This window comes from Hylaeus anthracinus, unplaced genomic scaffold, assembly GCF_026225885.1.
Source record: "Hylaeus anthracinus isolate JK02 unplaced genomic scaffold, UHH_iyHylAnth1.0_haploid 11994, whole genome shotgun sequence".
Taxonomy (NCBI): domain Eukaryota; kingdom Metazoa; phylum Arthropoda; class Insecta; order Hymenoptera; family Colletidae; genus Hylaeus; species Hylaeus anthracinus.
In genome coordinates, this window is record NW_026534341.1 from 13,764,035 (window position 1) to 14,052,392 (window position 288,358).

A 288,358-nucleotide genomic window follows, 5' to 3' on the forward strand; every position below is an offset into this window, starting at 1 on the left:
TCGTGATTTGAGACGTCTATAGTACAAATACACTCGAGCAGCAATTTAACTTCCGTCACGTAGCGTGATTGGAGGACTGTAGAAGTATGAAATTCGAAAATCAAGAAGTCGGAGAACTGAGAAACTTCGCATTTTAAAGATAGAAACCTAAACAACCAATAACCCAAAGAATAGCATCATTCTGCAAATATTAGAAATTCACGAAAAAATCTATGTGGTATGTAAAGGAAAAATGTTGGAATTTGTACAAATTTCCGGTTATGCTAGAATTTTTGGAAATGAAAAAGTCAGTACAGTTGCCAAAGAAGTTGTTAACACACAACTGAACAGTCCAAGTAAATTGCCAAATGATGACCTACAAAAAGAATGAACCAGAATGAAGGAGAATGCATATCAAGAATATCACCGAACATGTTCGCATGTGTCGCAGCGTAGCGATCGACCGATAGAACACATCGCATCGTGCCGACGTAAAAACAAACGCGCATCGGCATATTCGATACATCGCCAAGATGGCCAAAAGCGCGCCGATTATGATTTTATAACAGAACATTTCCTCAAAGACTAGAACAACATTTGCATTGTCAATGCAAAATGCAAACAATGTGCAAGAATATAAAAAAGATTGAAAGTAAAGTTCATGTTATAATATTTGCAGAATAAAATACATTCCTATTTAGGTTCAATTTTTGTAGGCACGTTCGCGAAGATTTTATTTTGCATAAAGATCCGCAGTCTAGTCATTTCAAATGAACCCACGCGTTCTGTTTGATAACAGAAACTCCAACTTCCTTATACAGGAAGTGTAACACAAAAATGGCAATTGATCATTTATTATTGAACTGCGTGATATAGTGTACAATGCTCTTTATGCGAGAAACAAATGAATGGGACAGATCACTGTAAAAACACTTTTTAAAGACGTATATTCAACATATGTTTCTTTGGTATGCTTTGTTGACCATATAAGCAAACAAATAAAAACCGGCCTGATAATGTCATTGACGTGTTAATCGAATCCACAGCAAGTGAGTATTGCTAAAGATGAAAACACTTGTAATTGTTTAACAGCTTTGCGACAACTGGGTATACGTGAAACTAAACTAATACGTGAAAACTAAAACTTTTCTTAAAATATTTGAAACACAAATGTCTTGAAAATTCTGATGCAGGATTTTATTGGTGTCTTAACAAATTAGAAAATTGCGAGACCTTGAAATAAAAAATTCTGAATTTCATGAAAAAATGTTACTTTTTGATTGAGAAAAATGGGAAAAAATTAATTAGAAAAACGACTTATAGTTTCCTTAGAAAGCTGCCAATAGGTTAAGAAGTTCGTTCAGTGATAAACGCATTCAAAGTTTCAGTAGTTTCAGAAGTTCTTCGGTTGAGCGATTAACACTGCTCCATATTCAACGTTGTACCTCTAGCAATTTTAAAGATGTTTTTTTTTCAAATTTCGACACAAAATCTTTGAAATCGATATCTTTCGAGAATTACTCAATAAAAATATCACTTTTATAAAAATGTTACAAAGTTTCTTTCCTTAAAGTCTCTCATTGAAGACAACCTCGAGGACAAAAATATCCAAGACACACTAAAATTCATAGCTAAAACCAATTTCGCTAACAATTTTTAATAGCTCGATGTAAGTTTTTAAATAATTTGTCACTAATAATAACGTAGTTTATGGAACATTAAACTTATATGTATTAAAAAAAAAGTAAGTCTAGAGAATCGTTTCAAAAATTTGATAAAGGTGGGCAGAAGAAGAAGGCTATCCGTTGGCTCGACGATTCCAGCAACGGCTCGCGCTACGGACATAAATGTCTCTCTTTCAATGTTTCATTTTGGTCATAAAATGAGACCTCGCAGTGTAAAGTGCTAGAAATATAAACCTAATAAAATTGACCACATATCCTCCTTTTGCTGTATGGTATAAAAGCAATTCGGTTTTGTATTACGAAGAATTCTGCGATAGTCGATTTACAACTCTGTGCCCACGTCTCGGAAAACTGGTTGGTTATAGATATTACACTGTACACGAGAAACGATTTATCCGACACAGAAGCGTTCCTTTTTTCAGTACGGGCACAGATTGTAACTGGGAGTGGCGGTAGAATCGAGTGTAATGAACGGAAGGACTGATTTAACGACAAACGATTATATCGCAAATTAGAAATCTATTCAAGTTTAAATTCGATAAACTGACCGATTGCAGAGTTTAGAATTTCGAGATTCGTCTAATCAATGATGGATTATTTACGTCGAACACTACGACATAATTTAGCTTTGATATCAAAGTGTTGTTTATAAATTATAGCTAAAAGCATTTCATTTAAATATGATGGTTTAGTTTAGAACACAATAATATACCGAATGAAGGAAGTCAGTATTTGCGACAGATGCAACTCGAAAATAAATTAGAATTAACATCTAATGACCTTTTTACAAGTATAAGTATAAAAATTATTGCAGGTAATATACGCTATATAAAGATAGTAATACCTTACTAAAATTAATTGTCCTTCACATAGAAATGTTTATACAATTTCAATGAATTAAGGAGAAATGCGGACGTTAGTAAAAATTGAGTGACCGTGGTAAACGGTGTTTTTAATTGAACCTAACTCAGGCCTAACCCAGGCAATGAAAGGTTTGTAAAAAGTTCGTGACCCATGTACCCAGGGAAATTGTGTGTAAAGCTCTAAATTTACTATGCATTGTACGTAGAGAAGTACAGGAAACACCAAGTTTAAAATATCATCACTAAATTATCACGAGAAAATTCATGTGACGATTAATAATGGATGAGAATGATTAAAAGTAAACCAGAAAATTCTATGAGTTTGATATTTTTTCTATAATGTATACAAATATTGATATTCCACAATTACTTCTTATGGGAAACAAAATTTCTTAACAAAAACCTTCTTTCGCACGTTCAATAGTCCATTAAAAGTGTAAAGATTTAATTCTCATTGTTCGTTGGTTGGTTGTCTCAACACGTTTAAGGAAATGTTTCTCCGAATCCGTCTTTCGTCTCAATCGCTGTATAAACCTCCTACATCATAAAACATTTAAAATTCAAAACAATGGCTCGTGCATACTTTGATCACTCTATAAAACTGAAATGATGCCATAGCAATAGCAAAAACAGCATGAATCGTAGCGGAAGGACGTACATACGATACTCTCGTTCTTGTCCTCGTAAAACCCGTCGTTCTAATGGAAAGATCGCAACGGGAAAAGAGTCAATCGCGACTATCATAACATCGAGACACCCGGAGCATAGATTTGATGATTGCGATATCTTATTTTACTGTGTTCTTAAACCAATCGATTATTGTCATAGTTATTATTTGTATTATTACGATCTCAATGTTTAAATAACAGTAACCTTAAAACTTAAAATAGCTTGGAGCACATTTTAACATGAAATTAAATAAAACAAACGAGCATAATGGTCCGCCATCGCTGTTAACGTTACAGCTGTTAAACATACTAGTATATCTTTTGTATTAAAGGAACAAGGAGTAAATCAATTTATCAATATATTGTGTATACTATTCCAATCTCGGTCACCAAAAATTGTAGCGAAAACATTATTAAAAATTAAGTTATTTTTAAAAGAGCACAGTCTGGTATTTTTAAAATAGTTACAGTTAATCACTTATTCCAGTATCATATAATCTAGAGACGCGGTAGCGTCTCGGCGCCAAGTACATGAAAAATTATCCGAGACTGTGTATGTATGGCGTTAGAGCTACCACGTATTTTTTACAGGAGAGATGGTCCATTCCAACCTAACGTGACATTTCTTTCATGAATATCTCAACACCCCTGTAATATTTTCTAAATTTAAAGGCATTTTTCTGATGCAAACCGCATATAAGCTTTGGAATAAAACCAAAATCAATAAAATCGGTCCACGTACAACTGAGATATCGTAATATCATGTCATGAATGTGTCAAAAACAGTATTTTTCGTATGATTTTCCCGTCGTCAACCCTTAGCTAATAGGGGCTAAGCAAAAGCCGAGTGTCGTTCGTCGACTTTCGGAATCATTCGGTTCGGCATGGCTCGTCGGCCATCAAGCGTCGAGAGTCGAAACAGATGTCATCATTCATAACCTGCCAAGTGTCAAAAGTTTTTACACTATTGTATTATTAATTATATTTATATCAGCAAAATGTTTTCAATTTAGACTTTGTATTTAGGGTTTAATAACAAATTGCAGCCAGTGTTGTACAGTGTTGATCGATCTTGATTACAAGGTAAGTTGTCAAAATCTGAATTGCCAGATACCTTTATTCATACAGAAAACTGTTTTTAATATAGATCCATACCACCAAAGTGTTTTGAATTTAGACTTTTTATGTAGAGCTTATAGAAATAGAGTCATTTTCTCATTTCATCATTAACATTAAAATTTCTTGCAACAAGAAAAAAAATTGCAGGTATATATAATTGATTATAAATTGAACGAATAAGTGTTTATAATTAATAGATTATATGAAATATATATATATATATAATATAATATATATATATTTCATATATATATTCGCTTTTGTTATCCCCTCTCCCTTTATTTTACTCTATCCAATTAAAAAAAAACAAATAATAATTTAAACGTCTTATGTAGAGTTTACAGAAATATCAATTTTATTTTTATAAATTTAAAATAGATTCTATATAATAAATGATTTACAAAAAGAAGTGAGATCCTATAGAAAACTTTAAAAAAGTAAAAAAATTACCCCAAGTATATGAAAAAGTGGAGGACTCAAGGAGTTATCATTGAAAAATAGAAGATCCCCATACAAATACTACAAGAAAGTAGAAAAAGATGTGAAATCGAAATGAGCTGCCAGATGCTTTGCCTAGATTTCCGCGGTCTGGTAGTCAAATGCTTGGCGTGGTCAGGCAAGGTCAAGGTGTCGCTGAATAAGAATTATTTTATAACGCAAAATAATGAAAGTATACTCATATTGTCAGAGTTTTAAACAGACAAATTTCTGAAAGCTAAAAATAGACTCTTTCGATAATTTTATATTTTTTAAAAATTCTTCATATATTTGCCTATAGTTTATGGTAATTATTTCAACTCTTAAATTCACAGTTTTACGGTGCACATCCCATTAGGTGTAATCCCATCCAAGGTTATCGCGCTTACGACGTACTATTCGTGATGTATGTTTATTAGATCTTTTGCAGATACATATAATTCAAGTAAAATTGGTAGATTTGTTTTTACACAAATGATATACTGTTTTGGATAAACTATTTTTACATTTGGCGTAGGTAGAGTATAGAACCGCTCGAACACCAATAACAATTCTAGTATATTCTAGCTTTTGCTATGAAAATAGACGTACGTATGCGGTTCCTTGTGTAGCGAGGAAATAGAAATTTTATGATATTGAATTTCTATCCATGTTTCCTTATCTGCTACAAACAAATAATCTTTCCTGTTTGTATAAAAGATTTGAAAGTGATAGGGAATCGTATAATAATTTAGACCTTAGTAAATTAAACAATTGCAAGAGTATACAATAGCCGAGCAAATAATTTTGTTAACGTAAAGAACCCAAGAGTTGTACGTGACATTAAGAGATCAGGGAAATAGGTTTTCCGCTTTAGGTATAGAATTAGCTTAAGTGCTGTGAACGAGTTAATCGAGATCATAATCGAAAGGTATATCCGCTGATACTGTCATAATGCGCGCGTGGCATAATTCTTTGTTACTGTGTTATGCTGTGACAGAGTTTACGCATATTTGATTTAATACATATAGTTTTTTATGAAAAGTTAAATTACAAATTGATATTACATAGCAAGGAAAGGACGCGACGCGAAGCGCATATGCAAGGTGATGCATTAAACAAAAACACAACGCATCGCCAAAAAGGAGCAATGCTACCAACGTATTGTAACGTAGGGAGATCCTATTGTCAGTAACAATTGGCTCCTCCCAACTTCTTCTTGTTAATGATCTACTTTTTGTAGTTTCAACTATAGAAACACGAGTTTATGCTTGTAAAATAACCGCTCTTATTTGTCTAAAAATTTTGTTGTAATAGTGAAAAGTGATTTTGGCAACGACAGTGTGGGATGAAACCAGCCTTGTGATTGCTTCATATGTCTATACTGGCATTAAACAGGCTAATGCTAACTGTTATATGCTAAACTTCTTTATTTCTAGAAACATCTGTAAAATTAGAACTGGAATCAATGTCGACTATAAACGTTAATAGTGTACTTAACAAATTTACTGCAACATAAGATAGTTGATTTCATTAGTAGGTCATACAAAGAGCAACTAAATGATCATTTCCTCGATCACGTATTATGGCAGTGGCCTCTAACCGATCGACATATGCAAAATCTGATGATATGTTAAGCTAGGTAAGGATAGAAATTGCCTTTGTCTGCAGACTTCTTTATAACTAAACATTAGATTGCTAGTATAATAGATCCGTCCAACTGTTAAATTTAATACTGCTTAATTTTGAACACGTACAATTTAAACAATACATTGCAGTAAGCTTAACTCTACGTGGTTTTTAAAACCCTTAGATGTATATATACTTATTACCTGTGAAACAAAATATTCATTTTCATTAATAAACATGAATAACAACATATGTACTCTTCTTTTCCCTTCTTTTCGTGTATCATCCTTTAGATTCATTAGATTATACCCATTTAATTCCTGAAAAGTAGGATCAAAGTATTTCATCAATGACAGTTTTTATGAACAATAATTATCACTTTTATTCAGCTTTCGTCTATAAAAAATAAAAGAACCATCAATTTCATTGGATTTCTTATTTATGAATAAATAATCCTACGCGAGACAATGATCTATTTAATACCATTAAATACAAAATATTGTGAAGAAAACCCACGTGAACCCACGAAAATCTCGATAACGTTTTTCGTATCTATTCTTGATTCATCATTTTAGTAGTAACGTAAAAAAGGCTTAAGTTGGAAATCACGAAACTATTAGGAGGTTGCATTGAAAGCCGCTATTTCTACGTGTTTTTTGAGCATTTATTTGAATAGTAAAGTATATAAAAGTATCAATCGAAATGTTTGCCCTCAAAAGCTACTACATTTTCCCACTTTTCTGGCAAAAGTTGAATTCCGCGACGAAAGAACGGTTCATCTTTCGAGCTTATCCATTCAGCAACCCAATTTCCAACTTCTTCGTAATTACGGAAATGTGTGACTTCCAAACCATGTTGCATTGATCTGAACAAATGATAGAATAGGTTGGGTGAGGGAGAATCTCCCATTCGAACTCCATCAGTGTTTCTTTTACAGTTCTAGCAGCATGAGTCCGAGGATTGTCATGAAGAAGGATCACTTTTCGGCGATTTAATGCAAGTGATGGTCGTTTTTCTATCAAATTGTCGTGTAAATGCTTCAATTGTTGGCAATAACGTTCGGCAGTGACTGTTTCATGTGATTTTAACAACTCATAATATACGACGGCTCTCACTGTCTACAGTATTCCCAGTAAAATCCACGTATACATAAACAGCGGCTTTCAATGCAACCTCCTAATATTTAAATTATATTATATAGATGATGTCAAAACGTAAACACGGCCTTGTAAAAGACGGTTTTAATTTATGTCAGGAAGATATAAAGTAAATTCAACTTTTGAAGAAGGGTTGATAACACTGGATTAAACGATCACTTAATAAAAACTGGCGGGCGAAAGTTAATTTCCCGCGTTACATTCGACGCGTCGCGTCGCAGCGTCTTTCATGGTGAGTTTCGAGTTGCAGAAACGCAGACGCGAGATCCGCGGAACTTTCGGTTATATCCAAGGGAATTTACTGCCTCATTTGTCGGGCCGACCATTCATCGCACGTTTTATTCGACGGTTAAGGCTGAGAGGTGTCTGGCGATCGCGTCTCTCCAAGAGCGAGAGAAACAGAGAGCCCCTTAATAAGCGAACTTCCTGGAACGCGATGAAAAATATGTTTTTGCAGGCACGCACGATACGTGTCACGATTTTATTATACCTGCCACTTCCGACGCAGCCACGTATGACGGAAACCGTGGAAAAGAGCTAAAGAGCTGGTCGTGCATCTTGGAATAATTGCGTGTTCCAATGATAATGCTGAGTGCCATTTCTTCGAATTAATTTCTCCAGGTACGTACCGAAAGGTGTAGATAATATCAATGAGTAATTTATCGAGTAGTCTTAAACGATCTTCTGGTTATATTTCGAATCATCGAAACCAAATAAAGCTCATTTCAATATGTTTATTAGCGTTAGCAATTCTTCCCTGTGTAGGACAATTGTCTTTTTGTTAGTAGCTGGGCATGGCTGAGTGATCGAACAATAATTTTTTAATATTCATAAATTGGCTGCATTTGACGATATCTTTAAGCTTTAAAGGATAATATAATGTTATTTTTTACATATATAATCGCTATTTCTAAACACATTTTAGAATTTGTATTAACATTACCATTTCTTTCTTGTGAAGGGAAACAGTCTGTGTAGCAGTGTAACAGTCAGTCGGAACTGAAGTTATTTCTTGAGTTACGTGATTCAGATAATAAAATGCAAATAAACGTGTTAGTAAATAAAAACAACGATATTTGGGGGTAAATCCCGAGGAAAAAAGACCTTGCGCTCAAAATGCTCGTAAAATATATTTTAAATTAAAAAATACATGCATGCATGTGAGTGTGTAAATTGTGTGTTCATGTATGTGTGCCAGAATGATTGCGTATTGCGTAATCATTCTACGGATCATGGATGATTGCTATAATTCGGATTACGACGTTGACTCGTCATCGGCAATACCGTTTAACGGTAACCTTTATAATTTAGATAATTTTATGTTATGCGTTATTATTTTGTGCTAATTGCGTACCTTTAATGTAGCAAGGTTGCAAATACAATGGAGACGATGCGTCGTGGATGCTTTCCATACAATTGAATGAGACTCGGTTTCTTTCTGCAAATTTCATGTAAAACCTCATTTTTTTGTCTAACGCCGACAACGCATCGTGGTCAGCGGCGTTAATTACTTCAGACACGTATTTGTCTGAGAAGTTTGTCAACGGCCGAACTAGCCGCGCGAGATTCAAACACTTGGATCTGTTTCGATCCAACAGGCAGTAATCGATCATGTTTCAGTGATCTGACAGTGATTTTTATATAATGCTTCAGTATTGTTATCAAGTCGTCATAAGAAATAAATCCGATCAGCAGGACTGTTTGATTATCGAGACTACCATATTATGTTTCCATATATGTATAGTGACGGATAAAAGTAATTGGCATAATGACAAACATTGGTAAATTAAACAGTGTAGAAGTCTCTACGAAGAATGAGACACAGTGACTCGAAACCTATGATCTTCAGTCGAGCGCTTTAACTACATGACCAATTCCGTACCCTACATTTCGTGTTCTCGTTTGACTTGTTACTGTTGTGTATAAAAGACGCGGTTAGCCAATAGCCAATTTTTAATTTGCATACTGACAGTTTGTTCTCGATTCACATTTTACTTAATAATAATTGTTTAGGTATATTGTTTAAATAATTACAATAAATTTTACCTTTCTTCTACAATCTCTGGCTATCGAATGAGGACCACGTATGAAAATTTCATTTTTATGCCTATTCAAGTGGCCTAACAGTATGGCATATATGGGAAATTGTCTTAGATCGTTCAAATTATTACTAAATACGTTGATAATGATGTATACATAACAATTGATTTGTTACTATCCTGGTAATAATCAAATTGTGTGGGTGACGAACGTTTATAAAAAATTTCTGGAGCCCTCTTAAAAGAAAAGTTTATGAATCTCCAACCACCACATGTCACAATTGAAAGCAAAAATTACAGACAATTGGGAAAATGATGGAGATATAAAGCATATGATCAAACAATGTATACGGAGCATGCCGGAAAGGATACAAGCTGTTATTAAAGCAAAGGGTGGAAATACAAGATATTAACAATATTATGTACAGTCGTAGTGTATTATGTTAGTAGTTAATAAATTATATCGGTACAATTTCAACAAGCCTTTTCATTTTGCGGAAAACGTGAAAAATGCTTAAAATTCGTAGTGGTCCTGATTCGGTGGCCAGGGACTGAATACATCAACTCATTTACTAAATAACTTTCCCACTTTTTTCTCATCATGCAACAAACATATAATATACATCTTACTGTTTGTTCCTCTTCTTTGCTTTTATTTGTAATATTTATATCTCCTATTACTCTTAATCCATGGATTAAACAAATTATATTATTTTATTGCTGAGAACGTATTCGTTTTTCATTTTTTATTGTAAAAATGGTAAGTCGAGTTACGGATTAAAATTTTTAGATACATTATATACTTGTCTGTTCAAATAACGTGTCTATCCAAATAACAGGTTCTTGACATGTTTTACACATTAATTTAATCTTACATCTTAACTTGTTTATGCTGTTGAAAGTTAATTGCAGCACAAAGTTGTTGAAGTCACAAACGTCCATAAATATAGCATTTATGCGAATAACAGGGATTGAATAGTGAAATATATACTTTATTCAAGTACCATATAATAAAATTGAGTATTTTAACATTAAATTTTATTTAAATAATATGGACAGGAATATATTTATAAAACGTTCATTCTCCTTCGGAAAGAATTATTTGTTACTTTTCAATCTTCTATTCTGGCTAAAGATATATTAATTATATTATTACTTGAATCATTTGTTTCAATTCCATTTCTTGGAATAGATCAGAATCGTACAGTGAATATTTCCATCCGGTCGTTAAACGTGCACGGACAACGTTGCAATTTGCTCTTGTTCTACGCGACAGGATGTACAACTCCACACACTTTTACAATTACCGTTTAAATACTCGCATCGACCATAATTATACGACTTATCACGTGATAAATCGTTACATATGTGGGCCCTATAAGTCACATTATCCTTAAGCGTTTTAAAAAGCACTTTCTCAACCATATGAGGGGAATGTTTCCCAAGCGATGAATACTAAAGCGTAATTAAATAGTCATTACTTCGAAGACGGAAGGGTGCACAGGTTCAGCTTGCGTACATAAATTCCTTATGCAATAAGCTGTTCAATAATACAAATTTCTTGGAATTCGATCGATTCGCGAAGGTAGCTAAGAAAATTAGTGAGCATTACGAATAATTAAACTACTCGTAATTCTTTTAAATATCTATACAACAGTAAATTAACACATGTACTGTAATTTGTACATAAATAAACGCTCTTTTGATATGTAAAGAATTTGGTGGACTATATTTATGAAAAAAGGTTTCGAATTTTATATTTTTTCTTATATTTTTAGCCAGGTTATTATTTTGAAGAGACCCTTCAGAAAATCAAAATTAATTTAGTTTACCGATAATTAATAGAACAATATACAATTAGTATATAATAAATTTCAGACTTCCATGGTAAATTGTAAAGTTTGATTACTGTGCACAATTATTGGTAGTCGGATCACTGTTAGGCGTTTTTGTTACATTCTTATGATGAAAATACTCTTTATTTTCGAATGTGCAACATTTTTAATTTCATTCTTGCACGGTTATGAACAAATTTTGCCATAGACAAGAATTTTAAACATACCACGTGTTTAACCATTTCCAAAGCTGAAAAGTAACGACTAGGGAATTAAAAAGACTCGAAAATTGGAATGGTAAAAATGGTGTAATAGAAAATGGAAGGTTTGATAATTAAGAATTATTTTATTCGTTTCAATAACCTTCATCTGCAAACATTGCACTTAAATAGGAATTTATTTTACTCTGCAAACGGTATAATATGAACTTTACTTTTATTGAAACAAATTTATTTATACGACAGATTATACATACTATACGCAATGTACGTTATATACGAGAAACATGGCCATGGGAACAGTGCATCTACGTTTTATTCCGGCAGCCATACAGACAATGAGCAAGGCGAGCACTCGTTCAAGTTCGGTTAGATACGAAAGAAATAGAAACAAACAAGAATATCCAGCAAAAGTTTCTTTCGTAATTCGCACTCAATTATTTTGTGCGGTAGTGTTTATATAAATAGACAATCTAATTTCTTAGATGTTGATGTTGTAACAGTAATGGAGCAAAATGAATCGTAGAGAATTCAATAATGTAACATTAGACATAAAATATTGTGTATGTATTACTTATTAATAAAACGAAAGAAACTTTTAGGACAACCTAATACATACATACGTCTATTTTAAAGTCCATTTTTGAGTTTAGAAAAACGTGGTTAGATCTTGAATCAATAAATTATCACTCCACAGACACTTCTTAGTAAATTGTATATATTAATTGAAGAGAATTGAGATTATAATGTGTATAAGAAATGAAAAATATATAACTATGAAAGAATATATTAGCAATTTAAGGAAATAAGTTTTATATATGTTGCACGTGGCACATACAAAAACAACGAAACAGGAAGAGGAAGTGTTATATTTTTCTTTCAGTAGATAAACTACAGGTGACAGCCTAGCATGCCCCTGAACTGTAATATAAGACGCGTAATTCAATAGCAAACGTAATTATACGTTACGCACTTATAATGTACAATGAAAATGATTGGTATGATTATTGCCGTGCCAACTTTTACATTCTATGTTTTATCAAACAGAATAGTATTTTAAGTATACACCTGCGCTGAATTTTTCAGCATTGTTACTCATATTGTTTTACATATTAGGTAGACTGGAAAGTAATGTCGTTTCTGCGAATCTCAATACTTACTTATCATTCATCAACATATTGTTTTTTATCGATCTGGCATTGAAAATTTGCACAGTAGACAGCAAAAAGCTGTTGATAACAAGGGTGATTACATAATTCATTAAAAATACATAGAAATTTATTAAGAATGTGTTTGAATTTAATGTAAAAGAAATGTCATTACTTTTTGGTTCCCCTAATATTAAGACAATTATAAATCGGAAGAAATTGGTAACGATGAAAAAAAGAGTGCAATGCTTAACTTTTAACCCAGAAGTAACCCGTGCTTTATCGTTTGTCGCGTTGTACGAAAAATCGCGTCATATGAAAACATTAATCGGAATATCGGTGCATGTTATAGGAATTCGCGTTATACAGGAGTCTGGTGCACATTTTTCACCGAATCGATTTCCATCTGAGCCCATGATTGCAACGCTATCCCAAACTGCGTCGCAATAAAAGCCAAACAATATTCGCAGCCGGCCTTCTATCACTCGAACAACCCTCAAAAGCAAATACACGTCCGAAAGCAGCAACGGAAAAAAGAGAAAAGAGTTTCCAGCGTCCCGCCGGTAAATTTCCCAACCCACACCTAGCGCGTCCGCAACTGGCTGCGCGTAATCGTAAAAAACCGTGGCGTATCGGGCAACTATATACGTCGATATAAAAATCGAGCTGTCAGGTGCGTGCACGTCCAGTGGATTTGTTAAGGTGCAGCAGGTTCATAAATGGCTGCCCCGCCTCATCCGCTGACCTGTCGTCTGTGCAAAGACCGGCCGGAAGCGGTCGATTTGGCCTCTTTTAACAAAATGTTTGCTCTGACCTCGCTGCCGCATATAATATCACGACCACGTGAGCGCATCGAGCACGAACATTAAGCGCAATTATGCGAGGAATAGGCACTAACGCGACTACGGCTCTCGTTAAGCCGCGTCCAAAGCCTCTTAAGGGCCTTGACGACGAGTACTGGTTCCTCTATGAGGGCACGCGCAAGCAGGTGTCATGAAGTGGAACGGTATGTACCACGCGAACTTGATTCAATCGATTGTACTCGTAAACAAACTTGCTTGTTACCGAATCGTATCGATCATTTACAACTACACCGAGTAGCTACAGTAATCTTAAAATTCGGACACTATTCAAATTTTAGTTTTTCAGTTTATAACTTTATCTTTAATGAAAGTAATATATACATATTACATATATACATTATAATATGTACATATTACATATATACATTATAATATATACATTACTAGACTGCGGATGTTTATGCAAATGCATATTTTTATAGAATATGTATGTGTACAGTGTACGTTCGCTCTTACATTAAAATTACTATTATTTACGATCACAATATCTTTTAGAATGAAAAAATGTACCACATTAAAAAGTGATACAGGATATTTTAATGTTAAAATCGATTTACAGATAAAAATTCTTTTGGCTTATGTATATTTGGTTCGAGGAGAAAAAATCCATTTAAAATTCGTCAGTAAAAAAATTGAATTCCATTTTTTTTCCATAAGAATATAAAAAATCATAAATAATATTACATAAAATTTCGTTAAAAAGATTCCGAATGAAACAAAAACGATTGCAGTTGATTGCAGTTATTGTTCCTGTTTCTAAGAGCAGTAATAGGATCGCTATAGGTTAATTTTATTTTCGCAAAACAAAGACATGTTCTATCATTGATTATTTACAAAGTACTACTAAAACTTTTGTTTCTCCCCGAAACAAAGAGAAAGAACCCATTTTACACGTTAACCGAGAGTCTTACTTGTACCTTGACCACGTTTCCAGGAATCTGTCCCGTTGTAGCACAGGTGGAATTATTGTCCCAGTCCGTCGGCGTCGGCGAAGATGTTAATTAAGATATGCAGCGTGAAAGTGAAGCGTGGCCCGCTGTCCAAATACGTTTGTTACTCATCGTATTTCCTCGAACGCGGACGAGCGAAATCACCTGTGACAGCAGGAGTCCCGTAGGGAAACACGGGTAGCCACGTGCACTCCTCCGCAGGAGGAGTATCGCTGACACCAGCTGTACCGTAAGCTATGCGTACAGCACCGTTTATCAACGATATTCAAGGTGGAAATTAGCAGCTCGAGCCGAAAAAACCGCGGTTAGGGGCGCGTGCCCCCCGAGAAACGCTGGGGCGCAGGTGATGCGCGCTAGCCCGCGGGGGTGTTAAATGAGATGCCGCGCAGGAATAAGGGGTCGGTCAGGTGCAGGAATATGAATTAGAGAATTCGATTTGCGCGCAAGCATGTGCACACATGAGTTTTATCGCGCCACGGGGAACAGCTGCTTATCCGAGGCCGCGGAACGCTATTCGAGTTACTTTATCGCCGCGCTTTGGGCAGAAATAGCGAGCCGGGGCCCACCGGAAGTGGAATTTTAATTCGCTGATCGTGTAAAGGAGCTGAGCTGCGAGTTGCCCGTCCGGTGATACCTGGGAGGTGGTTTTTTTCTCTCGACATTTTTTTTTACAAGTCCCGTGGGTTCGTTTCCTTTGCGGTTGCGTTGATTGCGATCGGGGTTTCTTTCAATTGGCTGTATGAAAATGGAACGGGTGTGCAATCAGAACAGCGACAGCCAGCAGTCTGCGACAGAAACGAGATTACCTCCTAAATATTTTTCGAGTGACTAATGAAAATTGAATTATTTGGAAAAATTTTTAATTAGCGTGTACATGAGCACTAGCTAACAATTGAGTATCTTCCAAGGGCGGCTTTGACTCATTTTCAATGAAACCCTAACCCACAAATCGCCCGTTGAAGACTGATAATGTTAGATAATCATCTCTGAAAAAGAACCTGTAAAAAAAGTTCCAATGGCAATCCTTGAGTCCACGATACTAATTTATACAGCGTATGGTGCGAAAGTGAATACAATGGGTAGCAAAAAAATATGTTTTTTATGGGAGATGTCGCATCAGCTTTGATAGTAGCCATTAGCAACTACTGTTACATATAGCGATACAGTATTTTAAAGTTAATTTTTGAGGTTAGAAAAACATGTTTGTGTTGAGATTCGTATACGTATGTGATATATGTATAGATTTATTAATACGTAGATCACCGAGTGTGGCGCTGTATGACACCTCGATACACCTGTCGATCTAGCTCTCGTATTCTTACGCGGTTAATCGTTCACGTATCTCTTCTTCTAGATGTATAATAAAGATTACTAATTATTACAACTCTATTCATTTTTTTCCCATAAACCTAACAGTTTGGATCTTGAATCAATAAATTGTCACTCCACAGACATTAATTAAAGGGAAATGAAATTAAAATGTCTATAAGAAATGAAAAATATGTAACTATGAAAGAATATATGAGCAACTTAAAGAAATAAGTTTTATATATATTGCATGTGGCACACACAAGGAAAACGAAACAAGAATAGAAAGTATTACATATTCTGTCAGTAGGTGGCAGCCTAGCATTTCGCTCATCTGTAATGTAATAAAGTGCTTAATTTAATACAGTATTTGTTTATATACAGATATATACAGATTATATATACATACAATATTAGAATATTTAAAGAGCGGTTGGCCATTTTTGGCGATTAGATTATCGTAGATTATTCTGGAATTCTCTAATACTTATCCTCGTAATTAAAATTGGACTTCCATTTTGTAGAAGAAGAACCACATTTATTTAATGTAAACAAAATATTGCTTCTTACTTCAATTAATTTAGAGGGAGTGCTTGTTGACCAATTAAGGATCAAGAAGGATAAAGGATCAAGAAGAAAGATAAGGACCGTCTTCGTCTCGGAGTAAGGAGCAGTGCAAAAGTTTTCGGTTTTTTGAAAAAAAAGCGGGTAAAAAGATGACAAATCACAAAATGTCTTGATAACGGGACTAACTTGGCGTCATGCTCTACTAGATGCAAGAGGTTTCATCCGGATTGGTCAAATCATCTACGCGTAATCGGTGAACAGATATTAAGAAAAAAAACATACATGTCGAATTGAGCAACCTCCTCCTTTTCGAAGTCGGTTAATAAATTAAATAAGTCAGTATTAATTTTGATGCCATGTTTATAAATAGTACTTCAAAACGCCTTATTAGCTATTACAAATGCTATCTACTTATATAAATATAATTATAATGTGTACATTAATTATGATTTTTTATAATGCAAAGTGCAAACGTTAATTGTTTCTGAAGGTTCAATTAACTACTTGGTACATCTAAGCCTTCGAATATAAGTAACCTAAAAATAAATCATTTAAAGACATTTAAAACATTTTCCAATAATTGTCAAATATACTTATAATCGCAATTCCGGTACAAGTACAATTTTTGCATAAAGTGTATCAGTCACAGTGAAATTCAAATTGTAGCACAATAAGGATTCGAAATACCAAGCACGGGTCGTGTAAGAATACTTGCTTTACCATTGTCTGAAAGTATTAGATCCGCCTCCGCAGTCTCCAGACTTAAATCCCATCGAGAATTTATGGGATAATTTGAATTGCAGGATACGGGATACGGGTGACACCAATACATCCGAAAGAAGAACTTAAAAAGAGATTAGCCGACGGAGGGGAACGAACAAGTCCAGAGTATCTAAAGAAAATTAGTCTCAATATGCCTAAACGATTAAAACGTGAAATGAAACAAGGGATCGAGTTACTTGATACTTTAAGCTCAAACATTAATTGTAAATAGTGTATAAAAGTGTAAATTTTGTATCATGTCCGAATATTTTTGTAATATGATATTTTGTAGTACGACAATTGAGTACTTTTTAATTTGAATTATTTAAATGTGTTATTCATAAATAATGTTTCGTAAACAATAATTTCCAGTTTATTCATTCTAAAATTAATTATGGTATACGGTGTCTAAGTGAAACGTACTGTATTGTTGATTATTTACGAACTATTGGAAAGTGAGAATGGAAATTTGAGCGATTACGTGGAAAGAGTTTGCGACAGTCAATAATTGGGATACTAGGGAGGTAATAATTGATAAATTCTATGAAACATGGAATGTTTATTTAACTATGTTTGCATATTTTTCTCAGATATAGTTTATGCAAACAAAAGATACGTAAAGACCTATGCATTAACCTAATACATACTTAATATGATAACGAAACATTATGAAATACGACATACATCAGGTTGCGACATATTGCATAAATGCGAAGGAATATTCGTCATTGTTAATTATATTGGTAAATATTGATATCCTTGAAAAACGTTAATTGAATCGTTGTCTTTTATATTATATTTTGTTATGTCATTGTACTCTCTTTGCCTTCCGGCATTTTGGTTAATTAATTTTCATTTCCTTTTCCTTCTCACAATTCAGCATCACATTTGTTTCTGTCGCTCATTACCTGCATAATTAATGTACCTTCCCACCACTCGCATTGTACTCCCGTCGCTTCCTTGCATCCACAAACTTGCGACAAAATCAGTAGCGTCGCTATGAGCATTTTGTGACCCGTTAAACAAGAAACTACTGTGAGCATCTGGTTTTATTTTTCATTCTTACGATGTTTCAAATAATTACCAAATAGGGTTTAATGAATTAATCAACCAATCCTTTCGTTTTATACCGAAAGAAAGAAGGCTACAAATATTTTTCCTTAAACTTAAATAAAAGTTACACATTTTTATACTAGATACTACCATTTTATTCATTTGTGATTCTATAACTATATTATCGGACAGAATGTCTGTTTGCATGTAATTATTAATAAAATATATTTTTTTGTTTGACGTCTTAAGATGACCAGTAGATGGTTGAAAATGTATAAATATGTATGTAGTGTATGAAAGATTTACTCAAAGTATACTCTGTGTTTTATGAGGCTAAAATTACTAAAAGAGTGCATAATTTAAACGTTCATGAAGAACCTGTATGAGAAAATGGATTTATTGCACTGGCCTGGAATAGCTGATTAATTAAAAGTTACAAAATATTGTTTATTATATGTTTAAAGCTGTTTTTCTCGAAATTACAGTTTTTTAGTCGGTGTTGACGAAATCTCTAAGAATAATAAAGCAATTAAAGGCTGAACAATGAAAGTTTCTTCAAATCTTAAGTTAAATGCATAAATTTCTCTGATAAAAGCCGTATTTTTGTTTCATTTGTTATATTTAAAATAAAATAAAATTTAATTTGTTATACATAGTATAAAAATCTGATAGAATTTTGTGCTTCGGATGATCCCCGGCCCTATTATTGTAAACACCGAGTATTTTCTTTTTTTTTACATACTCACAAACAGTAGCTTATAAATTATAAAATTTCTATGTTTTTCAATGATAAAAATTCGTATGTACTGTAGATAAACAAACGAAAAAACGTGATAAAAACTAACATTCTTTGTGTCTAATACTTTATGAGAAAAAAATCGGAATAATTTCTTATTTTCTGACACGACAAAGATGAAATCTTCATAAATAAAAAAATGTGATATTTGCAAATAAAATTTGTTTGATATCTAAAAAATTCTACAATGGCCTGCCTCCTTAAAATTACCGCTCTTACAATTAGATCGTTAGTGAAAAGCCCTTTTACTCGTGTATGCAACAGGGTTTAAAGGAACGCGTCCGAAAGCATAGTAAAAAATTACATGCAACGCGTAACAGATTCTCCAGGGAACGGTGATACGGATCACAAAGATTTGCGGTCCTTCTCGATAACAATCGTTATCGTTGGCATCGATCGCGCCTCGGGTTGCCTCGAAAACCGCTCTCGCAAAATAATTATCGCGGTCAAAAACAGCGGGTCCCCAGGGTGCGTAATTGCCGACACGCTTTAATTCAGCCGCACTTATCTGATATGTTAACCGGTCTGTAGCCTAACGTCGGCCAATTATGACGATGTAGATCAGTTTTATGCAGTATTTACAGTTAAGAAAAAAATTTTGGAAAACTTTTTTCTATCTTCGTGAAGCGTTAACCTCGTTTTCGACCTGTTCTCTTACAAAGTGTAGAAAAGCACGAAACCATTCGTTGAAAAAAAAAAACAAATATTTGAAAGGCTATACCTAAACATTATTGAGTTTTAATTTCCATAGGATAAGACTAAATAATTTTGTATTGCTCTTCTCTTTGTTTCTTTATATGCAACCGCTTGGCATAATTTTAAAGTTGTATTTACTCTGAATATGGTCCTCCTCCATACCGAAAATGTCGAAATAAATATTTAGAGGTCTACAAATATGAATGAGTTTAATTTAGGTGTACATGTATTGAACAAAACTAAATTGTTTTATATTGTTTCTTTCTTTGGTTCTTCAATCACCAACGTTTGGTTAATTTTAGAATTTTTTTTCTAAAAATAGCTTTGCCCGAGCCGAAAATAAATTCTTGAAACACTATGAACAAGAAAATGTTCAATACTTGAATGAATAATTGAAAGTAACTAAAATAATTAAATACAATTAAAACTAATTTTAATTTGGGTTTACTTTACCGGGGAGAAGTTCCACCCCTTGAGATCAGATCAAATAATAATAAGCAATTATCCATCGTATTCAATCGTCAGTGTGAAAATTAAATTTATTATATCTTCTAAATCTAAGGCAGTTCATTTGTTACATTTACTCGATTAGAAAGTTGTTCGGACAAGCTTTTACTCATTCGGTGTAAAATTTAGTTTAATTATTATATAGAGTAGAACGCAATTGTAGGAGTCTAAACGAAAAATAAGGCACGAAACTTCTTTGACTCTTTCATTCCTAGCTATAGGGCCGCGACCTACACAATTTTAACTGCATAAATATTGAATAGAGAACTTTTTATCTTCTATTCCCTATTCAATTTTTTATCTAGACAGGCGAGCGAATTTGCGAGACAAAGCTAGTTTACAAATAAATTTGTAATTTCTATTCATTGTGTAATGTATTCTAATGTGAATGTTGGATGAATGGTTTATATTTAAACCACTAGGTATGTTTGTATGTTTTATAGTTGTCAGTCATGTTTATCAATTTGTGTTAGTACTCTAGAGACGCGGTACATGAAAAATTATCCGTCACCGCGTATATAGGGTGTCCCAAAAGTCGGGGAGGAGTCGGAAATGGTGGGTAGCTGAGACGATTCTGAACAACAATTTCCTTTGCAAAAATGTCGGATGGGGCTTTGTTAAGGAGATATTAAGAGAAAACCCCGACCAATCAGAGCGCGCGTAGACCGTTGGAGCGGTCGCGGTAGCGTAGGCTACGCGCTAGCGGCCACGCTTGCACGCGAACAAGTGACTCGACGTGCATCGAAGCATCGACCTAGCGCAGAGGCTTTCGCTACCGCAGCCGCTCCAACGGTCTACGCGCGCTCTGATTGGTCGGGGTTTTCTCTTAATATTTCCTTAACGAAGCCCCATCCGACATTTTTGCAAAGGAAATTGTTGTTCAGAATCGTCTCAGCTACCCTCCATTTCCGGGACTTTTTATGTAGAGCTTGTGGAAATGAAGGGGGCCCATCAGGATTGGAGATTAACAAATTGCTGCCAGTAAAGTAAAATGTAGATCAATTTTCATTACAAGGTAAATTGTCAAAATCTGAATTGGCAGGTACCTTCATTCATACAGAATAGATCCATACCACTAAAGTGTTTGTAATTTAGACTTTTTATGTAGAGCTTATAGAAATGGAGTCATTTTCTCATTTCATCTTTAACATTAAAATTTCTTGCAGCAAGAAAGAAAATTGCAGGTATATATAATCATTTATAAACTGAACGAATAAGTGTTTATAATTAATAAATTATATGAAATATGTACATATTCGCTTTTGTTATCCCCTCTTCCTTTATTTTACTCTATCCAATTAAAAAAAAAAAACAAATTATAATTTAAACTTCTTATGTAGAGTTTACAGAAATATCAATTTTATTTTTATAAATTTAAAATAGATTCTATATAATAAATGATTTGTAAAAAGAAGTGAGATCCTATAAAAAAACTTCAAAAAAGTAAAAAAATTACCCCAAGTACATGAAAAAGTGGAGGACTCAAGGAGTTATCATTAAAAAATAGAAAATCCTCATACAAATACTACAAGAAAGTAGAAAAAGATGTGAAATCGAAATGAGCTGCCAGATGCTTTGCCTAGATTTCCGCGGTCTGGAAAAAAAAAGAAAAAAGGCATTCTTAGATCATCAATACCCATACTTTCTCTCTCACAGACTTTCAGATAATTTGTCAATTTAAAACTCTGACAATATTATGAGTACACTTTCATTATTTTGCGTTTTAATATAATTTTGATTCATCGACACCTTGACCTTATCTGGCCACGCCAAGCATTTGACTTCCAGGCAGCGGAAATCTAGGCAAAACATCTGGCAGCTCATTTCGATTTCACATCTTTTTCTATTTTCTTGTAGTTTTCTATGGGGATCTTCTATTTTTCAATGATAACTCCTTGAGTCCTCCACTTTTTCATGTACTTGGCCTAATTTTTTTACTTTTTTTGAAGTTTTTTATCGGATTTATTGATTAGTCATTCAATTTGTATTGCGATTTGATTTTGTCTGTTATATTGTGTGTTGTCATTCGAATTTTGACAATTTTCGCCGAACCTCTAAATAAATATCCTTACAATTGTTCGAAATAAAATGTATCCAATTTCGTTCCCCTGAAACGGATGTCTAACATTGTATGGCATAATTATTAGGGGAAGCGAAAAAGTTTGAGGTCAAACGTTACCTCGTCCCACGCAATTCGATGGCGAACGATTCACACGTGGTTGAACGCTCGCCTTTCCGGATGCGGCACATTTCACGCTGCCGACTTTCGGAATATGTACGTTGAAAAAGCCTCCGTTGATTAATAATCATGCTGAATGGCTAGAACAACGATATTTACTTTAAGCCTGGCGTCTTCGTCTCCTTTCTTCTTTCTTTTGCCGTCGTAACAATGCTCGCACGCCTCAGAAATTCCATGCTTCGTGGCCAGAAAAGTTGTACACAGAGAACAGGTGCAGGAAGTCTCTCTGAGTCATTGTATTTTACGTGACAGAGCAGTGCTGTTTGCACTAAAACTAATGCCATTTGCGGCCAAGCGTTGCGTGATTTACGGAAGACAAGATTAGGAAAGGACTTTGCGTAGCATTTAAAATGTCAAACGTTCGCATCTAAACATTTAACGTTTTAGACGAGCAATATATTGTCGTTGTAAATTCATTCGTGGGAACGCATCTTTATTGTAATTTAATTAATTACAATTAAAAAGAAGTTAATAATAATAAAATCATAATTGAACAGCTTATTTATACGAGGTGTTGCACAACAAATACAAAATTTATAAAAAACACATTTTTCTGATAATTCGTTTAACCATAGATTTTTAGTATAAAATAGATTATTATTATCACAAAATGTAGATGGTCAATTGTTTGACTTAATTACGAAAAGATGTAAGATACAATAACAAGCAGGTATAAACGTAAGATGTCTTGACAATTACAGAACGAGATAACGCGTATAATGATTGATGATAATTAAATGACTAAAATAAGTAGAGCATATGACACATCAATTTTGTCTTATTTCTTGCTGGTATAAACAACTATTACAACTAAAGTTATGAAAGAAAATCAACACTTACTATCCTGTGATCATTGCAGTTTTAAATATCTAAAAGTATGTGATCTGTACGATTACTAACATAATTACCTTTTGTGTTGCATAATTGTTTACAGAATTAAAAATCCTATTTCTTTTGGTCATGTGAACAATTATCATTACTTTTAAATTAAACATGCTGGATGAAAGTTTTTAACAAACATTTGTTACATTGTTCGACATTTTTTGTCAATTTAAACATTTCCTTGTAATATAGTAAAAAATATTTCATTTCTGTTAAAACATCATCTTTTATCTCTAACCGTCTCCGAGTTACCATTTTAAATGATTTATATTATTTTTCTTCTGGGAAGATTGTTATTATATTTTACATTGTAGAAATGGTAAGTCAGAAGATGTTCGAGGCGGATATTTTGTTTTCAGATGAAAATTTGAGTTCAAATAACTTTTCTATCCTGATAACAGATTTTTAACAATAATTACATATATTTATTTGATGTTACGATTTAGCTTGTTTATGCTATTGAAAGTCAATTGCAAAATAAATTTTTAAAAAGTAGAATGTATAACACTTATATAAGTAATAAGGATTTCAGATCATGATTTCTATTTTTTTTTCACACAAAAACATAACATCAAGTATCTGATAATTTTATGTTTATAAAATTTTCATTCTCCTTCAGAACTAATTGATTCTTTCTTCATATTTTGCAATTTTGATTCGATTCTAGTCATTATTTATTGCATAATATTTTTGCAAATCAGTTAATTCTAGTTTATAATATAAAAGTGTTTTTGGTAATACGTTTCTGAACCTTTCTTTGAAAACTCTTTACTACAAGGTATTACAGATATATGAAATGTATTCGATAAATCTTACAGTAGTTATAGTCTAGTCAACTATAAATCAAATGATCTGAACATCTATACTAGATGATGCCAGAAGTAGCGAACTCGAAGTTGGTCGAACTTGGTTTTCGTAGGATGCACGCTTTTGTGGAATCGCTGAGAAAAGGCTATGAAGTAGGCGTGCAATTAACGGGGTCAAGTGGTACAAGCAATACAATACCAGCGATGACTGCTACATGGTTTCTGCATTAGATCGACACGTTCTTCATTAACAACAATAAAGAGGGCCCCAGGAAACTACGCTTCCTTCAACGAGTGTCAAAATCCGGCGTCGGTGAACGATAACGCGGCTGCTTCGCTGAGATAGCGAATTATTTTCTGCAGAGGGTTTCCATTATGTGTATTTACTGTCGAGTGTTTCGTTGATTGAAACCAGTGAACGGTTTTCAGGCAAGATTTAAGACGCTGTGAGGGATAGGACCTCGTAAATAGGTCGATAGCGTTTTAAAGCTGACGGTGTGTTATGTTACCAGCTAGCAGTGCAGCTGTCTATTTCCTATCTTTAATGTCGATGAAAAATTTCAAATATTTGTTCTATGAAATTAAATCAGAGTCAATTATTTGTAAATGAAATATATAAAACAATGTTCTAGTTTTTAACCGACTTCGAAAAGGAGGAGGTTACTCAATTCGACATGTATATTTTTTTTTAAGGACGTTAGCCAATTACGCCGAGATAACTTGAGCAATCGGGATGAAACCTTTTGCATCTTGTAGAGTATGTCCCTCAGTTGGTTCTGTATCCAAACATTTTGTGATTTGTCATTTTTTACCCGTTCCTTTACCACTTTTATCGCAAAAAGAGTACTGTTTCACGTATGTTCGGCCTAAAATCGATGAAATCGATGACACCCCTTACATTTTGCTTTTATGAATTTCTTAATGTTTATAACAATTGTTACGGCAACATTCCTATTCTTTCATGTAACTCGTCAAGGAATCTACTGATCGAGTGTTCCACATTTAATGACAGCTGATTTCATGATGTTCCCATTTGTAAAAATTTATGGATTATGGAATTTGGCAGAGGAGGGGGGGGGCAATATTGCATACAGTTAATGTGTATCCTATCTACACCAAAATACTGTTTGAATAGGTTTGGGATAGTATTTGGTGGGGACGGCAATATTGAATAGTGTTAATGTATTCAGGTATACTGTCTACGTGAAAATATTGTCTGAGAAGGTTTTACGTATTTATTATGGGGATAAGGAGGGAGCAATATTACATACAGTTATGAGTATACTGTCTGAGTAGGTTTGTGATAGTATCTTGTGGATTAATGTATATGTTAATGTATATGATGACTAAAGTAGATATTACGATAGCAATAAGCTATGGTCATATTTTTTGTCCCTCCGGCAGAACGTTAAACCAAGTTTGGCCATTTTGAATGTAGGTAATTTTAAATTTTGCGCTGCCTCCGAAAAGGTTACATTTTATTTAATAGTCTGTATTTAATAATTTAACCAAATTCGTCACGACCTGGTGAGTAATAATGCAGTTTAAATAGAAATTATTTCATACTTTTCACTGCATTTCGTCATACCTTTAAGCAATTATATCTAGAGCTGGTGAGTATTCGTATAAATTAACTAGAAATTATTTCATACTTTTTAGTGCAGTTTTAATATTTTTCGAAGTCGGTTATATTTTGTTGTCTAAAAATTATTTTATCTTACAATTACTGTGCAAACGTGAAGTATAACGCAACTGTTATATTTATCGCTAGCTACGGTAGCCCAGAAAAAATACACAAAAATTAAATTAACAAGAAAAAATACGGAAAAGTGTTAAGGTTATCAGCCGTGTAAATGATCGAAAATTGGCTGAACATGAAACGCAACACAGTGGTGTAGATAACAATATCTCTGTAATAGAACCCATTTCAAACAAATTTTTTCAATGTCCATGATATTCCTATAAGTCAGAAAAGCATAGAATCGACGATAAAGACAAATCGAATCAAAGTAATTTTTATAAAGTAAATTTACAGCATGGCTGCTAGGTCAGGCATCCAGATATGGGATTGCTGGGATTGACAAAGTGTTTCATAAGTATCATTCACTATTGGTCAGGCGGAAGGAAACCGTAAGAGGAATCTCGCGCAAAAGGAATGGCTAGCAATCTTGATATAAGTAATGCATTTCTTTTATATCTCCACGAGATAAAGAATAATGGATGGGGCTCGGTCACGTCGCGCAGAAAATATGATACCTTCCGTTTCTGCGAGGATCCACAAGGATTACGATAATAATAATTCGCCGATAGGACGCGTCGCGAAAATCTGTGACTGTCACGCAATTGGAAAATTGAAGGATATGTCGAACCAACGGAATTTTGTTATCATTCAACAATAATTCAATAATTACTATCATTCGAGGATCATGCGATTCCCTGAATTCAACGATTTAAGGATACAAGTCCACAAAGAGAACATATTTACATGTAATATTTTCAAAAGGAATTAAGAACAATAGAAAAGTAATAAGTAATGATTACTCAAGGATTTATGCTGTTGTGCCAGTGCCGTATTGCTTTAAATCTTTGAAACGTTGTAAAAATTCGACTATCGTTCACAGACTAATGCTAATGCTCGATTTGCTTAGTTTAAAAGGAGAAATCGATTTGTTTAAGTTTTTAGAAAATTTAAGACTTGGAAGCATTATTCTATGAGGATTGTGGCAAAATTCGAAAATTATCAATGTTATAGTATTTTTAACAGATCTTTCTATATACAGGGTGGACCAAGTAAGTGTAATAGCTAAAACTTCATTATCAATACATTTAGAGAAATATGTCAAAGGAGAAAGATGAATGGTTCAAAGTGAACTATATTTATAGGACCTTGCTTTCTTTATAAGTGTAACAGTGTATGTGGAATTGATAGTCATAAAAAATGCATATTTTTTTTTAAGATAGGTTGATTCCTTTCGTCATTTTACGTAAAAAAGTATCGTAGTATATTTTAAATAATTGTCTGCAATGAAGAAGATGCTCAAACGGTTCGTGTAAACACTGTATACACCGATCAAATTGCAATATACAATAATAACCAAAGACCACCTTAATTATGTAATGAAGACAGTTAAATACCGTTGAATGAAATGTGTGGAAACTAATGAAGAGGCATATTTGAGCACATTTTTCATTACAGACAATTACTTAAAATATTTCGTGCATTAATCATTTTTCATCACTTTATCCTAATACTTCTTTACGTAGAATGGCGAAAGGAATCAACTTACATAAAGAAAAATATATATTATCATTTAAAAAAATAATGTAATTATCGATTGCACATACACCATTGCACTGTTTAAAGGAAAACCTGGTCTAACCTTTTTTCTTTGACATTTTTTTACAAATGTACTGATAACGAAGTTATAGTTTAAACATTTACTTAGCCCACCATGTATAACACTACGCTAAAACTTTAAAGGGGCTCTTCGTTTCAACGCTTAAAAGATTTGGCCATCTTTGAGAACTTTATAAAAAGTTAGTATTAACTATACAATTCACAAATTTTATACATGGTTTCCTAGATAACTTAAAAAGGGTTTTCAATTTTTATAAATAAAAATTCTCCCTGTTCAATCTGTCATGTCGTCTCGAAAAATATCGAGAAACGACCACTTGAAGTCGAAAAATAATTTGTATGCATTTCTTGGAGTGCCGAACAAATTTATATAAAAATATTATAATAATTAGTATATAACGCAAACTAAAACACCATATTTTATTAGGATTTCTTTCGATGTCTCGAAAGGTAAAAGAATATCTTACATTTTACGTAAGTTTAGAATGAGTAACGCGTGAATAAGCACACGTATAAAATATGAAATTGACACGTCCAATAATGGTTCTTTAAAAAGAAGTACTAGGTATCATTCAATTTTTACAGCTCCAAAGCAGACAGAGCCTTCCATTAAGAAACGATGTTGAGAAATAGAATACTACTAAATTATTGCTTCAGAGAGTTACAAAATTAGAAAGTTGGCGAATTGTTAGGTCAAACAGATTGACAAATAGGAAACTCGAGAAAATACCGTTTAGAGTTTTGTTGAAAAATTAGAATAGCCAACGGCTTTATGCGCCAAACAAATTAAGTTGACTCGTGTTGCAAATAGAATTCGCTAATATTTCAGCGCAACGAGTCCGCGTTATGATACGTAAGCGGCGTTCGTAATTATAAAATTCCAAGCGCGTATTAATCGTATAATGAAACACACCTTGAAACAGCCACGGAAACCCGAGGCAGGGTTTTCTACGTTCGAATTCTCTACCCGATGCCTCCGATAAGAGATCACATACGTGATGATTAATCGAGGGTATACGAGAAACGAGAAACGAGCCCATAGATGTGACAGAATAGTATTGCGCCGGTTTAACCATACACATGGAATCTTTATTTCAACAACCAAGTGTTTGGAGATATCATCGTGAGATTAGTCGTTTGGCATACTCCTCGCGCTGCATAATTATCGCGATGACCATGCGCATACTCAAATTATCAACGACTTGTATCGTCACGCGGAAGAGCAGATGCTAAGATCAAATTAGGCTCTCGTTAGAAAGCCGATGTTATGTTCCGCGTACTCGGGTACAGATTAAAGAGCAAAGGAAGTGCGCGTAATCCGATGCCTATATTACCACTAACACATTGAAACGTTGTTTGTTCAGTTCACATGTCGGTACCCTCAAGTATTGAGGGTTTCGTTTTCAACGCTACGATCAATTCAAGTTCAAACCTAGCTCGTGTGATTTAGCATGGAGTTTCATAAGACCAATGGTCCAAATTTAGAGTGAATACGGGGAACCGAGAAAACTGACTTTCTGTTTCACGAAATTCCTAAAGTGCGTATTTCATTATGAAATCAGAGAAACATGACATTAGAGCGGCGAAGTACCAGGACACTTCAGATCGGGCAGATTAGAAGACTTGAAAACTTGAAGGCCTACTATTGGAGGATGGGTAATTACGCCATATGGAATTTAGAATTTTTTATGAAATTAAATTCTTATTCGATTCGGAAAGCTGTTTGGTTCTGTGTAAATGGAGAAAAAAGAGAACATCTTAATACAGTGGGTGTAGAATGTATTCCATTTCCAAAAAATCTATGTAAAATTGTAATTTATTAACTTATTTTTTATAAATAATGACATTCTACATATTCTCGGAAATCTCTAGAATAGATAGATTACAAACAAAAATATCTATTTACGTAAGTTGCAAAATTAACAAGAAAAAAACAATTAATCGATAGAAATATTGGAACAATAAGTATTTGCACAACTGTTTAATTTTTAGAACTTGATTAAAAAAAAAAGAAATTTACATTAATTTATAAGTATATAATACTTCCTTTGTGGAATTTCCTTTTGACTTTATAATTATTGTAATTTTTCTAAGCATTAAATTAACTAAATTATTAGTTATTCGACGTGAGATCTTCTTCAGATCCTCTATTAGAGCCATTTTTAAAAGTACTTTATTGGAAATTTGATATTTTCTAATTCGTACGGAGCAATAAACTAATGTGTTTACGTTACACACTCTACTGTAAATGCTTCGTCAAAAGAATCGTACAAATACTTATTGCTTCTATACTTTTACCCACTTTTCGCATTTTTTTTGTTAATTTCACAAATTATACCAACTAGTAAATGTTGTTTGGACTATATCTATCTTAGAGATTTCCAAGAATATATAAAACATCATTGATTATAAAAAAAGAAGTTACGAAACTACAATTTCACACAATAGTTGTTTTGGGAAATTGATCGGTGTACAAATATATTCTACACCCACTGTATATGTATATCGGATAGACGTGATCCTTCAAACGATAGGTGAAATTCGTATCCGTTCGATAGTAGTATACGATACATGGAAGAATGATAAAATACGCAACAATAACATATTACATTTAAATAAAAATAATTTTAAAGTTAATTTTTGAGGTTAGGAAAACGTGTTTGGATCTTGAATCAATAAATTATGACTCCATAGACACTTCTTATTAAATTGTACATATTAATTAATGAGAAATGAAATTACAATGTCTATCAGAAACAAAAATATATAACTGTGAAAGAATATATGAGCAAATATATAAATTGGGATACACGTAGGTATACTTTTTAATATTAGTAAATCACATATGTATACCTGCACTCTTTTATCTGTGATATTAAGTTCGCTTTTCTACTTATTTAGTAGCACGGAACACGTTGAAATATTAGTACTTCGAGGAAATAGTACTGGTTATAATTAGATTGCGGATATTTACGCATATTCATATTTTCAAAGATACAGAAAGAGAATCGAAGCTTAAATGAAAGTATGTCCTATCTTCTAACCGGCGTAATATGAATATTTGTGTTGATATTTTATCAATTTTTACATGTGTACACATTCTCATAGATTCATACGTGGAATACACTACATCAGGCAATCCAAACAAACGACTCGTGAGTCACGCGAGGGTCAATTTAATTGATTTTGTAGCATGTTTAATTCTTCTGAAGAGATTATAATATATAATATATATCATATCATATCTCATAGATATTCCTATAAATTCATTTGAGATAACTGCATAACCATCCGCAGTCTAATTATAATGTAGGATTAAACATGCTACAAAATCAATTAAATTGACCCTCGCGTAACTCACGAGTCGTTTGTTTGGATTGTCTGATCTAGTGTATTCCACGTATGAATGGATGCTGTCAAACAGTTAGAATTCAACTTCGAAATAATATTTTCCCGAATCGTATGTACCCGATATAAGCTATGAAAGTGTAGGAGTGACATACGGTCGGCTGGCTGGCCAAAATCACCTTCGACTTGATGGACTGCTCGGGGATTCCCCTGTTCCTAGATCTGCTCCCCGTCTACGGCATCGGCACGTCCGAACGTCTGACCAACGCAACGTCCGACGTGTTTGTTCACCCCTGAATAAAGCGGCTTTCCTCTACTCGGGAACGCTTCTTATCGAGGAAATATCATTTTATTTCATTTATGGCCATAACGTGAAGGGGGATTTCTCTTGCGAGCGGATCCTATACTTTTATTGGGCTTTTCGAATCTCGATCATATATCTCGAGCCGGCCAGACACGCATCGTCCAGCGTTCGATACTTAGGTACCTTCCTGACACTTTTAATCACAAGTTGTTCCATTAACTCATTGGCGCGGTTGACGCGTACTTGAGTACTTTTTATTACAAATAAAGCAATGAGTACTTCTTATTACAAATATAGCCATGAGTACTTTTTATTACAAATAAAGCCATGAGTACTTTTCAGTACAAATAAGCCATGACTACTTTTTATTACAAATAAAACGCGAAATGATTCCTTTCGTCATTTTGAATATTCGCTTTCGTTATTGGCATCGTAAACACTACTTCTTTATTAGATGCCTGCTTGCAAATGTTTTCGATTTATTCATATATTTAGCAGCAGCTCCGAACGACATTTGCGGTTGTTGACGCATTTGAATCACGCGCCAGTTGTATCAGCAGCCCTGACTGCGTGATGTTTGATTTTTTTTTATTTTATTATGTTGATAGCAGTGACGTGTTTTACTTTGCTGTTTTTTCTGTTCTGCTTTTTGTAAGGTATAAGCGGTAACAATTAATTCTTATACTTTAATTAAAACTGTTCTTTATTCAATCATAAGACTAGAATAACATTCTATTAAGCAAGAACATCGGCGCTTTTGAATGCGAACACAGAAACATGGCTTCGTAATGTGATGCGTACACGGCACTTATGATGAAATATGCTGTTGTATAATCCAGGTTTAACGATAACTGAAACTTTGTGAACAAACCATCAAGGGGGGGGGGGTGACCCTGCTGTCTTGCCGCGTTCAAATTTCTCCTTTAATGGTTTCCAAAGAAAAGTTTCGCCGTATACGTTCTTCTCGAACAGGCTGTATGTAGTATGTACTAAATGCCAAACTACGCAACATTTTAAGGTCTATTTACAGATATCCGTAACGTGTCAGTTCCGTATCCGTACCGTATCAGTAACATTAAAGTGCAGTGTCGGACGTGTGTGAATATGCCCATCATTCAAAAACAACAGAAGAATATTTAAAATCACTGGCACTGATGGAACATTACGGAACACGCTACGGATATGTGTAAATACCATCTGATCAAATTTGACCTGGACTGGTTTATTTAAATCGCTCGCGTAAACTGAATCGGTAAAATATTTTTTTTCTAGTTTGGTATAACCTTCTTTGACATACGTGTGAAGTGCGCGCGGGATACGTCCATTTTTGTAAGTTTGGCAGTCATTTGTTTACGACGCGAAAAGTTTGTCTGGCGATTTTTGCTATGGAAAAAAAAGTGGAACAACAAGTTTGCTTGAAATTTTGTGTTTCCAATGGAATTACGGCTACGCAGTCTTTGAAAATGTTACAGGAGTGTTATGGGGAGTCTACCCTATCGAGAACTAAAGTATTTGAGTGGCATAAAGCATTCAGTGAGGGTCGTGAAGTTCTAGAAAACTTGCCTCACGTGAATTCTAACTGTCGGGTTGACATTAGAGAGATAACAGAGGCTTTCAACATTTCTTATGGATCAACTCAACACATTGTGGTTGATGTTTTGGGTATGAAACGCGTTGCCACTAAACTCGTACCGAAAGATCTGAATTTTCTAGCATTCTAGCCTGATTGTGACCAAATTTTTAGCCAAACACGAAACAAAAGTCATTGCTCAGCCATCGTACTCGCTAGATTTAGCTCCCTGTGACTTTTTTCTGTTTTCGAAACACAAATATAAGCTTCGGGGAACACGCCATGAGTCGATTGAGGCCATAAAAAGAAATTCGCTGAAGGAACTAAAGGCTATACCGGTCGAGGCCTATAAGAAGTGTATGAAAAAATTGGATTAATCGTTGGCATGCTTGTATTGGCTCAAAACGAGCCTATTTTGAAGGCGATAATAAAGTCCAACGCACACGGGTGCAACCGATTTGAAATTAGTGTTGCAAACCGTTTGCGATCTTTGTTTTATCTACTCCACTATCTTTGTTTTACCTAGATCCACGGTTGCATGCACCTAGTTTCAGAGTAGTTTGAAAGTGATCGGTTGCGCCCGTGTGCGATCGACCTAATTAAACAGCCGAATGTTGATGCTTTACAACAGTAAAATGGCAACAAAGTAAAATAAAATACAATCTTGGTTGTATGAAATCCACAGTTTAGAACATTTTCGCGCACGTAATACATCCCCCTTACCAAAACACTCAAACTGAATTTTTTACACAGAAATGACAAACGGAAATGGAACTTCCTAGATTATACCTTCGAAATAGGCTTCTCACTCGGCAATGCAGCAGTCGCAATAGTGTTGAAGGTCCTCAAAACTGTTGTGGAACTGGTCTTCGGTAATGCAGGCAAGTTACTCGTTGACAGTTGGTTGGATGTCGCTCGCATTGTGGAAACGTCTACCTTTCATGGCCCGCTTCAGACGAGGGAATAAAAAAAGTCACTGGGAGACAGGTTAGACGAATACGGGGGGCGAGGGAGCACTGTTACCCGTTTTTCAGCCAGAAACTGTTGCACCGATAAGGCGGTATGAGGCCTCGCATCCAACTGGCTGCAGCACATAACTTTCTTCCATTATTAAAGAGCAGTGGAAGAGTTGTTTTGTGGACCTTCAACACAGTCGGAATTGCTGCATCACTGTGCAAGGAAACTAGTTTTAAAGCACAACTTGGTCAATTTTATTTTCGACTCTCGTTTTTAACAAAAAATGAGGTCTGAGAACTTTTGAGGCAAAATTGTATGAAAATATTGAGAGTTTATGTAGAAATCCAATAAATAATGAAGTTCATGAACTTAGTTTAATTGTAACTAATTTCAAATAAAGATTCTAATACAAATTAATAGCCATACAAACATTTTCTTTTCAACCTTTGGCCGCTCGTTTTGTTCATACGGGGAGATATACTACTATACCTATGTACACATGTGTACTATTTTTTCAAAGAAAAAGTAGCAGTATGATTGATTAGGTAATTTATGCCCGTTATAAAGTTCTAATGTTTCTGTTCACTTATTACAATATACGAATCATTCCTTATAACAGTGCATTAAGTTTATTTTTTTGAAAAATAGGGTGCATGAAAATTTAAAAAAGACGTCGATTTTTGTTGTAAAAAAGTTTCAGTGTCTTGATATTTTTGATATGTGTCTAATAATGACATAGTTACGATGCAAAATATTGAATTGTTTACAATTTTTTAACATTCTCGACCATCTATTAGTTTAAGAGCTATAATTAAAAAAAAAATGTAGTACTAATTTTCAAACACCCGTAAAATCCATAATTTTCGTAATTTTGAAAAATTCTTTCTAATACGTTCATGTATCACTAAAGACTGCGACGTATACAAATTTTATTAAAATACGAATAATTATTTGAATAGAATTAAGAACACCAGGAATATGAATTAATAATGATCAAAGTTATAGTTCAATTGTTACCGCCCATGCATTCATTATAATTGTATATATAGTTATACCTTTTATAATTGGAGGATTTGGAAATTGATTAATTCCTATCATAATTGGGACTCCAGATATAGCTTTTCCACGAATAAATGATATATGTCAGATTCTGATTATTACTTCCATCATTAATATTATTACTATTAAGAAGCATACTTTATTCTGGTTCAGTAACTGGATGAACAGTTTATCCACCTTTATCATATATTACATATTATTCATCATTATCCGTAGACTTTATAATTTTTATCTGTACATATTGCAGGAATCTCATTGTTAGGGTTAGTAAAAAGAGAAAACTAACCATTCTAACCATATGAAATATAAATATATAACTAAGGAATACATATAACTATACATTAAAGAAATAAATTAAATTAAACATATTATACGACACATTGAAAACACGCACAGTAAAGCGACGCCACAAGAGTGTGAGAAAAGGGGAAGTACCGAAAAAGTAGTAAACCAAAAGACAATGGTCTTTTCAACTTACATGAGCCGAATAACCCTTCACTCATCAATTGTAGGAGCTATTAACTTTATTGTAACAATCTTAAATATAAAAAATGTAAATTTAAATTATGTTCAAATAACTTTATTTTCATGATCAGTAATAATTACAGTAATTTAATTATTAGTATCACTACCACGCCTTGCTGAGGTAATTACGTAGATTAATTACGTAGAGTAATTAAGTAGAGATCCCATTCTTTATCAACATTTATTTTGATTCTTTGGACATCCTTCAGTTTATATTTTAATCTTACCAGAATTTGGATTAATCTCACATATTATTTTTAATGAAAGAGGAAAAGAAGAAACACTTGGAAATTTAGAAATAATTTATGCCATATTAGGGGTTGGATTAGATGTAGATACACGTGCATACTTTACTTCAGCAACAATAATTACTGCTATACCAACAGGAATTAAAGTATTTAGATGAACAGTAACATACCATGGTACAAAAATTAAATTTAACCCCATTATTAAATCATTATTATTACATCGATAGGATTTATTCTCTTATTTACTACAGAAGAATTAATTGGAATGGTGCAAAATAAGACCTACCCTGATGTGCACGTGGTATATGTATTAAGGGGTTTGGAACATCAAAAGAGAAAAAAAATTACTTTAAAAAAAAAATTTTTTTCATTAAAATTTAAGCGATGCTGAACAATTCTACGCATTTACACCGAGGATGTTTTCAATATTTTGATTCCAAAAAAAATTATCGCCGCACAAACCTATAAATTTTTTTTCCAACTTTTCATATTTTTAAAAAATTAACCATTTGAATTTAAAAAAAAATCCTCGGTGTAAATTAGGCCTGACTATCAGAAAACACGTGTAAAAAATTTGGTTCATATCGACCCAACCGTTTCTGAGAAAAGTGTACCTTTGTATTAAAAACTTAGGTTTTCAGGAAACGCAAAAAACTAAAAATTTCTATTTCCCGTTCGATTATTGATAGAAATGTTATCAAATCGTATTTAATTTTATCAAAATCAATTAAAACACTGCTTTTTCGGAAATTTACTGTCTTCTTTACCCTAGAAAACAGTACCTTATGGCTGTGACCATGGTAACCGCGTCTCCGGTCTTCCGCAAATTTAACTGTCGTTGTTTTCTCTTCGTAAAAGTTGTCAGTTGTATTACCTTATATTTTTTACAGTTTTATTGCGTTTTTTTTACTAAGTTCGTGTCGTCGAACTTTTTTGTGAGAAACTTCTAGTGCTCCAAATTCAATTTTCTTTTCGTAGAATTCTTCAGAATCGGTTAAATTTAAAAAAAAAAGTAATTTTTTTCATTTTTTGATGTTCCAAGTCCCTTAAGAACTCACCATTCTACAATGTGATACGACTTTCGTAATTCATAGCTTCCGTGATCGACCTTAGGGAACACTGCCTTGAGATGTAGAAATGCATACTGTGTAGAGATTTTCGTTTGGCGACGAGTGCCAAAAGTTTCTAGTGCTCGGTGTCTTCGACGGAAGAAGTAGCGAGTATTGCAGCCGGGCAACATAATCGCGATTCGCGAACCATGAAAATTGTTATTCCCGACTCGGCTCGAGAACTGGCGCGCATAAACTCAGAATGCGATGTTTCACGTGCCATATTCCACCATCTTCGTGCGCGGCTCGCGTCACGTACACCGTCCTATCACGTTCGGGACTCGGCTGATCCGTATCAGACAGGACGCGTAAGTTTCGGAGCCGAGCGATCGAATGTTTTGCTCGAAGCAATCACGTTCTACCTGCGATTTCGCATTCGAATGTGGCGACAGTTTCTCAAAATCACGTCTACTATAATTCTTTCTGTAAACAAAAGGGCAAGCCTTTGCGACCATAAAATTTTTTGCATACCGCTCTATCAAAAAATATCTCTTAAAGGGTAAAATTTAAAATTAATTGGATAAGAGAATCACGTCACCCAATCGAGTTGAAAATTTTGTAAATTTTATTACGCATCGTAACGATATCTTATTATTGGTTATTGAATTTCTCTTTGTTTTGCAAATAAGAATGTAGAGAACAAATTATGATTGACTTTGAAAAAACGACAACCGTCTCCTCGCCAAAGTATCCATTGATGAAAATACCAGTCAAAGAAGTAGAAATCTGTGACCACGTAGAAGGACTCTATTTAAACAAAATGTTCAGAAAGTATACTTACGGTTCAATCTAGTGAACACACATCATGTTTTTAACCGACTTCGAAAAAGAGGAGGTTACTCAATTCGACATGTATATTTTTTCTTTTTAAGATATGTTCACCGATTACGCCGAGATGGCTTAACCAATCGGAATGAAATCTCTTGCAACTTGTAGAGTACGTCTCCCAGTTAGTCCCGATATCAAGACATTTCGCGATTAGTCATTTTTTACCTGTTTTTTTTTTGTAAATAAACAGCAACATTTTGAATTGTTTCTTTTTGTTCACCGATTACGCCGAGATAGTCGTAATGTATTGGGTTAAGTTAAGAGTGAGAGAGATTGACGTTTCAAATCCTTTTTGACAAAAAAAGTTTCAATCCAAAATGTTCATTATTAAGAGACCTACTAATTTGTTAAGATTTAAGAACTTTTTATATATTTTTCCGTCAAACAGAATTAAAAAGTAGATGGTTTCGATTGATTTATATTTTTTAAAACTTCTTCATCTAAAGACGCGTATTTTCGCGGTTTGATAATTGAAATGCGTTTACGTAATTAAGAGTTATGATTTATTTAAATTTTAGTCGAGATTTCGGGCCGAAATTTCTAGTTATCCGGCACACACTACATGCTACATATCTATATTGGACAGTAACCCGATTTTGGTAACAGATAGAATATAATTGGTTAGACGAAAGTTAGTCAGTATGAAAACACAAAATTGCGAGCACAATTTTTATATAGCGGGTGGTGAAAATATTAATGGGAAAAATATGATTAAAAATAAATTTTTAAAAATTTCTTACTACGGTGTTATAGAGTGTTAGAAACCATTAAATATTGTGTTTAAAATTGTATCGATATCTCATATCATTTTCAAGTTGTAAGTAAGAGGAGAAAGTTGGACGAAAAGGGTAGTTTCTCCCTTACAACGCAAATCGGGCAAAAAACTGAAAACGACGTAGTTCTTATGATAGTCCTACAAACGATTCTATAAAGTTTCATCAAAATCGGGGTGTTCTACTTGCCCGGTATGTCCTTGTTAGTCTTTTTCTCCCAAGAGTGTCATTTACACGAACCAGCTGTTCACAATAGAGCTCAGAGTTGACGGTCCAACCGAATGGGAGCTACTCACAGTAGATAACACCTTTTTGGTACCAACAAATGTACAATAACACCTTCTGCGTGGATATTTGGTTCCATCGTTGGTGGTCCATCCGGATTCTAATTATATGATCAGATAATCTCCTAGGCTTATTGACATGGTAGACAACTATGCGATACTCAGCAATCAAACGTAGAAGCAATTAATCTCCTCCAGGGGTTATTGCCGTACCTGCGAGAGAAAAATATGTCTTTTTCAAGAATTTTTATTTTTTTATTTTTATTATCGTACAGTATCTACTTTTTATAACACATCATGTTTTTGCTTCATTCGCATTCTTTTCAAGTTAAAATACAAAAAGATGGTAGAGCATTAAATATTGTTCTGTGAACGTCGTCGCATCTATAGCTGATTTTTCAAATTATGTTCGCTGTAAGAAAATAAATTCGTATTCGTAAATGGATTGTATGCCAAGTGGAAATTAAGAGACGAGAATAAATTTTGTACGCATAATAGTTCTGCAAAATTCCGGATGTGCAATCTCGATCTATCGACTTTGTCACAGGTACAAACAATGTTTATAAAAAACATGATACCTTCCGATACTTTGTCTCTAAACATCTTTTAAACCATTAACTGGATGAACCCAAGATTAATATTATTATCTTCATCATTTCGAGCTCTATAACTGTGCGGAAGCTCGTATCAATATTGGGGGACCCTTTGAGAAGTATCCGTTGTTAGACAAAGGAGGTTCGCTAATGAGAAAGCATAGATCGATTCAGGTAGCTTCGAACAGTTCGCTCGAAAGGTTGGGAAATCATCTAACCGGGAAATAAGGTATTCGCCGGACGCCGAAGATAGAAAAATCATCTAATTAGGAAATTACCGTAACTACGAACTAGGACGTTTAAATACAGCGAGGGCAATTGGCGCGAGGCCACTGTATGCGAAGATTTCCTTGCAGAAAGCAACGGTAAGCAGTTCGCGGTGACCGACAGCCGGATTCGTGAAAAATATGGAGCGAGAGCGAAATTCCACGTGCGTTCCACTTGGCTCGATTAGGTCAGCCCGTGGCGTCGCGCGTCGGTTCATTTCATATTCCGCGAAGGCGCTCACTTTCAATATTTCCGTAGCCGTGGCGCGTCACCCCTAAATCTGCGGTGAACGGGTCCCGGGTCCCGGGTCCCGGCTCGGCTCCAGCCAGTTTATCGATGTCTTTCAGGGAAAAGCACGAGAGCTCGTTTCCGCGGGAAGCTATAAAGTGACACTTCCCGCTTGCAAATATAAACTTGTTCGCGGTTGATAGAGAGAATATTACGAGGACGAAGCGTGGGGTCCACGCGGCAAAGGGAGACACACACATATACAGAGTCGCAACGGATATGCGGGCTTCGCCCATGGGAGTATTACGGATTCAAGGTGAGTAGGGGTCCCATGAAGTAACCCGAGACATCAGCGGGGTAATATTTCCATATTCCGATATCAAATAAATGGATCGTTGGCGGGCGTGCGACGCGGGCATAAATCCTCGGCTAACCCGTCATGCATCACTGGTCGACTGGCAAAGATTCGAAGCCAAGCGGGGGTGCCAGGTACTTTCTTCCCTACATTCGTTAAATATGCCAAGGAATTGTCTTGCGAAGCTATTAGGTCATTGCATAAGTCTTGATACGATTTATTACTCACATTCTAGCAGATTTTTGGTAACGAAAATGATTTATTTATTCAATTACATAATTTTCTTCGTTTTCAATGATGATATGATAATTCTGATAGCATGCGTATTCTTTTATTATACAAAATGATCCAATTATTAGTGTTGTGATGTAATTATTTTTAGTATGTTTTTTTTTTTAATGTGGTAAGAATCGCGCTTTTGCGCCGATGGATGCGCGAGTTTGGCGTGTGCGATGTTTTTTGTGTTCTTCCTTCTTTTGTTCTGCATTGTATAATGGTGGTCTGCACTATGTGTGGTCTGTATTATTTTGTTTGGCTAAATTTTCTTCTATAAACTGCATTATTCTTTCTTTGGTTCTTTTTCTTTTTAATAAACAGTAAAACAAGAATTCTATATGTTTAATTTATTTGTATTCTTTACACACGAAGCAAGGTAAGATTACAACAATTAGTAAAAATAAATTAATGCTTAATGTTCTTTTATGCTGTTTATTCGTTACTTTGTAACGATGGAAATAAATAATAGTCACTTGGGGCCATGTCTGGAGAATACGATTAACACATAACAAGTTAAAGTTCTCACTTGAACTCTTTCGAATCTTTTAAAGTCTAAATAGAAATCTGGGAGCTAACGTTGCCATGGTAGAAAATTATGCGATACCCAGCAATCAAACGTGGAAGCAACCAATCTCCTTCAGGGGTTATTATCGTACGTGCGAGAGAAAAATGTCTTTTTCAAGAATTTTTATTTTATATAATAAGAAATTATGGAATATCAATCTTTTTACATACAATACTAAACATCTTTATTAAATCGATAGAGACAATTTTTGTTACGTACATATAATAATTTTTTTCATTTTTATAGTCACACCATAACTTGGCATTGGATCATTCGAAAGCAAAATATCAAACAGATTATTAAAATATAGTTTTGTCGCTATCGTTAATACTAAATTCAAATACTGATTGTAAGTTTGAATTTTGTCAACACTTATTTTGAACTTTAATCGTTTAAAAATATGGTTAAATATAAACGAATAATTCTAATTTTACTACAGTTGATAACTATTATAAAACAGTATATTTTACAAATCTGCTTGTTTTTTTTTCGGATGATCCAATGTCAAATTATTGTTCAATGTCAACCGTGGGAAAAGGGGTCAAATAACATGTAGCTAGTAACAAAGAAAAAAAATGATTAAAAATAAACAAAAGAATTTTTGCGGAACAAAAATTCCTAATAAAAAATCTTTCTTTCATTCGTACGATAATAACAACAAATACAACAAATTAAAGAACAATGAACTTTAGCAGGACTCAGGATTAGGTCACACTACTGTTACGCAGTTACCTCATGGAAGGAAAAGAACCACCTATCTGCGATATGTGTCAAATCCGTCTTACAGTTGGACACATTTTGAGTGAATGTGTGAAATAAGTTAATCAGAGGACAATATTTCGATAAAATTCAACAATTAAAAAATTATTAACATTGCTGGAAAATAGCAGGAAAGTTATTACCATTCCGAAACACACCAATTTATTTAACAAGATTTGATGTTAACTGTAATTAAGTCGCTAATAACCACTAGTAGTTGATGGGACTCCAAACTTGTATTTACAAAGATTAAATTCAGAACAATATAAATGCAACTATTAGGAATGTCGACTGCTTTCCATGCAATCCCGCAAACGTCTGACAAATCGTTAAATCGATGGGAAGCGATCGTCCGTCTTCCTCATTTTCAGTGCATTGCGGCTGGTCATGTCTATCTTGTATATGGTGTTTGTAACAATATGTATATTTACTAGTAGCTGCGCCCAACGGTTTTACCCGTGTGGAATATTATTCCTATTCTATATCACGTTCGTGGTTGTACTGTTCACTTAGGTAGATACAATGATTATTGTAGTGTTTATGCAAGTATTAGGTAGACTAGAAAGTAATGTCGTTTATGCAATTTTAAAGCCTTGTTTATCACTCAACAGCTCGTTGATTTTTATCGGCCATTGAAAATTTGCACAGTAGGTGGCTGTTGATAACGAGGACGATTACATAATTGCTTAAAAATAGAAATTTATCACAAATTTGTTTGAATTTGATGTAAAAGAAACAACATTACTTTCCAGTCTACCTAATATGTAGTTAGGTACTTCGTAACAGCTAAACGCATTTAACTGGGTGTAATGTAGAGATAGATTTTTAAATGTGAATTCGGTCTCTGTGAATAATTTTCACTTTTCATTATCTCCTAAACATAATATTCCTTCCAACAAAAATTCTGCATGCTAGAAATTTTAGGGAAAAAAATATCTGGAACAGGAATTCTATGCGATGAAAATTCTTTAAAAAAGGAAATTAACACAGTAATTTTCTTTATGTTATGACGCGTGTGATGAGGACGAGTGTACAAAATAAAAAAAAATTAGCATCTCATAAATCACCTTACATCTAAGGTTTAAAAATGTTCGTGTAAAGCAGAAATATGCATACTTTGATTCATTATAGTTATTGCTTACGTGTCTGGGAGGAGTACTTGAACCGCTAAGGGTTAAATTTGAAGTCTCTTTATCAATGTAAACGTTACTAAAAATTGTTGGGTTTATTCCTTTAGAAACGTTTACGAAAAAGGGAAGTAATTTTTAACTGCAGAAGAGCTAAAATTAAAAATTATCCAAGAATGGTTCAAATGACAGCAAAAAATAATTTAAAAATTACATAAATCAATATTAAAACGTAGAGTTGAAGTTTTACAGATAGTGGAATTGGAAAATATTCATAAATTTTTCATTTATTAAACAAACATATTTTGCATATAATGCGCTACCATCTCATTCATTTATTTCCATAACCTTCGCAAAATATATTCTAACGGAAGCGATTTTCAACAGGTTTACATAAAATGAAACGTGTGGTGTATAAGGTGCACAAAATAAATGCATTTTTCCGAACGTAAATATAAACATAATCTAGAACGAAACGAAATTGCGCAAACCATACGGAAATTATATTCGGAGCTAACAGAAAACAAAGAAACGAAAATAACAATAGCATGGATACCATCTCATCAAGGTATTCCTGGAAACGAAAAAGCTAATCTAGCAGCCAAGGAAGCAACAAATAATATCGCCAATCATGAAATACCGATCCTTCTGCAACATGTTATAAGACACTTACATGATTGCATCAACAAAAAATGAAACAATATTCGGAAAACAGAGAAGACACTAACAATCCATAGAATAACAGATGACTTTTTCGAACAATCGCCCACAGGACACCTCAACAGACTAGAACAAGTCAAAATTACGCGCATCAAAATTGGACATACAAAATACGCGCATAAATACCTACTTGAGAAGACTATTCTAACAATAGAACACATAATATTTACCTGTAAAAATACGGAACCACTCCGCATACAATACGAACTACCCACTAATTTAAAGGAAGCGTGGAGCACAAAAGAAAACTTAAACAAAATAATCCAGCTACTTAAAGATGCACATATATGGACCAACATCTAACATTAGAGTAAACCTCATAAGAAACTGTCGCTAATAATCAAAGGTTGATGCGACACCAAATATGTAATAAAAAAAAAAAAAACGTTCCGTGGGCTATTATTTTGTCTCTCACTATATAAAGGCTTACAAACATGAAACCATTAATGTCCAACGTTTCGAAACATGTATCTCGAAGTTTTGAAATAACAACGTGCGATTGAAAAGTTTCGAAAACGGTGTATAACATGACATTGATGTCCAGAATCAAGCATGAATGAAAAGAAGAAACTATCGAAATCCACGCTCGGCAATTTAAATACACTGTTACCGCGGAATATTACGAATTCACGGGACCCTGCTTAAATCACCTGATTACCCACTTCAATGTCGTTGGGTCGGCGTGCGTGTCGCCCGACAGGCAACCAGACCGTATGATCGAGATTCGTACGAATTAATCTGCTGCCTTCGAAAAGTCATGGGTCTCCGATCAATGGTTGACCTGCGCCGTCCAAATGGATGGGTCAGCGTATTGCTGGCGAGATAAGAACTGTCACTTGGAGGTTCCGTCAGCTGATCAACATGCCAGTAGTCGCATTCTGCGGTGAAGAAACTTTTTACAAGCGTTACGCATGCCATCGCTGCCATTCAAGTAACAATTTTGCACTGAGATTTATTAACGAACACACGAGTCACGTTCTTTTTAACACGTGGCTAATTGTTTAGGAGAACGAGGAATATCATCTATTTTGACAATTCTAGAAGCGTTAGTATTAGGGGTGTGCGGGATCCCGGTCGGGACGGGAATTCCTCCCGGGATCGGGATGGAATCCCGAGAATTTCAAAATTCCAAATATATTCGGGGTTCCCGAGAATTTCGAGATCCCGTAAATGTTCGGGATTCCCGGGAATTTCGAAATCCCGTACATTCGGATTACTGAAATTTTCAAGAATAACAACACTTTCGGAAATCCCAGATATTATTCTATATCCCGTACATTGTCGGGAATCCCGGATTTTCGCGGGATCTCGTGTATTCTCGGGAATCCCGAATCAACTAGGGATCCCGCATAAACTCGAGAATCCTGAATATTTTCGGGAATCCCGGACATTTTACGGGAATCCCGAATATTTTCGGGAATCCAAGGCCTGCTAGAGCTCGCGACCGGAACAAGTAGACAGCGAGAAGATCGAATTGATGGCCTGTGAATCTGTCAGATTCGAGCAAGACGCCTTTGAGTGTAGATGTTCCGAAGCTAGCATATCAATTTAATTACATTTCTATTGTACAAACCCTGGTACATAAAGCTACTTGTTATTTATTAAAGTTCTCGTTATGCCTAAACAGAACAATATGTATATTAGGTATACGCGGTTGTTTAAGCTTGATTAGTTGATACGTACAGTCATAAATACCACGTGAAGGCCTAAACTAAGCCACGTGAATATCTTTTTGAACTTTTCGACTTGGAAAAAAGAAGAGATTACTCAATTCGACATGTATATTTTTTTTTTAAACGTCTGTTCCCCGATTACGCCGAGATGGCTTGACGAATCGGGACGAAACATTTTTCAGTTTACACAGAATGTCTTCCCGTTGCTCCCGTTATCAAGACATTTTGGATTTGTCAATTTTTATCCGATTTTTTTGCAAAAATATCGCAAAAAGAGTACTATTTTACTTATGTTCGGCCTGAAATCGATGAAATCGATGACACCCCTTACATTTTGCTGCCGGGAAGGTTTCCGCGATGATCACATTTGCAAAAACTTAAGAATTTAATTATTGTTTATAACTACTATGATACTGCAACATTCCTATTCCTTGATGTAACTCGGCAAGGAAATAACCAATCGAGATGAAGCCTTTCACCTGTATTCCTAATGATTCCATGTGCAACAATATACATATTGTTCATAACTATTGTTATTGTATGAAACCTTTTGGTTATATATTGCAACTAAAAAGTGGAAAATAAAATAATTTTTGGAAAAAAATATAACCGACGTCGAAAAACATTAAAACTGCACTAAAAAGTATGAAATAATTTCTAGTTAATTTATATGAATACTCACCAGCTCTAGATATAATTACTTAAAAGTATGACAAAATGCAATAAAAGTATGAAATAATTTAGATTTAAACTGTATTATCACTCACCAGTTCTTGATGAATTTGGTTAAATTACCGCATATTAAATACAATGCAACCTTTTCGGAGGCGGCACAAAATTAAAAATGAATTAATTCTGGCTTGCGTTAGCTTTCGGCGAGGGCGGCAATATTGAATGCTGTTAATGTATGCATGTATACTGTCTACGTGGGTTTGATCTTCACATGGCTTCCTTGAAGCTCACAATAATAATTAACGTGGTCATATTTTCTCTTTATATTTTTTCATCCATATACTTCCACATATGTGTAATAGAGACGTTAAATAATATTTATTTAATAAAAAAACTAGAAGATCAACAGAAGATACTAGGTGACGAAGAAAGCAGCGATTAGGAAAATAGGAAATCATGGAAACGTATAGGTAGAGTTTGAACATTTCGTAACCGAATAATTAAGCCAAGATCACTTTCTGAAAAAGTGTAATAAGTACGTGACGTGTTTGTACAACGAGTTGTCCGCGAGTATGTGAAATCAACGAAACATCGTATAACTTTTGTGAAAGAAAAAAGAAAGTACATTTCTAATTAACGATCGCGATGATCTAAGCAGTTCAAAATCTGGATGTGGGGACAATATCGTGACATGAAAACCTCACGGTGAAAGAACCCAGGGCCGTGGCCTTGCCTTCCCGGCCCGGTTCGAACGTGTCAAGCGTTCAGGAACGCACGACAAGAAAACAGGGATCGTTGCCAACGCCTCGAGCCTCGAGCTACCCGGCCTAAGCACATCGTCGTAAACTAAGCGCCTCGCGACTTGTAAATTCACCTCTGGCGTTTTAATGGTCTACCACGCGCGTGTATTACTTTCAGGGGCATTAATAACACCGCGGTGAAAGGCTATCGCCGATTAATTAGTCACTTAGCGGCTCTTCCTATCCTGTATAGTTCTCTTCTCGCTTATTCGACGGCCTGTGCAGATACGTCGGGATTTGTTGCTGCAAAAATGTGACGACGAAAGACAGGGAACGTCGGCGTCGTTTGCTAACTCGAACGCCTGGGAACCAGGCCTAACTTATCTCCGAATCATTTTTATTCTTGTTAATCGTTCGTGAAAAAGTGAGGATGTATAACTAATTGTAAGAAAAGTGAGAAATATTATTATAATAAATATTATAAATAAGACAAGTAGACGAGAAACTATTGTTGTTATTAACTTTACTGTTAACAAGTTTGTCTCGTTACATTTTAATATTCTAGGCACTCGAAAGATGATATTTATCCCGTGTACCTTTTTTTACTCGGGAATTCAAATGTGTATTAGATTTTTAGCTGCTTTAAATCAAATCTTATTACACAAATTTTCTATTATTTAAATTCTCTCCTCTTCGGACTCTCCTTCATCGAACAATTGTTTATGCTAATGCTACCGAATGCCATGAATGACCTATTATGATAATAGACAAAGGTAAAAATTCTAGATACTTCGAGCAAGTTAACATGAATGCTCTGTTAGATACATATAGACATCAATGGAATACATGAATGGACAGCAAAAATTTGATCGTACATTTTGAACAATATTTCATCCTAGCAATAAAAAGATGACAGTTAAAAACTGATTAGAGAGAATTAGAGAGAAAAGATTTTTGTATTAGTAGACAATGTTCCGTTACATTCTGTATATGAAATTCTAAGTAAAAAGATTGAATTTCTCAAAGTTTTGTTTTTTTTTCTCTCTGTTACGTCACTAACACAACCGATGGATCAAAGTACAAATGAATGTTTTAAACGTCTGTAACAAAAAAATCATTGACGAATTATTTTATGAACGATCAATGATACTACTACAGAAAAGATGATACAACTTTGCAAGCACTTAAAAAAGATTTGTTAGTACTTATATGGTTGCATATGCTTGATTGAACATTAAATGTGTGTCATTAAAAAAGCATAGAGACAAATAAATAGTATTAAAGGTACCGTGCAGGAAGGGATGGAAGATGATGTTTCATGAGATGTACAAGATACAATACTAGGATGCAGTGATTACGATAATGCTGACGTACTAAATAAAATACTTTTGATGAGATAAAACTTCTTTCATTGGCCATACTAGTACTTCGAATAATGGATCAGAAAATAAATAGAATAACAATGTTTATGTATCTTAATATTTTGAAACGTTTGAGAATGTTGAAATAGGGCCAACAATGAAATCATACGAGGCACAATTATTTGTAACATTATAAAACTAGAAAAACGTTGGTAACTTTGTAAAAGTTGTGCCATTCTTCAATTTTTGGATATGATTTCCTTTTCAAATAATTTTTTTTTAAATTGCAAAAAAGATTGTTTAAACATGTTTTTGTTTACACCATTGAATTCAGCGCCAAGAACTACATAAAAGTACGAAGTTTCAAAGTTTTGTCTGAATAACCACTGGTAGCTAGTTTGTGTGCTTCTTTTCAAATTGCGCATACATCGTGCCAACATGAGCCCAACTTTTTTTTAAATGTAGCTTTTGGGGTGAATTTTGTTTCAAATACCCCTTAAAAAATAATAAACAAACAAGCGCAAAAATTTTTCGATGTGATTTTGTATGAAAAAGTGATTTAAATAATTCTTTTCAAAAATGCACAACAAAAATTGTTTCAACATTTTTTTGTTTACACCATTGAACTCAGCGTTCAAAACTACATGAAAGTACAAAGTTTCAAATTACTGTCTCAATAACTTAGTAGCTAGTTTTGTGCCAAAAATGCGGCCAAAATTAGAAATAGTTTTCGGATTTTAATGAAACTTGGAATTATTAAGTTATTTGGACCGCAAACTTCGAATCTGATATCAGAATTGCAAAATTCAAAACGGTGGATCCAATATGGCAGACATGTATATTAAAAATATTAAATTATTGTAAATTGTTTATGAAAAAACGGATTTCTAGGTTTATAGAACAACATAGTTGGAATACATTGACAGAAACAACAATAATAAATAAAGTTACATTAAAATTAAGGATAATAAGGTTTATTTTAATCCCGCGAAAGCAGCCTTCCTTCCCTCGTAAGCACGTCGCAAATCGACCGATGTAACGTGTATGTTTTCATTCTTTCGCACAGAACGATGTAATGTGTTTCAAATAATTTCACATTTAGTAATGTGTTCAATCCAACTATATGTACCTCGCTGGTGAATTACAAAACACAATAATCTACGATATTTCTGTATTGCATTAATGTCATGAACAAAGATTGTTCTTATTGTTTTAATAATTTGTTTCTACTTGTTGAATTAATAATTCACTCTTTCATACATACAACTACCTAAATGAATAAACAATCTTAACATACTCGCGACCGCTGAAGTGAAGTCATCACTTCAAATTCTATTCCTGGTTGTGAAAGAATTATAAAAATCTTGTTACTTTATACATTATATATTTACAATACTGATATTTTAAAACATATTTTATAATTTTTATCGTCGCCGTTACGATACAAATTTGCAATGTCTAGCTTCAGAATTTTATTATTTTCGTTAGTACTCGGTATTAGAAACGTAATATAAAAATACACAAATTATTTCGGTCAGTCTTTTCAAGCAGATACTTCATTGTATAATACTACGGTTGCATTCTCCTTCGTTCCAGAAAAACTCAACTGGTCGATCGTCGGCGTCGATTGAATGCGTTGCTCGCCTCGGCCCCCTCCCACTACTGGAATTAAATCCACATTTCAACTGGCGCAAAAAAAAACCTATCTAGACAGGGTAATTAGACGATAAGTGGTGGATGTCACGGGGCCGCTCTGACAAGCGAAATTAATACGCAGATTATCCAGGTAAATTCGTGTAGGCTCTAGAACAGAGTTCCCGAGCCTAATTCGTGTCTTCCTTCGCAACTTATAATTCAAACGCGCAGACTGGAACCGAACTGAGCAGAACTACGGCAACTTGCGCAACGGTAATTATACACTTCAACCCCGTTCCCGCGCGCTACCTGTCCGTCTAGCTGGCTGCCTCTGCGCCCTTAAATTTCGGTTTATTTATGTCCCGGCTGACGGCTTCACGCTGCCTTCGTCCAGTTCTCGGATGAATCTTGCGAGCAAGAACCCACGAGCATGCTGATTTTCCTTGCGATCGTAAAGAACAAGCTTGACCATCGCTTAAATAAGAGTTAACTGGATTGCGTGTCCTCCAAACTTGTTAGAAGGGGAATGAGCGAGAGTCGAAACGATTAAGAAGTTAACTTGTTAATTAGAAAAATAATAAGATAAGTAGCCGTAGCCACAATCATTACCGGCGATGTACATATAGTTCGTTGCTCAGGAGTTGGCGAGGCAAGTCGATTGGCTGTCGCTTAATGATGACATCTTCATTCACACGCATTTTCGTTATTGGCTGAATCTGTTACATCTACAAAGCTACGGTGTAACGAAGACGGCGAATGAGACATATCGAGATAAAGTGAGAGAGCAATAGGAACTATTGGCGTAGACATATGTAAGAAAAATTAAAGAGTTCGAGACGCATAAGATACACTTTGTATTTAACCGGCAATGTAGTGTGGACTATATCTATGCAGTGGGACTGCTCGAAAGAAAGGGGACGCTTAGTGGAGCAAAGGAGAACCGAACGGTGAAATTTCCTTCCCTCTGAACCCTTCAGTTCGTAGGTGCCTCGCCAATTCTTGAGCAATATAGAATAAGTTTCGTGCCCTTCAAATTTATTAAAAAAAGTGTTGCTCGAAGGGTTAAAAAAGTTGAATCGATAACTAGTCAAATAATAAGATGATTGACTGAAGCTACCTTCAGGTACAATTATTGTGGAGAACAAATTGCTATTGGTAACGTTTCGACTTCCTCAGAATATTAGCGTACAGGGTGCGGTCTCTAAATTCGGCTAAATTGAACTCTTTTTTTTCAAATTAAATTTTATTAATGAAAAAGTTGTAATTACAAAAAATCCTTTTACACGTTAGTTGTATGACCTCTCTACAGTATGATTACTTAATTTATCCCCTCTCAGCTGCAATCAATATATGTACATACAATTTTGTTCATTTCTTCTGCGTTTCATACAATAGGTTAGACCTTATTAGGCAACCATTAAAGTTTTTCTGTCACTCCCTTCAATATGCATTTTGGTGAGAACAAAATTTTCTTAAAAATTGATATCGATTGGACAAAAGGAACCCATGCCACAAATGACTTGAAAATACAGAGAGTCGTAAGGATACTTTATTATAGATCGTGGGATTCGTATCATTTTTTTCCAAATAAGAAAATAGAAAACAATCTCATCTTTCAAAAAATAATTCTGTCTAAAAAATTATTCTCGCTCTTTAACTTATTTCAATAAACAGTGGAACTTTCTCCTCAGACGTTTTTCGATATATTAGATGAACTGGAAAGTAATGTCGTTTTTGCAATTTTAAATATTTGTTTATCACTCATCAGCTCATTGATTCTTATCAATCTGGCATTGAAAATTGTGTACACCTGGTGGTAAAAGGCTGCTGATAACGAGGACGATTTCATAATTGATTAAAAATAGAAATTTATTAAAAATTTGTGTGAATTTAATGTAAAAGAAACGACATTACTTTCCAGTCTACCTAATTAGTTATCAAACAACGGAGATATTTAAATAGTTATACGTCAATTCACCAGGTCGGATTAACGTTGCAAGATGATAAAAATCATTGTAGAAACATGACTCCATCATGAAAACATGTTTTATATGTAGAAGTATTTATAATAGTAATGATAGAACATATATATTTTCAAATTTAACCATTTTTTCTCACTAAAAGTCATGATTTTGGGGGCAGGGGTATCCTGTAGCATGAAACAAATTTTTGGTCAAATATAACCAAAGTTATATCCACCCTAGTATAGAATCACCAGTACAAATTTAGTATACTCGATTTTTAGTATTTTTAATAGACTTCGAAAAGGAAGAGGTTACTCATTTCGACATGTATATTTTCTTTTTTTTACTGACACTGAATATTATTTTATCCACCGGTGCATAGCTAGAGACTGGAAAGTTCGTAATTTATAAATTTTGTCTCCTATATATTCTACCAACACTTCCAACTAGCATGTTAATACGATTATAACGGGAAACAGAAGAATCCGTCGACAATAGGGGAGCAGAATCAGAAGTAACCCGGGAAAGGTAGCTTGGCAAGATTTAAGAGGCAAAGCCTGGGGCAGTAATTCTTATAACAGCATTAAAACGAGGCAGCTTAATTTACCGCACTGTAGATTTCATTCCTTATGCTCAAATAGTCTGTGTTGGCTTCCATCTTCTCTGTGCCTTATATAAAGTAACTGAAATTTATGAGAATGCGCATTAATTAATACACGCGCTACGGCAGGAAACAATTGCTATTAAAATATGTTGATGTTCAAAAGAGAGAAAAAAAGTTCAATCCGATTGTGTTCCGGAATCTCTATACAATACGAAGCATTTTTCTTTATGAACAGTTTGAATTGCGGCTGGTAATATAAAAATTATGATTCATCTCATTGTCGCAATTTGATGTCTGAAAAACTGTCAGCTAGGCATAATTAAAAATGACCAAAATATGGTCGCGTTTGAACTCATTTCTTCCGGAAAATCCTCATGGAACTTTCCCAAACCTCCCGAAGGACCTCCAGAAGGAGGCAGGAAGGAACTCACAGAGAAAATAGAAGTTGTCTTTTTACAAATCATTCCATAATTTTCTTCGCTATTGTAAAGACTATACATTTTCGTTTTTAGCTGGTGTAATGTATTTATACCCTTCAATACTATTGCTCTAATACTACGTCAAATCCACTGCTATATTTATTATATTAAATGAATAATATCAGTATAATTTTTGTTAATAAATCTGCAAACACTCATTTTACATAACCAACAATTAGATTATATGATTCCCAATTGTATAGAAACAAAATTTTAGTCTCGTAGAAATTTTCCCAAGTATTAATCTGACAGTCAATGTTAACGGTGAAAAAATGTTAAGAATGAGTTGCTGCAAAAGCTGTATATTATATGCAAAGGTAACGAATGCTTTGTCAATAATTCGAATAGCAATGTATTCTTGGGAGTAGTTGGACGAATTCAAACTCGCACCTGGATCTTCATCGCTTTATCGTTTCGAAAATTTAACTGTATATTCAAAACTACATTCTCCAAAGACGTACGTACGATTTTTTTGTATATAGGTATTGAATAGTTTTTCCTTTATCTTCATAACGGCGCTATTTTGGGAAAAATTAATATATAGAAAAAATCCTACGTTCGTCTCTAACTGTTAATTTATATAGTCGAAAAATGTTGAGTATTTTGCTCCACATTAAAAATTGTGCGAGTCAGGTTTCCGACTGTAGATTTCTTCAAAATAGAGGCGCCTCTGGAAAATCGCAGTGTAAACACCATTTTATTGGTAATAGCCACGAAAAAATAATGTTTGCATAACTCATTAGTAGCTTAATAAAGTCTTGTTTACAGAATTTCGATTGATCCTTCTATTTCTTTGAAAAAAATTCTCGAAATATACTTCTTTTTACTCGTTGTACAGTGGCCTACAGTGGCCTTCAAGGGAACAATAAGATATAATCAAATAAAAAATAAGTCAGAGGGTAAGGTGCGAGCGGAGCACACGGCGCTACGAAATTTACTATAACTGGCGCCGCTTCTATATTTACGATGGACACCGAGAACGAGCGATATCTACGTGATCCAGCGAAACGTCTTAAGCATACTGCTGGCCCGAAGCATCTTCCGCTTTTCATTCCAGTCCACGCCCTTCATGCTCAAATTAAAACGCGAACCCAGCCCGACGGACGTGCAGGCAACGCGATGCTCGCAAATACGTCGTCGACGGTAAATAATTCCTAATTAGTCTGTCGCCCAGGCCAGGACAATAACAATGGAGATGCCTACGTTGAAGGGGGAGGTGAAAAGTGGTAGCGAATCGTGCTTTCGATGATCCTTGCCAATTGATTTGCATGAGTTGCAGTTAAAGCAACTTGATTTCTCTGTGGATAGTTGCATTAGAACAGAATTCTTATTTGTTAGCTGGTAAAGTTGCATCGAGGGACGTGTACATTGAAAAGAAATTAAATGTTTCACGAGAAATTCAAATTTCACAGTATGATTTATTAGTGATTTAACTGTAACTGTGCATAATTGCATTTGATGAAATTGAAACGTATTATAATACAACGAATAAAACGTACAGGGTGCCGAGTGGAAGCTTGCAAAAGACGGATAAGTGACTGATGTTGAAGAAAATTATTTCGAAATTAGGGGAACAGTGGGTAGCCTCGATCGCTTTTTCACTTTTAGATATTTCGTATACAGAAGAAATTAATTAAAGTTTTGTCGTATTTTGTTTTATCCGTCGTGTATTCGCTTTAAAACAGTATAATGTTTCAATTATTCCAACAACTGCAAGTATATAATTTAAAAATCTTCAATTTACAGATAATATAACATAATTGATAAAAGAGTTGTTATTTAATTCAAACAAAACAGAAACCTACCTTAAGTGTACTAAATTCTGAACTATAACATCAACGTACTTTTGTATCATTATAATATTAGGAGAAATATTGACGGAAATATATTTCAAACTAACATATTTTACGCATCAAACGAACGTTCGAACGATACCAGTAGAACGTCGGTACTAGGGTCAGACATTTAACTTTTATTTCGTGACAGTTCACGTTAGCCTGTGATTTAGTAGCCAACAAACGAGTACTGAGAAATCAAGGGGTGAGGAATTTGACGGAATTAGAAACTTAGGAAATAGGATGTTTTAAACAACGAAAGTCCATAAACTTTTGCAAACGGGAACATCACGAAAACCTTTGCTACTAAATATTAAAGATTTCATCGCGATTGGTTAATTCCCAGTCGAGTTACATCAAAGAATAGGGATTTTGCAGTAACAATTGTTATAAACATTAAGGAATTCATAAATTTGTCCGAATTCGAAAATCATGAAATCACCTGTCATTAAATGTGGAAGGTTCCATCTCGATCGGTAAATTCCTCGCCGAGTTACATCAAACAATTGGAACTTTCCTATAACAATAGCAATAAAAAATTAAAAAATTCACAAATTTTTGCAAATGTGATGATTGCGGAAGCGTCTTCTACATGATGCAAAGCGTATCGTTCCGATTGGTCCACACATCTTGGAGTATCAGAGAACATACATAAAAAACAAAACAAAAAACTGATTATAATTAAGAAACCATTTTTTTGAACTCCGTTAAAAAATTTAGAAACCTTGGTTACAAATGGAATCATCGCAAAACCTTGTCTGTCAGCAAAATGTAAGGGGTTTCATCGATTTCAGGCCGAACATACGTGAAATAGTACTTTTTTGCGATAAATGTGATATAAAGTGGTAAAAAAGAAATCAAGGTCAAATGTTTTTTTATGGGACCAAGTGGTAGTGATGCTCTACCGGATGCAAGAAGTTTCAATCTGATTGATCCATCCGTTTCGGAGTAAGAAGCAGTAGAAAATTTTTCGGTTTTTTGCAAAAAAACGGGTAAAAAATGAGAAATCGCGAAATGTCTTGATAACGGGACCACCTGGGGGACATGCTCTACAAGATACAACAGGTTTCATCCCGATTGGCCAAACCATCTCGGCGTAATCGGTGTACGAACATTTAAAAAAAAATATACATGTCGAATTGAGTAACCACCTCCTTTTCGAAGTTGGTTAATAAAGCTTAATATTTAGTCATTCATTTTGCACACATACAATATTAGTTCATTAAATATTGAAATTTTGGTGGAATTATGTAATTTTTTTCAGAACGTTTTCAATTTTAAAAAAATGTTATTAAAGGTCTGAAGTTTTAAAAAAGAATTCCTGTATGTAAATACGGTTTTTGCTCGTTAGAAACATTTTATTACTTTATTAGGTTGTAAATCCAAACATAACTCAACTTGAAAATGGTTAACATCAGAAAGTCGTGGCATGATAGTAAATCACGTTTGCGCCGAAACTGAGAAACAATGGTTCGCGCTAGTTGAACCTGTTTTGACTGTCCCAAAATAATTATACCAATTGGGCCGCGAATTGGTAGCAAAGTGCATATCGGTTTTTGGGCAAAAATAAGTTTACGTGGTTGGTTAACGTAGTAAAACCTCGATTGCTTCAAAACGTTGGCTGCCAAGTACAAGTAAACATGTAGCTAATGACCTGCCACTGGACACCACCTACGAGTAAATAATGGATATTAAGCGTTTGAAAAAAGAAGAAAAATCAGTATGCATTAGAGAATCGAATGTTTGTACGTCGAGAAGAGAAATAAATTGCAAGTCGTTTAGGGGTTATGCAAAGTGTAGCATCTGGAATCGTTTCATCTAGTGACTGTCCCAAAATAATTCATCCAACTGTAGTAGTCGACGTGTTAACAATGGAAGTAACATCCTACCATTAACGTGCTCACTTTATCAACCAGATACACACACCTGATCCTAGTACCATGCAAATACTAGGAGTTAAACAAACGTTGTTGTTTATTCAAATCTTGCAGCAGCAGCCAAGCATATGAGAAGAAGAAGAAGAAGAAGAGGCAGAAACAGAAGAAATTGCTATGCGGGACGTGGCAGAGCAGCATAACGGTAAGACCCTGCTGGCAAACGATCGTGGTGTCATTGTGCCGTCACAATGCAAGGTTATTCATCTGAAATTCTCACGGCGACATCAATCCTATCGCTCGATAGAAATCTCCTCTCCGCCTGTAGAGTATTCCAGGTTCATTAGAAAGACGTGGTCAATGAATATGCGCGATGCGACCGACCTGATCAAGCTGCCATATCGCGTCACTTATCCGTGCAGACGATTTTCCCTGTAAATGCGACGCAGCTAGTTTGCGACACGTGTGCCGCGAATTTTGACTGAAGTCTCAGGTGTTGCAGTGTCGGTGAACACGTGATTTATTGGTCTGGAACTTGATGCCGCCTGTCCAATTTAATTTCGTCCCCTCGGAACGCCTTCGAGTTTCTCAAACAGTTTCGGAATTTTTCCACGTCGCACGTCTGCATCGAGTTAATTTTTCTTGATGGTGAAAAATGATGGCGACTATCGACGATAGAGTTGGCGTAATCTCGATCCCGTTAAATTTAAGCGACCTCGATCTACGAATGATTGATTTAGAACTTTCTTTAATTTTATAATTCTTTGAACGTTTAACTCCCAAATAGGTATCAGATGTCCAAGATTGTGGATTTCTTAGTTTCCTAAGTAATTAATATGTTTGCTTATCTAACTCAATAGTTTCTTGTTCAATTTTCTTAATTACTAACATTACTGCATTACTAGCATATGCAATTGAAAATTTGTTCGATTCTCAAGTCGGCTAATGTGCCTCTCAATTTAAGTCACTTTAAATATTGTATTTGTGTAAATATTAATTTTGACCTCCTATGTTTGATTTACTAGATTCCTTATTATTCATTTTTCTAAGATATCGAATAAGACATTCCATCATTTATCTATAGAATTTAATTGGAAACTACTCAATAAATGTTAGAAAAGTATTTGTTCAATAATTGAATTTCATAAATATCTTTTACTTATTCGATAGTTTGTAAGCCTTATTCTATTTTTTAAGTATCAAGTCTACCGATCAATAATTTCATTTTTCTAACAATCACAATGTTGTATTTTCCAATCGTCAATCACAAATTGTACTCACAATCAGTAATTTAACAATGGCAGGCATAGTACTCGTTGTCGAAAAGTACATTCAATCTATAGTCATACGGTATGGTCATGTACAATAGTATGTACATTCAAACAATCAAACTAGCGATAGAAACAGGTCTATATTTCTCATCGTAATCGAGATATTGTTAGATAATTTGTGGTCTCGTAACGGCCAGATACTTTGCAGGGAGCTACGTTCTAAGGGTCTAATATACTCGACTCATAATCGTTAATCACCAGAGAGAAATCACCCTCGGGAATGGTAGTGTTTTTCGCGTTTTCTTTGGTCGTGAAAAAGTTATAGGGTGGGTACAGTACTTTGACAAGGAGCTAAATCATTTACAACAAATAAGTTTGGTGGAGATAAGTTTTCGAATATAACGACTAAGGTGATAAAGAAAATGTACTTTCGTTTGAAGCAATTAATAGATTTACTGCTTCTAAACTTTGATGCACACATAGAAGTATCAGTATGTTATAACATTTTTAAATTTGTCTGTTATAATCAACAAGAGGTTCGCGAAGAAATAAAATACATAACAGGTTTAGTCTTAATTACAACTTTGAACGTTTCGACCCCCCAGTTAGGGTCATTCTCAAAATATTGTTAAAGAAGAACGTAGAAAGTAATACATAATTTTAATAGAAGTGTTAGTATTACTTTAAGCAATAAAAACTAGTAGTGTAATAGAATTTTACATCCCCAAGGTAATTTTGATTCATATTTCGTTGTTCTCGAGCGCGTCTGTCAAGGTAAAACCGTAAGAGATGTTGTAGGCTTTCGTTGTGATGATATCTATGAATTATGAATTTGCTCAGCTGTATAATATGACTTGGGCAAAACGTTTCTGTTTTAAATTTTTCTGTATTTCTGAATGCGTGGAGTATAATTATAAAGCTTATCATTTGTTCAATTGATCTCGATCATCATTTATTTTTGTTTTGTTACTTAACTTTATTTTTCTACGACTTACATACGTTCCGACATGAATTAATACGATCTTCGAGTAGTTTTCTTGTAGCACTGTGAAAATAGTCTTAACCCCTTGCACTATTTTTACGAGTTTGACTCGTGATGAAAATTTTAGGCCGAACTTCAAAATCACGAGTCAGGCTCGTTGTTAAATGTAGTGGAACCATTCGGGCGCACGGGTTTGACACGGCTTTTTCGGAATTTCAGCGTAGTGGAAGGGGTTAATAAGAAAATTAACGATGCTTCCAATAAACATACTGCAAATGAGCTTTATGATTAATGAACATACATGGAACAGTACTTTTCTTGCGATAAAAATGAAGTGATAAAAAATAAACCATTGTCAAATGTTTTTTTATGGAATTAAGTGGCAGTGATGCTCTACCAGATGCAAGAGGTTTCATTCCGATTGGTCAAGCCGTCTCGACGTAATCGATGAACGAACATTAAAAAAAAAATATACATGTCGAATTGAGTAACCTCCTCCTTTTCGAAGTCGGTTAAAAATAGAATTTAGCTGTCCTAGTAGTCAATTGTGCACGTACAGTTAAACTTGTGAATCGCTTTGAATGAGAAGGGGTGGCTTTCTTTTGGCTCATGATGAACTTACTAAAATACGTTGAACCACCTTATAACCCAGACCTGATACCATATGACTACCATATGAGTGGTACTGAAGGAGGCATTAAAAGGGGAAAGATTTAAAAACGGCACAGCGCGCTGCAGCGCACAGTAGTCGGAAATTGCGAAAACCTGCCCAAAAATAGAAATTCACCAATAAATATAAAAATTGATACATCATAGCTTTTGCAGTTGCTAATTACGAATCTGAGATCAAAATTTCGAAATTCAAAATGGTAGATTCAATATGGCCGACATGTATATTAGAAATTTATTAGATTTGCGTAAAAATTGGTATATTATGGTTTTGTGGTCGCTGATTATGATTATGAATCTGACATCAGAATTTGGAAATTCAAAATGGCAAATTCAATATGGCCGACATGTAACTTTGAACTGATCTACCATGTCAGATATAAAAGATAGCCTCCTGAAAGTTTTACCTGAAGCACTCCTTGTCACTAAACAAGATATCATTGTATTCATTTAAATATAACAACTTTCTTTTTTTGAATTTGGGCCAGGTTTTTTACGATTTCAGACCACTGTGGAGCGGTTCAACCGTACTTGTACAATTGGTAACTGGAGCAGCCAATTGCTTTTTTTCTGAGGCTTCCTACCTGATAAAGAAAAGTACATAGAAAAATAAGGCACTCCATTTGTATTTGTATCTATCACCAGTAAAGTTGTGTACAAAAATTCCGGTTTATATTCGAATGGCCCTCGTACAACGCTAAACTTTGCTACGCTAAGCACTTCTGGGAGAGGTACTTGGACTGCTAAAGGTTAACATGTTGGAAACAGTACGAGGAATGTAATGGTGATTACTTTGTTAAAGTTTTAAATCGGACATTTTATGTGTTATAACTGCATAGATTCTCATAAGATGTACAATAATAGAGCAAGTTTCTCATCGCAACCGCTGTCGATGGTCACGTGACGGTGAGTGTATCCGAAAACGAGTTGGGCCGGCTGAATTGCTAGCAAAGTGTCCGAGTACATACTTCCTTTGTCCTCCTTTAACCCGAGCAAACTCTCATCCCCGTTGGTGCGCGTTTTGCAATCGCGTCCGGATGAAGTGGGCGTGCGTTAGGGGTAGCGCCTCGCGTGGAATACACGCTGGCTGCTAACTCAGCTGACCGGTCATTAATAAACCGAAGCCATTACCAAGCAACCTCCAAATGTGCATGACCGCGTCTGTGTGCTGCAACTATGTATGTACACGGGTATGTATCTAAAACCACTATCCTCAGAGTTTCCCTCCTCGATTCAGATTCGAGCCCCCCTGTGTTCCCGTATCGTCGCAACCCCCGCTTCCTCTTTGACCGGAACAGGGCGCCAGCCAAGTCGGGTTATAGCGCCGGTCCCGCTGCTATGTCATTTATAAATGTCCTCGCGAAATGACCCGTTCGTCCATCTCATCCCTTAAGCACGGTCATTAAAGTCGGCCATACTTGGCCACTACGCGAGGGAATATTTTGGAGCGGTTAATGGAATGATTTAGTAAATGGAACCTGCGACGCGTTTCCAAACGAGATTATAGCGGAAGCTCGCTTTGTTTTTCAATTTAATTCTCCTTCATTCTCCCGAGTGGAAATCATCTGCCCGTGCACCGAGTCTTTCTTCTAATTTCATGGTCTGTACCGTGGTCTGATTATAAATATTTCGTACTAACAGTGTTATTAATACTGAACCGAGGTTTCATTTGTACCTATTTCTATTGTGATTGAACGAATGACTAGCCTTAAAGACTCTTTTTTCGATTGAATGGTAGAAAAGTATTTCATATGGTGCTGAATTGAATAATACATGAAATAATTCTATATAATTTATATATTATACAATATAAAAAAAAAATGTATACAAAAGTTTAAAAACGGCCGGTCGTTGTAGATTTAGTATTAGGATATTTTTAATGTTATCGAATATATAATTAAAGTTATTGCTTAAATTGATATCTAATTGAGAATTTCCGCTACTTGAAGGGATTTAATTTTCTTTTTTCAAAAAGAAATCTTTTAAAATCATTTTTTCTGAAATCAAAAAGAAATCTTTTAAAATCATTTTTTCTGAAATCAAAAATCATCATCCATGTAGAAGTAACACGTTGATCGTTCTTTCATGTAACTAGGATTATTTTTTTACCATTAATGATACTTCCGTAAGTAACAAAAGTACATAGACAATCTAATACAGTACCTTCAATATGCGTATAAAATCGAAAATAAAATACATAATTAATTTTCTTAGAATTCGAAACGAGATTGAAAATAAGAAATATATCCATATAACAATAATATTTACAGTAGTAGTTTATATGTAGTTATAAACAATAATATTTATAGTAATGGTTTATATGTAGTTGACAGGACTTGATCACTTTTGAAATTGGTTATGAATTTTATTCTCAACTTGACAATCTTCCCGAAGGTGGTGTAATGTGGGTGTTAGTATCAGCCTCGCGTTATACTGAGCGTAATAGCATTTGAAAAGGTAATCAGAAACGGGAGTCGCGAAAAGAAAGGTGCTTACGTTTCGTCCTAGGACTGTTAGAAAATTCGTCGGTAAATCCATCTGGTGAACGTTACCTCAGACGCACAATAAAGAGGAATGAGTGATTTATTTTATTTTAACCGAGTATTTCAGTGAATCTTGATTTTTTAAAAACTTTCGATTATGTATCATCAAGAATATTCCACATATGGTCGTGTTTGGACTTACTTTTACCTGAAAATTCTATCAACACATTTGTATTACTCTTACGACGATGCAATGAGAAATATAACGGTTCCTATTTTGTATTAGTATTTGTCACACAACACACGTACAGCATCGCTTTGATGTTCAACCAGCCGAATTTTCAGCTCGAGTCTCAATCGCTTGAGCGAAAAAAGTAAAACGAAAGAACAGTAAAATTTCTATACACCGCTAATACTTGTTCAAACGTGAGAGAGCTTACAAAGCTCAAACTATTTTCCAAGCCAATATTCTGTACACAACATTTTGGTTACGTAGCTACATTTCTTTCTCAAAGTACGAACCGTTTAAGATTTCAAAGAAAGCTCCAGATCAATGCAATATAATCCGAACGAAGGTGTGTTGGAAGTGTATCCATTTTCAAAATAAATTCTACTAATGAATATCTCATTCCATTCCAAACATCAACGTGTCATAGTAATTTGATCGTTTACGTAGCTCGAAGCGTCGCATGTTCGACTAACGAAACACGTAGCACCGTTCCTGGTGTTTACAGTGAAAAACGAAAAGCGCACGACCCGTCATTACAATTCCTCTCCAATCGAGGAATCGAGGAATCACAATGACCCGGGATTCTAATCCAGTCGGTGCACGACGCAATTGTTGCATATGCTCGCATGCCATCATGCGTGCTTCCAAGTAAGGAATGAACATGATCGGGTTATGGGAATCCGTAATTATCGAAGGATAATTCGGTGCATAAATGCTTTGTGGATACATTAGAAACGCAGGTGGCCAATACCCACGATACAGATCTTTTAACCTGGTTAGGAAGTATACTCTAATATAAATATTATGTTTTAATCTGTTAAATAACCAATATTAATTATCAGTTTGTCACTTTACATGACCTCATTTCCAATTTTCGATTCTATTGAAACTTGGCACAAATAGCGAACCGGGAACATTACATACATATTTCAATCTCAGTTTCAAGTCGAAAAGGTAAAAGCCACCATTTAATTTGTCATTATAATTCATATTTAATTAGTGGAACGAGGTATAGTTTTTGTAAAAACAAATTCTCTAAGGCAATTCACGTTTTACTATTTACGTAATAATCAAGTGATACAATCGAAAACATTTTTAAATTTAACATAAAACTACTTTAAAAAGATACTCAATCTCTTCACGCCCTTGGCCACATATGTGGACGTTCAGTTTTTTATCATTATAATTACTGTCAATAATAAAAAGAACAAAAATTTGATAATAACAAAAAAAATCATCCCTAAAGATATACATTTATAATCTGTCTGAGAAAGTCGAAAACAACGGATTCGTATATAGGACTATTAAAGTAACAATAATAAGAAGAAACGTGGTTAACTCGTTAACTCTACGATGGTATTTGATGTACACTTTTGAAAATAGTAAATATTTACCTACTTTTTCATTTGATATGATACTGATCAATGATACCTTCCTTTCATACCAAATCAAATTTTCAATATTATTTTCGTTAGTAAATATTAATTCTAAAATAAATATTGATTTTTTAATAGGTTTCGTGTATTTTTATGCGATCATAAAAACAGAAAGTAAGAAAAACGTTATGTCGTGTGCATACATATACCATATCAAATTCTTCCAGGACACAACGTTAGCCTTGGAAACATTTTCATGACTATAAGTCAGACAATCAACGCATTTACCTACCATACAGCTGCGAAACATTGTTCTACTGAAATGTTAGAAATAAAAATGACAGTACAGTTGATCATGCATGCAGAGAGTCGATATAGTTCACTAACTGAGGCTTCCGCATGTAAGTCGTGTCCTTTGAATAAGATACCTCGACGTTTCGTCCGCATTGCATCTAGTTTCTACAGGGGTCAAACAATACACGGATATAGACGTGCGCCGTACAGTAGAGATCATTTTAACCCTTTCGTTACGACTATCTATTCCACCATAGTATCGCCACTGAACACTTGGCGTTCGTCGAAAGTGTAGCCATTTGGCGTTGTCAGGTTGCTTTTTTATGTACAGTCATCGGTGTTAAATGATAGCACTTAATAAAATAATCCTCCTAATTGCTCTAATTATCTAACATAACAAATATAGTTGATATTTTTAATACGTAGAAAAATTTATTCAAAATTTGTATTAATTAATATATATGTTGGATTATAAATATACTTTACTTTTCTAACACCCATTATGTATATCGTATCGAACTATTATCGCACATATTATAAATGCATTTTTACGTGACCGGCGCGCGTCGTAGATCTTTTTTTTTCGTTTTTGTCGGCGTGGCTGACGCGTAGCGCGACGAGATTGAGGCTGTGTGTCGTAAACTGTCGTAATCCGTCGATCGGATGAATAATGAAGTGTCTTGATCTTGAAGATGGTCTCATTACTTTTTCCCGTTCCTATTTCTAATTCAACAATATATGTATCACTTATAGAGTCATATCGGCTTCGAATATATCCGGCGATCGTAGACACAGGTCGCCTCGTGGATGTCAGATATATCTGGCGATAGTAGTGAAAGGGTTAAGGTATAATACACGGTACAGATATAGTGACTCTCGTAAACCGTCGAGACCCAAAAACGGTAGCCTGCGGTCGACCGTCTCATAGCAGGGTGCCGGGGATTTAGAATCGGCTTGACAAAATTCTGTTTAGACTCTAAGACCTTCGTGAACCAGGTTTTATGATGCAGGTAGAAATTACGAATGGAAAACGGTATCGACACTCAGACTGTGTTGTCAAAAATGACGTTTTTTTTTATCATACGCGGCCATAAAGTATTAGTTTAAAAGCAACAAGGAAACATATTAAAGAACTGAGATGGGGGTATTCATATTCATAAATATGAATACGAATAAATTTATGAATGCAAATGTAACGCGTTATTCACATTTGTATTCGTGAATAACTCGTTATTCACATTTTTACTAATAAATAGCGCTTTGTTCACATTTTTATTTATAATCTATAACTAGGAGATTATTTTGAGTAAATAAACGTGTGTGTAAAGACTTTACTTGTACTTTTTTCTTTTTATAGCAAAAATTCGGTTTCTTTTTGGGCAGACCGTGTAGACACACTCATAGCGAAGCCTAATGTTAAAGCTTGTTTAAATATCAATTCCTTTTTCAAAAATTGTAACTTACACATTTAGTGTTGACGGACCTTGTTAATTTACTTACTTATATTATATTGTATCCTTATGCTATTACTAACGTATTATATACTAGGGTATTCAATTGTATTATTCCTGTAAAGCAAAATAAACCCAGAAGAGTTTAAATGCTTAAAATTAACAAAACAAAAAAAACTCTGAAGAATCAGGTTGCGAAAGGCTCCAATATTATATCTTAGGGAGTCGATTATTGAAATCGTTCGTTTTTGTTCGTGTCAAAAGTTTCCCTTGAACGTTGATACACAGGTCTAAGTGGCCTATGGGAAACGTCACATTCGTTTTAACGTCGTTTTACGTCTCTCTAGTAGTATGTTAGGCGTCTAATATATTGACGTTAAACGTGAAACTCCTCCCGAGACATGTCCCGCGGCAATAGGGGGAGATTCCTCGCATGCGAAAGGATCGGAATGCGAGCAAAGGACATTTGCTCGGGCAACGTCGGTGAGGAGAAAGCTTCTTTTGTTGCTATCAAGTTCAGATTTGAGGAAAAATAATGTGATGACACGCGAACATTGTGCCGGTTCTCAGACTATGACTGGTGTGGCCGTTGTGGGAATTTCGTTGACTTTCCCTTCACGTGCCGCCTATTAGGTTGAACTACGAAGGACCGCTCTGAATACGGAAATCATATTGACACATTTTTATCCGTAAGCGGCGAACGATGAATAATTCCTAGATGTCTATTACAACGTTCAACGTCTCGCAGTCTTAATGACTTCAAATTTCTTCATTTTTACGTTCCTAACCATTGAACACATCTACTAATTCTATCAATTGTTTATATTTACCAATGTTTTATATTCTTCAATCAACGATGTAATAATTTCTCATTTGCCAAATCTGCTAATTTATTAATCTTTCTACTTCCGAGCTTAAGAACTCCGGTAATGCCATTGTTAATTTTCCGATTCCTTTGATTCCCAGTTAATTAATATGTTAACTCGATCGTTGACTTCTTCATTACTCACAAAATCTTCTAATGTATTTATTTGACGATGCTCGATAGATGTTCGATTCGCCATACTATTCGATTTTTCAATACTTTTGTATTATACTCTAACTTGTTATATAATACCTTTTCCGTCTATTCAACTTTCTAATTTCAAGTTTAAAATGCCAATTTTTGAACATCTATTGCCTCGATAATTTCTTCCCTTAGGTCTTATCATGTTTATTTACGAATTTTAAAATAATTGTCTAATTATCACACTTTTAAATATTTGATGCTGCAACTTTCAAATTTTTCAGTTCCTTGCTATCGATGATCTCTTAATGTAATCACTTATTAAAATCATTACATTATCATATTATCTGATTTCACAGTTGATTCATTTGTCAAATGCAATCAGATAACATTCAGATGATCGAATTCGTCTTTTTAAGTTTAAGGTCAGCGTTAACAAACGAACAGTACTAAATAACGACAGTACAAAAATGTATGCTGTGTATAAATCTTTGTTCGTAAAGTAATTCTTGTCTTTAAAAATTTGTTATTTTAAAAAACATAGCCTAAACAGCATACAGGTGCAAGATGTAATGAGTACATATCGAAGCGTCTTGAATATTCCACGGTTTCGCGACTTGTCCATTCCCGGAAGTTGTTCATTTCGCATGATCGATATGCTGTTCGATCGCGACGTCGGAAAATGGCTGAGTAGAAAAACTTGTTCTTGTCACCGGTTGGGCTTCGTGACACCTGTTAGCCAACGAAATTTGATCGATCGACGACGACAACAACAACGTCGATACTCGTCCATAAGTCTCCGTAGGGAAGAGTCGGACAAAAAAGCACATTCGACAAACAGTTATGGTATGGTTCCATATACAGGAGAATATACAGCAGACAGACGGATCGTAATATGATGTGGTTGGGCCACGTAAAATCGTCGAATACACGGTTTCCCTCTCAGAATTGACGAGCGCTTGCTTTAGCCGTGTCTTTGATATTTTTACCGAAATTCGTTCTCATCGATACAGCGTTTTATAACTTCGGTTTTCCTATATTTCTCAGAGTAAACGGATCGGGTGTCGACTTGACTCCGTAAACAACTTTTCCCGGACAAGACATTAATCTCTCGATAACCCTTTAAAAGATACAGTAAGGAGCATGAATCAATCGCAAAAATTTGTTTGAAAAGTATTTTCAGCATTATTCAAGCATCATTATAACAAAGGAGAAATCAATATTTAGAATAGACTTTTTAAAGATAATTTTTGAAGTTAGGAAAACGCGTTTAGATCTTAAATCAATAAATTATCACTCCACAGACACTTCTTAGTAAATTGTAGATGTTAATTGAAGAGAATTGAAATTATAATGTCTACAAGAAACAAAAAATATATAACTATGAAAGAATATATGAGCAAAGTAAAGAAATAAGTTTTATATATATTACACGTGGCACACACAAGAAAAACGAAATAGAAACAGAGAATATTACATATTCTTTCAGTAAATGGCAGCCTAGCATGCCACTAATCTGTAATATAGTAAGGCGCGTAATTCAATAAGATTCTACCTTGTCTGGGAAAAATGAAATTCATAGAATCAGTTTTGCACCAAGTTTATTGTATTACTATTTGAATTGCTTATTATTTATAAATATTTTGTCCATAACCGTTTAATTTTAATAACAGCTAATGCTTCATGTCATACTTTTAACTAATTTTATGCAAAAATTCATAACCTATACAATACATATGGCAACATACACACCAATACACACAGTATGTAAAAAAGCCGAAAAACGTTTTGGTTTCTCTGACTTATGTTTTATGACACATTGCTCAACTATCTCAAAAGAAGCATGAAATGCACTCTGGCCTCTTACGAGATTATAATTTTCCCAAATTAGAAGTTGTCTTTTTACAAATCAGTTAGTAATTTTCTTTACTAATACAAAGACTATACATACATATTCCTGTTTTGCTCACATAGAGTATCACATTGATTCAATATCATTTCACTAATCTATGTGCAATCCACCTCTATATTTATCGTATTAATTAATAAATCAGGTCAATAAAAGTTCTTAATTAATGTGCGAACTCTTGTTTCAATTAACTAAGGGAAATCCCACAGATCTCCGATGGAGTTTGTCTCAGGACCGAACTAAAATAGGAAATATTTGCGTACCGAGCCAACTTACGCTTTTTGCCGTACAATTAGAATGTCGATCGTGTTGGGACAATGATTTTCTCTCTAACGAATGACATAATACATGTCAATTTTGAAAAATGTTCCATCAAAATATCTTTATCCTGTTAAAACATGACGGAACCACCTGCTTATTTTAAAGATTGCTTAGCACATTGCTAAATATACACTAGTATACATATACTATGGAATGGTTCAAAATTCGCTTCCTGTACTATAATTGAGAAATACATGGCTATTCAAATCGATGTAAATTTTCTATTAAAATTTGACGAATACAATTTACTACTGATGTGTATTGCATAATTAATATACAATTCAAGTGCTCGAACTGGCTACCTATTTACATTTAATATACAATCCTTATTGTTAAATTATTGTATATTAACAATATTTATTCACTTAACGTGCTTACAGTTTCATAAATCCTAATAGGAATTTCCTAGAACGTAATTTCTTTATTCCTGAGGTTACTATAAAGTTCTCCGTGATGGAAATTGTATCTTGCTTAAAATATGAAATTTCTTTGGATATTCAAAGTACAACAGTTTCTTTTTTTCTTATTAAAAATTCACTGCCAATACCGTTGCATATTTTATTTCCATCTCTAACAATACTGATACTGATAATAGGTCTGCAGAAATTTCGTTACTATATTGAACAAATTGATCATCCATTTTTTACCGTCACTTCGTGACAAAACAAAAAGTTTTCGATAGAGATTTATGTGATATTCAATAATAAAGGTGTTGAATTACAATATGTCTTTATCATGAATTATATAAAAAAAATTGTATAAGGCTCATGCGTAGTAAACTTCACCCAGCACATTTTCATCCATGTTAATAATTTTATAATTTCCTCGTTCGGATTTTTTTTTGACATTGGCTCTTCTAGGATTGAGAGAAAATCTTCACGTTTCATTTCATGAAAAGCAAAGTTTATTTTTTCAGTAATTCCTTGCAATGTTAAAATGGGACTCGATAGTTTATTAACGCACTTTCTTCTTTAATAATTAGTTCAAGAAAAGAGTTATTTTAATTATCGATTACTACGAACGATAATTATTTAAATCTAGAAACAAAATAATCCTGCAATAACATATTACGGCTAAACTTCTTTTGATAAAATTACGGGGATATCATTGATTGTGTTATCGTAAATATAAAAAGAAGATATTTGGATCTAAGTAAATAAAATTTGCATTAATTCATTTTTATTCAAAAGTAATTGTACATCACTTTACAAAAACACTTGCAACAGTCTACCGTTACACTTCTTATGACGAATTTACGTGAATACCACTGAATATTTATTGTTTTATTGTACATACAAAAAGAAGATATCTATGTCTAACTAAAACTTGCGTTAATTAATTTATATTTAAAATTGTACTTATACCATATGAGAAAAGAAAAAGGAAAAACGACGCAATCCTCGAATCGGATGACGAACGCCATGAGAACTTTTACTGTCAGGAAGCGGGATTCGACGTGGCCAACGTATATCAGACACCGGTCTCGCACGACATGAATACTCTTTTTCATTTTACACAAATGTATCCGGTGAGAAGCCTGAAAACACCTGATGAAACGGACACGTGAAGCTCATCGACGGAGGGAGCGAGGTAAGGCGGGAGGGAGTGGACGACAAAGAGAAAGGGCGGTCGGGCGAGTCGAAGGCAGAAACTTGGTTAATGCGCCGTATATTACCGTAATGCCGACTCTAAGTAGGAATTACATATGCGTCGCAGTTGTCGCGTACCTTCACGTCATCGCAAACAACATATATCAGCGTTGGAAAGCCGATCGCAGCTACGTGCCTCGCTGCTAGATAGTAGAACAAATAGAGCACCGATAATTGAGGAATTTGGAATTCAATATCCACCGATCGCAGCGCCGTTTACGCGTGTCCTGCGTTGCCAATTCACGGCATTTGCATTGTAACTCGTTAAGCCCGCGTTCGCTTAGCGTCGTGAGAGTATGACGAGCATAGGGACAGACCCAGACGACGCGACCTCGTATCACGCGTCATCTCGAATACGACGTGACTATTTAGCGGACGATTGAACAGGGGTCACGAAACTGATTGGATCATTCAAAGTAAACGATACGGATTTTTCTCGCGTTATTCACTTATTAAGGAGGTCCAACTGTGTAAAATCAAAAATTCTTTTTCTACATATTTATCATGTAGGAGATATTACAATGACTGTCACGGAAGCATTTTATAAAATTCTGCTTAGTTCATTATTTTTTGAACCCCAAATGTGTTCGGCTCAGCGTCGTACTACTTTCGTACGAAACTTTAACCGCGTTTTTGGAAATGTACATGAATCGGGATGAAATTATTTTTCTACAATTTTCAAACGTAATTGGTGGTACTGGCGGCGAGATTCATGTTAAACAAATTTTTTCCCGTCTATTAGTCATTAGATAGGGGAAAAGATACCTTAAAATATAATCTTTTAGTTTATACGCCACTCTATTGAGAATTTTCAAAATTTTGTGAATATCTTATCGCCAGTACCTTCAAAATGTAATTATAAAGAAGGTGATATTTTACTTTTTTACCAAATAAAAAAAAAATCATCATAATTGCACTAGTATTAAATTCTTTAATATTGCCTTGAAAATTAAACATTACACAGGTGGACCCCCTTAATTATCTTTATTTATAGCAATGACCAATACTGAATACATTTTATAAATTGTTGTAAATGTGGTTGTATATTTCGCAACTAGAACATTGTAATACAAATAATTAAACAATATGTGAAAGCGATCAGTATGTCAAGTTTATTACGCTCACTTAACAGGTTGTTGTTTCTTATGCTGATTATTATCATAAATACATATGCTGCTCAGTTTTGCACCCATCATTTATTCGGATTTTAATATTTTGTCCAGAGACCTTTGCTTTTTTAATACTACATGTATTCTTTGGAACATACTTTACACTAATCTTCTGTAGTAATCTGGATTAATTTTATTCCATTCTTCTCGAATCCTAACCCAAAACTTATCAGTTGATGCATCGTTTGGTATTCGTAAGGTAATTTTTTCTTCAAATAAGTCCACAAATTCTCTAACGTGTTTTAATTCAAACTCTGCGCGGGTTAATCTAATAATTAAATATTTTCATTTTTCAATCAATTTTGTCTGATCACATCACCATCAGGATACGACATGTTCTCCACCATTCCTGCTAGATTCGATTGTAAAATTAACTTACATTATTGTATACATTAATGTATTGGTTTATATTAACTGTATCTTTTCGTATTTTATACACAATATAGGTATACAATTAGTATGTTATAGCTTTCTTTTAACTCTGATCGTTTGATTCATACGAAATTTAATGACTTATTTTCTAAAATTTTAGTCAGTTCGAATATTATTCTTCTATAACAGTCTCAAAAAATACGTTTCTCTACTAACGAAGGTCTAACTCGAAGGCCGAAGCATACATTATTCTGAAAAATGATGTATATGATGAATATATAACATGTTACGAATGTAAAAATGAATGTATTAGGTATCGGTAAGAGTTCGTGCGATATTTTAATAATCACAGAACTAAAACCGAGTTTCATTTAGTCATTTGCAATTGTATTGCATACAGTTGATGCCAACACAAAGTTTAATGTTTGAAGTTGACATACATATAGTGTAGTTTATGTCTGTTAAAAACAGCCAACGAAAATTTAAAAATTCGTGTACACGGTGTGTACATATCTGGTGCTGAGTGTTGGAAAACTAAAGGGGACCGGAGCAAGCGGACTAGGCCGCTCGCTCCACCCAATACATAGTAATAAGATGTCACAAAATTACGGACATGGGAAACTTAAGTAGTAATATTCGATCGCTGTAATATTTCACTGTTAGGCCAATGTATTTCAATTGCCACTCGCTCTTGTTACTCTTATGCCTCTCTTTGACGCTCTTTGTCGCGCGATAAACTTTTGATGCAAGCCGCGCGGCAATTAACAAAAATATATACGTATACCTCGAGGCGGAGTGGCTAATCTGATTTGACGGCAATTTAACGTGGTATCACTGTATGTATGTATTTCTTCTATACAATAATACAAGACCTCTCGTTTCTTCGTCGACTCCCCAAAAAATAAAGGATCTTGAATGGGAAGTTGTTGGATCTTGAGTCGCGGGATTAAAGACGCAACAGTTTTATTATAGAGACATTATGGAATTGTAACAGCAAGTACGCACGTAGGTACGAACTACCAGAATCTGAGCTCGTGGCCAAAATGCAAGGAGTTTATGTAGGCTGAGATAACAGATTTCGGGCACAATAGTCAGCAACAGTCAAAGTGCAAGGATGAGTAAGCGGGTACAGGAGGCTAGACCGGCTAGAATTCTAAAGCTATGAGTAAGATGTTTTTGTGAGGATGATTTCAACGTGATATCTGCGTTGGTTATCCGTTGGTTATCAGTTGGTCATACAACAAAAGATCTATATCATCCTTCTTACGGTCCAGATCTGTCTCTTTGTGATTACCTCTCAATTTGATCTATGTTTAACTTTTTGGCAAACAGTAACTTTAAAAATGATGCCGGAGTAAAATCAACAATTAATTTGTTTTTAATGAATAAAACTCAGAACTTTGATTAAAAAAGGAGTGTACAAGCTTCTAGAACAATGGAAAAGACTTGTGCAAATAAATGGTAAACACTTCATTAGATGAAATAATTTTTTAAAATGTTCTCAGTATTTGAATTGTATTTTGAAAAGTCGCACAAACTTTTTCCAGTATATAATATTAACATATTATTAGAATATTTCATAACATATTATTAGAACAGATTCAAAATGGATTCAAATAATAAAGAATAAAGAAAGATGAATTGAAGCGTCTGATTAACAATATAAAGTAAATTTGAAAAAGAAATTTCGAAATAAGGTTCTAAGCATTGGTAATCGTTATCGAGCAGACGCAACGTAGCCTCACGATTGCCGAAGCGGGTGCTTCTCAATCGGCAGCTATGGCGCGGTAATCGACATGAATTTTGAAGCGTATCTGATAGCAGCACGGTGCCGTTTAAATATTTGATGAAACATTCCGGCCGCAATATGGGGCCCCGCATTCCCCCGGAAACGCTGTGATCCCACTGATCGGCACAGCCAGACCGCCATTACTTTGATACATAACCTCTCTTCTCTCCATCCCACTCTGGCCATATATTGATAGCGTGGATGCATTATTGATAGATCGGTTATATTTATGGGACAATTTAAAGCTCGCCAATCATTTCTCGGGACGAATCGATCGACGGGCCGCGGTCGTTCGTTGAACTGGTGAGTATTAAAAATTTAAACCCAATGGCGGGAAATTTGAAATGCGACGAGTGTCTGTTATTTTGAACTTACAATTAGTCGAATACGTTGAACCGTTAATGAACATAGCAAAGCTAATTATTACAGTGAAATAAGCGTTTTCATAAAATCTTTTGAGAAATATTAATTTGTTTTTTGACTTTTTAATAAATTAAAAACTTTTGTATTCGCGAATGGATCCATTTCTGGGCTGAACACGTTTTCAAAGGAGAACTGAAATTTGTAATTCTTGATAAATGTATTATGTACTTTGTTGTACTCAAAATAAATGATTGGATTGAGGATTAAAAGAAATATACATGTCGAATTGAGTAACCTCCTCCTCTTCGAAGTCGGTTAAAAATGCTTTTTGTGCTGTGCAGGTACTTGAACCCATGTAAGATGTCTTTTTCACGAGACTATCATTCTAGAAAATATTTGTTGCATTTACAATTTATACGTAGATATTACCATCATATGTTATGTAATTATGATATTTTGTATAAAGCAGAGGCGATTTAAAATATTGCAGATAAGGGGTTAATGATATGAAATAAATTAAAAAGAAGACATATGATCACAAATACTTATATGCATATTATTACGTGAAAATTCTAATGTTGATTGACAGGCTAAATAATTGCCAATCTTAATTGCTGATGTCATGATCTGAACATCCTATAATTTTCGCAAAAAGTACTTTCTTCATTCAGTTTAGCAACTTAAGTAACACGTTTATTAAGAAATATTACTAATTCGGCACTAAAATTGATTTAGAAACAAAACTAACACATTTTTCAATTATTATCTGCAGAAATTTTCATTACAAAAGAAATGAACTTAGGTATATCACTTTAATAACGACTAGTTCAATTGTTCTAAAATGTTTATCCAGAAGATCACGAAGCTGAACGATGTGTACAATCATGAAAAAAGGTTCTGTTATTGTTTAATATTTCATGGATGTTGATGGACGTGTTTGCCTGCGGAAAGAAATACCAATCCCCTATGGTGTGTCGGGACAAAGTTGATTTTTATGTTCGAATATCGAGAGCCTCAGACAAGACTTGTCAGATCCATAGAGCCGAGGGGACATGTATGAAAAAGGGTGCTGAAATAGGGAGGAGCTGATGGTGTCGTGACCAGTGAAAACGTTCTCAGGAGGCTTAAAATAAAACCAAAGACAAATAAACGCCATGTTAATTATTTATCGTGTACAGCTTCACATTTGATAACGTCCTCACTATTACGCTAGTGCAAAAGTAATTTTGTTTTTTTAGGTGTTAACTTTGTAATATCACAATTCAAATTATCGTGAAGCGTAAATTCATGAAAAACACATATGAATGTTATAAAAATATCTTAAATCGTTAATATATTTTCGAAAAAATGTTAAATCGAAATAAAATTTCACAAAACTACAATGCAAAATGCAACAATTCGTTTATATGAAGCATACGCCCTTCTTATGTACAAAGATTTTTCTAATTGCCTGAATAAGCAACGCGCATGTTAAAATATTTGTTTAGATTGAATCGAAATTTTCACTTTGTTTCTTTTCTTTTATATCACTTTCTTTTTTCTGAACTTTTCCTACCTTTCATTCGGTTGTGCAATATACATGTGAAATGTCTCGTATCATTCTGCATATCTACTTGAAGTCATTTAACACTGATTCTTTGCGGCTGTGCTCAGAATTGTGTGAAATCCAAATTTTATAAGGAGTGATGCGAATCTTTGCATCATCCTCTATGATCCTGTAGGATTCTATTCCTATAGTTGGTGGTAGAAGGATAACATGAAGGTTCGTAAATACTGGAACAAATATCGTGAACTAGAATAAGACTGTGTTGAAAGATTAAACCATTTTTAACCGACTTCGAAAAGGAGGAGGTTACTCAATTCGACATGTATTTTTCTTTTTTTTTTTAAAGGTATATTCACCGATTACACCGAGATGGCTTGACCAATCGGAATGAAACCTGTTGCATCTTGTAGTGCATTTCTCCCTGGTGGTCCCATTATTAAGATTTTTTGCGATTTGTCATTTTTTTACCCGTTTTTTTTTTTAGCAAAAAACCGTAACTTTTAGGTATGTTTGCCGATTACGTCGAGATAGCTTGATCAATCGGAGTGAAACCTCTTGCATCACGTAGAATATTTCTTCCAGTAGGTTGCGTAAACAAAACATTTTGTGATTTGTCAGTTTTAGCTGCTTTTTTGCAAAAAAATTTTGTCTTGCTTCTTACTCCGAGACGGATGGACCAATCGGATTGAAACTTCTTGCATCTGGAAGAGCATTTGCCATTTGGTCCCATAACAAAACATTTGTCCTTGTTTTATTTTTTATCACTTTATATCACTTTTTATTCATCCAATATTCTATGGTAAGAATATTGAGGTTGTTGGTCTAGAAAAGAAATCTGATATCTTGACCAGATGACTTCCGCAAACCAATGTCTAATGCCTCAATTTGGCAACTGTACGCTGTAGCAGGCACAGTTGACGGATCCAATAGCGTTATCTCGGGAGTGGATACACGCCCCAGGTTTTCTATCCTATCTGCAGATTTATATTGACTAATCCCAGAAGCAATACAGTTCCGTGGAGTCCGAGCTGTGCGCTGTCGATGAGGGGCTTTCTTAATTGAAGTATTTCTTATCTAAAAACTGGTGATCCCGCAGAACCGCGAGCCGGAAGACCTTTGATCCGTTAAGGTCTGCCTCGCCATGATTGCGAGGCTCTTGTCTTCTCTTATAATTGATATTGGCTCGGTGGTGTGGGCGTCGTCGTCTGTGAGCCAGCTCGAAACGACGCCGACGGTGGACAGACGGAGACAGAGACATTTCGATAGCCATGGAAAGGCGTGCTGGTCGGAAGGGACCGACGGCTCTAATCCTCGATGGTCCCGTCTTCGAGAATAGTTGGTAATCCCGCTGGATAGTTGGAGATCACCGAGTTACACCGGACACACTCCGGACGGGAGCTTTTATTGGCAGACGCCGCTAAGGTGGATGTCTGAAGAGAATTTCGACTTGAGGAACTCGCTAGTTGCGCGTTGAAGGAGTCGAACGCGAGGACCAATAGGGCCGGCTTCCAGGTTCGTTGCTCGATCGAGCTGGAAAGCGCTTAATGTCCCAAGTCCAGGTTGAATCCGACCAGAGACTTATACGAGTATACTTAATGCGTGGGGTCTAAGGGCTTTAGAGGGGAGAGATGTTGCAGTACAGTTTCGAGCAACTGTAAGGTTCTATTGAATCTTGTAAATGCTTAAGGTCTCTGCCGAATCTGGCCTTAACTTCGGTATATGTTTGCAAAGATCCCGGAACGTTTCGTGTATATTGAGTGGAATGCTTGACGCGACATTCACGATACTTTAACCGTCGTTTCAAGGAATTCTTAAAGAATACAAGGACTGCTTCCTTGATTGTTGAACAATAAAGAATAAGTGCTGTTGTTGGTAAACCTACTTGATTTTACCTACTTTATTCGCATGTGAATAGTCGCAGCGCAGCGATTGAACTGATAGAAGGCATGACACGACGCATCGTGTCGTCGTAAAAACAAAGGCGCATCAGGATCTTCGATTTATCGCCAAGATGGACGAAAGCGCGCGGATTGTGATTTTCTAACATACTTGATTTTTGCATTTCTCTGTATTTTGAGGTGTTTTGGGCTGAGAAGGGCAAAAAGTAAACGATGGATACACGTAAATATATGGATCATATATTATATTATATTATATATTAGGATGGTCCTTATTTAAATGATTTTTTAAATCTGCAGGGTGTTTGTTTTAAGTGAGTACAGTAGAATATCTCGGAATATGTTTTAGTTATTAAAAATCTGTTCCTACAAAAGTTATTTAGTATGAAGGGCTACATTATGTAGTAATCATTATTTTCTTGTGGGTGGAGTAATAGAGGAGATCTGGATATCAATCTAATTTTTTTAAATGGAATGCTATACTTTTTATACAAGAATATGGTAGAGTATCGAATTCTAAATAAAAAATTATTGATCTTTAGTAGTCCTAAATCTAACAGTTATAATGTAATGTAATACGGTATATGGTTCTTCTTTCTTGGAGAACTCTCTTTGTCTATTTTAACAATGTTTTAAGTGAAGAATGTTGCTGTCTAAAAATGTAGAAGAAATTAAAAGTCTGCAAGTGTACAACTAGAAAACACCGTTGAATCATTCAACTAATTAGTAACTGTAACGCTATCATATTGTTTACAAAATAATATAATAATTTGTATACACATCGTAAAATAATTCAGTTGTATTAGCAAAAATTCAAGCTTGCTTTCAAATTTCTCAATTTTGGTCACAACATTTGGTACAGTTAATTCAACTTTCATGTTAAAGTCACCGTATGCATGATTTACATAATTACATGTTCACACTTAAGTTATAATATGCGATCATGCACTTGATACCGATATGGAAGTTTTCCTACCGAAGACTTGGTGTTCTTCTTGCGCGAAAAGATATTTATAAATTAGATCCGACATTATTCTGACGTTTATCTGCATTATGCGTCCGATTGAAGAACAGGATATCATATTTGCGACGAAGATAAGACAATAGGTAACAGCCTGCCATGTGTGCGGTCAGATTTATCTCATAGCACCATTGCTACCCCGAAAACAACACTAGTTCGCACGTGTCGAGGATCAAGGAAATAATTCCGTGTCCCAGTAGAGTAGACGAACCCCTACACTGTTGGCATTAGTTCGTAATCAAACAACTCAAAGAATATTTCTTCACGCGGAATGACAAGGTGAAATATTGTTAACGACCGAATCGATGATATTAAAAAAATGAAGTATTATATAAATAATTTGTAAATCTTATCGTATTTGTAAAGTTATGGAAACTACGAAATTTCTTGTGTCTTCTATAAACATTCAAAATTGAAGTAGCGAACTTCAAGAATAAAATAAACAAGGGAAAAGAAAATTGGGAGTGTTCCATTGCAATTCAAGAACCGATGATATTAGAAAAATTGAATATTATACAAATAATTTGTAAATCGACTAGTTATGGAAACTACGAAATTTCTTGTGTCTTCTATAAACATGCAAAATTGAAGTAGCCAACTTCAAGAATAAAATAAACAAGGAGAAAGAAAACTCAAGAACGCTGTTGAGTGGTTTAAGTAGAATGAGAAGAGAGAATGTACAATTGAAATGGTGGTACAAGAAAAATTGAAAAATAACAGACCTGAAAAACATCCAGGATGTATTTAAAATGGGTATAAATTTTTCTAGAATACCATTCCAAGTAGGATCACGGAATATATTCCGAAGGGCATCTTGAACATTTTTTCATAAAAACTTGATACGACGATATTGTAAGTATGAATTGGCTACGTCATTACTGAATTTTTATTTGTATTGCATGCAATTAGAACTTGTATTTAGAGATTATTTTGCTATATCCACAATACATACATCGCCATTACTGAGCTGTACGGTATTTGCTGAGAACATATTAACAGACTTACTTTTGATAATCAAAATTCTTAACTCAAAAAATTTGGACATTAAAAGAAATTTCATTCTTTTTTATACTCTAAGAATTTAATGGTGTCGATGCACGATATTATTCAGAGCGTCCCAGAATTAGTGTAAGAACCGGAAGTGGAAGATAGCTGAGAGGATTCTAAACCACAATTTCCTTTGCAAGAATGGATGGTGCTTCGGTTTTGAATTATTAACGAAAGACCACCGACCAATCACAGCGCCCGAGTAGCGCGCGCTCAGCCGCGATTCAGAATCGTCTCAGCTATTTCCCATTTCTGGTTCGTACACTAATTCTGGGACACCATGTAGAAGTTGTCATTCCAATTTTCATGATTCTCCGAGAAATCTTTCCTGCCATAGAAATCAAAACAAAATCATCATACATGAGTACAAATGACTATACATAATGAATTTTTGCAAAAAGTTAATGCGGCCAATGGTCCATATTTAGAAGTCATACCAAGTTACATGGTTGTTTGATGAACTACACCTAGGATATAAGACAAAATAGGGGAAGTCATATTTTCATACAAAAATATAGACATTTAAAACAGGTCACCTGAATAATTCGTTTACTTTTAGCGTCAGAAAAAAAAGTGTCGAACAAGAGTTGTTTGATTTCGAGGGGCACGTAACCTAGTGCTAATAAGTTTTTTATCAGTGGAAGCGTAGAGGAGATAGGACGCCGACGTTCGACACTCTGTTTTTTTTTAATGGATTGATATAGTTTGTCATAGACATTCTGATAGAGCATTTCAAGACGAACACAATGATCTACAGTTGAAGGTCATTCAAGGTTACATAGGCTTACTGTAATGGAAAATAAAATGTAAATTGTAAATTGTAGATAACGTAAACAGAATCCAAACGTCGAATTCGGCTTGAAAACTCAATGTTTAACATGAAAAAAAGTATATACATATCGAATTGAGTAACCTCCCCCTTTTCGAAGTCGGTTAAACAATCGATATTTATAACACTTCTTCAATTACTCATGTCGTGTAACGTGAAGCATTTTTCATTAATGTTTCAATTTTATCGTCATCAGTTTTGCACGAACCTCCTGAACATATGGCACATCATTAAGATTGCCATCACGAAATGTGCCAAACCACTTTCGACAGTTCGTTTATTGAAACCTGTCCACCCATGCCATAAATTTTCCTTTAAGATACCATTGCACTTTTGTCATTTTAAAAATAATAATGCATGATATACCTATAATGAACTTTATCATTACCTATTTTTAACTTACCGTGAAACACACAAAACAGAACTAATCTTCACAGGATTGTGCTTAAATTAACCTTCAAACGATGATAGGCTATGGTCATTAGACCGAAGTTAACCGCTATTATTTTTAATCAACGTCATTTAATAGCAGAAACCGGCACGAACTTTCCACTCAAGTCAATATCAATTGAAACACTGGGAGAAACGACATTTCATAAGGATCAACCAAATACTTGGACTTTTCGCTGATAAGGCATTAAAAATACCGTCAATTGTGACAAATGCATATATGTAGTAATTCACAAATCTTCGAGATCAAAACCTTGTATATGTAAGTCTTTTTGGTGAAATGGACAAGCCAAAATTTCCATAAAGGTTGAGGCTCGGGTTCGGCCACGTTGTCTTCGTCTATACCCCCATAACTGCATATGCCATGAACACGCTATAAGGCGTCGACGTTCCAATGTGCGAAACCACGCACCCCGGTTCCCCCGTCTAAATTCGTGAGGACATTTATGAGGATGCGCCTGCGAGATCTTATCGGCCATGAAAAATTCAACGTTTCATCTGTCCCAAGGACCGGACTGCCCTGCCGATCTGCATTAATTTATTTATACCGGCCACTTAAGAGGCCCTCGAATAAATTTGACGGACGCTTTAAAATCTGGAAGGTTTAAACTGGCCTTGGTTCGAGTTTCACGCGGACCGGAAATGGTTACCATTGAAGATTTGTTATTTCTTCTTCGACTCCCAAATTCCTCTTAAGTTTGTTGTTTGTTGCATCAATATTTCTCGAAATTCATTATTCCGCAAGACTCTCGAGAAAAAAAAGTGAAAATTCACTGTGAGCAAATGTATTCTCATTTCGACATTTTAAATCGAATTGAATTGATTTCATATGTTTTGAATGAAACTTTCTGTACATTGTTTCTTGAAACAAGTAAATATGGGACAAAATTTGCGTACTTTTTTTAATACCTTTGGGCCTTTATCGGTATTTAGTAATAAATTAACTTCTTTTTATTAAATAGTATTAAGAAGCCCATAATACACGACTTATAGAAAGAAATGTCACATTGGAAATGAAAATTCCAATAAAATGTTAAATATTCTCTTTTTATTAGCTTAGCAGAAGCAGAATGAACTTTAGTTTCCAGGCTCTTTTACTATTATTGCTTATTATGTTATTACAGAATTAACTACCACACTGTAACATAAATTATTAGTCGTTATTCATTTTTATTAACGAATGAATATTATTAATTTTATAGTTAAAAAAATAGCAGTGATATGTTAGTAAACGTTTGTAATTATTCCTTTAGCAAATTCCGTGGTGTATACTGATAAAAAGAAAGAAATAAACAATGTCAAGATTCCTTTCTCTAAATTCCTCTACATATATTCAGGGTCGTATATTCATAAACATAAAGTAAGAAACATTTAAAAGTAAGCATCGCTTATAATTCACTATGAAACAATTAACGACGACAGGTTTACAGTCGTGGCTCATAAAAAGTCAAAACAAGTTTCGCTCTTGGAACGTTCTGATCATGAAATAAGGAGTTTGACTTTTTCGATTTCGCGGGCTGATATCGAGCGTCTCTACCTGCATTAGTCTACGGCCTTACAACCCCATGGATTCTCATATGCACTTAGTTTTCATTGCTGACCCATCGTACGTAATATAATATGTATCGTAGTCTGTGGGTCCCCGTGGAACACTGTTCGCCCACGTTTCTTCACGGCTTTCTGACCACCTCCTAAACTCGACTACGCTTTCGTTCTTAAACGAAAACGAGTTTGCCCGATCCTGAATTCTTATCGCCATGGGATTTCTCTGTCGAACGAGGAACTTTTGGAAAAATGTGGATTTCGACGACATCCGCTTGAAATATTTTGAGTTAACTTACCGCGGTGGAAATACTGAAATTTTATCAAACATTTTGATCAAATATTTTATAACGACACAAGTTTAAGAAAAAGTAAATCACAGAAAAGAACTTTTTTCGCGTCTCTTAGTCTCTTAATTTATCATATTAAATAACGTAATTTGTAACACAACGGTATTTATTTGTTTGTATCACATTTATTATTCTTTTGATTAATGTATTTCTCAAAAGGACTGTAGTAAAAGCTAGAATTTAGCGTTATTTCGATCATAGTATTCCATACCTTTGTACATTCTAATCCAATTTAAAATTTGTTTTGTTGCGAAAAATCTTGATTTCTATTTCTAAAGTTATCGAATTGTTCATGTTTCTAATTTTACTAGTTTCAATTCTACACTTTCATGATTAATCCATCGTTTAACTTATTATCTTGTTACTGTTAAGTTAATAGCGTTTTAATTTCATACCTTATCGATTGGCCAGTAGCAAGACTGACCTATTTTCATAATTATCTATTTTTCTAATTATCCAATTTGCTTTATTCTTTGTCCATGTATTTCATGCGTTATTTTCTGATTTTCTAACTTAATATTTCTATATTTACTTAATTTAATTATTTCAAAATTAACCAACAATTTCGTTTTTCAATCTACCAATTTTAAGAGATACAACTTGACGATTTTACTAAATCTAATTCACTTGCCTACATTTCCCTGGCAGTTCTATTGCTTAACTGTTACCTTTATCTTTTCACAAATGTTTTTGTACTTCACCTATACAAGCCATTCCTCTATATCGTTCCTCTAGTTTACATTAAAAAATATTCAAATTGATTCTTAAATCTGGGATAACCTGTAACTTTGTTCTAAATAAAAATCGATTCTTTTCGTTCCTACGAATATAATAGTATTAAGATACATTGAAGGCGTTAATACCTTACAAAGTTTTGGATATATTATTATATATGAATGTATTCATATTTAAAATGAAAAAATAAAGTATGTCATGCAAACATAACCCTTATTACGAAATTCAACTTCACTCGTTAATTTTAACTGTGCATACCGTTATGTATATTTTGTTGTAGAGAAAAAACAATAATACATATATAGAGTTGAATATTTTAATTTTACTGCTAGGTGTTACACTTTAACATTATAACGTTGTATATTATATTATTCATATATTTAAAATAATTTATACGTTTACAAATATATTTCCGAGTGAATTATTGTCGCGTAGAACGTAGCTATTGATTACAGACAAATTTCAGCTACTCTTTCTGCACTTTTAGCTACAAAAATTGCTTTGATTTGTGTATGTTCAGTTAGTGTAAAAAAAAAACATTAAAAATTCATCCCTCAAGAGGTTAAATACCGTTGAGAAGATATTGGTTTTTGCACAAGTTTATGATTATGTTACTTGTATGGTTAACGATAAAGAGACCTAGAAATCTTATGTTATCAGATTTTACACTGCAAATATACAGTTTAAGTAATCAACGAAAAATCATGGTTTCTTCAACATCGCAGACGATTTTCTAAAACAGGCATTAGAATTTTCATTTTTCATAAAAAAGTAGGCCTCTCAGGGTAGTCGCGATGGACAATTGAACAGTTAAATGACATCATCTTTCCGCTTGTTTTCATTCAAAATAAAAGTACTGGGCACAATCCATAGCATATCGGTTTAATCAACAAATAAAATCGTAAAGGTCTTTTTGGAAAATCTTCTTGTTGAGTTTCAATCGTCTTAAAAGTCAGCTCTCGCAAAAATCATGCAAGAATCCGTGGAAGAATCTCAGATTCCTACTGCAATTCCGAAGCAAACCCAATTCCTGTTAATCCGCAGGACCTTAAAGTGGCAGTAAGGCAGCCTCTATAAATATTTCACGGAGGGAGGTAGTCGGAACATCTCCAGGGGACCAACGGGGACGGTGGCGCGAGTTCTTTTTCTATTATGCCGTGATTTTTTATTGACGAAGTGGACACTGCGGGTCCGGGGACATCTATTACTTTGTTGCTCTTCCTGGTTTTCCCCGGTGCCGGTGCCGGTGCCGCGACTCCAACGAGGGTGGAAACTTGGAAGGAAGACCGACGGGGGTGGAACGGGACAGTTTTGTCCCAGGCGTGCAATGCTCGGGGCCATAGATCACGCAATATCAGTTGTCAGGCCGGATCGAATGGCCAAGAGGGTGGACAACTGGACACCGACTACCCCCGAAGTGCGAGTGATGACCCTCGAGGGAGGCCATGCAAAAACTGGTCCTCGCCAGCCTCCTCCCTTCGCGCTTTCACCTTTACTGTTTATGGCGGAGGACACATAAAAAGGAATATGTAACGAGCGCGGATAATTCACGTTTCTCTCTACTGGGACCCGCGTCGGGGGCGAAACTTCCTTTTTTCTTCCTCGGGTGTGGATATGGTTTTTTTTCTCCCAACGATATTCCCGAGGATTTTCCCTGCAGACTGTGAATGCGGAATCGTCGAGCCGATTCGACGCTGACTTATTTATGCGATCGTCTATCGGGACCGTGTAAAACAATGTTACGGACAGCAAGAAGGAAGAGGGTGTGTTCCATTTTGCTGGTCGTCCGTTGATCGGTCCTCCGTCAGCCCTTGCTACTTTTAGGAACTCCAGCCCACGGATCATAAATTCGTATTTTCTTTCAGGCTCTAGCGGCGTTGATTACTCCTTGACAAATTCCGTAGATTAGATTGATACATATATATATATACATATATCTACGGAATTTGTCAAGGAGTAATCAACGCCGCTAGAGCCTGAAAGAAAATACGAATTTATGATCCGATTTATGATCTGAAATATATATATATGTATGTAATGTATGTAATGTATGTAATATATGTATAAATATTTGTGATATATATATATCAACGCCGCTAGAGCCTGAAAGAAAATACGATTATATGGAATGTTCTTTAACACAAATGAAACTTTAACACTTTGCACTATATAATCCTCTAGACCTCAAAGGAACATTTCAAGAAAACCGTGGATGCAACTCAACGTACCATGTTACTTATAATAACTAGAGCATGCAGGATTACGTCTACAGAAACGATGGTCGTCATCGGAGACTGTAGACTTTTAGACTTAAGGGAGGATGCCGCCCAAACTAAGGTATCAAAACTAGGTACCAGTAGTTATTGAAACAAAATGTTGAAATTTTGTACTTTTATGTAGTTTCAAAATTTTGTCTCGATAACTATTGGTAGCTAGTTTCGGTCGTAGTGCTCTCCCTTAAGGAAGTGTTTTGGTTTGGGTGGTCGAAAAATAGTCGGTTTTCAAAAATTTTCTTTTATTTCTTTTTGTTTACATTTCTTTAATTATAAATTTTTTTTACATTTTTATCCTTTAATTCCTTTTCTTTTCATTTCCTTTTCTTTTTATTAGAAATTTCTTTCCAATAAGTATTAAAATATCGCTTTTAACTACACGCTGGTTTCCTCGACAGATCCACGCTGCGGACAAGTTTTCCTCCATGTTACTAGCCAGACATATGAATTTTTATATAAAATAATTTTCTATGGAAGCTACTGTCAGATTTCAATTAAATTCACCTTCTTTCGAAGAATCGTCGGTTTAAGTAAATCGTATTACTCCTCGCTAAGGAACGTTGTACGTAATATCGAAATAAGTAATTTGAAGAGCAACACGTTTAAAATTGTTGACAGAATTGCCACTATCATTACCTCTAACGCTTTTTCATTCGTTTCTGGACATAATCGACGCAGTTCGATTTTTTTAAATTGTAAGGATCTAAGTCGAGAAATTGGCACATTTTACACTTTTTTAATTTTAAACTTTAACGGCATGCAATTCAAAATTTGCTTAGACCTTCTTTAACAAAAGCTTCTGTAATTTTGTAAATTTTGTCGAATTCCCAGAAATCCTTTTGCAGGATATTTTTAAATATTCAGAAGATCTTAAAAATACAATTTTTTAAAAATCGAGCCTTGTAACCAGTTAAAACAGAACACCTTAAAACATTCCGTGCCACGTGTACCAGCTATGGTACACGTTAAATTTGACCTTCAAATCATAAATGGTACACGCAGATATATTTATTTAATGAGTTAAAAACATATATTTTATAACAAATTTTCTTCTGTAAAATATATTTCCATAAAATAAATAAAACATTATTAAAAATGTCAGTACAGAACAAAACAAAACAAACTAAGCTAATTACTTTTGGATTGTGATGTAATGTAATCTTTAGTCAAAATATCAAATAGGTCCGTCAAAAACGGCTTGGCATGGAACATGTTAATAGTTCATTTAGGCCGATCGCACACGGGCGCAACCGATCAGTTTCAAACCACTGTGAAACTGTAGTTGCATGCGACCGTGGATCTAGGTAAAACAAAGATAGTAGAGTAGGTAAAACAAAGATGGGAAACGGTTTGCAAAACTAATTTTCAATCGGTTGCGCCGTGTGCGATCTGGCTTAGTGTTATCTCTTCTGATCCAAATCACTTATCTCCATCGAGCAATACGCTCTACTCTCAACCATTCTGAGTTCCTTAAAACGATTTCGAATTAGCGAAAATTAGCAAGGATCTCGCGTGTCAACACTTTTACCAGCAATTGTACTCTGATCTCGCGTTAACACCTTTCACGTTCTGAAAGTAGTGCAGCCTTTGAAACAACGTCTTCTGCTCGTGCAGCGCGTAGAGCTACTCTATAAACGTCGAAACAATCCGGGACGCTTCAACACAGCTGTAAATTCCGTTCTGTTCATCGGCGGGGTTCGCGTAGCCTTTCCGATCTCGGCTTTTTTCTTGCTTTGCGCGCAAACGGATGAACGGACGGGGAAAGATAGTTCGGATCTGCTCGATCCGCCTATAGAAGTGTTGGACAAAGCGACAACGGGCTCCAAAATTAGCGCGGAACAATGCGCGTGGCCGGATTCAGAGACGGACGCGACTCGCACTCGCTTCCCTCCCTGCTCCATTCCGACGCTCGTTCTCGATTTCGTTCCCGCTGCCTGCCACCTTCCTTTCTTTTCCTTCCTCCCCTTATGATCGAGACGTTGGCGCTGGCGGAAATTGTTCTGGCCTCCGTCCTGTACTCTGACGCACACGCCATCGTTGCACGGCTATCTATAGAGATAGGGCCACGCGACTGCAAGATGCATCGTTGCGCTTCTTCCTGCCGCGGCAGCCTTCTAAACGCATCATGTGTCCGAGATGCAAAACTATCTAAACGGCGGCCCAGCTGCTCCAGACGAGGGGAATCTTTGGCTTAATTCGACCACTTTAGGGGGGAAATAGGTTTAGTACTACGTTTTTTTAGTGATTTGCATGAATTTTTTTAGCAAGAAAAGAATGTATATGATGTAACGAAACTGCGAGAACATCTATATATGTCGGCGTTGGGTAAATTGAGCGTCAAGTGTGCCGAAAAGATATGATTTTGGAACCAAGTACGGTAGGCAGTGAAAAGATGGCGAATCAAGTCTACTGGCACTAATGAAACGTCACAGCGAAGAGGACCGGCACTTTTATTTTGTGGACGCTAGTCGACGGATCATTGAGCTCCGTAAATCAATTAAATATAGCCTAAGATTTATAATTTGAAGCGAGACGATGAACATAGGAAAGGACGAACAATTTTACATGTCTAATCCGACATATATATAAGAATGAAGCCCTGACTGATTACATCAACGTCCAGGCTAAATCCTTGAACCTAAAAGGCTGAAATTTTGCACAGAGATTTTGCTTTATGACGTATACAAGGAATAAGAAATGATATTTCGAAATTCAACCCCTAAGGGGGTAAAAAGGGGTTACAATGTTGGTATTCCACGCGGGTGAAACCGCGGGCCACGGCTAGTTTATACATATATTCAAATAAATATTGAAATGATTTGGAAGCATTTCCTCGGAAAATATGGAAGATATCAGCTGCCACCCATCGAAGGTTACCATCAAATGTAGTTGCCTTGCCTGAAGGCCACAGTATTCATCTGAAATCAATAGGGATTTCAATTTACTTCAAAAACATGTCTTTTTTCTATATATGAACCTAAGTTCCCCCTAATAAATTGAATATTGCATTTTTAGTGGTGTTCAAACGGAAGAGCATAATTTTTTTCCATTTTTGTATAACGTTTCTTGCTATAAAAAGATAGTTTAAACAATGATATTACTCCGAATATAGGTTCTTTTGGAAATTCTTTTGGCTCTCATTGACGTCTATCCCGGGTTTGAACAACATCTGATAATTCGTCTTTGTTTGTTAGCTGTTTATTTAAAACCACTTCTTGCGTTACAGCGTTTTTAAGATGAAAAATATCACTGAACAACGAGTCAGCATGAAATTTTGTGTTAAAAATGAAATTGAACGTGCCGAAGCTTTGTAAATGTTGCAGAAGTGTTATGGTAAATTCACTCTATCGAAAGCAAACGTTTATCATTTATTCCGCGAAAAACGGCCAGAATTGTGGAAAGACAACTCCTGAATTCTCCATGACGACGATAATGTGCCAGCTCTCGCCAATCGTCAAATTCGTCTGATCTCGCACCCTGTCACTCTTTTTATTCGAACAATTCAAAAAATCGCTACGGGGATAACGTATCGAGTAAATCGTAATTTCAACAGTATTTTGCGAGTTGAGAAAAAGGATAGTATATGTACATGCATCGCAGCCGACGAGGATTATTTCAAAGGAAACCATATGAATTTTGACGTTTGAGTATCTAGGTATAAGTATATTACAGGTTAATAATTATATAATTATATGCACTTATAAATTAGAAAACAAACATTAGATACTCGTCTCAAAATAACGTATTATCAAAGTTGTTATGTGCTTTTGCATGGTATTCATGAATACAATTGTCACGGTGTATGGAAACATCACAATACTCCCCGACTACACTTTGAAACAAAACAGTTCCTATGTTGTTAATCATGAAATAAAACAATAAAACGTATACAATTTTTTCTATTCGAGAAACGTCAATTATAATCTTAACGAGATTGATAAAGTATTCTAGATTTATTTTTAAATATACATATCATAGAATCTCAATGATGCATATTTGCGTCATCTGAAGCGAAATTATTAATGGCGCTTTGAAGGAAGAGAGCCGTTCATCAAAATGGTAAAGAAGGACCGTCGGCAGCTAATTGTAAGTTTTATAGTTGTGTTGCACCTCCCCCACCGTTTTCCCTCCTCATACGTGTAAAGTACTTATACACTCGAGTGTTCTCGTCTTTTGACCTTTTTCTTCGGCATCTCTGACCAGCCCATTTCGATCGGATACACGCCGTTTTCACAGTCGGCTGCTTCGATCCGCGCTCTCCCGAGGACGTCGTATTTACTGTTTCTTTTCCTTTTTCTCGGCATTTTTTTTCGTGACAGGCGATGTCCTTGACGCAGTGTTTTACGTGTCAGTGATTTTACCGCGGGATACGGCCGCGTTGTTGTAGGCTAATTAGGTCGTTCGCTTTAAGCTTGGGTCACGTTTGTTGGTTTCTTCCATTGCTTCTGTTCGATGGTGAACCGTCGGCGTCGCGCTTTCTTGGAACTTCGTTGCGGACCAAAGACGCCGCTCATTTCCTATCGATGCTCGATGCGCCATTTTATGAATGCAGTCTTCTTTTATCTTGAAACACATTTTTCGAAAGTTATGACTTCATTTCCTAAGATGTAATAAATGAAAAACCTTGTATACAGTTTTAACATATCTTTTTAAAGTTAATTTTTGAGGTTAGGAAAACGTGTTTGGATCTTGAATTAATAACTTATCACTCCATAGACACTTCTTATTAAATTCTATATATCAATTAAAGAGAAATGAAATTACAATATATATAAGAAATAAAAAACATATAACTATGAAAGAATATATGAGAAAAAAAAAGAAATAAGTGAAGATATTTCGAATGTGTGTGTGTGTGTGTGTATATATATATTGCACGTGGCACACATAAGAAAAACGAAACAGAAATACAGCGTATTATATTCATATTCTTTCAGTATGTGGCAGCCTAGCATACCATTAATCTGTAATATAATAAAAGTTGAGTAAAGTCTCTCATCTTTGGGTATAGAAAACAAATTAAATGGAACCTTGAAACTAATGCTTTCGACAGAGTTTGTTCCTTCTTTTACAAGAAGAGAAAATTATGGCATATGTAAAATTAAAAAAAAAAATGGAATAGAGAAATTAAAGATATTTCTATTTAAAAAATTGGGAAACCAATCAGTAAAGTTGAATAATTAGATAAATGGAAACACAGCTAGCTGATTCAGAAAGGATTAGAATTTTAATATATATTTCATATAATTACGAATATATTAAATTGTTAGTACTTTAAATGATTGTATTTTAAGAAAGTTTGAAGAAAGATCGTGTGATAAAATGTGGCTCAAATAGCCTTCCTCGACTCTAATGTATAAACGAAACTGAACATTTCCTCCTCTCAAAGGTGTATCAATAAATAGTAAATACCCTAACAATACAGTGGAATAAAACACAATGTACTTTGAAGGCTTTGGACTTAAAGGTATGCACATATATTTCTATGTTGATTATTCGAGTACATGAAAAATATTTCGGGTTCAAAACTTCGATTTTTTGAAACACTCAGACTAGCATAAGTAATGTAATACTTTTCTATAACTTTCCTAAGACTTTAGGTCCCTAAGGATCCTAAGACAATATACGCATATTAATGTTGATTTTTATTTGTTATCAGTTGCTTAGATAATTCAAAATATTTGCGTGATTGGTTGAATATTACTCTTTAATATATGTATAAGGTGTCCCACGTAACACTTTTCACGATTTTTCAAATACCTGCGATAATTTGACAAAAAAACATTATAAACAAATGTTGATCAGTTTTCTATTGGCTATACATTGCAATAAAAAGAATTCGAACAAAATTTGTTTCAGTATTGTCAAGGTCACCTTCATCTTTTTAAGTGGCACTTTGTATTGTTGACTTGACACTATCATAGTCCGTATCAAGATGAATTCAACGACCTCGTGTACCATGACCTTAGGATGGCCTTGAAGGCAGAGAAATGAAAATTTCATAATAGTGTAACTAACCGCCATAATCATCGTTTCTGGTCTAAAGACAATCCTTACTGATTCAGAGAACGTAATTTTCAACAGAAAATTATAGTGAATATTTGATGTGGAGTAGTACAAGATCATCTACTTGGACCTTATTTTTATGAACATAATTTAACATCTCAAAGTTATTTAAATTTTCTTTCCACGCAACTTCAAACATTGATGCAAGAGCTTTCAGGTGATATTCAGCAGCGTATCTAAGTTTAGATAATTTATAACGATTCCAGCATTATGAGGTAGGTAACCGTCTTGCTGGAAATAAAGTTTGGAGAATATTGGTTGGGTTCTTATGGGTTTATTGCTTGGCCACCACGATCCCCTAATTTGTCATTGCTTGATTTTTTTTATGGGGTCATTTACAGTAGACATTTTATGCTGTTCTAATACAAAATAAGGAACATTTAAAGCAGCGAATTCGTACAGTATGCGAAGAACTTCGCTACGACAGTATCGTAAGAACAACCAATGCAAATTTACTATGTAGAACGGAATTGTAACTACAAGAATTCGGATGTCATTTCGAACTTGATGCGACTTTTTCACGAAATCGTTTGCATTCATATAATCAAGGTTACTAATTGAATGTAATTTCGAGTCTTAATAACAAACACACGTAATTATCAGCCATTCTAAGCAGATTGTCATTTTTTGTTGAACTTTTCATTTCTTTGCCTTCAAGGTCATCTCAAGGTCAAGGTCGTAGCCAATCGAAATCTAATCAACATTTGTTAAAATATTTGCTTTGTCAAATTATCGCAAGTACCTGAAAAGTCGTGAAAAGTGTTGCGTGGAACACCCTGTATAATAATCGTTGCGGGAAATCTTTAAAGGGAGGATGTCGATGAATTGAAAGTTTTCGAATTGAAACAGGCCACTCGGTGCGCGTCCTCCGAGAATTACGAGAGGGGAAGTTTAGAGTTTAATTTGCCGTAAAATTATTGACGGAAGTCTGAACGGGTACAAATCATAACGCTCCATGAATTCGTACGACGGGAATTCATGTCCCCGCACCCTTTTCGTACTTTTCCCTGCTTGTTTACCTCCTGCTCCTCTCGCAGCCTGTGCCAGAGAAAGCTTCGATCTCTCAACATCACCCAAATGACTCTTGGTCGTCGTCGTCGTCGTCTTCGTCGTCGTCGTTGTCGTTGTCGTTGTCGTTGTCGTTGTCGCCGTAGACGATGCCGTTCCACGGACGCATGTGTGCGTGTATCCGTGAACCACGAATCCATCCTGGATTATCTGCCGTGAAATTGTCTGATTTGCCTCGCATTTTCCGCGACACGGCATTTGTTTCGTCGCGTTCCTCGTGCGTCGCGTCGGAGATGCGCAGCCCAATATGCATGTAGTTATGGACGAGTTGAAATCCCACAGAATGATGTAATTGTTACGAGATTGGGTCGAACAAGTTGGCACAGCTGCGAATGCGTCCGTTGCCATAAAGCTGATAGGTGTGCACGCGTTGGTCGGCTTGCGATCTAGGAAAATTGCTATGGTTTTTTCGTTGTCCTGCGAGCTGCGAGCTGCGAGTTGCTGGGAATTCCTGCAAAAATGGAATGCGCGCCGAGCTATTAAAACGGTCGATTAAAATCGTTGGAAATTATTTGATCTGGTGATCGCATAGTTATCCAATCGAAACATTACACAACTACCTAGTTAGAGAATTGTAAAATTTATTTTCGCGAAAATTTAAGTACGCGATCAAGATTAACTTCATTGTAATAGTCATGAATGATTTGAGGGATTGAAGAAGTTATTATAATCATTTAGCGATCACGAGGACATTCATTTAGCTCTCTATTGGTCGAATTTTGTTATTGAGTATAACAACAGAAATTATGTGACGTTATTTAGAAATTTTAACAGTTTTAGTATAATGAATACGCTTTGTAACTTTAAATAATAACGTGGTTCACGACTTTAGTACATGATGGAAGTATAAATATGGAAATCCATAAAACAATTTACACTTGGCGTTAAACGTGTATACACGTTTATATTCCTGCTAAAATATATTTAGGCTTTTATTTTCTTCCATTGTCAACGACTCATAGTATCCGTAACAGCACACTATTTGATTTTAGAAAGCATTTACTTTGATATTTCAAGAATGTTATTCGCTCCTAAGAAGTTAACGAGATAAATAACAAGATGTATACGCCACCGTGTGAATTATTTAATAAAATGTCACATGGCTCCATAGAGAGCTGAAGCCTTAGTAAACTAGTTTAATATATAATTTTAAGAGGATTATGCTGACCAAAGGGGTCTAGTTAGCTTAGAGTCCTCAAACTACGTTAGGTCTAGTTTAGGTCTGGGTTACATCTAAAATTGTCTTTTGGACAATTATGGTCTATCTGGTCTCATGGTATTTTAACTAACTTATTGGTTTTTTAATTAATACGTGATATAATTCTTGTTTCGTCCATTTCAAACGGAGAATACAAAAAGATTTTTCTTTTGCATAAAGGTAACTATCGTTTAAATTGAAAGAAAATTACAAATCAATGTTGGTAATATTACAGTACGTTAATGAAAAATTCGATTTCTTCAATAAATGTTACGTCTTCAAATAATCTAATATTTTATATTTTGTTCTAATACTTTTATTTTAGTGTGATCAATACAGGGATATTTATTTTATGTATGCAGAAAACTTCAAGTCAATTAGTATGTTAGGCTCTGAAATATCATGTTACTAGACTGAAAAATGATATATTAACAAAAATTAATGTTTGCCATCGAGTGCGGAAATATACCATACGTATATGTATACAAAGTTCAATTCAAAGCACTATTAAATTGTCTAGTTCCTAAACGTCAACATAATTCAGAATAATGTTTCTAATACTTCTAATTTTAAGAAACTTGAAAAAGAAAGAAATGAATTTTTAATTGTTACGTAGTTAGGCAGACTGCTTAACATCTGAGAATCGGGGGTATAGTGATAGAGATAGTGAAGATTATAAATAAAATTATAATACTGAAATATATACAGTGGGTATAGAATGTATTCGTACACCGATCAATTTCCCAAAAAACTTCTGTGTGAAATTGCAGTTTCTTAACTTTTTTTTTTATAATCAATGATATTTTACATATCCTCGGAAGTCTCTACGATAGATATAGTCCAAACTACATTTACTTGTTAATATAATTTGTGAAATTAACAAAACGTATTTGATAAGAAGCAATAAGTATAAAAAGCAATAAGTATTTGTACGATTCTTATGACGAACCATTTACAGTAGAGTTAATAAATGACAATTTTACACAGCTTTTCTGGAAATTGATCGGTGTACGAATATTTTCTACACCCACTGTATGTTAGTTTATGAGATCTAACCGACTTAAATAATCGCTGAATATCATGGTCAAGGATATCGGTTGATGCTTTCATTTATGTTTGCTCTTCTAATAGCTCGTGATATATTCACAGTTAAAAAATGACTTAATTTGCACTCAACGTTCTAATTCTCATCTTGTTTTCCAATTGTTGATCAGTCGCCGGTCAGCTGACGCATGATACTAACGTTACGTGGCAGGCCTTTTAACCGGTAGCACCTGTTAACCAACTAAACCGGTTAACCGATTAACTAATCCCTTAAATCGGATACCTGTCGGAGATCAGTTGACCGGTTAACTCGAACACCCGCAAAACACCAGAACTAGTCGTCCAGTGAAATACAATTAGACCGACGGTAAGACGTTTCTCGCTTCGTAAACTAGTTTCTCAAAACCATGCGCGGGAATTCGAGTCTGATGTAAACAGTATTGCCATTACGCGTTATGTTTAACTAAAGTGTTGATTTACTCATGAAATATTATTTTAAATGTTTGCTACATAGAGACTATAATTTTTCAATTCATTGCTTTTATATGCCCTTAAAAACTATCTTATCCTGCCAACTTACAAACTTCCATACCCTTCCAAATAGAATATATACTTTTTTGAAATTGATTATTCTGTTTAGTTTCCATAATTTTTACACAAAAGCATCCTAAGTTCACAAAAGAATAAATAAATCTTGTCTATCCTTCATAATCTTTCATATTATGTACACTGCTCGTTCTTCGGAAATTAATTCCAACCAGTGTTACATCCATGTCTAAATTTAATACGACTGCAAAGGGATATAACGCAAGGCTGTATCTTTCGGCTTTATATCGGATTTATGAGGAGGCAAATGGAAGAAATACACGAGCGGCGCGTGTTTACTGTCGACGTGTGCAACTTGGCGTACTTTTTCCACGCAGTGTCTTTCTCACAGCCATTCCACACCACTCTTCCCGTTGCTTCGTTGCTTTTGAGATTCGCGGACATGCGACACGTACCGATATAATGCTGGATCCTATGGGATTCTGCACTCGACGCGTTCTTTCCATGCACTCTGCCATTTGACCGCGAGGCACTATCCAACGAAATGTTTGAGTGGCTACCACTACGGCGAAAAGTTATTGCAAGAAATGCTAGAGTCTTGAAAGTATCCTCATGGAAACTTTGTAGAATTTAGGATTCCATATACAGGGTCTACTCGTTAAGTTATGCCACCATTTTTTAGATATTTCCGGCAGTGCGATTAAAAAATGTTTTAGACAAAAGTTTATCAGTTCTTAGTAAGTTACATGTTGGCATATTCTTAAATCTGAAAAAAATGCTTTCTACGTAAAAATATAAAGGTCACTTTGACTTTTCTAAATGGTACCATATGTTTGGGACGTCATAGAATCGTTGCTGATGTTGAAATGAATTCAACGGTGTATATGCTATGACCTTCAAATGATCTTTAATTTGAAAATTTGGTAAAAACGTAATTTTAATGAAAAATTATTTCTTACAAAATAAATTAGGTTACATCAGATGTTCAAACCGCGATCCATTTTCTACGATACAGAGCTTCGCACTTGGTATTAGAATTTTCGTTGCCATAATTAGTGTCAATGTTTAATGTGGCATTTTAAATAGTTATACCTATTAATTATAATACGAAATACCTAAAAAATTGTGGCATAATTTAACGGGTAGAACCTGTATATCTATTGCGTAGCATAACTATAGCATCACCCATAAATGAACTGGAGGGATATGGTAAATAATAAGTTTTATATTGATATATCTATTGAATTACTCGCCTTATTATATTAAAGATTAGTGATATGCTAGGCTGCCACCTACTGAAAGAATTTGTAATGCTTTTTCTATTCCTGTTTCGTTTTTCTTGTATGTGCTACGTGCAGTATATGTAAAACTATACTCTTTCATAGTTACGGGGTGCCTATGGGGTGCACGGTATGTGTGATGGCATTTTCTGGATCAGGGGAGTCCAAAGAATGCATTGAGTCCAAAATCGAGACTGTCGTCCAAAAATTGTGGATTTTAGAGGTTTTTTTATTTTTTTTAACCCTTTCCATTACTCCTGGCACCTTCAGAAGTAACGTTTTTCGACCCCTCCCCCTTTAAGGGGGTGAATTAACCCCTTCTCATCAACTTTCGCCAATGCAACTTTGTACACACCCAGAGGACGCCTGACAAAGTTTCACGAAAATCGGTTGAAAACTCCCATAGTTATGGCGTTGTGAAGAAGTGTCCCTATTTTTTTGATGGCGAGTGTATATTAGATCCAAACACATTTTCCTAAAAACACATTTTCCTCAGAAATTAACTTTAAAAATATCTAATATTGCTTTTCACCTCATACAATCGATTTTACTTCATAGCGAATAAAAAGTTGAAAACATTATGGGTGGTGTTATAGTTATGCTCCGCAGTGTATGATATACTGGATTGGAGCTTTCCCATCGTGGCTACTACAAAGCTAACTAAGTTTCTAGTCACTGTTATCCGCATCCTCCAAACTATAGATACATTTGTACATACACTCGAACATTATTAGCTAAAGTGACTTTGTTACTTGTATTAACCCTTTGCACTCGACGCCTTTTTTTCTGGTATTTACCAGCAACTCGAGATGTTTCTTAGGATTCTATTGCCATGAATTCTAAGCTATCTAGATTTCAGAATAAGGTCATCTTTACCTCGCCGACAATCATTGTATCGATACTTCGAGTTCCAAAGAAATTAAACCTAAAGAAACATTATTGCTGATAAATTTGCTACGTGAAACCTAATGGTGACTGAGAGACACCTCTCGAGTGCAAAGGGTTAATTTCCCAATTAATAATCTTCCGCGGAATTAGTTTGTCGTCCAAGTTCAACTGTATATGCAACGAGAAGGAGTTTATTACAACTCCGTTTTTCAAAGAAGCCGCGAGAAACATCCTAAGAGATAACGGTGTCCCTCGCGACAAGGAGTCGCGAATTCGTATTAGCATTATCGATTTCGCAAAGGTTTTTCTCGGACCGAGCAGACGTTCACCCCAGCCATGAGCCACCGTGACGGAAAAGATTAACGCTCGCGATCTTTCCCGTCGAAATCTGAAGGATCCGTGGAAGGGATAGACGCGTGTATCGATTCCGGTTCAATAAAAAAGTCATCCGAGAGCTGCAAAGGCATCGCATTGGCTGTAAAACGTTCACCGACTGATAACATCCAGTTCCAGCGAGTGGTGGGTGGTTTCCTGGCTGGTTGGCTCCTTTTCTGCCCCCTCCGTTTGTCCGTTGAATGTTTGGCGTGGGGGAAAGGCAGACTGTGCCAGTGCCAGGATGCTGGGGATCAGGCCATTATTTAGTTAATGACTATTCTCTCGCTCGTAGGCGCTGCCAGGTCTGGAATACAAGATCGTGTTTGAGATGCTCCGCGTGCTGCTGTTGCTGTTACTGTTGCTGGTAACCCTGGATCCGGGTGCGGGGCCTGGACAGTTCCGCTGGTTCGCTATCTCGTGTACCAGGGAATGCTAGCCGGGCTGCGCGCCGATATTGCACGCGTGTCCTTGCGCTGCTGCAGGGAGTTTCGGCCACGTAGTGCACGGTCAGCAGCGCAACCAAGATCGGGAATGTTACGTATGCGAGAGAAGAAACGGCTATGGACATATTACGTTCGCACCGAACAGGAATTTAGAGACAATCCCTCTGACCCGACCGAGGGATGCTGCAACTCTAGATGGACTCGTCAGTCATAAATAGGCTGCGGATGTTCGAGCACGTAACATGTCCGAAAAACATACACCAAATATACAAATTGTACGAGTCGTTACGTTAATAAACATAATATCGTATCGTTGCTGTATAATATCATCAAAGTTTTTGGACCCAATCAGAGGTTAAATCGCGTTCCTTATAGTTGGTATACAATATAAGACATGGTATGAATACATACATATTTATACAGTACATATTATATGCATATTGTAATATATATTATGTTGAGATTATCATAGAGTAGCTAACTTGGATGTGTGCGTTTTTCATTTTATGTAGATACACCCTTAAAACATTGCGGCTTTTGTTAATATACATATATTATGTATTACGAAGTATTGTATTATACATAATGCTGTATAATATGTGGTTTATACGTCTGGTATGTGATATGGGGTTTTGATTTGCAATAAAATTTGCAGAAACAAAGTCTCTTTATTCTTTGCTCTTTTACAAAATCCTTCTAAGAAGTAAGAAAGGGCTCTTCAATAGCAACAAATATGTATAGTTTCTATTTAGTTATAGCAAGCAGAAATGCAAAGACGTTACTTAGAACGACGATAATAAACTTTATTTCGGAAAAGATGACACGTTCCATGACGCATCGAAATGATTTGCGACATCGATCTCGTTTAACCTTGCTACACATCAGAGATGGGCAAATCCCTAGGCTTCGAATAAACCTGAAGTCTGCCGATGTGTTTGTCTCGTTTCTTTCTTCGGAAAATGTTCAAAAGAGGAAACGAGACAAACATGTCGGCAAATTTCAGATTTATTCGAAGCCTAGGGTTTTGCCCATCACTGCTACACATCGACATGGTCAATGCCGCTTACCGGTGCATAATGAGAGCGCATAATTCAAACGCAACTCTACAGGTTTCTTCGATTACCAATTACAAATCTACATCGAGAATTTTGAAACTCGAAATAGCGAATCAGAAATGACATATTTGCTTCATCTACCAGCTATCAATTAAAAAATTGTTCTCACTAAAAATGTCTGATCGTAAGAAACTAATGTAATCATTCTTTCCTATTTCACACGTATCAATTTAAATTTACCATGTATAGAATATAGATGCAGACAATATTTGTTATCACTGAGGCAGGGACGCGCAGAAAGATATCCAAATATCCAATGTGAATGGAAGGGACGAAACCTTCATCCGTAATTATAGAAAACGTGAATTTTGCAGAAAATTGCAATTAGTCTCGTTGCTAATCCGTAATTTTCAAAGTCCAAATGGAATCGCGATTATTAGGAAATGATGCGTCGCATTCTTCGGAACGACACCCTTTTACACATACGACCCTTCATCCCCGCGCGCGATATCCTTGCGTAGACGCTATCGATCTTGACTTTCCTTTTTTTCCGAAATCTGTTTATAAGGCGCAGAGAGCGTTGCTTACTCCATGCCCACGGAGGCAGCGCGGGATTCCTACGGGGGTGGGGGAGGATGCGAGGGCGGGGATCCCAGGAAGAAGGGGGTGAGTGGCGCGAGGGAAGAAAGAAGAAAGAAGAGGGGTGGGAGGGGGAGGGACTAATATCGGAACATCGACGACCAAGTCGACTCGGGGATTCGAGCGAGCTGGATGTTTAATTAGGAGCCAACCAAGGCAACCGGGCTCTACACAGCAACGCCACAAGGGGCGGAGGGGAGGGGGGGGGGGGGGAAGAAACCGAGGGAGCCGCGATGCGCAGGTATAGAAACATATACATATACAGATACATTCAGTATAGCCAGTATATGTAGAGACGACTCCTTATTTGAAATTTCTTGAATAATTATCTAATGCGTTCTTTAGCGAACTCGTGCCCTACTCTTCTCGTTTGGCATTAATGGTTTACCGGTCAACAGTTCTGTCTCCTTTATCTTACACGTAACCTTTGATGCAAATGGAAAACAATTTCAATAAGGTCGCGTTCAAGTAACGCTGGGCGGGCTGCTCGTTACAAATTTCTTGAATAATTATCCGAAACATCCTTCGGCAGACTCGAGCTCTAGCTGTCTTCTTTGCCGACAATGGTTCTCTGGTGGGAATTTTATGTTGTTTTAGCTTCTCGTAACTATCGATACACAGGGAAAGCAAATCGGTATGATCGCAATGAAATGACTTTATTCGTCTATTGCAATCTTCTCACGATTTGCGTATCTTCTTTTGGAGGTAAAATTCTTCGGTCGTATGTGAAGTTGACTTTTTATTTAGAACTTCTAAAACAGTCATCCTGTACAACCTTCGGCAAACTCGGATCCTTTTAATTTTGATATAAGGATTTATTGTTTAGAAGAATGTCTTGTCTTGAGTCCTCGTAATTCCTAAAACGCATGGCATTTACAAAAATTTTAATGTTAAAGAACTCTAAATTTAAGAATTTACGGCTATATTAAATTACAGATTAATCAAATTAATTCAAATATTTAGAAATGTAAAGAAACGGCTCATTCAAGAATTGACGATTTCTAACTGCCTAGGTTTTAATTTTTCTGATCAATTTTTTTCCCAATTTGGTAGATCTTTAGTGTTTTAACAGCGCAACGTTTTAATACTCCGCTTCCTCGGTCGTACACAATCGATTTGCAATTATTAATGCTTGCGTCTCGGTAATATTGTATGTACAAAGGTAAACGAGTCGAGATGCAGATGACACGATTCAGGAAAAACTTGTATTCTTTTTAGTTTCGGAATAGGCTCGTTCGGTGCTTCTCACGTATCAAGAATCATTCTGCATATGGTCGGTGCTCTACGTACGTATAAAACGCGAAAGGAGGGGATACGCCCGTTTCCTCCCACAGCTTATCCACCTCCATCACCCTGGTGGCCACGGAGAGAAGGAAAGAAAGAAACCTGGTCAGAAATAAAGCAGAGAGAGGGGAACGGTGGACGCAACACGCCGAAGAATTGTCTGCGATTTTGTTTTACCTCTCGCGGCTACCTCTCGATCGCGTTCATCGATTCCTCACACTAGCGTCCCCTCCAGAGGCCGTCGTCCCTGCAGGGACAAAAGGTGTGTGTGCAAACGAACGCAAAGTGGCCTGAAATCCTGGTACGCGACTCCTCCGTCGGACCTGCGTGCTGTTGCACAGAAACTATGTGTCTATCTTCGTTGCTGAGGAAGGTTACGGTAAATGCCTGGAATTAGTTTCACGTATCGTTGTTGACGTGGATGTGTGCTGCTTGCTTTCTGTGTGCAGACGAGAGATTCCCTCAATCGATATGACGGATTTTTTAAGGATGATCCATAATCAATGGGTAGATTCGTTTGCGAATTGACACTAGCGCAATTGCAATTTCTGTCAACCTGAGAGGATTGAATTCTTAAGATCCACTTAGAGTCATTTTTAACACATTCGCGTCCGCTGACGTGAACTCTTTTTATTATCTAAAATCTTTTTATTTTATACACTACATATTTGAGACAACATTGATATTTCAAAACATATTTTTATAATTTTTATCTTCGCCCTAACGATACAAATTTGTGATGTCCAACTTCAAAATTTTATTATTTTTGTCAGTACTCGGTATTAGAAATGTAAAATATCTGTCTCTCGTGAATGTGTTAAGGGCTTATGCTAGTCTGAGTGTTTCAAAAAATCGAAATTTTGAACCCGAAATATTTTTCATGTACTCGAATAATCAACATAGAAATATATGTGCATACCTTTAAGTCCAAAGCCTTCAAAGTACATTGTGTTTTATTCCACTGTATTGTTAGGGTATTTACTATTTATTGATACACCTTTGAGAGGAGGAAATGTTCAGTTTCGTTTATACATTAGAGTCGAGGAAGGCTATTTGAGCCACATTGTATCACACGATCTTTCTTCAAACTTTCTTAAAATACAATCATTCAAAGTACTAACAATTTAATATATTCGTAATTATATGAAATATATATTAAAATTCTAATCCTTTCTGAATCAGCTAGCTGTGTTTCCATTTATCTAATTATTCAACTTTACTGATTGGTTTCCCAATTTTTTAAATAGAAATATCTTTAATTTCTCTATTCCATTTTTTTTTTTAATTTTACATATGCCATAATTTTCTCTTCTTGTAAAAGAAGGAACAAACTCTGTCGAAAGCATTAGTTTCAAGGTTCCATTTAATTTGTTTTCTATACCCAAAGATGAGAGACTTTACTCAACTTTTATTATATTACAGATTAATGGTATGCTAGGCTGCCACATACTGAAAGAATATGAATATAATACGCTGTATTTCTGTTTCGTTTTTCTTATGTGTGCCACGTGCAATATATATATATATATATATACCATATTTCTCTAATTTGCTCATATATTCGTTCATAGTTACTGTTGAGATAAGCAATTTATATTATTATGACTTACAAATGGATTATTGTATGTACTATGCGAGTCATGTAAACATCGCGTAGACCAGCGATCCTCGTGTGGCTGCCGCGGTTATAGTCAGTTAGTGTGTAGCTTGAACTGTTGACGAAACATGTCTGTACTTGATAATACATACTTTGCTAAATTGCCACGTGCAAATTCAGTTTGAGTCATTCCTCACTTATTCTACTGTTATAACAATAATTACATATTTTTTGTTTCTTATAGACATTGTAATTTCATTTTTCTTTAATTAATATATACAATTTAATAAGAAGTGTCTGTGGAGTGATCATTTATTGATTCAAGATCCAAACATGTTTTCCTAACCTCAAACATTAACTTTAAAAGACTTTTCTTTATAGAACATGAATTTTGTTTACTAAAAGGTTCACTAAAAACATGTAAAAATTTGTAAAAAAAATCAGCGATTACATATGCGAGAAAAACAGGAAATCAGTTAGATATTTTTCTTGATTATAATATTTTTCTTCCTCGTAATTTGAAAAGTGGAAAATATTGATCGTTTACGTTCATAGAAAATTGAATCATCTTCGTGGCACAAAATCTAGAACGCCGAAGAACTGCCCTGAAAGTGAAAGGATCAGCGGTTCATAGTTGACACACTCTGAAACTTCCGCCAACGTAGGAGGCAGCCTGGTCGCAACCCGATGGGACGTAAAGGGCTGCGTCCACTGTGTGGGATGCAGTGGAGCCCGTTTTTTCATCCTCGAGGAAAATGTATGAATCGTGTTGTAGAGGGTTTGCAAGTATGTGGCTAATGGCAGCGGAGAAGTTTCCTCCACACCCTAAATTCATCCTTTACACACACAAGACACAATACGTGAGCGTGTATACCTAAATCTCTCCGCATGCGGTCCAACGTGCGTCGGCTGCCCAACAGAAATCTCATTTCATGCCAGAAGCCTGAAAAAGGGATTAACGCGGACCATTTTCCGCGGAGCTCGTTTTAATCCTTTGCACTCCAGAGGCGATTTTCGGCCGCCTCTCGATCTGATTTAGTAATTCGAGTGGCACCTTGGCAACCAATTATAAGCAGCGACAATTATATTTCGTCGAACGTAGGCTCGTTGATGTCAACGTCGATGAATGAAAAAGTTTCTTAACTTTTTATACATGACTGATTCGGAAGTTTCTTTCGCGACTTGCACTCAACTGTTTTCTTTGACAGTCTATATAAATAGACAACTTTATTTTTTAGAAGATGATGTCATTTTTCTTAATAATCGTCAAGGTTTTTTTCTTAACTATCGCGGAGGATATTTCGTTCACATAACAGAGTCGTTCACATCATTTTATATGTCTTTGTATAGAGATCAGAAAAAGCATTTGCGATATATAATGTTGCACTGTTTACATGTGGATTTCTACAAGTGTTAAGATACTTTGCAATTAGTATACGATGTTCGATGCTAGTAATTTTAATCTGGAAGATGATAACCATAGCTGCCATCCATCTACTACAAAGACAGGGTTGACGATACTCCGCCATGTATCGTTTGCGAATTGTCGTATGCATTAAACATTTATAATAAAGTTATATATATGTAATCCATATTTGAGTTAACATATTGCACTTTAGCACTTGTAGGCAAGGAAAATGTGTATTATTAGAAAGAAATATTACTTTGATGTTATTTCGTACTGCACATGTCGTAAATCGTAATGAACAATTGTTGGTGCCATATGAAGCAGTCTCTGTTGCATCATCCTTCACGATTTTCACAAATTATGATACATACCTAATCGTTGTTTTTCAAGGATGACTGCTTTTTGGAAGATTTTCTGTTGAATTCATCTCCTTGAAATACTTGTGCATCCGAAAAATCGTGAAACAATGTGCGGTCATTAACACAATTGAAAACAATCGGTCAATTAGTTTTGGAGTAATCATTCCCAAGGATTGAAAAAATGTTAAAAAAAAAACGCGATATCTCAAGGTCTCTGTGCAAAATGAAGTGAAAAAATTTCCAAATATACTTTAAAACATACATAAAATATTCTCAAAGTTATAAAAAAATTACATAAATTCTTCTTTATAAAAAAAATATCCCATGAAACACTTAATATTTGGACTCCAAATGTTATTTCCCCTTCTTAGGTTTAGATAACATTACTGGTAGTTGGATCATAGATAATAGTTAATATTCGCAAAATCGTCTAGAGTTCTTAGTTTGTCCTAACGATAAAGGTGCCGAGTGCAAGAAGGTTTACTTTATCGATGAACCGTCTATATTAAACCGATTATCCACAAGGAAGCAGACCTGAAAAACCCTGAAACCTCCACCGACGCGTTACGTTCACTTCCCAAATTAGACCCCTACCTTTCGACCCTTCAACCAATTTGAAAAATGAATGCGTTTGCTTCCAACACGGTTTTTCCCGTTTCGACTGCCGCCTTTCGCAGAATTACCTCTGCACGCAGCGTTTTTACGCGAGTTTGAACCTCGTTCCGAGGGCGATGCTTGGTCGGATCGAGCTGCTTCCGCAACGAAAGGGAAACTCGAGACGCGTGTGTGATGAAAAAGAGTCAATTGCGAGAGGAAAAGTGAACCCCGTTTATGATAAATCGCGATGAACTCGGATGAATCGTAACGAATGGATGACCTTTTGAATTTCTCTTCGTATCATTGAAAAATTACAATGTTTGAGTTTAATCAGCAGTGAAGGATGTCTTACAATGTTAGATCTTATGTTAGATCTCCCTTCGTCTTTAGTAATGGTAGGTTGACATATACTTTGTTACCACCGATTTGCATTCAGAAACGACACAATTGTATAAAATCATTCCAAAGAATGTCTTCTAACATTTTGAGATTTAGCGTAATGTGAAATCGAGACAGTGCAAAAAGTGAAAAATATAATTGCACACCTAGTTTTTACAAGATAGCTACATGTAAAGAAGTAGCACATTAGTTGAATGTACATATACCGATGCTTCGTCATACTCAAAAGTAATATATTCACTTGGAAATGTTAAATATAAATAATGCAAAAAATGAAATTATAATTTCATAGTCAAGAAAGTATTTTTACACATTCATAAATAAATGTTATGTTTATTTCAAATAGCACTTAAAACTTTCAGTCGCGAAAGGTTCAATTGGAATGTAGGAATATGTCATATGTTCAGTATGCCACGCATAAACCATTGGCAGTACAAAAGAAATATATAACACTATTTTGTACACAACTTTTTTTAAAGTTAATTTTCGAGGTTAGGAAAACGTGTTTAGATCTGAATCAATAAATTATCACTCCACACTGTTATTAAATTGTATATATTAATTAAAGAGAAATGAAATTACAATGTCTATAAGCAAAAAATATATAACTATGAAAAAATATGTGAGCAAATTAAAGAAATAAGTTTTATATACATATATTGCACACAAGAAAAACGAAACAGGAGCAAAAAGTATTACATATTCCTTCAATAGGTGCAGCAGAGCGTACCATTAATGTATAATATAATAAGTCGCCTAATTCATTAACTTCCTTAATTTTATTCATAATGTAATAATAACAATTATTTTTATAGTGAACCCAAAAGTTTTTTAAATATCGGCGAAAAACTAATTTTTTTTACACCTGTTGGAGGAATACAGAAATCATCCGTTTGCACGCAATTTGTAACGATTTAATAAAAGTATCTGCAGAAAATCGACCTGATAAAAATATTTTCCAATGGTTCTGAGTATTGTAATTTAGAGCGACTGAGCTATATCTTTTTTTACGCGACGCTTCCAATGATTTTCTTAGAGAACAGATGTCGACGAGAAGAGAACGGCACGTTTATACATCAGTTCCGAGAGCCACTGGTTCTCACAAACTCCTGTGCAGATTATCAATTATTAAAAACACGTGGCCGTGTCGGTCTCCGCTCTCATCTCGCCGTTACATTCCGCGAAAACTCCGTAAGCGTGTTGCTAACTCCCACGAACTCAATCTAAGGGTACCATCATTGATTTTAATAGTATTAGGGTTGCACGATTTAACTTCTTCACGACGCGACGCGACGCGGAGATCATCACCAGCCTTCTTCTTGCGAATCCATCCAATTTTTGTAGCGTCGCATTGTGATCATTATAAATATTCCTTGAATTCGATGTATTATTACTAGATTGTGGACCTTTATGCAAAATAAAATCTTTACAAACGTACCTATAAAAATTGAACATAAATTAAACCTCGTATTATAATACTGAAACATGAACTCTACTTTCAACATTTATGTACATTATTATTTTAACATTTTTATATTATTTTTTATATATACCCGTAGTCTAATTACTACGTATGTAACATAATCATTAAAGTAGTTCGATAAAGAATGACTGGTTTTCGAAATTTTCCTGGGAATTTCTGAAAATTTTATAATTTCCGTATCTCCAGAATTCTGTTTATTTTTCCTAGGATTAATTTCTTTTAAATGGCAGCGAGTAAATATTATTCTCCTCACCATCTGACAGTACATATTTTTATTTTGCGCCACTTTATACTGACATACATATTCGAGATAAGTAAGAATACAAATTTCATTTAAATTTAATTGGCATTAATTACTAAATGTTTTGGTGGATTGGAATACTTTTGGATTTTTTAATGTAAATGTAAATGTAAATGTGTGGTAATAATGTAGAGCGGACAAGTATTAGTATGGAGTTATTAGGCGTCGTAAGATGAAGCGTTCATGCACTGCACACGAGTGAATGATCCTTCAACAAAGTAAAAAGTTACAGGGTAGTTTTTTTTCTAGATACTACACTATTCATATTGTTTTAATGGAGTAGGTTTGTCATAGTTGAGGCTATTTGTGCAATACACTCGTAGAATAATCCCTGTCAGATGCAACGTGATCTTTGGCCACATGCATTATGCAGTGGAGTAGATTCTTCTATAGATATGTGAAGCATGCAACTTTCGTGACTGATCGTGTACTTTTTATATAAGTACTGGAAAGTTCACTTGACTTTGTACCTCACTTTCTTTATACAAATGTTAGTTCATATTTTTTCCTATCAAATCTATATGAAAGTATGATTGTAAATAGAGGAACATAAATATTATAATTATTTGTAATAATCGTTTCGATTAATAAGGTGGTTACTCGAAGAAACTTTGAAACTTTAGCTTTGTGTGATATTTTTGAAAACAATTTTTCTTATTATATCCTCGTACTGATTTATTACGTATTCGATATGTTGTCAATCATAATCTCCTTTCGAAATGAATCACGGATTCATATACGGCTTCGTATTTATCCGTCTTGTAATAGGACAATTTATAACTTTTTGTTAGTGTATTTAGTTAAGGTCGCATTTTATTTAATTTATCGAAAATCTATTCACCTCTTTTGCTTGGATGGTATTATTATTTAGATGAATGTGATTTAATCATAAATTACATCGTTTTTGTATCAACATCATATAAAATTGTCTCGTAGTGCCGGATCTGTACTCCGCTAATTGTAACCACTAAGAATTTGTTTTGTCACCATGAAAATATGTATAGAAATAAAGATATGTTGTCATCAAATTTTTGAATGCCGTGTAAATTTGTTTTGAAAGCAATCTATTTCATAAATCGTTGACAATAACAATTCCGTATTTACAAATACAACCTAACTCGTATAACCAACAAAGGAATAAAATAGAATATGAACTACCTTAATATAATAGGTAACTCGTATCAACCAATACCGCGGAACGACATGAATGGAAAATGAAAAATAATAATGAGAAGGTTAAAAACTGGCCAAGAACTGATCGAAAATTACATATAAATATCTGCTAAATAAATGGATCTACTGCACTGTAATTCCTGTGATAAAAAAATTATAATTGACCACCTGTTGTACGAGTGCAAAAGATTCGAGCTGAAGAAACAAAAGCACAAATTGAACTCAGAAAGAGTTTTAACATTGCAGAAACACATACAAAACATCACAAACTATTTAAAAGACACAAATTTCTACAATAATATGTAGGTCTACTAACAAAACAGAAATTCAGCAAAACTCGTGGCCAATTACCAAGCAGTGACTGCGATGAAAAACAAAATTATTAAAAAAAAAAAACAACAAGAATAATTTCGATATTATACAGAAAATTTGATTGCAATTAAATTTACTTACTTCTTTTCTTTTTAATATTGCTTTCAAAGCAGTAGCTTTACACATTTTATGGACATTCGCGTACAAACAAACATAGTGTATTGTCTATTGAAAAAGATTTAGATAAAATTGGCAACACGGAATTGTTTTCGTGCCATTTTTTTTAAGTAACCGCAATTTCCCCAAAGCATAGAAAGTTGGCTGGAACGATGCGGCCGTTTAATTATGCGTTGCGCGTCCAATCATATTTTCCATTTACCGCGACATGATTCATTTCGAGGAGTATCTTTTGGCCCGTACGGAATGAGAATCCGTTGTTTGAAAATCGAGGGAAAATTTTCATTGTGATTGCCGTCATGCGCCGTGTAATATGCCGATAATTCTACAAGCCGAATGTATTATTCGATGCACGGTCGGCTACAATAACTATCGCAAATCTTGAAGATCTTATGGCCACGTGACGGACGTGCAAATCGAGTAACGGTACGGCTGCATCTTGCACGCATGATCGTGCAAAATAGACGACCTTGATTCTTCAAGGCACACGACCGTTCCAGTCCGGAAAACCTTCAGCTTCTCCCTTGCCGCGGCTCAATCGTAATTGAAAAGCACGTTCTCGACCATTACATTTTGGATGAGTCAGAAAAATTCTTACAAGCCTTTGTTGTCCGCGTGCTTAGGACACCTTTGAGGTATCGGCCTCTCCAAGGATCAATTACTTTCTATACAATAAGCAAAAATGAAGAATGTTCTTGATATCTGATTCGATTAAAGTGAAAAAAGTATAAATATTTCTAGGTCAGTAGTTTACTTATTAATAAACTGTGGACATTTAGACAAATTTATATTTTCACAGAGACAGAACGATAATTGGAAATTAAATGAAAGTATGTCTTATGTATTATGGTTGATATTTCATATATTTTTGTATTTATGCACATTTTCATAGATCTACCATAAATGGATAAACTCAATTACTTTCTATAAAATAAACAAAAATGAAGAATGTTCTTGATATCTGATTCGATTAAAGTGAAAAAAGTATAAATATTTCTAGGTCGGTAGTTTACTTATTAATAAACTGTGGACATTAAGACAAATTTATATTTTCATAGAGACAGAGCGATAATTGGAAATTAAATGAAAGTATGTTTTATGTATTATGGTTGATATTTTATACTTTTTGTATTTATGCACATTTTTTTTGTATTTATGCACATTTTCATAGGTCTACTATAAATGCATAAACATTCTCAGTCTACATATTATTTTACAATATTTGAAATGTCAGCAAATGTAAAAGTTTTAAACTATTGAGGATACCTGTAGGTAATATTTATAGATGTAATTAGAATCTTTTTCGATACTGTACAAAATTTTGTTTTATTTAGGTGTTATTACAGTTTTTATTTACAATATGATCTCCATCGTAATTGACAATCTCCACCTATTTCTCTGACAAGTTTTTTGTTCACTTTTCATAAAATGAGAGTGATTTTAAAGCAAAATATTCTTCGAATGTTGTTACGAGAAACTTCTTTTCACGAAGAAAATATTTCATAAATCTGAAAATACGGTAATCCGTCGGCGCAGCATCAGTAGGAAGATACATACAGGGTTATTAAAAAATTATAAAGTACCTTTAGAATGTTGAATGAGAACATTTATCAAACGCCATGTTTATTTGTTGTCACTTTCTTTTATTTCTAACCTACAATGATAGACAATTTTAACTATGGAGTCGTATACGATTGCAGAGCGTGTTAAAGTAATTAAAATTTACTTTGAAGATCAGTGTTCAATACAAAATACCCATCGTAAATTACGTGATGTTTCGGCGTACATAATCGCCCATCAGAGCAAACAATTAGAAATTTGGTTAAAAAATTTGATGAAACTGGATCTGTTCATGATAAACCAAAGTCTGGCAGACCAAAAACAGTTCGGTCGAATGAAAACAATGTTGCTGTTCGTGAAAGTATTGTTAGTTATCCATCAACTTCAATTCCACGTCGTTCTCAAGGATTGAGTATTTCTTATGGCATAAAGATTTGCATTTGCATGCTTTCAAAATTCAATTAACTCAAGAATTGAAAGAACGTGACCATTTGCAACGCAGAAATTTCGCTAATTGATTGTTAGAACATCGTTCAATTGATGCATTGTTTTCACGCAACATCATTTTCAGCGATGAAGTTCACTTCATATTGGATGGACACGTCAATAAACAAAATTGTCGCATATGGGGAGATGAAAATCCAAGAGCCATTAAAGAAAACTCACTACATCCAAAAAGAGTTACTGTTCGGTGTGGATTTTGGTCGAAAGGCATAATCGGTCCATTCTTTTTTGAAAACGAGAATGAAGATGCAGTTACAGTAAATGGTCCACGTTATAATTAAATGATTATTGATTATGTATGGCCGAAATTAAATGGAATCGACATAAACAATGTTTATTTTCAACAAGACGGAGCTACGCCACACATAACGCGTGAAAATATTCAGTTTATTGCGATCGAAATTCAATGGTCGATTAATTTGAAGGAATGGTGATGTGAATTGGTCACTTCGACCGTGTGATTTAACCCCATTGGATTTTTTTCATTGAGGTTATTTGAAAAGTAAAGTGTATGGCAGCAAACCAGCAACAATTCATGACCTGAAAAACAATATTAGAAATGAAATTAGTGAATTAAACGAGAAAATATGCCAAAATGCTATCGAAAATTTTGATTTTCGAATTGATGTCTGTAAACGTGGTCGTGGTGCTCATTTGACAGATATCGTTTTCCACACATAATTGTCATAGATAATACCTGATAATTAAATAAAAAAAACTAATAAAATTAAAAAGGGTATCTATTTTATTTAAAAGAAACTTCCTATAGTCTATTTTGGATAACGCTGTACATAAAGGGGACGTGGAGCGATTTGGTACCCCAAATCCATCAATTTTTAACCACACCATACGATTTTATTTTTACTTAACTGTGTTAGTGTGAGTAATTGCGGCACCCATCCATCGGATAACTATCTCATATCCAAATGTTGATACAAAATATTATGTATTCACTTGCTGGAGATGCTCGTAGTAGTAGCAACTTTGCGCGGCTTCATTCATATTTTATCTTTCATGAAAACGAAAATCACCACCATACACACTTATTGTTTTCAAATAGTTATAATTAAACGGCGGACGTTTATGCAAATTCATATTTTTACAGATTCGGGTAAATAACTGAGATTTAAGTAAAAGTATCTCTCATCATCTAAACAGGGTAAAATATATTTTATGTTTATATTCATACTAATATTACTGTCCGTCTGTTTGTCTGTTACGTTTTCACGCCTAAACCGCTGAACAGATTTCGATAAAATTTGACAAGGAGATAGATTGCATCCTGAGGAAGGACATAGGCTATATTGGTTCGTCACTTAAAATAAAGAATTGGAATTGGCTATATTTTATTTTGATAAAAATAAGATTTCAGTTCGAAATCTCAATATTTGTAAATAAAGAATCATAAATATCGATTGAAACATCTGTGTTACGGAAAACAAAAGACAGTCACTGACTGTTTCACAAAGGTTCACGTGGTTGAACAGTCAGTCGAACGCAAACGATATAAAATAAATAATATTCCACGTGGTTGAACCGCGGAGAGCAGCTAATTTAGTATATTTTATTATTCATGTACATCCTCATACACTTTTCCAACTTCCACTTGCCATAAATGTATAAACATCAGCAGTCTAGTTGTGATCCTAATATCAACATATGACACTTATCAATCTTGGCGATATCGCCGTGTTATATTTTTATTCAGAATTTTAACATCACTCGCGTGTTTCTACTTTTGAAATAACTAAATCGTTAAACATAGGGGTCAATAGAATTAACTACTTATCGTCAGAGAATGAATGACAACTGGGCGTATCTACCCTCTGTTTCCAATTTTAACGATGCTACAGCACCGACAAACATCCGTTTCATCCGATTCATTATGCAAATGCAAGAATTGTAAACCTTCGTGTAAAAGTCTGAGTCATCCCTTAAAACATTGAAAGAAAAAATGTACCGCAGTCATTTTCTCTCGCTCAAACTGTTTAAGAAAACAGAAAGTAAAGTTTGTTTTACGAGCTCATTAATTATTCCTATTTCTTTACGAACACAATAATTAAATTCCAGTTTCTTGACTTCATAACTGCTTAATTTTTCATCCTTCTAATTTTCCATATCTTTACTTGTTTTTAAACCGAGATTTCTCAGTCTCTAAACATTCTAAATTCCGAACGAGTTTCCTCAAAGTTACAATTGATGAGAGCTTTCCGAGTGCATGGGAAAAATTGCACAGCCGACGTAGGTGTCATTTTCAGTGGTCCATTGAAAGATTTGTGAAACTCGGTATGTGGTCGGTCAGCTGGCATATGCGCTTCTCTAAACTTCGGCAATAACGGTAATTACGTTAGTAAGGTCGAGGGTGAACAATTCTCGGGGTCCTGACGAGTTCTGGAGCCAACTAACGCTTGACCCTATTGGTCAAGCAGAAAGAAAGACCGTAAGTATGGTCAGTGGACGACGGACGCGTTATACGTCATTAGATTCGGACAGGGCAGTTTTCATGAAGTATTGGTGGGTGTCAGGGAATCGCCAGATGGTCTTTTCTGTCGAATAGCCCAAGTGCTTTCCACGTGAAATTCATTCGTCGTTCGTTACTAGAGAAATACTTAATGCGCAGACTAATGCGATGAAGAGAATACTTTTTCCTTGTACGTTGATATTTACCTTACCATGATCCTCCTATTTTCGATGCTACCTAATTCTCGATATTTCGAACGCACTTCCTCGAATGTATACAAGAAGTCGTTTACCAGTTTCTCAATCTTTAAGTATTATTTCCTGGAGCACCGAAAGTAATTTTACCAACGATGAGCGTTTATGTAGTACACGAAAAAGAGAAACTGATTTACCCGACTTTAAGTAATTGTAAGTATACAAATTTATACTGTAGAGGAGAAGATAGCATTTATTGTGTCTTAAAACCAACAAATTGGAATAATATTTAAGTTTTTAAGGGAATCTTTTCGTTATTTAAATATTCAGTGATCCTTTTTTACGTATCCTTTTTTAAATGTATACGATATGCTACCAATCACTACGACATCGACAAAAATCTAAATTTTTGAAGTTAGGAAAACGTGTTTGGATCTTCAATCAATAAATTATCACTCCACAGACACTTCTTATTAAATTGTACATGTACGAGTATATTAATTAAAGATAAATGAAATTACCATGTCTATAAGAAACAAAAAATACATAACTATGAGAGAATATATGAAGAAATAAAAGAAATAAGGTATATAGTTATTGCACATGGTACACACAAGGTAAACGAAACAGAGACAGCAAATATTACATATTCTTTCAGTAGGTGGCAGCCTAGCGTGCCACTAATCTGTCATATAATAGGGCGCGTAATTCAATAGGATTCTAATGATTTGTCAAAACCTACCACGCTGAATTTCCATCGCATTCCAACGCTTTATTCAAGGTTGACGCAAGCAACCACCCTACGCCTACGATTGGAAAGCTCAAGCAACAATGGCCTATTATCAACGACTGAAGCATTTTACGTTTCACATAGGAAAGGCCAAACAAGTGCAACAAGGTATAATTTTGTTATTAGTACATTTAGAGAAACATTTCAAAGGAAAAAGATGAATGGTTCAAAGTGTCCTATATTTGTAGAAATCCTATTATTTTCCTTTTCTATTACTTGCTACAAATTTCATACAACATTTTTTAACTGTATTTATTACATGATTAAGGTGATCTCTACTAATTGATGCATATTGCAGTCTCATCGGCGTACAAAGTGGTTACAATTTTACCACGAAGGGTTTGAGCATCTTTTTCATTATAGACAATTACTTAAAATATCTTGTGAACATTTTTTTATCATTTCACCTTATTACTCTTTTACGAAAAATGACGGAAGGAATCAACCTATGTAAAAAAAGAAGAGTACGTATTTCCATTTAAGAAAAATCATGCAACCATCGATTGCACCTACACCATTGCACTTATAAAAGTAAAACCTGGTCCGACAAATGTTGTACACTTTGAACTCATCTGTACAAGTCATTTGTTTGAATTCATTTTTTTCCTTTGACATTTTCTCTAAATGACCTGAAAACGAAGTTACAGTTTGTTACACTTACTTGGCCCACCTTGTACATAAAGTAGTAAACTAGTAGTAAATTTTTTTGTTAGAAACAGCCCATCAACTAGTTCGCTTAATGCTATTTTTATTTCGCAAATGGCAAAGGTTGTTTTAATCGATAAAAAAAACTTACTATACGGTATGGCTCAAGATATTGTGAACGCCCCCATATCAAAGAAGCATCCCTTAAGCGAACCCAAGTGTAGCCAAGTAAATACATAGGTTCTGTAACATGATATCCCGAAGCAAAACTATCCAGGAATTGTAGGAAACCTTGCGTCGGAAGAAAAAGGTTGGTTCACAACTCGATTCTTCCCAATTACTCGGAAAGGGTAAACGAGCGTCTTTCCGCTGCAGATGTTTCAACCCCTCCGGTGATCATACACCAGGAACAACCGTTCTAATTCTCGTGCAAGGCGATTGGCTGCCGTGGCAGGACCTGATGAGAGCAAAAAGGGGCCGTACGGAATATCGCGGAACACTGATGATGATTGCGAGCCCACATGTTCGGACACACGGTTGTCTATCAGTGGAGGGGGTGGCCTTTCATTCCTCCGGGGGATAGAGCGGCAGTTTTCAAGTGCTCCGAGAGCTAACGCTGACCCCCACCACTCTGCAACCCCTGACAAATCAATTCGCACATAAGCTTGTAAACACGAAGATGGACAGTTTGCACAGTCGTTGATGGGACTCTTGAAACGCTGGCGTTCGACACGAAGAATCATGGATGAGTGGAAGGCGAGATGGACAATGGACATTTGGATCCATTCCGATGAATTGATGAAATTGTTGAAGGACATTATATTGCATTGCGCAACTTGATTCTCGCTTGGGGGATTAAAGTGTTTATAAAACTTTAAACGCGTTTTTCTCGAAACCACTTTTTTCAAACTGGGAGGACGGATTTCTCAGTGACTACTGCATGGATTGATATGAAATTTTTACAGTAGCTTCGTAAACTTTTTTTTTTATAAACAATTTAATGCTTAATTGTAGGGCAAAAATTCGATTCGTTGCTTAAAAAGTGCGCCACTTCCACAAAAATTGATTCTTCCAAAGCCAATTGTATATAGATTATAAATTTTCTTTACTTTTTGTTCCATGACTCATAAATGCCGAGAAATCTGACCTCTCGAGGCGGTGTTTTCAAAAAAGCTGTTTTCGACGACGGGCTCTGTCGCCGCCATTTTGTATGAAAATGACAATAAAAAAATTGTTTTTCGTTCTTCAATATGTATTAAATAAACCCTCTAAAAATAAATTCTATTCCATTTGTCACACTCCCAAAATAAATTGTCAAATTTAGGTCTTCTTTTCTACCTCTAGAGTGATTTTACCCCTTAATTAAAACGTAAATTATGATTTAGTAACGATCAGAATTTAATGGATTATAATTGTTTTTTTAGTTGGTTCTCGACCAACTCCGATTTCATTTCTTTAATTTTAATGTCTCATCTCAGGTAGAATGAAATGTTTTGCGATTATTTGAAGTTCAGTACAATATTTTATTAGTAAAATGATTGTACATAAAGACTAGGTAATATCAGAATATTTGTTTACCGTTATCTATACTTTTTGAAATAATCTTCTATATGTAAAAATGGACTCTTCTCGCAAGTTTCACAATGTTACTCTAGAAAACGTGCATTGAACATTTAAGCACGAGTAAACTCAATGCTAGCAGTCATTGTGTTGCATAATTCCCTAGGGATTTCCCTTCAAACATTCTAAATTAAGTTTGAACATGTAATGAAGAACACTAATTATTACGATGAGAAGTATACAACACCAGACTATTACATATCTGTATACACATACTTTCAAAACATTGTTCGAATACAACCTTTTCTTTTTTATATTTACAGTTTACTCATAGGACACTCGGCTCCGAAAATAAAAATTAAAAAGTTAGAAGTTCGTTGTAAAAATTGAATTTCAGGAAAATGCTAAGTTTTCAAATTTTACGTCTGAAACTAAACATCGTAAAAATAAACTATAAATATAAAAAAGTTTCGTTTCGTCATTCTCTGTTAGGTGATACTTTTTCTAAATTGAATTGTTCGACTGTTGTTTTTTTTTCTTAAAGACAACAGCGACAAGACCATTACGAGATCTCAGGAGAAAGGTCTATTAAATCTTTAATTTTTATTTTTGTAACTAAACGTCCTCTGAATAAACTGTACATCTAAAACAGTTCCGCCTTACCATCCCCTATAAGTTGAAAAATTGTCCCACGGTCAAAGGGTTAATCACTTATTCGAAATACTTATTGAAAACATTCTTGGATTGGTCCCACTATTCTGAATCTTTAAATTTTTATATCAGATTCGTAATTGGCAGTCAGAAAAACACGTATATACTGATTTTCGAGAATATCAGACAATTCTTCATATATTAGGTGGTCCTAAAAGTTCATGTCATTTATACTTCTGCTACTCAAATTAATATGTGAAACATACTCTTAAGTTTTATACAAGAAAAAGGTAATTTCTCTCATTTTACAATATTTTCTCACCTTTCTGACAGTCATTATACCGTCGCTATAAAATTTCTGTAGTTTTTTTTATTAAACATTGACACAGTCTTCAGCACGAACTTACGGGACGATCAATTAGCGTTGTCCAGTTTTTTCGGATTTGGATCCACTGTGCGGCTTGGCGAGGCGTTTAACATGTTGAATGTAATATCTGTATGTAAAAAATGTGGCTGTCTATGAACACGTTAAAACGGTGGACCGTCAAGGGTCAACGATTGAGCGTCAGAATGAAGCGGAAGCGCGTCGGTATCGTTAGTCTCATTCTTCCAGGACGTCGACGTACGCAATGTAAATTGCAGGTTTGGCCGTATTCGCAGATGTCGACCGGTCGATTCGCAAACTCCGGGGAAAGAAAAGCAACACGGGCTTGGATTCACAGGGGCGAAACAACACGCGGAGCTTCAGAGGAACCAGATAACCGGTTTCGATCGGTCCAACACGCCCGAAACATAAACGGAACAGAAACCGTCGGCCGTGCAACCGTTGGCAATCTGTATACATCAATACGTGTAATTTCGAGCGACAGTATCAGCAACGGCGTGGCAGTGTATGATGCCGTCGGTGCAGCTGCATCCCCCGATGCTGCAACCTCTATAGCCACGAATTGTACGCGATGTTCTATACGGCTCACAAGTTTCCCTGGGGGTGGGTGCGGGGGCGAGCGACTGTTTCCCGGAACCCGTCGACTATACAGCCTTCCTCGATGGATACAGGGGCCAGGATTAGAACTGATTGGGCCGGCCTCGTCGTGATTAGAGATGTTATCAGGCCGGTTACGCTCTCGCCAGCGTTCACCCTCTGTATCGTAGCTACGTGTTTGCGTTCTTCCTGCGCTTCACCCCTTCCCACGATCCGGAATGCGTACTCTGTATCGTCGAATTGTCATACCCCTCCTCTCTCTTGCTCATCCTCTCTCACTCTGGCTTGTCATGCTTCCCGTTCTGGTAGATATCTTATTTTTGTGACAGTTATGTATAGGTAGACTTAAGCTGAATTCGTGTCGATGTTCCTACATGTACTTCACACGCAAAATTAACTATATGTGAATAAACTAAATATATACACTAAGTATATACAGTATATAATTTTATTTAACATGTACGTTACGGTGAATGTGATAAATGCGGTGATTATGTATAATCCCCACTAAAGTTGGTAAATGTGATAAATTATGGAATATTCTTCAAATTGACTGACGATTTTATATAATCCCCAATTAGTAATGGGGAATGCGATGAACTTGTTAATGCATATACTATCTACGCGGAAATACTGTTTGAATAGGTTTGGACCTAATTATTCAGACATAATTTTTCAGACCTATCCCTAACCCTACATCAGCCCTTAAAGGGTCCTCGGAACTGATGTACTCTTGAAATCTGAAAACCGTCGCGAAACCGTACTTCGATGAAAAAAGGAGCTAAGAACGGCGTTTCCAGCCACTTTTTCGTTGATGCAAGCTGTCTATTAAGGTTACATCTCCCGTTTAGACAGTTGAAGCTCTCAGATTTTTGATTCGACGCACTTTTGAAATTTGTCAACAATTTTGAAAGTTTTAATCTAACGTCCTTACAGTCAGACACTTACCATGAGACCCTTCAAATGTTATTCCAACCGTTATGCCCCCTGTCATTTAATGGCTAAATGCATATTTGACTAAATTAACAAATCGATGCATGAATACTAGAAATAGACGACTAGAATAAATGTTCACGCTTACATCCATGTGACTTAAAATAACCATTAACTGAATTTTTAGTAAATTATAAAATATTGCTATTCGCAGCCTCTCGCGTGATAGTAACCATGAAGTAAGGTTAGGTCTGAAAAATTAGGTCCAAACTTATTCAGACAGTATTGCTATAAATCTTTATTACAATAAAATAACATGTTAAAAATGTTCTTACAATTTTCTCTTAAAATTCTACTCTCTACTACTCTCTAGAAGGATTTGTCATGGTTGCCAAAAATGGTGAAAATCAGAAGTATGATCGACAAAACAATCATACCTCGACCATCGAGGTACTGAATTATTAAAAGCGCTTAGAGTGAACGGCCACACACCACTTGTTCACGGTTTTGAGCACGTATGCGAAAGACTCGGGAATGATTGGTTTTCCTTCGCTGGCAGTGTCGTATCCCTGCTGAAAATCTCTTTACCGAACTCGGCCCTTGCATCTTTTATGACAGATCCCGATACATTGGTCCCTTGGCCTTAAAAAATGCGCAGGCGAGGACAGGCTTGGAAGACTTTTCCAATAAAATTACGCTATTTCTCGCAGATCAATTTTTCAGGAATTCTTCGTTGTTTTCAATGTAGACACAGTCCTGAATAAAAGTACTGGCCAGATTAAATTTTCGTATAACACTGTCTGCAACTATACAATTCTGTATTGAAATTTTTAGAAACAATTGTCTGTCGAATCTACCAGTCTCCATATATTTAAGAATTCTTCGATAAAGAAAATAAATGAAGCTATACTCTCATTTTTCAAAATTTGTAAAAGTGTGCATGTTATAAAATGCAGGTATTTGTTTAAAACAATTACGATTCTGAAAAGATGATAGTTGAGCAATTTTTTGTTTAACCTCTTGAGGGATATTGACGCATATGAATACGGTTACTTTTACATCAAAATCAGTTATTTACAATATTTGTTAGAATTAAAAATTACATACTATTAATATGAGCCAGTATATTTTTATGTCAAAATCGATTTACAGATAAAAATTATTTTAGTTTGTGCTTATTCAATTAAAGCAAAAAAGTTCACTTAAAATTCGTCTCTTACGAGGTTAAATTGAAATTATTGTTATTCTGTATTAAAGCCCGCGAAAGTTCGTTATAATCCGTTGATAAATTTAATAGTTACAATTTCTTAAATAAATAAATTTTTGAAAGAAAAGTAACCGACTTCGAAAAACATTAAAACTACACTACACTACAAAGTATGGAATACTTTCTAGTTAATTTATATGAATACTCCCCAACTCTAGATATAATTGCTTAAAAGTATGAGAAAATGCAGTGACAAATATGAAATAATTTCTATTTAAATTGCACTATCACTTACCAGCTCGTGGTGAATTTGATTAAATTATCAAATTCAGTATATTAAATACAATGCAACCTTTTGGAGACGGCGCAAAATTTAAAATTACCTACATTCAAAATTACCAAACTTGTTTCAATTTTCTGTCGGAGGAACTAAAATTATAGTCTTTAATTATTGCTATTATTATATCCGCTTTAGACATTAGATACATTAACACTATTTAATATCGCCGCTCCTACCAAATACTATCCTAAACCTATTTAGACAGTATTTCCATGTAGACAGCATATGCATTAACAAGTTTATCATATTCCCCATTACGAGTTGAGGATTATATAAAATCACCAGTGAATTTGATAAATATTTCAGAATTTATCACAATTATCAACTTTAGTGGAGATTATGTATAATCACTGCATTTATTACATTCACCCGTACCATGTACATTTACAGCATTCAATATTGCCGCCCCACCAAAAACTTACTCAAGCCGGAGTAAATAATTTTCATTTTGCGCCACCTTCGAAAAGGTTGCATTGCATTTAATATGCTGAATTTAATATTTTAATCAAATTCATCATGAGGTGGTGAGTAATAATGCAATTTAAATAGAAATTATTTCAGACTTTTTACTGCATTTCTCATACTTTTAAGCAATTATAAGCAATTATTAGCAAATATACGTGAAATTGTACTGTTTTTGCGAAAAAATTGATGTAAAGTGGTAAAGAATAAAACAAGGCCAAATTTTTTTTTATGGAACCAAGTAGCAGTGGTGCTCTACGAGATGCAAGAAGTTTCAATTCGAGTATTTTGCAAAAAAAAAAAGGGTAAAAAATGACAAATTGCAAAATGTTCTTGAGAATAGGGCCATCTACAAGATCAAGAGGTTTCATCCCGATTGTTTAAGTCATCTCGGCGTAATCGATAAACATTCCTAAACAAAAAATGGATGTCGAATTGGGTAACCTCCTCCTTTTCGAAGTCAGTTAAAAAGGTAACACAAATCATTTAGCAGTTGTAAAGCCGACATTTTTAAAAACTTTTTAAATCCTTCGAAATGTGCTTAAATGTCACTAAAGACTACAACATATCCAAATGTTGTCAAAATCCGAGGTCTTACTCCATTTGTTGATAACTTGGTATGGAATGACATAATGTTTCGAAATATGGTACCTCCATTATTTGTATCACCAAATATTTCTTATGTTTTTCCTCGTTTTATACTGTAGTATATTTATATTATCACAAGTACAACTTGTAATTTAACAGTGTACATCAGATATGCATGTTTGTTTTCAGAAGTTACGAACACCTACGAATCCAAACACGTACCCTAGTTTCGGAAACGTCTACCATCAACTTCAAAGAAACAAGTAAAGATCTGATTGTTGATAGTTTCAGTCATATTGGGCATTCGTAACGCTTCAATCTCTTGCAGGATTCCAGTTCACGATAATCGAGTATTCATGAGACTATTCATGAGGCAGAATTTTCGAAAAAGGTGGCACGTGTTAGTGTGAAAAACATCACATATACGGTGGACAGTCCAGACAGAGGAGCTCTTTAAAGAGTCCCTCGTTCATATCGTAGTACCGACTCGACTCAAGTGCCATTTCAATTACTCTGGAAACGATTCTCGAGTACCCCTTCATGTCCATAGATAAATTATCTAGAAGGCACATGCACCCGGTCAGCCGGCTGGCCGACTGATCTACGCACGAACCCTGTAAAACGCGATGGATCTGATAATCTGGACGCTGAATCGTATCGTCTCGCGTAGAGTTGTAGAGAATGGCTCTCGAAACACAGATTCGCGCCGATATTGGATCCTGTTTTTGCTGGAGCCGTGTAACATCTATTTCGAAAATGGAACATGAAGTGAGTAACTTTAATATTCGAACACTTGGGAGACAAGTGCCTAAGCAGATTTGTTGTTATACATGGTTTGAAGATTACCTTTACCTTTAATTGCTATTACCTCTTCTTACAACACTTAAGGGTATGTTTTATGTATTAATTTGAGTAGCAGAAGAATAAGTGGCATGAACTTATGGGACCATCTAATACAAACCGTCCGAAAATATACAGAGTCTACCCGTTAAGTTATTATTCGCATGTGAATAGTCGCAGCGCAGCGTTCGGACTGGTAGAACCAGTGTTACCATCCAGTACATGACGATTTCCTTTGACACAACCTAAATTTTATTTAATACGGCATGAAATATTTTATTTAAAATTAAGTTGAAAATAAATAAGTGTCGTTATGTGTAAAAATGTAATAAATAAGGAAAGATCAATGATTTAAAAAAAAGTTGGAACTTTGGGATTTGAACTCTGGTTATCCACCCAACAGTCTAGTCTTGAATTAATTGACCATCTAGTTTCCGAGGTATGATTAATCAAAATTTACCGTTCTCTTAGAATTTGATATATTTTCGTATTACAATTAATCATATATCTCGTAAACTAGATGCTCAGTTAATTCAAAATTTCAATGGGGAACAACATCCTAACGAACAGAAATGTGTGCGCATCTTTGTAGTTAGGGGTGCTGCCATTGAAAAAGAGGTAATAACAGCACTAAAAAAAATAATGTTAGAAAAAAAAAACTTTTCTTCTACGGCTCCTTCAAAATCATTGAAATCATACCATAAATAATTTTCATATTTCAAAAAGTAAGGGAGATATTTAAATAGTTTCCTTCAACTGTAACAACCTGTATTCAGTGGTAATTGAAGCAAGTTAATATATTCAACGTTGTTTTTTGATTATTTAACCCTTAAACGCATAGCGATATGTATCGTGTGTTTAAAACCTCACATCTCTTTATGTAGCAAGCTTTGCATAGTGTTTTTTTTTCTATATTTTAATTTTAAAAACTAATTTATCGTTTCCGAACGCAAGTAGAGAATCTTTGACAGTTGATTTCTGTATCTGTGACAATTTTCATTGTTGGTGCGCTATCTGATTGTAAGTACAATTTCATTTTGGTGGGTGTTACGAATTACGATTATTTATATAAAAAGTAATAAAAACATACAGGAAAATTTGTTTTCGGATAGAAACAAGGTAAGAGTAACGAGTTATATTTACATTTTTGCATATACTGGTAAATTTATGCAAGAAAATGTGGCTTTTTTGTGATATAAAAATACATCAATATTCAAGCTCGGATCTACATAAGTTCACTAATCCTAAAGTTATTTACTTTTTTTTTTTGTATTTTTCCCATTTACTACATCCATTTCCCGGTTGATTTCAAATGTTATTTATTGAAAATAAAAATTCATCCATTTAAGGGTTAATCGCAGTGTGTAGCATCTAGTATATCAAGTCCTCGAGTGTAAAGCGTTAATCTGTTTAAGTCTCGAGCGAGGTCATTTTTATACACCCGCCCGTAACCCGTAACACAGATCTCTGGAAACATTCGTCATCGCGATGACGCAGGCTGGCATCACGACTGTTTCCCGGCGCTCATTAACGTCTGACGGCAGCCACGCGTTCCCCCTTAAGGACGAGTCATAAATATAACTTACGGGTGAGTACCTATGAAAAATTTGTCGCGGCTTAGCCGCCAGACAGATTGCGGCGCGGCGTGCGGCTGCGTCTCTTAATTTCGTGGCTGCCTCTCTAAATCTGGCGCTTACATGCTCGTTCTTGTGTCACGGAGTGTCTGTGACATTGTACGCGTTGTTCTCTTCGTTGCTTTGCTTCTTTCCCTTTACGGGTTTAGTTTATCGGATTGTATTATGGAGGAGAAAGATCAACCGCGTTTGCATATTGAACATTTTGAGCTTTTTGACCTCATTGTGTCAATGAGTGGATGTTTTCTTTTTTATTCTTCTTGCTGGCAAATACCTATTAATTATGGTCCTTCGAGCCGGATGATAATGGTAGTAACGGTCGTGAATTCAGGATTGCTTCTATCTCAATCGTTAGTGTATTAAACTGATCATACGTAAACAAGAGTCACCTACTGTTTGATATAAGTGTCGTTTAAACGACTTTACTGCGGCTTCCTAAAGATCGCCAAAGTGCGGAGAACGAGGAGGACTGAAATGCCATTGAATACTTTCATTACTTAAGTAATGTTGTAATTTTGTTTTGTAATCCTCAGAGTTTAAAAAAGCCTGTAGCACTAAAATTTCCTTTCTTACTCCTACGAAATTAGTACCGTTATCAGTATAGTTTTGAGACCTTCCTCTTCTCGAGAAGAAGCGTTTCAATGCCCCTAAACAAACTTCTGCGGTAAGATCGGTAACCAACTCGCAATGTGTGGCCTTTGTCGTGAAACAAACGAAAATAGCTACGTATACCTTGAATTTTGTTCTATTGCGAAACTTCTTTTCCTTTATCAAAAATGGACCGCAATAATCGATACCTGTATTTTGAAATGGTCGTGATTGAGAAATTCGACTCTCCGGCAAATCTCCCATTATGTAGTTCGGTATCTTAGGATTTGCCTTGCAACAACGAATACATTTATGTATAATTCTTTTTGTAACATTCTTTCCATCTATTGGCTAGTAATTTTGTCTTACTGCACTTAAGGATCCGGCTCGAAGGACCAAATTATTTGATCACAATTCTTGGGTTCCATCCAGAAAATCTTTTATTTGTGTTTATTTGCGACTGATGTTTAAAAATTGATGAGAACATTCGCGTCTCAAGTTGTATATTGTATGTTTCGCGTAGACAGGGATAAGATAAGGCGGGATATTTGAATAATTGTTAGTATGGAGAGTGTTTCATTTAGGGTTGTCGAATAGATTAAGCTATAAAAAAATCGCTATGTGTAGCTTGTAAAATGTATTTACCGAGGTTATTTGGTACAAAGGGCAATGTATATTTTCCGTCCAAAGAAGAAGGGGGGAGGGGAATTTAACACAAATTAATTTTTTTAAATGGAACATTACATATTTTTATCTAGAATAAGGTAACATTATTTTAGACAAATTCATTGACCTACCATACATTTATTCTAATATAAAGCCTTAAATTGAAGGTTATGGTCAGTAAGTTTGACGCAGTTCATCAGTCGGTTGAACAAAAAAAGAGCATATTTTTTTCTTCTTAAAGATAATAGAAATAAGATTTCAAATTAATGACGATCCTTACGTGGGAATACATTTTAATATACATTTGGCAGAAATTGTTCAAATTAACGTTGTAAATTTGTTAAAACCCTTCTTCAATTGATATTCATAAAAATCCAATAATTATAAATATTCATTAAAAATAGCCGGTTCAAAGTAGTTTCTATTAATTTAAATATTCATTGAAATTTTTTTATAATACATACATTGCTTTTCAAATTTGATGAAGGATAAAGTTAATCTTAGTGCTCAAATTTTATAATAGTATTTTCTCTGAAAGAATTGTAAGAAATTCAACATTTTCAAGAATTAAAACTTTGACATTGGACAAGTATTAGAAAATACATTTTTCTTCAAAAAATTCAGTCTTGTTTATAATTTCATGTTTAATTTTATTATATCTCACAAAGAGGGCCAAATGATCATAATTGAATCGATAATTTTAATATTTTCCGTTTGCTGAGATATTATTTGATAACGCAAATAAAGATCAATTGCGGGACAAATCAAAATATTGTTCAAACAATCATGACGAGAGTGTTTGAGAAAAAAGAAACTTATCGCCTCGTGTAGTTTTACGTTTACGGCTCGGAAAGGCACAGTTTCCACACGGATAGTTCGATTATTATAGAGGGTATATTGCGAGACTCAAATTGATGGACGCCTTGCACCGTCACGTCGACCCGACCGGCGCCGTCTCGACTTCCAATTAGCAGCTTATCGTTTATTGGTTTTCGATATTTGTTTTCCTTCTGTGAGTTTGAACCGAAGCTTGGGGGTTCCACAATTTTCCAAATAATGAAAATTGGTCGAACATCGGTCGACGGACGGGAATACTTCTAACGATCTCGCGGTTGACTGTAAAAATGTTGGGTCGTTGCGTAATCACGGACGTGAATAATTACGCGATTGACAGTCACCGATGTATCAGCTTTGCTCTGGGGAATTATTTTCTTTAGGAGGCCACATAATTCGCGTAAACTGAATTTTGCAAAAATTGTAAAAAGAGTTTTAATAAACCTATAAAATAAACCAAGGATTTTCTATTAATCGTTCTTTTTTCCACGTGTTATCCACGAAGTAAAACGCATCGATTACAGAACAGTAGATAGATATTTAGTAAGCATAGATGGGATGATACTCAACGTTAATACATAATAATCTATATACTAGACTTGTACTTAGACTACGAATATTGGGCATTTATGACTTACAATGACAGGGTTATAACTAGACTGCGGATCTTTATGCATTTATAGGAAATTTGAATGTACAAGAACCTATAAAATGCAAACAATATGCAAAAATATAAAAAAGATTGAAAGTAAAGTTCATGTTATAATATTTGCAGAATAAAATGAATTTCTATTTAGGTTCAATTTTTGTAGGCATGTTCGGGAAGATTTTATTTTGCATAAAGATCCGCAGTCTAGTTATAACACAATATATGTTGAAATAAGAATATTTAATGTGATATAAAATACACATGTATACATGAACGAGCGCATGTTTGGCGTAACAGTTCGTGATGCGGATTAACCTAAAAAACGTCGCGAGATCGCGCCTCAACCAAAAAAAAGACAAAAGATGTGAACGACGCGCATCTCGGCGGCCACATCAAATTGAACATATATAGATCGCTTTTTCACATATAAAAACATAGAAAACATACAAAAAATATACATAATATTACAGAATTTTTAATCATTTAAACTTTGGTATTTGGCAAGTTTTAGAAAATAAATTTTTCCCTAAAAAATCCAGTTTTACTTAGAATTTTTTGTCTGGCTTAATTATATCTAAAGTAGAGGACCAAATTTCAATATATATTATACAATTAAAATTATAATATTATTATTTCATTTTGTGTAAGTACGCATACCTTTTGTTTATATTTAATCCACAATCTGCGCATAACATTATAAATATCACAGTCTCGTAATTTTTTCATCGCAGACATAATTTGGATGGATTCGATACAGTTCATTGTTACATTGCTGTGATGTTTATAAAAAATGTTATTTTAACTAGTAGAAAGGCTTTCGTGTTGATTTTTCTCTATGTGAAAATGAAATCATATACGATCATAAACATCATTAATAGGTGCTTTTCGTGTTGAAAAATAAGGTTTCATTTTTAAGACGTTTACAAGGAATTCGTAATTTATCGAATATGTCACACTGTTACATACCAATTTAATCAGTACGTGCACGAGGTCTTTACACGGTAAAATTAAAAGTATATTACGAATTAACTCCGATAAAAGTTACGAAATAGTAGCGATATAAGTATCACGTGTAAAGTAAAACATAACGAAATATAATTCATTTTTTGATTTATATAATCCCTATATAATCCGTGGTAATAGTGGGTTTATAATGGAGGTTTTTAGCAAAGTTTTTATCAAAATTCAAACAAAGTTTTATACATTTTATCAAGAATATATTTTCCTTCTCATCCACAGTGTGGATCAAATAAATGTAACAAGCTATATAACTTCGTTATCAGTACATTTAGAGAAAATGTCAAAAGGAAAAGTCGAATGGTTCAAAGTGTACTATACATATTTATAGATTCATGTTTTCTTATAAGTACAATGGTGCATGTGCAATCGACACTTGTATTATTTTTTTAATGGAAATGTATTTTTTTGTTACACATATTGATTCCTTTCGTCTACTTCATCCTACGTAAAAAAGGATTAGGTTAAAGCGATAACAAATTATTACTTAACGAGATATCTTAGTCCTATTGTTAAAGTTAAAGGGTTATAGACAAAATATCAAGGTATAATAAAAATTTCAAATATCTGTCCAAGAAACTACAGTGCATATCTTATTCCATGAAGTTCCCTAGTAGCATTTATGGTTGGCCAACAGTTTCCAATAGTTGGGAATCAGTTGGGATATAGTTAATGCTTTTGCCTACAAATGCGCAAATAAGGGCCTACGTTAAAAGGATTATGACAATTTTCCTACAAATACCCAATGTTGGGCTAACAATTACTATAGTTGGTTAATTAACAAGAAACTTGCAACAATAATACTACGTCAGACCAACCAAAGCACGCCAACGCTTAAACGTTGTCCTTAGACGTTGTGGAAATTTTGTTACAAACAAGAACCTGTTGTTATATTCTAAAATGAGTTCTTTCTATTCTTATTCATGAATAGTACTTGGGGTTTTCTATCGTTGGGTCATAGTTGGCCCACTGAAGTTTTATGTACAGTATATTGAACTTTATTATTCGATTATTCGTCAAATTTGTCTACTTTAATTTCAGAAAGCAAAAATGAAAGCAAATGAAACGCTTTTTTGCCGGCACAACGACGGGGCGAGTCTTTCGACTCTTGTTTTATTGAAGTGTAGTAGAGCCAATTGTCTGGCTACTGTTGGTTTATTGTACCTAGTCAAGAGTTCGCCCTACGGAAATAAATTTTCAGTTTACCCTTTATATTGAAAGTAACGTGGGGCCTACATTGGGTGTGATCGTTGGCTCAGTTTCAAGAAAAGGGCGACAATCCTAACCGTTGGCCAACCGATATCACGTCAATGGCCCATCAAAATGCCAACAATAATTGCTACTAGGGTTTTAGTATTCTTCAAGGTAGAGTGCATTCTAAAATATTATAAAATAATGTAAATTTTATGGAACTATGACAAAACGATTATCAATACTAATGTGTCTTTGTTATGAATTATTTATTATATAACAAAAAATAATTTTCAGATGAATTTCAGCGATTGGTTTAGTATTATTCTTTAGTATCGTAATTATAAAATCACGAATGGCCCTCAAGATGGATATCTTTCATAATCAGTGCTTGCGGAGTTACGGGATAAGTCTCAGTTACGTCTGCTGGCTTGTATAAAGTAACGTACTCGTTCAACGCAAATCGAATCGCATTCGGCGTGAACAAATCCACGAAATCCTTGAAACGGGTTTGCGATTGCAGAACGGAAGAGTGGCCGTGGAAGATCCACGGCACCCCGACCACTGGCTGAAGGGGGAAAACGTTCCAAGCCCTCCCCTCCTCCTCTCTCCACTGTTTCTGGCCCAAGCGCACGGGAAGAGGGCCAATATATATCAGCAAGTAAAACAAAAGCCTTGGACAAACAACGAACGGTGATGTGTCTACCTCAAGGATGGAGGCGCCGAGGGAAATGAGGGTTGCAGGGCGAGAGGGGGGGGGGGGGCAGCACAGTAGACGCACGGGCCGAGGAAAGAGAGGAGTGAGATATATGGGGAGGCTTTTAGTTTCGTTAATGGGTATCTCGTAGACCGATAAGTGCTGAGATCTGTCTACCTCCAGTTGCTTTACACCTTTTCCCGCTTCGTGGTGCATGCTCGGTGCGTACCCCACCGCTTTCCGGGAACTCTGGAAAAATCGTAACATCTCATGAAGCCATCTCTCCCTTTCAAAGACGACTGAATCCTCGAGTTAGGTGGATTCGTAGACAGCCAATCGTACCCTCGATTATTTTCTTGTGCATATCATGTTTTCCTTTTTCACTCATTCTTTCATGAAAGAGAACGGTCATTTCACATTTGCAACGGAGATTATGCACCAAATGCATTATACAGGTGAAGCAAGATATCTCATAAGGGAAGTACGCGAATTGTAATTTGAGTTGTCTAATGAAACTCAATAGAAATAATGATTGTCGTCAAAGTAACGTAATCTGATGAAAATTAGAGGCGATCTAGGTTTCCAGATGTTGCTGTGTTTTTTAGAATTTTGTTTGCTTCAATGTGGATGGACTAACTTGTAACGTTTGATGCAACTGAAGTTGCGAGATGGATCTGATTCTCTTAGTGATGCGACAATTAGGCGAGTTCAGAAAAACTCGTGCTTAACGAAAAACATAGGAGGCCATCTTACTATAGGATGGGAGTGCGTACAAATCTAATTACTAGACTGCGGATCTTTATGCAAATCCATATTTTTATAGAAAATAGGCGAACGAACGGGTCCTGGACAGAAATTTATGTCATAATTAGATGATTCCAAAAATATATTTTTTATTTTGCATATTTTGCATATAGCGTATGTTGCATATTTTTTGCATAAATGCATATCCGATTACTTAATGGTCCGCCAGAATAAATAAGATAGATGTGCCTAAAAGATTGATCAACTACGATCGACAACGTGTTCTAATTTCGATTTGGTAAGTACTGTATTGACATACAGTGAGAGACAAAACAAGGTCGATGATGTGATGTGTAAACAGACGGAGTCATGCCGCAGTTAATCTCCATTGTCCAAGTTAATCAGTAAAATTTAACATTTATTCAGAGCCATTTCTCAATGTTACCTGAGGCTATAAAGAAATTGGTAACAATAGGATTACCTCTAACAGAATCTATAGATTTGGTAACTACAGTTACAGAAAATTTAAAAATTATATCCGGCGATTATAGAGAAAAAGTTATAGATAAAATGGAATCAGTATTAAAACGAAACGTACACTTTAATATATTATTCAAAATAAGTAAGATTTTAAAGGGTGAACACATTGAAGAACCACGAGAAGTTCTGCCAAGTAGTTATTATATAATTATTTTAAAGATCCATACATACATTCCTTATACTTATATTTAACATATACCTTGCATACATCTTGCATATATTTTGTATATTTCGACATATTATAAATGCATAAAGATCCGCAGTCTACTAATTACACATTAGTGAACTTGTAAATCAATACTCGAAATAAAGAATTTGGCTGCGATTAATTCAGCTACATTTCATAAGTGCGTATCTTGCACAGAACCTGCAGGTTAGTCAATCTACTGAAAAGCAAAAAAATTCTTTTAAATGTATAAGTTTCGGATTCAGAAATTTATAAAATTGTTTAAAAAGGAAGAAGGTTATGTAAACCAGACGACACGTGTTGTTGCAGTGCGACAATACTGTAATTATAAAATGCAAATATATACACAGCTTCATACGACAGAGATTTATCATCTACTAATACTAATAATTATACCTGAATCAACACTTGTCGGTATAATCAATTATTAACGCTAATCTTAAATAACGTTATCACGTGCACAACTATGACATATTTAGCATCGTTACTCCGTCATTACCCCCGTATCCATGCGATGTTGGAAACGAGCATCTTTCTGCCGGCGCTCGCTTGTCAGCCATGAGACGTCAGCGTTACGCGCGGCTAAGTTTGAATGTTGTCAGACTTACAAATATAACAACGTCTAGCAGCCGAAATCGCCTTTAATTTTCACGAGATTACACTACTTCGATGACAATCTTCGTCTCTGCTAACAATAAGTTTTATTCGAAAACTTGAGTTATAGTTCGCGTACTTCTCTTGTGGTGGCCTCTAGTAGCAATTATTGTTGGCATTTTGATGAGCCATTGACGTGATATCGGTTGGCCAATGGTTAGGATTGTCGCCCTTTTCTTCAACTGAGCCAACGATCACATCCAATGTAGGCCCCACGTTACTTTCAATATAAAGGGTCAACTGAAAATTTCTTTCCGTAGGGCCAACTCTTGACTAGCTACAATAAACCGACAGTAGGCAGACAATTAGCTTTACTACACTTCAATAAAATAGCTTTCAGAATGATAATACCCAATTTTCATCGGGCATTATCCCCCCTTGTAAAGCTTTATTAAATTTTGCCATTAATTTATATGGAGGGCACATGCATTCTTTTTTTAAACGTGTAAACCACTCCGATCGTACAACACCAACACTTCCATTGTCGCCACCTTGAGTTGCTTCAAATTCAATTACTTTGTACATTATGTAAAAATAAAATAGAAAAAATATTATATACGAAGCGTGTCTAATCGTGATAAATGCACGCGTTCAACTGCATTAGTGCCTCGTCGCTTTCTACCGTCGCCTTCGTCGATCAGTTTTTTGTTTTATAACCGTCGTTGTTAAGAACAAAAATTTACATGAACTAAAAATGTATATTAAATAGAACGCAATAAAACAATACGCATTACTGCTGTACGAACGGATTTTTCACTTTCCATATTAAATTACTACTTACCTGCTTTACATTAGAACGGATCACCAAACGGACTGCAAGACGCCATGCAACTGCACACAATATACATATAACAAACATTCATTTCACCTTTAACTCGAAAAATAAAACACTCGCGTTGCGAATTATATTTGTAATTTGTGCTTTATTGTAAATGTCAATGCGTAACATACAATAAAGCAATGGATAACAAAAATGAACTGTCTGGTGACAACGGTGCCCGCCCAGCATCACATCGATTAAAAATGAAAAGAAACGAGTCGAAAGACTCGTCCCGTCGTTGTGCCGGGAACAAAGCTTTTCATTTGTTTTCATTTTTGCTTTCTGAAATTAAAGTAGATAAATTTGATGAATAATCAGTTAATAAAGTTCAATATACTGTACATAACAAAACTTCAACAAACCACGAGTATTATTCATGAATAAGAATAGAAAGAACTCATTTTAGAATATAACAACAGGTTCTTGTTTGTAACAAGATTTCCACAACGTCTAAGGACAACGTTCAAGCGTTGGCGTGCTTTGGTTGGTCCAACGTAGTATTATTGTTGCAAGTTTCTTGTTAATTAATCAACTATAGTAATTGTTAGCCCAACATTGGGTATTTGTAGGAAAATTGTCATAATTCTTTTAACGTAGGCCCTTATTTGGGCATTTGTAGGCAAAAGCACTAACTATATCCCAACTGATTCCCAAATATTGGAAACCGTTGGCTAACCATAAATGCTATTAGGTGCGGTTCTATGAAGGAAGAGCAAGAGAGGGGAGAAAAGAAGGAAATGTTCATGATCAATGACTCAATGAGTCGGGCCTGCTAGTGGACTTGGCAGTAAGGCTACCTGCAGACCCGTGCCTAAGACGTTGGGATGTTTGGAGGTCGGTCGGGAATGTCGTATACAGGATGATTGGCTCGCTAGTAGACACAATGGACAACCACAATAGCCGACCGTTATTGTAAACTTTATGACGGTGACCTCCGCAGCGAAAGCGGTTGCATAGGTGAAAATGTGTGTTTCGATGACGTTTCTGCTCAGCACACCCATTTTCACCCATACAGTCGCTTTCGCTGCGAGGGTCATCGTCATAAAGTCTACAATGACGGTCGGCTATTGTTGTGGTTGTCAATTGTGTCTACTAGCGAGCGGATCACCCTGTATACTTGCTGATAGGGATCTTGTGAGGTCGTAAAATCGGTCGAAAATCGATCTTTACAACTTAAGTCAACCGCAATTAATAATTCGACACCTTTTTAAACAAGGATAGATCTAGACTTTTCGTTCAGAACCTTACGACATCAGAATTAGGAGGTTCATATTTCAATAACTTTATTCTTCTTATGTATGTTCGCACATAATTCTATAATGGATGAATCGATTACCGTAAAACTTTTTTGTTTCAACCAATCATCGTCAAGAGTTTTTGGTATTTCCAGTTTGGAAAAGCCTCAGGTACTCGTAACGAAACATATTTAGTCTTGAGGCCCCAAGGTGCAACGTGGGCATGTATCCTTAGAGTCGCGACATCCCTGTCGTCCTAGGGATCAGTTACCTGTGCCAATAAAGCAATAACTGCTGTTTCGGTTTACGACCTCACAAGATCCCTTCCAGCGACAGTACATGTATGAATGTAGGGAAGACCAAGAACATATGAGAAACGCGCGGTGTCCCTCTAGTGACGAGGACAGGAGGTGCCACCGCACTCTTATCAGTCAGCCTTTACGAGATCTGCGATTAATATGGAACACCTCCGACTGACAATCTCAGATTCTAATGAAACTGTACCCTCAGATAGAGCATCTTAACAGTTCGCCGATTTCGGTAACCTTCGCGAAAATGTGAATACGATGATGAAATATATTTATTTGTCGCCTTGTTACAAAGGTTAAATATTCCTTTAGAAATGTTTCTCGTGAATGAAAGTAACATTTTTTGTATACATGCTTTTTCCGTTGGTTATAATAGTTATTTTCGCCTGTTACTTTAGTAAAGATGTTATAACCAAGAACAAACAAAAATCGTTACAGTTGCCACCTCACATTCCTAATCTGTACCCTAGCGAGGGTAATTTTCTTGTAGTTGCGCGAACAGAAGAATCACAAAGTTTTTACAAATGAATATTTTCTAGAACCATAGTGGCTGAGATCACAGCGTCGAGTACACCCCAAGCAGAACTGCACGATTGATTTAATTGCATGAGAGTACGTAACCCCGGATTCCACGAGTGTGCATGCGAGAATAATTAGACGCAACCACCCAAGTCGACTAGCATCAAATAGCGCCAACAACTGGAAATCTAATCAGATCGGCTGCTATAATTTGACGATGCCGATTGATTGGCTGGCTATCGTTTACAAAGCTTGCAAACCACGTGCTTGCTTGCCTCTCCCCTTCGATCCCTCATTGGTCCGACTCCATTCCTCTACGTTAAACCGTTATCAATGCGGCCCCGGAACACATCTCCACGGATGCAAACAGCACCGACTGTATTTTGGAATGCTCTCTGTACACCGTCAGTAAAAATAGTTGTTAATGTTCGGCCTGCATTCGACCGGCGCGTCGGCGCTGTTTGATGTTCTTACCAAACATCCCACCCTGTTTGGTCACGTTTGATGAGGGGAAATTGATCGGGTTAACCGGTGAAATTACATGGTTAAGAAGGGGAAGTGGTTTTTCGACGTTGCTACGAGAAATTTTATATTTTGAATGTCGGGGAAACGGAACAAAGGAGCAAAGGACTGATGAAACTGAACAGCTAAGAAACTCATGAATTATAAGTGTGACGTTGACGTCCGGAAATTAACGCAAACTGTTAGTACTTGTCGGTAAGTTAAACTTAACTTAGATGTTAATTCTGCTTCTTAATTTTTCTTTACAGTAGTTTAATATATTTTATAAAACAAATAATACTAAGTTATTATACAATGTTTTAGCTTTATTCGATAAAAATTTAAAACAAAATATTTATTGTTAACAAAGTTATTGCCATATTCGATGTGCCCTGTTCCATATGTAGTGTTTTGCTTTTGATTTTTGAAAAAAAATCATTAGTTTGATAGTTAATCTAGTACTCAATCGTAGCTTTTTCTTTTTTTTTAAATTAACAAAATGGCAGCCTCTGTTCGTTTATTTATGCATTTTTAAGGATAAATGAGCATGTTTTTAAAAATTCGAGTTTTCATTAAAACGAAAAATCGAACGAGCAAGTACTAGTTTTTTTTATACTTAGTGTTTACCAAGTGGATTTTTAATTACTGTGGTCACCGATTGTGAAAACATAGTTTCGAGAAAAACAGGTTTAAAGTTTTACACTTGGTTTATGTTAAGAAACACTAGTTATTTAATCACTTACACTGAGTCGTCTAATTCTGGAGAAGCTTCTAAAACATCGATTTGATGCTGTCTACGAAGCATTCTGCCTTCCCGAGTGTTCATATTAGCTCGTTTGGCTGTCACTTTGACTTGCTCAAAATCAATTTTTTGAGCGTAACGATGGTCATTAGATCGACTATTTACACTGAGTGCATTAATAATAATTACTATAATTAATAATAACAATAATAATAATAATAATAATAATAATAATAATAATAATAATTTAGTAATGCATGTGTAGTCTCGCTAAATATACATGCAGCAATATATGCAGCAATTTGTACAATTTCGAAATAAAGTTAATAATTCTAAATTCAATACTATTGTCTTCCATGTTTCGTTTGAATTTTTTAAATGATGTACTTTCAACACTATCGTCACATTCCGCTCTTTGCGGATTGAAAACACTTTTCCTTTAAAAATACCCGATTTAAGAACACCTTGTGAACTCCGAAGTGTTCTTGAACCTTTAGCAGAAGACATCATAAATTTTTCAAAATAATATTTTATAAATGCAGAAGTGTCGGCTAAGTTGACTTCTCAGTTCAATTACCAAAGATATACCGATAGTGTTCCGTTCATGTTGCAATTCTAATTTCTTAAATTTTAGGGGGCTGTAAGGCCCGCTACTTGCGTGTTCAAAATGTACAAAACGTGCAAATGTCATTAAAGCTAAGTAAGATATATTTACCGCTTGGCGTAAAAATTTGAAAGCGCGAGACCCAACAGAAACTAAACATAGTCAGTCTTTATTAGTCTGTATACACGGAATAAAGCGTTTCTGATGTGTCGTTTTTAATTACGTTTACTGATTTCCGTAGCCAATTCTATAAATTATTTCTAATAAACACAAAAGAAAATAGTCTAATCCGTTATAAATACATTACAATAGATTGCAAGGTTCACAAGTACGTCGGTCGAAACCGGACAGTATGTATGTAGTAGCTGTTGTCAATTACCTCCTATCGAAAGTCAGAGAGCCTTACAGTAATTTTAGGATATCTCGAAAACTATTCATCGGAATAACTTGAAATTTGCAAGAAATATTTTCAAAATATCATACTTTAAGAAAATGCAAAAACAAATCAATTTTTTGAAAATCCTGAATGGATTTAACCCTTTAAGTCTGTACAGGAGAGGTATCTAACCCGTTGATTGCATGAAGATTTTTGCTGGAAATTCTAGGAGATGTAGTTTTTATTTATAAATTTTTCGTAAGACGTTTAGTTTCAAAAACAAATGTTAAAAACTTGAAGGACCTTTTTTTGAGATCTCGCAGTTGTCTGATCTTGTTATTGTTGTCTTAAAGATAAAATAATTTTCGGAAAAAAAATATAATGGACTTCGAAAAATATTACTTCTGCACTCAAAAGTATGAAATAATTTCTATTTCCTTTATATTAAATAATAGATTCAATTTCTATTTCCTTTACATTAAATTATATTAAATAACCTCTTCGGATGCGTAATAATGTATATATGTATACATTACAACGTGGAAATACTGTCTGAGAGGGTTTGATGTATTTGTTTTGGCGATGGGGGGGGGGGGCCAATATTGCATACAATTAATGTATATACTATCTACACAGAAATACTGTCTGAGTAGGTTTGGAGCATTTTAATTGTGGGGATGCTGGAGGTGACGATATTGATTACTGCTAATGTATATACTCCCTCTATGAAAATACTGTCTGAGAAGGTTTGAGATAGTATTTGACGGGAGTGGCAATATTGAAGAGTCTTAAGGTATACGATGTCCATAGCGGATATAATGATGACAATAATTTTTCTTTGTGGGGGGGAGGGGGAGCGGCAATATTGAATACTGCTAACGTATATACTTTCTCCATTGAAATACTGCCTGAGTAGGATTGTGATAACTAATGGTGGAGTTCGGGAATATTGAATAGTAGTAATGTATATGATGTGTAAAGTAGATATAATGATAGCAATAATTTAAGGTCATATTTTTTGTTCGGAAGGAGGAAGCTAATTTAATTTTAATACATTGGAGTATCTCGGTAATATCATAAGGTTAGAAAGAAATTGAACTAGTGAATTGCATTCGAATTATTTGAAGGTACCGAGTATCTGAAGGTACTGAAGGTACTAGAGTACTCGGCTGGGCTTGAATATAGGAGTCGAGAAAATCTCTGCTTGGTTTTTCCGAGTCTCGGACAGCTCTACAACGCAGGGAGATAAATTGCAGTCCGGTTTGGATGGCGCGCGCGCACGCGACAGCGTCCACGAAAATGTGCGTAATACCAGACTCGCAGACTCTTGCAAACGGATTTCGTGACCCGTAGCAACGTGGCCGTTTGCATGTTCCACGTGCTAACAATTCGGTCGCGGTTGCGATGCCATTTAACTGCTCCACCGCTCTGATTACTCCCCCGTGCCTCCGGGCGAATCAGGATTTAACGCGATGATCAGTCCTCGAAATGATCGTTCAGGCGCATCGATTTCAAAACCGCCCACGGTTGTACCGGGAATCGAGATAACTCTGACATTTGTTCTTCGGTTTACCATTATACAAGTTTGTTTTCGAGCGCGGCGCTGAGCCGCGCCGCGCCGTCGTTCCACGTCGAATCTCACGAAATAACTGCCATCCGAAAAAATTCGCATTTTTTCTCTCCTCGAACTTGAAACATAATTGCAAGATACAAGATTGCAATAGCAATTCAAATAAGGAGGTATTTGTGTTTAAAAGTGTTGTTGCCCTTCTTAGGTAAGCCTTCATTCTTGATACATTTAATGTTTTAATCGACTTCGAAAAGGAGCAGATTACTCAATTCGATATGTAATTTTTGTTATGTCTGGTTGCCGATTACGCCGAGATAGCTGGACCATTCAGAGTGCAACCTTTTGCATCTTGTAGAACATGTCTCTCACTTGGTCCCCTTATCAAGACATTTTGCGATTTTTTACCCTTTTTTTTTTAATAAATCAAAAAATTTTGTACTGCTTCTTACTCCGAGACGGATGGACCAATCGAATTGAAACTTGCATCTGGTAGAGTATCACTGCCACTTTGACCCATTAAAAAATTGTTGGCCTTGTTTTATATTTTACCAGTTTATATCACTTTTATCGCGAAAAGAATACTATTTCAAGTATGTTTGACCTGATATCGATGAAACCCCTTACATTTTGCCACCGGACAGGTTTTCGCGATGATCACATTTGCAAAAAATTATGAATTGTTTTATTGTATATAACTATTGTTATTGCAAAATTCCTATTCTTTGATGTAACTCGGCAAGTAGTTAACCGATCGAGATGGAACCTTCCACATATAATGACAGATGATTTCATGATGTTCGAATTTTCGAACACCCCCCTTAATTTTTTAAAGCTTAAAATTTTATAATAATGGCCTCAAAAATGTACGTTTGGTTTAAGTTAGGCGTTAGTAAAACGTAAGTAAAGAAATGTGAAAGCAACGAAAGTAAAATAATATTTATTACTTGTCATTTTCACTTAACAATTAAAAGAATAAAATATTTACTACGATTTTAACGTAACATAGAAACTATAAATTACATCTAATTTAAAGCTTTCATGAGAATATTGAGGTTGGTGATGTTTGCAAATGTTAGGCTACTTCTTTGCTACTTGTTAGTTAATATTTGGAAAATAGTACTGAAGTCCTGTCAAAAAAATGTGAAGTTGGAAATGCCATAATTAAAACTTTAGTTTTTATACATATCAATTGAAATGTATTAGATAATATATTTGTTACTTATGATGCGCCTACATAAAGTGACCATCGCCCCGCAGAAGCAGATAGTCAGAATAATCACCCATTTCGAGGTGTTAATCGCCCACCTGGGGATGATATTGCTCACGATGAGAAGCAATGCTCTATATTATCCCCAGCAGTATACTGAGAATTTGTAACATATTCTAACACTAGGAAATAAATTACGTTCTAAGTCGAGATATTACAACTTAATCAACTAAAAATTTCACGCAGTTGAAGCATTATCAATTTTGAAAATTTCGAGATAATGGGAAATATGGCCTTTGGAAAATTAAGAACACGGAAAATGAAAAATTAGATAAATTTTATTTTTATGAAATTGAGGAACAAGTAGCCAAAGAGATTTGTTACATTCTATCGTTATCGACCTACCCGCGAGATACACACTAAAGCATGACATTCAAATTAATCAGATGCTTGTTAATTCTGTTTGAAAAGACTGAAGAACATATTGAATATATGCGGGTATTTATGTTTTGAAATTGGGTATGTAAGTGCATTTGTATTGTGTGGATCGAGACACGTGAAATACATGTATTTGTATACGTTGTGTAGATGTAAGGACAATGGAGAAAGAGCAATCTAGGAGAGAGTGAGAGTTAGAGAGTGCCATGTGCGTTGCTTATAGTATAAGAAATACATAACGTAGAAATAAATAAGGTAGAATAAATTAGTCTACATTTTGACGACAATCTTTTTATTCTATAAATATTTATAATCACATAGTTCCCTACGTTACTAAAGCGAGCGATCCAATGCTTGCTCATATTGAATCCGTTTACAATACATCTAATATCCGATTTACACAATACTTTATTAATACGTTTTCGCTTTTAATAACAGATTTCTAGAAATAAAAACTGTCAAGAACAAGAATGTATGCTCCACACATATTTTGTCAGATTTTTATTTGTATCTTTCGTCTGTTAAGTAGTAAAAAGGTGCGAATCGTCGTACTTTTTTTAATCGGACATTTTTAAAACTTTATACTTAGTGGCAAGTGATAAATAATTACAGTTTTTTGTAATATTTTTATAATTTACTTAATTTTGATGTTAAAGAAGAGAATAAGTGAAAAAAGAAGTTATATCAAAAATTATAAAATAGAGGATACTTCGAGATTTAGCCAGCATTACAGCCGCAAAGGTCAAATGATACATTGAGTATCTTATTTAAGTTTATAATCTTATTTAACTTTATAAATAATCTGTACACTTTATATTAATTACCTGAATGGTATTTATTTGAAAACGAGAAACATACAAGCAGACTCGTTTTTACTATATCAATGTAACACGTCAAGCAAGGAGCAGTAAATCAAAAGATACTCCAAACAAACAAACAACGCTTTTATAAACAAACTGAAATATACCGATATGAAATCGGTCGTACCAAATATGAAACAATTAAATATCTTATAAAACGATATAACTTTATAAATTCGTTATTTCATGAATGGACTAACATTTTTTTGTTTTTCATTTATACTTAATTTATATTTTACGTTGAAATAATTAAATTTAATTAAATAACCCGTATTTTTTTAAATTCAATTTAGATTTGTTTTCATACAAAAATCCATGATTTCAATTTACACAGTATTGTAAGGAACCGAGCGTTCGTGTATTATAAATTGGATGATACATGTAATTTATTAAGTTTCAGTTAATACAGAAAAGCATATGTTCATTTAAAATGTCGTAAAATTGATCTTTTGTTTCAGTGAGAGATGTTTCCTTGGTTAAGATAAACCGTGGCCAACTTTCACTTTCCACCCTTGGATATCGAGGGTAGGCGACCCCTTTCTCTACAAGCTAAAATATTCCTTCCGAGGGAAACTCCGAAGTTTCTGTAAACTCGTGATTTGTGGCTCTCTGCTGTGATCCGTGTGGAAATATCCAAAAAATGGGTGACGAATTTCAATCAAAGTGTATCCTGTATCTCTGTCTCGACGTTCCCACGGAAAGGTTCGATTTCCTTGCATATATTAGACAGGGTCGGTATACCCAGCATCGGTAGTGCAACCGAGAAGGAGCCATTCTACATGAAAAAACAAATCGAAAGTAAGGAATAAAATTTTTTCATTCGAGGTTTCGGTTTCGAGAAAATCGATTTTGAATATTAAGCGAGTACGGGTACACTTAACTATCGCCTAGAATCGAGGCCCTAGATAGATGGATCTCGACTACAGACTTTAAATTCACTCTAAATCCGTAGACAGAAATGAGTAATACGGCACATCATCTTGATACTAATGATATAAGTACTTCTTATAAGTGTCATGTGTATAAACATACATATGATTTGTATCGGGATCCATCCATCTAAACAATAGTCACGTGTACGCGTACTCGCTGAATATTCAAAACCGATTTTCTCGAGAACAAAACTTCAAATGAACAAATTTTATTCTTTATTTTCGATTTGTTTTTTTTATGTGGAATCACCCCTACCTCGGTTGTACCACCGATGCTGGGACACCCTGTATATACAAACTGCCGACTTCTGATTTCTTTTCGATCATTCTTTCTACTCCAGACCCTACAAAACGAGGGTAATGTAAAGTTACTATGCTTTGATAAGCATGCTCAAAAATTCGTGTGAAAGAAATATGTTTCCTAGAGTAAAATTTGAGAAACGTCTTATGGTATTCAAAATCCGTGTAAAATGAAAAAAAAAACTATATTTAGTTTAAAAATCTTGTAAAAAATGCTGAAAACTATAAAAGCTTTCAATTATGGACCTGAGATCATTTATATTGAAAAAATTATTATAATTTTATTTTCAGAGTTAAAAATATCTATAGCTGTCACTTGCAAAAGCATTAATGAATGTTTAAATGCAATTATTATTTATACTTACGGGAAAAATTTTCAAATACAATACTAGTACAACAAAATTGATCAAGAAATTGTCCAGTCTTGGGGTGTTCGAGTACTGGGTATTTTACGTTACGTAATTTTTGAAAAATGTACATCATTCTCGTGCCCCTTCATGTCCTACGAAGGAAGGAAGTGATATTCCGCGTAGTTCCTTGGGAATTGCCAAAAAGCTGCGACGTCATTTCCACGGCGAGCTCGCATATAACAGGCCGTGACGTGATTTGCTCATTGGTTTGGCCGAAATAAATGAGGGGCCCGTGAAACGCATGAACAACGCCAGACGAATCCACGGACCTCCCACCGCATTTCCATCGACAGGGCCCCGAATAACTTCACCGAACGAGAGAATTCGTAACGCTGAAGGAAAACAGACACCAACAAATTCTCATTTCACTACAGAATGATTTATTATTCTTATCGAGTCGTTTTAAAAATCGAATTTATCGATACTTTTGGAACATTTTGAAAATATCTTCACTCCTTGGTTCGTAAATTTATTTCACTCGTTCAAGAAATCTGTTTTAAAAATGCTAATTTTGTCCTTATTTAGAATAACATGGCATTTAAGACAAATCATTTACCGTAAATGCTTTGATTACACTTTACCTTATAATACAGAATTCTGGCTAGTATTATTGACCTACAATGTACTATAAAAAAGTGGAACAGCTTGTAAAATATGAACAATATCATTTACAAACTTTAAATAATTGATTTCATTTAAAGTTCATTTTTGAGGTTAGGAAAACGTGGTTGGATCTCGAATCAATAAATTGTCAGTTCACAAATTCTTCTTATTAAATTGTATATATACATAAATTTAAAAGAAATCAAATTACAATGTCGATAAGAAACAAAAATTTATAACTATGAAAGAATACATGAGCAAATTAAAGAGACAAGTTTTACATATATCGCACGTAGCACACGCACGAAAAACGAAACAGGAACAGTAAAATATTATGTATTCTTTCAGTAGGTGACAGCCCAGCATGCCACTAATTGTAAGTAATCTGTAATACAATAAGGCGCGTAATTTAATATTTCATATTTATATCATTCTCATGGAATAAAACAGTGTAGGTAAATGTAACAGAAAACAGAAAGTCTCATTCAGTAACATTTTAATAAATTGTTTTAATAACATTTATTGACATTATGATGTACGTTTGAAAATTTCAGGTTTGTTACAAACATTACCATTATTCGTCAGCAATTTTATTGTGTTCTCGTAAATACAATAATGATTGCATTATCGTTTCCGAAAACTATAATAAAAAAAACTAAAAGCCTTTACCAAACTGTTAATAACTGTCTAATGATTCTAATTCGCTACCTGGTAATAGATAGATTTTAAAACACTGTTCTGGCCGGATTAAAAAATGGGACAGGGGTTTCACTTGTTTTTTTTTTTCAGAAACCTACGAGTATCGTTGATACATATTTTGATAAGAGCCACCATTACTAAATTCTTCCTCTCTTCGACTCATGTGTCCGTTTCCATACGAAATGTTTAATAAATGTAAACCACCAATCGCGAATTTTATTGGTTGCTTACGATTAGACGAGTGAAATTCGATTTTAAAAAGGGACTGTGAATGACCAGATAAAAATATTGCTGATCTGTGTACGGTCTGCCAGGAAGAAATAGATGGAGCGTTTGGTATTTGGAACGATGGCCGAACATAACACTTGGCAGATGGTGAGACGAAGTACACTAATGAGAAAGTAGAAATTCGATCGGTTTTCTGAGACTTCCTACTTTCTTAATAGGAACTGCGTCTTTATATGCATATTTACCAAACTAATGGGCAGATAAATAACTTTTATAAGATATTATGTACTTGGTAAGTGTAGAATACGTTTCTAGATCTCTTTTCGTGTCTGTCGGAAAATGTCTAAGGCTCGCTAGCCTATACAGTTTAATAATCTCGACTATATATGCGTATCCAAAAATCTACGGCATAAACTTTATAATTCGATAATTAAACGATAATTTACTAAATATTTATTTGTAAATTTATTTATTTAACACCAGAATTACTCAATTATTGACAATTGATAGTTCCACCACAATTTTTATTAAAAAATATTACGATAGAGGCTAATTCTATCTAGTGATAAAATGTACTTCTGTTGCTTCAAATTTTTTGACCACATTATTAACATGTTTTTTAAAAATATGAACCAAACTTTTGCCAAAAAAGCTTTAATCTTGAATTTTTTTCGAATGTTTAAAGAAAAAGTATCAATTTTCACCTCTTTTTGTGCAGCTTTTTACAATAAAAAACAAGGCTTTGAAATAAAGTAAACATACGAAGTTGAAAACGAGTGGTAAATTAGTTGTTGAGTTATCATTCCCGCGGGTTAAATAAATAAATATTCTTTAAAAAAAACGCCATATCTCAAAAATTTCTTCCGACGCCAACGGTATTCCAGCGACCTGAAGCCTTTGGAAAACGTTTGATAACGTACCGCATAATAACGTAACGATAAAAAAGTATAACCGACTTCGAAAAGGAGGAGGTTACTTAATTCGACATGTATATTTCTTTTTTCTTTTTTATTGCATTTGTTCACATTCTCGTGCATTTTACCATATTCCGACTAGTCACAAATGAATAAACATCCGCAGTCTAGTAATCATCCTTGAACGTCCAAAACCATGTTCTCGTAGCGGATCCCGGAATCGCAGTTCGCGGCTCGATCCTAGGAAACTATGAAATTCTGGCTGTGCAGAATCAACACGATAAATCAGCTCCAATAATAATCGCTGGGCACCATGGGTGAGCAGCAGCTGGTCACTCGACCGGTAGACTGGTTATTGTTCAACGGGGCGAACTTCATTTTTCATCGACGCGCCACGGAATCGATCGTCAAGCGACCGGAATGTTTCCGAGATCCATCAAATTCTGCGTGGGCTAGTCGCGCAATAAAATCTTCTGTTTACAAGCACCAGCCGCGCCAAGAATAGTATCAACACCACTGCGATAGTTTCCTGCTGAAGGCCCTCCAACGTTGAACAATCGAGGTTGGCAAGTTTCACCGATCGCCTTCTTTTATAATAACTGCTTCTACGAAAAATTAAATATGAATTTAGGCGATTAGATATAACTCAATTGTTATAATTGTAAATAAAAAAAGACTGATAGAATTTAAAGATCACTCGTCAACAAGGTAATAGTAGTATATAAACTTCGCTTGGATCCCAAAACACCAGGACGTCACAGGGAATTAGTTAACTGATAAAGTAGCTAAAGAAGTAACATATGTAAGAAACAACAGACATCGATAGCTGTATCTCTTTCATGGGCATAACTGGAATCTTAAGAAAGACTATCTGGCTAGGTTCGTAAGAAGCATGGTTTTATGAAACTGATATTAAAGGGAAAGCATGTTTCAAAGATTATTATGAATTATTCAAAACATCATAAATACATCAATGTAACCTGTTGTCATACATTACTAGACTGCAGATGTTTATGCATTTATGAAAGCATCTATAATATAATAAATTAATTTTTCTAAAAAATAATATAACCCACTTCGAAAAACATTAAAAATGCATTATTTAAACTGCATTATTACTCAGCAGGTCTTGATAAATTTAAATAAATTATTGCATACAGTGTGTTAAATACAATGCAACCTTTTCGAAGACGGCGAAAAATTTGAAATTTCCTATATTCAAAATTACCAAACATAGTTCATTACTTTCTGTCGGAGGAACAAAAAATATTGCTATTATTATATCCGCTTTAGACATCGTATACATTAATACTATTCAATATTCCCGCCCCCACGAAATACTATCCCAAACCTAGTTACACAGTATTTCAATAAAGAAAGTATACAGGGTGTCCCGAAACTCTCATAGGAGCCGGAAATGGGGGGTAGCTGAGACGATTCTGAACACTAATTTCCTTTGCAAAAACGTCAGATGAGGTTTTGTTTTTGAATTATTACCGAAAAACACCGACCAATCACAGCGCCCTAGCGTAACCAGCCAGTTCTGGCTCGAGCTTATGCACTCGCCGCTGAGCGCGCGCTAATAGGGCGCTGTGATTGATCGGTGTTTATCGCTAATAATTCAAAAATGAAGCCCCATTTCCTTCTGCAAAAGAAATTGTTGTTCAGAATCGTCTCAACTACCTCCCATTTCCAGCTCTTACGTGAGTTTTAGGGCACTCTGTATATTATACATTAGCATTAATCAATATTGCCCCCCCCCTTCCTCACAAAGAAAAATGATTGTCATTATTATATCCCCTTTAGACATTATATACTTTAAGACTTTTCAATATCGCCGCCCCCGCCAAATACTATCCCAAACATTCTTAGACAGTATTTTCATATAGAAAGTATATACATTAGCAGTGATTAATATCGTCACCTCCAGCCTTCGCAAAATTAAAATGCCCCAGACCCACTCAGACAGTATTTCCGTGTAGATAGTATCTACATTAACTGTATGCAATATTGCCCCCCCCCCCCTCACCAAAACAAATACATCAAACTCTCTCAGACAGTATTTCCACGTAGACAGTACACGGACATCTATACATTAACAGCATTCAATATTGCCGCCCCCACTAAAAACTAACCCAAATCGGAATTAAAAAGTTTTAATTTTGCGCTGTTTCCGAAGAAGTTACATTGTATTTAATATGTGGTATTTAATAATTTAATCAAACTCATCAAGAGCTGGTGAGTAATAATGCAGTTTAAATAGAAATTATTATATATATATGCTTTTAATAAGCAATTATATTGTTGCGAGCACCCTATGGATGAATCCAAGACCTGCTTGTTCTCGCGACCAGAACAAAAGGACAGCGAAAAGAAGACGATTGGATCGATCGCCTGTCAAGCTGTCAGTCTGATTGAGACGCCATTGCGAGCAGACATATCGAGATATTGTTTCCGTGTTTACAGATTATAATCAATTATATTTGTTCAGTTACCTTTGTTGTTTAGTAAAGCGTTGTAAACGTAACATTGGTGTCAGAAGTGGGATGACTATTCGATGTGGCATGTCCACGCGCGCTTCCACGGCCTCCACAGAGTCTTCCCCTGGATCGTCGGGCAAAGCTTCCCTGCAGGAGCTGTTCGCTAACCTACAGTCGAAGATCGTGGGACAAATCCAGCAACAGCAAAAGGACGACGAGGTCCGCAGGATGGAGAAGGACGAGTAGGACCGCCAAACACAGGCGACCTTCAAGGCGTCCATGACGAACCCCCGGAGGAGTGCATCCAGGTCATATTTTCTTCAATTCCTAGAGCTGGTGAGTATTTATAAAGACTAGCTAGAAATTATTTCGTACTTTTTACTGGATTTGTCATACTTTTAAACAATTATATCTAAAGCTGGCGAGTATTCATACAAATAGTATACCAGCTTTGATAATATGTTTTTTTTTTCAGTTTAACGACAACGATTTGTTCAGTTGTTTGAATAACCATTCAGTAATCTCAAAATAATAGAACATAACTAGGACTTTTGGTATGCTTTACAATGAACTCTCTGTTTTGAGTATTGTATATTCAAATAGAAAATGACAAACTTAAGAGCTTATCATTGAGTAATATTATGTCAGATTTTCGAACGAAATAGAAAAAATGGTAATTTTAAATTGCATACTTTGTGAAACTTAAAATTAAATAAATAAATATATTTTTAAATGAAATATAAAATACATTTCTTTTAATTATGAAATCCAACTAATTACTTCGATAATAAACAATCCTTTTTTATCAAATTTGAATATTTTCATTTACGTTAATTAGACTAACTTTAGAAGTGGCATCAACAATGATTAAACTTCTAGAATCCCATCAATCTTAAACTAGCCTTGCGTTTAAAGTGATGTAAGGCAGGGACGGTCAACATTTTATTCAAATAATATACAATGAAGAAAATCAACATAATAAAAAACGCTTCGCTACCTTCACACTGTCAAGATGTTCATTTTATTTTGTTCACTGTGAAATATTTCATTCTGAAATTCAAACTCTTCTTTTTATCTTGGGAGTAACAACTGAACAGTTATTTAATTTTCATTCGTTCTTCGAAATATTAATTTCGATTAGAATTTTATATATCTTTCGTTTTTTTTCGATTTTGTATATCGGTGCTTTATTCTCAAGAGGATCGATTTTGATAATTTGTCTAGTATGTACTCGTTCAACGTCGCAGACGCCTCGGCTAACTGGTCCGTCCATTATTCATTATTTCTACTTGTATTGAAGTCTGTAAATATTACAGTGATAAGTTATTATCTGTTTTATCTGATTCTAGCTGAATTGGGGATAATAAGATTGATGGAAAACAGGTAGTTCCATATCACCATTAAAGTTTACAAACGCAAGTAGAAATAATTAATAACGGACAGACATGTTAGGCAGTTGTGTTCAATCGAACACATATCCCAAGAATCTTCGAGATTACACTTACACTAAGAATTACACTTTCTACAAAACGTAGATTCGTATCAAAAAATTTTATTTTATATTTCTGATTCATTTTTTCACATAAAATCTATATAATTATATTTGTATTTTTTCAAAACACTATTGCACGTTACAGATTTAATTGAAAAATATGCCTAAACAATTTGAAAACTTACTTGAGCTACAGATCAACCAGCAAATTTTTAATTGCAATAAATAATAACTGTTTTTTTGTATTACAAACGTTTCAACTCATATAGGTTAAACATATAGTAAACAATTAATTAAATGTATACAGGGTGAACCACATAACTCTTTACAGCTCAATATCTCGAAAACTATACCATCGATTTTAAAGTTCTTGGTCTTAAATTGCATGGATCTAAAGGACTTTTTTAACTACACTCGCCCCCCCCCCCAAAAATAGGGACACTTCTTCAAAACGTCATAACTATGGGAGTTTTCAACCTATTTTCGTGAAACTTCGTCAGGAGTAGTTTTGAAGTGTTCTCTGGGTGTGTGCAAAGTTGCATTGGCAAGGGTTGATGAGAAGGGGTTAATTCACCCCCTTAAAGGAGGGTGCGTCGGAAAACGTCACTTCTGAAGGTGCCAGGAATAATGGAAAGGGTTAAAAAAATTAAAAAAAACCTTTAGGGCGACTCTCTTTGATGCCCTCTACAAAATGCACTCCTTGAAATCCCTCTCGGACAAACCCACCCCCCACAAACCCCCACACGCTCTAAAATCCACAATTTTTCGACGACGGTCTCGATTTTAGACTCAATGCATTCTTTGGACTTACCTGATCCAGAAAATGCCATTACACATACCGTGCATCCCATAGGCACCCCTTGGGAGGGGGGTGTAACAGTTCTCAAATTTTCAACCCCCTTCGTAAGAGAGCACTTCCACACATCGAAGGGCGATGAAATTCACCATGTTTTTTCTCGATATGTTAAGGATGAATGCCGAAAAGGTCCCGGTTCGAAAACTGACCCCGAACTGAAAGGAGGGGGGGCAGAGGTAGGGGTGGTCCACCCCTAAGTGTAAGGGCTGGAACGTTGTCACGTTGCGTGGATTACATGTCCAACAGTCCAGGGTACCGGGCTGACACAGTTTTGATGTCTTTTTCCCGCGTGAATGACAATAAAATACGAAAATGTCAATTTTTTTTAAAACTCGCTTCCAAATTCAGGCACATCTGCAGGGTGAACGAGTAACTCCATATCAACGCCGTTGATGGATTCGGATGCGCGAATGCTTTATTAACAGATCCCCCAAAAATCAGATTTTTTTAATCACGCTTTCGTTGTCAAATTGGAGTATATTTGAAAGAGTAATAAGTGGGCCGGACGGAGCCGGCATTCAGAAGTGGAGAGAGGGCCTGCAGCTGAACGTGGTCAGACCAGACCGGACTCCAATTTAACGTGGGCTGACTTTCAGTTCGGGGTCAGTTTTCGAACCGGGACCTTTTCGGCATTCATCCTTAACATATCGAGAACAAACATGGTGAATTTCATCGCCCTTCGATGTGTGGAAGTGCTCTCTTACGAAGGAGGTTGAAAATTTGAGAACTGTTACACCCCCCTCCCAAGGGGTGCCTATGGGATGCACGGTATGTGTAATGGCATTTTCTGGATCAGGTAAATCCAAAGAATGCATTGAGTCCAAAATCGAGACCGTCGTCCAAAAATTGTGGATTTTAGAGCGTGTGGGGGTTTGTGGGGGGTGGGTTTGTCCGAGAGGGATTTCAAGGAGTGCATTTTGTAGAGGGCACCAAAGAGAGTCGCCCTAAAGGTTTTTTTTAATTTTTTTAACCCTTTCCATTATTCCTGGCACCTTCAGAAGTGACGTTTTCCGACGCACCCCCCTTTAAGGGGGTGAATTAACCTCTTCTTATCAACCCTTGCCAATGCAACTTTGCACACACCCAGAGGACACTTCAAAACTACTCCTGACGAAGTTTCACGAAAGTAGGTTGAAAACTCCCATAGTTATAATGTTTTGAAGAAGTGTCCCTATTTTTTTGAGGGCGAGTGTATATAAACGTGAAACGTCCCCTTCCCCTTTAAAAAGGGGGAGGGAATATCTTTATAATTTTGAATAAAATCCTCTATATAACGTTACATATATAGATTGTACAGGAAAAAAACAAGTAAATTTTGTCTGAACCATGTTTTGTCAGATGTTTTTCATAATGAGATATAACAATTTGAAGTTTCGATTCGTAGGTACTTACTTGAAGCGCTCGGAAATAACATTATTAACTCATGAACATATCATAACGAAAACGGACCCTCCTTTCTGTTGCGAAACACCACTCACTGTACACCACTTTTTATACGACTGCCAAAAACTTTCCTCCTAGCACCACAAATACAAGATAAACCCGAATACCGCCTTCACCCCTGAAAAACATATTAAAAATAGCATTCAATTCCTTAACAAAACCAAAATCTTCCACAAAATATAAGTTATTCCAGAATTCGTTGCTAATGACCGCAATGTCGATACGACGTAAGTCATTAAACAGAAAAAAAATGTATAATAGGATTTGTAGTTTTCTTTTACATAGAAACTAGTTTTTCCGACGTTTGGTATTGACATTAAACTTGCACAAATACAAATATCTAGTGATTCAGTAGAATTATTTGTTCAGATTTAATTATAAATGTGTTCAATTAGCTGCGCATTTACCTCAGATATTATAGGCTTTCTTCGCGATCTTCATCATTAAAATTGTTGAGATTATGTTCTGGAAATATTAAAAATCATTAGGTATGAAAACATTGTTAAAAATATGGGCTAAAGGATACAAATTTACTGCACCATTTTTCCAAAGAGAGACGAACGTAATTAATAATTGCCGTACGTAAATGAGTTGAATTATATTAGAAAATCATAATCGGCGCGTTTTTGGCCATCTTGGCGATACATTGAAGATCTTGATGCGCCTTTATTTTTATGTCGGCCCGATGCGACGTGTCACGCGTTCTATCAGTTCGATCGCTACGCTGACTTTTCACATGTGAACAAACTATTATTGTAAGATATGTCTGCACTCATTCATATCATATAGGTATATCCGATTGATTTGTCGTTAAATACTCGATATTCCAGATATCGTTATTGTCAGATAACGAGGTTTATAACGGAACAGTGTATGATTCCCACAACGCGAGCCCATAATATCTTTTGTGGGTTCACCTTGACATATGAGCTCGAGAAGAACAAATTATGAATAAAAATCATGCGTGGAATGTACTGCAAGAGAAATGAAAGGCAGTCGAAACTGAATCTTTGGGAAAAGTGGTAGCTAGAATGTCTCGAATGAACCTATGCTGCTAATTGGACTACTTTAATTAAGGAAAAGTATACCATCTGTCTAATTATTTGAGAACCCTGTCAATTAATTCCACTTCAATAAATATGAATTTATTACAAAATAGGTTTTTACTTGCGTTCCATCTCGAACAAATTACAAACACGGTAGAGTAGATTGAAATTAATAGCCGGTAGTATATTATTATACTACCGTGACTCGACAGTGCAATTCGCGTGAGTTCTGTGACTGGTTTCCAACCACGAAAAGAGGCGACGAAAAACGCCAGAAGAAAGCAGGAGAAAGAGCAGAGGCGAGGTGACTTTTGAACGAATTCCACTCACTCGCTTCACGGCTGCTACGCATATTGTTCTATTTATGTAACCATTGTTCATCCATCGTTTAGGATAAATTTAGATGGCCGACAGAGAGGGCCGCTCTCTCGCTCGCGGAATGCCGGGTCGACTTCTTAAACGTTTCTTCTCCCGGCTTCGATTCCTCACTCTTTCTAGCTGCCACCCTCTCCTCGCGCCCCTGCCCGTCTCTGCTCGCGTGCTATTAATGATACCGATTAATTTAGAACTATTGGGTTTCCCAATTAGCCAATCGGAGCCAGCGATATGCGGCTGGTCTGCCTTTCCGCGGCTTTCTTCTGCCCAACCCGGCCAAACATGGACAGAATTTCGAGGAAAAGAGCATCCCTCTGCGATTGGATCCTCGTCTCCAATCATTTCTGACATTGCTTGTTGCTAACGATTTCTGTCACGGCTTTCGAGAAACTATTAAGATTTTGATGAAATCAGAAATTAAGCAGCCACGCGTTTCGTTGGCGGAGAAGAGACATCTTCTTTTATCAACCTCAAAATTAATGACTTCTGGGCTTAATCAAGACCCCTTTGGAATCCTTTACCAGGTTTTAATTAAGACGTGTCATCATTCCGAACCCGTTAAAGAAACGAGCCAATTTTGGGTGAATTTTTGACACGAGTAGGCGATACCTCAAGTTCAATTTGGAATACATGAATATGTACATCTTTAAGTATGTCTCTTAGTATTAAAGAGTATGAAAAAATAAAATAAATATATATAAAATAAATAAATATTGAAATAGCATTTTTTCAGGTAGCCGTCACGGAATCATCTTTTTTCAGATATTTTTACTCAACTAAAAAAAAGATATGAATTTAAAAAAAAAAACGGCTAGAACTCTTCCAAAAATTGGTTAAGTAAGAGGTGGACAAATCTTTTAAAAAATTTAAAAAGCATACGTCTGGAAAGTGTACACATGCTGAAGGTCTACGGTATTAGACCCCCCGCAGATAACATACTCCGACCTAAATTAGACCTAACCAAGACCCCCCGGAAACCAACATACATCCCCGAGAGCAACCATGTATTGTACATACCTGTGAGGAGAACTGCAACGCGTTTGGTTGGGTGCTTTGCTCCGGACCTCCATTTCTTTACACTATGAAGAAATATTGTGCATGATACAAGCTTCTGAAGCAACTCTGAACTGTTGTAAAATGTTTACAAAAATAGTAAACAACAAACAACGGCCTGCTACGCGAGACTTGCGCAGCTACTATTATTGAGCGTTTTTACGAATGTCTCGGAAACTTAAACTGACTGCAGCATACATGTACAGGGAAAAGTTGTTCAAAATGATGTCCGTGATATCATATTTCGGTCATCATATAATTGGTCATCATTCGGATATCATATAAGGTCATGAAAATTGGAGGTAGGGAAGATTTTCGACAACCTCAACCAAAGTTAAATTGCGATAAAATGAAAACAAAATTTATTTTCACTTAAAAAAAAAATAGAAAAAATGAATTCGGCCCACTATGGATCTTGCTGCATTAAATGGAAAATGAAAGAAAGTTTCTAGTGGGAAAAAACAAACAAATTTAAGAGTGTAAAAATTAAAAAAATTTTTTTTTTTTGAAAACTCAAAAATTTTTATAGAAGATGAATTTAAATATTTTGTTTTGTCTTATTACTCATTAAATATCCTTAATTATCGAAACTCATATTGAAGGCGGTTACACACTTAAACTTCAGTGTACGAAGTATAGTCTATATTTGACAGTTACTGGGTTAAGCATGCGAGAAGAAGCTATAGTTACGCGATCTTGTAAATTATACATTTACTTTCTTTTCATTCTATACATAGGTTGAAACAGAAATAGACTATTGAAAGTATGCGTTAGCGACCTACTTTAAGCCATTATTTACGTTTTCCTTTTCTGAAACAGGATCTGTTGACTCAATTGAAGAGAATAACGTGTGATGTTACTTTTCCTTTGCTTCTAAAGTATGTATATTAAATTTTAATTGAATTGGTATTGATATAAATTTCTAGTTTGTAACTGATAGCATCTATTGAAATGAATTTTTAACGAGGTAATAGAGGTTTGTAATATATATCTAATATCTGAATAATAAAAATTGTATACCTGGAATGTTTCAAACAAGTTCTTAGTTTTTCATTCATAGTTGGTACAAATCTTAATTCCAATTAGAGCCTAGAAGAATAGTTCCCAATCTAAACAATTAGTATATTCTCCGATTTGTACAAATGCCTTTAGCTGTTTTGTTATGATGCTGTTGGTATAATATTTTGGAGGACTTTGGGAACTTGGTTACATTAACTATATTTGTGCCCTCTAATTTCCAATGTAATATCTCGGTATTACTTTAAATTAAATTTAGCCTTTATAATTGCTCTAGAAAAGACAAGAAATAAATTAACATTTTGTGGAAATAAATCTTGCTTTCTTTCTGATATAGAGTGTCCCTAATTGAAGTGTCAAAAGTTTACGAGCATGTAGGGCACCGATAAACTAAGAAAAAAGGCCTTTAGAGACTTGTTCGTTTTTTCTACATTTTGGAGAAAATCGTGAAAAAGGAAAAAAATTTTCGTCTTTCCTCTCATTTATTTACACTTACTGATTCTGTTAATCACTTATTTAATGCGGACACTGTTCAAAATGATGATTTCTTGCTGCAATGCATGCGTTACATCTATTAGTTACCGCTGGAGCTTGATATTGCTCTCGAGATATTTGATGTACTGCAGCCACGATTCGGCTTCTCAGTTATTCTCTCGGGTTGATTGGTATCAACTAAATCTTCTACTGCAAAACTCCAAACAAATGTAAACATTTGATCTTATACTGTAATTTTTTGTTTCTTTGAAAGTTTAAAAAAAGAGAAAAAAATATTGGGGGTACAAATTAATTCGGTGCCTATAAGCGCTTTAATTTGAAAATTTATTTACACATGAACGGATATGGATTTAATTATTAAAATAATTTTCATTACTTTTTACAACTTTGTCCCATCTTTCGAGCCATTGACGAGTGCCATTCGAAAAAAACTTGACAGTTTCGATGCGATGAAGTCATCGATGTTTTTTCAGACCACGTCAACTGATGAGAAGTACTCATCAACCAAGTGATGTTTAAGTAATCGGAATTTCCTAGCCAAGTGGATAAATCATATCCTTCATACCTGTTGCAGCATATGGGCGAGTGTTGTCATACTCCAAAATCACTTGGCTTGTTTCGTTGCCAATATAAGATATTTCTTGCTCTAATGCATCGCTCAGGCGGATTACTTGTTGTTGGTAATAGTCAGCATTAATCGTCTGTTCTGAATTCAGTAGTACATAATGAACTACACCCTTTATACCACACTTGATGCTCAGCAAATCTTTTTTTTTTTTTAAATTTCCACTACAGAATTTTTGATATCACTTTTGACAGGTTTTATATATCACATCTTCTCCTAGAGCAGCGCGAACCATTTCCTTAGCCTCATATGCACTTTTTTAAGTCAAAAGTGAATAGAATACAGTGTCTGAAATTTATACTTTATATCTAACAATAAGTAAACTATTTAGTTTTAAAATGCAGTTATACGACAAGAAATACGATATATAGGGTGTTCTAGAATTAGCATAAGAACCAGAAATGGGGATAGCTGAGATGATTCTGGGGCACAATTTCCTTTGCAAAAATGTCGGATGATGCTTTATTTTTTAATTATTAAACCAATAACAGCGCCCGAGTAGCGCGCGCTCGGCCGCGAGAGACTGGGCCGATGTCTGGCCATCGCCAGCGCTACTCGGGCGCTGTGATTGGTCGGTGATTTTTCGTTAGTAACTCAAAAACGAAGCACCATCCGACATTTTTGCAAAGGAAATTGTCGTTCAGAATCGTCACAGCTAGCCCCCTCCCTCATTCCCGGTTGCTACACTAATTCTAGGACACCCTGTAAATATACTTAATTAATTTGTATGCTTAGTAAATTAATCCAAATTTACTTCGACTATAGGAACCTAAGTTTCGTGAAAATTCAACAATATAGTATTCGGTCTTTTGTACTGCAAACAATTATTTGTTTAATATAAGTAAATTCGAAACAACTTTGCGATATCCCTTCAAGAAACTAAAAGTATGAAAATTTCATTCGTTTATTCCATTAAATTCAATTTGCGTGTACAAAGGGTCGAAACTGTCCCGTACATAGTTCGCATCGTAAAATGAAGTACAAGTAAAAATACTCGTCGCGAAAGGGTTAATGGAGGAAACAATAAGTGTGGAACTATTAGGATTAAACGCGTCCTTTCCTCTGCATGTTCTCAGTCAGCTAGTCAGGGCACCGGTGATCGCATAAATTCACGCTGCGACGATAGAACTTGCGATGAACGAGCGAGGAAGATAAAGGACATATAAATACGTACTCGGGGCGTGTTGTGATATTAATACAATCACGGATCACTCCCGTGTTGGCTGGCAGCCGCGCGCAGACACTAGATTATCTGAATCGGGGTGAACGACTTTATATAGCATAGGAGTGAGTGTCTTTGCGGCTCCTTGGTTCTCGCTTTGTTGTCGGGATTCGGTTGTTCAGACAGTGAATCAAAGGGTCGCAGGCGAAAGAGGCTGAGAATGGAATGCGCGGAAGTATCCCAGCGGAAAAAAGTTTTTTGGGAGAGGGGAGAGTTGACGCTTTTAATTTCTTCGCAGGTTTTTTGGACGACGTCGAAGATTTGTGGCGACTTCGTCGCTCTCGCTTGTACGCGCCGCTTTTTCCAAATTGCTCGTTGTTTTCTTCCTTGCTACTAGCTTTCTCGATCGCAGAAGACTTCGCGATGACAAAGAGAGACGTTACTTTTGGGAGAAACAATTCCAGAGAGCAACCCCAATGATTGACAACACCTCTTTCTGCATTTCTTGAAATCCAGCCACGTAACTGCCGTAGGCCGTTGCTTTTAATCCTTTGCACTATAATTGTTCTCTTAATTTGTTACCGGTCAAATCTGATTTTATTTTATGGTCTTGATATTTCAACAAGATGATGCTTTCAAAAGGATAGATGATATAAAAATATTTAGCATTTCGTTATTTATACTTTTTTATGGTATGATACTTTTTAAAATAATTTCCTACACCTAAAAATGAATTCCTCTCGCAAGTTTCACAATATTACTCTGCAAATATGTACCAAATATTTAAGCAGCAGAACAAACTCAATGCTAGCAATCATTGAATTCAACAAAAGATTTCCCTTTAAACGTTTTAGATTATATTTAAACAAGTGATAAAGAACACTAATATTATTACAGTAACCTGGCTACAGGTTAATGTAATGATGATATTGAATTGGTGAATACACAATATAAGCTAAAAATGTACATGTATACATAGTCTTTATATCAGTAAAGATAATTACTGATCGATTTCTGAAGAGATGACTTTTGTTTTAAACTTAATTTTTTGAGATTAGGAAGTCGTGTCTGGTTCTTGAATCAGTAAATTATCACTACACAGACCCTTCTTATTAAATTACATATATTAATTAAAAGAGAAATTGAAATTACAATATCTATAAGAAACAAAATATATAACTGTGGAAGAATATATGAGCAATTAAAAAAATAAGTTTTATATACATATATTCCACGTGGCACACACAAGAAAAACGAAACAGAAAAAGAAAGTATTACATTTTGTTTCAGTAGATAAACTACAGGCGAAAGTTAGCATGCCCCTGCATCCCACTAATCCGTAATATAATAACGTGCGTAATTTAACCTCTTCAGGGACGATTTCTCTTCGCGATTGTATTATATCTCTTACTGTACACCGGAAATAACATTATCATTGCAGCCAAACCATAAAATTTGTACTCCTCTTGTTGAGGGATTTCGTAATGAATAAGTTATTATCAAATTTTTGTTCTTTCTATTATTGACAGTAATTATAATTACAAAAAAAATAAACGTCCACATTATGGCCAAGGGCATGAAGAGTTTAGTATTCAGATTCGGAAAAACTCAAAATTTTGTGACGGAGAAGCTCCTGTGCGCTCTTCTAGATTTTTAGCGAATTTCAGGCTGACTCTGCGAGGCTGTTTCTGTTTCCTTCTGGGGGTCCTTCGAGAGGGTTGGGAAAATTGCATGAAATGTAAGTAAAAATAGGTCTGTAGCGTCGGAACTGAAGTTATTTCTTGAGTTCCGTGATTCAGAAAATAAAATGCAAATAAACATGTTAGTAAATAAAAGCAACAATATTTGGGGGTAAACCCCGAGGAAAAAAGATCTTGCGGCCAAAAACCTCGTAAAATATATTTTAAATTGAAGAATACATGCATGCATGTGAGTGTGTAAATTATGCGTTTATGTGCCAGAATGATTGCGTATGCCATGATCATTCGACGGATCATGCATGATCGCTATAATTCGAATGACGACGTTGAGTCGTCATCGACAATACCGATTAACGGTAGCGTTTATAATTTAGATAATTTTATGTTATGTGTTATCATTTTGTGCTACTTGCGTACCTTTAATGTAGCAAGATTGCAGATACAATGGAGACGATGCGTCGTGGATGATGCTTTCCATACAATTGAACGAGACTCTGTTTCTTTTTGCGAATTTCATGTTAAACCTATTTTTTTTTTTTTGTCTAACGCTGACAACGCATCGTGGTCGGCGACGTTAATTACTTCAGACATGTATAGTATTTGTCTGAGAAGTTTGTCAATGACTGAACTAGTCGCGCGATATTCAAACACTTGGATCTGTTTCGATCCACCAAGGTCCAAACATTTTCCAGCTCCCTTGCCTACTACTTGAATCGAATGTGCATGTTGTTATGTTTGTTGCCAACAAGACCCATACGGAATACGTCTTGAACTCATTCGGCATTATAATCAAGTGCATCGCTACTATGTGCCTATCATAGCAACAGTTGTTTATAAAAGCTCCTGAATGTCTTAAAAGAAGTCTGTGTTTGGCAAAATTGAAAGTCGCTAATTCGAGAATCCTCCCTCAGCTCTTGACACCGTAACGGCACTGGTCAGGATCGAACGTCAGTCATTCCGCAAGGAAAGGAGCCCTGGCGGCACGTTCAGTTTTCCTCCTGGCACTTGACCCTCGCGTCAGCCAACTTAGCGCGAACAATGTGGACGATTAACGAATCAACGGAAGAGACGTACCCGCGGAGTGTTCTAGTACGCTTCGTGGAGCGGAAATGATCTCCACTGGCTGCCCTCCTACCCGTCCAGGTTCCCGCCGCGCCGCACCGCTCGAGTTTTCCCTCCTCCCACCTTTCCTCTCCCTTGGCAACAGTTCCCCTCTACAATCGGCAATCGGCGATCCGATCAACCGGAACCTCTCGAATTCACCGAGCCAGGCCACAAGTATCTCGCTGAAGACCGCTCCTTCGACGATATCGACTGCCAATCATGCGTTTACCCGGATGGGCCTAATCCCTCGAGGACTCTTCTTCGAAATCGCCGTGTACGGCTGCCGAGGAAACATTCAACGGAGACGCTGAATGAAGAGGATTCACTTGCGGAGTAATGTACGCGTGTCAGATTGTGACACCTCTGAAAGGGCTTTTGGCTTCCCTGCGTAGAGAAGGTTCCTGGAGACGTTCGTGTTGTCTTTCAAAGCCAGTCGCCTTTGGGTGAATCGAGCTACGCGGTGTCCACTTTAGACCCTCAAACTTCGATCCACGAATGTCTAATTCCGTAAAATTTTATTTACTCGTCAACTGATTTACTTTCAACATCATGAAAGTATTCTTGTATACCGTTCTTAGTTCTTTTGTAATTTGATATTTTACGCACACCCGTGTTGTATTCTGGAATGAGAACGTCAATTTAATAAATACTGTATATTTCATTAAAGTTCCATCTACAATAGTCGTATGCAAAAAGATAACTCGACAACCATTGCGGTAGCGTACGATAAGACAGAACTCAAATATTGTTTACAACGGATTTCCAAGAGTTTTATATCTACGCTATATTAATTGTTTTTAATAACTAAATAGATGGGGTAACTAAAAAAGTATCTACACTTTTATATATCTATAATTTAGTTTTTGTAAATGTATATTAGTTAAGTTATTACCATCTATTGCTACGGAAATCAAGCTTTTATCTTGACTGAACAAGTTACTTCTATTTGTACTAATTTTATCTAAAGTTTCAGTGTTGATCACACTTTACTCGCATTTAGACTCTCGGTAGTCTCTTCAGGAAAGTTCTTAAACCATATCTTGGTCTTTTTTCAAATCGAAATAAAGCACCAAAATTTCTTTAGATGCTGTCATTCATTTTGAATATACAAAATTATGAGTCACTCGACTCTTTTGTTACTATAATTTAAAAAATATCAGGAAGTAGAGTTAATAGACTTGGCTTGTAAACGGTTGAATTGTATAATGTGTTAACAACGTATTAATCCTTTGATTGCGGAACGATTTTTGTTGGAAATTCTAAGGGGCGTAGAGGTGTGAATTTTGAATAAATATCAGCTTATAAGGAATAATAAGATGGAACTTTTTTATATTTACAATTTATTCATAGGGTGTATAGTTACAAAAATTAAAATTAAATACTTAAAAGACATTTTTTCTGAGATCTCGTAGTGGTCTGATCCTGTTGCTATTGTCTTAAAGAGAAAAAAAACAGTCAAACAATCGAAATTAAAAAAAATATCATCTTATAGAGAATGACAAAACGATATTCTTTTATATTTACAGTTTGTTCATACGACGTTTAGTTTCAGAGATAAAAATTGGAAATTTAGAAGATCTTTTTCCTGAAATTCGATTTTCCCAACCAACTTCTAACTTAACAATTTTTATTTCCGAAACTATGCATCCTAAGAATAAACTGTAAATAAAAAAAAGTTTCGTCTCACCGTCCCTTGTAAGCTAACATTTAAAAAACATTTATTTAACGAATATAAATATTTCTTTGAGCCCACTTCTCGAGGGCGTATATGTATACATATATCACAGGGAAATGATAAAAATGGAGATTTGATCAAATCCCTAAGGTAGATGATTCATTGAAGAGGTTAAAATAACAACTCGCACAGCTCTATGTTTCGTTTGTTACCACACCCCTTTAACCCAATCAGGCGAAATATTACACAACTCGATGCTAGATTTGACACACATACGTTAGATCAATATAATCATTTTACCTTCACGTGATCTTCGTCGTACCTATCGAGATATTATCCCAGAGTCTCGTATCTTTCAATCTAGTCATATTTCGAATCTACCTTAGTGATTTGATCAAATTTCCATTTTTATCATCTCCTTGCGACATATATACATCCATCACAGTCAAAGGGTCAATAAAGAATGTGAATGAGAATGGTACGCAGTATTCGTATTAGATAAGTCGGGTATATTATACATACCTAGCAGCATATCCGGGAATGTACGTGAGAAACCCTTGCGTAGAATTCATACGATTTCGTAAAATTCAACAATAAGGGTATCAATAACATCGGTGCTGGTCTCACTCCTATCACTATTCACTTCGGAAGCACATTAAAGCATGCAACTCGAGTTACACGTGATCCTACACACCAACAAACGTATTAACCGATGTTATCGAATCGCGGGACCATTGAATAAGTGCGACGAAGCCTATCGTGTCACGATACTAACACTTCCGGTCACTGCCGCCCCCAAAACCACTGCATACACCTGATCAGACGTCATTTTCGCAACGCATCAGAAACCCATAATATTTTAATAATGAAAGCTACACGATAGAGGTACTAATGCTAGCATTATAATGCTAATGAGAGTCGATACGCATCGATAGTACAATGGGTACGGTATCGTGCTCCAGGTACGAAGAGAATCATTCTTGTATCCTTTAATGCCTGTTGCCTAATGCGACGCATATCATGTATGTGTTATGGATATGCGATGCTTATGTTTAACATTATAACTACCAGCGTACGTTGAAACAGTTTATAATTTAAAAAAAGGATTTTGTTTACAAGTGCATCGGGTCATCTAAACGTTATGGTTTACGCATTATCGAATGCATTTTTCCATCCGCTACAAGATGCAATACAAAAAGTATATGTCTTTTTAATAATAAGTGGTAACGACTTTGACAACATTCGGAACAAATAACGTTAGATGAAAAATGTTTCTTCAACGTCAATCCTCCTCCAAATTAATTGAAAGCATGCAGTAAACAAATTTTATATGACAAAAAACAAGGGAGTCATTTAAGCGACATCAACATTGTAAATTTGTTCAATTGGCCACACATTGTTAATCCTTTGCACTCGAGAGGTGACTCTCGGTCACCATTAGGTTTTACGCAGTAAATCAACCAACAATAATGTTTGTTTAGGTTTCATTTCTTTGGAACTCGAAGTGTCAATAAAATGATTGTCAGTGCAGTAAAATCTCAAATTAGTTTGCGATTACGAATCCGGCTACATCTTCCAAATCAATCTAAGCTTAGCATTCGAGTTACTGGTAGATACCGGAAAAAAAGGCCTCGAGTGCAAACGGTTAATATAAATCACACAATCTTCTTTACAATCATGGTACGGGCAAGGGAAGTATACAACACCAATCGAGGAAACCAATGTTTTAATTTCATCAAATTCAAGGATTGTTTTGTGGAGTCCGTTTGGTATTAATTGATGTTGTCAAGGTATGTTTTATAAGTATTTTTTACGTTACCGCATGTTCTGTTCGAGGCGTAGAAATAATTACGGAAAGGACAACGAAAGCTTGGGACATTCTCGCGAAGCAAGGCTATTTTTAACTGATTTCGAAAATGGAGGAGGTTACTCAATTCGACATGTATATTTCTGTTTTGAGAGTCGTGCTGATATTGCCGGAAATATCAATTTACTCATGGTCGTCGATGAAACTTTTAGAATATTGTTTGTGTTCGTCCTCAATAGCCGTTATTGCCTTAAATTCGGAAAACTCAAAGGTGATTCACGCCTGTACAACATAAGAGGTTCACTTGGCGAAAGTGTCGATTTTCGCTGGATCCTACGGCACAGGCTATGCTGCCACCACTTGAGTCCTTTGCGTCCTGTAAATGGACGACTACTCACCATCTTTTCGATAACGTTACGTTCCAATATGCAGAATTCCAATCAGCGTGTCTCGTTGACTTATGGGGATGGCAACCGATCGAAGACGTGACGTTTCGAGTCGTCTTTGTTCGTCACCCCAAAAGACAAATCAAATTGCTCGTAACACTCATCGCAAACGCACGAATCGTTCGAAACAGTCCAGCAGTTGAGACAAGTAATCGTTCGTAAGTCGATGATTCGGGACGAATATCCAAGTTCTATAGTCCATCGTTCGGGATTAAGAATATTAATCACAGTCGAATTAACCACGCAAGATTAATTTGGCGCGTGGCGTTCCGAAACCACAGCATTTCTTCAATTTAGGCCAAACGCACACGGGTGCAACCGATTTGAAATTAGTGTTGCAAACCGTTTGCACTCTTTGTTTTACCTACTCCACTATCTTTGTTTTACATTATTTTGTTTTACATTGTTTTACATTGTTTTACATTAACATTTTCTATTAATTTTTCCTGATCCATTCTGTACTCTTTCAGATTGACAAAAGCATCAATATGTACCGACACGAACCGACAAAACATTCTTAGCGAGAATGTCGGTCGGTGCCGGTACGTCCTGATACATTCCGTTGACGGAACGTTCAGGTCGGTGTCGTATAGTGTGAACAGTTTCATTAAAACGCGTGTTTTAATGTTTTGTCGTGTCGGTGCCGGTACGTGTCGTTGCCGGAACGTGACGGTCCGTGTCGTATAGTCTGAATCGACCTTAAGAGTAACAGGCTTTACGACCCCGGAGTAAGTTAACACGTAAATATAATATGTATGCGTTACTAGAGGAATAAAAGTATTTCCTTATTTGTGATATGACTCATGACACGTTTGTAAGCGTGAAAGTTTTCATTCAAGAATGTTCGAATATTTTCTTGACCCACTGTATATATCTGGCTAAGATGAGGAATTTCACGCAACGAATCAATGAAAATTCCAGCAAGAGAAAGAAGAACTTTTTAATAAACATCTGTGCATCTCGACCACTTCCCACAGGTCCTCGATGAGAATCGTGACTGCCTCTGACAACGCAATAACGTATAAAAAGCAGAGGGTTGGCTCTTCGGTAGTTGTTTTGACAGGAATATGGACTTCTTTCGCGAGTTCGATCCGCTTGTTACGTCAGCCGAGTAGGTCGGATCACCCGTGACCGATACCTGGAAGGATGATTCCTTTTCAAGGACGCCGAACAATGAATATGCGCGCAGTCATCATCGATTCCTCAGCGAACCTTTGATTCTCCCCCCGAAAATTCTTTTTCTTTACAGTCTCTTGCTTTTTCGTCACTTCGAAACCAATTAGACACACGATACTTCTCATTAATTCCAATCGGATATATAGCATGGTTGGTGATTTATCGATAGCAATCTCATCCTGAAATACGTCCGATTGGAAGCATATTTGTTGGACTATATGAGAATCAACGTAACATGCTCTACGACCTACCTACGTAATTTACCTGCGTCAATCTAAGACCATTATCTCTACATAAGCTAAAATAAGCCAAAACCAGGTTTTATGTTTATTCTTGAAGGAAAATCATACAAAAATAGGTAATAGGTGGGTACTTATAATTTAAACTTTATATGACGTGCTTCGTTATTTTGATTGACATTATTTACGCGAATTTGAATACGGCTGCGTATCAGTCTTGTTTTTGAGACTTTTTCCTTTTACGTAATGTTTATATATATTTTGGAGTTTAAGAAGAAATATTATATGTTAAAAATGGCGATCTACGTGTTCATTAAGAGGCCATTTCTAAGAAGACTCGTTACGTTTGTTCATGGTATTAATTTAAAGAAAAAGGTATCAACATTTTAGAATAAAATTGTAAATTTTTTTAGGACACTAATTTTTGTAAGAAAAAATAAAACAGCTCCTTTTGTTTGAAGAACGAATAAAAATAATGAAAAACAGAATTTTGACATTTTATAGTCGCTTTTAATAATTATATTTAGATTCATTTTTTTCAAAGAAATACCTATGTTCAAGAAAATATTGGTATCATTATTTTTAAAGTTCAAATCGTTGCAAAACCAATAGGATTTTTTAAAAATGTACCTTCGAAGAACTAGGCATAATGCCATTTTTAACTCATTTATACATATGTATAAGATTAATATATAAGACTTCGATAGATAAATCAAATAATAACTATCCAAATAAATATTCGTGTGTATGAAGTTTACCATAAATTTTAATAGTGAAACTATTTTATTATAATATATTTTAATTACACGTGATCTTCGCAAATAAAAACATGGTTTATTTGTCAGCCTCCATCTGCAACATCTATAATACAATGATAACAAAACAGTTAACGAATGTGTCAGGAATATTAATATATGTAGCTTTAAATTAATAATGGTTCAAGTTACAAAATCGATACTGGACATGTAGGAATACAAGTAAACATACTTATTAATATAAATTCTAAGCAAGAAGTATAACATAATATACAAACTTGGATTTCTTAAACAAAAATTATACACGTGATTAACTTATATTAATAATCAAGTTAATCTGTACCATTAATTTAAGAAAAACCACAGATATTATTTCTCTTAATTGTTGTTCTCTACGTTGAGGAAATAAATTGTGAAACTAATTGTGAATGAAAGATATGTAGAGAAAAGTGCATGATAGAGTAATCATTAATTGTTTTAATTTAAAAAATAATATAAATATTAAAGAACAATGAAAAAATAATAAGTAAAATATTTTTTTAACGATAAACAGTATTTTTAACTGAAAATTAACAGAGATAAAAGTCATGACTCAATTGGAAGACCAAAAATTGTAAACATCAGAATGTTTCTGCACTGAAAGTAACAAATGGTACTATCAGGAATTATGACCTCCAAGTAATTAATTACGTAAAGATCTAGAACGTTCAAAGGAAATCAGTATTTGTACTAATCGAATGTCCGGAAAATGTCAATAACGATGATTTAATAAACGTTTATTCTAACTGTCTAGTTCAATAATATTCACTGGTAAATGTTCAATTTACGTTTGTTCGGATCACAATTATTTTTATTTCGCATCAACATATGACCCGACTGTCGTTTGCAATTAAGTCAATTGGAAAAAGAAGTCTACTAAGCTCGCGTCGTATCGATGGCTAAAAGCAGAAGACCGATCAGAAATAGCCCCTAATTAATTACGAAGGAAACTTTACAAATGGCAATCTAATGGTATGAAAATAATACAGGATTTGATATACCGTGAAAGTTACGATAGATTTCGAAACGATGCTACCGTATTGTAAAAGCTTTATAAATGTTTACAAATTCGCTAGAGAAACTGATTACATTATGGAAATACACCGGATTCCTAAGTAATAACTTTGTAGGATGATTTCCTACATAATATATAGTTTAGCAAGTGACTTAAAAATATTAAGTGTTGATAAAGTCGAAGTGTGAAATTATTTATTTTTATTAAACAATTAAAAAGTTTCGAAACGTTAAACACTTTTCAAATATATATATGTACATTTTCGAAGTTTTACAAATTTTGTCTATTCCAACAAAGTATTAATAATAATTAAGGTATCATAATATACAAACCAAAAATCCAAATATTTGTTTAAATTGCACAAATTGTTTATGCTTACAAACTTCGCAACCTAGTGGATGTATTATATAGAACCGATGGTAAAAATCATTCGGAACTACATTTACGAACTACAAATAACAAAGAGCTATATTGAATATTTAAGCAAATAAAACTCGATATATTAATCTATCGATGAACAAACAATTTCATCAGATTCTTTAAGAAAATATTGTAATATACAGATCAATTTCTGCATTAATCATAAATTCCTTCAATAGTAATCATTAATATTATACAACAATTTTTATTTTGTAATTACTATGTATTTGGCAAAATAAAATATAAAGTTTGATGACTCACTTATAGGAAGTATCGATACATCTTTCAAGTTATCAAGTCGTAATATAGTTAAGACACAAAACATGAAACGTTTTTTAAATTTCACAAAATAAAAACTATGTAAAATATTTTGCTTGAAACTTTGCACAGCCTTACTTAGAGATGCCACGATTTCAATGTTTCCAGTGTATCGAGCTGAAAAACTAAGCAAATTTTAATCCCATCGTGAAAGACGAGAAGTATTTGGGAACGTGTCTATCTCGAGGTCGAACTTACAAATCCCAGGGCAGAGAATAGAATGCTAAATGCACCGTGACTTATTGGAGGAGTGGCAAATGAGACTAATACATCGATAGTGTGAACGACGGGTCTCATTCCGGAGAACACAATGCGAGCTGCACTCATGGGCAATATTTCATTTACATCAATACATGATGAATAAAACAAATATGCAGTAATTTATTCTTGACATTTGTTCAATTGATCAGTTAAGTTTATATCTAACCATTTGTGGGATATTTTATTTTATAATGCAAACACTAATTTTCATTGTGCTCCTATTTTTCATTGCTACCTATCGTTTGTTAAAGAATGTTACTTTGTTGGTGTCCAAAGCAATGACAATAACGTTATGTTTAAATGTGCGTGTAATATTGTTTATCTTTTATTCGTTGTACACAAGGTGAGCCGCGTAAAGTGTTACCGGCTATTTTCTTGGAAACTATTAGTGATATCGACAAGTTTTTTTAGTACTAAAGGGTACGATAGGTCATTTTATGTGATGTATGGGATGTACGCAAATTCCATAGAAATTTTTGTTGTTTTGGATAGGTCTTCTAAAAACAAAAACAGTTTCTTTGAACAATTTTTTCATATTCTACATAGTTTTGCAGAAAATCACTAATAACTGTTAGAAGCATTTCTTATTCCACTTCAAGTGTGTTTATAAACGTGTTCTTGTATATAATAACCTAACCCGGATTGGAAGTGTTTATCAACATTGTAGGTAGGTAGAATATTAGTTATCTCAAAGTTTTCTGATGAAATGGGGAGAAATCGAAATGTTGAAACCGTCGCATGTCAAAGTCGCTGGCCACGAGAGTATTAGAAAGTATCCTAAGGGCGCAAACATCGTTGTCACGACACTGTGTTCTTGTAACAAAACGACTAACTATGTTATGTTGATAAGATAAGGAAAAATCTCTCTTTTGTCAAAATATAATAGACGTTGCTCCTAACAGGGGATTCTTCTGAAACGGACAGCGGAAAATTTCTCGGACCCGCGCCGAACCGAGTCACTCAATTAAAAACAACCACCTCGTTAACCTCCATTTAACAGTCGGCCAAAAACTTCTCCAATATCGAGCGTGCGAAAGCCAGGCAGGCCCCCAACGAGCCGTGTAAATAAAACTCAAAATCCTCTCCGCATTCCCCGATGCTGCCTCCCAAAATTAATCCCCGGCTTTCTTCCACCTTGTCGAATAAAGGGCAAAAGCGAGCCTGAGCCCCATCAATAATGGCCGCCCGGTTAATTTGCATCACTGGATGGCTGTTCGTGTATGCGATGGAACAAAGCTATAATTATTAGTGCGCGTCGTCTGTGCACTTACCGTGGTCATTTATTAAGGGGCACGCCCGTTGCCCCGCATCGCCGACGACACACGAAAGTCGCGACGCCTATGACACACACCTCTCGCGGACTTTCGCCGAGATTATGAACTGCTGGCGAAGATGAAATTCCTTTGTTCTAATCCGCGTCCGCTGCTGGTTAATTTGTCTGGCGCAGGTGTGTATATATAGACCAGACTGGGGCCACGCGAGTTCACCGTTCGACGTGAATGGGCTCATTGGAACTCATAACCGATCAACTGATCGACCATTAAGGACGTATTTTCATTTTTAAGTCCATTGCATACGCCTTTTTGCGAAATTATTTCAAGGGAGTTGAAAATCTTTTTGCAATCATTTTGTTTCGCACACATAAGTACTTATATTTGACGTATATAACGATTTTTTCCAAACAAAAATGGTCAATACTGTACCAATTATATCAGCTATACCAATTATATCAACTATACCAATTTGCTGTTCCGTATTCCTTAAAAAAAATTACCTGACTTGGTTAGGTCTGGGTGCCACAGTTCCGGTTGTTCTGTTAATATGAAATAAATATTACATATGAAAAAGTATCTTAATTAGTATGAGTGTGGCTATAGCACGATCAAAAATAAAAGATGCATTTTGAAGCATGAATTTTAATTTTTTCCATTTTTTAAAAATGTACGTTCGTGTTATAGCGACACGTTTGCTAAAGATCGTGTTCAAATCAAGATCGATCAGATCTTAAGATGTCGTGTCGTCCATATTAAAAAAATGACGTTTTGCGAGATTGACGTGCTTAATGATTCTCCTATCTATTATATGGAAATATGTATATACTTTCGATAAATCCGCCAATCCACGTTTACAAACAACTCCTGCTCGGTCAACTTCTCTTCTCTAACAAATTTTCTCTATACATATAAAGGTCGAGCTAGGGAGAAAAATATACCTGCCTCTACAGACTGCACGTATCTACTAATTGCGAAACGATATCCTTCAAACATCTATAACTTGGTTACTTTTGCAAATACACCAGTATATCCTTTTGCAGATACCTTTTAGAAGACATATGCTTTGAAAAAATAAAATTAAAAAGAAATTCATGCTTCCAAAGTTAAAAATAATACCTCCCTAACGTATTGTCATCTGACGCTGCTATGTTAGGTCAATCAATAGATCATTTTTGTGTGACAAAAATAGTAACAGCAAACCGATTGTGCAGTTACATAAAATGAGATGCGTTCCTCATTATCCGATCGAGACGTTCGAGGTCTCATTCTGTAGGTATTTTCATCACCTACATTTTATCTCATTGGAGCATTGATATTGCTGCATTAGTTTAAAATTTATAAGCAAAAACGACAAAAATCACGATTTTTTTAGCATTAAATTGTAAATAACAAGAAAACGGAACAGAGTTGGGAGTGAAAAACATATACCTATTAATCTACGCATCCTCTTTTATGTAACTGCACAATCGATTTGCTCTTACTATTTTTGTCACAAAAACGCTGTTTTAATTCTCTACCGATTGGCCTATGTGCAAAATATCGCGTATAGACGAGATTTAATTTAACGGAACAAAATGTACGATATGGTGGTATAAGTAGAGTTTGATTATTAATATTTAAAACAAGAAATAATATGAGAATGTTTAGTTCATACAAGAAAGAAAAAAAAATAGAGAAACGTGCAATTTTATTTTTAAAATAGTGAAAAAGTTGTGTATTAAACTAAATTTAATGATGATTTTTTTAAGGTTAGGTAGCGAGTAAAACATTTATCCATAATCTATATGTATAGAAATTCTACCAAATATACATTAGTAGCATGTTTGATTTCGCCTTTCATGAGTTGAATAAACTCAGCATTGTCTTTGCGGATTTAATTTTGTGTCTGTTCTGGGAAACATTTTTCCAAACATTTTCGTTCGCATAATTGAAGCTTATAATAATAATAATTTTGTTTGTACTTTACTTCATTGCACGGAACCAAGAGCTTTGCGAGTTGGAAAATTGGAGAAACAAATATACAAAAATCAATGCCACGGTATTTTCTGATACATCGTGATGAGTGTTACTTGGAGAGATACTATCAAACTTAGAAAAAAAATTAAATTACACCAGAAGATATAAATTAGCTGAAAAGATATACAAGCAGATAATAAGTATAAAATAATTGAAAATGAATTAAGACAAACTTCCAACAAAAGTCTTGATACAAAATGACTAAACATAGAAAATGAAAAATTTTATCAAATTTCTTCTTCCTTTGAAAAACAAATTTACAACAAATCTAATTCTGTTTAAAATTGACTTAAAACTTTTAAAAGAAACGTATAAATGATAAATGTACATATACATAGAGAAATGAAAGAACTACTAAAACTACTCATCATTATTCGTGAACCAGTTTTACTGAATCTCGAAAAAGAACTTGAGACGAGGATATAGAATTTCAGAATAGAGATGCAATGAAATTCATTTGGCTGTCTAACTTTAATCTTGTTAATTGACATACGAATATTAAAGAATAAAAGGAAATACGCGCATATGCTTTGTAGTAATCGAAACGAATTTTAAAATGTTTTTTGGGGATAGGATCATAAAACATATTTTTCCACGTAAGAAAAATTGTTGACATTTTGTTTATTACAATGCTTTCGTCTCTTATAGGTTGATAATTAAAAATGCAAGGATTGAAACTATCCAGCCACTACGATTCCGACTTAAAGGATCGACAGATGTGGAATTGCGAGTGTTACCAACAATCTTATAAATCGATTAGTAATTCATGGTACAGACGTCTTATTCAGTTCTCTGCAAAATTGACAGTGACTTTCTGTATAAAATTAAAGGAGACGTTGGAGCGCCATGTTTATGCAATTTGTTTACTCATATCTATCTTTTCAATCGATACGGAATGCTATAGTCTCTCAAATAATTGTTACGTTACATGTATTTCTATAAAAGTAAAAACTCGCGAAAGATAGTTACCAACTGCCATCTCTCGGGGAGCCTGCGGACTATCTCTGCGTTTTTATGCGTTTCCTGCAAAAAGGCGGGTTTCCCTGGACCTCGGTCATCTTCGCGCTCTACCTACTTTCTAGAGAAACTTTTGTCGAACTTGCTAGGGACACCTTTTTAAACTTATAACAAAACGGTAATGGAAATATACAAGTTTTCAACTTCAGAATACTGTTTATAGAATTAAGCAACTATTGTATAAATATATTCTATAAATTATATAAATGCACCGCGATTTGTTTGCGAAGTTCATTCGATTGAACGGTTACATTTCTATTTGTCCTCTGTGAAACGTTTCATTCCATAATTATAATTTTTATTTTTATTAGGGAGATAACGAGAAAATTATTACGTATCCTTCGTTCATTTTTTCTTGATTTTCATCTACATATGAGTATTGCTCATCTTTGATAAATCATTTAGTATTTCTCGGACCATGTTTAACCCTTTTAAGCTAACTGGTTACTACTACTAACCACAAATTTAAAATTAATTTTTTAAGTGCCTGTTGGTTTCTAGTAAAAACCATAGTGGAATATGTGTTGGCTATGTCCTGGAGGATAATCAAGACATCTTGTTGATATTTCCTTCCCAGAATTTCATTTATACACATATTTTTAGATAATTTGTAAAAATAAAAATGTGTTACGTAAAATATTTTTAATTCTACTCTTAAAGGGTAAAATATAGATTATAGACTTAATATTAATATTATAGACTTAATTGTAAACAAAAATGTGTTTTAAACGTTGGAACAATTTTGAATGGTTTACTTTTTTGAACATTTTCGATGTAGAATTTGTAAAAATAATTCCAACCATTCACTTATTTATATGTCTTGCAAGTAGAATTATCTGTGCACTTGAAAAATCGAGTCGAACTGGATCATCTAATATTTTGAAACGTCTCATTCTTTATACTAACGTAAATACAAATCAAATATTTTAGTTCTTTTAAGAAACTTAAATATAACCCAAGTAAGGCGAAGTATAAATACTATTTGTCCTTTTGTACCATACTTCACCCTTACTCTTTATTATAATTACCACAGATTCGCTTTACTATTTTAGTTTCCTCTTCTTTTTTGACTGTAATTATGTTAGTTGAACATTAACGAATATTTCTTTCTTATGGGTGCTGACTCGAATGTTGCAGTTTCTGATTCCAACTTACACAATTTTTAAATCTACTAACAAGTCTGTTCATTATGTGTGTAAGTTAATTTTTTTACCTCAATTTGCATAGATTTTACTCTTTACTTTTAATTGTACTAGTAAGTTTTCTTACTCTTATTCTAAATCATTTTTACTTCGTGAAGCTTAAGATATATTGTCCTGAAGAATAGGGGCTGTAAGAAATATTTCTCCTCTTCGAATGAATTCAATATGAAGACCAATATTAGTTGGATTTATGCTAGTTAGATTCTTATTATTAAACAGTTTTCTTATTATCTCTCAAAAAGAAACAATTCTCTTAACCTCTTCAGGGACGATTTTTTTTATTATTACCAAATTTTTGTTCTTTTTATTATTGACAGTAATTATAATTATAAAAAGCTAAACGTTCACATATGTACATATATGGCCAAGAGCGTGAAGAGGTTAATTACACATGTCTGCAAGCGAACATGGTATCTTACGAATGGCAAATCACCCAATTGTCTTTCAATCTCTGATAGTTTCTGAATACTTGACATTCACAAAATATCAGTTATAGACCATAACTGCGAACATATCACTGTTATTTGTCACACTGGCCTATATGAGAATGGTAGGCGATTTAACGCTTGTAAACAGTTTTTTTAATGGATTTTCCAACCTATAGCAGTTAAATAACATATATTTGAACGCAGCTACTAAACATTAGTGTAGTTCCGCTAAGAGCATCCAAGTGTACCGAAGCTTGCGCCTGTATAATCACTGAGATCCGAGGACTACTGAACGGAGGTAACCCACCCTCTAGCTAGCCAATGGCCAGGGGAGCGATGATCGTAATAGCTAGCCCTCTCTTCGTTATTCGATTCATCAAAGCAGGGATCGGAGTCCCCTGTTTAACTTTAGTCTCTTGCGTTGTAAGGACATTTATTCTCGTGTATTTTCTTGCCAGTGACACCAACGCCAACACACGCAACATCAGGGGATGTACCCTTGCACCTACTAATCGTAGTAGAAATTATCCTATCAGCGAGGTATGTAACATCGCCAATTCATATTTTAAGAATTTATAACTTTGTTTTAATCTATTCTTCCTAATATATTATCAGGCTGAAGCAGCAGGCAAGATCCATGATTATTGTGTAAATGCGTAACGTTATAGTATAACAGTCTCGTGATTTTACATCGTTCGTATGTTACGGTAAATGTGATAAATGCGGTGATTATGCATAATCCCCACTAAAGTTGGTAAATGTGATAAATTATGGAATATTTATCAAATTGATCGGTAAAGGTCGATTTATACTATCCGCACAGACCCGAAACGTTCAGCACCGATCAGAAAGTTATGTATTTATAATGCAATTTGTATATAGGTATTTATACATATCGTATCGTACTGTTCCGGGTCTGTGCGAATAGTATAAATCGACCTTAATTTTATATAATCCCCAACTCGTAATGGGGAATGTTATAAACTTATTAATACACATGCTGTCTATACGAAAATACTGTCTGAGTAGACTTGGACCTAATTTTTCAGACCTAACCCTAACTCTACTTCAGCACTTGAAGGGTCACCGGAACTAAAGTACTATTGAAATCAGAAAACCGTCGCGTAACCGTACTTCGATGGAAAAAGGGGCTAAATTCGGCGTTTCCATCACTTTTTATTAAAATATTTGGTCTATTTGGGTTACATCCTTCGTTTAGACAGCGTGACGCACTCAGATTTTTTATTCGACGCACTTTTGAAATATTGAAATTTTAACATTTTTCAACAATTTTGAAAATTTTAATTTAACGAGACCCTCAAATGCATATTTGACTAAATCAGCAAATCGATGCATGAATACCAGAAATAGACGATTAGAATCAATGTTCACGCTCCATCCATGTGAATTAAAATAACCATTATTTGAATTTTTAGTTATAAATTATAAAATATTGTTATTTGCAGCCTCTCTCCTGATAGTGTCCAACAAAAACTATCCTCCTGACTAGTAACTACTCAAAAAATTGCGCTGTATACTATGGGCTCAATCAGTTAAGACATTTATCACATTCGCCATTACGAGATGAGAATTCAATATTCCCGCCCTCACCAACAACTACTCCAAACCTATTCAGACAGTACGTCCGTGTATACAGCATATGCATTAACAATTTTATCACATTCCCCATTACGAGCTGGGGATTATATAAAATTGCTCGTCAATTTGATAAATGTTCTATAATTTATCACATTTACCAATTTTAGTGGTGATTATGCATACTCAGCGCGTTTATCACATTCGCCATAACATGAATATAAATAGATTATTCCCGTTTACTGAAATAAATGGATAAATAAATAAAACAGCTGAAAAGTTCGATTATATCACTTTTGATGCTTATCTAGATTGTACAGGGTGAGTCTTATAACGTGACGACCTCAAATAAATCGTAAGGTATTTGTTGTACGACAAAATGTTTCAAACAAAAGTTGCATGGTATCTAGGGGAACATACAGTGCTGTAATGTTTTTCATTACCTCACTTTTTTATTGAGATATTAGGGTTACCTTCAGTTTTTTAAATTGAATGTCTAATCATTTTTTTCGAATTCGGATAAATCATCAAAATTACTGAGATATTTATATAAAAAGTTTATGGGCTATAGCTGCTAAGGTTGAAGTACGACATCCTTCATTATTCACAACTTTGTGATACCTTTTTAACCGACTTCGAAAAGAAGGGGGTTACTGAATTCAACATGTTTTTTTTTACGTGTCTGTACATTAAAATTGCCATGTTCTTTGAGTCTTCGACTAAGCCTTAAGAAGGTAGTATGCGATGACTGATTTCGATCAGGATACTTAGCTTGGTACAAGATCTTAGCTCTTATAGCATTTTCTTCACACGCACCATAAACAATTATCATAACGTTGTTTCATTGTTACTGAACATCGTAATAAAAATATAGCACCTTTCTCAATACGACTTTAACGCTTACCGAGATACTAAATAGGCATTTCGTGTTGATGATTATTAATATTTAACAGGGAACTTGTTTACAGACATGACCTACCAACGTGAATAAAGTCGTGCTAAGAATCACGTTCACTAAGCGTATTTCCTAATAGAAGATTATTAATTTGAAGATATCTCAGTAATTATTTATTTGAAGTCCCACTTCATGTAATATTTTTTTACGCAAAATTTGATAATTTATCCGAATTCGAAAAAAATGATTAGACATTTCATTTAAAAAACTGAAGGTAACCCTAATATCTCAATAAAAAAGTAAGGTAATGAAAAACAGATTACAGCACTGTATGTCCCCCTAGATACCACGCAACTTTTGTTTAAAACATTTTGTCGTACAACAAATACCTTACGATTGATTTGAGGTCGTCACGTTATAAGACTCACCCTGTATACCTACGAGCCAATGGTTTGATGAACAACGAATCGAAGTACCGTATTCATAGAGTCCGATAGTTCCATGAGGGTTGCTCGTTTTGTTTAAACGAGCGTATCGAGGTAAAGTTGAAATCAAAATTCCTCGACGACAGAGATAACGAGTGTTCAGCAATCTTCTGAAGTCCTTTTCCGTACTATCTTAGAACTGACTCCCAAGAGGAACCAGCACTGTAGCAAGCCAGATTTATGTGCAAAACTCCACACCGCTCCGTCCCCATCGTCCGAGCTGACGGGGATGCAAGAAACGATCCCCCAGGAGTCGAGGATAAACTTACTCCTAACGATCAACGGATCTGCATGGAAGGCACGACGAGGATTTTCTTTTGGAAATTTTGGCGATTCCCAGAGAAACTCGGTACTCGGTACTCGGTACTCGTTGCGATAGTGTGTGGGGTGAAATGAAAATAAATAGTAAATTTATTTAATATAACTACATGCAGTTGTAGACTAACTTTCCACGTGCTATCTACTTTATTGGAAGAAAGTACGATTTTATCATGACTACTACTGCGATCCTGCATAGATTAAAATGGAAATAAGTAGTAAATTTATTTAATAAAACCACATGCAATTATCGACTAACGACACGTACTATCGTGCACAAGCCGTACAATTTCATGTAACGTCTAGGCTGCAGATGTTTATGCAAATTCATACATATTTCTTTAGATATTGATAAAGAATTAACTCCAATGAAAGTACGTCTTATCTTCTAAACATAACGTGCATTTTATTTTTGATTATTTATTTATTTGTATGTTTGCATTTATGCAGAATCTTGTACGTTTTGGCATATTTGCGATTCTCATAAATGGATAAATATTCACAGCCTAGTTATGACTGAAAATGAATAGCACATTTTCTGAGTATAATATAAAAAAAGAACAATCCAAAGTAAGTTAAATTAATAACTTATTTCCTAGTAAGGAATATGAATCTTTTTTGCGTTATATGGAATGTGAACTACAGTATTGATAATACTGTTTGATGCATGTAAGAAACATTGTTGTAACCTATAATTACTATTATCCACTAATTGTATAGTAATATTCGATCTTATCCTAAAGGGAGCCTTCAAGATAGCTTAAAACGATCAAGCATTATTTCTGAAATCGAAATGAAGTTCACATCATTTCTAAGTTATCAAGTTTTTGATATTGAAACTTTTCGTGCACTCCTATCGTTCAAATCCAAAAGTTACAAGTTCAATGTCCTGTCTTCAAAGGTTTTTGAATTAGAAGCGATGACTAGACTGCGGATTTTGATGCATTAATAGAAAATTTGAATCTGCAAGAAACTACAAAATCCCCACAGTATTATTAAAGCGATATTATAAATAGCAATATTATAAAAATATATTGAAAGTAAAGCTCATATTATAATGTTTGCAGAGTAAAATAAATTCCTATTTAGGTTCAGTTTTTGTAGATATACATAATACGCTTGCAAAGATTGTATATTGCTTAAAGATCCGTAGTCTAGTGATTACTAATAACAATACTACGGATTGCATGCTTTTATAACGTATTCTAGTAAAGTAAGCAATTTTTGGTTCCTACGACAGAAAATTAAATCAAGTTTGGTAATTTTGAATGTAGATAATTTTGACGTTTGCGCCATCTCTGAAAAGGTTGCATTGTATTCATGTGTTGTATTTAATAATTTAATCGAATTCATTAACAGCTGGGGAGTAATAATGCAGTTTAAATAGAAATTACTTCATACTTTTTAGTGCAGTTTTAATATTCTTCGAAGTCGGTTGTATTTTTTTCCAAAAATTACTTTAAGTAGATCCAAATGTCACAAATATTTAAATGTTGTACATTAAAAAGAGAAATAAAATTAGAATCCAAAGACAAGCATGCGAGAGATAATAGTATCGTGAAAATCACCTCGTAGCAAGCTGTCCTCCAAGACGAGTGAACGCGAATGTTCAGCCTAAGATTCCGCACATTCCAGCTGTCTACCGAACATAAGTAATTAGTCGATCTTGTACAGATAAAATCAGGCAAGGGTAACTGCGTTTACCCTGCAATATACTATAGCAATTTTGTATAGCTGTATTCGATCTTAAAATTATTAGTAGTTCCATTACTTACCTAATTTTTCTTCATCTCGACGTTATAACAGAAAGAACAAAAACTTCTTCTAAGCGATATTTCTGTTAATTAATTTAAATACGTTACATTTTACTGCTTAGTTATTACAAAAGTTAAGTAATAAGTAATTATGCCACTGACCGTCAAACTGCGAATGAAAATTAATGTAATTTTGTAAAAGTTTGATTTTTTCTGACGCAAAGTTAACGTTTGATACAAATTCTTAAGGAGGGAAGTTGCCTTGTGCGCGTCAAGATCATAGTTATATTTAACAATTTTTTTTTTCGAAATCAATCGACTTAATGGAAGATTTACTTGCTGGTTTCAATCAGACATATATTGGGTAACAGAAAAATAATTTGTATTTATATTTGTTAAATAAAATAGCGACATTGGAGTCGTTCTACGACAAGACTTTTTCAAAAGACTCTTTAATTGGTGTGGGGGGTTCCCAGGTATGGTTTGATCTTAAATTAAATCATTAAATAAGAAAGTATTTTTATTTTTTATATGATACGTACTGTGGAAATACATTGGCAATCTGTACATATGGGTTTTCAAAATATTAATTTTTGTAAGAATGGTGAACAACTGAATAAAATCTCTATTATTTTCAAACAAAAATATACCGCCCATTACGAGTTGGCGATTATATAAAATCACCGATGAATTTAATAAATATTCCAGAATTTATCACATTCACCGTAGCATGTACAATTTTCACAATTTTGTTAATATTACTTTTGTTATCTTTAATGAATATTCAGAATTTTCTTCTAGAAATTCTAAAAAGACTTCTTTTAACTTAAGGGGTATTTATCCTTTTCAATGGAAAGAATAACATGCGAAACAAATATTAAATTTACTTTTTCGAGTTCGTAATGTTAATATTAATTTTCTTCTTTTTTGAAATTCTTTTTTTTTTTAATAAGTACTACCATATGAAAGTCTTAGTGACTTTTACAAACTACTTTCAATTGATTTTGTCAAATATTTTACAAAACGCCTGAACGTTATACTTCATTTATATCCAATTATATCACTTGTATAATTACACGCTATATCAAGAATAATAATAAGTTACTGCGAAATATTGTATCAAGGGAATTCAAATATTATAATTGAAAATAAATGTCTGTTGTTAAAGCTAGATATAAAAAATTTTGTGTAAAATTTTTGAAAATAATAAAAAATGATCTGTCATTTTTATTCGTTTCATTAGAAACGTAGTCGATAATTTTCGATACTATCACAACTTTTACTCGATCATTTTTCAGCAAAACTTCAGCCACCTGGTACCAGACATTAAATATTCTACGCAACAGTGTTACATTCTGTAATATTCAACTCGTATAGCTACTCTGGATGCGCCTTTGGTTTTGGTTAAATCCTTTCTGCTTCCATTCACATGACTTTCTCTCTTTATACTTCTTAGATGATATCACTACTGCTTTTCTTGCGGTTGAATACATGATTGGAACTAACAAAAGAAGCATCTCGACGACGGTGTCTTGTTTAAATATTAAAATTTTAGTGGGAGTTTTGTAACTACGTCATCGGATGCTATTTAATATTCATCCCAATGATTCCACAACTCTTTAAGAATTTTTTGTCATATTTTTGTTATCAACTGATTTTGTACCGACGTACGGATGTTCTTTTCACACAAAAATCAGAACAATGTATCAACAATGACAAAAATTATTTCAGTAGCTATGTGAAATCATAGAACTAATATTTTATTCTCCTCTCCCTACACACATACCTTTTGGTTTCGATTATTTATCATAAACTGTAGTATACTTTTATAACATGTTTTCAAAAGACAAAGAGTTGTAAAAATTCTAGCTTTTCGGAGTCTTATCTATGTAAATTCAAATATATCTGAATTGACCTATTAATTCCGATTGATGTAACACATTTCTTCACCATGGTATATAATACAATAGAAGCTTTTTAGAATATTTTTAAATTTCAATTTTATGTTTTACACCATTTTTGCTTGTTAAACTCACTTAACTTCTGAACGATTGATCTAGGTGATATTTTTTTCAATACTGAGTAAGATCCATACCAAAAATTCAAACGAATGGTATTCTAACTTCTAATATTACTAAAATGTAATTCACTTTTTTTTTAAGTAATTGCATAATAACTTGAGCGATAAAAATATTATTTTGATGCCACACGATTTCATCGTAAGATGATGAAACTCGTATCCGAATAAAATAAAAGCATCCAAGGAATTCGATGAATCTTCTAGTAACTAAATGTGGATGTCATAGTAGTTTTATTCTGCTGTATTCTTATTTTTATAAATTCAAATAAGACTGAATTACCTTGGTGATCTTGACTTTTTTTGATTAACAGAACATATAATATTTTTAAATATTTGTTATACTTTCGGAATTTGGATTGAAGAAAGTATTCAACTTTGATATGTATATATTTATATAAGCATGTATATTTATCAAAGTTGATGCACCATTTTCTATCATTAAGATTCTATTTTTGCCTATGTTAGTAATTTTGTATAGTCATTCTGGATTACATTTTTCGTAATCTAATTTTTATGCAAATTCATATTTTCACATCTACAGAAAAGGAATTGAAACTTAAATAAAAGTTGTTTTATTTTCGAAACAGTATATTACGTACGTTATTGTTGTTATTTTATATATTTTTGAATTTGTGCATATTCTAATAGATTTCCCCATATTTCCATTTGCCATAAATGCATAAACATCCTCAGTCTCATAATAGATAACGATGCTTGTATCGACGCATAAGTAGTATAAGTACTAATTGTAATTTTATATTAAATATATATTTAGTGTAATCTGTGACGGAAGTATATTGCTAAACAGAAATTGTGTTCACATGAGATTATCATTTATTGATTTGTTTCCCTTTAATCGATGAATCGACCAAGAGATATAACTGACATTTGCTTGCCATCGAGGCTGATCAGAGTATATAAGAGCAAATTAAAATTGATAATTCGAGTTCCTAATTCATTTCAAAATAATTCATGGTTCATCGACATATTACTATATTCTTTTGTTACCTGTAATGCGTGTTATTGATTTTTGACATGAAATTGTGTTAGTTTTTGTAAGAAAGCGATATGTGTTCAATTTGAATTGAACTCCAAGATGCGCGTCGTTCGCATCTTTTGTCTTTTTTCTTTGCTCGAGCCGCGATCTCGCGACGTTTTTTCGGTTAGTCCGCATTACGAGCTGTTTCGACAAATATGCGCTCATTCATGTATATATGTATTTTCTATCACATTAAATATTCTTATTTCAACATGCATTGTGTTATAACCGTGACAGTTTTACAAGAAATTTCCGTTTCTTTAATAGTAATACGTACGATAACATATACCATAACTTTCAGACTTACGCTTGTAATTTTCTTAAAACTGTCGTTGATTGTATACATATTAATAGTCTCATTTGTGATGTATCCCATATTCTCGACAAATTGTATTTTAAATTAGCGGTGTCCTTTCTATTATATGACGATCACTATATATACTATTGATAAATAATAACACTAAAATTGCTAACATTTCATAAACGTACAAGTAACATACTAGATGATCGGATATTAGAAAACCTAATCGAAAACTAGCCTATTCTCGTAACGACAATACTTTCTACACATATTGTGAATTTGGTATATTTCGTTTAGTCATTGTACAATGACCTCGATTATGTATTATCTCAAAGACAAAGGTACAGCTTTCTTTACAAAAATGACCTATCGGCACGCCATTTCTTTCCAACGTTGGCGCATCCTCACGCCGAAATAACTACTGCAGAAGCTTTGTCAAAACTCGTATGCACCGGTCCGACGCGGGGTCTATTATTACACCATGCCGCGACACGACGCTTCCGTATTCTGTGAGTCGCGTCGGCTCGATGAATTTCTCTCAACGCGGATGAACTATGGAATTAATAGCCTGTTCTTTTAACCGCGAACGTGACAATTCGAGTGCACTCGAAAGCATAGATCGAGCCGACCCCTCTCCCTCCTACGAGGCAAACCAACGTCAACGTCTCCATCGGCCACTTGGCGATTCCGCGCGCGGTTCTTAGACGCGTGACCTGGACGGTTCCCACGCAGGACACGGAACACTATCACAACCGACTGACGTGTCACATACATACGTGATCATGTTCCAATGCATTGGAACGTGCGCCCCTCGGAAATTACAATTAGACGGCTAGACGATCGAACAATCATCATCCGAGGTTGGCTAATCGTTAGAATTCAGTCACTGATGATTAGATTGCTGATGTTTGTCCATAGAAAACGCATCAATTATTATTATTGTTATTATTATTTATTTATTTATTTATTGTCGTATCAGCATGTATGCTATTAGCGACTATTGTGAATGACTTTTTTTATGCTTCTATAAGTTACATATATGAGTCATAACAAGATAACAAATTTCTTACATCTAACACTAATAATAATTTATAATTTACTTGTAATGTCCTGTTTATATATCTGGCTTATATCTTTTTTGATAATGTTGTTTTTTATAAATATGATGCGATTTTTAGTATGCAGCTGTTGTCGTTTAAACTGTTCTTTAGGGTCATGGGTTGGCTTCCTATTTTGCGTATATTATCGTGCAATGAACATTCTTCTGACATATGTTTAATTAATTTTATTGTTGCAGTTTGTGCTGTATGGAGGATTTTCTTTTGTAATTAGGTAGCTATGTGTTACTCTTGTTTGACCTATTCTTAATCGGATTATTAGAATTTGTTCTCTTCTTGGCAGAGAAATAGCAGGATTTTTTAAAAATGTTTTCTCTTGACTCGTGAAGATCAGTATGCTTGGACATTAACCACTCTTGGTTCCATTTTTTCTAAGATTCTGTTTGCTAAATAGATCCGTGCGTTTTTCTTTGGAATTCTAATATTACTGAGGTCTATTTAATGGTCTCTCAGTCTCTTCCAAACATGAATTTTCTTGTTTTTTGGTGAAAAGTGATGTATGACTATATGTTTTTTTATGCAGTTCATACTGCAGTTTTTAGATTGTTGAGTTTCTGTTGTAGAGGTTACAGAGGTTTCGTTATCTGTACTAAATTGGTAACGTGTATTTGTATTTCTTTCTATGTTCTCTATGCTTTCTAATGCTAGTAAAATAATATAAGTTTCGGAATACGTATTTGAAAATTGTTTTCACTATTGTAGAATAATAGTTTTTTTTTTAATGTTTTAATGTAAATTGATATCGCATATTCGGAATCATTATTTGACATGTAAATAGAAAACGAACGATTATTGCATCAAATTTAAAAATTTGAATAATATGGAGCACATTTATTTGAGTTAGTCTATCAAGAATAAGTTTTCAAATCTTCTACTGTCCATTTATGCACTACTTGAATATTTCAATTGTTTTCTGAAGAGAATACGAAAATGAAAAATCAACATACCTACCTATGAACACTAATTTTATAATTTTGTATTAATTTGACTTATACTTACTTAGTTATATGTTATTTATAAAAATTTACTTTTAAGTTTCCTTTGATCTATTAACTTAATGATCTCGATTGTGAAAAATTGATTGTAAAACTTTGTTTTGTTCCCATTTTTGATTGATAATTTTCATATTCATCGCAAGTCTAAACTATTGTGATTTAAATAATATTAGATAAATATGTGTGCTTAATGTATGAGTGATTTTGTTGGAGCTGTAATATTGGGTTGTTCGGATTGTAATTTCGTATTTTGTCCACCAGAATGATTAATTATACTTTTAACCAGCTATTTTCGCTCTAAACCGTATTATCATTACTAGATTGTAGATGTTATACATTTATAGCAAATGTGAGAAAATGTATGATAAATGCAAAAATATATAAAATGTCAACAATATAGCATATGTTACACTATCTAGAATATAAGACATGTTTTCATTTAAATTTGAATTCCTTATCTGGAACAGCCTGTACAAATATAAGTATCCGCAGTATAATCACTACATATTTTAACAATATTAGTCGATTCAATGTAATTGTTTATCTTATGCGATTCATCGTTATTTGTTCTAGTCTGTACAAATTTTGTTAGATAGAAAAACATTTACATTAAATAATGATATCAAAAATCATTTAGATCAATTTTTGTTGAATAAAGACCAGAATTTTTATGAACGTGGAATTATGCTACAGCCAGAAAGATGGCCAAATATATTGGACCCAAATGGTCAATATATTCAATGAAATATTATATATTAAAAAAAATGTTCTTATTTTTAGTTTTTATTAGTTCTCGCGAAATCGTATTCTAAATTTAGATTGTTACCTTTGACCACCACCATATAATAGATAGGATGTCATTTACGATTGCAACGTTAAATGTACGAGTTCGTGAGATGTGATTAAGTTCATATCGTTACTGTAGAGAGGGACTTTTGATCTTGCAGTAACTGGTTACTTTAGACATTGAGAATATACTGCGACTTAACTTTGTCAATTGAGATCTAACGGATGCCGATTGCAACGAACTAAGCCTTTGAAGTACCCAGCACTACGAAATTCGTTTTCTCTCTTCAGTGAGATCTTGGAGAATTACATCTGGAGGAGGAAATGAAGGAAATGTCTTACACACAATACGTGAATAGATTGTTCTTTTCATACACAATCTAAAATTCTGGAACGCTTCACTTACTTATTTCAGTAATTACTTACGTCACAATCAGTTCCAACTACCTAATTTTATATTTCGTGTACAGAACGATACAAAGTGGAAGATTGTAACTTTCTCAAACTTGGTGTACCCAGAGAAGATAGAACAAACGATAAGATTTTCGAAAGCAATCGGAATATACGAGGATATATTATAAGTGAAATTAACCGATGTTACACCGTGTGGGAGCTAGCACCATATAATTAGTATCTATGTAACATATGTATGGCAAATCTTGAGTTCAACTTGTAAATTATGTGTTAGTCGCTAATGACGTAAGTGTTGATGCGACTATAAATAAATGAAGAAAAAAACTTGGTGTACACTGTAATGTACAGTGGTTGTAGAATGTATTCGTACACCGATCAATTTCCCAAAAAACTTTTGTGTGAGATTGTAGTTTCATAACTTCTTTTTTTATAAACAATGATATTTTACATATTCTCGGAAGTCTCTAAGATAGATGTAGTCCAAACAACATTTACTAGTTAATATAATTTGTGAAATTAACAAAAAATTGCGAAAAGTGAGTAAAAGTATAGAAACAATAAGTATTTGGACGATTCTTATGACGAACCATTTACAGTAGAGTTTGTACCGTAAACACATTAGTTTATTGCTCCGTACGAATTAGAAAACATCAAATTTCCAGTAAATTGAAGAAGATCCCACTTCGAATAACTAATAATTTAGTTAAATTAACGCTTAGAAGAGTTACAATAATTATAAAATCGAAAGGAAATCCCACGAAGGAAGTATTATATACTTGTAAATTAATGTAAATTTCTTTTTTTTTGTAATGAAGTTTTAAAAATTAAACAGTTGTGCGAATACTTAGTGCTTCAATATTTCTATCGATTAATTGTTTTTTTTTTTTGTTAGTTTCGTAACTTACATAAATAGCTATTTTTTTGTACTCTATCTATTCTAGAGATTTCCGAGAATATGTAGAATGTCATTGTTTATACAAAATAAGTTAATAAGTTACAATTTTACATAGTTTTTTTGGGAAATTGGTCGGTGTACGAATACATTCGACACCCACAGTATATTAACTTTCAGTAAATTATTAGGTGTTCTTATAATATATAATAATTAAAGGACTCAATACTAATAATGATTTTTTCTCCGTGTTAATGTATATTTTATACATGTATGCATGACTACAGTTGAAGCTGTCCTTTGTTGACAGAAATATCAAACTATTGCGAGATTGGTTCATCTCGTTAATGTAGTTTCCATAGTGCAAGAGCTGAATCGTTTATAGGTACATACATACATATATCACTCATGTTTTTGTCATCGATTCTTGTTCAAGTTTTTCCTTGGCATTCTTGACACACAAGTCACGTACATAAGATGAAATAGAGTACCTAAAAATAGATATAGCAAGAATTGAAATGGGAAAATACAACTGGAACGTTGAATACGGAATATTCGATGTAGAATCACGAGGAAATTATTTCTAAAATTTTAGGAATAGAAAACTATATCTATTCTTCAATTGTAAAACTCTTTGGAAACCTTATTAAATATTAACAAATATCCCGAGTTCCTTCTCAAACCGAAATAATGCAACAAATTGATGCAATTTGTCAGACTTCTTTATATTTTCTGAATGATTGAAAGAACTTTTAATCGAATGATAATAATTTTTATAAATTGAGCTGACAATTATATAAGTTAAATAAAAATACAAGTTTTCTCCGGTGAACGACAGTAATACTAATTTTCAATATCGAAAAGAAACATCCGTTCAAACGAGGTTGAGACACATTTCTCTTCACTTACATGCTGATGTGATGTCTTCGATTTTCAACTCATTCGAAGTCAGATGCCACACTCCGAAACGACATTCAGATATCAGGAAACTTCGAGACCAATGAATAAAACAAAGAAATAACAGTATTCACAATGTCCGACAATTCGTTGTTTTATAGCCAACGAAAATATGTTGCCCCTGACAGCATGAGTATGTTGGAGTTGGGGAGTTGAAGAGAATGTTCATGGTTAGAATTCAGATTAAATGGTCAGAATTTTTGGAAAAAGTTACTTCGTTGTTTGTAACAAATTCGTGTTGTACAAACTAATGACTAATAGTATGGAATTACAGTAAAAACGTACACAATAACGAGGAAGCTACGTTTTTGGAACGTTTCGACTATTTTTTATTGTTAGGTCCATATTAGATAATTAAAAGTGAACGTGTATAAAAATTCAAAACTTCGTGCATGAAATTTGACCTTCTTACTGTTTTCATACCTCACATCACATATTTTATACATACCTTATACTATAATTTGATTAAAAACTTACTTTGTTGGTAATAAATATGAATATATCGTATACAGAATTATTTAAATTGTATGATCATTTTTTTTAGGTTTTACATTTTATATTCGAACAATATTCATTGACATTATAGGTATATGAATAATTTTCCATAAGTATTTTCAACTATTTCAGTTATTTTCAAATGTACAATTATTGGAAATATCTGTAAGGAAAAAGCCAAATAATATTTTGAACTTTTCGTAATCCAATAACATTGGATACCCTAATTTCTTTAAAAAATACATTTATTTTGGTGTATTTTAGAAACTACACTTTAAACTAAAGTTTAATTTATTACAAAGTAATTACTCATTTTGTATTTGAAAACTGTCCCCACGTGTTACATTCATCAAACTAGTTTCATCCCTTAACAGAAATCATACTTTAGTATCCATTTCAAAATAAAACTGTTACCTTCCACTAACACAGTCGTTGCTGAATCTTGTAAGATTCACTAGTGACGATTGTAATATACAGATGCTTACTTGATCTAAAAGTCTGAAATATTTAATATACATACATCTTAAAATACATAATTAACTTAATTTCTATCAAGACTTGTCATTTTTATGTAGGAAGACCAATGCTTTCGAACCGTAGATATAAATTATACATTTAATTCTTACTTCATAGTTCGAAGGAAGCTTATACAGAGTGTTATAAAACTAAACAGTATATTAATTAATAAGTATAATATACATAGTATTTGATTCTACAAATGCATCAATCGTTTAGAATTAACAGTATAAGGAGTAATATCCTTCAATGTATAAAGGAATAATCTTTAATATACATTTCAGTTAGTTGTAATTTATCATAATTTTTATATTAACAGGACAATTGACGAATTAAATGAAAATAAAAAAATAATAATTTAAGAATATTTATGCCATTTATAAGACAAGTTAATTTACTACACTTTAAAAAATTGTTGAAATTTTAGTGACAAAGCACTCGATTGATGTATAATTAATTTTTGTATGTTCAACTGGAAGTTACATATGTATGTATAATAAAATCCGTAAATACTAATGTTAAAGTTGCATATTAAAATAAGAATAAATAAAACATTTTACAGTTTAAAATCAAGTTGAACGAAGCACTTTAAACAGATTTTTTTAAATTTAAATTTTGTAATACTATTTTATTTAGACTTTTAGTTTCTAAAACTACTGACTCTCTTAATCATATGAAAATTCTGCGAATAATAACAATTAGTATGAGAGTTCTTTTATTGGAAATAAAATGAACGAAACAGGACACAAAATCTCAGCATAGTGAAAATTCCATTTCTTCGTAGATCTATACGTAGATACGTGTGGTAATACACATTTTTAAAGCAGTAATAACATTAAAATTAACATAATTATACATTACAATAGATGTGTATAAAATAGAAAATTAAATTTTGAATATTTCATAATTGTAGCCACACATTTTAATTGGTCGTTACCAATTATATTAACACTTATTCTTTCCTTAATATCATTATGGTAAAATAGTTTTTTTACACAATTTTCATTTATCTTATATTATAGATTACAGTCTGTTTTATTTTATTTTATTTAGGTTAATTAATGGTTCAAAAATTATTCTTGGAAGAAACCTAAACCAAAGTGGGGATCGAAACGCTTAACGCTTAATGATGTCATATAATTGTTTATAATCCTTATTGCTTTATGTAAATGAGAATATGCTCACATATATTTGTATTTATATATTTCGAACACCAATCGTATTTTACCTACCACGTATACATAATATGTATCAAGTTTCGGTAGATTCTTGCACTTTCAAAAACATTATTCCTATTATACTAGCATTTATTTAAATCTATAAGGTGTCATGTAATTCCAAGTAAGTATAAAATCTGAGGAGTTCCTGGTTCTAGCCATTACAAAGGTTATCCAAAAAGGGATTTTAGACTTTCTACAGTGTCTATTTAAATTAATGGTTCAAATATAATTTGAAAACACAATGTATACCACATCAACACTGCCTTCTATATTTTGTTTTGCAAAGTTAATCGATTTAACAAATAAAAGGGCTCCGTTGGAGTTCGAAGGTTCGAACAAATCGACAGTTCATCATCTCCGAAAATAAATAAATTTCATGGACGCGATCGTTGAAATCGGCCGACGTTTTTGTTCGGGAAGCACGTTGATCGTTAAAATCGCCATCAGGCGCGACATACGAAATGTGTTCCATCGCAGCGAACCGTAAATAAGACGAGAACAGGAGAAAATAAAGGAAAACGAACGACACCGAGTGCGGATGAGAATCGAGGCTTGCGTATGTATTCAAAGATCGATCGAAACTCGACCTGGTTCTCGGAAGAACGGCTCGCAAACGATTGTTATTCGCTTCGTGGTCAGTGTAATAATAAATTATGATTCTCTTTTGAAATAGGTGGGTGCCAGGCGGATTCCTAACGGGGCCGGGGGCCCCATATTTACGATTATAATGTCCGCATAGCATTATTTCGATCTGGGAAACGCGAGCATGACGGAATGCCAGCGGCCCGTCATGTTGTCGCATAACAATACTCGTGATCCACCTGTGGCATTGTTATTCAAATCAGATATGAATATGATTCATGAGTTTCGATCCTCTTAATACACAAATACACAAGGAGCTCGGTGGAAAGGTGGTGCGAATGCATTTTTTTCCCAGAAACTATAATAGATACAGCGACTGGCATTTAAGGAGACCCTCCTATCGTAAACACTGTGAAAAGAAAAGGTGATACTTATAATTTCCTTCCAAAAAAAGTAAACAACATAAAGTGGAAAGAGTGTTCGACATTCATTCGCGAAGTATTTGAGAATATAATAAATTTTTGTTTATCAATATTACCCGAATAGCGCATTTTATAGGTGGCACTCATTGTCAATCAACAGACGCAAATAAAAGCGATGGGATTATCTGAATTTAAAGAACCAAAACAATTTGTAAAACTTATGTTTTAGCGGAGCTATCAGTAAGATCACATTGTATAATTCAACCAATGACATTCTTAATGGTAGAATACAGGATATCTAAGTCGTCTGCAATCGGTTGCGTAGTTGAATAGACTCATCAATCAACTATCTCAAAAACGAAGTCGCGGATGAACAAATGTTATTCAAATTATAGTCCACCCCGTATAGATCGTATTAATAACAGGGTGGTCTACCAAAATCAGACCAGCTGAATATCTCTTTGAAGTGTGATGATACAACAAATATTTGATATGCAATGTGAATGGTGTGAAGGGTCCAATCCGCTGTAACAAATTTTTTTACATGTTATATTGTTTCCTATTGTTATAATATACAGGGTTTCTACAGTTAAGTCTGGACAAACTCAGGGAATCGATTCTACAACTAATTTCCAACAAAAAGATCCTCCGAGACATTTTTCGAAAAATCACTTATTTTAGGAGTATTTTGACTTTTAACTTTTTTTCCGTGTTTTCTCTTTAAATGCCCATAACTCCATCAAGTTACAGTGCAAAATTAAAACTAAATATACCATTAGAAAAAGCGTTACATTCCCAATCTCCCTGATGCCAAACCAAAATTTATTATGTAGATTTAACGAATGAAAAATCAGACCAAACTGGAAATTTTGACAATTTCCAAAAATTTGACTATTCCTCTATCTGTTTTTCGGCATCAAATACATAGTTTTTTGGCGGGCACGTCTTCGGAAAACCTTCCTCGAAGTCTCAGCTTTTCGATGCTATAGTCAACAAAAATTGTACAGTGGTATTTTAGGGAGAAAATGACGTTTGAATGCAGAAAACCGTGCATTTTTATGTGAAAATCGACATTTTTCCACAAAAATCGACTGGTCACTTTAAAATTAGCTTAACATCGGATTTGATATATTTTTTACATTGAATCGAATGGTGACACTTAACTGATGCACCATGCAGACAAATTTCATCATCCATCGATGGTCCTCTTTGTGGAATTTAAATTTTCATAGAAAAGAGTTATAATTTCAAAAACCACGCTACATGCAGGGTGAACCGTCTAAATTGTTACGAACTGTTGCGTGGGAAACTATTGGTGATAGCTCCCATGGAAATGATCAGCACAGACTTCACTGACGCAGATTTCGCCAACCAGAATTCACTGACACTAGTTTTGATCGACACCAATATTAATCGCATTCTTTACGTGCACAATTCCATACACTACAGTAGATAAATTAAACGCTCTTCATAATTAAACGCAGAAAATGTATATTCCGGTCGATATTAATGTCGATCATAACTTGTGTCGGTGAAGTTTGTATCAGTCATTTTCGTGCGACCCATTCGTCTGATTTGCCCACTGATATCGACAATGTTTCTTTTATTGTTACATGGGACGATAAGCCCTTTCATGTGATATTTACTGTACTGCTGGATAAGTCCTCATGAAGGAAGGAAGGGACACCGGCTCGTATTTTTAAATGAAATGGTACAAATGTTTCGGCTATTTTATATACTGCTTTTAATAATAAATTATGTTTATATGACACAATTTTTTCATATTCTGCATAGTTTGTAAAATATGGCCAAAGATATTTGCGAAAAAAACTTGGATGGAGTACAACAAACTTGTTATGATTTTATTTAATGTTCAAAATAGTATCCGCCTACTACTAAATTTTCACGAACATCTGACAATATAGTTTGACTAAATTGATGCACGACCAGTTCGAATTCTTGTTTTCATATTTTCTTTCGTCGTATGAGGAATTGCCATCAGTTGATTCTTTACGTATTCTCATAAAAGAATACAATGGTGTTAGGTCTGGTGAACTAGAAGAGCTCAAAACTGGCCGATTCTACTGGCTACGTCTCATTCTAGTATTTTTAATTTTTCTTTTAATAAACGCCATGTCCAATCACGTAATTTTCCATAATAGAACACAAAATGTTTCCGAATGTTAGTAGTCATTGTGGGCATAACTACGTCAAATATGAAAAAATGTTCAAAGAAGTTTATTGTTGAAATGGTAAAGGATATTGTAACAAGACTTTCCCATTACATTAAGTAATGCTAAAACTGGTCATTCATATTTTGTTCATTGTTAATTGTTTTACAATAAATGTTGAAACATTGGTCCCAACAATGAGACAGTTTTCGCAAGAGGATTACGCTGCGTGCACGATTTCTTCCAAGTTACGTATTTGAAACAAATTAGATTTTAAATTCTTCAATAAAACAATATTCTGTGGAAAATGACGTAGAGTTTTTTTGCAAAATATTGAATATTGACAAAATGGTGTCACTTTGAATGTGTACTCGATATTTCACGCCATTTTTTTTTACTTTATGGTACTGTTAATATAATAATTTATAATATTTAACAAATATTCCATTGCATATTTTCCGACAAAAACCATCTTCTTTCGGAAAATCATCGGTTTAAACAAATCGGTTGAGCCATTAATAAACAACTTTGTTTACTAATTCAGTAATCCAAGAATTGTTTGCTCGCAAATTAAAACACTGATTTTCATATTACAAAATGTTGTACAAACATAACATTCTTTATAAGGTTCAATACATAATTGAAACAGACCCACGAATGTAATAATAGTAATAATGATGATGCAGTATTTCATAGGGTCATAGTACATGGTAAAACAGTTGAACGACAATTGTATAAATTGTGGGATAAATTCATTTACAAAATCGATTTTTCGGATAATCAAACTGACAAATCAAGCTTTCGACTATGTTACATATCGATTATAAAATTGCCATAAACAATTGTACAGTATCTATTTCTTTTTGCTGTTTGTTCTTTTGCAATATAATACCCAATGCATTTTCAGCATCACTGTGTAATCAATTCAAATCTGCAAAACAGTAGGTGAACTTCGTTATATGTAGAATATTGAGGCCATCTAATCTGGCCAAATGAGAGCTAAACAAATAGGTACGAATCAGATGAAAAAAATGGATATGGAAAAGACAAAACAAGCAATTATGTCCAAGACTTTATTGACCAAGATTAAACTTTAGCAGAGCAAAGATAATGGTATGGCTCCTTTAGATCTAACGTATAGAATAGGTAAAAGGATGATAGCAAAATATTATATTAATATTTGAAACACTACTTAGGAAATACGGAGAAATTGGTATAAAGAATATGTTAGAAAACCATAATCGGCGCGCTTTCGGCCATCTGGGCGATAGATCGAAGATGCCGATGCGCCTTTGTTTTCACGTCAACACGATGCAACGCGACGTGTCACTTATTCTATCAGTCCGTTCGTTGCACAGCGACTATTCGCCTGTAAATAGAATATCTAACGGATGTCATTTTTTAGTACGATATAACGACCCTAAACAGACGTCGTGTATTTATGTATTAATGTATTACGTAATGTAAATTGTGGCTTCAAAGAAAAAGATTTAACGTCCTAGATTGTCCACTGCGATCATATAAAACTAAACCTTATAAAAAAAAAGGAACTGACGAACTAAACGAAACCAATTCTGTATCGTTATTATATTTAATCATTTAATAGTTTAATCAATTATCGTTTAATTATTGTTTAAACAAATATACTTTTCGACATGTTTCGTATTGTTTTACTTATTGTAATAAACCAAATTATATATTAAATATGATCCCAAAAGTTTATAATTAACAATTGCACTTTGATTTCATAAAAAATATAACAAACAAAAGTATTCGATAAATTTTGTGTGTCACTACATTTTGCGAACCGTACGCAATACATTAATGATTCTGTATAAACTTTTTCTTCGCAGACGAGGCCATTTTTAAAAATCCTCCTTTCCAGAGCACCAGGTGAAGTGGTTAATCAAATTTTTCCCAAGCAACACCATCCACTCTTCTATTCCGAGCGTGGAGCTTATGGCAGTTATAGAGGCATCGGATAAATCGAAGAAACCAGACCCGGAATACCAATCTAGCCAGTGGCCTCCAGTGAACGTGGCGCGACATTGAAAGGAATGTAAATGCGTTATGAACGTCGGCCCAGTTCCACACCGTGTCACAGATCGTCTGCGGCTTACAGATTGCCCCATAAACGGGTCTCAGCTCGAAAACCCACGAGTCGAGCCGTGGGCGTCATACGTGATACGCAACAAACTCGTGTTACGTCCAGAAACGCTATTGGAGAACATTAAATCTTATTCGATGATATCTGTACATTTTCCAGCAATTCAATTCTATCAAGAGGAACATTTTATGTTTACCTTTCTAATACATTATTAAGAAGAGAATACATATTAAAATCCTAGTGATGCCCATGAGACGAGACGAGACGAGATTTCAAGGATCTCGATCTTGATTTTAAAGAATCTCGAAACATGCCATATCGATCTCGAATTTTCGAGAATATCGAATATATGATCTCGATTTCGACGAGATCTTGACATGATTGGCAATACAGTTCAAAATATGCCACCTGTTAAAGTTTTTGCAGAAAAGTATGTATACTGTATACTATGTACTTGATGTTCCTACCTTAACTTTTCTTAAAAGATTTAAAAGTTTTAACGTTCCTACTGTCGACAAAAAATTAGTTACAGTATATATAGTTTATTATCTAGAGACGCGGTAGCGTCTCGGCGGCAAGTACATGAAAAATTATCCGTCACCGCGTATATATGGCGTTGGAACTACCACGTATCTTTTACAGGAGAGATGGTCCATTCCAACCTAACCTGAAACTTCTTTCATGAATATCTCAACACGCCTGCAATATTTTCTAAATTTAAGGCCATGTTTCTGATGTAAACCGCATATAAGCTTTCGAATAAAACCAAAATCAATAAAATCGGTCCACGTACAACTGAGATATCGTAATATTATGTCATGAATCTGTCAGAAACAGTATTTTTCGTATGATTTTCCCGTCGTCAACCCTTAGCCAATAGGAACTAAGCAAAAGCCGAGTGTCGTTCGTCGACTCTCGGAATCATTCGGTTCGGCATGGCTCGTTGGCCATCGAGCGTAGAGAGTCGAAACAGATGTCATCATTCATAACCTGCCAAGTGTCAAAAGTTTTTACACTATTGCATTATTAATTATATTTATATCAGCAAAATGTTTTCAATTTAGACTTTTTAAGTAGGGTTTAATAACAAATTGCAGCCAGTGTTGCAAAGTGTTGATCGATCTTGATTATAAGGTAAGTTGTTAAAATCTGAATTGCCAGATACCTTTATTCATACAGAAAACTGTTTTTAATATAGAACCATACCACTAAAGTGTTTTGAATTTAGACTTTTTATGCAGAGCTTATACAAATGAAAGTAACCACAGGCTTGGAGGTTATTCATTAACAAATTGCAGCAACTGTTGTAAAATGTTTATCCACTTTCATTACAAGGTAAGTTGTCAAAATCTGAATTGTCAGGTACCTTACAGAATAGATCCATACCACTAGTGTTTTTAATTTAGACTTTTTATGTAGAGCTTATAGAAATGGAGTCATTTTCTCATTTCATCATTAACATTAAAATTTCTTGCAGCAAAAAAAAAATTGCAGGTATTTATAATTATTTATAAATTGAACGAATAAATGCTTATAATTAATAAATTATATGAAATATATATATTCGTTTTTGTTATCCCCTCTCCCTTTATTTGACTCTATTTAATTAAAGAAACAAATAATAATTTAGATTTCTTATGTAGAGTTTAGAGAAATATCAATTTTATTTTTATAAATTTAAAATAGATTCTATATAATAAATTATTTGTAAAAAGAAGTGAGATCTGATAAAAAACTTCAAAAAAGTAAAAAAATTACGCCAAATACATGAAAAAGTGGAGGACTCAAGGAGTTATTATTGAAAAATAGAAGGTCCCCATAAAAAACTAAAAGAAAATAGAAAAACATGTGAAATCGAAATAAGCTGCCAGATAATTTGCCTAGATTTCCGCGGCCTGGAAGTCAAATGCTTGGCGTGGTCAGGCAAGGTCAAGGTGTCGATGAATAAGAATTATTTTAAAACGCAAAACAATGAAAGTGTACTCATAATATTGTCAGAATTTTAAATTGACAAATTATTCGAAAGTCTGTGAGAGAGAAAGTATGGGTATCGATGATCTAAGAATGGCTTGCCTGGCCACGCCAAGCATTTGTCTTTCAGGCCGCGGAAATCTAGGGATCTTCTATTTTCTCAATAATAACTCCTTCAGTCCTTCACTTTTTCATGTATTTGGCGTAATTTATAATATGTATGTAGCGTCCGATCGATATATTGATTTTCGGAACAGCTGATCTGCCACTGTTTGCAAGCGATCGGTTCGCGAGGGGCCAAGACGTCAGGACGGACCGAACGCGAGCTTGCGACGATCCGAAGGCGGCTTCAAAACGAATGTCGCATGACCGATAAGTTACCATCGGTAACGCGTAAACCGGGCAAGCAACTCGACGTTGCATTGCCATAATTAATAATTAGCCATATTGAATTAAACAAATGATATATTGTTCTAGAAAGATCTGGCCACGGAGTGGGGAAGGCATGGCCTTCTGGAAAGAGGACCGTGTTGAACCACACGGCACTTACCCCAGAACTTCCGAACAAAGCAGTTATATCTTTTGGAATAATTTTTAACATGTATCATCACTATAGAATCCCCATATCCAAACGTTCTATTATCCTAATTTTCTGTTATACAATCTGCATAAAATATTTTTTGTAATAAATAGATAAACAAACAAAAATTAACACATAAATTAAAAACCGAAATATTTGCTACGTGTTTGTCTCAAATCAATCCAACATCAAGGCCTCGAAATTACGTCGTTTGTTAACTCCCGTCATAACCTTTCCGAAATACGGTGTCATATTTCCGCATTATGAAATGTTTTCTAAAAAAAAAAAAAAATACTGTACTGCGTGGTCTTTACTAACAGTAAATAATATCCGAAGTTTTGTAATTATGGAACATTCTTTACTGGTAAAAGGAGTATAATGGAACCCAGGCACTGGAATAAAGAACTATTCGATCATTTATTTAATGAAAATTGGTTACAAGATGATGAAAAATTAAAACAGACTGAGCGGGCTTATGTCAGAGAAAACATGTGCTACCATAGACCGTATGTGATCAGCGACCGCCAAGTCAAATCATGGTGCGTATTATGTGTAATCGTTGAAAGTACGTTACCTTTATTTGTATTTATATCGGTGTTCTTTTTTTTTAAAGTTATTTATTTATAATGGTCGCATGAACAGCAAGGTCATTAGCGACCACGGTATAACACATAGTTACAAATTAATCGCACATATACAATAGTTAAACTTTGTTATATAAGTCTACACTTTTTAAAAATGAAAGAGTCGCAGTGATATTTCTAAGACTGTTAAGGCAGTCACCGAGATCTGTCGGAAGTTTGAAATCTAGTCGTTTAGATTGGAACATTGGAGAGTCAAGTAATACATGTGCAATAGATAATTTAACATTGCAGGAATTACAGATCGTAGGTGGATTTTTAGTAATTTTCTAGACATGGGTCATATTTGTATGGCCGATTATAAGTCGCGTAATAACAACCTGATCCTTCCTGCCGGTAACGTCAGGGCATTTGTTATTAAAAAGATTTTTTCTTATTTTAAATAATTTAAGTAGTGGTGAGCTGATCCAATATCCATTCTAACAATTTGTAATTTATATTTTCAGTTACCTGATTAGGTCACTGTAAGAGATAGGAAGCTTTTGGGATAATGATTTTACAGCATCCTTGGCTGCTAAATCGACTTTCTCATTTTTTCTAATTCCCACATGTAAGGGAATCCATACAAACACAATTTCTTTATTGTTATTTTAAATAGTTGAGATTAACTGGAAAATATGTTGAATTATCGGTTCTTTGTTTTTAAGATTTGCTAAGCAAGTGATGAGACTCTTAAAGTATATTGGTGTTCTATTGTCTCTTACTGTTTATGTACAACGATCTGTTCCTTAACTGATCCAGCACATCGATAACACACATCTCCCCTTCCTCATTATACATAGAATGCGAATATATATATTTTTAACACAAAGTTTAAAAATAATATGCCAATTGGTTCTCTTGAAAAAAAAATCATACAAATTGTCTCAATTTGACCAGTCTACATGTATTGCGATCCTTGAATGTATACTTTTTCCAGCGCTGATTTCGTGAAGTATCCTGAATGTTCAGCTCCGACCGCGTTCGACGATTGACGTATCGTTAAAGGGAGTCGGAGAGACCACCAAGATCGGTGGGACGCGCACCACGGTGTCAATTAATGAGCCAGGGGAAGACGGTATGTGGAACGGGGCTCCGCGGACCAGCAAAAGGCCAAACTCCTTTGGTTTTGTCGCTCGATTCCTGGTAGGCAGCTATAATAAATACATAATATGCACATAAAGGCAAGCCGGCGCGATCGAAATGATCAAGAGAAATCCACGATCGTCCTGACGGCGCGCCGTGGGTGGCTCGGACTTCAGATCGCTCGGTTCAAATGAAAATCTCCACGCTTTCTGGCGTGCTTGAGTGATCGCACGACTGTTTTCGGCCACCTAATCGACGAACGACTCTTCTTTGCCACGTTTCTTATTCTCTTAGTGATTGTTCCTGAACCTGTATGGCGTTTACAAGACACGGATACAGTTTATCTAATAGAATGATTGCGTATTTTAATCCTTTGGGTTCAAGAGGTGACAATCTTAAATCTTTGTTTAGGTTTAATTTCATTGAACCTCAAATCATCGATTTCAATCTTGGTCCATGAATTTCTAAACTTTCTATATACTGTTGTACAAAGTATGAGCCTTTAAGTTTTTTGTATCTGAAATTTGATAACGTTTCCAGCGTTAGTTCACATTTGACAATTATGATAAAGAGTTGTTTCGAAAGCGTTAATTGTTTTGAATATACGCACAAAAAAAAAGATTTCTATAGTAAAATAAGTACAAATAGAGATGTATCATTCCTTTGAGAGAAAAAATACATAACTTAATAAGAACTTCAGGTTTTTATGATTTAAAGGTAGGTAAAATATTAAAGTATAATATTTTAATAAATCAAATTGTGCACAAAATCGATTTATGGTCGTTGGAGAAACTCTATTATACATTCGCAACATTGCCTTGAATTATTTATTCACCTCAATGAAAATGTTGTCGGGCAAAAAGAATTAACTCTGAATTATTCTACTTTCCAATTTTCTCTTTTTCTTACTGACATTTTACTACTCACGCTTTTACCATTTTAAATTGATTAGATAAATACTAACTACACGAAAATTACTTATAAAGAGATTGAGAAATTATTATTTTTGAACAACTGGAATAAAAACATCTCAAAGGTGATCAAAATATTAGAGGAATATAAATAACGGATAAACTGAAAACTGTAACGATTTATTCGCGATGTTTAATCTATTCAATAATTGTTAAAATAAATTTGTGGAATCAGTATTATTGAATTACGCGCCTCATTATATTACAGATTAGAGGCATGCTAGACTGCCACCTACTGAAAGAATATGTAATACTTCCTGTTCCTATTTCGTTTTTCTTGTGTATGCCACGTGCAATACATATAAAACTTATTTCTTTAATTTGCTCTTATCTTATGATCAAAAAGTATCCGGAATTTCTCATTTAAAAGAACCGCGCTTGAGATATTGTGATAATCATTTTTTTCTAAGTATGTAAGTACGTCTGTCAGTTGGTTGCATATTATTTTTAAGCGCCATCTGTCAGATAGTTTGCGCGTAATAGCCTTGTAAACAAGTCATTGTTTAGTATACTCTGCGAATTTCACTATGTCAAATTCAGTTGAGCAAAGAGTCTGTCTGAAATTTTGTGTTTCTAACAAAATATCTTGTGCGGGAGCATTGAAAATGATAACGGTAGCCTACGGAGTCTCGACAGTGTCGAAAACACAAACATACGAGTGGTACAAAAAGTTAAAAGAGGGTCGTATTGTGGTTGATGATTTGCCTCGTTTCGGTCGTTCATCTGCTTCTCTGACTGGCGAAAATATAGAAAATTTAAGAAAATTATGCTCGAAGATCGTCGTGTAAGCACCAGGGAGATAGCAGCCGATATTGATATCTCGTTCGGATCGGTGCAGAGCGTTATGCACGATGTTTTTGAGCATGAGACGAGTTGAAGCGCGATTTGTGCTGAGAGTGTACGCGACTATTTGATTAAAAACAACGTTAATACCGTTCAGTAATCTCCATATTCACCTAACATGACTCCGTGTGACTTTTTCCTACTACCACCAATCAAGTTACCACTTCGCGGGAAGCATTTTCAGACGATTGAATTGATCAAGGAGAGTTCATAGAAGGAACTAAAGGCAATTCCAAAATCAGCCTATGAAAAGTGTTTTGATGATTGAAAGAAGCGGTGCAAGATGTGTATTGCTTGCGATGGAGATTACTTTGAAGGAAATAAAATAAATATTGATGAATAATTGAACGGCTTCAGTTTTATACACATATATATATAATATATATATATATATATATATAATATATATATATATATATATATTAATTCCTATTAAATTGTATATATTAATTAAAGAGAAATGAAATTACAATGGCTATAAGAAACAAAAAATATATAACTATGAAAGAATATACCTTCTGATCAAAAAGTACCCGGAATTTGTGTATAAAACTGAAGCCGTTCAATTATTCATCAATATTTATTTTATTTCCTTCAAAGTAATCTCCATCGCAAGCAATACACATCTTGCACCGCAAAATTCAAAAATTTTCATTCCTGCTTGAATTAGTTTTTGTTGGGGGCGGCAATATTGAATGCTGTTGATGTATACATGTATACTGTCTATGTGGAGATACTGTCTGAGTAGATTGGGGTATTTTTTTGCGGGGCCTGGGGGTGGGCAATATTGCATATAGTTAATGTGTATCCTATCTACACCGAAATACTGTTTGAGTAGGTTTGCAATAGTATTTGGTGGAGGCGGAAAGAAAGTTGAACCAAGTTTGGTAATTTTTAATGTAAGTAATTTTTAATTTTGCGTCGCCTCCAGACAGGTTTAATATGATTTAATATAAAAGAAATAGAAATTTAATATATCATTTTAAATAATTTAATATAAAGGAAATGGAAATTATTTCATACTTTTTAGTGCAGTTTTAATATTTTTCAAAGTCAATTATATATTTTTTCCAAAAATTATTTTAGCAATGTTTTAACTCATTGACTGCCAACTACGAGATGTCTCGTAGCTTAAATTAATTACAATTACTCAAGGGATAAGTTTATAGCGTTTTGAATCACGCATTATTGCAAAGGAAGATCGCAAATTTTCTTTTTAAAACAATAAATTTAATATCACTTGTTATTATGAATATAATAATATAGATTACACATCTATATTAAATCTTGGCAAAACGCTTTGCCTGCCAGTGAATGGGGTAAAGTAACTGCGTCTCGTCGGACGCGAAGGAACAATTACGGAAAGACCAACGAAAGTTCAAGCCATACTCGCGAAACAAGGCTATTTTTGAGAGTCGTGCTGATATTGCCAAAAATATCGATTTACTCAAGGTCGTCGATGAGACCTTTAGAATTTCGTTCGTTTTCGTCCTGAATGGCCATTATTGTCTTAAGCTCGGAGAACACAAGAGTGATGCATGCCTGTGCAACATAAGTGTTCCACTTGGTGAAAGTGTCGACTTTCGCTGAGTCCCACCTGAGTTCTTGGCGTCCCGTAAATAGGCGATTACTCACCCTCTTCTCGATAACGTTTCGAAGATGTTACAAAGAGGGTGAGCGTAGGTACGAAGACACGTTGAACGGACCTCGTGCGAATGGCAAAATTCCAATTAGCGTGTCTTGTTGACTCACGGGAATCGCAACCGATTGAAAGCGTGACGTTCCGAGACGTCTACGGTTGTCATCCCAAACCTAACGCTGTCAGACCTAACCCAAACGAAAGGTCAGCAGTTTTCAACGATACCTCTGATCTAACGTTCGAGACTGGGATCACAAACTCACAATTGCACGAAAATAACTCATCAGTCGAGACACGTAAACCTGTTAAACAGTCCACCGTTCGGGACTGTGACAGTATTCATCGCGGCGAATAAGTCACGCAAAATTAATTTGACGCGTGGCGTTTCGAAACCACAGTGTCTCTTCAAGTAACAAACGTAACGGACCTTACAAACCCGGGGATTCTCACGTAAGGAATCGCGCTATGGACGGAACAGGAAGTGTTGAAGTAAATATTATGTATTTGCTCAAAATGGATAATGCCATTTCATATTTGAAATTCTGTTCTGCTGTCCTCTATCCAATTTGATAAATTCCCTCAAACAGATAAATAAATGTTAGAGCGGGGGACAGTTGTCTTTGAGTGCGTAACTAGGATTGCCCCCTACCTAACACAGTTCCGACACGTCACAGTCCCATTCGCTTTTGTTATAGAATCAAGCATGCGTATTTCAACGAGTATTTCTACGTAGATAGTAGGTGATGGGTTTGTAAAACGACAAACGGGCTCCTAATAACTGACTATTGGTACCAGTTACCACTGGTAGGTGTTTTGATTCTAACGAACCCTCAAAAAGCCGATCAGGAAAGAAAATGGAAGGACAAGCCCTCTCCATTATTACACTTCATCGAGGCAAGTACTCGGAAACCTCGTAAAACTCTAGTCTTGAGCAATTATAAGAAGTTTTGCTCTTGGTTCCTTTATGTTCTGGGGAAGTCTAGCACCATCGACTACCCCAGGGGACGTACCCCATTTTTACGTAGACAGTATACGTGTATACATTAACACCATTTAATATTCCCACCCCCACCAAAAACTAACCCAAGTCGGAATTAAATATTTTTAATTTTGCGTCGCCTCCGAAAAGATTGCATTGTATTTAAAATGCTGTATTTAATAATTTAATCAAATTCATCAAGAGCTGGTGAGTAACAACGTAGTTTAAATAGAAATTATTTCATACTTTTCACTGCATTTTCTCATACGTTGAAGCTATTATATCTAGAGCTGGTGAGTCTTCATATAAAATACCTAGAAATTATTTCGTACTTTTTAGTGCAGTTTTAATGTTTTTCGAAGTCGGTTATATTTTTTTTCCATAAATTATTTTATTTCACATTTTTTAGTGGCAATATATAACCACAGTAGGCTTCATGCAATAACAATAGTTATGAATAATGTATATGTATATTATTGCAAATGGGATCATCAGGAATCCATATGCAACTTAATGTGAAAGGATTCATCGCGATCGGTAAATTCCTTCCCGAGTAACATCAAAGAATGGGAATTTTGCAGCAACATTGTTATAAACAGTAGGCAATTCATACATTTTTCCAAATGGGAAAATCATGAAATCATCTGAAGCACTACTAACTAATTTATTTTAATGTGACTCATTAAAGATTGCAATTAATAATTTTAAATATGGAATAAAATAAACAGATGTTTTCTATACGCATACTTTTACACTGATCTTGTCCAACGTAAAATGTAATGGACCATTAATTATCTGTTTATCAATTTATCACCTTTACTAAACTAATTACTAAACAAACATCTCAAGTCCTCTCATTCGTTAAATATTCAACACTGAATGACAAGATTTAACCACTTCACATTTTCCAGTCTTGACAGTCGTCGTTCATAACCATATTAAAGCAGTTAATGCGACGTTAAATCTACACAAAAAAATTAGACAATTAAAAAGAACGAAGCTTTCTGTGTGCATCAATTAAACATTACGACAATTGCCGTAAATAAAATTTGTTAGTTTGGCCGCAAGGTAACCAAGCTTGTAATAAATTTAGAAACGATAATAAAAACAGTATATTTGATTTTTCATCAATATCACTCAAGTATTTCAAGAAAATATGCTCTGACTTCTTACAAACAATATATTTTATTAAATAAGATTTAGCGTCCAGCTCTATTTTGTAATTTATCAAACAACTCGATTATGTGAATATTAGAATCGATTTAAGTATTTTTATAAAATCTTCGAGAACGCGACGATTTCGAACGAATTTTAATGTTTCTAAAGTTATATAAATGTTTTAAGTGTGCCACAGACAAAATTAGTAATTATTAATTATAATTATTTCCTTCGTATCTTTCTATTCCCTAAAATACACATTTAATCTGCATGCGTCTCGGCTGTCTTTATCGGTTTATATTTCTCGTAAAACTATGGCTGGTAGTTTGATTCATCCACGGCCCAAGTACGAGGTTGTTGGTGTTTTTGCTGCCCTTAATTTCAAAGGGCCCGGGCACATTTTATTGCGATTCCTGCGATCCGTTCAGTTCCCGGTTTGGATTTGACGGCGGTTTCTTTCTACAATGTCCCCGATTCTGATGATCGCGCGCGTGAGAATTGTGCGAATGTGAACATCACCGAACATCAAAAAGAAGGATTGAAAAGGGTAGGTTCAGGAAGGAAGGACAGCTTCATCTCCGAGGTGGTCCCATGCAATGGCAAAAACTTTCTACCTACTCCACCACACCCCAACCGCAGCCGATTCTTCATAGTTCGGACTTTCAATAAATATGCATAAAGATAAAGGGTTTTCCAAAAACGGCATTAGAATTTTGTTTTTTTAACCGAACATAAATGAAGCTGAAATCATTGTAAAACTAATTAGAGTTCTTAAAAATGACTATTGTAGAATATTCGCCTGTACACAAAAATGTATTTAACCCATTCACTGACCAGTACGAGATGTGTCGTAGTTCAAATTGATTGCAATTATTCAAGGAATAAGTTCATAGCCTTTTGAGTCACGAATTATTGTAAAAGAAGATCGTAAATTTTCATTTTAAAGCAACAATTTTAGTATCAGAATAATAACCTAGATTATGCATCTGTATTGAATCTTGGTGCCCAAAGCAAAACTTTGCAAGCACAGTCAGAGACCATCAACGTTTTCAGCTAATATTTATTATTTACATATTAGTAAGAAAAATAATAGTATTCATAGATTTTCTTGAATTGATGGTATAGGTTTACTTGATTCCTAGTATAAGTTATTCTTGCATTTATATATTTTATGCCATAAAGATTTTTATATTAGATTATATTGATATTATATAGATTATATTATATTATATTGTATTGATCTGATTATATAGATTATATTATATTATATTGTTATGGTTGACGAAACAGTAGTTCTTTTTTCTTTTCGATTTTATTTTAATAAGTATGTATACATTTCTTCCTGAATGTAAGTTTTACGTGCCCTCTATAAAATTTTAACCAATATTAATTGAAAGAAAACTATAAATATTAGTATTTCTCTTATTGTTATATATTTTCATTAAATATGCTTAAGGAGCTGACGAATTAGTCATGCTTTTACTTGTAAATATTGCATTTAGTTAAACTATAATATAATAAAATGTTTTCAAAGTGGGCGTTAGGATTTTTTGATAAAACACAAATGGTATAGAATCTATTAGATTTTTAAATTATACATGAAAGTGTATTTAATTACAGTTAAATGGGGAAAACTATATCATTTAAGTGCTCGTTATAACTACGCTAGCACGTGTATTATCTTATTAAAAAATAAAATCCTAAAAGAAGTCCTGTAATTATAGGTATAAAAAACAAAGACAAATACTTGCAGTCTCGAAAGTTTAATTAATGTACATTAAACGTTTTGGTATTTCAGATAAACGTCTTGCATTGTTGTATCTAACAAGAGAATCAAAGTCGTTAGAGCGGAATATTAGCTATAGTTATAATAAACACGTGTAGAATATAATAATTACTGTCGTTATCACTTATATCAAAATGATACATTAATATTAAATAATGTTCTTATTTATTTGCTTAAAAGAATGTATACCGCTTATTAATTATTATATTAGGAAATTAGATATCTCCGAAACAATTTACTAATTAATTCGGTCTATATTGTGAACACGTGTATTAACAATGTTTCGACCGCATACTATATTAAATCCTACTCAAAGTAAGAACACGGAAAAGTGACAGAAAAGCTACTCTTAATTTTTAAACCAAATGAATAGCGCAAGTATACCAACTAAAACCATCACATACAATCATAGAAATAAAATGAACTTTGATTTACCATAAAGGTCTAGAAAATTGAAGGGCATATTTTTTGTTCGAATTCATCGTAATTCGAAATGTTTAAGACATTAATTTCACAACGTCGTTAATTAATTGGCTCGTGACAACAATTTAACGTTTGGACCATGGTCTTGGTTTATTTTCTTACGAGCAAGCTTCCCCGTTAAAATGATTAATGCAATGATATAATTGCAGGTAAATCGTAGGAAGGATGACGCGTGTTCCAATTTCTGTGCTGGCTACCATACGCTGTAAATCGGCGCAATCTGAAACCAGTGTTTTTCTGTCCGCCAAAGAAGACAAAGGTCAATCAGAACTTGTTGAATCAAGTCCCTGCGAGGCATCTTGCAGGACGAACTCGATTCAGCGTCCGCGTCAGGCCGCAGTTAATGGGGATTCGAGTGTCGATGAGGCATCGACGTCGATAGACGTCGACGTTGGTCAAGGGAGGCTGGACAGCCAGCCCCGTTGTTTTTACGCGACGTGCCAGTAATTTACAGTCGGCCATTCAGCCATACATGGCCGCTACGATCGGTGCCCTCGCTATACGTCAAATTATCCCATACATCATGGCTTTCTTCGCTGTGTCGTCGATTTATGTGCACGCGCATAATATAAATTATTAAATAAGTCTACGCCGGTCGCGCATGCGCTCGTTATTTATCGATCGGTAAGAACAGATCCCTCGAATTGGCGATCCAGCAACCAGATAAGTGGAGACCAAGGTCTCTTGTGGACTTGAAAGTGGCGTTTACGGTCGGGAAAGAGTCGCCGTGTTGCGTTTCACGTTTGTCAGGAATTTGTTACTTTTAAAGCAAGCTTCTCTTGTTCGGTTCAAGACACGAGCTTGTTCAGTCCGAGCTACACGCAGACTCGATTATCACAGCTAAGGTAACGTCTACGCTAGTTCGGAGAATGTCTCAAGGACGCAGAAGAATTTCCGCATTAATTAATATGAGGTAAACAGGAGCAGGCCATACGTAAAACAAGTATAGAAATATGTATGAATAATATAATTTTAATAATAATAATTTTATTGTATGTAAAGCATTATTTTGTATACATTAACATATTATTTAATTGTGTTAATATTTAATTATTAACTATTCAATTATTTAATTATTAATTAATAACAGTTAATAACTACGTTGTGTACCGTGTTATTATCACGAACTTCTTTTTAAAATTATTTTATTATTAGTAATGTTTTTACCACAATTTTTTATGTCAATTATTGAAACAGAAAACTGATTATTTTCATGAAGTTATTTGTCTTTTTACTCTTTATTTTCAAAGATATATAGCAGCGTGTATATGTATAATAGGTATGCGTTGATTCGTGGTAATTCTAATATTAAAAGTGACAAAGTATGATGAATCTTTTTTATGTATGTACAATAATTAGTAATATTTTTAGCGAAAGATCTTATTTCCAGTTTAATAGATGCTTCTTATATGTTTTAACAAAAAGAGATGTAAACAGTTCAGTTCAATGTCTGCCAAATACACGAACTATCAAAAGGTTAAATATCTCTAAAAGTTTCAGTTTATAAAATATTGAATTTCATACGAGGTACTAACTGACGATTGCAAACAAAAAATGAATTATGGGTGATTATATCCACGGTCTGAACTAATCATTTGACATTTGAGGCTTTGGAACTATAGTGTCCTCTCTCCCATAACCTAATTTACCTTAACGGAATAATTTCATCGTTCGTAACGAATAAAATTATGATAATGAATACCATTGGAATTATTTCAAAGAAATGAATTCAAAACTCCATTTGAATTTATATAAATTAAAAATTCACTAGGAGAAAATTATACCTAACACAAAATTGTTCCTCTGCAAAATCAAACTGACTCTTGTTTGAAGCATTTTATGATCAATTGTCGATACTGTAGGTGAGATACTGAAAACAAGTGCATAGCGTAAATAAAATTAGTTGATTTTAGTCCTTTTGTTGTTTAAAACGGTTTTTGCTGTATAGAGAAAGAAAGAAGTTTTAATGAATAAAATATGTAACAAATGGTAAAGTAGTGTTATAATGCAATACCATAATGTGGGGTTATGTGGGTGCACGTGATTTAAGACGTTTATACAAATTGTTACACCCAACTTTGGGAACTTAAATATCTCGTGAGTTTTCTGGGATGTAAAAAACGCCAGAGAAAACATTATTTGGTTTGAAGGGTGATATACCATAATAGATAAAAAAGATTATCTCATGGTAACATCTTCAGAAATTTCAAGGTCATTGGCATCTTCTTAAAAATGAAATTGGGGATTTTTATTATTAAAATATTGTAGCTGACAAAAGACATATTAAAACATGTATAATATGTTGATTGTGTACATTGGAGTATGATTTCATAAAAATAAGTTCTCACGAGATCACGTGAAGGACTTTGACTTGGGAATAAAAATCGCTTCCTTTCCTCGGCTATACAAAGGTTACAAAAATTTATTTATAAAAACTTAAACCGTCCCGAATGTTCGAATCCTACAGTATCAGCATTATACGTGTATCTCGCGAAAGTTTCGTATCTCTCGTAACTAAAAATTAGTCACTTACTATTGTTCATCCTTGCTCCAACAATGGCAACGACCGTATATAGAAAACGGGGCAAAAGTTTCTCGAAAGTCCCATTAACTTATAAATTATCAAAGACACGTTCCAGCAGCGCCGGTCCTCAGCGAGAAATCAAATTACACCTTGGGCGCTAAAAATTTCAAAAGCGGATCACGGAGCGACGGAAAAACAAGTTGCAGAAGAAACTAAACTAACGTATTCGGCTCGTGTAGCCACGGATCTCAGGTAACGATTTTAACAGCGCGGCGCTACCAATAAGACGGTGTCATTATTCACAATTTAACCTAAACCCTCCGTTTCCAGCGTGGCCGGCGCGAGCTCGGCGTCGGCATCGAGTCTCCCAAGACTTTTAATTATCGACATATTAAACGGCAAGGCAGAGGGACACGATTATCGATTATTTCCCTGTTTATTGTATATTTTAAATTTAATTCGGATCCCCAGGAAGACGAGCGACCGGCAATAGCTGTCAAATGGTGCTTCGTTTTTAAATCCCTCTTGTAAAGTAAAATGAGACAAGCCCCGTCCCCTTTTCACCACCCCCTTGTTCTCTGTCTTCGGGGTGAACTCATCCCCCTGGCGTTCTTTGTCTCTGATAATTCGCGTCAATACGACGAAACGAAAGCTGTTTCTAGGGATTGAGCATTTGACGGTTTTATTGGCTGAATTGTGATTGGATTTCTCAGATATAGACAATTACTGCTTTTTCGAGTACTTGCCGATGGAAACGTGGAGTTTTATTGAGATTTTATTACATTCCTGGATGGTTTTTTCGACAGACTTACGAAGAAATGTTAACCTTGTTAGGTTTACAAGATAATTTTTAAATATATGATAATAATTATAAATAAATTCATCGACGTTCCAATTACAATTACGTTGACTTTTATTTCATGTTTGGAATAACCTAAAGATTACTTTTGATAAATATGGAATGACCATAGTTTATATTTTCATTCTAGAAAAAAATATAGAAAATATTATATGATACCTAACATTTCAATGTTACTTCACACGTAAGATTTAAGAAATAAATGGAATATACATAAATATAATAAAGGTCGAAATGTCTAAAGGCAACATTTATACAGAAGAACTTATTCTCTAAATTGATCAAATGCATTTTACAAACAATATGAAGAATTCTAAACAGCAAAGAAAATTGTCAAAGGAAGTACACGCTCGCCTTACGTATTTTAAAAATGTATAATGGTAAGAGCAGAACTTCGTACACACAATTTTATTTTACATTTCTCATTTATTTTTATATATAATTTTATATATTTATTTTTATGTTTTGCAGTTAGGACAAAATAAAATATCCTAGTCAACTTACTGTGTTCAAATGGTGGTTTGATGTTTAGATATTATTTTTTCTATGGCGAAATAACACTAACCAATATGTCGTTTTTATCTAACATACATGTACCGTTGTAAACAAAATAAATACTGGATTAAATTCCTACAAACGTTTGAATCGCATTATTGCAATGGCATGCATTAAAACATGGAGTTAATCAAATCGGCTTTTTTAATTAATTTATGTATCAAGGTGAACCAATAGTTTCTTCGATTTTTCTTCCTTCTTCCTATGTTCTTTTTCAAATATTGATTAAATCAAGTAAAAGTATTTAAGGTTTATATTATGATACCATTTTATATCTCTTGACTTGTCTATTCATATCATGTATTAAGTACAGTAGAGACTCTCGTATCCAAACTAATAGGGAGACAAAAGAGCCCGGATAGTGGAATTTTCGGATAATAGAACAATTACTTTATTTCCTATTAAATATCATTTATTCAAGTAGAAATGAACAAAATTGAGTTTTTTTCAACATTTAAGGGTCTCATTACGTTTTAATCGCCAAGTCACATCAATTTTTTATTGTAAATAGCTGCATAGAATTACATTCTCGTTGTGTCTCAAACCAGTGTTGGGCATAATCGTAATCATAATTACGATCGTATTTTCAGGTGTTTTCAGACATAGAAATTTTGTACCTCAAAACCGACTTCAAATTTGTGTTCCTCGTCCCCAAAAAACTTAGAAAACCATGCTTTAGTCAAAATCAAAAATTTTAAAAAGTTACCCTATTTTGGCTCTACCTTATAGCATGAATTATGTTAACTGAAAATTGTCAACTTTTGATTTTGACAAAAGCATGGTTTTCTAAGTTTTTTTGGAACGAGGAATACGAATTTAAAGTTGGTTTTGAGGTACAAAATTTCTATGTCTGAAAACATCTGAAAATACGATTGTAATCGGAACTCTGAAACATTTGATTACACTCGTAATCGTAATCACAACTCGGAAACGTTTGATTACAATTGTAATCGTAATTATGATTACGATTATGTCCATCACTGCCTTAAGCCATAGAAGTCCTTTTTCAAATGACTCAAATGCTTCGACATGAAGAGGGACGTTGTGCGGATAACAGAATATATGGATAATAGAACGTTCGTATATTAGGTTATATTATTCTCTACTGTACTACTGAAAAATTGCGTATTTATGATATTATAAATTTAGATAAATATTAATATAAATTAATATAATATAATGTAAAGTTCAAATTGTATCGTGTCTACTGCGTATCGCGAGAAAACGTCACCTTATGTGTGCGAATACGCAATTAATATCAAATAACCGCTTTTTTGCGAGGCAGTTGCATACAATCGTTCGAAAGACTCATTATCAGTTATATTTGAATATTATGTGCAAATATTACGATTGAGATCATTTCTAATATCTAATGCAATCTCTGTAATAGATAAATTTTTGACAAAAATTTAATTTCTATTTTAAGACACGATCTCGTTTTACCAGTTATTGATTTTGTCTGTTTGAATTGTTGAAATGAATCCACTTTTCATCGCATTGGATCCTAGTTTCCAATAATGACGTGAAGGATGAATTTAATCGTTAACAAACTAATTTCATTAACTTAATTTTCAATTTTTTGTCATTTTAATATTTCGGTGAACCAAAACTTTGTTCCGATTTTTCGTCCTTCTTACTTATGCTTTTATTTAATGAATATTTTAAGTAAATAAGAAGAATGAAAAATCAGAACGAAGTTTTAGTTTACCAAAATATTAAAATGATAAAACATTGAAAATTAAGATAATCAAATTGGTTTGTTAAGGATTAAATTATAGAGAAGGCGAGAAATACTTCGAAATTCAAAATTCAGGTTACTATTTTCTTCTTCTCTTTCTCATAACGCGTTTCTTTCCTCGAATTTGCGGCAAACCTTTACGGATCGCAGATATCGCGCTTCCGGTTTCGCAGTGATTCCTCATCCGTTGCAGCATTCTAGACCTTCCGGTCATTAAGCGATGGCCACCCTGTAATTTGCAGAGACATTATACGGCTTGATTAAAATAATAATGCCCGATCCGCCACAGTCGATGAGCGCCAGTTCAGGTCCAACCGAACCGGCTTATGAATATTGATCTCTATCCGGTGTTTGGTAATAAACATATCGTGCGGCATCGTTTTTACATTGGCATCACAATGGAGTCGAGGAGCGTAATGTCACCGGTGGCTACGGATTATTGTAATCGGATTATTTCACGTCCGCTTTTTCGCGGCTCTTCTTTTCCAGCTGCACAGATTGAATATTTATGATTCCTATAAGCCTGCGATTAATTGCACAGCACGAAGGACGTTGTTTCAACGAGAGAGATTGTTTTTTGCAATCCAGGGGACGCTGCAACTCGTGGTAGTGGTACTGGAAATTTGATGAATACCGTATGTCACTCTCGGGTCGATCCGTAGAAATAAATGGAGCCTCTTTGTTGACAAGTGAATTAAGTCCCTTTTAATTTCGCGAAAAAGAAATGGTTTTGTAATTAATTTTTGAGATTAGGAAAACGTGGTTAGATCTTAACTCAATAAATTGTCACTTCACAGACACATTTTATTAAATTGTATACATATATTAATTAAAGAGAAATGAAATTGCAATGTCTATAAGAAACAAAAAAATATATTACTATGAAAGAATATATGAGCAAATTAAAGAACTAAGTTTTATATATATTGCGCGTGGGGCACACAAGAAAAACGAAACAGAAATAGAAAGTATTACATGTTCATTCAGTAGGTGGCAGCCTAGAATCTGTACATACAAGGCTTTATAAAAGTATTATTAATATTTTGATTAACGACAGCGCCTTTCTCACGTTGATGTGTGTTTCAATGCAAAAGAGTACTTAATGTAATTTTTATTATTTGTGCAGTTCCTTATTAAAGGTAACCAACATTATTAAGGTTTTTTTTCTCAAAGACTATCTTAAAATTATATTATACAAAGAGAAACCAACCATATTGAATAAAAATCAAAAATATAAAGCTTATTATCAGTAACTATTCCTTACATTTGAAAACTACCTGAACGAACAGAAAGGAACTGCACATTCTGAGTGCAAAGGAGTACACGTAGAGTGTTTTTAGCTTCATTTATTTAAGAAAAATATACTGCAAACCTTCTATTTATGTTAATTTATTAAAAACTATATCTACTTTTGTTTTTCATTGAAAACGACTCTATTTATTTCCTCAAAAATATGAAAATGTTAGGGCTAAAGGGATAATTATACAAAAATTTTGTTTTCACTACTGATTACTTTACATACTTTAATCAATCGATAATATTCTTTCTCTTTGACTATATAAAATAATATAAATTTTACAATCAAATAAAGAAAACACCCTAATGTTACTTTTACTTTTAAGAAAAATATGTGAACTTCAAAAAGTGCCTTAGTTATATGTAATTAAAATGTACTATTTAGTAATACGAGTAAATTATTGCTAGTGATAATATTTTAAAAATTCATGGAGCGCTATTAAATGGGCTAAAAATAAATAATTGTAACACTCGGAATACGAGTATAAACTTTGTATCTTATGATTAACGTGCTATTCGAATAATTCTTAATATCAGTAAACAAATATACAACAGGTGGTCCAAAAATGTTGGAGGTCCTTGAAAGAGTTGGTTCGGGGAATGATTTGAAACAACTTTTTCCTTAGCAAAAATGTTGACCGAGGCTTCGTTAAGGAGATATTAACCCTTTGCAATCGAGGGCTTTTTTCCTGGTATCTACTAGCAACTCGTGATGTTTTTTAGCATTCTATTGCCATGAATTCTAAGCTGTCTAGATTTGAGAATAAGGTCACCTTTACCTCGCCGACAATTATTTAATTGACACTTCGAGTTCCAAAGAAATTAAAGCTAAAGAAACATTAGGTATTGTAGATTTGCTGCGTGAAACCTAATGGTGACTGAGAGTCACTTCTCGAGTACAAAGGGTTAACAGAAAATCCCAACCAATCAGAGCGCGAGTATGACTTTGAACGCAGGCGCTCCACCGGTATACTCTGATTGGTCGGGATTTTCTGTTAATATCTCCTTAACGAAGCCTCGGTCAACATTTTTGCTAAGGAAAAAGTTGTTTCAAATGACACCCCGAACCACCCCTTTCAAGGACCTCCAACATTTTTGGGACACCCTGTAGTTTGAATGTCTTTTGTATAGAACACTGTTACTTAATAAATTAGGAAAACACAACAATGTGAAAGCTCTAAAACGAGACATGTTTCCAAAAATTTTTCAAACGTGTTTTCAAACTTTCAGTATGTTTTATTGAACGCATAAAGAACTCATAACGGTCTCATAACGTGATTAATATAGTTTTACTCGATTCTTTAGCGTTCGAAGTGAGCTCTGATTTCTTTTTCAAAGTTTAACACAACATTTTTGAAATACATATCATTCACGAAATGTAAAAAAATATATATAGCGAATTGAGTAACCTCCTCCTTTTGGAAGTCGATTGAAAATTGAATTGTTTAAAATGTTACAGTGGGACGATCTCTAAGTTTCAGTATAAACATATAAGACGTGCGTTAATATTGTGTATAAACATGTACATAGCGATGGAGACCGTTTGAAATACTTTCTACTTGTTATGCAATATTCTCTGTATTTCATGTACCGTGAGTTTCAAAACAATCGTCATGCTCCGTTGCGGACGTGCAATCTTATTTACATGATAAGTTTAAAAAGTCTAAATCTTGGAGTTTAGACTAATGGATAGTATATAAATATATCTCAGTCAAAATAATTTATAAAAACAACATATATAAAGAAAAGATTATATATATTGTTTGACCGATAATATTATATTTCCATTGCAATTACATATATTGATTTTTACTTCATCTTTTCGTAGTTGACCTTTATTTTAACCAGTTTAGATAAAAGCTTTTACAAAGTAGAAACACTCAAATACCCATTGGATATTATAACAGTAGTTGTAGAATTAAGTTAACACTCAAATACCCATTGGATTTCTATGCAGCGTTATTCAGTAAATAAAGTTACGGTAGTATCCATGTATTAGTTGCTGTATCAATATGCATGACAGTCCACGCGTTGATTTAGAATCGATCTATTATAAAGCGCAGAAGTCCAAGGGGTTTTAACTTAATTGAAAATAAAATAGTCAAAAATTCGAGGTCCAGGACCGAGGGACCATGTAAGATCGCAGGGGGCCGTCGAATATGCGACGGCAGCCTTACTACTGTTAGGTAGCCGACTCCCCGCTGATATTCGCCCACCCCGACACCTGGCAACCTGCTGGTTGCTACCTACAAATTGCTTTGCGTCCTGACCCCTGCCATCCCGATGACTACCATGAGTTGCTCGATACACGCTTCGCGGCGCTGACAAGGTATTCATCTTATTAAACAAGCAGAACGCTTTATTCGACGAAAAAATTGAAACGTCTCGATTTATTGGAACACACTATCAATGAAAAGTAATAAAATGTATAAAATGTTTTGCTCTTTGGTTAGTTCTTAAGAATATTAGAAGACTATGTGATATATGTTAGTGAATTTAAGGAGAGTTTAAGTTACCGTTGTAGTGACTTAAAATTTTTGGCAAAGGTTCAACTTGCAAGATCCTCGCAAATTTGTTTTCACTGAAGTAGCCCATATAAACGAATTTTTATCTTCAAAATTACCAACCGAACCATTTTTCAGGATTCATAGAAAAGGGTTTTCCAAACTCAATTCTTCTTTGGACCAACAAGATGATTAGAAAACCAAATTTTGATTAAATCATGAAATTTGTACAATGATTTTATGCAGTAATATGTAATCAGAATGTTTTATATCCTATTATACACTTCAGCGAAGTAAACAATTTAAATATAATTAATATTTTATACCTAAAGTATTAAAAGACTAATATTTAATACCGTTAATTATTCACAACAGCTTGGTCAAATTATAACATTATAAATTGATCAAAGGACAATATTTCCATTTTTTTGAAAGTCATAATTGGACTAATAAAGTATATATAATGAAATAATACACAATTATTTTGGCAACTAGATTTTATTACGCATTAGAAGTATTTGAGATCAATTTGCTTAGGTATAGAGACGTGATGTATTATTACTAATACACATTATTCAAATTATTACAGTACAAAACTAAAGTACTAATATACGATGAATTAATTTCTTTGGTTCTTAAATAAATATATAAATATGAATGAATAATAATATGGAATTTATTTCCATAATATGGAATTTAAATTTTATTTGATAAAGTATTCCGAAACTTCCTGCGTGAACACCACTGTGACAACATATACACAATATGCACTATAATTCATTCAAATTTTACTTATCGTAATACTGCTACAATAAAATGAACGAATAAAATGTTGTTTGGGAAAAGGATACTTATAATCTTTAGAAGTAACATCATAAAATTGTATTTGCAAAGTGTTAATGATATTGGATGGATGATATTGAATTTCAAACAAATTTTCTAATGATTTGTTTTTGTACAAAACACAAGTATTTAAGTGTAATTTTATCTAATTTAATAATCATATCTTGTATAAGGATAAACGTAAAAACGTATTATTCGGAAAGTTTCAAATTCACTCTTCTACTTTAAAATAAGCAGACATTTTTCGAACACCCAGTATTGTGAACCGAGTTGAATAATATTTTACATTGCATACGACGAAAACGAACAAGGATCGATGCGGAGAAAAGAGTTTTGCGAAGCAATACGAAAAAAGTAAAAAAAATGATGGGCCAAGTATATAAATCCAAGAGCGAATGCCACACGGAGGGCTCTGCACTGTTAATTACCGGACCACACATCTCGCCACGGTGTCCTTTCAACGTGTAAATTCCAGGTATAACATTCTATGACGAATCGGTACAAGAAAGGACCCTTCCATCTTCGAAGGATTAGCTTTCTTCTCTTCCTAAACGAGTCAATGACGAATCAAATATTAAGAATTTCCGACCATCCAATTAGGAATGAAACTTTTCTACCACAGTTACGTTTTAGACTTGAGGCTCTTTTTCTGTTTTATTCAAACAAATTTTGTTTGGATTTCATCGTATTGAGTATATTAGTATAAATTTAATCTCAACAAAAATGCATTTTTTTGGTCCTATAAACTGCAACGAGTCTTTAAAAAAATATATTGAGAATTTAATATGATTTTACACGATTTTCAAAAAAGACTATTTCAGTGAGCTACTTGGACTTTAAAACAAATAGGACTTTGCATTCATTGTATCGTGCCTTTGGCTTTGATATCTGCATACTTTGGAATATAAGTAAAAAATAACATTCAGTTTTACATAAGATGAGATTTCGTTCGAATTTCAACGTTTAATTACTTTAAACAGAATATAATTTACACAATAAATTTATACGATTTGATTGTCTCGATATTATAATAATTTACTAATTTTTATAAAAAAGATAATTTCGCTTAAAATCTCAAAGTAATTTTTAGAACATGCAACTAAATAAGGCTTGACGTTTCCATTCAATTGCTTCAGATTTGCAAGTAAATAGAATGTATTGAACGTTCGTTGAAAACTGTCGAAAGTACCATTTATCCTTTTAAAACATACCGCTAGAATTATCAAAAGATCGATATGTTTTAGTATTGATTATCATTCTGTATTGTTTGAAAAATATTTTAGATCAGAATTTATGAAGATATCTCTATATGTATGTATATAGGGATACCTCTTCCGACCATGCAACAAAATTTTTTGGTTCGCGTTTATTTCATAAAACCTTTTCGAGAAGCTATCGTTTTCTTCGTTCAAGTATTTGAACTGATTTTCTGAGAATGCAAATAAAAGTCTCAACGAGAAAATTGAGTCTATCTGTAAAAAGTATACCTGGCGCCGTAAAATTGTCGAAATTGCAACAAATATAGCAGTAAGTACATTTAATGATTGGGTAAGAGCTAATTTACACATCTTACGCCTTCTTGGAATCACTATTGGATGAAGCTTATAACTACATGACAAAAGATTAAAAATGTAACATGATTAAAGATTAGTGTAACAAGATAAAAGATTAAACTACTTGTAACATAATTCAAAGTTGTTATTTCTATATATATTTAACAATATGTTAACTTATTAAAAAAATAATGACAATAAGAACAAGAAACCAAAAAAGGCTTCGGAAATTGTAAAGCAAATTAAAATACTTTTATAAAGATAAAGAAGGATGACATAAATGAGTATCACTACAATAATTCATATTTACATAATTATTGAGATTTAAAATCCAAGTACGTTTATCCAATCTAAATAATACTACTAACACCATAACATTTCTTTTTGTTTAATCTAATCATTATCATTCTAAAAACTAATATTAACAATTTACTTACAATTATTTTACAACAACAGTAGTTGGATATTCGTAATCTGCGACAAATACTGTAGCACTGACAAAAACAACCCATGTTCCTTTTATGAACGGCAGTGCATGTGCCGCTATTCCCGAAGAGGATAACGTTTATCTCGTATCTATCTTCGAAAATGTAGCAGGTGACAGGAATAAACCGTGCGAGGAAGAAATCTGCCTGCATTTAACTTCCGAGACGGGGTTCGTGAACCCCTCCGAACGTGGGTGGCTCGGAGCGCGAGCTATAATAATCCCAGAAGGCCAGCTAGGCAACGTAACAATTTCCCGGTGCATTAAAGGGGACTTACATATTTTATAGGGATTTTTGCATATAATTTTACGCCGCGTTAGAGCGGCATTTAAATGCGCCAGCTGGATAAACAGAGCGCGACTTCTCTTCCCGTGGAGTAAGGGGTGCCAAATTCCAGGGCGAAAGACGAGACAGAGATGGGAAGAAGGGAACGTGGCACCCCATGCTGGACAAAGAGGAGATAGAGGTTTATGGGGAAACGAGGGAGGGGTGTTTGCACAGCATGCGATACATGTGTCCATGCACCCCTGGCTTCAGGGGTGACAGAAACGATTTGACGATTCACTTAAGAGCTACTCCTCGTCTTATCGGTGATCGGACCGCTGATAATCACTGCACTTTCCCAACAATCTTTTTCTCCTCGAAATGCAATCATATCGAGATTGGATGGGATGCGTTTGAATCGAGGGTGGAAGAGATTGGGGTGCGAGGAAGGAAGTGTTAGGCTTTTAGGTACTTCAATAATTCGGGTTGAGTAACTTCTTTTTGAGGGCAGAAATGGGACTGCTGGAAGGTGTTCCCATATTTCAGGACATTTCAATATGGTGACGGAACATGGGGTTGGAAGCCGATAATAATTACTTACAATTATTCGTTCCTCTGAGGGTATTCTAGTCTGAAATATTAAAAAGATCGATTTTTCAATTTATTCTGTTTTCTTCAGTTTTAAATATTTTTATATCTCTGCTTTGATTAGTTTTAATCCGTTTGATTCATTCCTGAGAAACGATAAATTCTATCTTGTTTCTTCTTTCTCTGTTTAAAATTGAATCAACAAGACACGTCATGTTTCTCTGTTTCAGGTATTTTATCTTGACTCAAACGTTACATTGAAATTAATTCGATTGTAGTATAGATAGCTACGTATTTGTAAACAACATTCGTATGAACATAAACATAGAAATACAGGGTGTCCCAGACTAAGTGATACAGAGCTCTAACTCCAAATCTATCGATCGAATGCAAAATTTCAAATATGGAAATTGCATGGTAAAATGAGACTCATGTTTCAGCGAGAAAGAATTTTTGTTAACTTTGTTATTTAACGAGATATGATGGTCAAGTTTCGTTTTTCAAATGGACGTATATATATTTTTGTATACCATGCGATAGTACTTTTCAAGACAAATTCATTAAGCTTTAATGTATTTACCCGACTTTTATTAGTTTTCAAGCTATAATGCTTCAAAGTTTGCTCATTTTTAAGGAAAAAATTCAGTGCGGCCCTAGGCAGTCCCATTGATGGAGTAAGCACTATGCGATTCTTGGAATCGATACGAAGGGTCTCGCTTGGGATTCTAGGCCCAGAATATTGGGATTCTTCCCATTTTCCTCCGTATCGACAAAAATCCCTTCTCGCTGAAACATGAGCCCCATTTTACCATGCAATTTCCATATTTGAAATTTTGCATTCGGCCAATAGTTTTGGAGTTATAGCTCTGTATCACTTAGGCTGGGACACCCTGTATAAGAGAATCTTTAAGAAATTGCCAGACTTACATTATTTATGAGTCAATATATAGGGTTCTACATTTTGACAGTTGAAATTTCAAAGATCATTTATAAAAAATTCTATAAAATTGAATTATTTATATATTATACGAAAATTGTTTTTTTTTTTAATGAACAAAACTACGAGATTACTTTCCCAACAACCTAATATTTAGAAACTGGCATCTACGTGCTCGTGTTCGAAAGATATAAAAAACTAAATTCACAATCATTAAAAACTACAATTCATTTTGCGCCATACAGTGTCTAATATTATTCATATCTCGCAGAATTAAACTGTCTTTCTTTTCAAATTTTAAAAAGTGCCGGTAAACAATGTTTAAATGAAAAAAAAACATGTAAAAGGAATAATAACTTATCTTGAGAAAATCAAAATAATTAAAGATATTTAGTATGTAATTAGTCTTAGGTAGTTTAAAATTGTTAGACAGAAGAAAGCCAAGTGGTGTATGCGAAATACAATTTAATAAGACACAAAATATAACAATGTAGTGCAATGTGGTCACTAATTGTTAAAAAGCTGATGCGACATTAAATAAATAAATTAAAAAAAGAATTGTCGGGAACGTGGAAAAATCCATTGTTTTCCTTGTTTCATTCAGTTTTCAGAATGGTGACTGCATAACAACTCTGTCCTGTCCTGCTTCGACACTCTTCTTGCCCAACTTTCCCCTGCATCGTGAACACAAAAATTGTATAAATTCTTCTTTCTATTTTATGAATAACATATCACGTATTAGACAGTGAAGTCGACAATTGTTCGGATTCGGGCCATCTCGAAATTAGTTTCACTATTTCTTTACCTACCCAACAAAGAGGACATCCAAATTTTGAGAAACGCTTTTTGAAGGAAAGGAATCGGCACTTGATGCGCTTTAATTAAGTTCGCTTATTTCCGGATTCGATTTGACCGAACCTAGACCAACGTCGGCGGTTCGGTGTAACGAAGCAGGAGGGGGGAGGAGGAGGGAGGGGGGATTGCAGGGTTGCCGGATCGCGTAATGAAATATGCGTGACGAGAGGTCCCACGAGTCCTCGACTCGCACCACCATTACTCAGTTCAGTTCAGCTCGATGTGGTTCCAGTTTCTGCTCCGAGAAGGGTGGCAGCGCGTTATATTATTCAATTATGTCATTCCAGTTATACGGGCGCGATGGAGAGACTTTGGGGGAGGAGAGAGACAAAGGGACGCTCCCCTCCGTGCCATCGACGGCCGCGGCGGTGCCGATGCCGAGGGTAGCCATTATGAAATTGTAGTTACTCGATTAATTTCAACCCCGGCTCGCGAATTATCATAAGATAATGGGCTTGGTTTAATTCGCTGGAAGGGGTGGATTCAGCCAAGTGTTTTATCGCTGATTACGCGCAACTTTCCTGCTACCCCATTGGAACGCGTTGGTTCCTTTTAATCAGCAAATTAATCGTTAAATTTCAGAGGTTGTTTTCTTGGCAAAAAATTCAGATTCTAATTGCGTTCAGTTTCAGTTTTACAGGTTCTCGTCATTTTTTCTTTCAAGATCTGTTATCGTTTTGGTTTTCTTTTCTCAATTTTTGAATTCAACAAAGAATGGTCGTTACCGAATGGCCGGTTTACATTTTATGCGTCGAATTTTGCATTTATAAACGTTTTAAAGCGCGTTTTGTTTATGAATACAAAAATTAGTTGCAACATTATGTAGGGGAACAGGTATAGTTCCCGACCATTGTAAAAAAAGAGAACTTTCCTTTATTTTGACATATCTATTTTGACGTCTCTAGAAGCGTTAAGGTTACATTAGACATGGACGGTTATTTGCACATTGGATACTATAGATAGAGTAGGGCAGCCAGACCTCTGGCTGTACTACAGCTAAAATGAGAAAGAAAACCGCAGTATCCTATTTGTCTCTATTTGTCTGCCAGCGTATTTTTACTATATATCATTTTCATTTTCATTTCAAAATTTGTTTCGTCTTATTAATCAAAGTAGTACTAGTATTCATAATAAACTAGTATAAAATAAATGAACTTGGATACATTTACGACATTTATCATGAAACGTATTTATGAAGTTATAGTAATTTTCATTAAATCTTAAAATGTGTAACATATTTACGAGTTAATAAATTGATAATAAACCTGCTGTTTCTAAAAGCTATTTACATTTATATTGACTTATACTAAAATTGCAAGCTTGCTTTCAAAATGTGTTTCCTGGTACAACACTCTCTAGGTGTATAGGCATACATTGTAGCCCCTGCTTTGATTTATATCCCATGCGAGGTAAACAAAATTATTTATTTTTTTTGTAATTTAAAATTTTTGTTTTTAAAAATCCTGAGTATTGAGAACGGTGAAATTCAATACGTTATAACCTAATGTCGAAACTGCTTTCTAATTTAAGTAAACTGATCAATTTTACAACATAAAAAAATGATTAAACTGAAAGTAATTTCAAGATGGCCAATTTGTTGTCTTTATTGTAGGTATTACAAGAGGCTCGTGGCGGGATACTGTATTAATTTAGGGCGTGTATGTATACAGTAAGCGAGCCTTCCACAGTTAGCGGCATAGTATGGAGAAAATAAACGCTTAAACATGTTTAAAAATGAGTGAAAATTTTAGAAAAATTAAATCCTGCATAAAATGTTTGATAAACCTCTTCAGTTTTATTATTCTGACGGTTGCTAATTCGTTTTAACTCACATCTCTAAATTGATTGACTTGTGTACATCAAACTACAACGTATGTAATTGCTAAGAATATTATTCATAAAAATATAAACATGATCTGTTTTCTGTCGATCTTATTATCTTGTTAGTTAAGACAGATGACATCACAGAACCGTCAATATCTATAAATACAAACATAAGTAGCAATAGCGAGTAATGGATACACACAAAAGTCTAAATAGCTATACTCTATCATATGTATACAAATCCTCGATATTGATTTCCTTGATAATATCGTCTACCACAAATAGATTTTATTTCATATATTCGATTTGCATTTACATGCCCTATTCAGTTGAATCGCCTCCTGTTCAATCGAACGAATCGCCCTGTAACACCGTCTACATTGCCGTTTACAGTAATTCCCGATTCTACCATAAATGACAAAATTGGTACAGCCACTTGAGAGCCAAGTTCCTAGCATCGTATGAACATAAAAACTTGGAAGGATTAACCGACTTTCGAAGTCGGTTAAAAACTGTCATTTTCAAGCTGAAATTAATGTGATTAGAATATCTAGGAAGCAAAAGATGATTTACAAACTTTAAATAATCCAAATTATGAATTGAAACTTCACAGTCTGCTCATATAAATTAATTGGATACGTTACACTTCGTTTACGTGTTTTAAGAGTTGTTCCATGGTATAGTGACAACTGTTTTGCAATTTTTTAAGTAATTGTGTAGAAAAGAATTGAAAGTATTAAATTGGATATTCATGAAAATGAATAGTTCAAATCTAGTTTTATCCATTAGTAAGGTAGCCGTAGTTGCATTATTATTGGAAAATTATACACATGTGGAACATGAAAGGATTCAATAAATTTTTTGCGTAGAAAATTAGCGAATAACTCCACTTGGTAATCGATAAATAATCTATCTAATTGAAATATTATCCTACTAATTTCATATATTTCATTAAAAACTAACATGTGTGATATGGTACTCTTTTTGCGATAAGAAATAATATAAAAGGGTAAAAATAAAATAAGGTCAAATGTCTTTGTATGGGACCAATTGGCAGTGATGCTCTACCAGATGCAAGAATTTTCAATCCGATTGGTCCATCTGTCTCGAAGTAAGAAGCAGTATAAAATTTTTCGATTTTTTTGAAAAAAAGCAGGTGAAAAATGATAAGTCGCGAGATGTCTTGATAACGGGACCAACTGGGAGACATGCTCTAAAAGAGGCAAAAGGTTTCTTCTCGATTGGTCAAGTCATCTCAGTGTAACCTGCGAACACACATAAAAAAAAAATATACATGTCGAGTGGAGGAACCTCCTTCTTTTTTGAAGTCGGTTAAAAAATCGCGGAGAAGTGTCGACGTGTGAGACGGCACGTTGTCATGATGCAAAATCTGAAAGTTTTTCTCCACAACGCTGGCATTCCCCAGCGCTGTCTTATGACGTCCAAGTAATAATGTTTATGCACTATTTGCCCCTTCGCTTCGAAAGAAATTCCGAGTGGACAAAAAAAAAACAGTTAACATGACTTTAATTCTCGATCGACCTTAACGTGATTTTTGTCAGTTTCAGTTCGTTATCGAAGTTCGTTATTCGAAGAGTCTGAAATAACACGTTCAAGCTTGTCTTTGACAACCTGTTTACGGTGCTCTTTTTTAAAAATCATCAGCTCCTTCGGAACGAGCCGTGCTGCGACACATCTCATGCCCAAAACATCAATTAAAATGCTGCGAACGGTTTTATGAGACATGTTAAAATCCTGAGTCATCTCTCTTAAGCTTAAATGGTGATTTTTTATCATTATTTCCTTTATTTGTCGATGTTTTCATTTGTTCTGTACGATAAAGGCTTGTTCAGCGGAATGTTCCGCTTACACAGCGGAATCCGCGCATTTTCGACCGCGCGGTTTAAACCGCGCCGAAAGTGGCACCTGTTCAGACAGAGGACGGCGACCGCGCAGGTATGCAGGAGAGGGGCAAAGTTTTACCTCAGTGTTGAACAGTAGCACATATCCAAACTGCGCAGTATCCGCCAAGGACCTGAACACTCTCATATGATATAATGTAAATAGGACCGCACGGAAACAGCGCGGATCTAAATATTTTTCGGCGGTCGACTGGCATCAACCGCGGGTTCGTTGGTCCGCGCGATCACGTCTAAACGAGTTCATAAAAGCTAATGTAAATAGGATCCGCGCGGATTTCGCCGTGTCTGAACTAGGGCTAATCTAGTATATGTAGTATAGGATAGATAGCATAAGTGGTGTAAGGTAAGATGTGTGAAACAGAATAAAGTGTAAGTTGGAGTGTGGTGTTTAATTTATGATTCGTTTTCCGCGTGCCGTAAGACAGCGCCACCTGTGTGCGTGTACAGTTGTCCACGGCTTGATCGGATAGTTAGATTATGTTATTAGGAGGTTACATTGAAAGCCGCTGTTTATGTATACGTCGATTTTACTACGAAGACTGTAGACAGTGAGAGCCGTCGTATATTATGAGTTGTTAAAACCACATGAAACAGTCACCGCCGAACGTTATTGCCAACAATTGAAGCATATATCAATTGCATCAAATCGCCGAGAAGTGATCCTTCTCCACGACAATGCTCGACCTCATGTTGCTAGAACTGTAAAAGAAATACTGGTGTGGAGTTCGAATGGGAGATTCTCCCTCACCCAGCCTACTCTCCAGACCTGGCCCCAAGTGATTATCATTTGTTCAGATCAATGCAACATGGTTTGAAAGTCACACGTTTCCGTAATTACGAAAAAGTTGAAAATTGGGTTGCTGAATGGATTAGCTCGAAAGATAAATCGTTCTTTTGTCCCAGAATTCAACTTTTGCCCGAAAAGTGGGAAAAAGTAGTAGCTTTTGAGGGTAAATATTTCGATTGATACTTTTATATACTTTACTATTGAAAGAAATGCTCAAAAAACACGGAAAACAGCGGCTTTCAATGCAACCTTATAATAATTCCTTAATTTTTAGTTTGTATTGGTCTCACAGTTCTTCAGCCCCTTTAAACCCTTAGGTAATCCTTGTTCGCGGAATTCTTGGCAAAGTCAAAAAAGGAGGTCCGGTTCCCCAGGGAACGTCAGCGCCCGTGACCGGGACCGGGACCCCAGTCCTTCGCTTTGATTTATGTCCTTGTAAGTGACGTCACTCGTGTACATCCGACGAACCCCTCGGTTCTGTGTGCACAAAGGATCCGGCGTCATATTATCCCGGGCGTAGCGTATATAAATGACCGAAATTGGGACTTATTGTGTTTGTCATCGGTGCCGGAAAACTCCCGCGCTGATTTATCGCTCACCGTGGTCTCTTCCGCCGGTTACGTTTTGTACCCTTCTCTCTTCGAGGTTTACAGCCATTTCGTCCAAGGGTTCCGATCTCTAACATTTCTAATTGGTTAACTTCAGCGAGTTGGTTAATTTTCATTCAAAAATATTCGGGACAAGTGTCTTTACTCTCGAAAGCATTTATATTTCTTTGGATATGTAATGTATGTTTTACGCACGAGACTCACAAGTGTACCTCAGCTGAATATTGACTATACCTCTACAATACTTAAACAGCAGTAACTAAAAAAGGAAACATCAAATTAATATAAGGTTTCGTATTGTATTTTTTTCTCGGAATACCTTTTCTTTTTGATGGTTTTACGGTGGGGAAGATTCCTGCAAATAGGATTAAGCTGTAACAAATATTTCTAAAATATCATAAATTGTTATGAGTAATCGTAATAAATGTTTGCAATTAAAGTATTTTATTTCGCAATCAAATGTCGTTGATAAATTATAAAATGATTCAATTACTGAAAAATTTGTTTCATCTTATTTATTAAAGTAGTACTAGTATTCATAATAAACTAGTATAAAATAAATGAACTTGGATACATTTATGACATTTATCATGTAAAGTATTTATGAAGTTATAGTAATTTTCATTAAATCTTAAAATGTGTAACATATTTACGACTTTATAACTTATCATAAAAATTTCTCGAAGAGGTTTAAAATCCTTATTATTATTATTATAAGATTATTATAAGTATGAAAATAGCAATTATATTTTTTAATATGTACATTTCATCATTTTCTTCTCTCAAATAATCTAGAGTTTCTGCTAATACTACAAACATATCATAACAATTATTTATGATTCAGGTTATAGATTTAACTGCTTGTTTAAAGCCTCAATTTTACTAAACATTTGAAAAATATTTTTCGTTTGTTCTTGCAGGAATAAATTCAAATCATTTAAGAATGATAGAATATCAAATGAATAACAATTAAACATACCAATTATTATTGTCCTTATAATATCTAAATGTGTTACAAGATTTCGATTCTTTTCTAACGTACAATGAATAATTTCATTCTTGGTTCTATAATCTTATTAATATTTTGTCTCTGGATAGCCACTGAACTTGTACATGCAAAGAACTGTGGAATATGATGGTCTAACTTCATCGCATAAACTGCGTTGCAAAACATCGGAAATGTTTTTACGAAGCACTGGTTGAGAAACACTGCTCTATTTCACGACTTTTGTTAATAAATACCAAGAAGGGCATCAAAGCTTTATATTGCAATTAAGTACAATAGTATTCATTGGTGCGAGTAGATGTTCATGACTCATTTTGGGAATTCTGTATCCAGCCTTGAGAACTTAATGATAACACGCATGTATTACCTTTTCGTGCAGGAATGTATGTGTACTAGCAGTTGAAAATAAGGTACCGAGTATGCGACCAGTCAAATGTCCTATAAAAGTTTGCCGGTTACCTCACACCGCGTAAGCATCGAGTAGCATTGCTCGTATGTCTTGGCATCAAACTACTCGTAAACTTGGAAAGGTAACATTCTTCTTGGTGCAATAGGCACGGACATTTTTACGATAGCAAAAGTTATCGCATAAGTCGTTACTTCGCCGTCACATCTCGTCTAAAGCTCATCTACATGTTTCTTCCTCCGAGCGGGCTTTATCGCAGTATGCTAATTCTCACCGGAAAGATGCAGCCGCGTTAAAGCGATCGCGCGAATAAGATATACCGTGCAGATATCTCCGGTATAATCCGTGGTATTAGTAAGCGTCCCCGTGACACTAGCATATTCTGCTGGGCCACTCCATTTGCACCCGGACCCCTATCTCGACGTCCTTCCAGTTCAATATAATACCCGGTAATTCCCCCGGGAAACGATTCTCCGTGGATCCCGGCCGAAGAAGTCCTTCCCCTGACTCGGATTCAACCCCCGTAAAATAACCGACTGGATACGTTTTGACAATTCTATTACGATTATTTCATCGTGGCCGACAGCTGCTCCACGCCAGGGCCCCCGGTGACAGGTAGCGTTTCTGTTTTATCGAGTAATAAAATGGGGGCGTGAATTGAGAGCCCTGGGGTTCAGCTGCGTTCGATTAATCGGTTCGTTACGGATTTTCAGAAAATTTCATAGCAACAGGCTTCGATATCGAGCGCTACATGGACGCGGTGTTTAATCTCTACTTTAAAGTTCATTTTTGAGGTTAGGAAAACGTGGTTGGATCTTGAATCAATAAATTATTACACCACAAAAACTTCTTATTGAATTGTATATATTAATTAAAGAGAAATAAAATTACAATGTCTATAAAAAACAGAAATATACAGTGTGTCCCAAAAATGTTGGAGGTCCTTGAAAGGGGTGGTTCGGTGGGTGATTTGAAACAAGGAGATATTAACAGAAAACCCCGACCAATCAGAGCACGAGTATGCCGATGGAGTGGCCGCGATAGCGTAGACTACGCGCTAGACGGCCGCGCTCGTACGCTACCGCGGCCGCTCCATCGACATACTCGTGCTCTGATTGGTCGGGGTTTTCTGTTAATATCTTCTTAACGAAGTGTCGGACAACATTTTCGCTAAGGAAAAAGTTGTTTCAAATCACTCCCCGAACCACGATTTTTAAGGACCTTTAACATTTTTAGGACATCCTATATAACTATGAAGGAATAAATGAGAAAATTAAAGAAATAAGTTATATATATATATTACATGTGGCACACACAAGAAAAACGAAACAGAAACAGAAAGTATTAAATAGTTTTTCAGTAGGTGGCAGCCTAACATGCCAGTAATCTGTAATATAATAAGGCGCGTAATTCAATACTCTACTCATGGATAAGGTAGACAGAGAGCGGAATAATAATATGATTTTTGCACCAACTGATTATTTATTTAATCTTCATCTTGCAATTCTTAACTATCGTTGACTACTATACTAATCATTGATAACTGCTACGTTAAATGTACAACGTATCCTTAGAACGCTTACAATTAAAAGTGTTGTAAAATAACATTGACTCGATTAGTGTTGAATATTTCTTTTCTGTCACGCTACTGTTTAAGGGGAAACCACAAACATACTTCTTTCAGGAGGGACTGTACAAAATCATTTGTACTGCGTGGTAATTCTTTTTTTAATCTATAAGGAATTTTTATAACGGGTTTGGCACACATATTTATTCACATTTTAAGAACATACACAATTTTTTATAAGCACAAATAATCACAATTAAGCGTAGTGCAAGTGATCTTGTACACTCCCTCTTGAAAAATGTACGTTCGTGGTTACCACGATACCGGTCGTTCTGCTTATCCGAAATGAAAAAAATCAAGGAATATCTTCATTAATATTAGCGTCCATATGGCCGGAACCGGAATAATTAAGAAAAATTGAAAATTCAAAAATTGGCAGCACTTTAAAGTTTATATACCTATTTGTTCTTATTATATAAAAAAAATAATATTTAGAGTATTCGGATTTTGAAAACCGTGGTTCAGGCGATAAAAGCACATATGCTAAAGATTCACTCCAAATTTAAAGTCACTCAATCAACTAAAACTCGAGATATCATGGCAACCATTTCAAAAAATATGGTTACGAGGAAATCGCGTTTAAAGTTTTTCATACCTATTGAATTACGCCTTGTCATATTACAGGTTAATGGCATGCTAGGCTGCCATCTATTGAAAAAATATGTAATACTTTCTGTTATGTTAATATAATTTTATTAAGTTGTGTCTAATAGAATCGAAGAAATCACACTGAGAAGCAAAACGGGCTTATCTAGGGGTTCGCAATAGTCTAAACGGTCAGGTTTCCCTTAAACACCGAAAAATATTAAATACGTGTTTTTTGTTTCGGCTAAATTCGCTTTTTAGGGGTAGAAAGCACCCCTCAACCCCTGGAGATGGAAACGTTTATGGGTAATTATTTCTTAAAGGATACAGTCGTTAAAGTACAGTTTCTGGAAAATGTACTCGATCCAGACATGTAGAGCTCAGAGTGATGCACTTGATGGCGTCCTTGAAATCTTTATTGTTTGGTTTTAACATTTGCTAATAATATTCGATCGATAAACGTTTAGATTTAGAACAATAACATTCGAAAATGTCAAAATTCGAACCAAATGAACATCCATTCCGGGAAGTTCTCATTTTCTGTTTTCGTTTGAAGAAAGTAAAGAAGTAGTAAGGAATTAGAAGAATAAAAAAAAAAGCATTGAAAGCTGACATTCAAACAGTTCTCGTTACACGCATGAACTGCGATAATGTGAAAATTATTCACGGAACCACAATAATTTCCGCATCAAATTTCCCTACCGTGATATTTCAAAGAACGCATTTAAGGACGCGCAGCCGAAGGCGCGAAGAGAAAATTCATTCATTAATATTAACCACGCGGGAACCCATCACATTTGCATTTACTGTTCTTGGCTTGGCTGACCAGGAAACGGAATATCCACGTAATTCGTGGCAGTAGGTAGGAGCGTTGCAACATCTTGGTCGTTATGCAAAGTATGCACATTATAATGCATATTATAAGAATGGTCTAGAAGTCTCTAGAATACTCTAAAAGCTCAAAAACGTCTTATAATAACAGTAATTACTTTTATTTTGGTCGTCTATGTTGAACGTGTCAGTTACTAAATTTAACAGACAATGCAAAAGTCTGGAATAATGTGCACTTGAGAGGCCAAGGAATTTTCAGCCCTTCGGGTGAACGGATGTCGGGATATTTCCGACAACATACTTTTCTTCTTCTGAACAATAGTGGGATAATTCCCGCTGACTTACTTCTCCTCCTATGAACGGTATCTGAAAGATCCATCCTACATTAATTAAAAATCCTCATTGTGCGTGCACTTTCTTGTCGTATTGGAAATTTATTACCGACTTGGAAAGATAACAGAATCATTGTAATGCTAAGTAGCCGTATAGTAACGCAATATACTGTCACAAGATCAATACAAAATGAATTTCGAAGGCCCAATCTAAAACAAACCACGAATAAACGCTATTACTAAACTCTATCCTATTTCATTGTGTGACAACATAACAAATAAATTATGGAACATATTAGGTGTACAAATAAGTTCGGTGCCTTTACATATATTCAGCTGTAATTACATTTCAAATTGAAATTTTTTTCCTGCCGATCGGTGTCCTAAGGTATTAGCTTCCCGCTACTAAATTCACTATGTAACTTTAACCTAATTGGTATATAACCTCGAAAAACAATACTTTGCACCATGACGTTTCAGAAAGAACACATTAGACATTGTATTCTTTTTGCATTTGAGTTGAAGAAAAATGTTGCTGAGGCTACAAAAATGATTATCATTCATGCGACATGTTCTCTAAATATGGCCCCCTCAGATTACCATCTTTTTCGGTCGCTACAGCACCACTTAGTTGATTCTCATTTCAAATCTTTCGAAGAAGTCGAAAAAAGCATTAATGAGTTTATTGAATCAAAACAACCATCTTTTTATAGAAACGGAATCCGCCAACTACCCGAAAAGTAGAAGAAGTGTGTAGAAAGTAATGGTGATTACTTTGAAACATAACGTGTATTCCTTTTTCTTATAAATAAACATCGAATATATGATAGAAAGGCACCGAACTTATTTGTACACCTAATGTGAAGAATATTTAATCGAAGACAATAATTCAGAAATAATGGGTTTCCAAAAAGGTTGTTAGAACTTTGTTCTTCAATAAAACATAAATAGTATAAAATGTATCCGTTTTGTTTACCTGAAATAAAAATATACATGATTATGGTTCAAGGTACAGGTGATATCGTTTAAGTACATATGTATCTGACACGACTACGCTGACTGGTATTTTGTTCATTAAACAATAAAAACCTTTAACGTGTTTTAATAACTATTCTTTTAACGGATTGAGGAATTGTTTACAAGTTTGTTATAATTAATTTTATTAGTCACATTATTGTTTACGTTTTACATTTTCCTTGTCTAATGAGACATACACTGTTAATCGTTTACATTAAAAAACGCCTGTAATGGAAAATAAACGTAAAGAGAACTAAACTTCTATTGCGTGTATCAGTCATCTTGTATTTCTAGACTTATGAGACAGATCAGGTTGTCCCGTTAAAATGTGTTCATGAAGAATGTTAGTAGAAGGGCTATTTCTTTCGCTACTTCTTCCGTTCATTTTTTTTTTTTGTATTGCTTTTTCGTAGCTCTAAGGATTCCGCTCATTTCAAAATAATACTTCGTTTAGTAATTCTGAGTTTATGAAGTCACCGATGTAATATTTATAATATTTAGATACCTAACACCAAACTGCCTAAAGTCAGTGTTCAGGCACACGTCTGCGTGGTGTCCCAGCAGTGAAACGATTTCGTCTCGTAAGCGTTCAGTTCTCTGGTTCAGTACTATTCTCCTCTGCGTAATAACAGTAATGTTAGTTATATAATAATAAATCAAAAATGTCTCGAGTTCGTTCCGTGCTAGTCATTTTTTCCCCTTTTCTTCTCTCGTTTTCTTAAGAATACCGGCAAAATCAAGGCAACTTCCGAATAGGGTGCTCCTGGATGTTCATGAAACATCGAAGGCGCGAACAGTCAGATTCTAGTTTTGAGGGCGATTTAGGAATAAAGGAAATGTATACATCCTTCGAAGAGATATTTTATAGATACAGAAATGAATATCTTATCTTCGAGTTACAGTGAGTGTAGTAAGTATTCGTACACTGGTGAATTAAAAAAAAAAGTTACGTTCAATTGTAATTTATTAACTTCTTTTTTATAAACAATGATATTCTACATAATCTTGGAAATCTCTACAACAGATGCAGTATAAAAAAAATTAGTTATTTATATAAGTTGCAAAATTAACAAGAAAAAACAATAAATCGATAGAATTATAGAAGCAATAAGTATTCGAACAAATGTTAAATTTTAAAAACTTCATTAAAAAAAAAAAATATGAAATTTACATTAATTTATAAATAATTAATAATTCGTGGGATTTCATTTTGATTTTATAATTGCTGCAACTCTTCTAGCCATTAGGTAAAATAACTAAATTTGATGTTATTCGGGATGGGATCTTTTTCCACTCTTATATTAAAACATTTTTTAAGACTTCTTTACTGTAATTTTGATGTTTTTAATTCGTACGAAGCTATACGCTGATGTATTTATGTTATAAATTTTACTGTAAATGGTTCGTTATAAAAACCGTACGAATATTTATTACTTTTATATTTTTGCCAATTTTTCATACTTTCTTTTTAATTTCGCGAATTATATAAACTAGTAATTGTTGTATGGACTACATCTATTGTAGAGATTTCCGAGAATATGTAGAATATCATTGATTATAAAAAAAGAAATTATAAATTACAATTTTACAAAAGTTTTTTATGAAATTGATCGGCGAACGAATACCTTTTCTCCTAATATTAAACGTGGATTCAATTCCACGAACCAGCGTCCGATTTCGTGTATGGGCTATCGGTATCAATGGCTAAACGTTTTAGAAACTTCCTACGCGATCCCCGACTTTTTCGCATCCTCTCCTATCGTTCGCTGGTTAGTTGTTATTCCCGACAGCTGTAGTTGCAGCAATGGGGATTGGCAATATTTTATCGCCAGTGGAGCGCGCGTTTCTCTCGGGGCCGACAGGTGAGCACCGTGCACGTGGACAGAGGCGCATCGAATAAGGAATGCAGCACCCGACAGCCGGAAAAGGCAGCCTGGACCACAGGGAGAAGAACCACTGACCGGAACACATGTACAGGACCGTATATGGGAACACATTGTGAGCGCAATCGCGTGCCACATGAGCGGTACATATTGCCTTCACGACCGGCTGCTCCATTTAGGGATGTCGCCTTTCATATTGCAGCAGTTTCACCACTTATCCCGATAGCTGATCACTATCTGTTCACGTACGCGCGCAATGACGTTCCGAGGAGTTCGTCTTTCCCCGGGTTACTTCGCGGGAACTTTTTTTTTTCGTTCAAGTCGTCCGTCGAAACGGGTTTCACGCAGGGATCAAAGTTCGGTGTTTCTTGCGTTGAGATTCAATCACGGTGTTAATGGGTTGGTCCTAGATACATTTCGGGGAGCAAAGCCGAATTTCCGAGGGAATACGTTGTGATTAAATTATTAAAATGGTTCTTTCTCAACCGTACTAGTCAAAACAAAATTAAAGACAGAAAGTATTAATAACGATATATTTTCTCTAATAAAATTTTTAAATTATTATTTGATTATGATTTTTAATACAAAAAAGTAGTAATTAATACACCTACAGTTGCAGTTATTTTTCTAAGTATTATTTTATCCAACGTAGTAGTTGTGAAATCGAGCACGTGGCAACTTCGCATTTGAATTTTCGTCAGGTTAAGCTATGATTGAGATATATTGAAGTTCAAATGCTTTTTGATAAAATAGTTCGCATAAAAATCGGAACAATAATGAGGAAACAGTTACGACACTGAAATGGCCGCTTTGTTAAAAAATAATACAATTTCTAATTGTTATATTTTAGAATCTTGAAGCGCCCGCTCTTTGTCAAAAAACCACGGAGCGGCCATGTTTATATGCGTCGCCATGTTTCCGAGAAAGAAGTCTGCATGAAAGAATATCGTACTCGACTTCTTCTTCTAACGCATATTGCTCTGGTACTAATTTCGACAAGTTTACCGAATTTGAAATATGTGACTGTACACTTATTAATTTACTTTTCATTCATTTTTGGTTTCGATTTGTATCGTACAAATTGTTTTACAGTCAAAAGTATCATACATAATTTCTTTTTTTCCCTCGGCTGCCATAAGTCTCTTGTCATATGGGACGAAAACTCAAGAAATTCAAGTGATAATATCTAGCAAACTAAACGGTAAATGGAACCCATATTTCACATAGATATCTATTAAGATGTAAATTTTAAGTTTTCAAAGTTTTGATTTTTTACCAAACTACTTTAAACTTTAAAGTTTAAAGCGAAATAATGGTATTTCGTGCTTCTAACGAGTTTCAAAAGAAACAAAAGAGATTGATCTTGCGAGTCATATCAAGGGTACCCACGAGTAATGTTTCTTAACTCTGTTCAAAATTTAATTCTATTTAGAAATTAAGACAAACTTCGTATCTCTTTTAAGTGAAATGAGGCTGATTTTGAAGTAAATCGTTGTTCGAGTGCAGTTTTGACAGCTGACGCAGTAAGGAAATTTTCTCCACAAAGAAAATATTCCATAGATCTGGAAAGATGATAATTCCTGATATGTACTTTCCAAGGTCATATAACTATTGCAAAATTCATTAGTCAACACATTAACATAGTAAAAAAAAGCATAGAGAGCAATCTTTAATCACTAAGCAAACGTATCCTAGTTATCTTAAACAACGCAGTCGTTATGTAATGAATTAAATTTTTCTAATAATCTCGAAATATTTAAAATATTGCATTTCCTAAAAGGCTATTATAAATAAAAAAAGATTTGTTTCAAGAATTTTTATTTAACGTAACAAATAATTGTGGAGTGTCAATGTTTTTATACGTAATGGGAGGCATGTTAAACTAATAAATAAAATTTCTTTTATTTCTTTTCAATAATTTTTTTTAATGATAGTGATAGCTATATAAAAATTCGCCCTTTTTTCTCATGGTCCACATCATAACTTGACATCGGATCATCTAAAAACCATAAAAACAAGCAGATTATTATAATAAATTTTCTAGCTACAATCTAATTAATTTAAAAAATCTAAATAGAAATGATTTTTTACCATTTAATATGTATATAATATACGTTCAGCAAACAGAACTGTTGAGTCAATTGTTTTCGTAAAAAAATGATTGAACGTAGCCATAATTTTCATGCATCCAAGGTGGCTTGCCCTCTTAAGGGGTTAGTCGCGATCAGGAAAATGAAAACGGACACTTTCTTGTGTGTTTTTTTAAGATATTAAATAATAATTTTTATTAATGAAATTTAGATATATAACAAAATATATCTGTAAGAACTATAAACAAATTTTTGTTTTAAAAAAAGGTTAATTCATTTCGTCATAACAGGCGATGGTGTGGGTGGCCATTTTGTTTGCGGTGAGAAAGATTTCTCCAAACTGGTATACCTGAAAACAAAACTAAAGGTAGATTTAGAAAATATATTAGACTAACGGGTCCCTCATCGAAGAATTTTGGAAAAAATTAATTAAAATCAAAATGAGGTACATTTGAAGTTGAAGTTCAATTTTCATTATAAAATAAGGTGATTAAACAGAGAATAATAAGAAAAGTATATAAGAAAATAAAAAATCCTTCGATCAGGGACCTGGTAGTCTAATATATTTTCTAAATCTACATTTATTTTTGTTTTCAGGTACACCAGTTTGAAGAAATCTTGCTCACCGCAAACCAAGTGGCCACCCACGCCATCGCCTGTTATGACGAAATGAATTAACATTTTCTTAAAACAAAAATTCTTTTATAGTTCTTTAAGACGTACTTTGTAATATATTTACATTCCATTAATAAAAATTATTATTCAATACTTCAATTCAATAAAAAAAACACACAAGAAAGTGTCCGTTTTCCTTTTCCTGATTGCGACTAACCCCTTAAGGGCGGAGTCTGGTCCAGCTAAGTTATGTATTGTTAATCGTATAAACTTGAGGTGCCGGTTAGTACAATATAAAGTAGACCAGCTACCCTCCTCTCTGCCCTCTGTGTAATATGGTCATCTGATGCTTAATTCTTTTAATTACATACAATTGAGAGGATTCAGTAAATTATATTCTAATGAATTCTTGCGAAGAATGCCTGTATCGAAGATATTTACAGAACTTGAAGGCTTTCGTTAGATAATTCACGGAAAAATTCGGCGCGAGCACCGTGACAAATTTCTCTCGATGAAAGATGAAACTTTTCACATTCCTACGTTCTCATAAACCCGTACAATCACCCCTGATGCGCGCGGGGACGTACCGTCAGCACGAAGAGGAACAACCTAAAGGGAGCAGCCGGGGAAAACTTTTCGAGGGTTGTACTGACCCCTGTTCGCTCGTTGTTAATATTTAGGGTAGTGCAGCGCCATGAACAATGCTGGTTGTCCCCTCAACGAGTGATGGGGTGTATCTAACGTTAACCTGTTTCAGTTTCTGAGCACTCGCACAGTTTTGCAAGCCCCACAGACACAGAGAGGGGTGGCGCGGATCCCCGGGGTTATGATTAATGGACCTGGCGCATATTAGCGCCCACTTGCTGCACCCCTCGCGATTTACATTTCGAATTTAATGATCCTCCCTTGAGGCTGATCGACTTCTGTGATCGGTGAGACTGATTTTTTGCACGCAGCGACAGCCTCGACCCTCGACTGTTAAGTAATTATTCTTTCGGCCGAGGCGTAATTTAAAATACTTGTTACGACGAATTGCTGACAATATTATGTAGAAATACAGAAAGGTAGTAATACTCGTTTTCACCGCGTGGAATACTATTCTTATTTACGTAGGTGGAATAATTACTGTAGTGTTTATGTTAGTATGTAGTTATGTAATTTGTAACAGCTGAATGGATTTAACTGGGTGTAATGTATAGATAGATTTTCAAATGTAAATTTTAATGACGAATTCGGTCGTGCGATGAATGACCAATAATTCATTTATCTGTAAATTTTCATTTTCATTTTTCATTATCCCTTACACTATGAGACCAAATAATATGGTGTAAAGGGCAAATTTTATCTTCATGAAATTTCCCCGAATGATAAGATGATTCTTTCTTATAAGGATTAATATGTTATATCTAATAAATACCCTTAAAATTCACCTTATAATTTTCAATTCATTTTTAACATAAAAAACGTTATTGTGGTTTAAATATAATAGGTAGGTAATCGTGTCGCTGACTTTTGTTAGATCTATTGATAACCAATATTTTTGTATTAGATTATATCCACGTATAGCTAACGATTTGGTCTGCGTACGCCGATAAAGTAGCCAAGGAACGCTTTTCTTCTTACTCAGTTTTCAAATTTCGAAATTTTTTATTGAAAACGTATTTTGATCAAAATAAAACAGCCTATGTTACTCAGGGATAGTGTAGCTTTCTATTACCGAACAAATTTTAAACATTGCCGGAGATTACCCCCTATATACAAACAAACAAACTTTGAAGTTAATTTTTGAGGTTAGAAAAACGTGTTTGGATCTTCAATCAATAATTCATTTCTTATTAAATTGTATTAATTAAAGAGCAATGAAATTACAATGTCTATAAGAAACAAATAATATATAACTACGAAGGAATATATGAGCAAATTAAACAAAAAATGAGTTTTATATACAGGGTGTTGCATTTGAGGGGTGAGCTAAACTTTACTTTGGGGCACTAAAAATTATTTACTTTTTTTATACCATTTAGTAGCTTTTGACGCCTAGACCACGAAAATGGAAATTTTAATGTTAGGAATCTAACGGTTGAAAAATTATGCGTATGTATAGTTGAGCACTTTTGGCATATTTGACTGGTTAATCTGATGCCAATGATGATCTGAGGCTTTTATCCATGCTCGGTTGATCGATTAGGTAGAGAATGGCATTAAAATGGTAAAACATGTTACGAAAATAGCATAAAAGTCAATATCGTCGCATTAACCTGCGAAATACGCAAAAAGTGTTCAACTTTAGATACTCATAACTTTTAAACCGTTGGATTCCTATCATTAAAACTTAGATTTATCAATTCTAGACACTAAGAACTACTAAATGGTAAAAAAAGTTAATAATATCGGGTGTCTCAAAGTAAAGCACAACCAAAAATTCCTTTTCTTTTCCTGGTGCAATAAGGAGACAGCTCCAGTCATTAGAAAAACTGATGATGTCGTTTTGACGGAGACAGAGCAGGAAGAAGAATGAATTTTGCACTAATTTTACGTTTTTTTGTATTCTGCATGTTTTGTTTGTATTACATGTTGCTTGTTGTAAATAAACATGTGTTTGAAAGAAAATTTTGTTCTCTTCGTTTGAAAAATCCTTCAAATTTCAGGTTTTTTTAAAATGGAGCGCAATAAGGAGACAGCTCCAAACATTAATCCTCCCCCCATCACTTTGAAAAGGAATTCATAATTAGGTACCCATACTATGATATGACAAAGAAAAAGAAAGAAAAGTTCAAAAATCTAAATTTTAAAACTTTTTCTTTAATATTCTAAAAATTTGAAAAATTTGAGCTGCCTCTTTATCGATGCACACCCCTCATTTTTAAACAATTAGCATTCGCTTAAGTTTATCTTGTATAATCAGTGACAAATCTTGTTACACTCATAATATCCCCTCAAAAGAGGCATCCGAGTCCAAAGGGTTATCGTATAATACTATAGAAAATTCAGTTCAAAGTTGTACATCCTTTCTAAATGGAGCGATTGTTAAAGGGTTAAGAAATAGGAGTGTACATTTCCGGAGATCCCATTTGATGAGGAAAGTACACATGAAATGGGTCCTTGGGAGTAGGTCCACTCAGAAATCGTTGTAAACGATGCCGATGTCGTTGATGACGACGGTGGTACGTGTAGCAACTGCCGCTGTGTCAGCAGATGGACCAAACTGACCGGCGCTTTCAGGGGAACAATAAAGTTTCATGCACATTGTATCCCACTCGAGCGTCCCATTGTCGTCGTCGATATATATGACCCGGCCGATATAATTGTAATTTCACCCACGAGCCACTCCTGCTGCTCTTCAATTTTCTGGAGGACCGTGAACTTTTCAGACCGCGGTGAATCACAACCGAAACTATCCTCGATCGATGGAGAATGCTTTTATGGGGCGCGTTACTTTTCCTTCTTCGACACTATGACTGTATGCCGACCAAAGCATTCCATTGTTTTTCGAGGGTAAATAAAAAAAAATATTCACTTGTTTATAAACAACAAGATTTATAAGAACAAAAGTGACTTTTGCAGGAAAAAATAAATGGTTCTTCTAATTTTCTCAAAGAGTATTAAGGGGGTCATCCAGTGTGACGGCCGTTTTTTAAGGTTCTTTTGAAATTTTTTATAGCGAAATGAAAAAACACGGAGTATCCAAATTTTTACTATATATTTATTCAGCCTTTAACTGTAACTTTGAATTTTTTTAAGCAAAAATATAATATGGATCGCGAGATTTATCGCTCGTATAAGCTCCTATGTAAACAAAAGATAGGTGAACGGCGTTGATTCCGCCAGACTGGCTAATCTGAAATAAAAAAAACAAATTAGATGTTAATCTGTAGATGGATGGCTATCGCCGGAACTAGGATTTTTTAAAGATCTTGAAAATTCAATTTTTTATATGCTTTTAAACATTAAGACCCAAAATTTCATGATCTTTTGCGACTATTTGTTTATGAAAAAAAAAACAGTTCAATATTTTTCAAAAATCCTAGTTCGAGCGACAACTATCCACCTACAGATTAACATGCAATTTTTTTTTTATTTCAGATTAGCCAGTCTGGCGGAATCATAGACGCCGTTCACCTACCTTTTTTTAATATGGATGGATAAATCTCGTGATCCACATTATGTTTTTGCTTAAAAAAATTCAAAGTTACAGTTAAAGGCTGAATAAATATATAGTAACAATTTGGAAGCTCTGTGTTGTTTCATTTCGCTATAAAAAATTCCGAAAAAACCTTAAAAAACGGCCGTCACACGGGATGAACCCCTTAAAGAGAAAAAAATCCATATATATTATATAATAATAACGATATTCATTTGGTAATTACAAGAACGAGGACGCTTATACTTTGTATACAGAGTGAAGTATTTATAACAGGCCACCTGAATAATTCGCATACTTTTAGAAAGAGAAAAAAAGTGTCGAGCAAGAGTTATTTGATTTCCAGGGGCACGTAACGTGGTGCCAACAATTTGTTTATCGGTGGAATTATAGAGGGGATATGAAGGTCGATGCTGTTTTTTTTTTAAATAGAATGATAAGGTTTCTTATACACATTCTGATGGAGCGTATCAAGACGAATATTTGTATAATGACCTATATTTGAAACTTATTATTATATTTAAGATTACACAGGCTGACTGTAATCTTCTATCTTCTACCTTCTATATAAATAAACTTGAAGTATCTGTCTGTTTGTTCTGGCTAATTTTGGGATCTACTGAATCGTTTTTAAAAAATTTTTCAGTAATAGAAAGCTACACTATCCTTGAGTAACATAAGTTATGTTTTATTTTGATAAAAATAAGTTTTCAATTTGAAATCCCAAAAGTTGTGACATCGTTATGCAGTAAAGTTTCCATAAATGCACAAATGTCTCTACCATAGATGCACTGAAACCATTCTCACCACTAAGAGGGTATAACTCTTGGGGGGTCTAGGAGTTCAATCGCCGAGCAGTGTTTATATCTATGATCATATATTCTCTAATACTTGCCGACGAGCTTCAAACGTAGAAAAGTTCAGCGAATAAAGAAGAGGACAGAGCGAAAACACCAGAGTAACTTTTTTATTATTAACTTTTGTGTTGTAAAACTTTTACCATCGTATTCCTAACATTTTTCTGATTGAAATGAGACCACACGTGATATAATTCGGACGATATCACTAGCAACTATGAGATGTCTCGTAGTTCAAATTGATTGCAATTACGCAAGGGATAAGTTTATAGTTTTTTGAATCACGAATTCTTGCAAAAGAAGATCGTAAATTTTCTTTTTAAAACAACAGATTTAATATTACTTTTTATTATCAAAATAATAACCTACATTACAAGCCATCGCTCTAGAATCATTGTAGTCTAAGAACTGACTACGAAAATCACGAATGATAAGATGCAGTAAAAATTTGTATCTAACAACACTCCTTACTAGATGACAAAGCCAATAAATAATATGAAAACAAATTCGCCAGAACTGCACCTTGTCATTAAAATTTAAACAATTTTTTTACAACTTTATCGACTTCTAGCAACGTTTAAACCCCGACCTAGACTTCTGGCAATAGTTTTACGCGATTTCTACAGTTAAAAACTATAACTACACAAAATTTCAGGACGCTCGTCCACGCTTCCAGCCCCGGGAGCGCCTTCTAGCTACAGCGCTATGGGCTTTGTCATTTAGTAAGGAGTGTTTTTAGATACAAATTTTCACTGCACCTTATCATTCGTGATTTTCGTAGCCATCTCTCCGTCTATTGAGACTGTGTTGTCGCGTGTGATTATTCAGTACAAGATGAGTAACCGTTTTTTTCACAAGATTAAGAATTGGTAAACGAACAAATACTGCGCTGCGTTAAAGAGCATTGACTACCATCTGAAAGAAACCGTGTGTTGGAAGTTGATATTAAACACGAATACCTTTGTTAGATTACACATCTGTATTAAATCTTGGCGCTCAAGGCAAAACGCTTTAAATTTGCCTGGCAGTGAATGGATTTAAGGGATACATTAAATGCCGCAATTATATGAAATAAGTTATACCTTTAAAATGATGATAATACAAATATGTAAACACTGTAGTATCCCCGAGGTTCAGAAATTAAAATATTCTGCGATAGTGGAATCGAAGCGGCAATTTGTAAATCCACTACGGGAACGCTAATTCCAAGAGAGCAGGAGGTGGACAAATAATTTGTAACGTGCCAGTAACATTTAATCGCTGACGGGTCACTGGTATTCGTGCACGCTTTTTCGTAATTTTCGCCCCACGATTGCTACGTTCCGTTCCCCTATAGATGCAAGATTACCGAGTGCAGGTCCTGGATTGGGTTACGTTTCACGTGCGATGCGATCGACAACCCTTACAAGTGTTTCTAAACAGTTTAATCTGCGATATCGCTGGTTCGTACATTACTCGTATCTTGCATGCGTGAAATTACGCAATTTCGACCGATTTCGAATAGGAAGTGTACAACTGGCGGCCGCCATAAAAATAAAACTAATCAGCCTGGATCAAACAGGTGCATGGGAGTTCCACGGTCCGATGGACTTTGGCTTTCGTTCAGGTTCCTTAGTTGCGTCTTCCTGCCGATAAAAATCGCTCGAATAGCACAGCCAACGTTCCCGTCTTCAATGACGATACTACTGTTCACCCTTTGGACACAAAATTCTCCTGGAAGCGCTAAAATAAAATATTGCGTGGAATGGAAAGTTTTCGTGTTTGTGAAAGTTTTCAGAGTATACTAATCCTTTTCTGGATCCACTTTGATACCTCAGAGATCTTAAACTCTTCTCTTTTCTTAACGTAATAGTTGACCAATATTTAAAAAAAAAAAATATAATGTAAGGAAACTCTTCAAATAAAAATAATAAGAAACAGAAACATGGGTCAATTCTCTATAGTACTGCGTCAGTCAGAAGCAGAGATGGGAGAAATTATCATGTGGACGAATAATGTTTAATGATTAATAAATGATGATTAACTTTGATAAATAAAAATTGTTGTGCAAATTAGAAAGCGAAATTATATTTGACGTTGGATGAGTCAAAACTTATCTCGACAATTGTTTAATAATAATATAAATTAATATGATAATATAATAAATTTTGGCAATAAAACCCTATTAATCTGCGATTTAATTTTATTATAAACATGTATCGTGATTGTGGCTTTGAAGCAGTGTTTTTTTTAATCTTTTTGGATCATGTCACCTCAATGCCTTTTATAAGAAGGTAAGCTCATTAATATTATACTCAGTCTAGTTCTGCATAATTATAAATTAATACGTATATCAAGTAGAAGGTATATCAAAAAAGGAACATAAATAAAACTGTTTTCAATTTGATTATCTTGGGTAAATATCAAATTTTTATTACATTCTGTATATCGTAAAACATAAATCGTAATTAATACGATTCTTGAGCTTGATATCTACAAATGGTTTTTATTTGACATATCTAATTTAGTCGCGATATTCAGATGACTTCTATCGTTCGTAACAAGTCATTTATCGCACTAAAGATACATTCATCTGAATATGACAACGAGGAAGGCAGCAGTCATTTTGTTACTACTTACCCAATTTTTTAATTATCTTCAAAATATTCGAAAGTGCTCTTTGTGAGGTGTGTGTATCGCATTAGGAAGCACTAGTGTAATCAATCCTAAAATTAATAGTACTATTATTATTAGAGCCCTGTTCTTGTCGTGTCAATAAAATAAATAGGTAAGGTAAAATAAGATCAGGGTTAACTTTTTAATAAACATTTGTCCGCAATGGAAATTATAACTTTGTAATTGTAACAAATGTACTTTTGTCGATTATACGATCAAATGTATATTCAACATCAATATAACAGTATATCAAAAAATTCTTTAAAAATAATAGAATTATAGTAGTATAAAAATTATTGAATTAATGATAAAGATATTAAAATAAAAACATCTGTAATAATGAAAACGTAAACGAAACAAATTTTTATTCGAGATAACGTTAAACACGTGTTATTTTTTGTCAGTAATTTCGATTATCGAGCAACCGAATTGAATCGTCAAGGATGAGTTGACTACAAAAATTTATTCCTAATCATTTAATAACAATTCGAGTTGTTATAGAAGATTTCAGTAATCTCGAACATGTATTGTCGAAACCCTCGATCTGTTTGGAATACTCTACACACTTGCCTGCATTCTGTATGCACTGACTGAAACAAGCAAATGACTAACTACCAACATGTATTTTACTTCTTGCTCGTTAACAGCAAGATCTTTTGACTCAATTAGCATCATCTGACTATCATTTGTTCAGCAAATGATTCTGCAAAAACTCTCGAAGAAGGAAATAACGCTCCTCAAACATACTTTGGCTTAAGGGGAAATGCCCGCATGTACACTTGAAAAAACACACTCCTTTGCGAATTTTTAAAAACTGAATAGTTAAATACATTCTTCTAAAACTTTTGATATATTAAGGTAATATACTAAAGAAGTTGTAGAGAAATGTTCACCGCGAACATTCAAATATTTTTTGAATCGAAAACATTCTTTATCTCAGGAACGGTTTAATCGATTTTGTTAAAATTTTACCATGTTATAGAAACACATAAATACTTTCCTGGTACAAAGTAACAATCATATCGGGTTTCATTACTTAGTAGAAAAAAATTTTCTTTTAAACACGCTATAATTTGAGCAAAAATGTAAAATGTTGAGTGTGGCAATGTATATCAAGTCGATGGTGTGCGCTGCATGAATGTGTGTGTTATTGTGTCCGTACATATATACGGGCAAGTCATCGCGAATAAGACACGTGTTTTAGTTTTATCTCGTATGTCGAGCAGTAAACACGATATCAACTAAAAGTTATGTACAATTAGTTGGCAACAAGTAAATAGTTGACTTATTCCTGTTAGTCAGGATAACCTTATCCAACAGAAAATGGTGCAGCATATTAAAAAAAAATATAAACTCTTTTTGCTATGAATTTTCCGTTTTTTTTTTGTATACTTATTGATCATTATTTTATAATGACAATCAATATATTTTAAATTTGAGTAAAAAAAATATCGAACTTATTTCACTAAATTTAATAGGAACATTTGTAGATTAATTAATTTATTATTATTAACTAAAAATTGTTGGTTTATGCGGATAGACTTCGGAAATATTTTTAAATAATCGATTTTACTACAATAACTCTAAATTATGAATATTGTAGATATGTAGTAAAAAAGGAGTGAAATAAGAGAGTCGAACAAAGAAAGTTTCTCAACTCTTATTAATCTAGAAGGCCCGAATAAACGTAATTCGAAAAGAACAAATTTTAACAGAAACCATATATCGTTTTATCGATATTCTTAGGTTCAAATGAGAAGCATCGTTTTTTCTGGTGAAGCAAGTAAATGAAAGGCTGCACGATGACCTCTGGGCCCCCGATGCCGGCGGTACGCAAATCCAAATAATTAGGGGCATTGAAAGGCAACGAATCTCGATGTCCATCTGGCACGGCTGGTCGATCTCGCGCCACGGGCATCGATCTATCGCACGCGAGGGTCGCGCAAAGAGGAAACATGGACGAGCCTAATGATCGAGCATCGATGTAGCTAGCGTGCAACGATCCTCACAGGACACGCAAAGCCTCGGGCAGGCCGGAGTCGTGTGTCAGTCGGCTGATTGACAAGCAGAAAGATTTAGCCGCGATTATTATGATCGTCGTATCGGCTAGTTGCTGAAATTGCAGCTAGGTCGCCAGCAGGTCAGCGTTAATTATAGTGGTAGCGACGGATATCTATCAGTTTATCGGATCACCGAGTCTCTCCAAAGTCGTCCTGTTTATACCGTGCGATCGCAACAAAAGCGGCTCGCTTGTGGGAACAAAGAATCTTGGTGCACTTGCAAGACCTGCTCTGGAAATTCTAGATTATCCTGTAACCGAACATGTATTTAAATCTAGCGAAATAAATTTTGCAATGTACATTCTGTGAAATAAGTACCGCAAAATAATCTAATAAAACTCAATATATTAGTTCAATCATCCAAATTTATTTTGTCGCCTTCAAAATAGGCTCCATTTAATGCGACTAACACTTACTTCAAACAATAATTCAATGTACACTTTCTAGGGGCATTTTTCAGTACGCCCTTCATCTCCTTCAACTCCTCCACCGAATTATGTTTTATAATGCTTTAATGGACTCGAAACGTCTTCCACGAAGTGGTAATTTATGTTTGGAAAAGAAAAAAAAGTCGCATGGGGCCATGCCTGGTGAATACGGTTTTTGGTCAATGACATTTCTTGAATTTTCTGTTAAAAAAACTGAGTAGCTTTAACGCACTAAGAGCCATACGTAGAATATCTTTCAGAACCAATGCTTTTATTAGTTTTCACAATTGAAAAATAGTAATATTGAAACATATTCTATACATGGCTTTAAGGGGTAAAAACACTCTACAGGCAGAGAAAAAGACCTAAATTTAACAATTTATTTTAAGAATGTGACAAATGGAATAGAATTTCTTTTCAGAGGGTTTATTTAACGCGTATTGAAGAACGAAAAACAAATTTTTATTGTCATTTTCATACAAAATAGCGGTGACATAGCCTTTAGTCGAAAACAGCTTTTTTGAAAACACCGCCACGAGAGGACGGATTTCTCGGCATCTATGAGTCATGAAACAAAAACTAAAGAAAATTTAAAATATATACATAATTGGCTTTGGAAGTATGTAGGGTTTTTCTTCTTAATTAATTTTTGTGGAAGTGGCGCACTTTTTAATTAATGAATCGACTTTTGCCCTAAAAATGAGCATTAAATTGTTTATAAAGGAAAAGTTTAATTCAATCAAAATAAGGCTACATACTTCCAAAGAGAATATTGTTGTGAAGCAACTGTAAACATTTCAAATCGATTCAATAGTCACTGAGAAATCCGTCCTCCCAGTTTGAAAAAAGTGGTTTCGACAAAAACGCGTTTAAAGTTTTATAAACACTTTAATCGCGCTCTGAGGCGCTGCGGCAAAATCGATAATTCAACCTTTTAACATTTGTTTTTCACTATACATCAAATGACGTATTATTTTGATGACCCTAAAGTATCGTTTAAGCAAAAAAAAAATCGATTTTTTGAAAATCCTAAAGTGATTTTACCTCTTAAGGGGTTAGTCGCAGTCAGGAAAATGGAAACGGACAGTTTCTTGTGTGTTTTTTTTAAGGTATTAAATAGTAATTTTTATTAATGAAATGTAAATATATTACAAAGTACGTCTTAAAGAACTATAAAAGAATTTTTGTTTTAAGAAAATGTTAATTCATTTCGTCATAACAGGCGATGGCGTGGGTGGCCACTTGGTTTGCGGTGAGCAAGATTTCTTCAAACTGGTGCACCTGAAAACAAAACTAAAAGTAGATTTAGAAAATATATTAGACTAACGGGTCCCCGATAGAAGGATTTTTTATTTTCTTGTATACTTTTTTTTTATCTTGTATTGAATCGCTTAATTTTAGTGGAAAAATTGAAAATCAACTTCAAATGTACGCCATCTTGTTTTAAATTAATTTTTTTCAAAATCGTTCGTTCAGGAACTCGCTAGACTAATCTATTTTCGAAATCTACCTTTGTTTTTGTTTTCAAGTAAACCAGTGTAGAGAAATCTTGCTCACCGCAAACCTATGTTTTTACATCATTGTCTACGTCATCGGCTGTTATGACGATATAAATTAAACGTTTCTTAAAACAAAAAATGTTTTTTAGTTCTTTAAAACATGCTTTATAATATACTTAATTGTTACTTATACAAATTATGATTCAATAACTAAAAAAAAAATCACAAAGAAATGTCGTTTTTCCTCTTCCTGACTGCGAGTAACCCCTTAAGTGCGTTAAAATTTCCCTGCTACCAATATCATAAAGCCACGCCTGGGGAAGCGATGACGTCACTCAGCGTTTCACTTTTCGTTACACTTTGGCGTCACATTTTCAGCGCCACTCTTTTCGGCGGGAACCCTCTGGTAAAACATATTCTATGTTAAAATCTGTTAGAGAATCATAATTGGCACGTTTCGGCTATCTTAGTGATAGATTGAAGTTGCTGACGCGCCTTTGTTTTTTAGCCAACACAATCCGACGACGACGTGTCACGCGTTCTATCAGTTCGATTTGGTTCGATCGCTGCGCTGCGACTATTCACATGTGAACAAAATCGTGTACAAGTGTCGATGTGTGGGTCAGCACGTTCATCATGGTGCAAGATCCTGAAATTGTTCTTCCACAATGCAGGCGTCATTTTGCGAATGTTCTCTCTTCAAAGCCTCATAACGTCCAGATAATAATGCTTATTTGCTGTTTGCCCCTTTGAAAGAAATTTTGAGTGGACAACATCATGGTAGTCAAAGAGAACAGTCAACAAGATTTTGATGATAGTACGACTTTGACGTGGTTTTTTCGATTTTAGTTCGTTATCGAGCAGCCATTCCGAAGCTTGTTGGCTCGTTTGCATATGAAATTCATAAACCCACGCGTTTCGTCACCCATCATGATGCGTTGCACGAATGTAGGATCTGAATTAGCGCGTTCAAGCTTGTCTTCGGGAACCTGGTTCCGGTGCACTTTTTTAAAAAAATTCAGCTACTTCAGAACGAGCCGTGCCGCGACATATCTCATGCCCAAAACATCAACTAAAATGGAGCGAACTGTTTCATGAAACGTGTTCAAATCCTGTATCATCTCTCTTAAGCTTTAATGGCGAGTTTCCATCACCATTTCATTAATCTTGATGTTTTCATTTGTCGACGACGTTCTCGGCATTTTTTGGATTCGATATGACAAACCAAAGAATCCTACAATACAAAATCGCCTCTTATGTACGGGTGACACCTAAATGTGCACATCCACACTTGCATGAATAACGGCACCGATCAAAATAACTGAAAAAAGTTACAAGCGGCATAGGAATGCAATTTCGGCTAGAAAAATGCAAACTGCTATGTACAGAGAAAGGAAAAGGGGCACATCAAAATGAAACAGAAGCACCAGACAATGTGGTACAACACGAAACAGTCAAATACTTGGGATTCCAGAGGAATAAAAAAATCAATCAATCAAAATTAAAAACACATCTAAAACGTTACTGATTATACAACAATTTATCGCTGGTTGGTAACTACATTAGAATACAACCTAATTGTGTATTTGTAAGAATATCATCTTTTCATTTTGCATTTCTTCTTGATCCATCGAAGATGTGTAAGGATTAATAATGCGAAAAATTTATGACAATAGTCGCAAATATATTTACCCGCCAAAAAGCTGGAGCTGGATATCCAAGTTTTGTAAAATGATATAGAACATAAAACATTAAAGAAGTTAATTAATTCAATGCCGACACAAATGAAAAATGTGTTAAAAAATAATGTAAATATTACTACTTACTATTCTTTTATTTTATATTTAGTTGTTTTTAATGAAAATATATTCTTCTCAAATTAATATTCATTTTACGAAGTGACCGTAAAATCGTGTGTCAGCCCAAGTTTTCGAAAAATTTTTACAAGTCTTTTAGAGCCCAACGGATTATTTTGAAACTTGGTGGATAATAGTGCGTTAGGTTGACCTAATATCATTAAAAATTGTAAACGATTTCATTCATAAACGGCGAACTTATGATCAAAACTGTGGGTGACTATAAAATTATGTGCCACACTGTAGTAGGTATCGTAGAATCAACCGAATTTAACGTACATAGGAAGAATGTACGAAATGTGTTTTACAAATGGCTCCAGAAAGGTGAACTACTCTCAGATATTGAATAAAGACCTAGTAGCCATATAAGATGATGCAAATTTGGTAACTGTTTTTTACTACCAACACATAACAAAAGAAATCAACATGAACTTGAATAAATACAGAAAATGTCACAAGTCATAAAAAAAAAAAAAAACAAGAAACTGTGTAATATGAGAATGCAACGTGATAACAATTGTAGAACCAAGGACTGTAAAAATGCTGGACCTTGTATATACGAGAAGGGTAACCATAATAAAAATACTTGTCTGAGACATTACTTGACAACAAAGTGTATAAACTTTAATGAAAGGTTATGTGTTCATATGTGAATAGTCGCAGTGCATCGATCGAACTGATAGAACGTATGACACGTCTCATCGTGTCGCCGATTATGATTTTCTAACATTATGTCTATAAAACAATTATAGCTAACAGAGTAGATGTAACATTGAAAGTTACGTAAGGAAACAGAAAAAATAGGTTTTCTAGATTATAGCTTTCTAGGCTATTCCAAGTTGCAAAGCAACTGTTCATGTTTTTCATCTTTGAAGTTATTTGGATGTCCGGGTTGTCCTCAATCATAAAGATCAACGTTGCAGTTCTGAAATCTTTGAAACCATTTTATACGCGTTGTATTTGTCACTACACATTCGACCAAAGTTGAACAAATCGTTTATGCGATTCAACTAGCACCTTTTGAAAATTAAAACGCAAAAGATATGAAATGTCAAACGTAAATCTTGTTGAACGTAATCGTGTTTACTAGTATCACGACCGTGTATCTTCTGTTTTATTACCAGAAACTTGGTAACCATTTTTCATAAACAAAACTATTTTTCCCTAAAACTCTTCAATCATCTCCGACGTAATATTTCATACAGTCAAAAAAAAACGAAGTGGAACTCAGCTTTATTGGAAAAATTCTTAGAAAGTATACACTGTTCATAAATATTTGGTATTCCTTATTAATAGTGTTCTTTATTAAATGTTCAAATACAGTCACAATGAACTACTGAAGAAATTATAATATTTGGTTTGTTATCACACTTAAATGTTCGGTACATATTTGGAAGAGCAATATTTTGAAACTTGTCACAAGATGCCCTTTTTCATGATGAAAAGTGTTTTGAAACATATCATAATTAAAAAAATATATAAATTACAGTAAACTAAATATTTTGATTTTATGTATTGTACTTTTTTTAAACAATCGTCTTTTTAATAAACCAGTAAACATTAAACAGCTGATAGCAATTTTTTGTTAAGAAACAAATTAAGTAAATAATTATGGTGCAAAAGGTTAACCTAACAAAATGGCGTGTAAATCTGTCTATTTAAACTAGAGTCATAAATAATTTAATGTAAAGACAGAATTAATTTCTATACCTATACTGCAGAGCATAACTATAGCGCCATCCATATTCTTAAAAGTTTCGGTGTTTTGACTTGGTATAAAGTAGGGTTCTATGAATTGAACGTATCAGGATCATCAATATTGAATTTTTTTCGTCTGAACATATATATGTAGAAACCAATAAGGAACATTGTCTAAAATAAATTTATGTTTTTAACCGACTTCGAAAAGGAGGAGGTTACTCAATTCGACATGTATATTTATTTTTTTTTCAATTTCTATGCGTGTTTTATCATACTCTCATCATACGCTAATCTAGCAACTTTATTTCATTTTAAAAGTTCAGGGTTTGACTTTCACTTCTGTCTGATAACGTTAGGACCTTGTTTAAGAATCCGATGTACAATCTCTCGTAAAATTGTCAGGTTACATTCTTTTGCTTTTAGATTGCAAGATTTCATTGAGCTGCTGGCAATTTTCATAATTATTCATTCAGCACGAGGACACAGTTTTTTCTTTGGATCGCCACTTTTTCCATAGTTAGCTGGATTACTCAAACAATTTATGACAGTATTGTGAGATCTTCCTAGATTCTCACTTATTTATATTAGCACTATAGTTATGCAACAAGTGAAAATCACTATTTTGATTGTTTCATGTCGCTTATAAGAGCAACCTCGTAGAGATTAATATAAAAATCATTATTTATCATATCCTTTGATATAATACAATTGATTTATTTTCATTTCTATTCGAAAGCCTGAAATATTTATAAATATTGTAGATAGTGCTATAGGTACAGGTATTACTAGTTTTCCGCATCGCAGTATTACTACTTTTGAGAAACAAGAAATTTTCAGGGGTGTCCTATTATTTTGTTGCGGTATATAATCCCAAAGATCCCGCTATATCACCCGATCCACTTCGGCTGTGCCAAAGGGACCACAACGTTGCCGCGCGGGACGCTTGGCGTTCCGCAAGCGCTAACCACGCACTGAAACATCAGTAAACATAATCCGACATCAGGTAAGCGTCTTAATCCCCGCATATCCCGAGCTTTGATTTTTGACGTTGAGTAATAACCTAAAATCCTTTGAGCCTGGGGGAAGCCTACTGATCACAATAACTCCGCTATGCTCGCCTGAAGTTGTGGTCGAGATAGGGATGTGTAGATACCGAAACGGGATGACAAAAACTGCGAAACACGAGGTAACGGAGATAAAAGGAAAGAGATAGCAGTATCGGGGTAGTGAACTGAACGCAAAGATAAAGAGCTGTATCGAGAATACGGAAGAAAGGCGAAAATAAAAAGATAAGAAAGCTGACCACGAAAAGAAAGCCATCATGAAGTTGTAGTACAAAAATGTGTGTAGAAATTCGACAACTAATTAGAGAGATGGTAAAAGACGAACGAGAAACAGAGTGAAATATGCCAGGTGTCAAAACATGAAATTGAAGAAGGATGTTGTGAAAATCAATTGCGGAAGAGACATAGAAACATTTCTAATATTAAGGTGAAGACCACGGATGAAACATAGCCACGCGATATAAAGGAAAAGTATAATAGACGGATAGCAGATGGAAGAGGATCTCTACATATTACGAACATTATAATATATTGCAGAAACTAATTAAAGAATTTGCCACCTTCATTTCTTTTTATTCTTCTTCTTTTTAGTAATAATCAGAGTTGATATAAACGAGAAAACCCTAGCAGAAAAATTAAAATTTTGATGGTTTCTTTCAAGATATAATTGTAATTTTGAAAGTTAATTTTTGCGGTTGGGAAAACGTGTTTGGTTCTTGATCCAATAAATTATCACTCCACAGACAATGTCTATTGAATACTATTATAACAAAACAATTAATCCTTGCTTACGATCATGCATTAAATTTGTAGTTCTCTTTACAAAGTTAAAAGTGTACAAATACTTATAACCATACTTATATATTTCTACCAATTTTTGATTTTTTGTTTAGATTTTCATTTAAGTCGCAAATAATTTAATTCTATCTATAATATAGGGTGGGCCAAATAAGCGTGACAAGTTATAGCTCCATTATCAAAGCCTTTAGAGAAAAATATCAAAGGGAAAAGATAAATGGTTCAAAGTGTACTATATTTGTATATATCTTTTATATGTGCAATTATGTGCAATTATGTGCAATTATGTGCAATTATTAAGGCAAAGTGGTAAAACAACGATTAGTTATCGAGATATTTTAAATACTTGCCTGTAATGAAGAAGTTGAATTGTGTAACACATAGAAATACATAACACAAACTCAGACATGTATAAATCCTCCATTACGGATGTAGGAAAAAAATTTTATAAATTTATAACAATGAAATGCAACCCGGTCAGATCACACAGTTCATGTAGACCTATTGAAATAGATTAGATCATATTTGAAATAAATATCGCAACTTGAAGGCTCTGTTGCGAATGGCCGGTCGAGAAAAATGTACGCCAATCGAGATAAAAGAACACCGAGCATTTCCAGTGCTCCAATCAGAACCGTATAGCATAAAACGCCCCGACCAGCGCGAGAAAGAGGAGATTATCGTAATTCCGGCACCCCGAGCACGGTTCATCTCGTAGGAATCGTTAAAGTCGTTCAGGCACGTGGAAGCACGCATTATAAGCATCGTGGGGGATGCACAAAAGGGTGACGCTCGGTTAGGGGGGGCCTTGCCCAGCTACGGGGGCTTGTTGTTATTTACGGTATTTAGATAACCGGCTTACGGAGCAACCTCGTACCCCCATCGGGCCTGATCTCATGCACGAGATAGCGTCGACAGTACTATCACCGACAACCTGCGACTAGGCTACGCGTATTCCGTTCGCAGATTATTATAACGAGCATCGTGTTGCATTAACACGCGTATCTGCTCTCACGGGAAAGCTCCAAGCGACTGCTGAGAGCCTGGATTCTGTATCGCATTTTCGAGATTCCTCTGTCTCCCTGTCTTACCCTTGTTCCCAGGGGTCTGCACTGCCAAGCGATATGATCATTTATGCTTCTACCCAACGTTTTGATTAAGGGGGTTCACCTGTGTAACGTTTAATTTTCAAGGCAACTTTCAAGAATTTTTTGTAGGAAAAGTACTAGTGCAATTATGCTAATTTTTTTTTATTTGGTAGATCGACGCTTTAACATTAATTTTTGATTTGATCACAATGTTTCGATATGTGGATATTCCTAGACGGCGCTTTAACGAGACCACTTAAAAGTAGAAGAGTCATTCGGCGAGTAGGATTTGATCGTACTCGATCTGAAACAAAAAGAAAATAAAAAAATAAAATAAATATACATGTCGAATTGAGTAAACTCCTCCTTTTCGAAGTCAGTTAAAAAGTAAAATATCACCTTCTTTATAATTACATTTTGAAGGTACTGGCGATAAGATATTCACAAAATTTTGAAACTTGTCAATAGGGTGGCGTATAAACTAAAAAAATGATAATTTAAGGTATCTTTTCCCCTATCTAATGGCTAATAGACGTTGAAAAAAAATTTTTTTTTGAAATCAGAGGCCATACAACTATTAAAAAAATCCAAATATAACGAGATTATGTCACTTTTTTTAGGTTAATAAATTTAATAAATTGTTGTTGTTAAATGAAGTATTATTCGATATTTTTAAAATTTCAGTATCTATTTATTGAAAAACAAAAACATTGCATCATCATTGCATGCTTATCTGCAAATATTGGGTATTCAAAAAAGTTCGTGGTGTTTCTCAACCATTTGCATAATTTCATCGCATCGTTTTGTGATTGGTCGACCACAGCGTAATGCATCTTTGACATCAAAATTTTGATAAAGCATTTTGTCCGTAAAAACTATAAACTTTTTCACAATCCTGCATAGCATTCTCGCCTTGATCGAGCGCCACAAACTTTTTCGAATACCCATTATATGCAGCTTTCACTGACCAGTTGACATATTACAAACGTACTACGACAATATTTGAAACTACAGAATACAAATGCCTAAGTGGCAATAATAAAAATGTATTTTGTGACGGTATGAAGATGCCGTGCAATATTCCGAAGTTGCATCGTTGCAACAGTGTAAAGATATTGCAACGATGCGAAGCTGTTTCTTTAAACGAACGGAAACGAGGTCTCGCTGTTCCGGTTGCTATTAAAGAACCGGCAGTTATTTGAATAGTCAGTTTTATGATAGAGATTGCACAGATCGGATGTGCTGATATTCTCGTAAATAAAACTTGAGCTCTTATTCGTTTATAAATCCTCTGTTATTAACCTTTTCGGTGCTCTGCGCGATTATACTCGTCAAATTATTTTGTTCTTGTCGGGCTCAAGACGAGTTAAATCGCATGAGCTTATTGTTAATGAGAGTTAATGAGTTAACTCGTCTTGAGATCTTTCCTATTTAAAATGTTCATGCGATTTAACTCGTTTTGAACCCGACAAGAACAAAATAATTTGACGAGTATACTCGCGCAAACCACCGGAAAGGTTAAAATGGTTTCGCCACGTTGCTCAATAGCATGTAGAAGTCTAAACGAAAAAGAAGGAACACGGAGGTTCGAACCTACGATCCTCGGATCCACAGTCGACCACTTTACTTACACGACCAATCCCGTACCCCATGTTTCGTGTTCTCGTTTGACTCCTTATTGATGGGTAGGGGAACCGCGGGTATTCAAAAATAATACCCAATGACAATCACAGTCACACAAAAGTTTGTGATATCAATATCTTCTTTGTAATTAACTATAATAATTTGCGTGTAAGTAATTCAAGATAGCTACATTCAAAAGTAATAATTAATGTTACATTATCAATAAGCTATTGATGTCCATACGACATCACTTTTAATCTTGTAGCTAGAGGAAATATTAAGCTGTTTTAAAGTTAATTTTTGAGGTTAGGAAAACGTGTTTGGATCTTGAATCAATAGATTATTATTCCACAGACACTTCTTAGTAATTACAATATATATTTATAAGAAACAAAATATAACTGCGAAAGACTATATGAGCAAATTAAAGAAATAAGTTTTATATACACGGTGTCTGCGTATAAGTTCGGTTTACGGTGTTGATTCTACAACAAATTTCCAACAAAAAATTACTCTTAGACATTTTTTTTGTGTCCCCTCATTCTCGAGTATTTTCACTTTCGATATTTTTCTGTGTTTTTGACTTGACACTCTTTAAACGGCCATGACGGCAATTTTTGTTTACAAGTACCAGCGATTTAGTTTGTTTAATTTATTTAGTTTGCGTTCTTGTCTCTTTTCTTTACACATATATTCAGCGTAATTTTCTTTGTTGTGTCGGGTTATGAAAAGTGTGTGTGTGTGACTGTAATTAAAGATCAGATTTCTTTTGCGAAGACAACTGCGTCTAGCTCATTCGCGATAAACCCCCGTGCCATCATCCTAGACTGTTTCCTTACAATGGAAATGTATCCAAAACGTCTCAACTCTGAGCGTTCGTCTAATCAAAAAATATCAACTTCGTACGAAATTTATCCAAATTGGAATCTATAACCTAACGCCAAAAACGGACATATTAAGCAACACGACACGTACAGTGGGACGCATCGTTTACGATCAGCCCTGGAGGGTAACGACGATTAATAACCGTGGTCCGTGTCATGTTTCTGTTTCCTTATCGTCCAACCACGCTTCCTGTTCGAGGCACCAGCCAACTAGCAGACAAATGAACGCGCGGTGACGAGCAGCATTTCCCGCTCAGCCTGTCGTGAAAACGTCTGCCGAAGACACCCCTTTCGATACCGATCGCTGAATGAAAGCGTAATCGTCATCTCATAAATATCTTTAATCTCCGAGAGAACGGCCCGATCCGTTTATGGATACACGATTCACTGATGCTATCTGTGGATTATTTTCTGGATAAACGAACACGTCCCTGTGCCATGTTGCGATTTCATCAACCCCATTTTGAAATAGGCAATGGGTGGCTAAGCAGCCGCCGAAAGTGTTTAAACGCTTTTCGTTTATAGAAATATGACTTTGCTTGCTTCAACAATTAACCATTAGCATTCACAGCTTGCGTAGTAATACTTTAGCTGATTATTTAATACCATCAAAGACTCCTTTTCATTAAAATTCTTTCATAATGCATATCAATGGTTGGCAAGCTTTTTCGATTTTTAGTCATATTTTATAAACGAAAAATAACTAAAAACCGTACTCGCAACCTCAACAACATATAGTGTAATTATAGCCTTAATTAGTCTAGCGGTTTATCAATGATGATGAGGTTTATATGTATATAAATATGAGGATAATTCTTTTGTCAAGTTGTTAGATCAACAGTATTTTATTGAACATATCGATACAGTTTTTTATTGTAAATAGACTAAGACATTTATTATAAAAAAATAATAGATTGTTAAATGGTTTGAAAGTGTTAACGTTATGTTTTGTATGATATAATTAAAATTATACACTAAATGTGGTATATTATATTATAATATAAATATGAGTATTATGCTTACTGCAATATAAATAAATTATATTACGACAAAATTATAATGATGCTATTTATCGGAAAAGTGTTCGAAGCAAGTGTAATATGAAAACTCTTTTCTCTTTTTTCAAGTTTTTCTTCTTTTCGCTCTTTCAGTTTTCAGAAAACCATTGTATTCTAAAGGATGTCTTCTCACTCATAAAATCGTTAGTAACAGTAACAGTGTAATATTGGATTCACATGACTTTATAACATCCTTATTGCTACTAGATTAGAAAACAATTATTAGTGTTTGGAAAAAGTGGCATGCCCTACACTGTATTTACTAAATAAAATATAATTTAACGTATAGAATACCAATACAAATATAGCAGATCAAATTGTACAATGTTAGAGTTGCGACTTTCATAAAAAGAAGACAGAGCAGCTTATAAAGTGTTTTCCAATTGCGACTTTAGGATTTTGTTTTTTACATAATACTTTCACTGGTTAGTAGTGTAGTACTTTCAATTAAAATAGAGAACCACATACTACATATGTATGTATGTGCATCAGTACATGTGTTTTATTGAAAATACTATATAAATAATACTATATAAATAAATCGTTTACAAGAGGAAAAAAATGTGTCATCACGAAACTCTAATAAAAGTGTTTCCATTTCACACCCAAAAGACAAACAGAACCTGTCCCCTTATCGAGCATAAAGTACCCTAATAAATGATTCAGGAAGCCGAGAAGGAAGGAAAAAATTGTCATTCCTCAAATGCAGGCCCACATCGAAATCAGCTTCGTCCACAGAGGTAATAATGGAAGGGAGCTTATAACCCTCCGACTTCTTGCATTCCAACACGATCTACAATGACACAGGCGGGGGTGGAAGTGCTAGGCTTCGAATAAGGTGTGGTGAAAACGTTGCGTGATATTAGGTACGCTCGGTAAACGCGATAAATCTGGAGAGACGTAGTTAGACGAGTGTCAGCGTGATGTATGAGGGGTTGGGGGTGGCCCACGTCCTACCTATGTGGTGTTCCTTTCTACACGCATAAGCGAGCAGGGGTGAGTCTTCTTCGCTCAGGAACGTTTTCCGCGCTCGACTTTGTATCGAGGATAAGGTCAGGGGTGAATTTCGCGGCAGAATCGATGCATCACAGGGGTGAAGTAGGCATCAGTTCCTTCGACAGCCGCGTTATCTGGCGTAGACGAGACATCATGACTGCTGCTGTTGCTCGATTTTGTATTTGGGGTGGCAGTACGTTCTCGAAGGAACGTAAAGTTTCATTTCTGGTTTCAGCAGAAATATTAGCGAACTTAAGGGGGTATCCTGAATTAGGAGATCTAAAAAGAGTGGATTTTTGGAAATTTTTTTAGGATGGAAAAAAATAATTAATTCTATCGAACTTTTCATCCTATTTTCATACATATTTGAATAGTCTGTACAAATTTTTTCAACACGAAATATTCAAATTGAGTCAACTGTGACGCACATTTGTAGGGCACCTCACTATTAAAACCTCCTACACATTCAAACTAGTATCATTTCATCAGTATTCAATATTTTGCAAAAAATATAACTACGTATTATAAAATATGTAACTTGGAAGAAAACGTGCACATAGCGCGAACCTGTCGCATAAACGATGCACCGTTGCGTTGAGGCCAATCCTTCAATATATTTATTGTAAAACAATTATTAACGAAAAACATACAAATAAGTAGTTTTACCATTATTTAGTGTTATAGGAAAGTTCTATTTCAATATTCCTTACAATTTCACCCAAAAGAATGTCTAGAGAATCGGCTATTTTACAGTCGTTCAAACCAGAACACCCCTTTAATAGGTTTTTCAAAAAAAAAAATCAAAATTATGCATTTTACTAAAACACAAAAGTATGAAATATAACCGATATTGTTATGGTAACAATTCTTTTTCTTGGAAAATATTTGCAACAATGTCTTCAAGTTGAGATAGTTAATTTCGATGTTATAGTTATTTCAGTTATTAACGTAGTTTAAGGTGGTCTCTATGTCTTTTAATGTGAAATTAAAACACCCATATAAAAGTTTTGTAACTGTCTACTTTATTTTTGTAATTAAAATCATACCAAGAATAGGCCAAAGATAAGAACTACAGAAATACGGTATGTAAACTAGGTTTCACTTATATGATAAAATATTGTCACGAAGACAAGAATTTCACTTCTACTGATGGAGACCCAAAGTCTTCGAATATACCAAACATTTTTTAATATTTTAAGGGGAGAAGAATTTAATTCGTCTGTTATAACAATACAGTGCACATACATTATATCTAAATAAAACCCATCAAAAGCAAACATAACTTAACATCTAGTTATACTAAACAAATTATTATGGTCAGTTCAAAAATCAATATCATTAAATGTATAATTTACTTCCAAATTCTGACAATATTTTTATATACAGAAATTTATTGTATTTTGCACCTAAAGGATGCAGTTACGAATTTCTTGTAAAATTGCACACTGTCTACACAATGCAGAAACTGTTGATAAAGCTTGGTACTATTAATTAATTCGACCAAACAAGAAAAATTAATGGAAAATAATTTAAAACTCCTTCTTTAAACCTTTAAATGGTAAACTTTGATATAACTCACAAAGAAAAGCAGTTCTCAAAACATCTCTAGTAGTTTTCTTAAACTTGGGTTATAGCTGTCATTTTAAGAATGAACGAAGCACTAATTTTCCAATTCGGGTACTCCCTTTACATAGCTGTAAAGTAAAAACAAAAATAGTTTCTAACGTCTTACTAGCGAATCGGAATCCTCCTCGTGTTTGATCTAACATCATTTCCACTCTAAAAAAAACTCCTGAAACCCAGTACTCTGGTCCGCCATCTTCGAATTCAAGCGAGAATCGTCGCGGAGGGACGAGGACGATGAATTTTATTTTATAGCCGGCGTGGGGGAGCGGCCTCCGGGATCTTAAGGGTGGAATATGTTTCGTATCATCATAGAGGGGTAACCCGCCATCTCCTTCCCATCCATAACGCTCCGAGCCGTTGTGGCAGCCATTTTGAATACATTCTTACCCGAGGAGAGTTATCTCCGAAACGTTTCGATTTCCCATTTAAAGGATCTTATATATACACGTACCAGAGTGGCAGGGGTGGCGAGGTGAGCATCGAGGAATCGGTCGGGGGGTTGGTGGTGTCTAAAAATATTAGCTGGCTGCCACCACCCCGCCACCCTCCTCTCCATTCACCCCTTCTCGGCGAAACGTATATACCTCCCTTACTTCCGAGTAAAGCGGTATCCCCCTCTAGTTGGGCGCGTACGTTGCTGGTTGTATATCGCCTCTCGAGTCGTATTTATTTCACTGAAATTATTTGAGACTTAACGGTAAAATGTCACTGTACGTCTTTCTTCATTAATCGAGCTTTTTTCATATCGCATCTATAATCAAGTCATTATCAACAACTGGTGTATTTTCCATTTTCGATTTTCTATTTTTGGAGGATCGGTTATATTAGGTGGACTGGAAAGTAACGTTTTTAAATACTTGTTTATCACTCAACTCGTTGATTTTTATTGATCTGGCATTGAAAATTTGCACATTAGATAACAAAAGGCTGTTGATAACGATGGGGAATACATAACTGATTAAAAATAGAAATTTATTAAAAATCTGTTTGAATTTAATGTAAAAGAAACGACATTACTTTTCAGTCTACCTAATATTTCCTTACAGAGTTTGATTTCTTTTAGAAATTTTAGGGTATCTTCGTATATCTTTGCTCCTACGATGTCAAGGCTACACATTAATTTTGTATTTGTTTCTTGAAATTTGATAACTTTTACAATACAATTTAAAATAATAGATGATTGATCGATGTGAATTTGTCTTAGCTTCGAGTATGCTTGCAAATCGCGAGTTAGGTTCAGAGTGTTCTCTTCTGAACTTTGTCATGATTATTTTTACTTTCTCGTTCATGTTTTTGATATAAGTGGTAGATCAATTGATACAAGTTCTATACTATGTGTAGATTTCTATTTAATTGGAAGTAGATCATATTTTATTGTAATTTTGAATTTTGTATTCCTTTAGCAGAGAGTAAAAATAGAACAATACTATGGAAGTTTATTTCTACTATTTATATAAAATGATTTTATACATAAATTAATGTACAAAACTCCGTTCGTACGAATGAATCGAATTTATCTTTACTGCGATTGATTCACTATAGAAATTTAGTTTACACGTGTATGAACAATCGAAATAATACAAATTTTAGAAACAATTTTCTGCCACAATTGTCAAACACAAACGGTGGAATCGTTGTCAAAGAGATTACTTGTTAAAAAAATACATAAGGAGCTTAGGCATTAGTGGAGCGATATTGCGATTCAAAGGAGTCATTAACCCTTTGACTGCAAAGAGCGTGTATATACGCCACCGAGAAATGGGCTCAGAGAAATGTTTATGTTTGTTAAATCAATTTTTAAAAAATATCAGCTTATAGGGGATAATAAGTCGAAACTTTTTTATATTTACAGTTTATTCATAGGACGCTTAGTTTCGAAAATGAAAATTGAAAAGTTAGAAGTTCGTTGCGACAATAGAAGAAGTTCTTTTAAGATTTCAATATTTACCTCTGAAATTAAACGTCGTATGAATGAACCGTGAATATAATAAAAATTTTCGTTTTTTCATTCTCTATACGATGATATTTTTTTTAAATTGGATTGTTGTTTTTTTTTTCATTAAGACTACAGTAACAATATCAGACCACAACAAGACCTCAGGAAAAAGGTCTTTCAAGTTTTTAATTTTTATTTTTGAAACTAACGTGATATTTCCTTCTGTCCTGTGTACGAGAAAACTCAAGCTTCAACGCACATTAGCAACGAGCCAATTTAACACATTGAAAGCAAATCATTTCCCGATCAAACCCCCTGTGCTCGAGTCAGGGGAAAAAAGGAAAACATTAATATTCCCGACTTTTCACCGACTGCTTTCGCATTCAGTGCTCGCCAGTACTGAGCAATATACCGGGGTCGTGGGTATCTTCTTTTCCCGTCGTTCCCCGGTAAAGAGGAGGGTGTCGACTACCGACAGGGGTTGGTGTTGGCGCGCCAGTGGCGTATGCTTATTTTAATTGAAACAGTCGAACACCTCCGAGTTGACGGAGAGACGGCCTCGCCCGAGGATATTGTTTCAAACGAATATGCAAATCATGAAAGCGAGTCGGGTACGTGGCCCGTTGTAATTTCTATTGCCGACACGAATGGATATTCTTAACACTCCCCAGATCTAAAGGAAAAACGTGCACCGAATTTCCTGCTAGTTTTCGCCCCTGCCCTGGCTCGACCTGGCGGAGAAGCAATTCTCCTCTGAAGACCGCCGTTAACGGTGTAAACAATTTTCATTAAAGAACTGGAGCTCGATGTTTGGCCTATGAAGTTGGACTGTTTTACTGTAAAGCCGTTTCGATTCTACCAATCCAAATCGTTTTGGTAGCATGATTTATCGAAATCAATAGCAATGATAATAATAGAGTACAACCAGGGATGAGCTGCCAGAATTGTATCAATTGGTTCTTTGATAACATTTAGTTGGTGCAGACAGAACGACGTTTTTCTTATATAAGAATTGGCAAGGTGAATAATATCTATTTTAGACTTCCCTATTTTCAATTGTTTGTCACCATATCAAAACGAAAACAGTATACAGTAAGCTACTTTATTTAAATAATTTAACAAATGTATGAATGAATACATAACAGAGCGAAAAATAATTGCTTCTTACCCCCTTGGAGACTGAGAGCGCCTATAGGCGCTTAGAAATTTTGCATTTGTAAGACTGAGAGCGCCAATAGATGCTCGACGCAGTTTGGCTTTCTGAGACGGAGGGTGCCTATAGGTGCTCGACATAAAAAATACAGCAATTCGAAAAAGCGCAAGACGCAAATGTGTAGTATGTCAAAAACACAACAAAAGAAGTGAGACACATTATCAATATAAGAAATGCGATGTAGGATTATGTATATATCAGTGTTTCAAAGTATATTAGATTATTAGATATCTTGTGAGAAACTTTACAATAATATTAAATTTGTAATATTTATACTAATTCGGTTCAAAGAAATAAATAATATTGTTTTGATGTAGTGCACTTCAGTTTTTTGATTATTGAAATATGTTTTTACAAAAATGCATTCCTACTCAAAAGTTCGTCGTTCACGGCGTGCATCGTAACACAATTTCTGCTGTCTGGTACGGCCGGTGCGTATCAAAAACTGCCGTCGCCAAGGCATTACTTCTTTATTTCTTTATTATAGTGATTAGTATTCTTAGATTATCTCACAGTTGCTTTTTACTTTTTCAAACAAATTGCACCGAATGCTAATTAATCTTGATAACTGATAAACGAAGATAACATAATCAGTAAAGAGGAACTGAGAGCATAGATTATTTCTTGTATAATATATTCAATTCAAGTACAAATCTTTCTATCCTCAGTTTGAATTTCATATATTTCTATCATCCGAAAAACATTTACTACAGTAATCAATGAAAGATGATACAGAAGAAATAAGTGTTAGATCTTTTAGAAGGAGAATACGCATACGTCTTTGTACACAATAATTTTGTACTAATTGATGAATAACATCTTCCGTTTAAATTAATTCTTCGAAGAATTTGTAACTATTTTTTTGTATAAAAAAATTTTATTTACACTATCTCAAAAAAATTATTTTCTTCGACGATGACAGCGATAGAAGTCAATTTGTTTATTTGTTTCTGATATATAGTATTGTAAAAACATGTTAAAGTTGCGTATAAACATGTTTAGTAAATCACCAGCACTTGCCTTTAGAATCGACTATTCCAAGGCCGTAGCATAAGCTCACTGTTTCCTAAACAATGTCCTCTTGTTCTGTTTGCTGCTGTATCCTGGCTATTCTAGTGTGCTTTGTCGCCTCGTAGCGGGGGTACGTCGTTGTGTAACACTTATCACTTTACGGTCCAAGCAAATCCAACTGAGATTGCCTACTTAACAATAGATTTTTATACAAACTTAAAAATCTATTTAGTTTCTACATTAAAATTCATATTTTTCTTTATGAGTTGAAGAAATGTTTAGTGCGAATGTATTTTATTTTCTCCAAAAATAAATTACAAAATAGAATTTTCATAGATAACAAATTCGTATATAATTAACTTAAATTATTTATAGATGTGTGTGAGTTCTTTTAACCATTGTCAAGTTATAGCACTTCAATTTAATAAAGTAAAATTCATACTTTCTAAATTTTGTGTAAAATTAAATATAATTTTCAACAATATACTAAACTTACATTACACTTAGCACCCTAATAATTAGTTTTGTTTCAAAACATATTCTGTTTTTGTTTAGCAGTTTCTTGTATTTAAGATGACAAAATACATTGTCAGATAGCCTAGGTTGCCTAATGACTACTTATCATAAGTACATCTCTACTAAAAAACAAAATGTTAAACGGTGACGACTTTTCTTTGAGCAGATCCTTGATTCTTTGAATTTGAACATTTCGAAAATAGTTAAGTATTTTTATTGTTTCCAATCGATACGGTGAAATTGAAATATTGCAGGAAAAAATCTGCTTCTTACTCTGTTCTTAAAAACTACTTATAGCGGTTCGATGACATTTTACTCGGGTGACTGCACTGACCAGGGAAGAAATTAAAGTATACCTTAGTGGCTCTAGAGTCAATATTAAACTTTTCTGGTGGTGCATACAGCTATGTTCTCGTCTTGAACAATATCATCACTGTAAGGAAATAATATTTGGATTACAATATAAACCTGATTATCTAGAATGTCCAAGTGCTTACTAATACGACTATTTCAAGTAATGATGGACCTCGTTAAATATGAATCACCTCTATGTTTAACAATTGAAAGCAGCAGTTTCAAATGTAAGTGTTCATACGAGGATTAAATTTATTACGACAATGATAAAGATTTTAAAAATATATAACATTGAGAAACTTTGCATTGACGAGCAAATGTGGATACTTATACAAGTTAGACTGTGGATCTTTATGCATTTATAAGAAATTCGAATGTGCAAGAACCTACAAAATGCAAACAATATTCAAAAATATAAAAAAGATCGAAAGTAAAGTTCATGTTATAATATTTGCATTTGTTAAAATAATTTCCCATTTAGGTTGAATTTTTGTAGGCACTTTCGCGAAGATTTTATTTTGCATAAAGATCCGCAGCCTACTTATAGTAGAGCTCCATTTATCCAAACTGACGACGTTAAGGTACTCGGTTATTCGAACACTTTGGTGCGCTCATATTATCGGAACACGGCTCACGCAATGTATCGCTTATGGGAATTCGTCAACTCCAGTTATATGAACTGTCTAGTTATCCGAACCTGGTTGTTCCCTGACCGATTCGTATAAATAGAGTTGTGTTGAATTAAAAATAGGAGCGGGAAACAAAATAATAAGGCAACCTTCGAAATATAGACACTTTTATTCATCGATCGACGGTTTACGACACACTGACACGTCTCGTCGCGCCACGCGTCAGCCACGCCGCACCTCTCAAGTGCAAAGGGTTAATAATGCTCCAGTATTGGTCTTGAGCACTTCCAAATAACTGTCTGCTTTACTTTCCATTCCACTTCCTCATATTTACTCTTAAACTTATAAGGGTGTACAGTACAACTGTTGGATTATAAATATTCTATAGATGCATTCTTGCGTCGCTAGGCAGCTACTGACTAGCGTAGATGACGTTTTGCTTTTCTTTGTTCAGCGCGCTTGTTCTGGCGACGCAAGAATGCATCTATAGAATATTTATAATCCGACAGTTGTACTGTACACCCTTATAAGTTTAAGAGTAAATATGAGGAAATGGGATGGAAAGTAAAGCAGACAGTTATTTGGAAGTGCTCAAGACCAATACTGGAGCATTATTAACCCTTTGCACTCGAGAGATGACTCTCAGTCATCATTAGGTTTCACGCAGCAAATATACAATACCTAATGTTTCCTTAGGTTTAATTTCTTTGGAGCTCGAATTGTCAATAAAATGATTGTCGGTGAGGTAAAGGTGACCTTATTCTCAAATCTAGATAGCTTAGAATTCATGGCAATCGAATGCTAAGAAACATCTCCAGTTGCTGGTAGATACCAGAAAAAAACGCCTCGAGTGCAAAGGGTTAATCCTTCGGCGAGTAAGCATTTTTGGGAAATACACACAGTCTGTGAGTAAGCTTTGTTCCATAACATGAACAATATTTTATTTCTCATATATATTTGTCTGCATACTTTAATACATAAACTAGTAAGAAATCGTATACATGTTATTTATTTAATAATTATATTACATGTATTGTATATCATATTCATTTTCAAGTGAAAGTTGAATCTAAAAATTTGTTATGTTATTATTTGATGAAATATTTAAATCAGTAAAATGCAATGTACTATATCAGGTGAGTACTTAGTTCCAAAGTATTAAAATTAATTTATTGTGTGGTATTCCTAAAATCACTAGTATACGCACAATGGAACAACGGCACGCATATATTGTCAGACACTTCTTTCCGTAGTGATCAGATGGAAAGAAATCAAGATATAATATCTTAAACACAATAATAAAGATAATCGAAAGCATAAGAATCGTTTCCGGCTGCGGATTTGTACTCTGTTTGGCTAGAATAACTTTGGACACACCGGTGCGTCGTTACGCTATCTTGGCACACGTCAGTCAGGAGGCACCGGTGCGTCCGGACGCGTCAGAGGGTTATGGGCTCAACAGTAAAGAATGGTAAATATCGTTTGTTCATCCAATTCAAAGACGCCTTAGGGAGTCATCGATATCCCATGCGTCAAACGAAACAAATTATGCATACGTGACCCATCTTCTAACCTAAAATCATTTCTACTAAAGGCATACTAAAGCTTGTGGGAAGATAAATCAAGTGTCTTAAAAATAAAGGAGACTACGTTGAACGATTATATGCTTTCTATTATAGAAATGCATAATTGATGGTTCATCGTTCTATTATTTTGTCTAACCCCTGTTTTCAGTGTTACAGAGGACTTTGGAAATATATTATGTGTCCACTCTATTCCCAGAAAGCTCCACAGTCTGACTTGTTCGAAATCGCGTCGAAAAGGAGTACCCCCGAAAATCAGATTTCTCCTAGCTAGGAAGGAAACGAAATTGATGTCCCCGGGGTTGCAACCCCCCGGCGCTGGGGGTTAACTAAGTGAGCGAGTGACCCGCACTTTGTACTCCCGCGGCCGGCAAGAATATATTGATAGTCAGCTCAAAACTCCATTACGAGCGGGCCGACTATTCTCTCGTAAATACGAAAATGCTATCCCATTATTTACTGGTTAATTGGATTAATGAGACTCGTTATTTCGTAGAGGGCCGCGAGCCTTCCGGCGTCGTAACCATAGGAGAAGAGAATCAGGAGGGGAGAGGACCTGGGGTCGGAAGTTCAGGGCAAAGGGTAAGACCGTCGCGTGGACAAATACGTTCGGGAACGGCGCACACACTGTAACATTCTGCTGGCCATAGAGGACTGCGGGGGAACTACGGAATCAGAATTTCGCAACCAAGTTCTCGACACGTACGTACCTTGTGCCCAGGAATGGTCGGGCTGACTTGTCCCGGGACTTCCACCATCGTTTTTCTGCGAATCTTCGTAGCCATTGAAAGTCCTTGCAAAGGGGTTTGTTTACTGTCTCCAATGCTAGATCGATATTAACAAGCAACCGAATTCAAACAAACTTCATTGACGCTAGCTAAGTATCGGATTGTCATTTTTTATTATTTTATAATCTACCGCAACGTTAGGTTTAAACAAAACAGATATATTAACAGATACAAACAATGTGATCAATGTTCTGAGGATTATAATTATATCAACAGTTAGGATTACTTACTAACCACACTTTTACGAAAGAACCAGCAAGGTTATAATGATCAGTTTTACAACGGTTTATCGTAACAGTTAATATGATAAATTCCAATGCAAGAACCATGGAATGTTTTAAAGTTAATTTTTGAGTTTAGGAAAACGTGGTTGGATCATGAATCAATAAATTATCACTCCATAGACACTTTTCATTAAATTGTATATATTAATTAAAGAAAGATGAAATTACAATGTCTATAAGAAACAAAAGATATATAACTATGAAAGAATATAGGAGCAAATTAAAGAAATAAATTTTATATATATTGCACGTGGCACATACAAGAAAAACGAAACAGGAACAGCAAGTATTAAACATTTTTTCAATAAGTGCCAGCCTAGCATGTTACCACTAATCTGTAATATAATAAGCCGCGTAATTCAATGGAATGTCATTACATTATTCTTATACAAATTTTCGTGTTCTATTTAAGGTTCATTGGTATTCTATTTACAACTTATTGTTAGTTTAATTTTCATTGTTTAGATTCGAATTAGACTCATTGTAGCTATTTATTTTGCATTCACTTATTCGTAATTGCTGTCTAATACTAGTATTAGGTTACATACATACATGTAGGTCGTACATTTATATTATGCAATACAAAAATTAATACAAAATAATTTGTTACATTTCTGATGGGAAAAACACTACTTATTACGTTATTCAATCTTATTTGAAGCTTCAAAGTAAATGTATTTTGGATAATAATAAATTCCTTATGTGCTTTTTGCAATTACATACTTTTTAAAGTGTTAATTAATTTACATTCGTAAATCCCTTAACGTAATTTAAAAATTACTACTTATAAAATTTATAAATGAAATGAAAAACATCCGAGAAATTGTATCTTTGAGGTTCAAAAAATATAAAGTGCAGTTTATTGTTAAAAAATGGTACGTTTTTCAGGTCTTTAAAAATTACATAACAAAATTTAACATGTTTAATATTTAACATGTGAATCCAATATAATAGCATGAATTTTTAATCTGAATGTTATAAATATTCGTACATGATATGGTTAATAATAAGTAGTTATGTTACTGTTATGTACAACTTCATAATTATTACTTACTTGTGTAGAAAATACTGTAATTTTCTTCGAAACTGGAAAGAATCTGATATGCTTCAAAAATATTATACATTTCCTAATGCATCAAGAAAATGGTTCCACCAATGTTCATTTACAATTATTACAATATTGCTGCGAAAAAAAAAACTTTTCATCATAGAAGATGTATGTGCAAAATCGCTGAATGGCCATTCGCGTATTAATTCACGGGGAACCAAGTAATCAAATGGAACTATACTTAACTACTGAACTAATAAAAAGGCATACATATTAGAGCACAAATTTTAAATTACACTTTCGTAACTTACACTGACCATTTAAAACAATCAGACATTATCATGTTTTTCACAGGAAAGAGTACTATTATGAACGGAGGGTCTTGTGAATCCAACGCTCTGTTTTTGGAAGAATTTAGATACCAACCTCCTAGTGCAGTGCAGTAAATTCTGTTGAAAGAATTTTGATGAAAGAATTGTTTCGCTGTGACCAAGAAGAAAGTAACGCCGGTAGCATTTCGTTCCTTGACATCAATTAATTATTTTGAATGTTTCTGGAGGCATTCAATTCGCGGATCTTGATTATTCGTGCGATATTGCCGCGATAAATCAAAGATTCTGGTTACCCGTTCAAGCGTTCCTGGGTGGAGGATTGTACTTTTGAAGCCACGACTCGATTCCATTAATCAGCGCCACCAAGGGCTCCGTATTATATAGAATAAAATTAATGAGATACACAGAAACGCACTCGACTTCCGGCTCGGAGTTCCGGCATCCCCTTTACTCGATCGCTTAATGTTATAGAGGCTGAATAGGGGCGCGAGGGTGGAGGGGCGGAGTGGCACGATTCTCCGCGCGCTGGTGAATTTCAATACGTGTCTGAGAATTGCTTAGGTGTTTGTTACATATGCATTTTTTATGGAGATGTTTGGATTTGAGTTCGGAGGTTCGATACGCTAGGTTACTATAGAAAAACCTGCTACTTTCCTCTATACATATACAGAGTATTTCATTGAAATCGAAATTATTAAATATCTCTCGAGGAGGTGAGGCTATGAAACAAATGCTTTTACAAAAGTTATTTAGTTTAAAATGGATAAGTTATATGGTGTAGATGATTTTTTTTATGAGAAATGTGGTTTTAAAAATTGGTGTGTTAAAACGGACCAAAATTGAAAAGTTAGGAACTTTGTAATAAATTGTTTATTTTAATATTAAAGCAAACATAATATACGATACATCAATATATTCAGAAAAAAATGTATGTTCTTTTTTGTTATTATATCAACTGTGATTACTTTTAAAATAATATTATAAACAAATTCTTTATTATAAACAAATTATTTTTTACAAAATTTAGGGTCAGATTTTATATGCAGATAGAAAACCATGAAACTTTTTCTTAAAAAGTTTTTTTGAGGGAGTAATATGAAAACGGGCCAAAATAAAGAAATACGTGTACCTTATTTTTCGGCTTTCTAAAACGTATCTAAAAATCAAAACAATCGAAGGCGGGCACCTAAGAAACATTTCTTGTTAATGGATCAAGCTATTAATATTGTCCATAATTGCCATTAATAAACTGCCAAATCCGACTTTTTCTCGCGAACAGCAATTATGTTGTTGATAGGATTAATCGTATAATGATTTCATTTATTTTAAATAGTAAAACTTTATACGACGTGTTTATTTTCTAAATCCAAGACCCATAACAAAAGATACTGTAATATAGCAGGTCATGATTTGCAGAAAGAAGTTACCGATTTTGCAGACTGGCGATTGCAAGTCTCGTAATAGTTAATAGTTTATGAGGAATACTGTGTAGACTAAATTCCGCGAAACATTATTTATTGATTGATTGACTGATTTATTTATACACTATTTCTATTAAATACATATTCGTTAAGAAAAATGTAATAACTATATATATTCTTTTCTCCACGGCTGAAATTTTGTTAAAAAGGTTTCGAATAAAACAGAAATATACACATCTTTATTAATTACATTGCAGTTATTGTTCATGTACCCAAAGGGAATTTTTTGGATTACAACTTGTACCACTAATCGTTAATGTACAATATACAATATTGAAGATATGCCTGATAAAATCATTGTCGTTTTTGTTACTTTGTTCAACCAGTTTGCAAGCATTCCATAAAATTTCTTTAACGATTAAATTTAAACGAAAACGATTCGAAAGGGAACTCTGTATCGCTTTCGGTTCACAAGAAAGAAAGATCCGGCGGGATCGACGAAGGGTCAGAGTTCCGAAAATGGTATAGAAAAATCCAGTGTACCCGCGTGTCTTTAGGAATCCCAGGCCCAGCCGAATCACAAACGTTGAAATTCACCTCCGTCCCAGCTAAATCCTCCCCGAAGCCCCGAGAAAGCTTTCGCGGGCGTTCAAAACGTGAGACTCGTCACCGGTCCAGCTTTCGGATAACGCAGCATTGTTGCGGCCCTGTTGGGGGTTGGAGGAGGGTGCGTCGGAGGCAGGAAGAGGGTCGAGGAGGAGCAGACGGCGGCTGAGGAGGCAGAGAAGAGGACGAGGGAGAGAATAAGAGCACGTATACATCGAAGGGTGGCAGGGAAACTGCGGGGGTGAGAATAGCACGCACACAGAGAAATTCATCCCTGAGAATCGAAGCTGTGTGTCCACTAGTATGGCGGCTGCCCGCTCAATGCACCCTCCACCCTCGTGCTGACCGACGCCGGGCGTCGCGGCGGCCGGCCCCTACACGCCCGTTGCCATAGAAACCCGCTGTCATTAAAGCATCGCCTTATCATAACCGACGCGCGGCCTTTCTCTCTCTCTCCCCCTCCCTGGTCGCCATCTTTACACCCTCTCAGCCCTCCCTGGACACCGGCACCGGCCTGGCCGGGGAGCACGTCGACTGCAATCCTCCCTCCACCCTCGCAAGCTCGCAACCCTTCGTTTTCGCATCAGAGTCTTCTCTTTCCAACCTCCAACGTTCTCGCTCCGTTTCGACCGTCTGTGTGTGTATGCTGCTTGCGGCCAGTGGTCACGTGCGTGATGACGAAGGAGGGGAGTTCTTGCGCCCTCCGTACGCATCCTAGCACCGTCGCTCTTGTCGAAGCGCGAGCGACGTCCACTCGGAGGAGGACCTAACCTATCCGGGGACACTGCCAGTCTCGCGACGATGCGATCAGTTATTCGGTTGTCTTTCCTGCCATTTTACGGGATAGGATGCCTGCTTTTTGACAACCTAACAGACTACAGAGGGGGATTGCTTTGGGTTCTTTGACACCGTATCGACTCGTTTTAATATTTCTTGTCCTTTATTCGCAAGCTTTTCAGTCCGAAGTAAAAGGGAGTTTAGTTTCTTCTACTACTTATGTGAATGTAAATCGAGCCAATTTCTTAAACTTACAACCGATATCGCTTGGAAGGATTAAGATACTTTAGCAGATGATAACTTAAATAGAAATTCATATACTTGCAATTAGAACAAAATTATAGAATTCTAAATAGATTATAAGCAATGTTCGAATTTTAAAATTACATTAGTAATATTTTATGATAATTTGCAAAAATTTGACAATGTTATTAAAGCCATTTTCTCTAGAATGACTCTGTCAATTGACGTTGTTGAAAAAATATTGAGAAAAAATTCTTATTTACGGTTAGTGGTAAAATTCTTCATGTATGACTTATCGATTGTGTAATGTTCTTATATTTTCTCATATAATAACTTTTACTTTCCTTATAAAGTTACTTTCCTCATATAATAATATTTATATCCCTTGTGTTTAACTGAACTGCAGTAGAATTTCTTCCTAAAAAAGGACATGTTTTCAGTCAGTGACAGACCATTCTTCACATTTTTTTAACGAAGATCACTCTAGTTTCGATGTTCTTGGCTTAATTGATTTTGATTCCTGTATCTTTTGATAACAACATAGCAACCATTGTTACCAATTCTGCCTCACAGCTTCTAGTATAACGAACAATTTTTCTGAACATGTCTGTACAATGTCTGTACATTTATTATGAGAAATAATTTTATATGATACTCTACGTGAAATCGGCTTCATTCTAACTAATATTTCATGTACCGTTTTCACTATTCGAATAATATCTGCAAACTAAATATATCAGTGCCAGAAGATCATCAATGGAAACACACAATTACCGTTTGTTCCTAAAAAATTTCGTTAGTATATAGAAGATCATTGTAATTTGTTTTGTGGCAAAACTGATTCTTTGAATTTTCTTTATTGTAGCCAAGATAGGACATATTCTATATGCTATAAAATAGTATAAGTTTCTTGAAACTATAACGAAGTAACTATCAAGTCGTTGATTTTTTAATTATGAGTTGTTTAAATAATACAACATTCTTCTCAGAGCAATCTGTAAATCATGGACAGTTTTATAGTTTTTAGTTGACGATATACCTACGCATTCCATAGCTATTTCTATAGTTCATTGACGTCAAATTCCAGACATGTTTGTCGACACTCAGCCCTACCGGATGCGGCGTCTTAATTTCAATTTGTGCGGTCCCCGGGCAACACGAAGGTATACATAAGGATTTGCCAAGTTATTAAGCGGCTTCAGAAGTTTCCCGGTAAGGTTCGGATTCCCACAATTAAATGAAGCGTACGATCCCCCTGCGTGCGAGATATCTACAGCCTGGCCGCCTCACCTGCCGGAATTGCTCGGGACACGGTCGCCTTTCAACGAGAACATTTTAGAGAACATCAAAGAATCTTTAATCGCCCCATGTGCGGTCCCCTCCGCGCCATCTCTCGGTGAATGCCCGCGATAATCGGGTTGCCCTTCTCCAGGCTGAAATTTCCGAGGGGAGCTTCGCGACACCAAAGTCAATTCCAATATTAAAAGCTACCACCACGAATCGTTTGATGACCGTTCCACGTCGTTCTTTCTGTTTTCGATGGGATAAGCAAAAATCAATATGAACATTTTCTGTTACGTATAGTCAAATTTCCGTTGGATTTCGTTTCTACGCAGTTTGCGCGAGTGTTACGATCTATGTATATGGATGAGACGTGCGACGCGAACGTCCGGCATATGGCTGCCGATTCTTTGTATCAAAGCAGTCTCACGCGTCCGTCATGCGAATGACATCGCGATATTTTAACAACGATTTACTTAGCTGAAGTCGCCTCTCTAACATTTTCACCAAGTTACTCCTAAAGTTCTTTACTACAATATTTTGTGGAATGCTAGAAAATAGTGATTGGTACCGTGACAGTTTGTTTAAATGAGTTCCAATGAATGCATGGAAACGGACCAAGCGAATGTTTCTTTTTTAATATAAGATTTCTTAAACGACTATAATAAACTTCATTTTCTATAATGCGATTCAAAAATTATAGCGATGTAACCAATAAAATTAATGTTGAAAAATGAACGTTGGGATCGTCGTTGATTGTTCAGGATAATAAACGATCCTGCTGAAAGTACGAAATAACTATTTGCGCACTTAGTACAAATACAATAATGGCATTGCTTATTTAGTACATTAAATGTAGCGGTGGATTACATGAATAACAGTTCAGTGATACCAAATGGATGAATATACTGTACGAATGAATAGGTATAATAATTACGTATATAAAGTGTTTATATCGGCGAGAAGAAAAATTATTGAGCGATTTGGTGAAAAGATGACACCGTGAGTGGATACGAGTTTTAGACAGACTGACTTGGTGGTAGCCTTTCTGCTTCCTTCTGACGGTTCTCCGACATGATTGAGGAAGTGTCATAAAACATAGATCACAAAGGGCAAAAAGATATTCTTTAAATCTAAAGCAGTGTGTAGGTGGATTCTTTATGTCAACGGATCCCCTTTGCAATCCGGCGATATCGAAATCTATGTATAGCGGATAGCGTCGGTCTGCTCGGTCGAAAATTCAAAACGAAATCTCCGTCGGCGAGCGTCGTCGTCGCGTCGTCGTTGACGGAGGGGGTGGTGCACGGTAGCGATCGCAGAATTTCGAAGGGTGCCCGCCGCGCCGATTCCTGCGGACAAACCGAGCATCAAGTATCCGGGAACACACACGGGGGATGTTTAGGGGAAAGCAAACATACCGTGTCTCTGCATTATGGATGCAACGGAGTGGACCGCCACCACCCCTTCGACCCGCCCCGCGCCGCGCCTCGCCGTGTACACCGTGCGAGATGGTTGGATGGGCTTCGCTCTTCGCTACCGCTCGCATTTATTTATAATCAAATTCCGTGTATACCGGCGACCGATGCCCGACTGAATTTCTATCCCCGAATGGGTACACGCGCTCGCGCGTGCGTACACACCCGAAGAGAATGCCAGACGGAGACGGAAAAATGAAGCGACTGCGGCCAGAGAAAGGGAGCCCGAATAAGGGGTTGAGACAGACACGGACGAACCAGACACAACCGAACGCTTACAAATACGTGTACACCCTCCTGATCGAGGATAGATTCTGCCGACACACCACCCCCGAAGAGAGGATACCCAGGGAGCGGGCAGGGCGCGGATTCAGTCGGCGGTCAATTTAAAAATCAATATTGACCGAGGAGCAGCCAATCCTTTATTTATCGACGCGGATTGTTGGCTGCAGAGACGCGGCAAGGAGATTGCTCACCCCCATGCCCCGGCCACCCACACCCACCCGCTGCCATGTTACTCCAAACGCGTCCTGAATAATGCGGTCATTCTTGTTACAGACGGAACGGGAAGGCGGCTGCGCTGCTTTTGCAATAACAATCGTAACTGAGTTTATTCGCGTTCGTGCTTGCCGGGCGTAACGTTGTGCAGTATACAAGGTTTCAGAAAATGTATTAAAGCATTCCTAACGACGAACCTAACGTTTCGTCAAACATTTTTTACTCGAGGCTTTCGCGATCTTGTTCTTGCACGGCGCGGAAACACGTCTTTTGCCATAACGCTTTGCCGATCGATCGGGGGGATCTTCTATTTTGCCTCGTGTTGCAATATGCGCTTAAAAACATGCACGCTTAGAATGTTCATACCAGCTTTATGCGATAATATTGCCAAGTGCTAGGTAAGAGTTCATTTTCAAATACGTATGTGAGTCTTTTTTAAACCTCCATCTAGTAGTCCATACGATTCTCTACTTGCATTTGAGAAAATGAAAACATTTCCTGAAGAATTGTTTGGTTACAAAAAATAATTTTTAATAATATTAATAAAATTATCCACGTAACGGTCTCATTTAATAATTTCGTATAATTATAATATTACTCAATATTTTGAAAACTATCAAGAGATAGTGGTAATACGAAATTTCAAGAATCTTTATGCTCACTAGTGCTGTATTGCACGAGTTATACAAGTTTTAATGTAGCCATGTTGTTGCGTGTAGTTCTTGAAATGTATGCGGTTAGCGAAATGAGAACAGCGAGGAAAACGTATCATTCGTGTGGTTCTCGCCAATTATGTCCTATCATTATGTGCTAGTGTATTCCTTCGACAAATATTATGAAAATGTAATGTAAACGACAGTAGAAATTAGGTTAATAGGTCTTACGCTCGTTTATGTGAGCCTGTCGACACAAGTACAAAGTTAACATAAAAAGGCAGGTTGTATTATAAGGTATAATATTTTAGAAAAATAGTAATTTAGAATAGAAATAGCAATAATACAAATTAATGTATAGTAGTACACAATTAATGCTAATCAATTTTACATTATAAAATTTATATTATATTGTAGAAATTTACAGGTAATATTTAGTTTTTTCAAAATATAGCTTAGAAAGAAACATCTCTACATTAAGCGATAGTTGCCAACTAAACTGACTCGGATAATATATTATAATTCAAAGAAAAGCGTGAAATATCGACTACACATTCAAAGTGGCACCATTCCGTCAATATTTAATATTTTGCAAAAAAAGACCCTACGTCATTTTCCGCAGAATATTGTTTTGCTTCAAATACGTAACTTGGAAGAAAACGTGCACGGAGCGCGAACCTGTCACGAAGACTACGCATCGTTGAAGCCAATGTTTCAATATTTATTGTGGAACAATTGTCAATGAAAAAAATACAAATATGTTGTTTTAGCATTACTTAATATTAGGGCAATGTTCTTAATCGTTGTAATCTTTCATATAAATTACTAATTTTATATACATGCAATTTTTTCATCCTAACTAGTAAAACACGTGCGGCATATGTAACATCATCCGATGTAAGATAATATAGTCATTTATTTTTAGAAGGATATACTTTCCTCCATCAGAAGTTGTTTATATTATATTTGACGACGTATATGTGATCGTACTATTTGTTTAGTAGGAAGTTATAGTGACTATTATATAGTGACAATATTATGTAGTGACTAAATTGTAAAAAAGATTCATGATCTGCTTAAACAGGACCGTTGTATATCTGTGAGACTCGTCGAAGATATCATTGGAATTAATAAATCACAAGTGTATCGAATTTTTACTGAAGATTTGAACCTGTGAGAAGTCTGTACGTGATTTGTTTCTCATTCTTTAAACGACAATCAAAGACAAGCTCGAATTCTGTGCGTTTATGAGATCATTTCTAATGCTAAAAATAAATTAAACTTCTCTAAAACCATTTTAATGTATGATGAAATATGATGTTTTGACTGAAACGAAAAATGAAACTGAAAGTTCGACATTATTCTGGACATTCAGAAGATTTCGACTATCTAAAGAGAAAATTTTAAACGAAGTTTTCTAAAGCTATACGACCGTAGTAAATATTGTATTTCTTCAGAAGGAATGTATTTTGTATAAAATAGTTTTAAATTTATAATTATTACTGTACAGTATGATTTTTAATAAAAGTTCGGAAACTTTAGTGACAGACCGTGTATTACAAATCGTTCGTTCATTTTCCTCGAATGTGGATGGATAAATGTCACAGAACCAACAAATCGAATGACCTTTACTTCTTCGGCAAGTCACCAGGCGAACAAAAGGAAATCGTTAACCTAAGAGAGTAAACGGTTCGTCTGCGAAAGGTGATCATCCCGAGAGGGTCTACTGCGGAGGGTCCCATAATCATGCTATGGTGGTTTGCTTTTGGGGTGGCCCGGGTCCATTTTTTGGATTGATTGTCCATAATAGTGGGTGTTTGGGGTTGTGGGTTGATCAAAGCGGCAGTCAAGGCGGAGTCGGGAAGATGCGAGGCTCAGCATCGAGGGTTCAACCCTCAGAGGCAACCCTAGAACAGACGCGATCAAGAAACATGATATCGCCAGCTCAAAAAGAGATGACTTTTTTTACAATGGCGGACGTAGCTCCTTTAGTTTGCGTGATCCGAATTATTTTTAAAAAGTATCCGGATTTAAACTTTAATTCATTAGGTCAAGAGATAGTTGAAGAAAAAGGAGAAAGTGATGTCTAATTTTTTGTTTCTACTAGCAAACATTTATCGATAACAATGGGCTGTTTGAAAAGATTTGAATTTGTTGGATCGTGTTAGTCACTTTGCATGATATCATAAAAGTGATTAGTGATGTCAGCTTAATTTTTTAGATTAGAAACGATAAATATATAGTAACAGTTCAGTCTTAATAATTTTAAAGCACTTTCAAGCTGTATATTATATCGCATACAATATGAAATATGAAAAGTGACAGTCAAAACAAGGGAAAATTATTTATATGTGATACATATTAAGGAAGACAAACGCAAGAATAAACGAGAAATAACAAAATATAATCAATAGAAGAATTGGTCAAGAACAGAAACCACTAAATAAAAGAAGTGCATGTATAAATTCATATTACTAAAATGTTATTTCTGTAACTTCTTGGTTTTTATCGTTTATCAATTCTACTGTTCATTTGTACGTGTTTTTTTTTTGCCTTTCATTTCTTTCGTGTCTATATAAACGTATTCCCTTTATTTATATTTTTATTGTATATTTCATTTTTAGATACTATATAATTGCTCAAATCGTTAATTAATACGAAGTTCAATTTTCAGAATTTTATTCTTGTATGATGGAACTTTTGCCAATTTGTTGATTTTGTTAACTTTAATGTAACAAAGGAAATACTCCTCATTTTCGTTCCGATTTTGAATATTTAACAAATAAATATTCAATTTAATAATTTGAGATTGTTAGTGGCAACATTAATCGTTTACATAATATCGATGAAAGTTGAGGACTTGAGAGCTAAAAAGAATTTTCTTATTGAACATTTAACGTACCAAGCAATTATCAAAGTAATCGAAAGTATAGTTACGTGTCAAAAAACAATATGAAGAAGTTGCGATAACATTTGTAATTTCTGAAATAATAATAATATGAGGAATCACGAATCACTCAGAAATGGACCTAAGACTCGAATGGCACATCCAAAACACTCGAAACCGTTCGAGCTCCCACGCAATAAGGGAAGGGAATAGGAAATTGTACACCCTTCGTTAGCTTATTAATATTTGCTCAACCCTTTGCACCTCTTTGTTTTCATATGACGGGAAAAGTCAATCAAGATTCCGAATATTACATGGTTCTGTAAATATTATTTTCACAATAATATAGACGCTTCTATAGTTTCCTGGATATCTCAACACGTAATATACATTTTTCTTTCGTTTATAACATAACAACTATGTTTTCTTCATCTTCAAAAACACTAAAGAATCTTTCGAAATTCACTGTACACATCTGTTAAGTGCAGAAACATCTGCAATCGATCAACGCGCACGGAGAATTAACCTACTCGCTGCTTCAATCATATGATAAGTTCTTTGTCACTGCGAAAGTGGATAATATATTGTTATCATAATAGATAACAAATAAAAGCAAATTACAGCGATTTATTTAGAATGTTCTTCCGATTAAGTAATTTATCAATTATTACGTTTTGTAAGTTACATGAATTTTGAAAATAATTACATATATATTTGATTCATACTTGTTGATCCTTCAATTATTTTATTCAAAATACAAACCGTTAACAATGTAATGGTAATATATATATATATATATATTTTTTGTTACATTTTTGTTGCATTTTTGACATTATTATTATTCTTCGGATACACAAAATCGGAAAGTATAAAGGTATGTGAAAGAAAAGCGAAGTATGTGATGTGAATAATGGCTCTCTGTGTATGTGAATACTTTACTGATGATCGGAAAAGATTGAATCGCGAATATCGATTGTCTTCATCGACATCGACTTCGCCGACATCGACAGTTCTTTGATTATCCTTCAACGAAAACGCTGCTTGTCTGTTTTTATTATTTCAGGATTTTTAACGAGATAATGAATTACGATATTAAGTGGCGTATTTTCGTCAATACAGTTACAATATAACAAAGTCTAAATATTTATATATTGTCAATCGCATATTTATTTTCCATTTTCAGACTTGTTTTAATTTGTGTTTCATTATCCCGAAGAGAGTAACAAGTGCTTCTTGGAATATTTTTTCATAACAGATGAGAATTTCTTTGGAGGAGAGGGGGGCGGAGGCCACTACAGGCTGTGTTTTTGATGTAAAATTTGATATCTTACGGTACATTCTTCTTAGTTATGCCTTATCTAATCATACCCAACCTCCTTTCAGGTTGTTCTACAAAGTCTAAACTACAAAACAACGGTGAGTTTAAAAAAAAAATCAGATCGACTTGAAAAAAAAATTTGATTAGTATTTTTTTCACCCACTTTTTACTTTTAATTTTTTTAACTAAGTACAATTGGAACAAACCGCCTTCACTGTTTTGTAGATAAGGCGATTCTGCGTAAAACAAAAATAGTCTGGACTCGATAGGTAAACTGTAGCCCGAGTCATTGGTACTGAAATACCAAAATGTACGATTTTTCAAAAAACCCAAGAAACCAAAACAAGGTGTTTTTTGTCGTATCAGCTTTTTTGTTATCTTTCTATGGAATCGATTTATTTTATCAATATTCAGTATAAATATACATAAACAAAAGTCACGTCGGTCGTGGCTTATCCATGATTTTGACTTCTACCACCAGAGGTCTCTTCAGTTGTCCAGTGGTTGCCTGTGATTGTGTTTTCGTCTCGTCCTATTCAATCTGTTTTTTGATTTTCGTGATAATGCCTCAAGTGAACAAATTCAATGAAGCAAAATTCTCTTTTGACTGATGTCAAAAAACATACAAAATTTTTTTTCAACAAATTTTGTTTTCAAAAATTTTGTTTTGCCATTGAAAAATTGTAAAATTAACATCAATAAATCCGGGAAAGGATAAATTTTAATACAAAGAAATTTTTAAAAAAGTCGATTTTTTTTTTAAGTGTGTGTAGTCCCCCCCTTAATGTTAATTTTAATTTTGCAAATGTTTTAGGTATCTTTTACAGTACATTTGGTAATTTTTTCAATTTATTTCATACAGAAGTCTTTGGCAGAAATCTCTGACAGAAATTCAAATATTAGAGGCAAGACAAACACTTTTTTAAAAATTGAATCGAAGAATCCATTTTTTTACATGGTTATTGACTGATTCAGACAACCGCTCGCTAATTGGGCGTTCTAAATTGCTACACCGATGTCATCGATCGCCCTCTAGCATTCGCAAATACTTAGGCGCAGAAATACTTGCACCCATGATCCTCAAGATTGGAAAACAATTCGTACAATAAAATTAGCAATTTGCATAAGTTTGATGTCTACATTATTGGATAACGAGAATTAGCATTACGTTTCATGCTTTTATGAATTCACTGTGGGTGTAGGAGAAAGCAGATTTGCCATAATTAGAAACCTCTTGCACAATGTTTCAATAATCGTATTAATTTAAAATATTTCTAATGAAAAAATAAAATACTGGTAGGAACCGAGTACCATTACCAAGTAATTTTCTTTACCTTATGTATATTTTTTTATGTAAATTTTACTCTTCCACATTTTTAAACAAGAATTATTCGTGCACAATGTCTAAAGTCTAAATAACAGTTTTATTAACACCATCAATTTAAAACACACATACACAGATCATAACAAACACTTATTACACAGAAAATTGGTCACGGAAATTGTTATACAAACAACATTGCTCTACGCGTTTTACAAGAAATCTGAATAGTAGCATAATGAATCAAATGTTTGATCATTTTTCTCGAGAAAGGTCTTCAATTGATAAAATGTTTCCCACTGTGCGATCTGTCTCTCAATTAGGCATTCTCGTTCCCTCCGTTAAGGTTCATTCAATTTGTATCTAGATTGAAAATAAACGAACGCGCAGTAAAAAAGATAAAATACGAAATCCGCAAAGCAGAAATCAGGAATGCCTTTTAGGTTTGATCCTCGGTTTCGCGAGGGAACTCAGCTGAGGTATGTCTTACCGATTAACAATAATAATACCGTGGAATTACATTTCCTTGGCTAGCTTCTCCGGGTGGATTAATTGGGTCAACGACCATTTAATACTGGCGACTGAAAATCCAGGCTCGCAGGAATTGCGTCCCCTTTCCGATCCAGTCTCCTGGAAAATGAACAGAGAAGCTGCACCATGAGCCGTCACCGCGACATCTGCGCTAATTTCACACCGAGCTGACTGCGTCCAGCCAACCACCCACCCCCCAACAACCTCCCTGGTTGACTGGCTACTTCGTGCTGCACCGTTCCGTCCATCCTGATCCCAGATGAACTGGAAAACTTTCACTTTGATCGGACCAATTCGGAGATGTCTGCTCTGGGAATAATTGTTCTGCTGTTCTTTCCTCCTTCTTGCTCAATGGATTCTTCCGAAATTACCACCCTCCATTTATCGTCATTTCATATAATACGTCAACATACATATGTAGTATTATATCAATACAAACGTTATAATTAACATAGAGTTATTGAATTTAGAATAAGGTACGAATATTTTCTTTTAATGATCTACCTTTAATAGATGGCGTTTGATGGCAAGTCGGCAAACAAGGAGTATGAATTAGGGTAAGTAATAGTTTGCACGATTCATTGCTTTTTCATTGACTCGTTCTTCTTTTAATTTCATTCAGAATTTTTACTGTAAAAAGCAAGTTTTCGTGCGGTTTTTGAGTATACTTCTGTATTTTTACTTCTAATTTGAATATACCTAACAATAGAAGGCGAATAATAGATCAAAATTACGGGTTCTAGAAATATATTGATTACAATTTCGCATATAGACAAACAATGTGACTTTGTATGAACTGTTACAGTTATAAAAGTCTATTTATATCCCAAAGTAATACATTTATCCTACATTCTGGCAATTGTAATATTTTAGTCTTGTGATGTATTAATTTAAAATTCTTAATAAAAGATGAAGATAGAATAAAATGTTACAATTGACCCTTGAGTTGGTTGCAACGCTACTATATAGGATACACAATTTTAATTAAAAAAAATCAAAACTATTTATTCAACTAAGTCGTAATAAATTCTTTTAAGCAACAGAAAAATGAAAACTAAAATATTCGTTTTAATGATCGAAGAGAAAACGGAAATTAGGGCAACAAAATTATTAACATAAAATTAAAAACTTGTCGGTTTGAGATTTTCATATAACTACTATTCTTTTTATTCAACTTAAATACAATCTTTTCAGTTGCTCCTTCTATTATTTCTTTCAATACTATAACTTGTATTATTTTTTTCCAATACAGATGAAACTTTGGTTAACTACTCTTCCTGTTCCGACAAGGAGTTCTGGCTAAATACTAATCGATGTTAGATTCTCTAGAGTCCATGAAAGGCAGAAAAGATATCTCTCAAAAGACACTACAATTTTCAATTGAAATCTATGATAGTTAATAAAGAAATTCTATGAATAATGATTTTGATATAAATAAATGTAAGTATAAATATGATTTTTAATGCCCTAGCCGTTTATCATGCTTAACGAAGGAATATACTAATTTATGAAATACTACTATACTGACAGTACATAATATACTGTCTTCATAAGTCTTCCTCATCCTCCTCTTTTGATCGTTTTGTTTTCTTCCCGACTGAAATGGCATTATCAGTTTTCAGAAGTAAAATTGCCCAGCTAAAGGTTTACAAATAAAACGCCGATCAAAGGTTACTCAAAAATTGGGACGAGAAAAATACCAAATACCTGCAAAGAAAATTCATTTATTACAATTTTAACTCATTGTACTACGGAGTAACTTCTGGCGTGATAACTATTTTTCCATAGATCTCTTAAGTCATCTTTGATATGAAACTTCATAAAGTCAATAAAACAAATTAGTAGGACATAATTTTATTCAAGACATGTTTTGAAAATGCATAATGTACATAAAAGTCTGGTATTATAGGTGCATTTTTCATTAAAATAATATTAACGTTCTTTACTAAATGTTCAAACAAAGTTATTATTGTGTTCAAAAGTGTTTGATACAAAGTATCTACACTTTAAAAAATATAATATAATAATAATAATAATAATAATAATAATAATAATAATAAATTAATTACATCGATATGATATATTTTATATAAGTAACTTTAAATTACATATCTAAACTTTAAATAATTGCAAACAATTTCTTTCTACTTGAGTAGAGATATCAAACGCAGAATGATTAAATCAGAATTGTCCAAGAACAAACTAAGGAAACAATTATAGCACAAAAGATTTTAATAAATAAAGAGATTTTAGGATTAATTGTATTAGCAAGGTAATTTCTATTTGTTAAAAAGGAGTCAGACTTTCAACAGTCTATGAATGCGTTCAAAACTTGTACCATTTGTAGGTTAAAGGTTTGAAATCTTTAGCTGATACTTTGACCCCCCAGTTACTGTTGAGTGTACCGTGCGAGAACGCGTCTCAATCCCATCGCTACGAGTGAGAGGTTAGCGGCATTAACAAAGGGCAGAATTGATGCTCGAAGCTCGAAGAATTAATCACTAGAAGCATCTCGCCCCCACTCCTGCAAGACGCTAAAATCACCAGCCGCCCTATTTCCCCGTCGTCGAGTGAAAACATCGTATCTCACCATTCTCATCACCGGCACCGCACCGCACCGCACCGACTCAAAGCGGGCGTGTACGCGCATCAACATCAAGAAGCTCTGGTCCCTGACACATAATACAGCATACAGCATCGACAGTAGAGTTTTCGCGGGGCCCTCTGGGGAAAGGATCGAACCGTTTGGTGGCGCAGGGTTAAAAGGAAGCGGGGCGGAACAGGAAGCCAACCCCCCTACCCCCTCCGAGGTTCGCTCGTGCCGCGCAGTACAATATCGCGGCAACATAACTCTTCTCCCCTCGTTCATTCTCCGCAGCCCGGCAGAAACATCAACCCTCATCCTCCTCGGTAGCCCTGTACCCCTCCGCAGCCCCTCGCGCCAACAAACTTCGTCCAGCTACACCTCCCGCCCGCTTTGTTTCAATAATACTGTTTATATTGGAACGCAGAGCATTGATCTGTTTGCGCGGCGGCAGGTTCGCGTCCCTCGTGCTAAAAGATGGACGTATCGGACACGATTTCGAGCCTCGGCGAACTTTACATTCACAGCCATGTACCAACCAAAATCGATCCAATCGTTTCGGAATATTATCGATCGATTCCCTATTTTCTT

General features: G+C 34.7%; 2 long non-coding RNA genes across 2 annotated transcripts; one reads left to right on the forward strand and one right to left on the reverse strand.

The window, feature by feature from the left end:
• The first annotated feature begins 4,122 nt into the window (after positions 1-4,122).
• LOC128888686 (uncharacterized) lies at positions 4,123-197,439 on the forward strand. The gene is made up of 3 exons (XR_008460318.1): positions 4,123-4,278; positions 21,225-21,313; positions 196,830-197,439. It is a non-coding gene; the product is annotated as an uncharacterized LOC128888686 (long non-coding RNA).
• Positions 145,567-152,954, reverse strand: LOC128888684 (uncharacterized). The gene is made up of 4 exons (XR_008460317.1): positions 152,854-152,954; positions 151,636-151,804; positions 147,911-148,228; positions 145,567-146,020 (listed from the first exon to the last, which is right to left on the reverse strand). It is a non-coding gene; the product is annotated as an uncharacterized LOC128888684 (long non-coding RNA).
• Positions 197,440-288,358: the final 90,919 nt, after the last annotated feature.